We start from the raw sequence: 288309 nt of genomic DNA on the forward strand, positions 1-288309 counted from the left end.
CTTTTTAGAGCACTAATGGCCAGGCAAATCGCAAACATGATATCTTCATCGCCCTCAAAAATATTCTGCCACAAACAGTAACGCGGCCGGTGCCTAAAACTCACTCGCTTACCCCAAAGCTTCGCAATTTGAGGTTTCTACAACTTTTAAATAACTGCATGCTCGTTTTCCTAACACGCATCAGCATCTATGTCACCTGTTATATGATCCCTTCCTAACCGCTTCGCATTTGTAGACCAATAAATAATTTTTAGCGCGCTGAACAGCGTCAGCGCGAGCAGGCGCACGGCGTATCCTGGAGAATGTATCCCCGTCTCTTCAGCCATCTTGGAACTACCGCCCCGCCACCTATAGGGCGTTGGAGTTGCGAATAGCTTTGACCAGTGCTTCGACGGCGTTCGAATTCTTGTTGTTTGTTTGTATTTTCTTCGTAATTTCGTTCCGCAGCAGAGCAGGAACGATTCTACAGTTTGACAGTTTGAGGCGGTCAAGTTTGTGCTACCCAAAACTATTTCCAACAAGTCAATTTTCGCAGCGCCCTCTGGGCAACGCAGGAGGCCTATAGCCACCATATGAACATTACTCTGTTGCGTGTCACAGACACGCAAATCGCATTCAGGGAACGTAGGTACACGCGCTGAGGCCCTAATATAGGCCTCCTGCGCTGAAGCTTTGAAGAAACTGTGGCGCCCCCATTTTGGGCAGTACAAGCTCACCTGATTTAGCCTCGCACTACTTATGGCACGTTGGTTGAGCTTTTTTCTTTCTGTCTGGAGCTGAAGAACAGAAAAACACCTTTGGACGCCAGAAATCGGCTAGATTCAACGCCGTAAGACAATCGAAAGTGCCAAATTTATGCCACCATCGTGTACGTGTCTCTGGACCTCTCGGTGGTGACGTCAGAACATCTGTGTCGCGACGCTTTCATATATATATATTTTTTTATTTATTTTTTTTTTTTTCATTTCTACTTTGGAACGCCTGAAACGGCGTCTCTTGGCTCACGCTCTTAGCGTCTTAGCTTTGACCTGTGATTCGACGGCGTTCAATTTTTTGTTGTTTCTTTGTATTTTTCTCGTGACCTCGCGTTCCGCACCAGAGCAGGTACGCTTCTGCATGCGTAACAGTTTGAGACGCTCAAACTTGTACTACCCAAAACAAGTCCTACGAAATTCCTTTTCGCAGCGCCTTCTGGGCAACGCAGGAGACCCATGGACACTTGGCAAAAAAGTCGGCGAGAAATCCGGCGGCCGTGATTGGCCGATGTCACACTTGACCTTGCCGCCAGCCAATCACAACCGCCAGATTTCGCGCCGATTTTTTTTTTTTCTTTTTGCTAGATGTCCAGATTAGGGTCATTGCATTCGCTCGCCTTCTCTGCATAAAAGATTCGAAGTAGATAACCCAAATAAAGCCCCTTCATGTTCTAAAAGTAGCGCAAGGTGCGTCGATGCAAGATGCACGTGCAACGTGCAGCCCTTAGGACACCGTGCCTTAGGAAGATCATAGAGGCACAGTGCAGTATTGAGCTAGATTTCGTTCGCCATGTTCTTCCCAGAAGTGGCGCGCGGCACGTGTCTGGAGCATTTCCACAACAATGAATGACGCCACTTTTCCCAGGATTGAGGGGCTTTAAACCCAAATAGAGTGCCTTCATACACACGCGCGCTTTTGCTTGAGTGGTGACATCTCAGCCATTTCTCCGCCCAATCGTTTTTTTATGCATTTTGAAGTGCGCGCAATCCGGTGTCACTCAGCTCGAGCGCGTAGCTTTGGCTGATGCATAGACGCCATCTTACCGCCCAAGTCACGCACCGAGTGCGCGAGAGCGTCACGCGCTGGTACATTCCGGACAACAATGGATGTCTTCACCCTGAGACAGACAGACATCTAGGCACCCTAAACCCAAATGCACACGCTCGCCCCCTCTTGGATAGAAGGGAAAAGAAGAAGACGACGAACAAGAACAAGCAAGTTCCAAACATGGCGTGTCCTGAGCGGTCCCACGTATTCTGCAAGGTTCCCGTCCACCAAGCCTCAAGGGCGTCGGCGCCCGAGGGCCGATCCCGAGTACGCTTGCCGGCTACCGGCGAAGAGGAACCGGCCATCGGCATGGGTCACGGCCGCCCGCATGCTGGTCTTCCATTGGTTCGTCGATTGCCTGGCCTAGCGCTAGCCACGAGGAGGAACAAGGCCGGATCTCACCCGAGTGTTGGACTGGGTCGAGGCTGCCCACTCATCGGACTCGGTGCAGTTGTTTCGCGCCGGAGCCGTTACGACAGAGCACATGGCTAGATGCCAGGCCGTGAAATGCATGGCTCGTACCACCATTCAAACGCGGTGCCCTCTTGCAATCTGATTCGCGCTGAATTTATTAATAAAGCCGCCGTTACACGTTCTCGCTCTTTGCTCTGGCTCTTGCACCGCTCTTGTGTCGAATGTTCGCCGGATATTTGCTCTGTGGAGTTCGGCCTTCAATCGGCGCTCAATGTCAGCGAAGGCACGCGTTTCTATAGACGCTTTACATACGCGCCATATTACAGCCGCCATTGCTGACCTTCTCTTGTCTTACCGAGATGCCGAGCAACTGAAACGATAGTTGACGATCCTGTACGAAGGCCGATGCTTTAGAAAGGGACACAGTTGAATCTAATATGGCAATAACCTGGACTGCTATGGTAATGATGAAGTGAAATAAACGGAATAAGAGGAAACAAAAACTGAAGGTCAGTTATGGCGGCGTCCATGCACAGCTGCTGCAAAGCGTCTATGCCTTTGACCGCACCGCCACAGAAAGTTGTCCCGGAGTATAGCACGTCCTTTCGTGACAAATTAATAATTGGGTTGTGTGTATGTTTATACAGCCTAGAACTTGGTCTGCCTCTTAGGGGCGACGAGTCTCCCAGCTGTAGATGAGCAATTTAGCCAGTGCAGTACAACCGCTAGTTTGGGGTTTTTAACGTGCACCACGCAGTAGTGATACACAACCGCACGCCGGTACGATGATCATCCAGATCGAAACGGGCAGGGGTGGTGCTCGAACCCAGGATCCCTGGGTTCTGCAGCGCGAGCTTTCGCTCCACGTGCTCCTAGCTGGTGTGCGCTAGCCCACTCGGCCACCGAGCAGCTCAGTTATATTCCGCTCACTTATGATGGCAATAAAAGCTCGCGTTTCTTGTCTTGAGTCCAACTTTTCGAAGTTGGACGCAACTTCAGGCTTCCATCAAGTACGTTTGGACCGCGACTTTCAGAAGTATACGACCTTCAGCACTCCGTTGGGCAGGTACTGCTATTGCCGCCTCCCATTCGGCATTACGTCGGCCCGGAATATTTCCAGCGTCAGATGTCTCGCCTGCTGGAAGGGTTGGCCGTCGTCGTTAACCTCATGAACGACATCATCGTGTTTGGTAGCACCACGGAAGAGCACGACCAGCGCCTCCAAGCAGTCCTCGGTCGCCTCCAACAAGCGGGGGTCACCCTCAACGCCGCCAAGTTCAGTTTCGGCGTGTCAAGCGTAAGGTTCCTCGGTGCCGTCGTCGGGGCCAACGGCATTGCTCCTGATCTAGACAAGGTGGCGGCCATTCAGCGTACGCCAGCTCCTCAGGACATTCATAATGTCCAACGCATTCTGGGTATGCTCAACCACCTGGGTCGCTTCCTCCCGGATCTCTCTCAGACGACTGCGCCGATCCGAAGTCTCCTGAACAAGACTACAGCCTGTACGTGGAGACCAGCGCAGCCTCAGCATTTGACAAGCTCAAAACTATGCTGTCCTCAGACATCTGCCTCGCAAGGTACAACCCTGCACTCCTGATGACAGTCTCCGCAGTTGCCAGTTCCTTCGGACTGGGTGCAGTGCTTCAAGACCAGCCATCAGGGGATCACCGACTAGTTGCATACGCCTCCCGTGCACTAACAGAAACGGAGCGAAAGTACAGCAAGATCGAAAAAGAGCCACTGGCTGTCACCTGGGCCATTAACCGCTTCAACAAGTTTCTGCGGGGCCTTCGTTTCACCCTGGAGACCGACCATCAGCCGTTAGTAAAGCTTCTTGGAACTGCGGACCTTGACCTCATGCTACCTCGGATCCAGCGCTTTCGTATTCGCCTCCTCCAGTTCCAGTTTGATGTCAAGTATGCGCCTGGGAAACAGTTGGCTACCGCAGATGCACTTTCGCGGGACCCGGTCGACCAGCTGCCAAAGACTCCAGCCGTCGACAAGGTTGAGCTGTACGTTCAAGAAGCGCTCGCTATCCCTCCCACGTTTGCGGTCCTCCTCGACGACTTCCGTGCCCACCAGGCTGCGGTTTGGGAGTGCGCTCAGCTGAGGTCGTACTGCTAGCAAGGGTGGCCTCGGAAAGAAAGTCTGCCTGTCAGCAGGGTTGAGTTTTGGGGTCTTCGTGCTGAACTCACTATCGGCGACCACCTTCTCCTCTGCGGGGGACGTCTACTGGTGCCTGCTTCTCTGTGGAAGCACGTCCTGTCCCTCATCCACGACGGACACCTCGGAGTGAACCGCTACCGCGCCATCGCCAGAAAAGCTGTCTGGTGGCCGACCATGGGGAGCCAGATAAAGGCAATGGTGGAGAACTGTCCCAACTGCGCCACCACATGGGTCCAGCGAGCAGAGCCACTGCTTCCTACAGTGACGCCTACCCGTCCTGGGAGAGAGTCGGTGTGGACACTTTTCATTACGAAGGAACAGACTACATTCTCCTTGTTGATTACTACTCGAGGTACCCAGAAGTTCTGTCCCTCCGCACGACGACGTCCACGGCGGTGATCTCCATTATCAAAAGTGTCTTCGCAGGGCATGGCATCCCGGAGGCCCTCGTCAGCGATAATGGACCTCAGTTTTCATCAGCAGAAATCCGTGCCTTCTCCCAGAGCTACGGCTTCTCCCACGGATGGGTCGGACTGTCAAGGAACCTTTCAAGAAGTCTCCAGACTGGCCCTTGGCCCTCTTGTCCTACCGTAACGCACTGGGGGTGACTGGGTACAGCCCCGCTCAGCTGCTCATGGGGCGCAGCCTCAGGACTCGCCTCCCAGTCCCAACAGCCACGTTGGTTCCAGGATCGCCCCTTGCTGCGGATTTCCACAGGCGCGACACTGCCAGTCTTGGGTAAGTTACTTTCTAAAAGTATTTAGTTACAGTTACTTTCCTAACAATGTATTTAAGTTACAGTCACATTTACTTAAAATAAAAGTAACGCATTACAGTTACAGTTACTTCGGCAGAGAAACTTAGTTACTTTCAAGATACTCATATGTGTATGCAACTATGAAGACATGGATGACAGAACAAAATCAGCAAGATTTACATTTATTTGGGAATTTCTGAAAACAAAACATTTCGAGATATATTTAATAACGCCATGTTATTATTTAGTCCACGTTGTATCGGAGCAGCAACTGCTTATAGAATTTTTTGTCACATAGCTTTCCCTCTTGTTGTTGAAAACGTCCCGCCCCTTGCTGAAAAGTCGTTCAAACGGGTGCGCTAGAAGGAAGTGCGGCATTGAGACGTAAAAAAATCTTCTTACTGCTAGGAAAGTCGTTGAGGCTAGATAACGCCGTCGATGAGGTGTCAGTCTTCCATCGCTGTGCTTCACTGGTCAACTCAACATTATGACTCAGTCGCGAGAAGGAGTCGTCGTCGTCATCATCATCGCATGTTGGCTCCCGTGTAACTTCCTCCGAAGGGCGCAGTGCGCTACATTTCTCTTCAAGAAGCAGCAGAGAACGCGTTTTCTGCGCTTCATCCATCCATGGAATTTTAAATTTTGGGTGCACCTCTGTAGCCAGGAGGAGCTCGTCGGACCTGAGGTCTTCAGAATATCTGCGAATGAAATAAAAACATTTACCCACATGTGTAACATAAAAAAAAAAAGTTTCACGAGAGGGTCGCAGTACAGGTGCACTAGCTGTTACGTCCACGGTATTCGCCACATGATGCGTGCCTTAATAAAATATTTGTAGGAATACTGTGGCCAAGGCCCTTTAGGTCTAATATGTAATGATTTCAACCGTCTTGCGTATAATTTAATGAAAACGTGTGCATTACTTGTCTTGATAATCCTAAATGAGCCTGCCTGGCAGAAGCAACTTTCTGCAAAAAGGCGCTAACAAAGAGGTCGTACATTTTCCAAAGAATAAGAAACTGATCTCGTCATCACTGTGATCTTCACTGTATCTACAAGCGAGCTGCAAAACTTGAGCGTAGGCTGTGAATGTAGCTGCCGCATCAGCGCAACCAATGTCGGCACCAAAGCGCCCATGAACATGTACTGTTCACCTTGTAGGATGTCGAGGGCCTTGGCAACTCCTTTCATGGTCTAAGGAATTAAAAAAAAAAAAAAAAAACATTACAAATGTCGCAAAAACTTGAGAGAGATTTCGGGAATACCTGGCAATACTCCTCCGATGCCCTTCTGATCGTCTTTTTGCAGACGCGGCAATGCGACGGCGTCGCAGACAGCCTCCATGTTGTCCTTCGGGGCCTCGTCAACAAACTTCATTGCATCATAGGGTGAATTCCAGTGAATAGTGTTAGGAACCGGGAAGTATTTCCCTAGTTTCTTTTTGATGACTTCCGCCGTTCGGGTGGACTCGCCGTGCTTATTCCAAATAAGTTTCAGTTTTCCGAACACGGCCGTTGCCATCTGACAGTACGTGCTCATTGTGCATCCTTTGTCTACGTCCTCAGTAGCCACTAAGTTCAAAGTATGCGCGGCACATCTCCTGTGCTTGGGCACGTGCAGCACTTCGCCTGGACACTTGTTCATGGCAGGGTGAACATTCAAGAGGCTGGTGAGGTCTTCGGGAGTCGGGGTGTCTGCTTCCTCATCCTCGTGTACCATCTCTCCAAAGTGGCTTATTAAAAGAAAAATCGAAACCATTCAAAATAGCAACATCGAAAATATACCACAGTCAATTAACCCTTTCCCTGCCATGGACGACCTGGGTTCGTCCTCAGTGTTTGTGCCGCTCCCGAAGAAGACGAGCTGGGCTCGTCCACGTTGATTCGGGCTCCAATACGCGACCATGGACGAACTGGGCTAGTCCATGGAGCAGGATCAACATGCTGTGCAGGAAAGACGGCGCTACGGGGATACAGGAACTTTAGGGTGGCTTCTTGCAGGTGAGATTGAAAAGCTCTGGCGGTTCCGCAGCTCTTAAAAATCGCCCTCATGATGCATAAATTTGATATTTTACTCAATGATATAATTAACAATTGCTAAAGTCTAGAAAACATATTTAAGTAAATGTGCAAAAAAAAATTAGAACTAACTTTACATCCTTACGCAGGCATTGTGACGTTCTTTTCACGCTAAAGGATAACAGCGAAAGTTTTGTTCTATTTAATTTTTTACTTTAGAAGAAGTTTGTTCATTTGAGGATTTTACGATGGAGTGAAGTCAGAACATTTCGAACGAATTGTCGACTGCCACGGCAGTCGACAATGCAATAACAATACTTCTCTGAAAAAAAAAAAAAATGGCGTGATTAGTAGAGTTTTACACTTGAAGACAACGACTTTGTTGACCGTAACGCTCTGACCGATCATTGAACAAAAAGGAAAGGCAACACTCGCTTCCGATTGTGCCAGAATATGCAGTGCCGAGAACTTATTTGGACAGGCGCACTGTTTTAGCGTTGCGACAAACTTGTTACCTCTGCTAGAAGATGTCGCAGATTCTTCAAAAGTAGAGCCGCTTTTAAACGAATAGTTTGTGCGACGACAAACACGTACGTTGCGATGTGGCGACAGCACTCTCGTATTAGGCGAGCGATGGCCTGTGGAATTTCGGCTCTTTTTTTTCGTGGGGAGCCTCGTTTAAAGATATGCAGGGGCAGAGTTTGCCGTCGCGAACCAGCAAAAATTATAGCGCTTGTTTGTTTTTTTAACTCCAGTACATGCTGACTCATTTTTAACATTAGCTGGACCCAAAGATAGCACTTAAATGATAGGACAGTAGAATGGCAACAGAAACACCATTAATCCTACCCAGGGATAGACATTTTAGGTAAACCCCTTTATTTCCGATTTTTGCACCCGGAACGATTTTTGTGAAAACCGGGTTCAACCCGATTTCTTCCTGAAAACAAACTTTCCCTGGAGGCGAAAACCAGCTGAAAGTATGAAAATTAGCGACATTCTAGAATAACTTTTACATGTGTCCCCAAAGTCGCTATTTCGAAGATCACAAGTATTTTTTTAATTTGCGTGACCGCCGACGCATATTCACTTCCAAACGAGCTTAAAGGGATACAACGAAATTTCGGCGCTCATTTTTTGGTCTATATGCCCGCCCCCCCCCCCCCCCCCCCCTCCGTTAATGCTTTCGCATTAAAAAAGCATGAAAAAAGTGGGTTCAAACCCGGGACAGTGGAATGCAAGCCCGGCGCGATAACCGCTGCGCCACACAGCAAACTGTGTGGGGGGCATAGACCTTGCTTATGAACCTGAGTACGGTCGCTCGGTGCGGCTAGTGGAGGTATTTCGCGCAACATGCGTTCAGGAATTTTTATGAATGACACTACCGTGAATCTACCAGGCTAAAGGAGTCGCGCATAGTCCCAGCCTTCTTAATCAACGCTTACTTTTTGCATGGTCTGCTAGATTAATTTAGTACCGCAAAGTTCGTCTTGTGAGATTTCTCATACAAACTGACAAGAATTTCATTCGCATTTGGAAACACCTTCCATTTTTTTTAGGCTCTCTTTTTGTGTCGAGGCGATGTCAACTCCCATCATGAACCAATGTCTGGAGGCGCTTTGATAACTGTGCCCGCATCTTTATTTTATGGCGAAAAACGAATTTTCCCATTGAAATTTGTATAGGGTACCGGCGTCTGGAGATTGATGGCACAAGTAGACTATGTCCCTCACTGTTGGAAATGTGTTGCTGTTGGGGCATTTGGGTTTGCCTATTATTATCACGAACGCCAGGCAGAGAAGCCATTATTTTTGTTTTCGTATTACTATAAAGGCAAGACACGCGTCGCGAGTGAGATCTCCACGACAATAACTGCAGAAAAATCTACATTACAGCGTCGCCATGTTCCTCCCCCGATTGCGCGGCCAACTTTTTCTACCTATTTTTTTCTTTTTTTGCAAGAAGTACAATGGCGAAAAAAAAAAAAGAAACTAGAACACACGAACGTACTACTTCCTCACTCACACACTGTACTATGTATACGGTGCGGCATAGTTAGCGTGAAGACGGAGCATTTTCGCAGACTGTTAACACCACTTCGAGGTGCAGAACATAACTATTAAAACGCATGGGTCGTTGTTTCACTGCACCAGTTGTTTTGTTATTAACCTTTCCGCTATAAAAAAAAAAAAAAATAAACAGGAGAAACCGTCGCTTTCGTGTTCGTGACGACTGTGGCGCGCTTTTTACGTACACTGTAATGTACCATTACGTACACTGTACGTACAATAGTGATGATGATAAACGATGACCCTCATCAATGCGTTGACCTGATCCAGTGCTTATTGTCCTATTGTCCACGACTGTGCGTAGACACAGTTTCTTGTGTATTAATGCTCATTTTATTGATAATCGATATATGCGTGGAAATGTTGTTATAAAAGCCAAGGAGTGCTCTAAAAAAACTGTTTTCTTTTGAGTGTGCCCCGTAATTTTGTTTTTCTTTTTTCGGTGACAATAGACGTGCTCTGTAGATGGCAGCCACAATTGAAGATGAATTGGAAAATCACGAGGCGTCAACTGAAAAATCTCGTACAATTTTATCGCTCGAACGATGAACACCAGTAATCCGTTTTCTGACTTCGTTCCTCAGAAGAATTTAATGCGTAAACAGTTTTCTTGCTTTACCTGCTGAGAGAGTAAGATAGAAAGTGGGGCAGAAGAAAAAAGGGCAGAGCACTGCAATGTAAAATCATGTCGATAATAACTACTTACCAGGCGCTCATCCGAGCTTTGACACCAAGTGATACACTTACTATAATTTAAGAATGCAATATTAATTAATACGACTATTCACACGTATCAAGTTTTTCAAACTCAACGTCAATTGTGTGATGACAGTTGTTTTACACAACGCGATGCTAAGAATGATGAGTGCTTCAAGGTGCTTGCCGTTTTACGTGAGCACGCGCTGTTTGTGCGGAGACAATACAACAACTTCGAAACACAACTGATTCGTAAGCCACGACGCAGCATACAGCTGTAGTGCCGACTCATCTTACATTTTTATCCATTTTGTACACACTCGAAGCGAAGTACATGTACACGCCGTCACGATACGTACACCTTGAATCCGAACACACGTCAACGAAGTTCACTCGGGAAACCCTCACGATCACAACAGTTTGTGCACTTGCCAATACATTCCAGTACAGGCCAGCTCGGCTTTCACAATCAACGTACACAGACACAACACTCACAAACTTTAATAACTGAAAAAAAAGCAGTGCAGACGTTTTCGTTTGTTTTTAATACAGTCAGAGTTCCAGCCGCTAAAACCGCGATTCGAAAGGAGAGGCTTGTATACTTACCCTGTCAGACCTAGGCAACAGCGGCACACAAGGCGTCCGTGTTTATAAGCAATGAGACATGCGGATCTAGTGAACCACCGTTGGGGAAACAGCGGTCGAAAAGCACTCTACAAAGTGCTCTACGACTTGATGGGCAACATTCCCATCTTCAATGGAGGCAACTCGTTCCAATCCGTCAGAACGAGCCGTATATAGTCGGGAGTAGAGTATGCCGGAACAGGCTGTAGTTGGTAAAACATAGGAAAACAAACCCCAAGACAAGGTGGAAAAAACAAGTGGACAAAGACAGATGGATATCTGGATGGTTTCAAAGGGCATTTCACAACTATGCGAAACACAAGAGAAAGTACCATGTGCTGGTGAGTGAGTATACTGAGAAATCGTTACCCTAAATATCTAGTTCGTCCAGGTTTTCTGGTTCGGAAAGATGCCCGCACTGCAAAAAACCGTTTGAAGTGATCAATCAGCTGATTTGATCCTCAGGACTTGGGCTCTCCGATTGGAGTCAACGACAAGAGCCTGGGAACGTTTTGCACTGGGACGACCTCGAGGGTGCCCGGTCGATTACGCGGGGGACTATGGCCAGTGCCATCTAGAAGACAAGGCCTCCGCATCACGGGATTGTTAGTGGATCCTCGGCCGCCCCAAGCGGCAATCACGCCGAACATCGGAGAGCGGAGGCCGCAAAACGACAGACGCGTGCGTCTTGGCGTCGCCGCGTGTTAGCGTCGCGCTCGCCGTGAGACGCTGCAAGACTAGTGGATCCACTAGCGACGACGGTTTGGGGGAGGCCATTGATATGGCTCATGTCCACCTTAGACTGCTGGAAGAACCGGGAGTCCTCCCGAGTGAGCCAGAAAGGCTCGAGCGAAAGATATGTGATGGCTAGTAACTCGATTTGGACATTCACCGATGGGAGACATCTGACACATTAGCCGGTGCTTCACGAGACGCTCATGAACGAATGCTGCGCAATACCGTATGCTGCCTATAGTGGCGCCACAAAGTGTCTGGGCAAAGTATATCGTTTTCTTGCCATGTTACCGAAAAAACGAGTGCGTCCATGATCAGCTCAGTAAATAACAATGATAAAATTATCGACACAAGATGGAAGAAAATGCCATAATAAATGGGCATATTTACCCGACGCACAAAGAACTAAACACATCGTGTAAACGCAATAACTTTTAAAATGCGCGAAAAAAAAAAAGGGGGGGGGGGGGGGTTACTCTTTCGATTAAAGAAGGACATCTGACACGCTCCGGTGAATATTTGTGCGTGAATTTACATTACCTCGGGTGTTTTTAGTTTAAAACCGATATCCAAAATTTACTTTTAAGAAATAAAGTAAAGGCATTTGGAACGCTGAATAAATGTATGTAATAGGTTTAAGTGTCCGATGAAACGGGTCGTTACCTGGCAGACTCAAGAACCGCCATCACTGCGAGATCTATAAACATTTCTCAGATTGTGAGAAGCCGCGGGGCGATTGGGGGGAACCATACAAAGGTTAGCCTAGGTACGGGAATCTGGGTCTGAGTGCCTTGAGGAAGTGGCTGCCCTGCGAAAGGCAACTTGTTGGTTATTTGGAACTACACCACCAGTCTCAACGGCTTGCGTTTTAACGCAGCCGTATATACATAATCATGCTCAGGCCTGAGCGGCTTAGTGTCAACCCCCCCTCCCATCTTGTGTTTTCACGCCCATTAATCTCAGCAGCCAAGTTCTGAGTCTGAAATGCTACGAGCCTGTCATTCACCTCCATTTTTTTAAATCTATAGTTGGTGATAAGTTAAGAGTAAAATGGAAGATTTTCCCACCTTTTTCCGCTTTAGCAGAGCGAACATCTGAGAGGAGGCGACCTCCTCTCCAGCGTTCGTTCAGCTAAAGTTGAAAGAGGTGGGGAAGCTTCCACTTTACCCTTAACCTGTCACCGACTATTGCATATGTGTTCATCAGAACACTCCGTGGCACCAAAGGCATTATGGTTCGTCCCACCCCTTTTGTCCGGCGGCGTTGCGACTTTGCCGAGTAAAGTAGCTCTATTATCATTACATTACCCAAAGCATGTTTGCCTCTCTAGAATTTTCAATAATCCAGGTCGTATACATACAATGTGATCGCTACATTGACTACTACTGAGGTAACAACGACCAAAGTGAAATCCTTAATATTAACGTGCCTCAACGTATTCCATTAACATTTCCCGTAAGATGCTGAGAAAGTGGGCCCTGCTGATAAAATTAATAAAATGTCGTATACTAACCCGAGTCAGAGAAGTAAGGTAACGTTTTACGTTGTAATAATGGCTTCATAAGAAAGGGCATGTCAAGACAAGGCACGAAATAATGGGAGCTGGTCGGAAGAAATTGTAAGGAACCTCCGAAAAACCTTACAGTGACACCAACCTTTCGGTAAAAAAAAAAAAAGAGTAGAAATTGTTTTTTTAGGTGGTTTATTCGAAGAAACTAGAGGGCAACGAGAACAATCTGGAAAGCCTCGTCATTCGCCGAGCAACCTCCGCCTACTGCAGCGATTGGCTCTACAGGATAGTAAACGCCCCAGATTTCTTAGAGAACCTGTTATTGACCTAGCAACCATGCTACTTATTCCCTCTAGCACGTGCGAATGCACCCAGCAAGCTGTAGTTCAACTATAAGACGAACTAAGTCGCGAGGCAAGCCAATTAAATATGCAGCCGCTATGAGGTCTCCAAGGCGAACTTGGCCGTCTCCTTGACAGAGTGACTGCTGTTGACCACGGAGGTGAAATCAGCGCGCTGGGGCTAGAACGGTATCCAGCTTCTTAAAAAAGTTGACGAGATACTGCGGAAGCATGAGATCCACTAGAAAACTCGGACCGTTAGCCGACGTGCTTGCTGGACACCGACATGGTTCCCTGCTAGTCCTCGGAGAGGTGGTCCCTTAGGCAAGTGCGAAGTAGTTTTCTTTCGAATGGCTGGTATAGTGAAAGAACAAAGTAAACAAATAAAAGAGGGCCTTATTCTCGCAATCGTGGACGCAAAGGTGGTTATGTTAAACCTCTGTGACTTTAGGGTCGTTAGTTTGTCTCTTCCAGCGATTGCTGACACTACGGCGTTTATGGCGCAGCAAGAAGGAGGAGTGTGTGAGTGGAAAACCACCGTGGAAGGAAAAAGAAATGAAACCTGGACAAACAGGTGCCCCACTCAAAATATGATACGAGCATCATTAAATGCGCAGCATAAATTATGCATATATATATATATATATATATAATTGTTACTCTACTGAAAGTCGAAATGATAGCAGTGTTACCTTTCAGGAGTGAACCAATAACAACGTTCGTGAAACTCGGTCCCTACGTGATGACTGTTGCTCTGCCATAGCAGCTGAGAATCCGTTAAGCAGCTAACGGAGACTACCACGACTCGAAAACTCTGTTCCGTTGAAAGTTCAATGAACTGCCATGAGTAAAAACGGTAGTTTTCTTGAACATGGTTGCTTGTTTCACTCAGAAATCATTTGATGGCATTTCAAAACCTGCATTTGTAATAGAAAAGAAAAAGGCTGGGAAGAAAACTTCAACATTTACTACATAATCGGTTCCTTATATCTCGTATGATGGACCGAACCATAACCACCTCCGTCCATCTCGTATACTTTACCGAATTAGGCTGATCAGTTACGCGCACGACGGGCTTGTCCTGCAGAGTTCATAGTTGCGTCTATCAGCATCAAGGAACATCAAAACGGGGGAAAAAAAAATGAGTTTAAAAACGGTGCCATGCTCCGGCGTAAAAAAAAAAAAAAGTGCTAAAAGGCTATGCAGCATTTTACTCGATACGCCACACACGCAAAGCTAAACACAAGCAGTAAAGAATTTTCGGTGGTATGATAAAACGGAAAAAGTGAGAACAGTAGGCGAGAACGCTTTATTTGACAGGCGTTTCTGGAAGAGATTTACCTTCGTGTTAGAAAGCTACAGATGCAGAGTTTTTATGATGGCAAAACGGTGTGAAAAACACGCACACAAGAAAAAAAAAAACCTTATCGCGTGAGTAACAAAAGCACATAAATAGAAAGTACAAATGTATCATCGCCGTAATCGTGAGGAACAAAAAAGGAAATATTTTATACGGTGGCGGAAATTGTTTTTTTTTTTCTTTTCTCGATCGTCTTTTTTTTCAAACCCGCTTTGACACCAAAAATAATCTGCAACTGTAGTTTTTTTTTTTTTTTTCGTAGATGACGAAGAGAAACCGCTTTTCAAAGCGTCTGTCAATTAGACGTTTTCTGGTGTTCTCACTTTTCTCCCTGTCTGACTTGCTTGGTTAAATATTTAGCGGTACATTTAGTTCATCGTTGATATGGAAGAATGTAGATAAGAGAAGTGAGAATTTCGAGTTCAACTCAGCTTCCCCTGTAGTAAGACAGGACAAGCGACAATCGTTACGGCTGTCGCTTGAAAACGCTGATCACAAAATCAACCTAAAGCCTCAGTCACGCTCAGCTTGCGGGCGTGCGATTTCGGGCTTAGAACAACGGGCGATATTGACAGAATGTATGAGACTTTTAGTTTTTTGGTGTGCGAATATTGCTAGGAATCAATTAGCACAGAGTTGTTTTCATAGCTTCGACACTGCAGGAAAAAATCCAGTACATCGTGGGTTTTCCTAGCACTGCGAAGGTTATACATGATGCAGCAGTATTGGATCCGAACCACTATTCGCACAGCCCTACCCTTCAGATTCTTACTTTGTTTGCGATCTGATAGAACCTCGGGCAGGGTACGTCGACTGTGAGTCATAGCGATTGATTGAAGTAACTCAGCCGATGACGGTGCACAGATGACGTTCGAGGCGAAAGGTATGAGCTGCGAAGAAAGAGGATTCCAAGGGGCATATTCTGTGGTCAAGAGGAATTGATCTGAAAGGTGCGCGATTCTACGCTTGCTGCTTTCAGTTCGTTTGAAAGATTGGAAGGAAAACATTATCTGGTGTTTTGTCATCGGCTAAGCTTCTGAGCTCCTTCAGTAACCACAACGACTGTCAGAGGGCGTGCTCTGCAAGATACACATTAAAAAAAAAAAAAAAAAAAGAAGGAGAAGAGGAAAGAACTTGGTTACAAAAAAACAATTGATGCCACAATCAGAATAAATAAAACAGCGCACTGAAGTACGCAAGGACAATAAGAAAACACAATCAAACACGGCGCTGTATTTTCTTGTGTCTTCTACTTGTCATTATGCCCTTTTCTGCATGGTTTTATTTCTTCTGATCATACACCGACTCACCCCAATATATGCCTCGCTAAAATAAAGACTCATTTGAAACATTTTTAATGGTGAAGGGAACACAAAATCTATCTAAATTTGGCAGCGCATAGAGATTTTTTTTTTATTTCTGTTTCTCCGTGATCCGACTGTACTATGTTCTTGGTACGTCTCTCATTTACAGAACCCACGGTAATTCCAAACGGTGCACGAAGGTAGCAAAAACTTGTAAGGAGAGCTAAAAAAAAAGTGTATTTTGAAGAGCTTTAGATTTTCAGTGGACGTTTCGTTCACAGGCCTAGCGTAGTCTGTTGGCGAAATGTTCGCTGCTAGTCTAAGGCTGCTCGGACTGATGCTTATCGAGATAATTGCCGAGTCAATGGCAATTCAGATAACTGGTACCATTTACTGAAGCCTGGTATCGGGAACACTTGGTCATGCCCAGAGGAAAAATAGTCGAAGTGCAGTTTTTGAGTGACCTGACGCAAAACAGACAACTGTCCCTGAGACAAACATCAGGTTGGGAAGTTTCCCACATACAGAAATATTCAGTCATGTTACCTACCGTACAATTTAAAAGTGTGGAATAGACCCTCGTGGGAAACTACTCCTTGCAGTTTCGAGCGTCTAAAAAAAACTTTGAGCGTTTAAAAAAAGGCTCAAAGTTTTTGCTTTTTTTTTCTTGTGGAACGGTTTTGTGCAGCGTGGTGTGTTGGTAGTGTGTCATCAAGGGCGGGGGCTGGGTTAGCCTAGCTGTCCGCCAATGCACATATACACACACACACAAACTCACGCGGTTTCATTTTAGATGAATGATGGGTATCAGACGTACAGGTAAGCCTAATACAGCAATATCAGATCAGTCAAGTGTACCGTCCCCATGATTTCACATTCCGGAAACTGTAGTTCACCAATTGCACATTACTTTGACGTGGGCATACACACTTGACACAGCATACCGCACTTGTTTTCAATAAACTCTACAATGTAATCGATTTCCACTATCACCAACTTTACGAATGGTGGCAGTTTGCCTGTGTGACAAATGACCAGAGAGCATGGTGTTACATAAGGAGATGTACGATGCATTAGAGGTCGGTTAATTTACTATGAGATTTCTTGTGTTAACTTTTGGTCGAGAACTGCTTACCAGTAGCGCCGAAGGGAAATCTTATGTGACCTGCAACAAGGTACACTGACGTGCGCCGGCGCCTCTACTTCTGCTTAGTATTAGGGTGAACGGGTGCACACAGGAAATTTCGTTTTGGATAAGACTCGCACCTACAACGGCGCAGTGCTGTCAACTGAATGGTCTAGAACAAAGCTGAAGACACGTACACGCACATCGAAAAAACACGGAGCGCATCTCGTATGAACAAGGACGCCGACAACAGCTTCTGTTCTACAGGTATTCTTCTACAGAGCCCCCACGACAATGTGCGAACGTAATTCGCTTTTCACGTAAACATACACTTATATATGTATTTCGCACCGTTTCAGAGACACTTACGTGGATACGCTTGGAGTCTAAGCTACATACATCGACGTGCGAGCCTTCCATTCAGGCAGCTGCAAAAAACCGCCGCACACAGTGTAGCCGAGAGTCCCACGGTACTCTAGGTTTCCAGACATTGTACTAGCTCAGTGCTCAGCGAGAGGAATACGCCTTCGACACCCTTCCGCACCTGTGGAGGTGATCGTTCCCACTTCACCAGCAATAGCTTCGTTGCACGCGCCCTCGCGAAAACACTCAGGCCGGCTTGGACTCCGACCAGGCATCAAGGATATTCGGGCCGACGCTGTGTCTCCCGGAGCAAAGATGGAATCGCTCATTGGTTGTCTGACCAGGCCGCGTCCCTCTGATCTCAGTGTACAACGTGGTGACGTCAGCGTCAGTACGCTCGAGTGGCCCGGATCAACATGAGCGGCACCAGAGTGACCAGCGGCGCCTTCCAGGGCCTGCAGCGCGGGGCGCCGGCATCGGCCATAGACACGAGCTGGGCCCGCGGCAGGCTGTACACCTCGTTGTCAGTAACCAGTTCAGGAAATACTCGACACTGGATGAGCGGCGTCTGGTAGGCCGTGGCGCGTCGCTCGGGCAGCGTCACCCCGCCGTCCGTGTCCACGTCGCCGAGGAAGAGCAGCGCGTTTCCGTACATGTCCACTTCCATCTTGACCACCTCATACTTGGTGCTGGGCACTGACAGGCCTAGCAGGTAGCAGCCGCCGGCGAGGGTCACGTCCTGGGGTCGGTTGAGAAACCAGGGACCCCCGCAGCGTCCGTCTTCGGAGGCCGAGTTGAGGTTGTTCACGATGCCTCTGTCCTGAGGCGTCACCTCGGCCGTGAGCAGCTGAAAGTCGTAGTTGGTGGCGCCGCGCAGGCGGAGCGACGGCCCCGCACGGCTAAAAATACCCTCGACCCGGAGCAGGAACCAGGGTTGCATGCAGTTGGGATCCCGGTAGTACTGGTACCAGCCGCGCCAGCTGCTGTTGCTGACGTGGTACCATAAGGTGCGCGTCAGGAACAGGCCCAGGGGCCGCACCTCGCAGCGCATGCTCAGCCACTGGCCGGACAGGTAGACTGGCAGTTGGGGCTTGGGTGGCAGCTGTGGCGGTGACTGGTCACCCGCCTTCGACACCAGGTGACACACGTGGCATCCTGGAGCCTGCACAGGTCCAAAGCGTGGCCCGTCAGAGTTTCCGGGTGATTTTGTCATCCTGTTTTCACGATAACGCACAGCGAGTTTGCCCCCCCCCCCCCCCCCCCCCCCCCCCCCGCGGGATGAATCAACTAGGCTTTCCGTGAGCGCACCAAATCCGTGTTGTCTGTCGATTCGCAACAATTTCATGCTGCCGCCCGGGACCCGTCCGAGACAGGTCCTAACGGCGGAAAACAAGATCGAATAATGCTAACGAAAATCACAAACGTTCCTAACTGCAGATCGAGGTGGTGGGGATTGTATGCGTTCAACCTTCCTCCGCGAGAAGAGGGAGTGACGGGAACTGGAGCGGCAGTGTTTGCACGGGAACGGAGCTTGAAGCACGCGTCTGCTGACCCGCGGCGAGCATCAGCGGGCCTCGCGTGCCGCTGCCGACAACCCGGGCGCAGAGTCGGAAGGCCCCGGCAAACGGGCGCCAAGCACGCCACGGGCGCAGCACCGCCTGCCGTATTCTCGCCACGCACGAAACGCATTGCTGCGCCACAAAAATCGCGTCACGTGCTCGATTGCAACACGTCTACTGAACGCCGCCGTCGAAAAGACCTTCGCCGCGGTCAGCCCGCGGGCCGGAAAAAGCGTGCCCGAAGCCTATTTGTCAACAGCGGTCCTGAATCGCGAGCCAAGCCACGGGCGCGCCCGCGCGCAACTCGCATTTGAGCCACGGCCGAACTCTCGCGCGTATACCCATAGTCACGGCCACGCGCTCGTTTCGAGCGTCAAGGCTGTACGAGGCGGGCAACGCGCAATCTCTTCCAACGCCGCGCGATGACAGAGTATAACAACATTTGGCGAACGGAAAATCATTTGTAGCGGTCGAGGTATACCGCGAGGAAGTCCATTCAGGCAAAGTTGAACGCTGGCAGGCGAGGTCGATGCGACGTAAATCATTTTGCGAGTGAATTTCGTCGGGCCGAATCCTCTCGGGCTTCAAGCCGCTTTCTATTCGCTAGTGAGCAGTCGCCCACCGTACTTGAAAGCGGCTGACCGCGGGGAAGGTACCACGCGTGCTGGCTGCGCGAAAGGCACGTTGTCCAGAGTTCCGAATACAGCCCTGTCCCGCTCGGTCGCCCCTGCCGCGGTCACACGCACACCCGCACTTCCTGGGGCCGACTGCGGCGCCCGTTTCGCGTTGGAATCGATGAAGCAAACATTCCTTATAGTTAAAAGCTTGCGCCGAGCAGACAGCTGTGGCCGCGACCCTCGGATCGCGGTGGCGGAATGGAGCGAACGCAAGTAAACAAAAGCCGGTCCGAGTAAATGCGGCCCGTGTTTGCACAGTCGCCATGAAGATGATTCCATTTCGTCCTGCTATTCTGCTATTTCGACGGCAAGTATCGTCGAATGCGGTTTCTCCAAAGCAAATCTCAACAGTAGAGGGCTTCAAAAAAAAAAAAAAAAAAATAATACTGCGCAGCTGACATTAAAAAGGAAAAAAAGAACTGCGCGTTGTTTGAAATCAAAAACATGCCGCGGTTGTTTACACAGCTGAACACAGTATTTGTTTACGTTAGTTCTTGAGATTTTGAGAAAAACGCGAGGCGTCTTCAAGTCGGTAGCGGTACCGTTTCAAAGTACAATAAGATGCCGAGTCGACTATCGTAAATCAAAGCGCACGTTTGAAAAGCCGATCGCCAGTTAAAGGAGCCTGGCGGTGTCCTTAGAAGAACGTCAAGTCGACGCCGAGGGGAAGGAAGAAAGGCAGAGCTACACTAAATAGGCCTGCCTACTATTTAGTACGCGCAACGTCAATGTTCAAGGATCGTATTTTCGGCCCGAAAGTGCTACAAAAGGCAGGCGCCTTGAAAAGTTCCCCGTTTAAACATTGCTGAAAACTCGCAGTTGGAATAACTTGGTTTTATCAAGAAAAATAAGCACTCACTTTAGAATGTCTTTTTTTTTTTTTTGTTATTATTATTCTTTTCAAGGATGCTTGAAGTGAATTTTGTCACCTTCGACGGTCTTCAATATGTGATCTACACATTTTCGTTTGTGGCAAAAATGGTGGCGATGATTTAAACACGTAAAACGATTTCTTGAAAACGTTTCGCCTATGTACTAGAATTGTGTCCCAGGTATACGCATGCAGCAGGGATTACATTTCACTGAGGATATGCCCGCTACCCTAAGCTGATGGCACTATGTACGTGGTGCACAGAGCTCAAAAGCATCCATGCGCACATCACGTAAACATCCGAAATGTTTATGGAGTAAATCTAGTCCAGCCTATACTACTGCCCGGTTATAAGCGCGATTATCACGGCCGACAAATCCGTTTCTTTGCATTATGCCATTCTTAATGTTCGCACGAAACGTGTGCAACACCAGGTATGTCATCATATATAGCGCTCGTAACACACATAAGTCTGAACCAAACAGAAAATGTCACGCAAAACTGCACAAACACGAGGTTCAGTATACTTTGTAAACGTGAGCGAGCGCCACCTATACGCCCAGAGAATATACGATGCAAACGCGTCGCCTTGTTCAAAAGCAACCCCCCCCCCCCCCAAAAAAAAAAAAAAAAAAAAAGCCATTTTTCTTTGTATTTCTTTTTTTCTCTTATACGCAAGTACGCCTATATCTATTCGAATGGAATTTCATCGAAACAACGCAAACATAAAATGTCGACGGAGCACTCCTCAAGACCCAATCCAGAGAGCGGGAAGTTTTCGTTCGGGCGCCTCAATAGATCTCGAGTTTTTATCATTATTATTTTTTTATTATCTTTTCGTTTCCTGTCGACGTCGCCCCGATTCGGACGTTAACCATGCCCCGCTGCGTGCCATTCTGTCCACTCTCAGATGGGCTTTGAGTCGAATCTCATCGACTTGGTCGGCCAGGCCGCAAGAGGCCACCAGGCAGTCCAATCAAAGCAGGGAAGGTCGGCCCGTCCGTGACCGCGTGGCTCCGCAACCGCTTCCCGCCGGAGGCTCGGTCCGCGGTGAGAGCCGTGGCGCCGCGCGTCCCGGACGACGGGCCGCGGCCCGCTGGGGCCGGTAAATCAGGCACGCGGCAGCCGAGTTTGTAAAAGCGGGGCGAGAGAGCGAAGCCTCCCCTGTAACGAACGGTGGATCGGAGAGATTGAATTTATGGCGCCTTTGTGGAGATGGCCGCGCCCGCGCATCGATCCCCGGCTATAAACTGAATGGCATCGCTTCGACGGCAAGAAGCCCCTCACCGCTGTCTCATCTTTTCGGCTATGGGCTGACGCCGCGCGCGATACCGGGTCCGCCCGAGGGCCTCAAAAATGAAATCAATTTCCTTTTTTCGGGCCTCGGGCGCCGCCGACGAACAAGGTGTGCGCGTCCTGCCGACGGCGGGATTCGCGTCCCGGGGGATGCCCTGCAAGCCCGGCAACGATCGAGCCGAGATACCGCGTCATCGGCTCTCCGTGACGTCATACTCGTCCGCAAACGCCCCCCCCCCCCCCCCCACCAAAAAAAAAAAAAAAAAAGAAACTGAATAAAACCTATTTTTGTGTTGTTTTTTTGTTGCAAGATTAGCTTGCAGGTACGCGAAAGTTCCGACTCCGCCCACGTGTATAGCGCTAGCGGTTTGGACCACACGCCAAATTTTCATAGCTTGCCGTTCTCTGGTTCAAAATTGATATGCGATTTGGAGAAATTATCGATGGAAAAATGGCGGTCGACGAAGCCCACGAATACGATGAACGGCGTCAGTTACCGGGCACGGGCCCCATTTTTCTCATTGAAACTTTGACGAAAATCGCTTATAACTTTAGACTAAGATAACAGCAAGCTCTGAAACTTTGGAATCTTGTCCGTACCGCTATAGTGATATATGCGTAGACGCTGCTTTGAACATGCGTCCTATTGAGCCCCCATTGCCGACCTTCTCTCGTGTTACCGAGATGCCGAAACACTGAAGCGGTCATTGACGAGCCCCCACAAAAGGCCTATGCTGGGAAAAAGGACGCAGCACATAAAGAGGCTAAAACCTCTCCTACTGTGGCAATGATGAAGTGAAGCGAACGGAATAAGAGGAACCAAAAACAGAAGTTTGGTTATGGCGGTGCCCATGCACCGTTGCCTGGAAGCGTCTATACTGTAAACGACTTATTCTTCGCGGGCTCAGTATTTCGCAATTTAGGTCAAAGCTGAGGTTATGTTATAATTCGCGGGTTCTATACTGTTCGCGACGCCAGTAGGATCGATATATATATATATATATATATATATAGGCAAAAGTAAGCTGCGCGGACACAGCAGCCGTAGGATGATAAAAATGAAAATGTAATTTAATGGCGAAAAACGTCACGCAAGAAGAAGGGGTGAAGTGCCGAAAAAAGGTTGTATTAGTTTAAGGGAATAATGAAGGCTAGGCACAAGAACGCCAGTTATGCGAAAAAAAAAAAAAAAAGCTTGGAAAAGGACGGAATAAAAGTCAAAGTTAAAACATAAGAACTTACAAAAATTGAATTGTTAAATGGAAAATTGAATAAAAAATTAAGAATAAAACATTATTAAAAATAAGAAAGAAAACGTCCTTCGACGTTTCGGCAGTGGCACTGCCTTCTTCAGAAGGCATACCGAGTTACGCAGTGAAGTCGCTATTGTACGGCTTCCCCCTTTGCTATACAAAATGATTTTTTTTTAATGCTTCCGACTCTGCCTTTCAGTCTGGAGAACAATTGATTCCGTGTGTATCTTGGAACGGTGTCTCACAGTCACAAAGAAAATATTAATCGAAATCAGAAGAAATTGAAAAACTCTGTCAATAGTCATGCTATGTGTTTACCATTTTTTAACAAAAACAAAAATAGCTTACGTTACGAATCAGTGTTGTTTAGAGCTGATTAGTTCGTTTTTATACTATATGTGTGATTATACTTTTTTTTTGTGCAAAAACTGGTGTATTTTTTTAAAACTATACTGGCTTTATCGTATCCTTATAGTTGCTGGGACATTATAGTAGAATTTTCTTGAGGAACAATAATTCGGACGTATTAGCTACACGGCAGACAATTAAAGGAGCAATAAGCGCATTTCATAAGGCTAAAAAAAAAAGCGCGGCTGTTATTTTGTAGCTTGTGAGCACAGCAACGCAGTTGAAGCTGATTCGCTGCAACATCGCGTCCTATGGATAGCGTTTTATGGACCTTGGTATGCAAGACAAAAGCCAAAGCTAGCATCCCCCCCCTCCCCCCCCCCCTCCTCTTTTAGGCGTGTGTTTCGCTCCTTACACTGCGCTCTGAAGCAGTTACCCTAATCCGTCGTAAGTTTGGTACAAAGCCGGCTGGGATCATCAGATAGGCACTCACTCCAAATTAAGGACCGTTCACCCGGAACAGCACGGAGTCCCCAACTCTTAGACGTGCACTTCATTCTATTCTCTTTTTATATCTATATATATATAGAGCTTTTATAAGCTCAAACTAGATTGGGTCGCATTTAAACGCCATTTGATTTGCGTCGACGCTGCTATCGATTTTGTGACGCAAGTTTACGATGGAAGCTACTACGTATCACGTTCTCTTTACTATTTGAGCTGACCTGGAAATGAGCGCGCGTGAGTGGACGTCTGCGCGCGCACCCAATGGATGCACACGCGAGCGGGGTGAAAAGTGCGCGCTTTCGCGCGTGCTCGCGAGCTTCGACGCTGAAACTCGGACAATGGAAGCGTATATTGCTTCTCACGGGTTAGCTTCGAAATCGTGCAGTTTGATGTTGCCCAACGTCCTCGTTCCTTTCCACTTTTGGAACGCGTTCCCGTTGAGGAAAGAGAACACGTTATTATCGCGTCAAACACTAGGCGCCGAGAAAGCGTGGGAGTGGAGGAAACGAGAGGGGACGCCGGAACGCCGATCTCTGGTTGGACGGTTTAGCGAAAGCTAGCTGCCTTTGTCTCCACTGCAGTCGTCGAACGCGTTCGAATGCGAGAGCCAAACGCCGGACGCTGGTGTCCCGCGTTCTAACACGTTCGACGAGTGCAGCGGAGACAAAGGCTGCTAGCTTTAGGTCTACCCTCTAATCGCTCCAATCAGAGCTCGGCGTTCTGACGTCCCTCTCGTCTCCTCCTCTCCCTCACTTTCTCGGCGCATTAGGTTCGAATTTTAGTGACTGCAATCGACTAGCGAGACACGAGAGAAGTAGCATACGAGGGTGAAGAGCCACAAGCGCGATATTCTCTGTGCAACTTTCGGAAAATGAGAACGGACTATTTTTTTCTTCTCCAGTTTCGAGAGCGCCCTGACTCTATCGTGACACGCCCGGGTTCAAAAGGTGCTGAGTCGGGCACGTCAGGACCGGTCGGCTTGCGCTGGCTAAAAATCGAGACATCGGCGAATATTCGGATTTTGTTCGAGGCCAATTAGTGGGGTAGTTGATCTGCGAGTTGAAGGGGCCCGTTAATTCTGCCCGATTTCCTCCGCCGTTTTCAGTTACAGTTAGTGCGTGGAGTTATAAAAAGCACCCTTTTCTTATTCTAATAGAGATTATGAAGAGAACACCCGAAATTATTACTGAAAAGGAATTTATTAAAAAAAAATTAATGCATTATTTTCAAAAGGTACGAACCGCGTTACATTTATAGCCACAAGGTGTGTGGTAGATTAAACTCAAGATATCTAAAAGTATGACCATCACAACCGCCCCCCCCCTCCCCCTCAGAAAAAAAGAAAAAAACTTTTGAGTACATTTTTACGCGTAATAAGCGCCCTTTGCTCTTATTTACTGAAAAGGGTGGCGGCATCTTTTCGTCATTGGTTTCCTAAACCTCACATATGTTCATAATCAGTGGCGTAGCCTGGGGGGAGGCTTATGGGGCTTCAGCTCCCCCCCCCCCCCCCCCTCGAAATCCAGCAGACCCTATAGTATACACATGCATTTTCACTCGCCACCCCACCTCTCTCCCTCTCCGCACCCTAAGTCATGGACATCCAAGTCACCTTAGACACCCCCCCCCCCCCCCAACTTGAAAAAAATTCCTGGCTGTACGCCGCTGTATATAATCTATACATAATAAAACAAAGGGTAAGCGGGGGGTGAAATAACAAACTGAGGCATACTCAAGCACCCCGCCATATATGTTTCACTGTTGGCATAGGCCAACGCATCGCACCAAAAAAAAAAAAAAAAAAAGGCTCGTTTCGTTTTGGTCCTAGGCCAGGGGCCTATTTAGGAAGATTATTAAAGTTCGGGATAATTAAATTGTTTATTATTTTCGCGTAATTTATTTTTTAAATATTGAGTTTTAGGTCATGGTTTCAATTAGAATCTTGCTGAGCATTGTATCGGTATTAAGACTGGCAACACTGTTGGCCCGAGCCGAGGTGTGGGTTCGCGGGCATTAAAGAAAGAGATCAGTCTCGTTCCAGCTGCCACGTCTACGGCCTGATTCCTAAACATGGTGTCAGAAGTGGGATGGAACGTTCGGCCCTGCTAAGCCGATATTTCCTACTCTGCCTTCAGGTGAACATTCATTCGCCCCTTCTAGCTTCAAGCTTCCTGCAGAATGGAAAGCCTACTACCGCCGCCAGAACGCCTCGTGCTGTCGGAGAATGCCGCCGAAAACTGGAAGAAATTTCGGCAACGCATCGAGCTGTATTTCAGGGCCACGCCTACCGCGAAGCCACGGACCAAGGCGCAGAAGGCAGCGCTGTTTCTACACGTAGTGGATCAAGAAGCTATTGACATTTTCAACACGTTCGGCCTGCCAGCAGAAGAGCAGGAAGACTACGACGCCATCGTGCAGAGGTTCAAAAACTACTGCACCCCAAGGCGGAACAAAACGTTCGAACGCTATGTGTTCCGCTCACGGCAACAGCAAGAGGACGAACCTTTCGAGCAATTTCGGCGAGACGTACAGCTGAAGGCGCAAACCTGCAATTTCGGTGAGCTCCAAGATTGCTTGGTGCGAGATCAGCTGGTGTGCGGTATACAGCAGATACGAAATTGCGAACGAGGCTCCTGCGGGAGAAAGACCCCACGCTTGACAAAGCGAATGAATTCTGCAAAGCGGCAGAGGGAGCAGCGTAATACTGGGACCAGACAAGGTCACTACAGTTGCTGCAATAGAAGCCATGAGCCGAGAAAGTGCCCATCTTGGGGAAAGACATGCGGAATATGCAATAAAAAGATACACTTTGCTGCATGCTACAGGCGAAAGCCAGCGATTCAAGAACAAAACTGTCAGCTCCGACCATTCGAAGAACACTGCCAGCAGCGATCATCCGATGAATCCGACGACGACTTTCAAATCTTGTCTGTCAACATCGGCGGTGTGTCAACTGGTCGAGATCACTTGATAATCACGGCGCATCTAGCAGGGCATGCGGTGCACGTGAAAGTTGACACCGGAGCCCAGGCAAATTTGTTGCCCTATTCTTTCTTCCGCAAGGTTGGTAAAAAAAAACGGCGCCAAGCCCTTGCAAGACGCTCCTTACGAACTACGGAGGAGGAATGATCCAACATTTCGGAACAGTCACATTGCCCCTGCAAGTTGGTGAAAAGAAAGATCCTGTCACGTTCTTCGTCGTGAAAAAAGGAAAGATCGCCTTATTAGGCCTACACGCATGTGAGCACTTCGGACTGGTGTCGCGCGTTCTTTCAGTATCTGCATCAGATGAACTCAACCAGAAGATCGTGAGCGAATTTCCTTCACGTTTTAGAGGACTTGGGTGTACTAAACAAGCTTACGCATTATCTCTCAAGGAGGGATCACGGCCAACGGCTCTGCCGCCGAGAAGGGTGCCACATGCTCTTAGGGCCCCTCTGCGCATTGAGTTGGACCGCATGGAGGCCGAGGGCATCATCACCAAAATGAACGAGCCGTCAGATTGGGTGAGTCCCCTTGTTACTGTCAGAAAAAAAGACGGACGCCTCCGCGTATGCATGGACCCACGGCACGTGAATCAGAGCTTAAGGCGCGAGCACTATGAACTGCCCGTCGAGAAGAAATGGAAGCCGAACTTGCGGGGGCCAAAGTCTTTAGCGAATTACATGCTAACTGCGGATTTCACCAAATTCCATTGGATGATGCAACTTCAAAAATCTGCGTGTTCAGCACGCCGTTTGGCAGATATCACTTCTTAAGACTACCATTTGGAATTTCTGCCGCCCCGGAAGTGTTTCAGAAAACTATGAGCCGTATATTCGATGAGCTTGAGGGGACGCGCGTCTACATTGATGATGCGCTGATTTGGGGTGCTTCACAGAAAGAGCACGACAAGCGCCTACGTGCAGCCCTACAGGCAGCACAAACCGCGGGTCTTACACTCAACCTTGGAAAATGTGTTTTTGGGGTTTTAAGTATACGGTTCCTTGGAGATATAATCAGCAACGAAGGCATAAAACCAGACGAAAACTTAATCAAGTGCATGAGCTCCTCCTGTGTCTCTGCTAACTCTTCTTGGCCACCCAGGCGCCCTTTTGGGCCCACTTGATTTTGTTTTATTCCCTTGTTTCGTTCTGGACACTGCCGAGCCCCAACGGCGCCCAGCAGGAGGTTGTTTGGGGATGCACGCGGGGCCCCTTCCCTGGCCGCGGCCTTCGTCTACCCTAGAGTCACTAAATAAGCTAAATAAGCTACGCTTTCAGAGTACCGCATTCCTTTTCTTGACACTTTGCCGACAATGCAGTCGCTCTATTCAACAATATTCTGGTTCGCTGCAGCATCATTGGACAGCGGCAGTCACGTGAGTCGCTATCATCATCATCACGTTTTTTCAGCGCCACCATCTTGGGTCCAGCGATCCGCTGCCTGCTGCTGTTTTACTGTTTACTGCGCGCGCACGCTGAAGTTCGTCGCTCAGCATGCATTTTTTCCTTCTTATGTCAAGATACGAACAACACGACCTTGATTCTCAGCCACAGCTGCGGCTACGGCAGCTGGTGCAGGCGACGGCTACAGATCGGCTTGGCTCAGCTACAGGCGCTCCTCCATCTGCGCGTGGACCTAAGATGGCGGCGCCTGACGCGCAACAGACGCGTAGTTTGGGAGTTTCGGTACTCTGAAAGCGTTACTTTATTTAGTGACTCTAGTCTACCCATGGTCGGTTCTGAGAAGTTGTTTTTCGCCTTTCCTCAATGATTTTTTTTTTTTGCCACCGTGTCAATATGGTGGGCTTCCAGCTTTCACTGCAACATTAAGACCTGATGAAGAGCGGTCCCCGCTCGGAACGTCGTTCAATAAATTCGTTTGAAAGCATTTACCTCCTTTTTACTATATATATATATATATATATATATATATATATATATATATATATATATATATATATATATATATATATATATATATATATATATATATGTCAAGCTTCTTCACCCGGATAAGAACTGCCCTACGCTTCCCTCTCTCGAAAGCTTCAACCGTCACCCCTCCGAAATTTGGACTCGACCGTAGCATTGTATAAATACCACCCGCGTTCATCTGTAAAAGTTCTACCTGACGAAGGCCGGACTCCGGCCGAAACGTCGAAGATTAAATCGTCCGTTGTTGCTGTTTTTCACTAAGGGTTTTTTTCTTCTCAGTTATATATATATATATATATATATATATATATATATATATATATATATATATATATATGTATATATGTGTGTGTGTGTGTGGTGTGTGTGTGTGAGAGTGTGTGTGTGTGTGTGTGTGTGTGTGTGTGTGTAAAGTAGAGGGAGATAGTAAAGCAATAGGCCGGGTACAGTAGATACAAATAAAGCATGTATTGAGAAGTTGCTAAGAAGGAAGTTCTATTAAACTTCCTACTTAGAAACTTCTCAGTACACGCCTGATGTATATATATATCCAGATTCACATTGGGCATCTGATTTTCTATCCGTATATTTTCTTTATTTTCCCATCGTTCCTCCTCGCTTCCATTCGATCCTCGCTCCATCGTTCGTGCAATTAAGAAGTCGGCCAAGAGTGGCGGCTCAACGACACCGACGATCCTTCGACGCGACGACCCAACAGCAACACACTTCTACGTCCGTAGCCTCGCACCAACGCACGCAACCAGCGAAAGAAAATAGAGTAAATAGGAAGGGGCCAAAGAAACATCAACAGCGAGGCGAATGTCGTACTACTTCTCCGTCTCGTAATTTGCCCAACTGGCAGGCCTCGGGTGATCCGCTACCCAGTTGGGTCAAGACGGCTCCGCCAACCCAGCAGCCCATCGCGTCCCGCTGTCCCGCTTAATTGAAATAATTGGCGTGCACTCTCTCTCTCTCTCTCTCTCTCTCTCTCTCTCAATATGCTCGAAACGATCATCATAGACGTTCATTCGGAAACACTTTTTTTTTCTCGTTTTTTCTTCGTGTTTCGTGAGTGTGTGTGTGTGCGTGTGTCTTCTTCAATAGCACATTTTGTTTTATTTCGAGATGCTGCAAATGAAACAAGCCAGCGACTCGTGGCGTCACAAAAAAACGAAATAATAAATAAATAAAAAAATCTCCGCATCAGAAAAAAAAAGAAGAAAAAAAAAAGAGCAGAGATTATTTAGGATCTGACTTTTGAAAAGTAATAGGGATGTGTATGGGCGTCCAGGAAACGTTGCTAGTTATGATGACTAACTCGAATATAGTAACTAAGAAACATGGCATGTAAGTCTAAAGGATATTTGGTGGAATGGGGGTGTCCTTTATTGGGGTAGGTCAGGGTAGAACAATACTTAGCGCGTCGAGAGAAAAGACAACAACAAACAAATGCAGACAGTAACTATAGGAAAGCAGTACGTAGAGTGTGTCTTTCAGACGCTTGTTTTTTCAGACCCTTTTAAGGCTGTCAATGAGGTTGTCCAAGGGCTACGACCCTAAAGCCGCCAATCACACTGCTTCTACACGTCGTACAAAAGACGCGCTGTGATCGGCGCAGACGCGACGACAGAATTCCCTGCTGGGGACTCCCGCGTGTTCCAAGCAGGTTTGCATCATGCATATGGATGCTTCAACCCTGCCTAAAAACAGTCTTTGTACGACCAATTTGACCGTCATACGAGGAAGGCCTGAGACAGTGTCTCTGGGCGCTGCCCTCTGGGGGATGCATGAGTGCGACCACGACTTGAGGGCGTTACGACAACATCCTTGAGCCGCGGTGACACTCCTAATGCATCCCCCAGAGGACGGTCTGGAGACGCTCTCCGAGGTCTTCGTTGTAGTACGACGATCACACTGGACATACAAAAACTGTCTGCAGACATTATTTGAAGCATATATATATATATATATATATATATATATATATATATATATATATATGTGTGTGTGTGTGTGTGTGTGTGTGTGTGCAGCAAACGGGGTGCTTCGAACATGCATCAGGCGTGTCTGCATGTAGATGCATCTGTCATGGTGTCTGCAGACCGTGTCTTCTGTGTGAGATGTTCGAGCAGTGTGACGGCGGCTCTAGGATGCCGGTGAACACCCTAAGAATAGCTACGATGCTAGCAATCCTAGCAGCATCCTAGAACTATAGTTTTTTTTCAACAAGTTTATAAATTATAATTAAGAAGCAGAAAGCACCAGCTGCAATTGTCAAATCCGCGAAAAAAAGAAAAAAAAAAGATTCAAATAGAGTCTTATAATTAATCGCACAGGAGAAAGGAACCACCACCCTGTTGGCAGTGTTCCACTGCCTAAAGGCCCATCCAAACAGGATACTACAAAAATCGTGAGGCGATACGACTCCGACATAAATCGCGCAGCGTCCTCTTCGGTCCACTATTTTTTATTTTTTATTTTTTTTTTGGGGGGGGGGGGGGCGGGGGGGGGGGGGTGTCTTTTTTATCGAAGATCGCCCGTGCCTTTCACGGGAGCATTGAGCATGCTCATCACGTGGTTCCGGACAGCCACTAACGAGCTCTGTTGGCTGTCGGTCGATCGCTTAAGACCTCCGCTGTTCTTCAGGTGTCCCGTAAACGGGAAAGGGAAGGGCTGTGTTTGATATCTTACCCAAATAGATTCAAGCTACTCCGGCGGGTCATGTCACGTGATAACACAGATAGAGCGACGCTGGACGCGGGTAGGTTTTCGAACGCATAAATACAAAGCCCTTAAGGCCCGTTCACACTCTTGCGACATCTTAAAACTGGGTTCCTTGAAACCTCTTACAACGAGAGGACACACTGGCGCCATCTATTGGGTAGCAGTGTAAACTTGGCGGTCCAGCATATTTTCTATTTCTCTCGCACATTATCCCTTCTTTCTTGGCTCGAAAAACTTTTGTCAACGCAAGGAGGTTAGAAGTACTAGGAGGGGGCACGTTGCAATATTGGTGAAGCCTAGTCATAAAAAAGTTTAAACGATTTTGTGCCCAGCGTGACCGCAGATCTGTCTGGCGATTGGTGCGCGTGACATGTCACGTGTGAGATGGATGGTTGATTGTAGAAGGACTCCTTGCAGGCTTGCGCGCGCTCCGTCCGGTTGGTTTTATCAGATCGGAGGCTAGACTGTGGTGTATTCTAGTATCCCATAGCAAGATGAAGCCTAGCTACTGTCACGTGATGTGGTCACGTTGGCATGGTAAGTGAGGAGAGTAAGGAGGAAAATGAGAAAGAGGCGAGGCGTCAAGGGAGCATGGCTTGTGGAGGCTACGCGGCTGACGTCATGCCCTCTCCTACCCTTCTATTCTCCATGTGTCAACGTTATTCGCGACTCCAGCGAAACGGGCGCCACCAAGCGGGAAAACCGGGAACCAGCCGGACCAGGTCGCTCCGCGCCCCTCCGCGTCTCTGGTGGCTTTCGCAGGCACGTGTTGTCGGCGCGGTGGCGCTTTCGATTTCTGGGATGGGGAGGAATCATGGAAAAAAGTATTGATTTCTTGCCTGTCTCGAATCACATTCAAAGTGACGACTACTTGGTAACTGAGAAGTGATTTCTTTATAAGGATGTAGAACAGTGGACTGAGGACGACATACGAGGTGTTTCATTGGAGGGAACACCAATGTTGCAGTCAAGTGAATGGAAAGGTTTGATAGCTGCTTTCCTTGAGTTTTGTTCTGTTCGATTAGCTTCAAGATTGAGCCACCCACGCCGGTCAGTGCGTTGGCTATTCATCTTGGCTGCCTTTCGCCGAAAAAGCCTCTGGACCACACTGAAGAAGTTGGGCTGATTTCGCAATTGCATGATTCAAGAAAACCTGCTCGCTGCAAGTGATGAATGAGGGAAATTATCCGTTTTCAAAAGGTGGGGGACGATTCTCGCAACGTTAGAAGCTGTCACTGCATTTTGATCTATCGCGCCTCAAATATTTATATTATACCCCCGTCGAAGCCAGCAGCAATATATGTCTACATTGCTCAGGTTGACCGGCCACAAAAAATACTGATTTTATCCGTTCAGGAGTCGAAGCAAAGTTCAATGCAGAGAGGTTCTGCGTGAATCTCCGATGAAGACTCTCTTCAGTTTGTCTCCGTGCTGCCGGTAGAACCATTTGGCTAAGTTTAAGTAGTATCTCTCTGTCTGTCTAATATACTTTTATTTAGCAGTTCACCTAATAGCTAGTCAACTAAGCTCATATTTTAATCCGAAGAATATACTCATATCGCTTTAGTGGGACATAGTACGTAACCCGCTCGTCAAAATGACTTCTCGATTGCTACTAAAACCTGAATTGAAATAGGAGTATTAGCTACTTAGTGGGGCGCCGGCGGGTTAACATGGTCCTTGGCTCAAGAAGCCCTTGCTTAATTTTCGTAATTTTCCTGCAGCCTGTGTTGTTGACCGAGCAGACGACTGGAGCTGTTTCTTAAACGCGGATACGCACAAAAGCTTGATTTCGCGGACATATAAGTCGCATGGTCGAGGCATGCGAGTTAGCTAAAAATTACTCTCGGTGGAACAATTCTGTAGTAATCGTCGCTTTCCTTAGATGATCAAAACTGATTAGAGTCTATTACCGTCTCTACGGAGCCCATAGTTTCGGTTTTGAACGAAATCTCCGAAACAAAAGTTTCACGTCAAAAGAAAAAAAAAAAAAAAAACACACCGGGAAAACAAAACTATGCTTTGCAAGTTAATGCGCACCGGCTACACTTAACCATCTAAGTTCAAATACCTATAAAACTGGGCATTAAACAAAAGAAAATCTGTTAAATTGAACGCGCCACCTGGTCAATCGGACCGGCCGAGCCGACGCGTCCTGGAATCAGCCGCCATGTTTGTTTGGTGGTGGCGCCCCTTTAGGTCGCTGGAGTCGCGAATAACATATAAGCGAGCCTTTCTTTTAGGTATTACGCACATTTGAACTCGGAAATCCCGCAAAACCTTCGCTCTTGTGAAATGCAGTTCCAGGGTCACCGTATAGATGGCGCCAGCGTGCCAGTGTGTTCTCTCGTCCTAGGAAATTTTAAGAGGTTTCAACAAGTGTCGTCTCTCTCGGTCGTACTCGGCTGCAAGAGTGTGAATGGGCCTTTACCCTGGAGTACGATCGAGTAAATTTTGGAACACGGCCAAGGATTCGAGGGCCCGGCAGAACAGATGGACGGCATTGGCAGGTGGCGTGTGACGTCAAGCCTGTCGAGCACCGAGATCTCCGAAAACCTGAGGGAGCGACGAGGAAAGTCGTGATGTTCGCTTGGCCGCTGTCCGAACAGACATCGGACTGCTGGATGCGCCTCAATTTCGATGATTTTTGGCGCTGTTGTGTCGCCTTACAATTTTTGACGGTGTCGTGTCGTCTCACGATTTTTGAAATATCCTATTTGGACAAGCATTTATATACCCGACAATTCGAAGTTACTTATTCGCATGTGACCGACCGTCTCCACGATTATGTAGGGTGACCACTTTTCTGCTAGTGAATTGCGGGACACCCGTTGACCGGGGAGGAGGGGGGGGGGGGGGGGGGGGGGGGGTTAAGAGACGGACTGTATTATTACAATTCCCGCAACTGCAAAAAAAATTATTATTATTATTAATAATATTATTATTATTTTATAGGAAATTTATTAACACGCGCACCACGCAATGTAGCTCTGCTAACATATTTAATATCGTGTGGTGCCCAGAAGCATATTACATCTGAACATTGTATTGTGGCAATTAAGCTGAAATAATGTTCACTCCCAGTAATATATAATAATATAATAACAAACCATAAATCTTTATTTCTCTCTGCCCACAAACAACTTTACAATCTATAGCGTGGTGCACAGTACTAAAAACACAGCACTATATCAAGCAAAAAATACACGTTAGAATAAAAATGTAAGCAATAGATAAACGAAACTGGAAAGGCCGCACAAAACCCGCCTTAAAATAGGTAGTTCGAAGACATGCACCTTCTCACATAAAACATAAACTGGTAAGAACAAAAAAAAAAAAAAAAAAAGAAGTCAAGATGAGCCTTATTAAATGGTATTGAATTCTCAAAAAAAAAAAAAAAAGGAGACACAGAAGACATACCCACTCTAAAAATAGCCCGTGCGTCTACTTTCCCGCACAACACTCGGAGAGCCAATCACCGTAACTTATGGAGGAAGCTCAGCGAATGACGATGCCGAAACTTGTTTAGACCAAACAAAAAAAAAAAAACGCAGTCTGAGTTTTGACTTTAAGCAATGCAAGAGTGACGTTTTGCATTGCTTAATGTCACAACTCAGACTGCGTTTTTTGGTCTAAACATATGTTTCGGCATCGTCATTCGCTGAGCTTCCTCCGTAAGTTGCGGTGATTGGCTCTCCGAGTGTTGTGCGGGAAAGTAGACGCACGGGCTTCTTTCAAAGTGTGCATGTTCACTGGAGATTAAAAAAAAAAAAATACTTTTTCACAGCCACCTTTTGCATTGACACAACATGATTTTTTACATAATTAATATAATTTATTTTATAACTTTCGGCGAGCGATTTTGTCGCGCAATATTTTTCCACCGAGGGGAAAGGCACAACGGCGCATGCGCGTCGGTTCTCCTCCAAGAACCACCGTCGTTTCCCGCATTGCTTGGATAGAAAATGAAGTACCATTGCGATTTACACGATTACCAGTGACCTCCCCGCTTCCCCGTGCCCCGTTCTTCGGCAGCGCCATGAGTTACATTGTGAATTTACGACAGTGTGCAATGCGGGACATTTGGAATATTTTGGTATTTCTTCGGGAACGCGAGAAACGAACCCTCAATGCGGGAGAGGTCGACAGCTCACTCTAAAAAAAGCCCGTGCGTCTACTTACCCGCACAACACTCAGAGAGCCAATGACCGCAACTCACGGAGGCAGCTCAGCGAATGACGATGTCGAAACATATGTTTAGACCAAAAAATGCAGTCTGAGTTGTGACATTAAGCAATGCAAACGTCACGCTTGCATTGCTTAATGTCACAACTCAAACTGCGGTTTTTGGTCTAAAGTTATGTTTCGGCATCGCCATTCGCTGAACTCCCTTCGCAAGTTGCGCTCATTGGCTTTCCGAGTGTTGTGTGGGAAAGTAGACGAACGGGTGTTTTTTAGAGTCAGTCCCGCGAGTCGGGCACGTTCACGTGTTCTTGTTATTGTCAAGTTTCCGTCGTAAACCGTCATATATCTAAGTTCAAAGATTGTATTTCCAAGTAGAAAGCATTGATACAGACAAGTATTATTCGACATAGCCGCTAAAAGAACCTCCACTAACGCTGCTTGAAGCTGCTGTCAATACTGCGAACACCATTTAAAAAGGGTGTCTGCCTCACCTCACCGTAGCACTCTTTTCCACGCCATTTTTAGAACCTTAGAATATGAACGGTGTTCCAGGCAACAGCGTCCTATTTTACGATTGAAAATGGAGAGTTGGTCTAAATAAGGGCGCTGAAAGGACGTAGCCACGGTTGTAAATTCTGGAACATTGTCTTACACCCGCAAGGGCGCCCAGAACTCTGAGAGGAACAATTTACACCCGCGCCCAAAAGTTGAACAAAGATCGGTCCCATGGATTTCCCAGTTGAGACGGGGATTACTGACGACGTGTTCGGAAGTGAATTTTAAAGCCGTAAGCTATCGACCTGGAAGGGAGAAAACCTGCTCTACTAATGCGCCCGATTCGAGAAGAGAAAGAGGAGAGAAAGGCGAGGCACCGTCGTGGGTGGTACTAGGCTCAGGGATTGAGCGGGAAAGACAAGAAATAACACAAAAAATAAATAAAAACAGCGTAAATTTTTGTTCACCTGTCCGATCGAATTATCGTCTTTTTTTTTTTTTTAGACGCGAGCGCCAGGGTAGCTTTAAGTGTGTCGTCAAAATCGAATTTGGGCAGTCGTTTATTCTGTTCTTTTCACTCGCGCCTTCGACTGTCTGTACTTTCGCAACGCCATTATTTTTGCTTCTTTCTTATTTTGTAGATGGCGAACATAAGCTAGTCCAATCGAAGTCTCATATCTTTTTGTTTTGTTTTTGTATATTTGCGTTTTTTTGTTTCCTGTTTGCTTTTGAAAAAGAAGGGAGAAAAAAAAAAGGGGGGGGGGAGACCATGTTAGCGAGTCTGAGGTTTAAAGGGAGGACATCGTGTTACCTGACCGGCCGCTGCGCCAACCGAGTATTTTTCGTGACGCCGTGTTTTTTTTACCCCTTCGGCGCAACAGACGGTGGACACGACAGCCGGTAGCGAAACGAAGAAGAAAAAGGACCCCCTATACTCAACATAGGAAGAAAAAAAAAAGAAAGCATCGCGTTTCGCTATTTTCAGAGTTCCGAGTTATAAAAGGAAAGAATACTTTTAAACGAGAAATGTGCGTGAAACGTCAACCGATGTGTTTGCCATAGGTGACAGCGGCGAAAAGGCGAGGCACTTTCCATCAAGCCATACTCGAGTTTCTCCAGTCGGTTTGCTTGCTTTCTTTTTGTTTGGCCCTTTACTGTCCGAGGCCGCGGTGGTGTCTGATGGCTGACAGAGTAGGCAACCTAGCACGCGTACTGGAAGCCCCCGTCGGCACTCGGGCAACATGTCTTCATTTGCGTTTGAGGGCACCGCGTCCCGGTGACGCGGTGGAGCATCAGACTTTCGCTCCCCCCCCCCCCCCCCCCCCCGTCCCTTCCGTCAGCGAGTTTCGCGTTCGGCCCTCTCGCTTGTTTCTTTTGTCTCGTTTTCATTCTGGTCGGACTTGGTACAGGCGTTCTCCGTATGGGAGACGCGAGGCCAGCAATGAATTGCCCTTTTATCTTGTGAATGCAGTCATCTCTCGTTTACGCAGCGCGTGCTCACAATTCATCTCGGCTCTCACTCATTCGACGCATTCGTCGTTCTAAGGCTACTCGTTTCTAAGGCTCCTACCATATACACGAACTCATCTCTGTTACGTCACGGCGCGGTGGTGGCGCGTCGGTCGCATTTCCGGTCTGGGGCTGTGGGCAGAAGTCCCCATGCCAGACGTGTATTCCTGCGTTGTTTTGAAAGGATTGAGACAAAAACCTGCCTTCTCGTCAAAACGCCGCGACTGAGGCCGTACCAAAAGTGTCGAGAAAGGTTTGAAGGTCAGTTTTCACGTGCTCGGTTCGTCCGAGAATATGGATATGTGCCGTGAAAAGGGAAAAGCAGACGCCGTCGGACAACGATTGCTTGGGTGGGAAGCACTTTGGGTTGAATTCACGGATAGCTGTGATCATCAGATTTATTTATTTTGTTTCAACATGAACGCCAAAAAACCGTCAAGTTGTGCGGACCACCTGCGGATTACGTTCAGTGCGTCTTCAAGTTCAAACGGCCACCTGATCGTTCGAACTGTCGTCTGCTCTTTCTGACGTGTCTGCTTGTCGTTTGCTCTCTCAGACGACGCCGGCCCGTAGACAGAATCTTGGCCCGGTACTTGCGATAAGAAGTAATGCACGCCTCAAAAGACCTAAATTTGAAGGTTGGTGAGCAGGCTCAATGTAAACAGTAGATACAAGGAGATGTTGATAATTGTTACCAGTGACTATCACCGACTTGAGAGGCCTGATTCGGATGGCCCGATTCTGCTTGAGATTTTCAGTATCAACGTCGACCATCTCAGCTTCGGTTCACGCTTTTGCAGCCCGAGCGACGTTGCGACTGAAAATAGCGAGCGAAATATCATCATGCGAATCGGGCTTTAGCGTACATTCTGCGGCGTCCACGCGGAATGAATCGCCGCATGTCACACTATTGACGCGAAGTTTTGCGGTGTAACGAGCCTTGTTAATTTCGCTGAGGCCGCTCAAGTAGTCAGACATTGCCAGGAAGACGTAGAATCAAGAATTCGAACGCGAAAAAGGGCAGGGGGACTCACACAGACGCCGATAACATCGCATTTCAATGGTTTGTTTATGGGCGACGGCGAGCGTCTTGCCCACACCCCCATCGCGCATGCGCGGCGCCGGTGGCGTCCGCTAGAGGCGTTCCGGGCGATCCGGTTTGTTTGTAAACATGAGTTGGTGTATAGGCGCCGACTATGGGGGAGAAGGGCTTGGTTTCCTCTGAAATTTCCCGGAAGGGGCAAAAGCGGCAATGCTGACAAACCCCCCCCCCCCCCTTTTTTTTTTTTTTTTTTTTTTTTTGCTGACAGAAAACAGTCGCTGACATCTCGAGTTCAATCCGAACTGTCTACATTAAATGACGCTGATATGTGCGTGTTAAAGATGTTACGGGCGAATATAGTGTATGGAAGTACGGCACCCAGATGCAATGAGTTCGCGCGAAAGAAATGTCAACAAAAAGAAGCATCGCATTCATATGAACGCTTGCCTGTACAGATATTCATTGAGCGCGGTGTTTTTTTTAACTCGAGGCTGGAGAAGTAAACGATAGGTAAGATACAAGGATTCTTTTTTTTTTTTTTTTTAACATAGAATGCAATATATGGTAAACTTATAGTAGTTGAAGCGCAATTTTAAGCACTCCTCATTTGACATAAAATTCACTGCATACAAAACCCCGGTAAGGCCTGTCCTTCAATATGCTCCTCAGGTTTGGGACCCTCACACGACCACAAACAGTGATAAATTAGAGAAGCTGTAGAGACTTGCGCTACGTTTCATATACAGCCAGTACAAACGAAACGAATCTGTTAACCCCCTTTACGAAATGGCTCGTATTGAATTTTTATCGACTATAAGCGTTGTAGGGCGAGACTGAAGTTTTTATATATTCATTACTTAGCGATGACTTTAAAATGAACCCCTCAAACTATTTAGCTCCTCCGCGACTGGTTCGTGCCACACGAAGCTTGCATAATAGGGCGCTAGTCCCGTACATTTGTCGCAGTGACTCTTTTATTTTTATCTTTTTGCCATATATGATTGAGGAATGGAATAGCCTTCCCGAAGCGCAAGTCAATTTATGAACCGCTGACATATTTATAAATTCAATAGAAAGTGGTCCCTGAAATAGGTTTTGATTATACGTTTGTTTTGTTTTGAACTGTACTTTAAGTGTTGCATTTCTGTATACATTTTCTGCGGAGTATTGGTAAAACTATGGTTTTGTTCGATGTATAAATTCTTGTGCATTACCTTGCATTACCCCTCCTGCCACAAAATTTAAAAGGAGGTTAGCAGTATTTATGAATAAAATAATTATGGCTGGCTCTTGTCAGATTCTGTAACGCACATTCATGTAACGCACCATACAGCAATGCACATTTCTGTAAGCCATAATTACGCAAGGCACATTTGCGTAAAGATCATTTACGTAAAGCACACGCTTTTAAGCCAACTTCTGTAGTGCACTCCTGTAACGCAAAAGCGTAAAAAAAAAAAAAAAAAAAAAGGAACTGAACTAGGCGCTTTAAAGCTTGGTTTCTAACCGGTATACCTCCGATTGTGAATCGGATGCTGATATTTCTAAGGTCGCATTAATATAACGATAACTCGCCTCTGCGGGCTCTTAGCATCCTAGAAATCCCTAAATAGCAACGATGTGCGCTCGATTTCCCTATTAAAAAGGAAATCAACGATCAAACACACCGACGTCATCTCCTGCGTTGGGAGGAGCGTTGTTCCGGAGCAAGAACTACATATCATCAATGGAAACGCGACATTTCGTTGAGATTGCAAACGCTGTTATGTTAAAATGTGAACGTTGTTGTAGATTATAAAAGCAAATAAAAAAAGAGTAGTCGAAAAATATTTCTCGTAGAGAGGGAACATTGCAATAATTGTCTCAAAAACAACGCAACGTTTTTTTTTTTTTTTTTTTTTTTTTTTTTTTTTTGCGCAGGAGTGATGTGTCCGGTCGTCAGTTCTCGAGAGCGCGCTCGCTGCGTTGAATCGTAGTCCGGGGTGCAGGTATGGGCAGCTAACGAGCCGCGCGCATTCGAGATATCGCCCCGCGGTTCCACCGGTCGGAGGCGCGAGGATTCTTCGCTTGCTATTGGCTGACAGTGGTCCTGGTTTCAAAACATGCTCCTCCCATCGCCGAAGATGAGCCCGGTGTGTTGCAATCTAGTATTATTATTATTATTTTTTTTTAAATAGAGAAATCGGTCGCGTTTCGTCATGATTTAGAGATTTCTTGGATGCTTAGAGCTAGCAGAGTGAGTTATCGTCATATTGAGGTGATCTCAGAAACCTTTTCAGGGCACCTTTATTAGCGACTTCTTCATTGCTAAGTTCTGTAGGGCACAAGTGTCTAAGACCAATTAGCCAGTCGTCGGCTAATAAAGAATGATTAAAAAAAACTGAGCGCGACCGACCAGCCTGTGTAGGACTAACGTCACTGGATCCCGGGAAAAATAGCGCCATTGCCTTGCCTGCCTGTTAGCCGAACACAAACAAATACTAACGTACAGGCGACCAAAACATCGCCAGGTGATTGGTGTCCGTTGTCATGGCTATTGCCATTTCGGCCCGTTCAAATCTTTGAAGCTTCGAGAGGGTCGTTCTAATTCAGTCGCACCCAGATCACTGTGGAGCATGATCGTAGTGAAGGGGTTCCTAGCCAATATAAGCGTCTTTGGCACTGTGTATGCAATCAATTTATCAATCATGCCCATCTCCACGGATGTTTTACAATTATGTTGTTCTTCTCGCGTATTTTAAAACAGGAAAATTATTTTCCAATGCCTCCAAGTATACCGACACCGCAAGTGGTGATGGTGCGAAGCTGTATGCTTGTTACGCCGGTGTGTCGATAGGAAAATCTCAGTATACAAGAAACGTCTCTATAAAGTTACCCGTCACCAGCGCATTTAGATCGGCTCACCAAGAATGGAGAGGTCAAGGAGAAATCGCTCATTTCATGAGCCAAAATGGCGACCATGCGGGGAGCTTGGCGCTACTTTCCCACGATCCAGTTACTTTATACAGGACCAGTAACCAATCAAGGTTCTCCTGACACCTTGTGCACTCCTCCGAGTACATGGATGTGCTGGGAAACGTACTCATACATAATGTAGGTCGCTCGTCAACATCAGCATGCCGCACTGCCATGCGGCTCCCCCATATACTGTGGAGGCCAACGATCGTGATGAGATAATACGAAACAAAGTCGCTGGTATCAACTGGCAAGAAACTGTATACCGTGTGCAGTTAAGGCGAGCTAGGACCTTTTACAAAGTTCGCTGTAGAATGATCCCAACATCTCAGCAACACAAAACACGTATTCTATAGACTCGGATTGTAATTCGCAGCCCAGGAAACGAACACAGCCTTCTCCTGGAGCCATGCCTCAACTAAAAGTAATCCGCTATAAACATGAACAAAAAAAAAGTTTACCAATTGTGGGCGGAACAGCATTTGTTTTCCGCGACAAAACACGGCCTGTCCTTGAAGTGCTTTGTATACCATTCGACACCTTGGAAACGACAAAAAACAAAAACAAAAACAACTGTATTAAATCTTTCGTCAGTCGTTTTCGTGAAACATTTAACAAACATAAAGAAGCAAAAAAAAAAAAAAAAAAAACGCGCGGTCAGAACTTTATGTGCACCAACTTATTTTAAGTAGGACCTCAGTAGCCCAGTCACGCCGTCACTAGTCAAAACAACAAAACCTTGCAGAGCACCATACAAGCACACCTGAAGAACGCTTTGTAAAAATGGATCAATTTGATCAAGCAGAAAAATATAGTAATTTACAGCTTGACGAATAAAGAGTTGAGACAAAGAAAACCACATCAACGAACTCGCCGAAATAAAATCGTTCGGCCGGTGCTCTCCCATGAGGGGACTTACACAAAAACTGCTAACACACAACTGTTGAATACGAATGAAAGGACAAAGGAATAGTTAAAGAAGATACCAAAGCTTGGCAAAGAAAGAAAAAGGAAGTTACACGTCCTTGCAAAAATCGATAAACAGTGACGGCAACCAGTCCTTGCTGCTTTTTCACGTAGCCAACCGGTTTCTTCGTGTCACAGACGAGCGTTGTCACGGTAGAACTCTAATGGAACTCCCAGGTAGCGGGTCGGCAGAGTGGTCCGTTCAATGTTTGCGTGAAGTTTTGGCTTGGAAGGCCATCCACCGCGCCAGAATCTTGAAATGTTCGCCTAGTTCATGGAGCACCCGGTTTGCGAGTGAAACGTTTTCGTGAGTTCTACACTCTCCTCAAACTGAGTATTAGAGTAACAAAAACAAATCGCAATGATATCTGCATTGACAAGAATACGGACTTCGCATGTATTCGACGTGAAACCACGAAAAAAACAGCGGTCATGAATATTACCCAAATACGAGTCTTCTATTTACAAAACAAACAGTAGTGGCGAAATAGGACATCTCTTCAGAACGGAAAATCTGAAAGAGAAGCGTTCACTCACACGCTTATTGACTACACGACTCTTTGCAGAAACGTAGCCAGGATTTTGATTCGGGAAGGGAGGGGGGCATGACAAAATGCTGTATGAGGGGGAGGGGGGGAGAGGAGGCCCCAGCAAAATGGAAGATTTCGGGGGATACGTGGCCTGACACTTCGTACAATTACAATATGCCATCCGCACCGCACCCTCTCTAGAATAACTGCGCCACTTTTGCATGACAAACTTTAAACTGGACATCAAAAAACACTCGATCGAGGGTCGCAGCACTCTAAGATACTGCGCACGACCTGAACGTTGGATTTAGAATACAAAACCTCGACCCCCTGTATAACACACGTGCGGCCCTACAACACGGCGTTGTCACACGGCGTTGTCACGCACCGTAATCGGCTCGTGAGGACATTCATGAAAACTTTATAAGCGATGTTACTAAGACTAATAGGACATTTGACATTTGGGAGTTGAACGAGGTCATCACATTAAGAAATAAAGACTCTGCATATAAAACACGGCGGTGGTAAGAATTGTCGTACTTATACGCCTCAACAAAGAAATGGTATGGTAAGTTGCTAGACGATTGTGTTGAATACGTGAAACGTTCTTACATCACAAGCGCTAGTGACCTCCAGGCCTTTCTTCCCGAGTTGTGCCTCCAGGTCTCTCCACTCCAGTCCACCCCATCGACTCATCGACACATTCACCCATTGACTTTCCCCTTCGGGTCGGCCTTTGTCCGAGTATGAGGAACAACGGGTAACGGATAAACTGAATTTATGTGTAGGTCGCGTGATATCCGTTTTAGCGGGGAAACTGAATTTGCTTATAAGTCACGTGACATCATGTCACCTGACGTCAATGTTTCCGCTAAATTTAGAGGGGATACTGAATTGGTGTTGAGGTCACGTGACGTCAGTTGTCCCACTAAATCTAGCAAAGAACTGAATTTGCGTACAGGTCACGTGACGTCCGCTTAATTTAGCGGGGAAACTTATTTTGTGAATAGGTCACGTAACATGAAGCCATGGGACGTCACAGGCCACGGCTTCACGAAATGCGGCTTCACGACTAACCAAAGAACGTTAAAAAAAAAAAAAAAAAAAAAAAAAAAAAAACATGAAAAAAAAAATGAGCAGAAAGTTTATCTGGATAGCTTAATTTACACAGCACCGGGACATCACCACCTGCTGCGATTGGCCGGCGGTACGGCACGGGGCGTCCGGTGTTCGGCGTTCGCGTTCGAACGCGAAGTTTTAGGGAGTTTTAGTGAGTCATTTCGACACGAACGGTTCGTCCTCGAACGCATCGTTCGACGCCACTGCGCATGTAGGCGCGAGTCGTTGGAGGCTTCGGGATGCGCTTCTCGTTCGTTCCTCCCACTCCGGCCGCTGGAGTCATCATTGCAACGGAGTCGTCACCGCAACACAGCCAACACCGCTCACGACTCGGGAGAAATTCAAGATGGCGGTGTACTCTGCCGGCCAAGCCGAACGTTAGACTACCATAGCGGGAGGCGATTTGCCATCTTGCTACTTTTTGCTTCGTTTGAGAAGTCGAACCAAATCATTTTGAAGATTACTCACGATGGCAAGCGATCGTGAATGCTGAAAACTACGCACGTGACTCAAATTTCGTGGTCCGGGCTAACCAGCCGCGGTGGCGACCACGAGCAGACGAAATTATTTGGTTCTACGCGTTGGTTCGAAGGCACACGACGCGAACGATCGTTCAAGCTCAATAGGATAGAGACACATCGCAAACCTTTGTGGTCGTTCGAGCACATTGTACTACTTTATCCAGCTGCAGAGCTCTTGAAATTCCAACCGGTAAATGTTACCTCGGCCGTCTTGTTTGCAAAAGTGTGCGCCGTGAAACGCGAGTCACAGGCTCGCACGCTGCGGAACGTTTCAGATATTTACTACGAGATGACGCAATCATCACAATCGTTTAAACGGTTGCGCCAGTTTTTGCGATTCGGTAACACGCATCAAATTTTACAGACGGTTTCACGGAACGGAGCAGCTGTACCGTTTGTAATTCCGAAACCGTGTGCTCTCAAACACGACTCGCTAAAACTCCCTAAAGACAACTAGCTTTGCGCCTATACCCACCAACCATTCAAACCAGAACTCGGTGTTGCGACGTCTCCGCGCACTATCATCTCCTCCTTTTGTTAAGTTTCTTTCTGTATTGTTCGTAGGTAAAGCAAGCGCCTCAGAAACGGAATTTCAAGATATACTTTGACAGCGTAAGGACTCTTCCCATGTTGACATTGGGCGAACATGGATGTACAATAGAGCCACGTTTTAACCAAATCACAAAACAAACATACGTCTCCCCAAATGCACTAACAAAAAATCATATAACCAGCCAAAAAGATGGCGGTAGAGCTGTGTAATCACACTACTCTTTTTTTTTTTTTTTTTAAACTTCTGCCATCCTTTTAAACTAGCGAAGGTTACTTTGTGTGCCTCACCAATCATGCGCCTCCTCTAGTGCGTGTATGCACTTTCTCAGCACTCATCAAAGCATGACCGTCGTAAATGTGGTTTTTGACTGCATGCAATTTCTTTCTTGTTCTGGATGCGTGACAGTTGTTGTAATAGGGAAATCGACGCCTCGTCTATGGGAGTTTAACACAAAATTGCTTTTACATCCGTATCCGGAAATTGCTTGACGGTAAAAGTCGATTTCTCAGTGAGCGTATTTGCACAAAATTTAATAATACTGGCGGTTGTCTTTGTTCCGGCCGTAATAGGTGCCGAGTCCGTTCAAAATACACCGAGCGATTTCCATTAAAAAAATGATAGGGGAAATTTTGCACGTGCCGTGTACAATATTGTTTCATTAATTTATTTTAAAAAAACAAAAACAACAATAGATCCTTCGAATACGTTGGGGAAACGGGAGCCATTATTCGAAAACGTATGAATTTGCATAAGAATTAGTCGTCATTGTAATTCACTGAGGCACAAAGTAGTTTCTATTATAGATTCATTAGAATTCAATGTAGTTTCCAAACCAACAGAATTAGAACAAAAACTAAAGCATAGAATTTAGTTTACAAGTTCAATAGTTGTAACACGCTTTAGAAAACCGAAGAGCCTTTCCAGCTAAAAGAGGAATGCAGACCATTTTTTTCATTCACACTTCATTGTGATCTTCTTATTGGCGCCGTTTTGTCGCTCAGTGTTGTTAATTCATTATGTTCTCCTCTAATTAAATAATGCGAAATGAGCAGACGTTTTGTTGTTTGATTTACCACTTCAACCGGCACCAGGTACTGTTGGCTCCACGATAGCCACATACCGCAGAACCGGTTTCACCAATAGCCACACGTTTCGACAAACTCAGTTTAATACTAATATTGATTAAATTTGGGTTTCTGTTTGTCAGACCTATTAATAACTTTTGACGCACATACATTAAAAAGAAATGTCATTCCAGGGCTTCTGCCGATTTTAGTGACTCTGGATACGTTGCCGTTTGTGTATTCAGCATTATCGTTGGATATATTCCGCATAGAATCGCTGTACTCTCCATACAGAAGATGAAAATAACAGCTAGGCAGACGCACGTTTCACTTCAATTTCGGCAGCAGAGCCAGCGTCAGTTTTGAGTCGAAGTAATGACATGGGAATGTAGATGCCGCTCTTCACTACTTTTTAGTCGTTCTTTCTTGCATTATTAGTCGCAGGAGAGACGCTCCACGCACAAGCAGGTCGTGCACCCGAGCTAAAAATACGGCGTCCTTTGCTGAATCTCAGAATAAACAAATCAATGCACCTAAAAAGGTAATCGCAAAAAAAAAAAAAAAGTTGTAAACATATACATGGAAAGAATTTCTTTTTCCACGATGCGATATATCGAACGCCTGACAGAGCGTCTTAAATAACATCTAAGAATAAATGAGCCTACCTTGGAGAACAAGAATGGCTTATCCATGAAGAATAATTACCCTGCGTTCGAGTAAAATCTTTCGATCCACCCGCTGTTTTTTTCGGTTATCGTACACAGCTATCCAAGAACATGCTTTGTCTACCAAGCACGCGTAAATAAGCCGTTACCTAATAAAAAAAAAATAATAAAAAAATATATATATATTTTGTTTAATGCGGGATCGACAAGCAGTGTCTCTTGGTATGACAAATGCGGGATCGTTTGACGTGATTGAGTAGAAAGTAGCAAGGAAAGCTTCGTGCTCCAAGTGCCTTGATGACTTGAAATATGTCTCTTTCTTGATTTTGATGGTGTGTTATGTACTAAACGATGAGAGTGTGTTCGCACGACTCTTCCAAGCAATTCAGGGAAAGAGAGAAAGAGAGATAGTGAGGGAGAGAAAAGATAATTATTGAAAGAGAGAAGTTATATATATATATATATATATATCCCTACCGAAAAATCCGGTATAACTTTCCCTATCCGGAATATGGAACCGGAAATTTGTTACTGGAAACCCAAAATCCAGATTGAGAACAAAGGAATAATTTCTGAAAACCTAAATTCCAGATAGAATCCAGATAGATTTCCGGTTCCATAATCCGGATAGCGAACAGTTATACCGGATTTTTGGGTATAGCCTAAGCTTTAAGAGGCTATTCTGATGAAGGAAACCGGGCAAATATTGATACGATGAAAGATGACAAGAGATAAACAAAAAAAAAAGCTATCCACGTAGTTACGATGCTAGTGGAACATCAATAGCATTTACATAAAAAATAAACAATTAAAAAAGGCGGCCACAAGTATCTTAAAAAAATTACAGTAGCGATTGTTTTACTGCCCCGTATGTATATTGCGGTTTATAGGTGGCACATTGGTGTACGCTGAATTCACGAGTAGGAAGTGTACGCCATCTTATGTTTCACCACAATGCTCTCAGCCCGGGTTTGTACACTGCCCAATGTTGAACAAGAAACCATTCGTGTATTCAGAGTTCAGACGGAGTTTGTGTTCGACAGTCACCTGTTTAATACTGGCATACAAAAAGAGAGTGAATGCATATAAAACATTTCCTTACAAACGGAAGAAAAACATCGTTTTATAGAAGAGACGCTTCATTCTCGACAGATCCGTGCGCGGTTGCTTCCGTTCGCAAAATCACGATTGGTTCCGCGCACCGCGGCAAAACCGACACGCCAGTGGCACCTCCAAAGATGGAAGTCCAGTGTGGACCCATCGCTCCATCGGGTGGAAACCACCGCCTCGAGCGAACGATAACGCGTCCGTGCCAATAGCTTCGCCTAAACGGGAAGCGTTCCACAGCGGCGTCGGTGCGTTAGCAAACCGATTTGAGACTGAGCAAACTTTGCATCAATTTGGACTCCTGTTTGGGAAACCGGCGGGCTCCGTGCCGGCGGCGACGGAAAGCGGGCGATCGGCGACCGGCCACGAGAGATTGGGATGGGCGCAACACGCCAATCGGCGTCGACGGCACCAATGAGGCCTAATCACGAGGCAGACCAATTTCGCCGGACGGCGCAGGCTCGTTCCCGAAAGCGATGAGAATGCCTCTGCTCCTAATTTGGCTACGTCCATCGAATGAGCCCGGAGACCAACGCGCGTTGCAGCCGGTTGACCGCTCGAGCGAATTTCAAATGGCGTGCAGCGCCGCAGTACCGATCGCAGGCCTCAGACGTGAGCCGCATGGAAGCCGCACCTCGTCGCTTCGGTCTCTGCGCGACCCGCTTGACCTACTCACGCTGTAATTTGGAGAATACACGCGGCAGTGGAGCCACGTGGATTCTTCGGATGTGCTGTGGCGCAGTGACTGACACTCGGATGAGCTGGAGCTTGTTACGAGGCCATATGGAGGAACTGACAGATTGAAGATCCTCACGCATTGCAATAAGAAAAGCTCCCATTGAGCCGTTTTCGCTCGTTTTCGATAGAAGCTGAAGGATATCGCGCACTATTGTGGGTGTTGTTGGGCGGACAATATTGACGTTTCTATAATAGTGTCAATATGTCTTCGTCCTTCGGGGTTATATGCATAACGCATACGTGAGGAAATAGCAGCATACATATCGCGGTTCCGACGGCCTATATTGTTGACAAACCCGTACGTAGTAGACATATATAGTTGACAACCCCGTACGTAGTAGACGGCGCCCCACTGTCTCCAGGCTGTCACAGCTAGCCCCAAAAGGACGCGGCCGCAATTTACTGAGAAGTAAACTGGACCAAAGGTCTAATGCCGCAGTCCACCATGAGGCGGTCGAGGTTTCGACGGACCGGGTCTTTCCTCCCGCGCTTTCATCTCTGAAACGGCCCTTAAAAAGGGAGGGGAAAAAGAAAGGACGCACAGAAGCGAGGGGTCCGACGTGACTGGAACCCAAGTCGGATTCGATTAAGCTTGGAGTAGACGAGCGGTAGCGCCAGGCGACCGAACGTTCCTCGGTCGTCTGTGGGAGGAAATGTCTCGGTTGCCGAGCGGCTGGATATAACACCGCGCCCGATTGGCCGAGCTTACAGCTGGCTTTGGGCAACGCCGAGAGATTTGCGGATCGAGGCAGCGAGCAACCCGTATTAGACAGTGAGTCCCCCCCCCCCCCCCCCTTTTTTTTTTTTCCCGCAAACAAGGGTACTAAGTCAGCCGGGCCGGATCACCGAGCTCGGTTTGGTTCGATGATGAACGTCGGGGAGTAAATCAACTCGCCGGGTAATCACCGGGCCTAATTACCTGCAGGATGGCTTTTCCCCACAGATATACGGGGGTGTACACAACTCGAGTTGTCATTTCGGGCTGGATCGTGAGCTACGGGCCCGGCTTTCGCACGCCGTGCCTGGGCCCCGCGGGCGCCGGCACGGCAGCCATCTTGAGCAAGTGGTCCTTTCTTTCGAGCAAATCGGAAGCCGATAAAGCAGAATGCTGTGCTTCTTATAACCCTGACATCGGTATTTATTTATTTGTTTTATTTATTTACAGAAAAGAAAAACCTGCAGCGCCGAAGCTCCGGCATTTTAGCCATTTGCAGCCCATATATATATATATATATATATATATAGACGCTCAAGAGCGAAAACAAAATAACACTGGATTGTACAGCAGGGACTGTCAATAAAGAAACTACAGAAGCGTCGAGCATAAATAGCATTAAAAATCATGACCACTTTTTGATATGAGTGATCCCACATCGTCATAAAGAAAAAAAGATTCGGGAAACAAATTCCGATAATTTCTGATAATCTGTCTGACAAAAAAATTTCCCTTATCTTTCCTGAATGATCCACACAATTTGAAGCATAATTAGGTAATTCTATGTAGTTGCTTTTCTCAATTCCTGTTAGATCATTAAAAATTGCGAAAAATAACTTCAATCGAAAGTCATAGCGTCTTAAAAACAAAAGGCTCCCAACTAAGTAAACGTTTAGTCTCCGTAACGCTACTGCTTCTATTATATTTTCCTGTTACAAATCTCGCGGCCCGGTTTTGAAGTTTTCCAACTTATCTACAAGGTACTTCTGATGCGGATCCCGCAAAACACATGCATACCCCAGTGGATGTCTTACCAAACAGCAAGAGGGAGTCTCATTTAGTTTCTGTGATAGCCCTGGTAAATTTCGACTAAGAAAATTTAAAATACGGCTGGTTTTCTTTGCAGTTTGACTGTGAACATTAAAGAAAGAAAGCTTGACAAAGTAATGCCCAAATATGTAACATCAGTGTTATTTCTTAATTTCTGATCATTAATAAAATAGCATGATTAGACAGGGTTTCATTTCTGCCCAAAAGTGACCTGCACATTCAAGCCCAACTCCCAAATGCTGCGCCCGTCCGATATCTTATCTAGGCCCGAGTCCCGACTGTATAAAAGCTGAATCACCAACACTGTCTAACGGGCTGTACTAATCGCCCGCATTAATAAATACAAGAAATAAAAGAAGTTCCAGCACCGAGCCCCTGCGGCACTCCAGAAGTCACGTCAACAAAATTTGAGCTTGCACCATGTATGACAACACACCTCTTTCTTCAAGAAAGGTAGTTAGCAATCCAACGATATATGTTTTCTTTAAGGATAAGGGAGCTCAGTTTGTGTAGCAGATATTATCGCTCTTCGCGAACTTGCATCAGGCACATAGCCAGGGGGAAGGCCCATGTGGGGCCCGGCCCCCCCCCCCCCCCCCCCCCCCGAAATCTTCCATTTTGCTGGGACCTCCTCTCCCCCCTCTCCCTCATAGAGCATTTTGTCATGAGTGGCCCGCCCGCCCCCCCCCCCCTTCCCCCCGAAACAAAATCCTGGCTACGTGCCTGACTTGCATTACACCCTTTCCTAACGCTGTTGGGGCGCGGTCCTTGCAAGTTTCAAAGCCGACAAGAACAACGAAAAACACTCGACCTGCACCTTCTGGAAGTGCCAAAGCAGCGCTACAGGAACTCATCATTCCTCATTCTGTTAATAGTTGTATGCACGCAACGACAACGGCAACTGTAACCGTAAATGACAAGTCGTGCTTACAGCAGAGAAAGAATAGCATCGCGACAGAAAGCTTTTTCAGGACGAACGTCTTCTAAGACAGTTCTTGCCAGCATCCAGGAAATAAAGAAAGCGCAATAACCCAAAGCCCTACACCAACTGCAATCGTTTACATGTCGAGACGTTGATCTGAGCGAATGCTGGAAATCACTTGCATCTATAGACGAATCAAAACGCTCCCAAAAGAATATAAACTCCCTTTGATTGTTCTGCCTTCGACGTAAAATTATGAACTGAGTTCGTCTAAATTTTATTTGGCAATCAGAAAGGGTAAGCATAAAATAATATAGAGTCTTGTTTCGTTATGACACGACCGTCTTGACGTGAAGATCGCGTAGGAGGCAAATGCTATTTGATTCCTTCATAAAGTCGCATAGAAATGACGTCTTGAGTAAACGCCCCTTGGTCTGGAAGCTGTTGGAGATATACTGTCTGACATGGGAATGACAGGGCTATAACAGTGCGGTGGTTGGTCGCGGACAAGCGAATCTGACGCGCTGAAAAGCTAGCAGTCACCAAGGGACGGAAACTGCAAAAGCAAGAGAGCAGCGGCAAGAACGACCAAACAAGCAGATATTTAAAAAAAGGACGGACACTAAAGTGTCACGATAGACCTGCTTTGAAGGAAAGGATAGGCAGCAGATATACCGGTCCGAGCACCAGCGCGAAGGAGGCAGACTGGCAGCAGGCTTGCATGCCTGGGGGGCGCATTTCTAAGCTGAGCACATATATGAGCAAGAACGTCTTACATGGAATGAAACCGGCGGAAAATGCGACGTGTTCTTTTTGCTGTTTGCTTCAGCTATACCACTAAACACGGTAAACCGAAAAGAAGAAAAAAAAAAGTGCAAGAATTGAAAGGAACTTTCATTTTCTTGTTTTCCCTCAGGCAGATGGATTTTGAGGTGAACAAAAGGGGAAATGCCCAAGCGACGCCAGCGACATCGTAGCCACCATCAACAATAGAGAGACGACAACATCGCCCGCACCAGCGACACAACAGACTCTTCCTTAACACGGCTATGAATGAAAGTCGCTGTTTAGCGCATTCACCGTGACGTGCCTCCAAACGTCGAGCCTTTTGTTTCTTGGTCAGCTCTTCTCCTATATGCGCGACCGGAGCGAACGCTACGATGGAATAAACCCATTGCTCTGGAAGGTGTACCCCTGTAAATGTGCTCGAGAAGCATCGGAAATCTATAGAAGACTCCACTTTCAGCCCTCTCAGTACAGAGAAAGTTTAAGTAAAAGTAGTACTTTTCTCCGACGTATGCACATAATGAACGACTGCGAAACGTTACATTGTCATCAGAGCTCATATACGTTTGCCTCTTTTGGAGCAATGTCAGATAACAAGGGGGTTGCGTTTCATTAGCATACTTCTGCGACTTTTTCTCAGTCATGAGCACATTCTATAAACAACCGTCTCCTGCAGCTTTAAGCAACAATAAATATGTGGCGCGTCCACCGTCTGCTTGGCGCAATTCGACGATCCAATGTACGAAACGTGAACGATAACCTAGGAATAAAAGACGAAGTTGATGCTGGGCCACTTTGTGATTTCGAAACGCAAAGAAAGAAGAAGGTAGACAAAACAAAGCACGCGATAAGCTTGTTTTGTGTCCGTTTCATTTTTTGTGTGTTCTGAACTCCAATGATAAGAAAGAATGGATCGTGTCGCTTCCATGATATACGAAGAGTCTGAATCTCCCTGAGCTCTAATCGAAATAGACCCACAATTCCCCTCACCGTGCAATGCAATCTGGGATAACCACGAGATCTGGAATTTTCCGGAAAGGTCCGTTACCGTTCAGTCTGCAGAGTTAGGCAGCTTGAGGTGCCTCCGCTCATCTTTGCATCTTCAACTTCACACTGAGCCGCGAAGACGATGCTTCTTTCAATATAGAAGCTTCGGAAAGAAGGGATTACTTAGCGGGATATCCTTTATTTGTATTTTCTGGCCTTCGTATTTTATTTGGCAATAAAACGACGCTCGTATCCGGAAAACAGTTCCCTTTTCCCTGACTTCAGAAACCCGTAAAGCGTAAGGAAATAAAGTGCCAGGTTCCTTTATGTGACCCCGTTAGTGCCCCCTTCCATGTGCAAGAGAACATTGATGGCACGCGCGACCAGCCGTCACGAGCAGCTGACTGCGGCTGATAGAAGAAAGGAACGTTCCCCGCAAACTATCTGGACGTTTGGGCCGGCCCGAGTGATAACGCCCGCCGGCGGTGCCCGTCCCAAAACGTCTGAAAAGAGCGGTCGTTCCTCGTGTCGGCAGACCCGATTTCCTCGGTTCGGAAACTGATGGACAAGGCTCCGAGGCGCTTCTTCCGGCGGCGATACGGGCGAGGCGGCGTCCAGCTCGCAGGTAGATGCGGTCGACGCCGCCGCGTTCCCGCGCCGCCCCGCCGCCGCTGCGTCGGCCGAGCCGCGGTCCGCACTATCGCGCGGGGGCGCTCGCATAAAGAGCGGAGCCGAGCGCGCCGAGCATCGCAGATAGTGCCACCATAGATCAGTTCCTGGATCCTATTTCCGTAGGGCGACCAGAGAAGCGAGGTGCTCTTTCATTTTTCAGGCTCCGCGAGGGCAACAAGCGCAGCGGAGAGTTTTATTCATATGGAAGCCTCCCTCCCGGCCGACGCGCACGAACGCACACGCACTCGCGGGAAGGGACAGGTACAGGAAGGCCAAGTAGAAAAGGGAAGCGCGGGCAGGGAAAAAAAAAAAAAGAAAAAGAAAGCGACATCGCGCACAAAGGAAAGTGCAGCCAGGGCGGGAGGGGCGACAAAGGGAACCTTCGAGAAATATAGCCCGACTAGCAGCAAAACCGACGTATGCAATATTTATAAACTGCGGCTCCTTGATGAGACAGAAATACATTTCACTCCCGGCAGGGAGGAGAAAAAGAGGGCGCGAAAAGACGTCGACAGATGGACGTCGCTAATGCACGGGGCAGCCAGGGCCGAGGTCCTCGCGAGAACTGCGTGCAGGTAAATGCCGACGGGGCCTTTCAGAACGTAGACGTGCCTACGTGCGTGCAACAAGAGTGCGTGCGGCGTCTGTATACGGGCGCCGACTTTCGGGGAAGGCCCTTGCGTTGGGGTATATATGGGCCTACCATAGACGCTTTCAGCTCTGACCCGCGGACTACTTTACTATGAAAACTACCCGACAGAGACAAAGCAACGCGGGAGCACACATAGGCTGGGGGGCGAACCTTTGGCACAGCAGCGAGCGCCGCGTGTTTTTAGAGATATGTGTGCTGCGGCCGGGGGAGTCTCTTGGCCTAACGATGCGTTCATCTTGCGGTTTTGGGGCTATAAAAAGTTGAGTAGAAATGGAGGAAAGCACGTTGAAACCACTCAACGATCGATGCATCTTTATACCGCAAATATTTGCAGCGCCGTCTGCAATGTTTTAAAGCAGAAAAAAAAAAAAGTCAGGCGGATTTTTTTTTTAGACGTATATCACTTGGATACATATCCTATAAAAGCGGCGCATCGTTATATCGTTGCCTTCTTTTTTTTTCTCTCTCGCAAACATCACTTACTCTGAACAACTGGAAATTCGTACGTAGTTGGGACAAGTTTCATTGCATGGTGAATGCATGAGCTCAGAAACCACAGACAGACTGAGAAGCATTGTGCTGTACAAATTTGATGGAACCGATATATAGTGCACCGGTCTATTTATTCGTTTTATGTGATTCGGAAGGATGATTGATGTCTCCATGGGAACTTGTTCGGCGACGTGACTAATGTACTTTCGTGCCTGCTTCATTTTTCCCCCCTTCCTTTCCAATGTAACAGTTTTCCTTGCCTTGAAGCGATACAAAAACTAACTTTGGTCGGAAAAAGCCAAATGTAAACGTAAAGAAAGAAAACAAAAGAGGCTCTCGTCGTATCGGCTTTTCTTCCTAATTTAATTTGCAACGACGTTATATCGACTTCATCGAATTTGCCCATTTCGAAAATGCTTACGCAATATACTTTCAGAGCGCACGCAGTATACCAATGAGCGGGACCGAATACGGAATTTCAAGAAAAGCACGTTTCCGAAAGAGAAAAGATGGTGAAGATAGAAAATAAAATTAGCGCAAAGAAGGCACCGCGCTCGCGCGCGCGTACGTATAGTTTTTGTCTTATGTAATGGGCATTATTACTACTCGAACGGGGAAATCGCCAATTCCAATTTACGGGGCTATTCCAGAGGCAGTGCTTGTTTGTTTTTCTCTATTTTGTTTCGCACGGATCTCATTTGAGCCATCGTGCCCCCCTCAGCCGGTTGCTCGAAACTTGAAAGCTCGGCGCACAAAGAGCGGCGTCCTGACGATGGCTGCGCGGGTGAACGCCGCTGCCTAGGTAAACCAGTTTGCTCTGATTGGGGCTGACGAGCACCACGTTCAATTAGATTAGCCGACTTTATCGTAGCAAAGCCACGTGGTTTGGCGGCCGCAACCCCTGCATGCCCCCATATCTTCGCCAAGACTGAGGATATACAACCACCGAGAATTTAATAAACTCAAGCCCTGGCTAGGTTTTTTGTTTGCGTTTAAACATTTGGTATCGCTTGTTTGTTTTTTGTTGTTGTTTTTTCGTGCCTGCTACACTGATATAGTTGGTCCGCGGCGCCCTCTGATTTCCAGCATTCGACGACCACACGTCATAAGCAAAAGCAATACAAGTGAAAGTCACGCCCCGCGTTTCTTCAAATGTACCAGTGACTAAAACCACGAGTCCTGTGGCGTACAAAAGTACATGCTTGAATTGCTCTCAAAAGGAATGCAATTGCTATAAAAAGGACTAAACTTTTGCCCAGCAACAGGCTTCTTTGACGAATTCCCGTTACTCCGAGACCTTGATAATTTGCAAGCAATTTAAGATTGTAGGAATATTTTTCAGACAAGGCTTCAAACTTTCAGAACACGCAACAACGTCTAACGAGCAATTGGACGTCGAATATTCATCGCGATGGCTGCCTCAATCTATACATAGTCGCTGTACAAAGAGACATAATGCGGGAATACCATAAGCGGAAAGGAAAACAGGACATCTTAACAAAATAGGAAAGGGCTTGCCTGAAAACTCTGAAAACTAGGACTGATGTAACAATAAAACCAGCTGATAAAGGGGTTTGGGGGTGGGGGGGGGGGGGGCAATTGAGATACTCAACACTGTCGACTACACTCGAGAAGGATACCGGTAACTTAATGATCCAAATTTTTATGAGCGTCTTGAGGGTGCTCCAACAATTCACTACACACGCATTGTCGCGTCAAAACTGTAAGATATCTTGGACACAGGAGACATAACCTTTAACGAAGATTATGGGATGAAACCAGTATATGCAAAAACAGGTCGCTTTTACATACTTCCTAAAATTTATAAAACTGGTAACCCAGGGCGCCCAAGTATATAAGCTTGGCCACCCCTGTTCTAGAACAAAGCGAGCGTCTTAAACGTGCGTTTCCATCCGCCCCTGGTGTGGTCTACAGACGATTACGTAACCTAAGAGACACACTTGTAAACTCTCGACATAATTCGTCATTGTCAAATGATGAATGCAGGCCGTGCACAAAACCGGGATGTCTGGTTTGTAAACAAATGCAACATACTAGCAGCGCTAGCAGCACACAATCGCAATACTCCTTCAATATTTGAGGGAACCTGACGTGTGACTCTTCAAATGTAGTTTATTTATTTAAGTGCAGTGCCTCCAAAATGCAATATATAGAGCAAACGAAGACAACATTCAGGAAACGCTTTACTAATCACAAATCTCATTCAAAATCGCTTTCAAGTCTACCTCTTCAAAACACTTTAGCCTCCCACATCATTCGTTCAACAAACTATCGGTAACAATCCCTGAAACCGGATTTAAGTCAAACCGCGACCGGGAGCAGCGCGAATCGTATCTCATATACCGATTCAACACAATTGATAAAAGAATAAATGAAAATCTAGGAACACTTGCAGCGATGAAAACGTTGACTAAGAATTGACAATAAACAAGGAACATCAATACTAACCTTGACGAAGTGGCACTTTACTTGAAGTTAGAATTTAACCATGGATTTTTTTTTCCGTCTGTGTACAAAACAGCGAGCCTTCCACACGCGCTTCTGTACCCGCTGCTTCCCGTTTTCCTTATTTTACCCCCTCATATATGAGAACCGTTACTTTTATTTCTTTCATTGAAATACAATGAAAATTTGTGCCTGCCGCACCATGATGTCCTGCTGCAGGCAACATTACTCAGTCTTCACCCTAGGCATCTGTATTTATTTTTATTTTGATGTTGGGTATCTTTTCAATTTGTATTTTTGATTCACTGTCCGTTACGACGACGCCTTAGCAACTATCGCAGCTTTCGTCATCCTTCTGTGCCTGTTTTATAACTGGCTAAAACCAACGAAGCACAGTGAATGCGCCGTTACTTTGCACTGTTAGTCTGTGCGTTCATGTGCCGATGTTTGCAATACCCTTTGACTGCGCTCTCACGTACAGTGAAACAAAGTATAGTGAGCCCCACTCAGTTCGGGCCATCATCAGAACAATCCTTGGAGTCAAAGACAGGACACAAAAGGGGGCAGAAAAAATAAAAGAAGCTTCGTTTTACATAAACGTAAACACGCACATTTTTCCGAAGTTCTCCCTTGTGAACACAGGTGCTTTTGTTCCCCCATTTTTGTTTTTAACAGCGATGAAGAAATGTTGCCAATCGAAGCGCATCATATTAAATGATATAAAAGAATCTATCGCACACAAGTTTATGTGAACGAAACGTATTAGCAGATGCAGCTACGATATGTTTCATGTATGTCTATTTTTATAACATTACATCTGTAACAAGTAAAGAATCTTTCTGTTTTCTTACAGTCGCTTGGTACTGATTTTTGCAACTACAACTCATGTTCCCACGAACACGGGACATGAGGCTTCGTTAGACCAAAAAGACGGGACGGCAGATACGAACATCTAAAACGGGACCCCCCCGGCCAAAACGAGAAGTCTGGTCACCCTAAAGGCCTGTTCACTCATACAGCGGAGCGCTAAGTTAGCGCTACGAGAGCGCTCGAAGGAGCACTTATGTGGCGCTTCCTGGCGCGTGACTTCGTTCTAATATAGCGTGTGATTAGCGCTTTAGTAGCGCCTTGTTAGCGCTCCAGTAGCGCCTTGTTAGCGCTTCTCTAGCGCCGTGTTAGCGCTTCAATAGCGCTTCTTGTACCGCGGTGCTGCGGGTTAACGCGTGCACTGCGGTTCCGGTTCCTGTGGTTGGGTGTGCATCAGCAGCACATGGCGGACATGTGGGATGCTGAAATAGAAATGCGACAAATGCTCTTACATACGCAATTAGTGCATATGTGTGTGGTGTAACAATTGCGGTGGTATGCCTACGCTTCGCTTCCGATAAGATTAGTTGGTGTGGCGCGATTTTGCATTTCTTTCTTTTCGGCTGTTCCTGATTGGATGCAGGATCCTTAAAAGCGAGCTTCCTTTTGTAATGAAGACAGATCGTTCTTCCAGCAGAGAGAGGGTCTGTCTGTTCCTTCGGCAGCCGTTCCGTCGTCGAACCGCCGGAAACGTAACAGCTGGTGGCAGCGGTGGCGGCGGTATGGAGCGTATGCAGCGGCTGGCCCCAGCTGGGCCGGAGCATTGGCCGGAGCTTGTCGGATGCTTTGCTCGTTGTCGTTCGTCTCGGCGAGTTGATTTTAGACGCGGAAGCCGTCATATGAGGTTGTATGAGGCCGGTCGAAAGCGGCTTCAGAGTTCAGCGTGGTGTCTGACGTAGGTATAATGTGAAAATGCGGAGGAACGGTGAGCATTTCGCTCGTGACCTACGAGGATATTGCCACGAAGGAGACAATCGGCCCTACGTTGCTCGGACCTCGGATTGATTCGGACACCGCTAGGATAAACTCTAAGACGACGTTTTTGTGCTCTCGTTGACCATCGGAACCTTCGAGATCTGCAGTAAAGCGTGTGCAATATATTTGGGTAAACAGTTTAGCGACGGAATTCGCGTGAGTCGTGCTTGGCAGTGTGCAATCGTGGTGCCGCTTTGTTCAAATGCCCGAAGGCTCACTCTGGCTGTGCGGTGCACCGGGGAGCTGCCTTGCCGCTTGTAGTTCCCGTGCCGTGCTAAATGATACTGTGCTGCTTCCCAAATTGTTCCGGCGTAGACGTGCACTTTCACGGAGCACAGGTGTGCGGCGCGCCGAAGAGCTGCCTTCAAGCTGCGAGTTCCTGTGCCGTGCTTTAGGTAATGCTGTGCTGCCTACTAAATTGTTCTGGCGTAGACGTGCACCTTCACGGAGCACAGGTGTTGCAGTTGGTATTGATTCCGCTGGTCTGTCGCACGTTTCGTCGACACCAAAGTTTCATCAACACTCGTTACGCGAATTGCAAGCTGTATGGACATTTCATCGCGTGTGTTACCTACCCAGTCTACCCACTCACGCCGCTTTGCGACGGCAGTCTGCAGCGGCTCATTACCAGAAAAGTGGTCTCACATCGATTTCAGTTCAGCTCGTCCACGGCAGTTGCCAGACCCCGAAGGAGAGGATTTATTCGGACAGAATGCCACTAATGCAGTGCAGCTTCTTTAGTGATCAGGATCGACTCTTTTCTGTCTGTTTTATTATATTGTCACGGATGCTTGCTCCAGTCATATTTTCTATCAATATTTACTGATTCTGGAAAGTTCCAGGCCATGCTCAGCTGTCATTGTATGTTCTGGTGGAGGTGCTGGGCACTTTACCGACAGCCCTTCACTCTGTGTGTACCCTTGCGACTCCTCAGCTAAGTTGCCCGATAACAAGACATGGGTGGCACATTATCCCGAGTCTTAAGCCCCCGGCGAGCCATGAACCAAGTCCTATCCCGAGCCCGGCGGAAAAACCGCAAGACGAGCGAGTACCACAAGGACAAAACTCGGAAATACATCACGAAGAACTTGAAATCCAAGCCAGTCGCTGCTACCAGCAAAAACCACCGGAATTAGGTCTTTTGCCAGAAAAAACCGAAGCTGACTAAGCCAACAATGAAAAACCTGTAGGAGCAAACCACGTCCGCTCCCAACATCGTTTGCATGCCCGTCGCACCTCACACTCTGATGCCCTTTCACGCAAGGTGCATAAGACGTCGAGGGCTGGCCTGAACAATATGACCGTGTCACCCGCCACAGCGGGTAGATGGACAACCAGCTCCTGCAGAACCTATACTTCTCGTGGAAGAAACTGCGAGGCACTGGTTTGAGAACCACGAATCCTCCTTAACGTCGTGGGAAGTTTGCAAGATCGAGCTGAAGTGCATGTTCATCAGCCAACATTGACGGGAGAGAGCCGAATTTCTTATTCTGTCCAGGACACGGCCCCAACGAAAGCGTCACTACCTTCGTGGAGGATGTTTTGCTTCTGACCGAGCACCCACGCCAACCCTGAGGCTAAAGAAGACAAGAAGATAAGAATCCTATGTTCCTCATGTGAGAGACAACACCTTCAGCAGTCTTGTCCGCGACCCCCCGACAACAGTCAAAGTGTTCATATCAATGAAGCTTCCAACATTGCATGTACACTGCAGGCCCGAGCATGTCACTATCAACAAGTCCCCAGCGTTGGACACTCGAGTCGTCCAGCTGCAACTTCGACGCCAGCCCCCCAGGCATTCGTGACATCATTCACAACGGTGTCCGGGAGGAGATACGGAAGCTAGTTCCTGCCATCAGTTGCCCGGCTTTTATTTTGATCGCCGAGATTGTTTCAGAAGAAGTTAGACAGGCATTTCAACTGGAGACTTCTTCAAACAAAGCGGCATCTGACGAAACGAGGGCGACTTATGCCACAAAGTCACAACGACCACCACCGGCTACCTGTTACTATTCGATGCTAATTCAACGAGACACCCCAACGCCAAAGCATTCCCGACATCATCGGGAAGAACCAGTGTAGGTCCGCGCTGAACAAAGTACACCGAGGAAAACGGAGGTACTGCGAATGGCCGACCGAAAACCACTCTGCTACCACTGCATGAGGCCGACCATGTCTAATGGAGGTGCCCGTACCAATGAATTGGCCTGCAAGGGTTCGTGCCTAACGACCCTCGACCAGGTCTCGACGAGCGTCCGGGGAAGATTGAGGATTATCTTCGGCGGTCTTTGTCCCTGGTGCCGACATTACCCCGAAGCTCGTGATCTATACTTCATCTGGACGGGAGGTAAGCACGACAAAGCAGGTGAGCGGCAATGCAAGGAGAGTTGATCTGGTGTCGGTTGTCGTCCAAGGACAATACCTAATACATTGCTGACACTAATTATCTGTGTCCACGCCACGAAGTACACAATTTCCAACTTTGAGGGAGAATGCCGCTCAGAGATTTTAAGAAATAGAAGGGTTGGTTGCTCTCAAAAGTGGACTGCAAGCATCACGAGACTTCACTTTGCCACACAAGACTTGCACAAGTTGCAGTGGTCATGGGATGCAGAATAAATCTCCATTACGAAATGGAAGTGAAATGGCTTGGATAGCAAACAAACATTGTTGCCAGCTATCAAGTCAACGGTACAGCAAAAGGCACAGCCACATAACCAATACATGCCCGAGCTTGCTGCATTGATGCAGAAAACTACCAGGAAAATTTTGCGTATTAGAAGCCAGCCCTGCAGCTTCAGTGCATTAGATGTCAGTGGTAGCACATGACGTATGATTACAAGACGGCATCAGTCGGTCAAAGTTGCCACTCGACCAAACTGAATACCGACGTGCCAGGAGCGTCATCCCACAACAAGGTCCACAGGTATTACGACTGAATGCCTGACAGGAGACTGTCACAGAGAGAACTCGTTCTGGAACCATTAACTAAGAATCAATAATTATGTAATCCAGTGGAAATAAACATATTTGATACACTAACCAGATAAACCTATTTCCGCTTGCCTTTACACCTTGAGTGTTTATACACCAAGGATTGTGCTCACCACACGCGCAGGTCCTTTTCAGGACACTCGCATCTCTGACCCTTCAATATTAATTAATGGGACATACCAGACTGGCAGACTTGTTGCATTGGGCTGCACTCATTCCACTTCTCCTGAACACACCTCTGAGCATATACTTTAATCGTATCTGTTGATGCATTGTTATATAGCAGGATACTTCCTATACGTATGACACAATAGACCCTGTGCAGAACCCTATCAAGCAACACAACTGTTACCATTTTTTTCCGCCGTAAAGCACACAAAGGGGCCCCAGTTCACGTCGAATGCTAATGCAGCATATTCGAGTCCAATAGGCGCTGAGCCGAGTGCACAGTGATGGCGGACATAACATTCTTGTCGAACAAATGACCAAAGTATGAAAGCCTGGGGTAATTAGAGTAGTAGCTACTGTAATTCGTTTCATCACAATTTGGCAAACAGCAAAGGCTAGAGTCTCGGTGAGCCAATATGCACGTTGGAGAGAGGCACATGACAACATGCCATTCAGAGTGCTCGTCTGCACAGATTTGTCACAGACCTTCGCTCTGTCTCTCAGATTGGCTCGAGGGGGCTGTGGCGGTTGCCCTTTTCCAGGTTACAATGATACGAAGTGTAGGCAACCCACACTTAAAAAAAAAAAAAGGCTATTGAAGAGACCGAAAGGAATGGTCAACATTTTTCAACAAGACTGCTCTTCAGGCAAGGGATGAACGCAAATATGAATCATCTTATCCAGGTAATTAGAACAAGTAAATAATTGACAGACTAATACAATGCACTCTCGATGAAAAAAAATATTGCTGCAATAAATCCTACGAAAGAGAAAAAGGTGCAGTTAATCTATGCATACACCAAAACAGTTGTTCTTATTGCAAGTCGAATAGCTTTGAAGCAGGTGCCTGCAACGATTTATCCATCCCCACACTCAATAAAACATCATCCTCGTAGCTGAAAATAAGTGTGCACTTCGCACTCACCAAAAAAGGAAAAAAAGTGATCGAATGTAGAATCGTCGATTAGCACAAAGGGTTAAAGATCGCAGGAGCTTCCTCGCTAAAAGTTTCTGTGGTTATTCGGTTACGCGGGCCTGAAACAACTTCTCCTAGGCCCTAACGCGACGTGTACCTTTCGCGTCGATTCTCAGACATTCAACGTTCAAACAAAGCTAAGAGAATGCGAACATTTTATGCTAAAACCACTCAAAGTTCTATCGATCCTCGAACAGATCCCGAATCCGAGCACCGGTACGGCGATGCGGCTGATGCTGTCTCACAGTTGTTAATATCCAGATGATCCAGAGCGATCTTGCGCAAAAAGGGTATAAAGCCTCATTCCTTCATATTTTCACATTACACCTGCGTCAGCGAGCACGAAAAAGCCCGAAATCGTCGGAAAGCCGCTGCACATCACGGCTGCCGCGCACCGAACAAACTCGCATCCGCCAGCTCTGGGCGCTGCCATCTTACCTGCGACGACACGGCTCTTGTGAGGTCACGTGACGAGTGGTCACATTTGCGTAAAACATGGCGGCAACCGGGGGGGGGGGGGGGGGTGCCACTTCCGAACTTCCGGTTTATCACTCTAAGCCCCTCTACCTCGTTGGTTCAGCCAGACCATTTCACAGGGGCATGTGTATGGGTACGGCAGGCGCTCGTACCAGACACAAAGTGCTTGCCGGTAGCGAGAGTCGAAATGGAAGGCGCCTTCGGCAAGTTCCAGACTGAAGTCGCCGTTTCCGATAAGCTCCCTCAGAAAATTCCTTATATTTTTTCTAACAAGTCAATGAGGGAATTACAAAATGCAGGGATGGAGCTAGACCTAAGTTCAGTCATGGTGATAACAAGGGCCCACATGAAGCGAATGCAGGAAGCTTCCATGACTGATGCTGTCGCGGTATCGGAAGAGAACGACGCGAGCGAGACAGTCACCGCCGTTCCGTCCGCGTCTGAACCAGATCTCGACGGTAGTGAGACCGCAACTTCCGAATCAAATCGAGAGCTGATAAGCCCAGTCAGCGAAAACTTTCAGCTTTTGGCGAAGGTTGATAAACACACGCTAAGAAAGGAACAGGCAGAATATGCGTCACTGCAATCGTACCGGGAAAAAATTGGATGTAAACGCAAAGGCAACATTTCTTTTGTTATGAAAGACGGTCTGTTGTACCGAATATTCAAAAACAAGCAAGGCCGTTTTTTCAAACCGCTGGTAGTGCCGCAGAAGTATCGTACCCCACTTTTGGGCTTGGTTCACAGTGACAGTTGGGCTGGCCATTTAGGAATAAACAAAACCAATAGCAGGTTGCTAAACGACTACTACTGGCCGATGTGCTTCAAAGACTGAGAACTGGGTACGCTCGTGCAATGTTTGCCAAAGGACGGGTCGATCAAATGAGAAGGTCAAGGCACCTTTGGTTCAGGTACCCATAATTGGTGAACCATTCCGTAGGTTGGTGGTAGACATTGTTGGCCCGTTACCGCCAACTGCAGCAAAGTATCTGCTGACGCTACTTTGTCCTGCAACAAAGTTCCCGGAAGCAGTCGTTTTACCAGAGCTAAGCTCTACAGCAGTCATTAACGTGCTGCTCGGCGTCTTTTCAAGAGACGGATTTCCAAGCGAAATCCAATGTGATCAGGGTTCGGTGTTTACCAGTGCGCTGACCACGACCTTCTTGGAGAAATGTGGCATAGCCATCCACCACAGCTCCGTGTACCATCCGCAGAGCAATTCTGTGGAGAAGTTTCACTCCGTAATGAAGCGCATTTTGCGTGCGCTTTGTTACAAAAAGAAAGCGGATTGGGACACAGCTGTTCCGGCAATGCTTTTCGCATTGCGTTCTGCCAGCCACGAGGCGACTGGATTTACTCCAGTCGCCTCGTGTTTCCGGAGTTTCCACGGCGCATGCGCCGTGGAAACTCCGGAAACACGAGAGTTGGCGTCTCGGAGTTGGCGTCTCGGAGTTGGCGTCTCGGAGTTGGCGCCTCGGAGTTGGCGTTTCTGGGATGGTGCGTTTCACTGGCACATGTTTTTGCTTCCTAATAGTAATTAAATAACGGTCTCGCGTTTGCTACGCAAAGTGCCGGTCACCGTTTTTGGTTGTTGTAAACATTATAATCGCCCACAGTTTCCAAATATTTATAAAGCATAGAGTTAAAGTTTCTATGCTGCACAGTTTGTTGCTATACGTGTACACCCAGAACGTGAAATGGGAGCTGCTCTAGCTCTCACTACGACGACCGCATCTGCTGGTTTTGTGGTTAAATAAGAAAGAGGAAACAATCGTCTTGATATGTTGTCCTCAAGTATGTATCGAGTAAAAAAAAAAAAAAATTCAACATTCTGTACAGGCGCGACACTAAAAAAAAAGAGAGAAGTACAGTTGTGCCTGATTTCGTGTTTTTTTCTTCTGGACCTACAGTTCCACACAACTGCAGCCTGAAATGGGGTGACATCAATGACGAGGCTCGCTCAGAAATCGGCGGCTGCACGTATGCATCTTAGATATTTATTAAAGATGTCCTTTAGCGGTAAATTTGACCTTGTGAAATTTCGAATTGTTGCTTCTTTCCATTAACAAACGAGAACAACCAACTCGTCAGGGGCAGCGGCGGACGCTCAACCGTCCGCCGTTGACCCGGCCAAGTTTGTTGGTCTCCCTTTTTATAGGAATGGAGCTACGCATTGAAATTTCACCAATAAAGTACACCTTTGTTGAAATTTACATTTCTACGTGCAGGCACAGAGTTTATCGGACGATTTTAAAGTAAGTCCTTACAATTATGAGAACACATCATGTCATTTGAAAATTTCGAGCAGATTATACAAATAACTTGCCATTAAAAAAAAAATTTTTTTTAACTGTAACTTGGTTTCGAATATTCTTTGTTTAATTTACTTCCGGTACTGCATATAGCATAAATCCTAGTTTAATGTAACCATTTGTACTATCTCGTTGGTCGAGGAGAGCTTCAACTGTGCCTTCAGTCACAACGGGCGCCACCGCGAGGACCGTCGTCTTGTTCGGACGACGGACTTTGTCGTCGTCCGAACATTCGGAAAAAAATGTACAAACGGACAAAGTTATCCGTAGTTAACGCATTAATTGAAAACAAATCTGGTCGACAAACGCTGAGCGCATTTACCGACCGCGTTCAGACAGCCAACACAGCTTGGAGCGGGCAGAACCGGAAGCAAGGCAGGCCATCAAAAACGTGTCTCCTGCTTGCCGATAGATGGCGCCCAACATTTGCGAAAAAGGCCCATTGGTTTACGGGCGCGCACTGAGATCTCCGTTAACCTTGTTGAAGGACAACTGGGAAGACAAATTCGTCGACAAGACGGTCGTCGAGTATGTGCTCACCCTGTTGAAGCGCTTGCGCGAATCGCAGGAATTAGTCGAGCTGAACGTGAAACAAGCCCAGCAGCGTGCAAAAAAGTACTACGACAGGAACGCTCGGAAACGAACGTTTAAAGAAGGTGACAAAGTACTGATTCTTAAGACGTCAAAGGCAAATAAGCTGGAAGTGGCATGGGATGGTCCGGTGGTGGTGCAACAAAAGATTTCAGACACTAACTACTTGGTGACGTCTCCTGGCAGGCGGAATGAGGTCATAATTTATCACTGTAATTTAATGAAGCCTTTTCTCGAACGCACCGAGGTTGTTAGTATCGCTCTAAATGAGCCTGAAGAAGTTGTCATACCAATCCCACCACTCCCATCCCCGTGCTCGCTTCCTTCTACAGAAGAGATATTGACGGGGACAACTGAAGGTGCACGGTTGAATGCACAGCAAAAGGAAGATTTAAAAGAGTTGCTAGGCTCGTACAGCGCCTTGTTTAGCCCGCGTCCAGGTAAAACTGACCTGTTGCAACATGACATCGACTTGACCTCTGATCAACCTTTCCGTACACGAGTGCGCAGAATTTCACCCCGTCATGAAAAACTGTTGAATGAATCCGTCCAAAACATGCTACTTCCAGCTTATTTGCCTTTGACGTCTTAACAATCAGTACTGTACGTGAGGATCCGAATTATATCTCACAGTTCCTTGAAAGAGTACCGGGTCCTGGGGAATGACTGTCACCGACGACCTGAGCTGGTGGAGACCCAGCTTGCTGATGTCAACACCGTCCAGCAGAATGCGGCCAGATTCAAGCTCCTGGAATCTCATCAAGGACACCAGGAATGAGTATTTTCCTGGTCCGGTGCGTCCCACGAGGCCCACCTTGTGTCCCCCCCGACATGGAAGCTGACGCTGCGCAGCACCAGGGGCAGGCCCTCCCGGTAGCGCAGGCACACCTCCTCAAACACAATCTCCCCCTTTGAAGGCCACTCCGGGGGTGCCCCGCTGGTTGCCAGGTGCTGGGGGGCCTCTTCGCGCACATCCTTGCAATATTCGTGAATCCTCTCTATCGAAGTAAGCCTTGCCGAGAGCTCGGACATCAGCCTCATAATGAATGGTATGTAAGTGCACACGGAAAAGACGGAGGTGAGCACGGGTCCGGCCAGGCTAGTGGTGACCGAGCTGCGGGTGAAGACCACTATGAAGGCTGCCGCAGCCACCATGATGCCAGCTCCATGCGCAGGGTGAACCAGCGTGACGCCAGGTGGAACACAATGTGGGCCACATAGTGCGTGTTCACCAGCTGGTACATCTTGGTGAACCACTTGTGGCAGTCAAAGACGCGGATGACCGAGATGCCCTGCAGGGTGGTGGACAGGTGGACCACCACCGAGGAACGGGCCACGTTGTCTAGCTTCTTCACCTTCCGCACCCCGACATTGAGCCAGCGGTCCAGCAGGAAGATGTCCCTGTCACTGTAGAGCGCGCGGGCCAGGTTGTTGCGCTGTCGCTGGCCCCCGCTCAGGGTGACCCCCCGCTCTCCGATCTCAGTGAGATCAGAAGAGTTGAACTGTGTCAGGTCTGGAAGCAAGCAGCAAGCGTCAAGGACAGCATCATACCTTGACTTGAGGTAGGGCAGACCAAAGAGGATGTTTTCCCGGACTGTAGCATTGAAGATCCAGGCCTGCTGTGTTGCAATGGCAATATTGTCATTTACATCAATATCGCCTTTCAGCAGGTTCATCTCTCCACACAGGGCTTTCAGGAGCGAGGTCTTGCCGCTGCCCACTCTACCACAAATACCAATGAGAGAGCCCTTTGTTATGTGAAGAGAGATGTCCCGCAGGGCTTCCTCTGGTTCGCCATTGGCCTCTTCCAGGAGCGCTTTTTGACTGGCGTCCCCATCGCAGACATTCCCGTGCTTTGGCTTCGAGCTCTGTACACCCTTAAACCTCTCCCTGACAATGTCCACGCTTCTGACGTTGGCTGGAACGCTCTGCCAGTGAAGGTGGCATCGGAGATGGTCACGGCAAAACGCTGATCCCTCTCGTCAACTTTTCTCGACCACATCTTGGCCTCGTCCAGCTCTAGCAGTTTCTGCATCCGGTGCAGCGCCACCTTGGCCTCCGTGACGGCCCGAATGGCGTAGGGAAGGGTGCCGATGGAGAAGCCCATGCCGTTGAAGAGGGCGAAGATGGTGAAGACCCGGGAGGCCGACAACTCGTTGCCGCTGGCCCCGTACCCGAGCAGTGTGGACACCGTCGCCATGATCAGGATGACGGGCGTCACGGTCGTCGACAGCGACTGCAGGAAGTTGCCACGCACCAGGGCCCGTTTTCTCGAACGCGAACCGTGGTTTAAAGTTAACTATTGTCCCTAGAAGAGGGAATTCTAGGTCACGTGATTGGGAGAGCAGGGGCGCCGAGGGAGGAGCAGCACCTACAAGCAAAATGGCCGCGACGTCGCTTAATGAGGGCTAATAGACCCTTTCCGGAATTGAGTCTGGCCACGTTGATCACTATCATCATCATCTGAAAACGGAATATGTGCTATACTAATGGCGGCCTTCTGTTTACTGATGAAGGAAGAAGTTGAAGATGCTCCTAGGCAGATAATTCGAGGCCTATACATTCTTGGCGTTAGCGCGACGCAAATCAGGAATTGGATGCAAGCGCTGCGTAAGCGTTCATTTCTAACTCGGTCCCAGTCAATCTGTTTGTAGCACTCACTCGGCCTCAAAGCCCCTTGATGTATAGAACTCTACCAAGGCGTCTATGTGGGTTGGCGCTTCGTTCCGACTGGCTGCTTATGTTTCGCCATTGACACTAAAAGAGACTGAAAATAATTGTAGTGAAGTGCACATTTTCGTTTACAGTTGACCTTTAAGTGATGGTGCCCCATTAAATACTGCAGACCACAGGTTCATTGCCGCCATTAGTATAGTAAAAGATTAACCGCCATTCGAGTCACCAGATGGCACTGAATTCCGGAAAGGGTCTATAGTTCTTCTTAGTTCTGCTAAACATTCATTTCGATCCGGCTGTTATATTACTGACGCACCATCAACCCATTAGCACGTCAAGCAAAGCGGTAGTTCAGAGGGACTACTAAACTAACCGACGGCAGCATTCCGCGAACGCATCACTCTTCAGCAGTCCGGGATCCAAGATATATGACGGTACATAAGCCTAGCAAGTGTTTTTATGGTGAGTAAAAAAATGTTTTGCGAACGAGTGTTGGTTTATATTTATACTAGCACGTTTAATTTGTTACACTATGCACGCCAACTCGTGAGCAGCGATTACTTTGCGAAGAAATGGGGTTATCCTCGATAAAGTCTTCGTTCTGGGTGAACAGCTGGGACATTGTACTGCTTTTTTGTTCGCAGTGCGCCGACAGTATGCCGACAGCATCGAGGTGTCTACATATCCCCGGTGGCCAGCAATTCAACGGTGACGAGAAGCTTAGCTCCTCGTCACCGGTGGATCGGTTGGGCAAAAGGAAAAGGGGGCAAACAGTTGAGATCACCAGGAATAGAAGAAACGTGCGTCGCAAGGAACAAAAACGAGACTACAGCACCGGCGTTGCCAGACTGGAAGGCACACGGGAAAGTTATGCGTTGTTTATGGCGAAACATATTGAGAAATGTTTCTAACATTTTCGAATATTCGTCGGCAAACCCTAGCATAGTAGCTAAAAATGTCTTCGTACCATCTGAAGCAAATAAATTGGTCTTCAAGTACAACATTACTATATTTTGACCTAAAATACCGTACTAGATCGATAACAATCATCGGAAGAAGAGGATAAACAAAATGATTGGCTTGTTTCACCGATAGATGGCGCATCTTACTGCCCAATCAAAAATAATTATTGTTGTTCTATATCCAGCCGTTTATTACAGTACCTAGGTACTTTTTCCTTCCTAGGCACCGTGGTTTACCAAAATGGGTTTACCATTGCTTCGAGAAAACCGGCTCAGGATGCTCCGCTCCCCTCCGCGCACGTCTGCCGCCTTGGTTATGAATGGAAGCTCCCAGGCATACATCTTTATTAATCGAATGTTGTTCACCACTTCTGCCATCAGGTGGACTCTTGCGTCGGTTTTCTTGACTGCCTGCCTCCTCAGCTTGGCAATTATTCCTGCGATTCCCCCCATGATTGGGTAGAAGAGCAGGATGAAGAAGTTGCCCATGAGGGCCCAGGGTCCAATCAAGCAGCAGCTGTAGACCAAGGTGAGCCGGAACATCACTGGCGTCCCCAGCATCAACATGCCGTTCATGGCTGCGTCAAAGATCCGCTCCATGTCGTTGGTCACGTGGTTCACCACCTGTCCCGAGTGCTTAATTGCCCTCAATGCGAACCTTCAACATCCTCCTGTACAACGGAAGTTGGATCGCTCCCTGGAGTCTAATTGCAGTGTGGGCACCGATGATCCAGGACATGCTGAGACAGCCCGATCGCACAAGCTGGGTGCCAATCAGGCAGCAGGCCAGGAGCACCCCAGTGCTGGTGCTAGACTCGCTATCCTCGAGGAACGACAGGATCTCCCGGAGCAGCACAGCAGGGCCAAGGAACTGGAATGTCATGCCGATGCAGATGAGGACTCCCGCGACAATGGCACGTGTTTTGCAGAACCTCGCTGCTGCCATCCAGAACTGACGCCTTCTCCCCTTGCAGTAGCTGTTCGTCCTTCCAAAGTCTCTCTAGCCTCTTGACGTTGAGCTCGGCCGAGTCATTGGGGGCCATCTGCCAGAGGTCCTCCTGGTGGATCCCCTGGCGGTAGGCCTTCCAGATGAGCTTTGACAGCCACACCAGCGAGATGAAGGAGAACAGACCCGCTTGGTTCGTTGGCATCTCGTGCTTGTCCTTGAATGTGTCGAATTCCAGGGAGTCTGCGTTGGCCATGGTGCAGGTGTGGTTCGTAGGACCGTCCTCGTCGGCTTGCGCATAATCTTCGGAAGTTCCGTACGGCAAAAACAGCGACCCGGTGGACATCCACTTATGCATGTCCCTCGGTGGCTTGACCGCTGCTTTCGACATGGTTGTCGTGGTGGCTCGATGTAGCAGTCGAGTATCAAATATCGCGGACACAACAAAATGGCAGCGAGTGGTTGCGACGAACGACGTTCGGCTGACTTCGCCGGCGCCGAACCGCAGCGTAATTCGAGGAGGGAATTTTCCTCACCGGAGCCGAAGGAGCACCGTCCCCTTCGAAAGAAGTTTCGATGAAGACATGTTACAATACAGAAACGGGACGATGTCGACGAGCTTGGCTAGCATGGCTGTAAAGTTAAACAGTTTATCGCCTGGAATGTCGCCGGTAAGAAGATCTGCACGGTTGCATCGCACTGGCGACCGTAAAGAACAGAACAGGACCTCGCGCTGCACAGAAGCGGCCACGGCAGCAGGCAGCCGGCGCAAGCTGGCAAGCTCGCGCAGCTGACTCCGTTCACAGTCATATGGTATGTGTAAGGCTGAAGCAAGTCGCTCTCTTCCGTTAGGAGATTAACAGACACACTTGCTCACCGGCAGCCCGCGGCGATGTGTCCTGGCTGTTGGCACTTATAGCAAATTAAAGGCCTCTTTTCTTCGAACTTTGAGCTTTTGACTTCCTCTTTCTTGGCCGTTTGGGGCTGCTCTGCCTTCTCGGACGCGTTCGCCGAGCTTGTTTCCTTTAAGCCCTTTTGAAACTTTCTGAACGGTCCCGAAGGTTTCTTTTTTTGCAGTTCCTCCGAACTATCCAGCCTACGGGAGCAGTGCTCATCAGCTAGATTAGCTACCATTTGCAAAGTAGTTTCATCTGGCTTATCCTAAATCCACAGGCGCATCGGTTCCGAAAGAGTTCCGTAGAACTGTTCCAAGTGCAATCAGCTGAATAACACTCTGTTTATCGTCATACGCGCTCGCGCTTTTGAGCCATTCCTCCAGAAAGCTCATGGCTTTGTATGCGAACTCGGAGTACGACTCCCCCTGCTGACGCCTTGTTTTACGAAACTTCAGTCTCAAGGCTTCCGTGGACAAACGATATCTTTGCCTAAGCTGAAGTTTCAACTTAACGCCCAGAAGAGCCTGAAGGGTGCGCGACATCTTTCGGCGCCGAGATGCCGGCGGGTATCCGGCGAACCTTGTTCCCAGGCTGAGGGACCGAGACGCAGAGCTATTTCGAAGGTGATTATTTTTTAACTGCGTGTCTTTGAAAACAGGGTCACGCATGTCGAATAGAAAGCGATGAGATCGTACCGAATCAATTAGTCGCTCAGAGTCCATGACTCTAGATCGCCTGCCCGACCTTTTGCTTGCAGAGCGGCTCTTTTACTTCCTCTTCTTTTAATGCCAAAGGAAAGAACAATAACAAAGGAATCGCCGTGCACGCACTGTTCCGCAGTAGCAAGCACGGCACAAAAAGTGTGAGAGCGCTAACATAGCGCTCCGCTGCATGTGTGAACCGGCCTTTACTCTGAGACATTTCTGAGGAGGCGAAGAGTTCGCATATATATCTTAATCGGCCGTCGCCCAAAATGCGCGAGCACACGGCCGCCCGTATCTTTCACTGCACTGCTGCGTTTTGTATTAGAATACTTCTTTTAATCTTTGCAGTTCTCTCTTCTATGATTTCATTAACTTTGCGGATCCGTTTTGGTATTTCAGAAATTGTGAACCGATATGAGCACGAGTTCGTATGCCGTCATATAGTTTCTCAGCCGTTACCTTTGTCTACACTCATGTGAAAATCCTCATAGTAGGCCACGCAATCGACGCTCATTTATTACCGCGCGTAAATAATGCAGACCTCATTTACGCACGAATGTGGCTGATTACTGTACGTGCCTGTTCAATGGAAAAAAGTTTGCGTGCTCCGCGCAAAAGCGTCTGCGCCCAAAACAACGAGCCCCGGGGGCCCATACTGGGCCAAGGCATCTCGGCGAATCATACATCTTTAAACCATGCCTGCTTTTTCTTTTGGTACGCACCGAACCAACAGCACCAGAAAGCAGTCTCGTTAAATAGTAACGAAGGAGAACGCGCCATGCACACAACTAATCAAGCGAACAAAGAGAGCATAGCGGAGAAGAGGCGTGTTTGCGTAAAGAAAACCAGACCTTTCCTATCTGCGCCGATACCGCAGAGCCACTTTGTTGATAATAGTGCCAATTAATCGACGTCGATAATCCACTCGCCCATCTGGAACTGCATTTTACGGATGAAATTCCGCAGGCGAGCTGCGCCTAAAATGGTCGGAATAATTAGGGTAATGAATTGTGTGTACGCTTCAAAGGAGACAAAGAGAAGCAGATTACATCATCCGTTGTAATCGTACTTACATTGGAAAGCGAATGTTTCGATATTTTTCTATATTTATACCCAAACATAGCAGCGGGCTTGAGACAGCCAGCGTGGTATCTGCGACAGATGCGAGGGAAAAATGGGCCAGGTTCGAAGTGGGGTATCCATGTTATGAACGAGGAGCTACGAGCGCTGGAAAGAAAAACTAAGAAAGAGGGGAAAGAGATAAAAAGAGAAGGGGAGAGAGAAAATCGCATTTTCGCGTGACGCCGAGAAAGTATATGTCTGCGAAATTCAAATCTCGAAACTCTGAAGCGCTTTCCAAAACGAGTTTGGAGAGGAAACGGTTTGGGTTGTTCGTTTGCTTTCCGCTTGTTATCCGCGACGGCACGCGTAACGAAGATATTGCACTCGCGATGTTTCAGTGTGGAGTAGCGTATTGGGAGTGGAGTGTCTGGACAAATAACATCTTAATTTAATGCCCTCCAGGCGGACCGGGAACCGGAAAACACTAGTTTCACCGAATTGGGTCGTGGCACGTCTCAGTTTCGACGAGTTTGAAGCATCTATCTTTGTGGACAAAAAATGTCGACTGGTGATAAAATTTGTATTCAACGACGTTGCAAAAAAAAAAAAAAGTCTAAGATTATTTATTCTCATTAAACCAAAAATTTGAAAGGAGCATAACGCGCGAACGGAAAGGAGAGTTTGGTGGCAGACACGTGCACTCTAAGAAAAGCCCGTGCGTCTACTTGCCCTCACAACACTCGGAGAGCCAATCATCGCAACTTACGGAGGCAGCTCAGCGAATGCCGATGTCGAAAGATATGTTTAGACCAAAAAACGCAGTCTGAGTTGTGATATTAAGCAATGCAAAACGTCACTCTTGCATTGCTTAATGTCACAACTCGGACTTCGTTTCCTGGTCTAAACATACGTGTTTCGCCATCGTCATTCGCTGAGCTGCCTCTGTAAGTTGCGGTGACTGGCTTTCCGAGTGTTGTGCGGGTAAACGATCGTTTTTTTTTTGTTTTTTTTTAGTGTGTTGCGCACAAGGTCGCATATACGAGATTGTATCCAACCTTGTCACCTGAGAGCGGCAGGTTTTGTTACGCCAAAGCCCGTTCTTAGCGTGCACTATATATATATATATATATGTATGTATGTATGTATGTATGTATGTATGTATGTATGTATGTATGTATGTGTGTGTATGTATATGTATATATATGTGTGTGTATATGTATATGTGTGTATATATGACATCTTCAAGTTGTGGGGAGCCGAAGGCGTTCGCATATATGCAAAAGAGCCACCGAGGTTCAAACAAACTTGGACAGTTTAATCGGACGTTTCAGAGGGGGACCCCTCCTTCTTCAAGCTAGACTTCAAGCGAGACTCTCCCAAAACGAGAAACATTAAGGTTCTCGTTTTGGGAGACTCGCCCGGCGTGCCAACCAACAAGTGGAATAAAGCGAATCCCCAAAGCGCAGTAATTCCCCCGCACACACACACACACACACACACGCACACGCACACACGCACGCACACGCAACGACCTCAGGGCATATGCTTGTTATTGATCAAGACGTAGCGAAAAGCTCTTTAACAACCCCTAGATTCCTGCGCTCTGACTGCGCTCCGAAGAGGGGCAGAGCGAGGGATAACATCGACAACCTTTTTAGGATGAAGCCGAACTTATCGCGAGCCGAATCCCTAACGAGCAGACGTTTCCATCGCAACGCGAGCACTTGAACGAGGACGACGTCTAATAGATATCGAGCAGTCGGAGTATGTATAGGTCTCGCGCCATTCAGATCCCTCCCTCTCTTCGCGTAGGTCATCAGTTTGCACTTGGCGCCTGACGGGATGCCGCCCGGAGTCCCTGAGGCCAGAGGAACTCACGCTGATCGCCTCACAAGGAATGAAGCCCTTATGGAAGCACCGACGGGGTCAAGTGCAGTCCCGCCCCGTCGCCCCACGGAGGCTGTTTTCTGGGGTGGGGGGTTGCGCCCATTCGTGCCCCGGAGACGGTGTCGTTACTAGGAAGTTTTAGGAAATTGTTCCGATACCTCGAACGATACCCGATAAGGATGCATGCGCAAAGCACCCCCCCCCCCCCCACACACACACACCACACACACCACACACCACACACACACAGACACACACACACACCTTATATACAAAGTGTCCCCGACCCGAACCGAAAAAACATGTGTATATATATATATATATATATATATATATATATATATATATATATATATATATATATATATATATATATATATATATATATATATATATATATATACTTCTTTTTAACTGCACAACTAAACTAAACATCGCCGAAGGCTCAGCCTTCGGCCAAATGTAGCGCAAGCGGTCGGGATCAGATGCCCAAGTTTCAGGACAAACCGTTAACTGATTGAAATGTCATACGTGATTTACGGAAATATTAAATGGGAAAATGGTGGCCGATGGAGCCCACGAATACATAAGACTGGATGCCCCTGCTTGGGCGATTCAGCATCATCTATTTAACATACATGGTGCTGAATAAATTTACAATACATGGGGCTGAATGCCACCAACTCTGCTTGGGCCATTCAGCGCCATGTATACATTTATGGGCTACGTCGGCCACCGTTTTGCCACTGAATATTTCCAAAAATAACTTATAACATTTCAATCAGTTAACGGTTTGTCCTGAAACTTTGGCATCTAAAGGTGTCTTCATATAGCGGACTTGTCCCCGGACCTACGAAATCGGTGACGTCACCTTTTCTGCGGTTCAAAATCCGGCATGTTCGAGGTGACAAAAGCATGCAAAACTCAAGAGCTGGTCCTCTGGCCACAGGAACGTGGCCGGAGACAAGTCCGCGAACCTGTGGAATGTTGTGTATCACGTGGGCAAACGTCACGAAGTAGTTCCGCGGACCTTTCGTACCACGGTCATCGAGATTTTAAACCCATTCTATTGCCGCTTTTTCATGATCAGGCGTGGTTCGTGCCAGGTCCGCGGGCTCTGCTAACTCAAAAGGAACCAATCGCGCCAAACTGCTCGCCCGACGACTGGCTCTACAAGTATTCTTTTTTTTTTTTTCCTTTTTTTCTGGATCATTTTTAGCGCTTGTTCATATGGCTCTTGTCTGGCTGTGTTTTATGTAAAGGTTGGCACCAGTTGACACCTCACTGACCCGAATGTGTTTATGTTATTTCTTGTAACAAACTGGCTTCGTCCCTGCCATATGTAAATAAACTTTAAAAAAATGACGATGTTTTACTGCCTTTTTATTGCAAAAGGCATATATAGTTCTTAACATTTAGATAGAAAAACCAATTTCGACGAAAAGCAAGTATCGATTCAAATGTATTAAATACAGAAGGCAAAAGTAGTCCTCTAAAAGCCCCAAGCGATATCATAATACGTACTATGCAAGCCAATAGCCACATGTAACAGTGAGCCCGAATACCACAACGCCAAATCGTGCAGTCATTTTTGGCTACCAAAACTGGAAGTGAAACGTGGAATATCCATGTTATTTCGGGAAAACTGTTAATGTGCTGAGATTTCTCTTCCTATTTCGATTTATCGGAGGATTATTTATCTCCCGTTCTTGAAATTATCTTTATTTTTATTTAACTCAATTATGTATTAAACAGTCAAATTTTTTAACAGGGAAAAATGTTCAATGTGTTCAAAAATAAAATGCTGCGAAAGCTGATTGACTTTGTAGATAAATAATTTTTGTTCCTAAACATCGCTTGCGGAGTATTAGGATTTAGGCGGAATAAGATACATAGCTATTTATTCTCGGATGGTATGGGTGACGTTCAATTAGTTTCACGCATGTATGTGACACCGAATAAATCATCTTTCGTTTAATTTTCAGATATGGTCCGCCACTATTCTTTAAAAATTACCAACAACATTACCAAAACGCTTTGCCGCAAAGTTTTCGGTAGTTTTATTGAACGAATCTGTACGCAATTTACATCCGGAGGCTTAGTATACTCGTCTCTATTTTTATTTTCATTGTCGCGTTTTGGGCACTTTCCAGGCGAGCCTGATGGTTCCACACTAGGGCCTGTTGCTGTGCACGATGTGCGTACTGAAGGCGTGCCAATGCAGGACGCTGTCGTATCAGCCCCAATGAATCCCTACTATCTTTCGCATAAGAGCTGTAAATTAAAAAAAGTTATTTATGAGTTATTGCCGTGATTCCAAACTATGATAAGCCCCTTCCTCTCAGTTATTCCACCAAACCAGCTGCTAAAGGCGTTTCCGACTGGTCTTTAAGGCTTCTTGTTTCTTTGAGGCAACATTTATGAGTGTACCACGCTCTTCCCAACTTTGTCACCTCGAAAAAAATTGGGGTGTGTGTATGTGCCTCGAACTTAGTTTCCCTCAACGGGTGACATGTCTCCCAGCTGTAGATGAGCAATTTAGCCAGTGCGGTACAACCGCTAGCCTGGGGTCTTTAGCGTGCACCACGCAGTAGTGATACACGTCCGCACGCCGGTACGATGCTTATCCAGATCGAACCGGGAGGGGTGGGGATTGAACCCAGGATCCTGGGCATAGAGTAATATAGTAAACGTAAAGAGGAGGACACTAAGCCGAATCGGGGCCCAGATAGCGCGTTTAATGCCCTCCGCTACGTGGCGCTTTCCTGTAATCTGGTTAAAATTAATTCAAGCTCTTTCTGTAAGGAGTATTTTTTTTAATTGTTATGTTTTATAATTATTTAAAGCTTTTTACTTAAAACGACTAAATAGTTCTAATCCAATGCGTCATAAAAACCACGCGCTGAATGGCGCCCGGTTGAAGTTGAGGACGACAAAGACGCAGTTGAAGACGACAAACGCATGCTCGCGCTGCAGAACCCAGGGATCCTGGGTTCGAGCCCCACCCCTCCCCGTTTCGATCTGGATGAACATCGTATACCGGCGTGCGGTCGTGTATCACTACTGCGTGAGCACGTTAAAGACCCCAGGTTAGCAGTCGTACTGCACTGGCGAAATTGCTCATCTACAGTGTAAACCAGTGTCGCCCCTACTGGCAGACCGACCTTACGCTGTATAAATCACTAAAACGTCCAATTTGACTTTGACTTTTGCATGCATAGAATTTCGGAAAAAAAAAAATATTCGAGACGCGGTATCGAATTTAGAGCTTTAATGAAGTTCCCAAGCAGCATATATATCCTATGGACGTCCACGGGACATCCAGGATATCCATGAAACTTGTGGGGGCGCCGTGAGAAGAAGAGGACGGCCGAAAGAGGCGCGAGCGGGGGCCAGCCGGGGGTAAGCGCGAGGAAAGGAAAACGAACGTGAGGCACGAGGAGAACGCCAGGAACAGAGAGCTGGAGCGGGCCGTCAAGGGACGGCCGTCATTTATTTACCCCGTCACTTCGCTGCTTCAGAACCGTCGGCCAGTGGCCAGCGAGGACAGCCAGGCCGTCTCCTGGGCACGAGAACAAGAGAGGCACCCGGCAGCCGGAGAAGAGATTAAAGCAAGTTACGCTTACTTCCGAACTTGCCGTTGTGTGATTTCTTGGGGAGCGAACGGAGCGCAGCCTAATCGGGCGGAATTGACCTACTGAGCGACCCACAAACTTTAGGACACCTTGAGGATGTACGGAGGACTGTGTGTGCTGCTAGGGCTTGCTAGTAAAAGAAAAACTGCGTCATCATTAAAAAAAGAAAACAAAACAAGAAAAAAAGCAGCGGCTCCGCTAGCTGTCATTGGTCTATCTGGGCCGCTGGGGCCTATGGCAGTGTCCCCTCTTTACCTTGTGTATATTACTATATGTTCTGCAGCGCGAGCTTTCGATCCACGTGCTCCGAAATGCTGTGCGCTAGCCCATTCGGCCACCGATCCCCCTTGTCGGCTTGATGGAGCGTGGCTCCGGTGTAAGACGTGACTGACAATTACTACCATGAGCGGCTTCACTCGGAGTCTACTTCACATTTCAGTAAAACAGGACTCACCCGAGCGAACAAAGGCCGAAATATGCAGAGCGTCGTCATGGCCAGGTTCAACGCCAGCGGTGCTACGCAACTGTAACTACGTTAGACATCGGCAGCCTTGTTTCGCACATGAGTCACTGGGTTCGATCGATAGACCGATCTCACCAGCCAGTTTGAATACGCCACCGCTGTCGGCAATGCATCGAGGGAACTTTAGTGTTTCTGCACGTGCAACAAGCTCGCTGGAGCACTGCGCGTGTAAAGCACGAGAAGGTACGAGCTCTCGCGTGCACGGCCGTCTGCCTCCTGAGAACTAAAGTTACGGCGGCGTCACGCATGCGCCGAAGGCTTAATGAGATCGTTAATGTAATACAAGGAGTCAGCAAATCGTCTTTGGGTTACTCACGACATAAGGTTCCTCATCTGCTCGGTAGATTTCTGTGTATGGCCTGGGAAGCACGGGCTTGTTGCGCCCTAAGAACTGGAGGCTGCGATAGAACCTCGGCGTAATTTAATCATCCTCAGCAACGTGGCCATTTTTCTTTTTTTTTTGCCTTTTCTTGTTCTAAGCTAAATATATCGTTGTGTCGGTACTGATCGTATTGGAGGCACTGCAGTTGTAGGAATTCTTCCACGAGTAAAATTAGAAACAACGCCGTTTCTTCGCTGGAGCCCTTCATCTTTTCCTTTTCATTGGCAGATTGGCAGATTGGTCAGACGCTGACTGGATGCAAATCGAGCTTCACGTCCGCTGCGTGGTAGTTATTTTTTAGCTTAGAGTGCAGCGAAAGCTATGGGTTCCAGGTCACAACTCTGAGAGGTGCTGATCTTGTTTAGTAGCACGTGCAGCGAAAGCAACCACCGAAGTTACGAGCTCGGACTCGCAGTCCTCACTTCGGTCCACGGTAGCTATGGGATTTAGAGCCAGGTCCGCGGGCTTAACGCCGACCTGCAAATTTGTCGGTAATAACGGCAAGGTCACGTGATACGGACATTTCTCTGGTCCGCGGACCCGGTTCCCTTAATTTGTCCGACGTGTGAATACACCTTAATCCGGACCGCTAGCGGTACATTTGGGCGGAGGCTGAGCATTCGGCAATGCGCACTTTAATCTTGCGGTGAAAAGACGCTGAGAAAACGCCGATGATATTATTATCATTCGCGTTTTAGCATCGTTGGCTTTGCGCGGCGTTGCGCGCCCACTGCACGACTGGTAACTTAGAGGGGCGGTGCAACGATTGTCAGTTGGAATGTTTTTCACTTTACATGAGCTTACTCGCACGCAACGCCATTAACAAGAAAATCTATTTATTGCGGTGTAATATCGAGAATAAAAGCGAGCGTTTTGTTTGAATTTCTTCTTCGTAAAACTTGATGACGTAGTTTGGTGGTTAGTCAACGTTTTTAGATTACTTCAGTTGTGGAACTCCCGCGGAGGGGGGGTTCTTCTCACCTTTTCAGTCTGTCTCCCGTCGTTTGGAGCGCCATTTAAATTTTCGTTTCAAAAACTGTGTGTTCAATAGAGTAAAGAGCCTCGATGAACGCTTTGCAAAATAGCGACAGCGTTTGATGTGCCTACGCGCTCTAAGAACATGGCGGATTTAACTCGACCTCACTGTCGAGTAACGGTTTGGTAACTTGGCGTTCGTAAACCTACCCACGTCCAGCGTTGTTCCATCCGGATTGTCACGTGACATGACCCGCCGAATTAACTGGGAAGATTTGGAGCACAGCCATGGTGGGCGAGTTAGGAAGAACATGGCGGACCGCGCGCTAGCAGACAAAAGGAGCGATGGGAGGGGGCGGGGGAGGAGGACCTGTCGCTACCTCGCATTGCGTTATCTATAGGGATGTTACCATACAGTACGGCGAAACGCCACCTAGACGCTGTGCTTCGAAACATACGCATTCCAAAGAATGCGCTGCAGTTATCACAGTAGCCGCTTCCCCCAGAAACGGTGGCTTGTGCAACGACGGGAGAAGAAACGGGGGAGGGGGGGGGGGGGGGGGGGGGAGAGGGAGGGAGGGGGAGGTACATTGCAAAAAAGAGTCCGTGAGTTTACTTTCCCATAAAACACTCGGAGAACCAATCACCGCACCTTACGGAGGCAGCTCAGTGAATAACGATGCCGAAACATATATGTTTAGACCAAAAAACGCAGTCTTAATTCTGAAATTACACTCTAAGTAATGCCTGCGCGTCTGATTACCCGCAAAACATTCGAAGAGCCAATCTTTGCGATCTACGAAATTAGCTCAGCGAATGATGAGGCGGAGCATCAGTTTAGACTTAAACATGAAGTATATGCTGTGGTTACAAAAAGAAACAGCACCAAAAGTACGGAGGACAAAGAACTCAACGCAAAGCGTTATGTTTGCATTACGTAATGCCACAGCACATACTTAATTTTGAGGTCTGAACGGATGTTCCGCCTCGTCATTCGCTGAGCTGATTTCCCAGATCGCAGACATTGGCTCTTTGAGTGTTTTGCGGGTAAGTAGACGCACAGGAATTTCTTAGAGTGTAAGCAACGCAAACCGTCACACTTGCATGACTTAATGTCACAACTCAGACTGCGTTTTTTGGTCTAAACATATGTTTCGGCATCGTCATTCGCTGAGCTGCCTCCGTAAGTTACGGTGATTGGCTCTGCGATTGTTGTGCGGGAACGTAGACGCACGGGCTTTTTTTAAAGTGTGGGCAGTTCCGTAACTTGGTCGCAGTGTCCCCCAGTGACGATATATACTCCACCCAGCAACAATATTTGAATGCGGCTCATAGATTGAACCGAAGGTTTGCGTGAGTACTCGATTTGGCCTCGCGATAATCAATAGCTCGACAAGCATTCGGGTAATGACCCGTATCGAATTGCTTCAATGGCGAAAATTGCCGAACCCTATCAATGTCTGGAATTCAGGGCGTGTCCCGTGCTTTACCAACCCCAGCGCGTGGCTATGATAAACATTGGCGGCCGTGGGCGTACCAACCGGTGGGGGGGGGGGGGGGGGGGGGGGGGGGTTAGGGGGGCGCTGGCTTTCCAGTTTTGAGAGTGGGGGCAAGGCATATCCCCCCCCCCCCCCGTAAAACAGCCGCCACTGGGCAGGGCAAACACCGGCCGGCAGCGCCCAAGGGATACCAAGGGCACCACCCCTGCACTGGGGCGGGGGGGGGGGGGGGGGGCATTTGCATTGCTCCCCGATTTAAAAACAAGTTGGTACGACACTGTTGGCGGCATATAATAGGCTCCACATCATTTGGCCGGTTCTTCTGGCTGCAAATTAATAAGAAAAAAGTTTTTTTTTTTCGGTTGTTATTATACAAGGAAAAAAAAACACATGTTCATGGGTAACAAACGCCAGGGCTTCACTCTAAGTGGTTTTTCATGTGTTTCACGCAGCCCTAAAATGGACTGATTTAAGAGTTTTCGATGACGCCCAACAAGTTTCTAATTGGAAGCATATTCTTATTTTCACAAACAATATGCGGTATTAACTTATGGCCGATTATTTTGCTGATAAGTATGCTTTTCTTGCGATTGCTCAGGGCAAACTCTCACGGGTGGAGGTCGGAAGCCCGGCATCTCTGGCCCTCCCGAAAAATTTTAACGAAAAACAAGCCGAGCGGGCTGTGGCGGTAGCCCTTTTTCAAGTTACGGTGAAACGAAGTATAGGCAGCCCACACTTTTGAAAAAAAATCGCCTGAAGAGACTGAAAGGAATGGTACACAACATTTTTCAACCAGACTGTTCTTTGGGCAAGGGATGAACACAAATATGAGTCATCTTGTCCAGGTATTTAGAACAAGTAAATAATTGACCGACTAATACCAATGCACTCTTAAAGAAACAAAGCATTGCTGCAATAAATCCTACGAAAGAGAAAGGTGTGCAGTTAATCTTGTATTTCCGAGTTGCATTACATTTAACGAATTGCTGATATGTATGGTTCTATCTCTGGACCTCTAAAGAGTGGGGCTGCATTTTCTTTTTAAGATTCTAGATGCTAGAATGATGCATTAGGCAACCATTTAAGAGGAGTATGATCATACACATGGAGGTTACTGTGGTCTATTGATATCGATCGGCAAGGTAAAGACCCTACTAATACTTATTCCTAAGGGACATCGGATGCAACATTTTGTGCACTGATCAATCGAAAATGTGAAAACTTGCGCTGTGTTCTGAGTTCCAAGGGGACAAATAAGCCGTTTTATGCATATAAGTAATGAACTTTTTTTCTAATGATTGGTTCGAATGCTTTGTAAGAGTTCGCTGCATGTCAATTAAGCAAACGCCAGCTTTTCACTTCAAAAAAGTATTGCGATCAATTGTAGAATCGCCGATTAGCACAAAAGGTTAAAGATCGCAGGAGCTTCCTCGCTAAAAGTTGCTATGATTATTCGGTGATGCAGAGCTGAAACAACTTCCCTAAGGCCCTAACACGACGTATACCTTTCGCTTCAATTCTCAGACATTCCAACGTTCAAACGAAGCTAGAAAATTGCGAATATTTTATGCTAGAAGTTATATCGCAAAATTGTTGATTAGGTACAAAACGTAAAGGTCGCAGGAGCTTCCTCGCCAAAAGTTGCTGTGATTATGCAGTTACCTAGGGCTGAAACAAATTCCCCTAGGTCCTACGTCCGACGCATACATTTCGCATTGATTCTCAGAGCTAAGAGAATGCGAAAATGCTATGCTAAAAGCACTCAAAGTTCTATCGATCCTCGAACGCATCCAGGAATCCGAGCACCGGTATGTCAATAAGGCTGATGCTGCCTCACAGGTGTTAATATCCAGATGATCCAGTGCGATATTGCGCAAAAAGGGTCTAAAGTCTCATTCCTTCATATTTTCACATTATACCTTCGTCAGCGAGCACGAAGAAGCCCGAAGTCGTCGGAAAGCAGCTGCACATCACGGCTACCGCGCACCGAGCAAACTCCCATCCGCCAGCTCTCGGCGCTGCCACCTTACCAGTGACGTCACGGCTCTTGTGAGGTCACGTGACGAGTGGTCACTTTTGCGTACAACATGGAAGCAACCCGGAGGGTGGCACTTCCGAACTTCCGCTTTATCACTCTAAGCCCCTCTACCTCGTTGGTTCCTCCCCAGGAGGGGCGGACACGTCCAAGTATGAATGGTTCCAAAGGGTGTGCCGGTGGCAGACCACCCGAGAAGGGCGAAAGAGAGCCGTCCACGAGGGAATACTGCTTCCTCTCGCATTCAGGTCGAGCGCCCCGACATGTCGGCACCCGCGGACGAGGAACACGTGGTTCCCCCATGGTCGAGAATCGTAATACTTTTTTGAGACTGAGGAGGATGCGAAAGTGTTGAGTTAGACACGGGTCCTAGCGAGGTTGGAAACAATTTTGTATTTTCTTCTAAACTGCTCCTCTTTTTTTTTCCTCTAACAAGCACTCAACGTAAAGGTCTATCCATCTGTCAAAATTTTGAAGGAAAAACCATTGAGGACAACATATGTCGGGAGTAGTTGTTGGTTACTGCCACTCTTTGCATTAAAGTGTCGAGTCTCGGAAGATACTTTATGTTCATTTGTGGACATACGCTAAATAGCAATAGCACAGAGATTAAAAAATAAATAAAAAATAGCGCAAGCGTAACCGGAGCCAGACATAAAGCTAGGTAAAATACGAGTAAAGGGAATTGTCAGTAAACAACCAAAACCCATAAAATATAAAAAAGTTCAAAAATTATTATGGTGACAGGGGGGCAAAAATATATAAGGCGCGTGTTTAAATACAAACAATTTGGCCATTTAGTTATGACATGGTACGGATAATTTACGAGCAGCGAGACGGGACTCATAAATATGAATTAAATACATACGTACAGTTTTACTTTCCGCCTTCCAGGGGATCGCGTACCTAGAATCATCGGTTAGGAATTCAAAGGGCGTCGTAATTATTTGGGACATGGGGCGGAAAGGGAAGTGGAGAGGGGGGACAGAGGAGGCGATACGCCCCCCCCCCCCCCTCCCCCCGTTCTGACGCTAAGATCCATTTATACGCTACTTCTTATTAAAACGCGTGCGCAGCTAGACCTACCTTCCTCTAACCGATACGCGCTGTTCCGTTTATCTTTCTTATTTTTTTTTTACCAGAATAGAATATACAAACAGACTGGCCAGAGCAGGAATAGAGATCCTTCAAACACACCCACAGACAGGTGAAAGCTAGACCCACCTTCCCCTAACCAATACGCGCTGCTCCGTTCATCTTCTTTTTTTTTTTTTTTTTTTTTTTTGCGAGACTAAAATATACAAACAGCTGGCCAGTGCAGGAATGGAGATCCTTCAAACACACCCGCAGGCAGGTGAGAGCTAGACCCACCTTCCTCTAACCGATACGCGCTGTTCCGTTTATCTTCTTTCTTTTTTTTACGAGAACAGTAAACACTAACAGACTGGCCAGTGCAGGAATGGAGATCCTTCAAACCCACCCGCAGACGAGCAAAGTACCGCGCGGGTAAGCGAGAGTACACAGAGGCGCAGACAATCCCGGAGGAACGTCGGACGGCCAGGCCAGGTGGTCTCCCTTCTCAAGGGGGCCTGCTTTTGTAGTCTCGAGCGAAAACAAAGCCCGCCGGGGTCGGGATCCCGCAAGAGCTCGGGGATGGTCACCTCGCTTCCGAGGAGACAAAAGGCCCACAGCTGCCACCGGCCGTATAAATCGCGTCGAGACTGCCGTTGTCCGGACAGCCACCGGGAAACCTGAGTCGATGACGAGGATGCATCAGGGAAGCGAGGACCGAGCGCTTCGATCGCACACGTATGTATTACGGATGCGGTGACTAGCGGAGAGAGCGCCTTCGCGTCGGCGGTTCATGCTGCGTCACACCATCGACAGCCCGCGGACGACACGCGGCGTGACTGGTTTCGAATCGCATTTAGTCCCGGCCACACCAGCGCGACAGCACGAGTGGAGTTCATATGTGTGCAAATGAACACGAAGGCTCAACAGCAGCGCGCGACTCGAACGCGCCGCTTCTTTTTGCGACCGCTGTCGTCGGGACGCGCGCGGTCGAATCAGCGTTCGATCGTGCGTGCACCACGGAGAAGAATCCGCGGCGCAAGACTCAAAGCGGCTAAAAAGAAAAGGAGCAAGGCACAAAAGAAAGGACCGCGCGATGCTCAAATTCAAAGCAACTTGGTCAGGCGGTTCTTTTCTTCGATACCCGCTGGAAGTTTAAACAAACGAGAGCGACTGCAATGTTTCATAACCCGCCGAGGGTTCCTCCCCGAATGGGCCGGAAACCGCGGGCGTCGGCGTGGAGCCCATCGCCTCCGGTCGAAATTAGGCGTCGTACTCCCCGCGTCCGCGCACTCGTCCATCAATCTCGCTGGGGCGCCGGAACTTCCTTTCTGCGCTCGCCATTCGCATTTTGCGCCGACACGACACGGAGGGGGTTAGAGGGACAGACAAAAGCCGAGAGAAATTCGCAGGACCCTCAACTCGGCACTTTGCGTGCGCACACGTATAAGGGGGAGCTTCTAGACGAAATCACCTATCCTATTATAAATAATAGTCCGCGCACACGACAAAAACAGAATCCACCCGTCAACGAGGCAACTTTCTAAGAGCCTTCAGGGAGACATTTATTACCATCCGCCCATGCGCGTAGAGTTGGAGAACGGCTTTATGGCAACGAGAAGTGCATTTTCCGCCACCTGCAGCCCGAACGAATGTGGGCGCGGAGATACTTCAGCCACTCTGCTTGAGTAGCGCCACCTATGCATTTTAACTTAAATCCAATGCGTCGCAAAGACTGTAATTACGTCACTTTTGCTCTAGGAAGATAAAAGCAATTACGGATCTATTCTGTACCCATGCAAATATTGCCACAATGAAGATAGTGTAAAAACGCAGCAAAGCTGGTGAACGACATCACACTTTGCCCGAGACTGGGGTAAAAAAAGTAAACAAGTAGCACACACAACGTGTCAAAACGTGTGAATATATTAATAGTATAGAAATTAAGAAACTTAATGAGAATATCATACATTGCTACTGCCTCGCATGTTCCTGCCATTATTGATTAAACTGACTAGGGTTGTACGTTGCTAGAAATTCCTAACCGATTAAACAATTAAATTTAATTAATCGATCGGTAATTGATGTAATATGGAGGTCGAAAGAACTGTCAAAACATTTCAAAATTATATATGTAATATTATTCTCTCAGGGAACACAACTGCTGGCATTCGAACACGCTTAGCAAGAACACGTTTTAATGAAGCTATTTAGTTTGTTTATTTATTGTCACATGAATCCACATGACATGGGCTGAGGGCAGAAACATAGAAGATAGAAAGAAATGTACCGTTATTTCCCGGCCATAGTCTACACCCGGTGTATAGTTCGCAAAAACCAATTGAGGCCAAAAAAAAAGTTTTTGCTTAGACACCCGGTGCATAGCTCGCACACCTGGGCCGGTTTTCTCGAAGCGATGGTAAACCCATTTTGGTAAACCACGGTGCCTAGGAAGGAAAAAGTACCTAGGTATTGTAAGAAACGGCTGGATATAGAACAACAATAATTATTTTTGAATGGGCAATAAGATGCGCCATCTATCGGTGAAACAAGCCAGTCATTTTGTTTATCCTCTTTTTCCGCTGGTTGTCATCGATCTAGTATGGTATTTTCAGTCAAAATATAGTACTGTTGTACTTCAAGACCAATTTATTTGCTTCCGATGGTACGAAGAAATTTTAGCAACTATGCTACAGTTTGTCGACGAATATTCGAAAATGTAAGAAACATTTCCTTGAATATGTTTCGCCATGAACAACGCATAACTTTCCCGTGTTCCTTCCAGTCTGGCAACGCCGGTGCTGTAGTCTCGTTTTTGGTCCTTGCGACGCACGTTTCTGCGATTCCTGCTGATCTCAACTGTTTGCCCTCTCTTCCGTTTGCCCAACCGATCCACCGGTGACGAGAAGCTAAGCTTCTCGTTACCGTTGAATTGCTGGCCACCGGGGATATGTAGAAACCTCGATGCTGTCTGCATACTGTCGGCGCACCGTGAACAAAAAAAAAAACAGTACAATGTCTCAGCTGTTCATCCGGAACGAAGACTTTATTGAGGATAACCCCCTTTCTCCGCAAAGTAATCGCTGCTCACGAGTTGGCGGGCATAGTGTAACAAATTAAACGTGTTAGTATAAATATATACCAACATTCGTTCGCAAAGCATTTTTTTACTCACCATAAAAACACTTGCAAGGCTTATGTACCGTCATATGTCTTGGATCCCGGACTGCTGAAGAGTGATGCGTTCGCGGAATGTTGCCGTCGGTTAGTTTAGTAGTCCCTCTGAACTATCGCTTTGCTTGACGTGCTAATAGGTTGATGGTGCGTCATTAATATAACAGCGGGATCGAAATGAATGGTCAGCAGAACCGAACAGAACTATTAGCCCTCGTTAAGCGACGCCGCGGCCATTTTGCTTCTAGGTACTGCTCCTCCCTCGGCGCCCCTGCTCTTCCAGTCACGTGACCTAGAATTCCCTCTTCTAGGGACAATAGTTAACTTTAAACCACGGTTCGCGTTCGAGAAAACGGGCCCTGGTGCTTTGTCGGCACGAAAATCGTCTCGCCCACCTCGACCAAATGTCTGCACTCTTAGCTTACAAAGAAGCTTGTATAATACATGAATCATCCTTAACATACTCATTCATTCACAAAATCCGTCACGTCTCGTCATAATGGCCGATCTTGAAGAACAAAATTCTTCTATATAGTCCGCACGCGTAGATAGACCCCACAGCCTAAAATGTCAACTTTTAAACCCGGAAAATACGAAATACACATTTTTACTGGCGTCAAGATGAGAAGTACCACTACTGAGTAATATTTAAGTAATCGAAAAGTGTAATACCCCTGTCAGACGGCAGCTAAAATGGCATTTACGCCAAATGACATTCAGGTTTTCAAATGACATTCAGGATGGGACCTGCCAGACGACAACTAAAATGACATTTAGGTGATGTCTATGACGATTGCGATCGCAAATTCGTCTCGTGCACATAGAACACGTTTTCGTCAATAAACAATTTTAACACGGCAAAACACTTGTTTTTGTGTGTTTTGTCTGCTGGGACAATAAAATATAACAAAAAACTGGGATAGAAAGTTGCGCTCAGTAGTTTCTGACGAAAAAATAAAGCGAAGCGTGGGGCGAAATCCATTAAACGTCGTCATAAGCCGATCCGTAAGCCGGGCCTCCCGCGCTCCGCCACTACAGCTGACGGCTTGCTCACACAGTTCTTTCGTTAATTTCGGTAGTGCTTGCTTGCTCTGGTTGTCCCTCACGCTCGATCCTCGGCTGCCGTGCTCACTTCTACGTCTGCGAGGGATCCTGGATGCCGTATTGCGCTTCCGCCGTCACTATCACGGCGGTATGAATTGATCTTGGTTCGAGCGTCTCCCCTGTTGAGAAGGCCGTCCATCATCTTCGTCGTAGAAGCATTCCGCGAGCTTCGGTTTGAAGACAGGCTACCGTACCTACTAACGTACCGCGTCTTCAAGCAGGCGTTTGGTTGATGCCGGCGATGTGAATGTGTGTCTGTGTTACATAGAGTGCTTGGTTGGCCAGGTGACTTGCGTGCACCTAACCACCCCAGTGACAAAGTGAGTCGGCGCTGCAAAGCCATACTCTCCTGCGGAGGACAGAACCATCGCCAACTTGCTCGTCGTGGGGCAAACCACTGCCAAGTGATCGCATCCCTCCGACGCGACTGGCCGAAGATCGTGAGCGCCGCCGCGACCGCTGAACGGTTAAACACACACGGGATAACCGAACTGCCCCAGGACTCCCTCAGGTCATAGAGAATCGCTGTAGGAATGCCACCTGGGACATCAAGTTTCAGCACCAGCGGCTACCAAAGCACAATAAAAATAGTAAGTACCCTTTTTGCAAAAAAAAAATAAATAAAATAATAATAAAAAAAAAAGTTTGAACTAGTAGAAATAATATCCCTACATGTTTTTTTAGCTCTTAGAAAATGCAGGCTATCTTGTTTCAAACTCACAAAATTAAAAAGAAAAAAAAATTCACTTGTCTTCCTTTTACTGAATGTCACTCAAAACTAACTGATATGGCTCCTGTCAGCATTCTAAAGTTATTCGTTAATTCGCTTTAATGTGAATAAAACAACTGGATTGATCATCTTCCCATTTGTGCATCCTTGATGAGGTGAAAATGACTGAATAACTGTTTCTAGATACGAGACAAGAGTGCCAGCTTCTAGCACTGTAAATACTATGTTTAGAAGCTATAGAGTTGTTTGCCATTCTGTGAAGTTTCAAAGAAATGTTCCAAGCTAGCTGTGTGGTGAAATTTTAACTGCTCTGCATCTCCATTGAATCTCCAATTTTAAGAATAATATGACTAAGGTGTAAGATATTTTGTGCCTAGAGGACTGATGCATCTGTTGCAATGTTTCTATCCAACTACAGTGATTCCTCTGGCTCTCCTAGACCACTGCTACCAGTTCCAGTATCTCAATGTTGGGATGCTGAGGCAGTGTCGTGACCATGTTCCAGAGGTTGGCACTGGCTAGCACTCGGGAAGCAGTGGCGCCCCAGGCACATATGGCCAAAGTCAATGGGACCGCCGTGTCCCCATGGATCCTGTGTAACCACGTGTTCCTGATACCATCCAACATGCTCGAACCTTGCCCAATCCAGGACATCATCTTGTGCACGTCGATCGGTCAATTCCGTACATGCGACAACCCTCCCAGACTTCTCAGCATCACTCCCAACTTCTTATAGTGATGGATAAATTTCAGCCTACTACTGACTTGGAGAATTAGAGTGGACACAGGGGCCATGGTTTCATTTACTTCATGCGTGAGTGAAGCTGAAGCTATGAGCATGTTGCCCTGAACGATGCTACCAGTACATGATCGTGCATGCTTGGTAGCGGCATTGAAAGCCTGGATCTTGCACTTAAAATGAAACGGAATCTTGCGTCGTGAGTGTTGTGTGTGTGCATCTGGCAACATCGGCGAGTCAGCAGAAGTCAAGCCAAGGCGAGTCAAGCTGGTTTTACCGAACCGTTTGTCATTCCGGGGACTCGTCGTAAACCATGTGCCTCTTGTCTAACTCCTCTTTTCTGCACGGCCAAGTCGGCTGCCTGACTAAAGATTTGGGCAACGGCGGGAATGAAGAAATTCAAACTCCGAGGCACGCAACCACACTTTTTTGAGCAACGACAGCTTCGTGGCAACTTGGCAACGATGAGAGCATATGGCGAAAAAGGATGAGCCTAACGTTGTCATCATGGGGCGGCTGAGACATCTCGAAGAGTTTGACCCAAAAAGATTGAAGCGTGGCCCCTGTACCAGGAGCGACTAAACTTTTTCTTCGTTGTGCACAACATCGTCGAGGAGTCCCCAATATGCGCAGTCCTGTGTAGCGTTTGTGGACCGACAATCTACTCCAATGTATGCTCGTTGTGTGTGCCAGTGGACTCCCTATGCGGTCATTGTGTTGGAGCTCACCGCCCACTTCACGCCGTGCCTGTCAGTGATTGTTCAGTGCTTTGCGTTTCATAAGTGCAGCCAACAGCCTGCAGAAAGCATCGCGAATTTCGTCCCCGCCCCGCGCCGCTTCTCCAAACACTGCAACTTTGGTGAGACCTTGTCAGCCATGCTATAGGACCGTCTACTGTGTGGTGTCTTGGACAAAAGGGTGCACCGTCGTCCCCTGGGCAAACCAGTGTTGGAGTTTAAAAAGGCGTTTGAGGCTGCAGATCCTTTGCCTTTGTAGGATTTGCAGCAACGACATTGATTTCCGTCAACAGCTTAAAGGGGCACTGAAGTGGATTCTGAGATTGTCTATTTATTGGCATAACTCAATCTATGGGCTTTAAGCATCCTGAAAAACCCAAGATAGCATTCAAGGGCCCAGCCGGTTTTCATATTAAAAATCCAATTAAAGATTGTGGCACGCCACCCTTTCTGTGCCGTAGCGCAGAACACCAGGGGGTGCCACCGGACGGGAAGGCAGCAGGGGAGGGCACGCGACAGCCAGTCACGAGTGACGGCTTCGCGGCGGACTGATTTTTCAAAGGCGCACATGTTCGAAAATTTAGTGTGCTGGGAAGCCATTATTCGTAATTGGCTGTCACGTGCCCTCCCCTGCTGCCTTCCCGTCCGATGGCACCCTCTGGCGTTCTGCGCCACGGCACAGAAAGGAGGGCATGCCCCAATTTTTAATAGAATTTTAAATAGCGAGATTGGCCGCCCTTGTATGTAATTTCGGGTTTCTTAGGATGCTTAGAGTCCATAGATTGAGTTATGACAATAAATAGACGATCTCAGAATCCACCTGAGGGCCCCTTTAAGACGATGACCGCCTTTTTTATTGAAAGTAGCTACCCACTCGGCGTTCTGCGCAATGCGAGCAGTCGCGTCTCTAACATTTCGCGGCACGACGCCCTATTTCCCCAACCAAGATCTAAACCACCATGCAGCCCCCTCATCATCATGTCCGCCCTAACTCCCTACCAACAGCCCAACTTACGATCTCTTCCAGTATGCAGCAACCACTCCGAAACCCCCTCATCATTACGTTCCATCCTTCCATACCCAGGCTCGGCAAACTAATCTTGGAAACCACTTCTTGCCTCGTAGACTCTACAGTTATTTCTAAAGCAACCGCCCTAACTTCCTATCGACAGCCCAACTTACGATCTCTTCCAGTATGCAGCAACCACTCCGAAACCCCCTCATCATTACGTTCCATCCCTCCATACCCAGGCTCGGCAAACTAATCTTGGAAACCACTTCTTGCCTCGTAGACTCTAAAGTTATTTCTAAAGCACCCGCCCTAACTTCCTACCAACAGCCCAACTTACGATCTCTTCCAGTATGCAGCAACCACTCCGAAACCCCTCATCTTTATGTTCCATCCCTCCGTACCCAGGCTCGGCAAACTAATCATGGAGACCACTTCCCACCTCGTAGACTCTACAGTAGTTTCTAAAGCACCCGGCCTAACTTACCGTCATCAGCCCAACTTACAATCCCTTCTAGTACACAGCAACCACTCCGAAACCCCCTCACATCTCTACGTTCTGTCCCTCCGTACCCAGGCTCGGCAAACTAATCATGAAGACCACTTCCCACCTCGTAGGCTCTACAGTAGTTTCTAAAGCACCCGCCCTAACTTACCGTCGTCAGCCCAACTTACAATCCCTTCTAGTACACAGCAACCACTCCGAAACCCCCTCATCTCTACGTTCTGTCCCTCCATACCCAGGCTCGGCAAACTAATCATGGAGACCACTTCCCTTCTCGTAGACTCTACAGTAGTTTCTAAAGCACCCGCCCTAACTTACCGTCATCAGCCCAACTTACAATTTCTTCTAGTACACAGCAACCACTCCGAAACCCCCTCATCTCTACGTTCTGTCCCTCCATACCCAGGCTCGGCAAACTAATCATGGAGACCACTTCCCACCTCGTAGACTCTACAGTAGTTTCTAAAGCACCCGCCCTAACTTATCGTCGTCAGCCCAACTTGCAATCCCTTCTAGTACACAGCAACCACTCCGAAACCCCCTCATCTCTACGTTCTGTCCCTCCATACCCAGGCTCGGCAAACTAATCATGGAGACCACTTCCCTTCTCGTAGACTCTACAGTAGTTTCTAAAGCACCCGCCCTAACTTACCGTCGTCAGCCCAACTTACAATCCCTTCTAGTACACAGCAACCATTCCAAAACCCCCTCATCTCTACGTTCTGTCCCTCCATACCCAGGCTCGGCAAACTAATCATGGAGACCACTTCCCACCTCGTAGACTCTACAGTAGTTTCTAAAGCACCCGCCCTAACTTACCGTCATCAGCCCAACTTACAATCCCTTCTAGTACACAGCAACCACTCCGAAACCCCCTCATCTCTACGTTCTGTCCCTCCATACCCAGGCTCGGCAAACTAATCATGGAGATCACTTCCCACCTCGTAGACTCTACAGTAGTTTCTAAAGCACCCGCCCTAACTTACCGTCATCAGCCCAACTTACAACCCCTTCTAGTACACAGCAACCGCTCCGAAACCCCCTCATCTCTACGTTCTGTCCCTCCATACCCAGGCTCGGCAAACTAATCATGGAAACCACTTCCCACTTCGTAGACTCTACAGTAGTTTCTAAAGCACCCGCCCTAAGTTACCGTCGTCAGCCCAACTTACAATCCCTTCTAGTACATAGCAACCACTCCGAAACCCCCTCATCTTTATGTTCCATCCCTCCGTACCCAGGCTCGGCAAACTAATCATGGAGACCACTTCCCACCTTGTAGACTCTAAAGTTATTTTTAAAGCACCCACCCTAACTTCCTATCGACAGCCCAACTTACGATCCTTTCCAGTACGCAGCAACCAGTCCACAAAGCGTCAGACTTTGCTCCCCGGTACCACGCCGTGCGGCACTCCGACATGTCTTGCGTGCAAACACACCGGCCCTCCTCTCAACCTGCCAATGAGAATTTCTCCGGCCCTTAAAAAGTGTCACAAATATTGGATAATGCTGCTCTCCACCTAGTGAAGGCAGATCTGAGATATCATAATGACCACTGTGCCCAGTTACGCCAAAAGCTCACCGTCGCTAAAAGGCTCCTCAAGTCCCTTGACTCATCTTTCCATTCTCACTCACACAAACTTGTCGACAAAATTCTTTAGTCAACTCGTATCTCTATGCCGATGGTCTCGCCTGTAAATCAAAGGAAACTAGACACTTTCTTGCCCCGAAATCATGAGGCTGCCGTCCAACGGAATGATGGTGTTGCCATACTTGACAATTTACCCCTCACTGCCCCTGAACACGTTATTTTATCAAAGGGCCTGTCCTTCGTCCCTGCACTTCAAAGCCGATCTGACCCTTTTGATCTGTCGTCTCCCCTTTTAGTATACCTGAAGAAGACCGTTTGGTTGAAACGTCATTCCACTTCTTTCCTTAGGCACTCCTTTTTCCCTTCATACCTCTAATAATATACTAACAGTGCCCGGCAGAACCCCAGATCTTTATATGGAAGAGCTCTTGAACGGCCTTGAAGAAGTGTAGGCTATTTCGGATGACATTCTCATCGGAGGACAAACGGGAGCTGAACACGACGATAGGCTGCCGAGGGTGCTGCAGCGCATCCAGGACAATGGCCTGTGTCTGAACGCTAACAAGTGCGCTTTCCAAGTTGAGGAAGTATAGTAGCTGTGGTACCGTACCAACAACGATGACGTCAGTCCTTCGGCCGAAAAGGTGAAGGCCACCAAGGAAGCTTCAGAATTGACGAACAAGACAGAACTAAAGTCATTCTTGGGAGCTCTGAACCTCTATGGTTGTTTTTTGAAGGGGGCTGCCCATGAGTTGAAGCCCTTTATTGCCTTCTGGATAAGGATAAGGTGTGGGCCTGGACGAAGATGGAAGGAGAGGTCTACAAGCGTGCCAAGGGTCTGCTAGAATCCTCAGATGTTCTAACACACTACGATGTGTCACGTCCCATAGTGCTGGCCTGCGATGCCTCTCCGTCCAGGCTGGAAGCTGTACTGAGCCAAGTGGGAAAAGATGGCATTAAAAGGCCCGCGTCGTCGGCCTGTTCTGGAACTTGTGGCATCATCACCGACATTGTCACTGGTATCTTAGGGTCACTACCAGTGGCAGCCCTGATGCTGGCTATTGCACTGTCCTTGTCAGCCCCACAACATTCTTTCATTGCGGCTTTTCCAATGTTACCTCACACAGGTTGCGCTTTCTGGAGTGCTTTTGCATTGCACGTCTGAAAACAAGTGAGGAGACTGTCACATAAGTGGCCATGGCCATGGCTGCAAGAAACTGCACTTGTTATTTAGAGGCAGCGATCCCAGGAACTTATAGATTTTTCTGTAATGTAGCCAGATCACTTTGCCTACTTCTATGGTGGCCCCCAGCAGCAGATGTTTTCTGGAACATGTAGATACCTTAAGTAGCAACTGTGCAGCAACTGTATTCAATGTATATGTGCAATACCTTATCAATCGATTTTTGGCATGTTTTGGAATAAAAATGTGCACCTATCGTGTAAACATACGTAGCTTATTTAGCTTTGAAACAGAATGGGATTCTCCAACATCAAAGAAAGCTAGAAAGAGACACAACCAGAGACTGACTTTATGCAGCATTTCTTTTTATTTCATTTTGGAGCACGTCAATGGGAATGTAAAAGCCGGTAAAAGGTCACGGTGGCGAATACCTACACTACGTTTATTAGAACAACAGACCACAATTTACAAGATTTGTACCACTTAAAAAAGAAAAATAACCTCTTTTTGACATCTTGCATTCTTCCCAGAATCTCTACACGGCGGTAGTACATTTGACAAGGCATGTCAGCCAACCTCGGGAGCTGTTGCCTGCGCAACAAACGCGAAATTTAAAGCGCTGCTAGGCGCAGACAGCTATAATAGTATGAACCACGACCAAGCCGGTCGTGCAATGAACTCGTTCAAGGTACGCAGTGCTGCGACGACCCACACACGCAAAACAAACACTAGGCGGCCGTCCGCTCCGCTAATTGTCTTACGCGTCGTGGTTTTGCGTGCTCACGTTGGTTACACCCACCGTCAAAGTTATATCTTACTCAAACATGTTCCTCGAGGTTTCGGTGTTGTGATGGACTGCGACATCTGCCTTGGAAACCGAGGGCTTCTAAAAACGCCCGAATGCCGATACAGAACCCGCCGTTCCGCTTCTGCTACCGAAGGCATTCGAGGTGCTCGTCTCACGTAGCTGTGCCGACGTCTCGCGGGTGGTATAATTAACAGGTGGCCTTTTCTTGCCGGCAGGCGCTCCTTCCGACATCGTAAAAACGCTCAAATGTTGAGCGTAACTGGAAATGGAACCAACGAACCAACAGCCGACCGAGGCGAGCTCACGACAGTTACAGCAGTTACAGCGGTTCAGCGCAGGGTTCAGAGCCATTAGGCCTACTAGATCGCTGGAGCCGTGAGTAGGTTAAACATTTAGGAACGTAAAGTGTGTGCAAAATATGCGTTGAACTAATTGTTTTCGTAATTAAAACGAAGTAAAAATTGTTTCCGCAATTAATGCCTTCTTTTTAAAAAAAATTCCGTCACATGTGCCGAGCGCTGCCGACGAGAGTACGCTTTACGAACTCAGTTTACCTGAAATGGCATTTCGGTTGAATGCCATTCGAGTTGCCGTGTGGCAGTGCCTAAATGACATTTACACTGAATGCCATTTGGCGTAAATGCCATTTTAGCTGCCGTCTGACAGGGGTATAAGATATGTGTCGCCACAAATACCTTTTATTCACATTTGCGACTCCATCGACCTATAGGGGACGCCACTATCGGCCAAATATGGCGGTCTAAAACAGGTCACGCCGTGTCACGTGTCATCTCAACGCACAACGCTGGGGCATCAGCAAGCAAGCAGTGGACTCCAAATAGTTTGCCCCGAGTTTTACCCTCCACGTTTCAAACCTGCGGCGATGTGTTGGCGTATAAGAGGGTTTTCAGAGGCTCGACTTTCTTCGAGGAAGCGATGAAAGAACTGCCTATATACTCTCCTTCCAAGGTGCTGATGAACGTTGATAAACGGAGAATGTCTGGTTCACGCGGTCATGTAGGTTGCGTTTAGAGCAGCCTAGGTAACAAGCTGATACTACAGTTACGACGGAGTGGGGAATGTCTGGTTCACGCAGTTACGTAGGTTCTATTTAGAGTAACTTGGGTAACAAGCTGATACTACAGTTACGAATGAGTCACCGGGACAACACACGGCCCTGACGTCACGACGCTCCGGTGGCGCTACTACTCGTAGGGCGCATGCGCTCTCGTGTGAATCTGTTTCCTGCGCGCGCTTAGTGGCGCGCACTTGGTGGCGTGCTTTTTTTTTTCTTTTTTTGCCTTCGGGCATGCTTCTGTTTTCAGTCGTGCTTTTGCCTTCGGGCGTGGTTTTGCTTTCGGACGTGCTTTTGCCTTCGGGTGTGCTGTAGCCTTCGGGAGTCTGTTTGCCTGCGGGCGGTGTGTTTTTTTTTTTTCCGTTTCGGGAGTGCACCGTTGCGTCGGTCCGCCGAGACACGAGACGACGACGGTTGCCCGGACCCGTCATCAATCCAGCATAGGTGAGCTTGCGAACGTTTTCCTGGACTTTGGGTTTAGCAGTTAAAACACAGTTTTTCCAAGCTGCTTTTTTTTTTTTTTTTTTTTTATTGGCGCCGGTGAATTCTGGCTTCCGGCTGCATTTGTGCCGCGATCGGCGGGTTGTTTCACTGTTATTTAATTTTAAAGTGTGTTTTTTTTTCTAAGCTAGCCTACATGGCGCGTTTTCCCGGGCGTCTAGACGCGCGTCTCGGCTTGGTGCGCGCGCAAAGCCAGACGTGCGCGCCCGGTCAAACCACACGCAGCGCTACCGGGCATGCAGCGCCCAACGTAGCGAAGCGCGCTAAAGAAACAAAAGCAAATTTTAAATAGAAATCGCGCGTTAATGATGGCTACATGCCGTAATATTTAATTTTGTTAATAGTAAGCACGCATTTTCTTTACAGCAATTGCAATGAGGCTCAATTTCACTCATTTTCATCATTTCGGTATGCCATCGGCATCACCATCTCCCGCGCCGAAACATTTTTACAGTTGGCCGCTGCAGCGGGTGCGTTGTTTCCGATAGTATTAATTTTGTACCTTTGTCTCTCGGTGTCCTTGTATTCTTTACATTTCGCCTGCCAGAGTGCAGGACGCTTTTGTACTTCGCTAACTCCTCTCTGTTCCGCTGAAGGAGCGTCAGCCTCTTCCGCGGAGCAGGGAGGAGTCCCTGGACTTGTGCAAAAGATGCGGTAAACTGAAGTCCGCGGGGGAAAGGACGTAATTACCCATGTTCGCCCTGCTGCCAGGGTTGGCGGGGCCGAAGCCGTTTTCATTTAAGGCCGTGGGCGTGCAAATTTTTTAAACTCCGCGCGCGCGCGCGCGCGCGCCGTGTGTGTGTGTGCGTGTGTGTGTGCGCGCACGCGCGCTCTGCCTTGGAATGGCACAGGTTTGTTACCCGTTTTTGCACGTGTATCTTTCTGTTTTGAGTGTTTGTATTTATTTTCCTCTCCCGTATCTCTTTCCCTACTTGGCGGCGGGCTAGCAGCGCACCTGTGAAATGGTCTCATCAACCTTTCTGCCTAGCCTTGCACCCTGCCAAGTGGGTATCGCAATCAGTGCAAATAAAAATTATTATAATTATTATTGTCGCCATTGTCGCAAGGTCTGTGGCGAAAACTACAGTCCTACAGTGGCGAAAACTCAAACGCTCTTTGAAACTAGTGAACACGGCCGTTCATTGGTTGTTGCCTTCTGGACGCAGCGGGAAACGCGACGCCTGGACGCAAAATATCTGGCTCCTCCAGATACGCCGGAATGCGCATAAAAACGCCGAGTTTCGTCCCGGCGCCGGAAGTGACGTCAAAGCGCAGGCGCAGACGCGACGCAGAGGCGGAGACAAACGCGCCATGTGGGCCTAGCCTTTACCCTGGACTAAGATCGAGTAAATTTTGGAACACGTCATCAGATAAAAACTGTGAGAGATTGAGAAGATATCACAAGGCACGGGCGAAGGCCGAGGCTGACATCCTGTACCTGGAGATGGCCATGGGAATTTTGAACGTCGCGCTTCAAGAGGAGAAGAGATCGCGAGCAGGGCTTGAGCCTTTAGAGCTTAAGGCCTTGAAGCAGAGAACTCGGCAAGAAGGACCGCGGTTGGAGAACGTGGATGTCTTCGCCACAAAGTTGGAGGAGGTGAGCCGGAAGGTTGAGCCGACGGTCCAGACGCACAAGGGGTACCCCAAGCCCACCGGGAAGACAGACGTGGAGGAGGGGGCGTCGCCTGCTGTTTGAGAAAGCGGACGACGCCGACGTGAGGCTCGACATCATGCCTGGGCAGCGGAAGGGTCGCAATGCGAAAGAAAACCATGAGGAGGACGCCGACGGTAATGACTGCGACGGCAGCGAGGTGAAGTCTGCGAAGAAGAGAGCTGGCGCCAGCGGGGCAGATGCACCCGCCGGCAATCCGGCGACGCAAGGAAACAGAAACCCTGAGAATGAAGAACACGGTGAGGACCTTAACGCCGGCGATGACGAGGAGCCAGATGCCTCGCCTGAACGGCAGACGAGGCGATGTGCTGAGGTCAACCGCAGCAAGAGCCGAGACGCCGACGGCGGGAAGGCTGGGGTGCCGACCGGACGGCGGTCGTGTCGGCGAGACGAGGAAACCGTGAGGTGATGTTCAAGTCGAAGAAGGGCCACGACACCGAGTCCAACGAAGCACCATCGCCGATGGCTAGGCGGACCGGACACCTCGAAGCGGCGCCCAAGGAGAAGACGACGTAGTATAGTGGCTTGAAAGCCCGGAGTCTAGCCATCCTTATCTGCAGGGTGCAGACCCAGGAAGCACGGAGGTGGCACAGCGGTCAAGAGGAAGCGACTCTCCTCGATCAGCAGAGGCTGCAAGCAAGCACGGAATACCTGCCGTCGGACATCCCGTTCCAAAAAGAGCCTGACAGCGGCCAACTTCGCACCGTCCCGTACGACCGAGGGAAGATTTTGGAGGCAGGGCCAAGCTGTGTAGCACGGCGAGCTAGATTGAGAGGTTAGGTTTAATCCGCTTCGAGGCACTGCTTGTTCTCTTCGTTTTCTCTACCGTTCCGGCGAGAGTAGTGTCATTTTTATAGGCGCGATGAGAAGGTCCATTGCGCTCCTAACCTTTAGTACTTTTCCTTTGTCTTTCGCTTCATTTTTCTACGGGCTTTTGTAAACGTTAGAACTCTTTTTCTTTTGGCGAGAAAAAGTTTAAATTTGTGCAGGGTTCGAAATCTTTATTGAAGGTATATGTGTCAGGGATTTTCTAGTGAGGTAAAGGAGCTAAGCTACCTGAGGAATGGAGTCTGAAATTTGCTTTCGCGTTATTGTTTCGATAAAGCGCAGATTGTTTTGCTTTTGCCCGGAGAAGGTTACCTAGGTATGCTTGAGGGATCTGTTTTGTTTTGTGGTTATACGCTTTAGGGCTATTTTGGCGTAGCCACGGTACTAGAAGCTATGTTTGGGGAATCGGTGACCTCTGTTGTGGTTGTGGTCGGGACGCCTCATTCAGGGTCACCTGAGTGAGGTGGGTCTTTCCAGGTAGTTCCTGGGGCCAGCGCCTACGGGGGTCCGCCAATTATGTAGTTTGTTGATTTTGGGTATGACTTCAAACCGCCGATTCCAAAGATTCGCTCGATGCTGGAGTAACCCTCACGTTAGTTTTCTTTTTATTTTCAAGGAAAAGGTGGCTCTTTCGAGATGTCTCGAAAGTTCATTAGCTCTGCGTGCCTACAACGTTCGGCTACAAAAGCGGTGGCTTCTGGCTGGATGGTTCTACGGTGTGAGTGGCCATCTGGCTCGCACTCCTCTCGTCTGCCCGCTGTCGGGTAACGAGACAACGACGATCTTTCGGACCCGTCATCAAACCAGCATCGGCGAGCCTGTGAACGCTCTCCTGGACTTTTGATCCAACAGTTGAGACTCTTCGTTTTGGGAATTTTTGCTTCATTTGCACACTGGAGGGGAACCCTGTTTACCGGCTGCATTTGTTTCGTTGTGCTTTGTTTTTAATTTTTTGTTTCTTCTTTGTGGCCGCGGAGCTTAAAGTTTCGTTCAGCCTGATTTCGAGCTTAGACGCGTGTAAGCATTTTCTTTGTTGAGTTTGTTTGTGTCACCGTGCGCAGCTGTTTATCGTCCTTATTAAATTTCTGTTTTCTTTCTGTTTTTACCTGTGCGTGTCATCGTCTTTTTCGGTCGACTTCATATCGGGCGTGGACCTATCACCCGTCCCAGTTCCAAATCTAGCATTTCGTTTCTTTTTAATTAATCTATCGTTTTTTAAACGGAGTTAGTATCTTATTTTTATTAATTTCCCCAACTCCGTGACAGGGTTTCAGTTCCATAAGCCCCCTGATTACGTCACTGGCCACCTTAGAAAACAAGCGAGACAATGCAGGCAAGCCGGTGAACTTTCAACATCGTGGAGACCGTGTTCCTCGGTATTGGGTTTCCACGAGTTGCAACACGCCATCCGCAGTTTAAATATGATTGAACTTCTGGAGTTAAAGCTAGCTCGTATAAGCAAAATCAAAGAATTAATTTTATTGATATTAAACGGGTTTATTTTAGAGTCTATCAAAAGTGGGATAAGCATTCGGAAAACTGTCTCGCTCGCTCCCTCTTTTCTTTGTATTCTCTCTCAAATAACCACACACATACATGCACACGCACACGGGCGCGCGCGCATTCATGGGAAAGGAAAAAAGAAGACAAAGTCGCGCACAAGGAACAAAGGAGCTCTCGCCGCTCAACCAAGCTAGGCACGCAGGCGGTCGGAGGTCTCCCAGGATTTGAAGCCTCGCTCGCACCGCCGCCGCTGTGCATTTGGATGCGAAACTGTCCGGCCCACGTTGCGTGTACGCATGCACGCCTGGGACTCGGAAAGGAAGCAAGCAGGCACAGCAGTGGCACGCTCTCACCGACCCGTGCTCAAGCAGCGGCTGGCTGCCAACGCGCGGGAGGAGAAAGATAACCGTCGATTTGCGTTTGTTCTTCGGACGGCGCTTTCCGCGCCATCGCCGCGAGGGCCAGCAGCCCGCCGCTGCTGCGGGCCCCTGCTCCCGGCAGCAAAAGTCGGCGGCAGCATTCGCGGGCCCTCTGCCGCTGGAGGCTGCACGAACAGTAATCTGGAGTTGCCGCTCTCCACGGGCCGTTACCGGCGCACTTTGCCGTGGCGGTGAATGATTGTGTTAAACGCTAACTACGACTCTGGCCAGTCGTGCACCAGGCAATCCGACTCGTGAGGCCAGACCCCCCCACCCCCAGATAGTCAGTTTGTTTCGTGTAGTGATACGTAAAATTCAGCATGGTGTTCCTCAGGGGTCAATTTTAGGTCCACTTCTTTTTCTTATGTATGTTAATAATGGGGAGTTTTAGAATAGCGCACGCTAAAGCTTTGCGTTCGCGAAGAATAGCGTCGTCGCCACTGCGCATGCTCCGAACGCAAACCAGGTTTTACGCTTTGCGTGCGCAATTTTAGCCTGCGCTATTTCTCGGAAATAGCGTGCGTACGCAAAGAGTCTGCGCTTCTCCAACGAGGATTCGTGATGAGAAGTTGGCTAAAGCCAAGACGAGCAGAGTTAAAAAAATGGCGGCTTCTAGGATCATTTCGGCGGCTGCTTTGGCGGCGTCGTGAGTGCGACATCGGCGGCGTCTTCGCGACTTTCAATACGGGACGACATTGTTCTCGGTTTGGCAACGATCACCGGCAACTTGATCCTTGCGACGCGCGAACATTTCTCGGCGAAGGTACGATGTGCGAATTTCAGTACACGAGACCTCTCTTGCCGAGGCGACGCAAGCGGACACGACCGGTCGACCGCTCGCGTCGCATTCTCATGTTTAAACAAATCTAAAATATAGTTAGAAAAAAAAAAAAAACTTTTTTTTTTCTAAAGTTACAGCATTTCGTGTGTGAAATAAAAATTGTGACTATCTTGGGGGCGTCGCAAGCGTGAGCTGGTTGGGCTTTTGCGTCGCGACGGAAAAACGCTATTCTAAAAATCTCATGGATGAAGAAAGAATAAACAATTAAAACAGGGACAACACAACCACATCTTTCAACTAGCAACAGACGAGTAAACTTTCAACAGCGAGCAGCCGACTATACCCAGTAGGAGTAGGGGAGAGAAGTGGAGAGAAGGAAAGATAAAACACGCGAAGTGCAAGTCAGGGTGGTAGGGTTATCTCAGATTTTAAAAATTCAACCTCAGTTTTTGTCAGCAGGAGGGAAGGGTTTGACACGTTATTTTTTGCTGTGGTCATGGCGAATGATTCTCTTGCGTCGCGTGCGCTAATACAAGCGCTAAATTTAGCGCTAGCGTGCGCTAAAATTGCGTACGTTATTCTAAAACTCTCTATTAGGGAGTTTTAGAATAACGTACGCAATTTTAGCGCACGCTAGCGCTAGATTTAGCGCTTGCGTTAGCGCACGCTACGGAAGAGAGAATAGCGTTTCTCCGCCGCTACGCAAAAGTTCAAGCATTTCGCGCTTGCAACGCCACCCAAGATAGTCATAATTTTTATTTCACTCATGAAATGCTGTAACTTGACAAAAAAAGTTTTTTTTTTTTGGTCCTACGTAACGTTTTAGATTTGTTTAAACGTGAGAATGCGACGCGAGACCTCCCCTGCCTGCGTACGCCTCGGCAGGGGAGGTCTCGTGTACTGACATTCGCACCCGTGCCTTCGCCCAGAAATGTTCGGGCGTCGCAAGCATCAAGTTGCCAGTGATCGTTGCCCACCGTGCAATGTCGTCCCGTATTGAAATTGCAGTCGCGAGGATGCCGCCGACGTCACGTTCACGACGCCGCAAAAGCGGCCGCAGCCAGGGTCTGGTAGCGGCCATTTTTTAACTCTGCTCGTCTTGGCTTGGCATTATCCAACTTCAAAGTACGAATCCACCTTGGAGGAGAGCAAAGACTCTTTGCGTACGCACGCAATTTTCGAGAAATAGCGTACGCAAAGCGCAAAACGTAGTTAGCGTTCGGCGCATGCGCAGTGGCGACGACGCTATTCTTTGCGTACGCAAAGCTTTAGCGTGCGCGATTCTAAAAGTCCCTAATATAACGACTACATCCGGTTCCCCCGATCTAATAATATATGCAGACGATACCAGCGTATTCTTTTCTGGAGTGACGAAGAAATGCCTAGAAAATGCTGCAAATGTCTACCTATTGAAGCAACCCAATTGGTTACAAACAAATTGTTTAAAACTAAATACAAGCAAAACTAAGAATATTATTTTTAAGCCAATAAATAAAATCGACTGCAGCCCCTTAAGCTTAACAAAAATTTCTTGGTGTGTAGTTTACTTAGGACTTTTCATGGAACACTCACGTCAATAAACTCAAAGGTGAATTATCTCATGTTACGGGAGGTATGTATAAAATACGAAACTTGCTACCCCCTTGCCTAAACAGACATTGTGCTATTCTTTGTTCTACTCTAAAATCAGTTACGGCATCTTAGTTTGGGAGACGACGATCAATTCGAACTATGTCAAACTTATCACCTTGCAGAAGGGGATTCTTCGCATGTGCGAAAATTATATATGAGATATTAGAAACATTAGCGCCCAACCACTATTCGTAAAATATAATATGCTTCAGGCAGACCAAGTATACTAGTTTAAGCTCTTACAATGGATTCGCAAACACAGAATATACTTCACACCAAAAGCGAGTCTAGGTCCTTACCACCCAAGGCGAAAAATGCCTTCAATAAGAACCAATTATGGCCGCACTACTTTGTCATATCAGATAACCAAGATGCTAAACAGAACAGACATGACTGTATAATATAATAAAACATTCTATGCCTTCAAGAAACAGTGCCGAAGCTTTCACGTGGGCAGTGGTATTAGCTTCTCAGTTGTGTAATATGTAGGCTAAGTTATTATTTGTATTATGTAAGTACTTATATTTGACTAGAAATGTGGCTCTTGACATATATTCGGCCATTTTTCATTGCTAAACTAAATGGCGGCCATCAGTCCTCTTTTATGCTGTGGCCTTCTTCTCTCTCTTTTTTTTTTTTTTTGTAAAACTTTTTATTTTCTGTTTATATTAGTAATATGATGCGTCTGTGTCATACGACGTTACATTTGTTCTACGCTTCAAATCATGCTTGTTGTGTAACATGTGATTTTGCTAGTTGTTTTATTGTACCGTTTTATTTTACAATTCACACTGCTGAATGTTAAAGTAGCTGTCTCAATGTACCTTCTTTTTATTTTTACTGAGGATGCCAATTGCTGAATATATTCATTGCACTGTTGACTGTTGAACTGTTGGGGGGCAGAGACTCTGTCAGGCTTCACGCCTTTATCTCTGCCCCCTGGGCAAAAAAACAAAAACAAAAAAAAAAACCGCCAAACAAATAAAAAAGATTCCAATAGTCTAATCGCAAATTTCAATTTATAAAAAAAAATAAATAAAACGCAATTTGTTTAGTGGCTTGGGGCAAAGTTTTCAGCACTCTTCTTTTGGCTCTGAAGCTCGCCACCATCGGAGTATCGTTGCAGAAATTTGTCCTGCGACTCCTTCCGTAGACTGCTTTGCCCGGATTGGGTTGTTAGGCGATTTACTAATTTTTACATTACTTTTTTTTTTCTTCTTTTTTATTTATGGTCCCTATATTATGCCCGTTTCCTTCAGGTATGAAAACAAAACAAAGAAAAACTTTGTTAGAGACCTTGGGAAAAGTGCTTTGCCTAGGAAAGCAAGTACAGCCTTTTTGAACGCGAAGGGCACAGTCGCCTAGTGATGCACATAATTTAATCTAAAACGCGTTGGGCTTTCAATCTATTATGTACAGGCTGACCATCAAATCATTAACCCCTTAGATGCGGCGTGTCAACTCGTATACGCACGAGCGACACAGCACAACGAGGCAAGGTCGTGTGTTGAGTGAAACCCAGCCAGAAAGCCTGCTGCAGCCGGACTCGAGGAGTCATCGATCGGAAGGGGCCGAAGGTCAATCTCGATGTTCGTCTTTGCAGTCTGTGAGCGGATGGAAAGTGAAGCGGACACGACCAATTCCTCAGACGTCGTATTCTGACGACGCCGACGCCAGCGTCGTCATCTCGTGCCAAGTAAAGGCGCGACGCCGGGTGGATCCCCCCGGTTGGAGCCCGAGTCCCGCGGCTTAGGGTGCGGATTATCCCCCCACTGAGAGGCATTTGTCACGTCGGATTAGAGTGGCCCCAGTGGCCACAAGCCTGCAGGTATCGCGCTCCGTTCTGTCTCACTGCTTCGCCCGCCAGGCGCCTGCCGCCTGCCCGCTGTTTGTCAGACCGCTCCAATAGCATCGGCGGCCGTCTCATTACTTGGCCGAAGACGGAGGGGCTCAGGCGTACCCGCTGGGCCGGCTTACGGCGCTCCCGACCCAAAAAGACGACGCCGTCGAGTAAACAAAAGCTACCTCACCCTCGAGCCCGTACTAAGGTCATTTACCATTCGATTGATTACAACTAGGGACGCCGTCAAACTTGATTCGATTAAGTTCTAATCGAACAGCGGCGCATCATTATTGTCCCCCTCCATTCCCCGACCCCAGCGGAAGAGTGGGCCACATTATTCGAACCCTCTTTCCTACTGCGAAGACTAGGAATGACCAAAACTTATTCGACTCGAAACGGACAAGACCACATCCCGGATTAATGCACCTTGCACATCGTGTGCTTTTATTCCGAACCCCTGGTCGGGAATCGATGAGATAGATGACAAAGGCAGTCGTATCGGATCACATAAATGAGAACCCGGATCAAATAATGCCCGCTTCCACTGCGTCGAAATAAAAGCGAGTCCTCGAAGAGAAACTTGGGAGCAAACGGCAGCTCCAGACTATACCGACTGAAACGCGACTGCTTGAGTGCATATGCACGCTGCCTGTGTGAGGTTGGAGTAAGTGTGGCGGAGTCGCAGTGTCGGAGAAGAGATAACCGACACAATGAGAGCTCAACAATGAGATTTACCCCGCCAGCGGTCATCTGATAGCGACTCTTTTGAGCCACGTGCAAAATGCCTTTCCATCATCCCACTGAATAGGGGGAAAGTTCCAATCTCGGTCGGGCGGCAGCGTCATATATGTTCTCCGACGTCATTCGCAAATATCCGCAGCGAAGAAGAAAGAAGAACGAGCGAGCAAATACTTCTCTCCTAGTAGAATAATCTTACGCGGATTCCGTGCACCACCTCAAAGTGAAAAAAAAGTGTTTCCGGCCAAAGCGCTTTTATATAAATTTTAAAACTCTGGCATACTCACGTTGGCATCGAGAAGGGAGCTCTGGTACGAGGTGGGCCGATAGGAGAGCTTCTTACGGTGGTCCGTGTGAATGTCGCCCAAGAAGAGCTCGGCTGTAGTGGCTTCAGATTGGTGGCGAAAGAGCTTGGGTCCTTGGTGAACTATGCGAATCTTGGGAGGGAGGAATGAGGGAGAAAGAAAGAGAGAAATCCCCACGTTAATGAAACACGCAAAGATTGAAGGAAGGATCGATATTGAAGACTGAACTGACGATAGACGGTGGATGTTCAAAATACACAGGGAGTGGGTAAGCTCGCCTTGCTTTTCTTCCCCTATCGATTGCAGTGGGCTAACTGGCACAGACACCTCCCTGAGAGGAACTGGTCTCCCACGACAGCGCAGTCGATCATTAAAGGTTGAAGAAGATGTATCTGCTCCTGTGACACTCCATTTCTAGTGGTGCATTTTTCAATCTCCAAACCCAAACACAGACGCCGCAATAATTTTCAAACTTGGTTTAATGGAAATAGGAACTATTCTTAATATTTTATTGTCGTTTTTTCGTTTAAGGAATTAGAAAACATTGTTGAAATATCACAAAAAATCCACAAATGGTTAAAAAAAAAGAAGTTATTTAGCCGCTCGTGGCTAAACGAAGTAACATCCCACAATCGATTCCATGCAGAGCCGTTTATACTGAGAGTTTGACCAATAGGGCGGAGTTTGTTGCCTGCCAGAACCAGTGGGATTTGCGATAACACAAAATGGCGTCACTTCTTTTTGCTTTTTTCTTCCTGAGAAATCGCATAGAGTTCCTATGAGTCAGAGCCCCAAAATGGCGGACGGAAGTAGTCATCCCCAGGTTGTCAGACTATGCTACTGTGGTTGCCAGGCTGTCAAAATCTCCTTAAGAAGGCCAAACTCTCTCAGTATAAACGGCTCTGACCCCATGCGTAAAACGGCGCCCCTAGTGCCGCGCAGAGGAACTAGGACAGGCCGCCATGTTTAGGTCACCATAGCAGACAGCACACGCCACAACGCTGCAGTTGCCCGGAATTTCACGCTCGCCGATTTGTAGTGTCGGCTGGCCACGATTGATGGCCAGAACGAGCTAGGTGCGCGAGACCAGGAACTCCACATACAGAATCGGGGCACGAGAAAGCAGGACGGTTCTAGCTGGACTCCAATGAAACAAGGAACCGCGATGCTTATGTACATTAGAGTGATGTCATAAAAGTCAGAAGTAGAGAAATTATGAACATTCACCGCGGACGAGGAGGTAACGTCTGATGCCTACAACACAGCAAGTTGAGCACTGCAGAAACTGACGGCGGCGTCGCTCATGACGAGGCAGAAAACTACGTGTGGCGAAACATCATGAGATGATGACACGACGTTCCGATGCAACATCGCGATAGGGCTACACCTCATCGTGGAGGAAGCTGACCGAAACCTGCCAATTTGCCACTTCATAATGCTGTGCAAACTGGAACTGGCGAAAATCCCACCGTCAGGGGGCGCATTCGTGAAATGGGTATATTCCATTTGATCCATTCAAGATGCGCCATATTATGCAATTGAATGAAAGAAGGTTTGCAGATCCGATCTCTTGAAGACCACGTTTATCCCCACGCTTCTGCTACAATGTGTGTCACACCGGAATTTCTCGTTTTTAAACAAATGAAATTTCTCTCGTGAGACCTGTGCTAACTTTGGATGATCAAAAGCTGTAATTAGAGGCACTAAATGAGCTGCGCTTAGAGTATCGGCACTCTGTTTCGCGACATGGTTGTGGGCGCCGCCATTTTGGTGCTTCTGCAGAGCAGACGCAACTGCCGATCGTCATGATTCAAAAGTGCGACTTCCTCAGCATTAGATTCGGTGTTAGGAAGTTCATGTAATATTGATTTGCTTTGTCGCGAACTCTTTAAATATTTGTGGAGGGCGGAAAAGCGTCTCCTGTGATTTGAGATAAAGCTTCAGGTAACTGGCAACCATGATTTTAAGCCACGATATGGACAAGTGTCGTAACTCTGAAGCGTAGCTTATTTAGTGGCACTAGCTATAATCATCTGGAGGTTTGCATTGAAGTTAATCGCGCGGGTCAGCTCCTCGCAACGCGTTCGCTAGTTCGCTGACTGAGTTTGGCAGGGAATTTGCTTTTGTTTGTTTTAGAGCAGTGTAGTGTGGTTGCTGATCCCTCGTTTTGAGAGGATGTAAAAAGTAACGGAAATATCATGGTTAGCATCAGCTTGTGTTTTTTAGGCTGTCGCTGATTACGGCTGCTAGCTGTGCGCTGACAAAAGCCCGGCCTGCAGTCTGGTCGAAGATGACAGTTGCGGATAAGCGAAGAAAGTTTCGCGTCAATACTTGAGAAACGCATATTTGAGCATCGCGTTCCCAGTTACTTTTTATAAAAATTAATGCATGCGGTGAACATACAACCACAACTCACCAGCTGGAGTTCGTTCACGGTAACATGAAGACCACCCGTGCACACGATGTCCTCCAAGACGATGTTGTTGGCAGTCTTGTTCTCGGTGTAACTAAGAACGCGGTACTTGCGGTACGCCCTCCAGGACCGCATTACCTGGCCTGGACACGATCTGGGAAGGAAGTGAATACGTACCGCTTCGTACCAGCGCCAGATTGGTATAAGTCGCAAAAGGCCTCGGCGACCCTTGCTCTGCCGCTTTGCGGCAGTGATACAGTGCTTTGTAAGAAGCGCGCATTCCAGGAGCGCGCTGAACGAGTGCGAATGCAGGTGGGCTCACTTCGATCGACTCACCAGATGAAGAATGAAACATACACGTCAAATGCACATTGTTACCAGCCTTATTAATATTGGAATTGTTCTTACAAACCAACAAAAAAAAAAGGAAAACACAAAAACACCTTGGAAGATTTGAAGGTATTCGTGATTCCATCAAAACCGACAACACCGACAGTTTGAAATTTAAGCCTGTCAAGTAAGTGAATTAAGCAAAATAAAGCAAAACAAAATTAACGGCGTTTTATGGCTAACGAATGATCGAGTGGTACAGATTGACTCACTGATCCTAATATCAATCGCAGCTTTATTGACAATTTCAGTCTCTGGGCGAGCTTTGCTCTGGCACCCATTCGGCCCCCTCCGAGGATTTAGGGAGATGCGTGTGCACGCGGTTTTTAAACTCAAGTTTGTAAAATAAAAAAAAAAAATAAAAAAAAAAAATAAAAAAAACATGAGAGGCGCTCAGAAACTAAGCAGAAGATAATAATCAGCATTGTTTATAGCGAGCGTGTTGTAAATATGAATACTTAAAATATACTAAGAATAAAAACAAGGAGGACGCTCACGGACAACCACACTCTTTCAGTTAGCAACGACGAATGTTTATTTTCAGGCACAAAAAATTCGCGCGTTGCCAAAAAAAACAAAAAAAAAAAAAAACAATGCAGGGCAGAAGAGAAGGGGTGATAATCGGGAGATTGGTTTAGAAAGGCGAAGGGAGGAATCATCATTTTGATTGTGATTTTCAAGGGCTACTACCGTTTCCATCTATCCATCCATCACGTAAAAAACTGAGTCACCGTAGTGTGACTGTCCATGTTTATGATTTTTATAGTTCAGGCCTGAATGATAATTAACTTATTATGATGATTAGGACCAGAATTATAAGCTCCAACCGGCAAGAAGCGGCAAATGGGAGCTTAATTTACCCTTCGGATAGACCTGGATAATTTTGGTAGTGGTTATTTTCATCTCTCAAACTTTCTTTTTAAACACTTTTTACGTCGAAATCCGTAACAAGGCGAAATCCGTAAATAGACCACTTCTGTTTTTTCTTTCTTTTCTTTTTCTTTTTAAGGGGACTACGACTGTGAGAGGTTCGAGATATTCTGTAGCGTCTATTAACGTGAATCCGAAGCCCTTCGAAATGTGTTCAGTTTCGTTTTCGTCCGCCCGTTCGCTCATTGCGGCATGCTGCTTTTCTCCGATCATGCAGAGCACCTGATAAAGCCCCTGAGACATCAACGAACCATTGATAGGTTCGTGGGCATAAACTCCAAAAAGACGAAGATTTCCGGGAACCGGCGACGGAGAAACGCGCAATTCCCACGCTAAGCGAGAAAAAAAAAAAAAAAAAAAAACTAAGAAGGAAAAAAAAATTGCACCCAATGTTTAGAAACTCAGCGGGTATCAAAAACGAGGGGCGGCTAGCTCGGAACGGTCTGTCCAGCCTGTCGAGCGACAAGCGAGCGAGCTGGTTATCGCTCTGGCATGACTCCGCCTATCTATACTATTCCAGCCAACCAAGTCGACGGCCCTGAAGCCTTCCACGTTTGGAAGGCTTCAGGGCAACCGAAATCAACGAAGTTTTACGTTCACAACGGCATATGCTTACCGTTGCTAGGAGATGCGATCCGAAAGCAAAATTAAATTTCTGTGCGAAATTCGTTTTCTTTTTAATGTGCTTGCTCGTAACACTTTGGTCCTTAAAAAAAAAGCCTTCTACGCCTGTGCCACCCCCCCCCCCCCCCCCTCACACACACACACCTGGTTGTTAATTTAGCACGAATTGTGAAAAAGACTAATTCTTGGAAATGTGACGTACGAAAATGTTACGCCCTACCGGCCTGCCGCATACTATAATATGCTGAAGCACAAATATATATATTGCGCATAATTGTAAACTGCCTCCTATAGATGAGGAGAAACACGAGCTGCTCCATGGCAACTAACAACAACTGTTTGTTATCGTTTTAGACGGTCGCGACAGCCTCGTGCGCGATGCCCGCTGGCTCCTATTTTTTGAAGTGAATAACAGCAATAGTACCACAAAATGGCTGGTTGACCAAATTGTATACAATATCTAAATTTTGCACGGAAATACACATGTCAACATTATATACACCCTGAAATGATTTCGTGTTTTCTTTCTAACAAAAGTGACACAATTTTCTTGAGGGCTTTTGTCATTTTAATAGCCAAATAATTGTGAGAAGTCAATTTCACTCTCAATCTGATCCTTAACATAAATACCACCAGATATATAGACCGATAAAGACTAGCCTTTTGACTCACGACTACCTTTGTAAACCTGTTTTGCTTACTGAAGCCATTTTATGTTGTTACTATACTTCGTTCGAACTTAAGTCTAGACGCAGCCGATGCACCGAAGTGATAGGACCAATCAGAAAGCGTCATAAGCGCAAATCACTAGGCCTTCTCTGTTCATGATTGGTTCAACGACGATAGAACACGTATAGAAACGCTGTGAATACCATGATGCGAATAATGCCAACCTGCAGTAAGTACACACTTAAGAAATAACACCGAAGACTCAGGCGAGGTGAATAACCTTATAAACCGTTATTATTACACATGATGCCCTAATGTGCATGGGATCGTCTGATTGCTCGCTGCATATTTGCTCCATGAAGTTGAACCCCTCAGCCGCCGGGGTCACACTACTTATACATCTTACAAATAACAGTTTGCATATAGATTCAAACGCGAGTCACCGCGAGGTCCATGCAAGTAAAAGTATGATCTCTTTTATTTCGGTTTTACTACTTTCTCAGACGTTTGACCTGCTGCCTTGCCTGTAGGATTTCGCTCAATCAATGTATCCACAGCTGCTAGTCTTTTTTTTTGCTTGTTTTTCGGATTTTTTTTAATTGCTACAACTGCAGTTTTTATTAGTCCTAAATAGGCGTCTCTTGTCATTGAAACGAATCGTAGCAAGAGCGTTATTTAAAAACAGATAAAATTGTAAATGCTGGGGAAAGGATGCTTGTTTCGGCTCCGCTTGTGTGAAAGCCATACTGATGCTGTTAGCTTGGTTTCCTTTTAATGAACATTATGAAATAATTGTATTAGCGCGTTAACTTGCGTTGATCTTTTTTTTCTTCTTCCCGGTGTTTCGATTGAACAGGTGGGACTAACAGTAAAAGCGTGTAAGGCGCAGTAGTGCAAGTGGATGATTTCGAAAAAAGTATCACAGTTAAAAAGTAAGACACGCGCAAAATACAAAAAAAAAAAAAAGATGTCCCTAGCGCGATTTGAACTTGGAACTTTCACGCCGCGACGACAAGTACCGGCGCTTTAACCTCTCAACCACAGCAGAAAACGCGAAGCGCGGCCCCGGCGGAGGTATATAAAAATACTGCTACCGCTTTTATCTCGTGTGGTTTTTTCTTTATTTTGGCTCCTATTTGCCCTCCCTGGCCGTAACTTTACCTGCCGCTCCTACAGTATAAAGGGGCGGTCAATTAGACTCCAGTTGAAAGTCCCTGCAATCAGTTTCTGCGAGCGAAATTAGGCTTTTGTGCTTGAAGCGATGCGGATCTCTCCGCCATTAGGCAGGGACGCTAGGTACTTCCTTGTCCCCATGGAGCTGGTCACGTGACGTAAAAATCCCCCCCTGGCCGCGGCCGCGTCCGCAGCCGCAAGATGAGCAAACCGGCCCAGGAGATCCAAGCACTCCAGCGGAGGTCCGCGTTCATAGATATCTGATCCCAGATTGACGGTTTAGGTCGCACGAGCGAGTACGTCAGACCCAGTACGTCATCATGACGCTCGCGGTAGCTGTGCTGTCATTGGCTGGACGGTTCCGACAGTCCGTCGGCAGTGCGAAACTGTCTGGCACGTTGGACGCACGCCGGATCGCCGATCCGACGTCTGAAGCGACCAAATTTTTCTAATGAGGCAGTCGTACTGCCGGATCGGACGTCGGATCGGATGGATTTTCGCGTATGTGTCTCGCGCTTAAACCATTTTGTGACACAATTTCGTGTGTGTGCGTGTGCGTGTGTGTGTGCGCGTGTGTGAGCGCGCGCTGCGGAGCATCTGAAAAGTCTTCCAGTTAGCGAATTTAGCTTTGTGCTTCGTCGCTATTATCTGCTATTAGGTATCGCACAACTTCTTCGTATTTCACCTGTGGCTTGGTGCTGTCAGCGCTGAATGCCATAATAATATAATCTGTTGCACGACGAAAAAAACTTTTTCAAGAAACACGCCGCCACCGGATTCCCGAAGAGAAATGGCGTCCAGTCTCGGCATCACCTAGAGGAGGCCAACGTGGGTACGATTGAACACGAGCTGCTGCGTCATTGTTCCGCTAAGACTCGTGTTTAGCCAGCGAGAACAAGACTCCCAGCCGAAGGCTGACGTTGCGCTGTTGTCCAACCTGCCGCGTTTGCCTCCCTTCGTTGAAGCTGAAAATACAGAACTACGGCCTCGCAATCTAGGAGTCTGTACGCCACAACATGCAAAAGCATAATTCTTTCAAAGGTCGCAGAAAGGGGGAACCACTATTCATCAGCGACCATGTTTAAGATTAGGCCAACATGAGCGAAGCCTCAACTAATGCCCGGTGCTCCTAGACCACGGTGTCCTAGATGCTTTGAACATTCCATAAAGCGACTGTATACGCGGCGTCATCGCCGGGGGTCATTCTGGATGTTTTTATACTTGCTCTTGTCGAGAAAAAGAAATTCGGTGGCGCAAAAAATGCCTATACTGCAGGAGGTACGCTCCCAGCAGCAAGCCCACCACAAAGGCCCCTCAACGTGACGTCAGTACAAGCCGTGTGTACGCAGTACCGTCGGAAGATGATGCATTTACGTCGTTGCTCTAAAACTGGGGAATGCTGCAACGCTCAGCTGAAGTTAGACGGGAGCTCATTTGACCCGCGGGTCGACGCCAACTAACACCGAGCCCCGCCCGAACCACGACGGAAGAAGCGAGGACCGGGGCCGTACAAAGCCCCGCCAACCTGTTGACTCGCTGGGCGATCCGGTCGGCCATGTCGGCGGTGTACGGCACGACGTGGACCCGACTGAGCTCGGCCTCGGCCTCAGTGCCACCGGGCACCACCCACGAGGGCCGGGACAGCTGCAGCTTTCCCCAGGCGTCCAGGGCGTACGCCGGCACGGTGCACGAGTTGTCCAGGTAGAAGAACTGCTGGAGATGGAAGCTGCCGTCCTCGTAGAAGTGGTACTTGCGGAGCAGGAACTCGGGGCCCGGCCGCACCTCGCACCTGACCAAGCAACAATGAACCGCGTAAGTTTATGGGTTTCCGTTTCTCTCTTCTTTGCGCTCGTTTCGAGCGGTATTCGTCGTCACACATCGGAGTGCAATAAATTATTTTCAAAACCCCGTCAAGCAACAGTGACGGTCGTTATTTCTTGGGCACGAAGCGGATCCGAACCCTCGCCGAGCGCTGACGTAGCCCTCGAGTTCAATCAATACATGCTCAGGCCCAAGCAATGGCGGATTCGGAAAACTGAGGAAGCGGCTACTAGATAGCGCGCAGTATTGAAAAAAGTCTAGTGACTCGTCTTGGCGTTCATCTGTACTCATTCGAGTAAAGTCGACGCGAAAGGTCGCGAAAACTGCGCGGAAGCTCAAGCGAAAGTGCGCGCGCGACTCTCAAGCGGCCAATCTAAATAAAACTATTAGATAAATTAAGAATCACATTTAAATAATTCGCTTCCTCATTTATCTTACAGCTGACCGACCAAGTGTATTATTTCAAATACGACCACTGTAAAACCTAGTCATGATTTTAAAAAAAAAATGGTAAACACTTGCGCTACCCATAAGGCGGAAACCCCGCGACACCTGATGTGTGACGTCGGAGCCGCGAAGGTGTCATTTCGGACCAAGTGGACTGAATGAACGGTAATGGTGCGAGCTCGCACCATAGAGTCCGCAGAGGCCGTTTCGTATTAAACCCAATAATACACCGGACGAAAATTTCATAGCGTTTTGGAGTCAATGAGGGTGTATTAAGTAGAGAGCATTTCGTGAGGCTGTTAAACATTTTTTTTTTGGACACAAACAAGGACTTCCTTGTGGTAATTAAAGAACACTTCGAAAATCGCGCGCCCAAGTGTGAAATCCAGGGAACGACGAAACTCCATGTGTATGCATTAACCCTTTCCTCTCGTTGGTGTCGCTGCCTGAACTTATTATGCAATGTTATTGGACAGAAATTAACACCACCTTGTGATCAGTGAAGAACACTTCCAAAATCGCGCACTCAAGTTTCAAGCGTGTAGCTCTACCTAATTTCACGCCCGTGGTTTCGCCGGCTTAACACCCAGCCAGCTTTATTGCTTTTATCGCCCGATAACCTTTGTGGCATAATTAGCGAAAACGTTTTGTTTTTATTGTTTCCATTATCAGCAGTGTTATGTATTTTTTCTACGTGCCGTCAGGGTGTCACGTGACGTCATGATATCACGTGACTCACGGTGTCCCCTGACGTCATTAGGTCGCGTGGCGTCACTGTGCAACGTGACTTGACATGAGAGTGTTACGTCACGGTGTCAACTGAACAGGTGACGTGATGCGCGGTGTGACATCAGAGTCGTGTCGAGTGGCGTACCGTCAATGTGGAATCTTTTGGCGGAGTGCCGAGAATGGCCCGCGTCGATATGGAGCGCGGTAGACAGCGGGAAACCCGCGAAGTGTTTCACTAACTGCTACCGCAATAAAAAAAACATATTTTGTTAATAGGAAGAAAAAAAGGGGGGGGGGGGGGAGTGCGGAAGGACTCTGTCCGAAAGTTTAGTCGAAACCAGGGTAATGTATAGCCTTCGTGTTTTTCAGCCCACGTCATGATAAGAGAGAGAGAGAAAGAAAATATAAATACATGCGAGGATACCAGTTCTGCTTATTTCTTTGGCTTTATTTTGTACGCGGCGCAACGTTTCTTTAGATAAACGCGAGTGATCTAAAGGAAGCAAACTGCACACACACACACAAAAAGTAGACACAAAAACAGAAACGACGAGGCACTCTGAAAGGCGGAACATGATCTGGGAATCTCGAAGCCCGTTTAATAAAGCGTATATGGGAAGAGACAACTGGGCCACAATGAAACAAACAAAAATAAAGCAAAGAGATATAAAGGAAGAGGGAAAAAAAATGGAGCGCACAACAACGGGTAGTATGTGCGGCTCGGGTTGTATATTTGGCCCTTTTAAGGCAGGCCCGGAAATTTTAGAGCTCTCTCGTCGGTGGATATTGGCAGAATTCCACGCGTTGCACGGCCCCCTGTGTCAACGCGCACTGGCTGACATGCCGGCAGTGCTTGGCGGGGCCCGCTGGCAATTGAGGAAGGCATTGCTTCTCCCAGACGTCTCCCTCCTTTGTCTTGACGCTCTTCCGTCCTGCCCAAGGAAGGGGGCCCATCGACGGAACCACGATCTGTTGGGTTCGAGTTGGGAGCACAACGAATATAATATACCTTTTTCTAAATTCCCCAAGCACCAAGGAGGATACTGCGAACACACGCCCACGCGCTCATCTTAAGAGTATAAAATATTCGAAGTAAATAATCAAAATGAAGCATTGCCGAACACACGTGCAAAGTGCGATTTGTTTGCTTTAGAACAGGTTTGATTTAGAAATTCGAAGATCCTCGATTTGCCTCACGCGTGTGAATACACACGACCTTTGCGCACTGATGTTTTCAATTGATTAACGTGTAGAAGCTTAGTTTCACACGCGCCCTCGTGCAGGTTTGGAAAAGTGAAAGAACAAGAAGCATTCTCGTTCAAAGGTTCTGGCGCATATCCACCATGGTGGATATGCGCCGGACTTTAAAAGTCACCACCTGTAGGTGGTGACTTTTAAACTCGTGGGTGTTAGATTCGCGCAAACAAAGCGTACATAGAAAGATTTGCGAGTCATTTCCTTTTGCGCACCATAGCCCACATCAAATTTCGGAATATAATTGCATATAATATTCCGATAGCAAGGATACGCGACACTCATATCGAATACTCTGTTTTGAAACGTAAGTTCGCCTACGTTTAAATTTGATTCCGTCCGCTTCCACCGGCGAGAATTTATTGCATCAGCGCGGAGGTGCACTCCTCCGAATTTCGGCTGCCGACACGTCCACGTCCTTCGAAGAGCTCCAGGTGCGGTCTTTGAGTTTCTCGCTCACGTAAACAGACCCCGCATTCAATTTACCCGCCCGCAGATGCAATTAGTCGACCGAGGCGACGAGGCGTCTGTTTTTCTCGTGACGGCAGCGATTACGCGCCGCGCAGGTAACCGAATTTGCCCCCGTGCGCTCCTCAGACCGACGCGTGCCCATCCCGCGATCTTGCCCGAGACACACGTACGAGTCGGCCGCCGTCGCGCGCTCGGGCATACAAAAATGGCGCCTTCGCGAAGAGCGAGCGCGCGCACTCGCGCAGTACCGCACACGTGTAAGCGCCTGACGCAATTGAATTTGCATAACGATGTTCCCTTGCCCTAATCCCGCTCCTCCGTGCCAGTAACTCGTCCCGGGGAGCACGCTGTGCACATTCTTCGGGCCACTTCTACCCGATCGAACAGAATCTGCCCGCGCGTCTGTCTGGCGGCCCGGGGCGAGAGCGGCGTCCCACGCGGAGAGACGCCGATCTCCCGGTTTCCGTACGAACCGACCCGGAAAACAGACCAGTCCCCCGCTGCAAGAAAAGTGCCTGATTGAGTTTCTTTCAAGCCCGCTGCCCGCCGGAGAAAGTACTCTAGACACCGCTCCGGGGAAGCGCCGCCGGACCCGGGGGCGGCGGCAAGAAAAACACGTCCAAGGTTGCTCTTGTCCGTTTTTGCTTTCCCTTCCTCAAAGCCCTCCTCAGCAGTCTTGTCGGCCGGGCGTTGGGGGCGCCTCGGACAAAGGCAAAATGGAAATGTCGAAATCCGAATTGACAGCCCCGACACAAAACAAGAGGTACTCCGAGCTGGAGAGTCGATGCAGCGGCCGCGGTTCTTCCCCGCAGCGGTCCGAGTGTCTGTCGCCCAGTGTGCTCAGATGAGTTGCTGCCCGTCAGGCGCAAAACGATAGATACGTCACCCAGAGGCAGACCTTGGCCCCCGCGAAGGGTCGATCGTACTCGCGTCCTCTAGCTGCGCGGATTACTTTGGGAGTTTGTGTGCGCGCTTATGCTCCTCGTTCCTGAAACAACACAAGAAGAACGTGGGCGGCCCGCGGGGTCCTAGCTGCCGGCCCAGTTATCTGGCAGCCCGTGCGAGCGGGAAAACGTAAGAGCGCATTTGCCCAGCTAATTTTATTTGTCCAGCTCGCTGTGTACTCTTACTCCAGAGTCGGGAGCGCGCGCAAAACTGTCTTATTAGCAACGAAAACACGACCTGAACGGACATATAAAGTTGAATACGCTCAAGTAGAAACATTGTCGGTAAAGCCAGTACGAGCAAGGAGACATGGTAACGAGCGATTAAATTTTCTTTTCTTTGCTTACCCGTTCGTCCCTCTAGCAAATGCGCAAAATGTGTCTGTACTGCCCCTCCTTTCCACACACACACACAAATACACACACACGCACAAACACACACACACGCACACACACACACGCACACACACACACACACACACACACACACGCACGCACGCACACGCACACACACACACACACGCAATTTCCAACTCGTGAACATGTTTGTTGCATTGAAGTAAGATTATGAACGTAAGATTACCGTTTATTTCATTATCAACATCACTTGCTGCGCTCTCGATTGGGTCAGCCAATATTACGTTCGGACAAAAGTATCTATCGACCATATTTATTCTGGACTTCGCTGTTTGTTCTGTGGCTGACGTGTACGTCAAACGTCACAACGCCACAAGTTATACATTGTACCGTTCCTTCTGATGTGACGAATTTCGTTTCTTTTTAGATACAGGAACGGAGTAACGTGTTGCACGTTCCGACAGTCGAGCGCGATAACGGTATCCTGTTATTTAATTCAGTTATTTTCCCTCGAATAAGCCTGGAATGAGCAAACTTTTCTGCGCGCCGACTCGTGGTGTGGTCGCGTGACGACGACGACTCAGAATCGAGGAATAGACAAGGCAGAAAAAGCCTGCTCGAAGGTCCACAGTATATCTGCGCTTATCCGCACTCCACCGATCCTAATGGTTACCCCTCACAAGCACACAGGCAACTAAAATCAATTCGGTCAACCCTAAGACCTTTAAATCAGAAGGAGCCGGGGTACCCCGATAAAACGTGTGGAGGAAATGCTCTCCGAGTCTATAGTGCACCTTTCCTGTACGTCATTTGGTCGCGCCACAAATCGCCCTCCACTCTTGCTCTCGTTGTTTCCCCCCTTTGCTCCTTCTCGTCCCCGTACAAGCGCCATCTGTGCGCCACATCATGGCGCCACGAGATTCGCAATGGGCTCGCGGTGATCCTTTCTTTCCATTAGGGGAATCCTTTTCTCAATACCTCGGCATACTTCCACCACACTCCCTACTACTGGAGGAGGATAGGTGCCCTAACTCACCTTATCTAACCGCCTTGGTTCCATTGTTTGATCGCTGCTCATTTTTTCTCCGCTCTAAGTACAACGCGTCTCTTGTTTTGATTAGCTGTATAGTATGGACTGAGAAAAACCTAGCCAGAGAACAAGTCGTCTGCTTTTTGAGCAGGGGTTGCGGTGACGTCAAAACGACGCCGAGCTCCGATTGGCTTTGATTGAAAGGACAGTGGGTAGACCTCAATGCTATACATGCCTCGAAGCCTACCCACTATTTTGTTTTTCAGTCAGCCAATAAGAGCTCGCCGTTCTCACATCATCGCAAGAAGCAGACGAACTTTCGCTGCGCATACAGTCGAAGTGAGGGTTGCTGTAAGTATCTCTGTAAGGCCCTTTCCCAACTTCATTCAGCTGTGCTCCAATTATTGTGATGAAGTTCATCGGCACACGCCATACCGACGCGGGTAAGAGGATCAAATCGAATAACACAATGTCCGAGCGAACGTCCGAAGTAACGCGTTCCGATAGGGATTCCGCGAGCAGTAACGCGTGTAACTACTATTTCAGCTCGGAAAAAGTAACGGGATTCCAGCTTCTTTGATTTAGGTTGCCGTGTTTGATTGTGAATCGCATTATATAAAACGTCTCAATTCCTCCGTCCAGATATTCATTGCTACATAGTGGCGGCGATACGAGGAAAATTTGAGAGATCGCTCGGAAGCATCTTCAACATTCGCGTGAGGACATTTTCAACACTACTCTTTAATTACACAAACATAAGGGACAAAATTTTACGTGTTCTGTCTTCTGTTGAAAACTGTACATGTATGTGTTTTTTTGTTTTTTTTACCGCAGTTTTTAACGTGAGCTGAGACGCTGTGCTGAGACGTGTGCGCCGCATTTTCTGTCGATAGGAGAGACACTTGATAAAAACAAAAAACACGAAAAAAGGTTCTTTCCACATATATTATTATTATTATTAATAATAATAATATTACTTGAAGAGAAAAAAGATACAGAATCAAGCCTGCCAAAGCCACACCGGGCTTGTCTCGCAGCGCCTGGCAGTCAGTGAGACGAAACCGCACATATATAGTCAACAAAAAATGAAACACAAATAAAACATACCATTCATTAAACAAAATTAGAAATTAATTCTTCTCAATGCTTTTTTAAGCTTGTATTTTGTTTTTATAATATGAATTTCAGAAGGAAGTTTGTTGTATTATTCACGAAGCAAAGCCCGAAAATTGCAGTAATGACGGTCCAGGTGGGTCATTAGAATCCACCTCCGACCTCGTGTCTGGTATCAAGAAAGCTCGGGTTCCCACTCCGGCGGTGAAATGAGCGAATACGATACCTGAAATAATTGTAGCGTGTTCCTTCTTGCCAATAAATATACGCATGAGAGCGAGCCGCAGATGAAGATAAATAAAGGAATCGGGACGTGTGTAGCCGTCGATCGTTATATATATATAGGAAAGACGAACAATTCTTAGTAAAATGGGAAGCCTCCAGTACGTCGTCACGGATCATCTAATAATCCATGGCTTAGAACGGCATGAGGAATAATTGCACTCAGCAAGCTGCGCAACACGACAAAGCGTTCGCTGCCGGGCACTAAAGTAACAAACGCAAGTCAGACTTTGTGTAGGCGGTCCATGGCGCTATACTATACGGCTATCCGGTATTAACTGCAGCAGATACGAGACTCCTTCCCTAAACACCGGTCGGAGCGAACAATCTCCGATGCGCAGAAATCGCCCGTTAAATTCCCAACAGAGCGGAGAAACTCGCGCACCAGACCCGCTGTAATACGACGAAACGCGCCGGGTCCGACTCCCCCAGCTCGCTCTTTTTACGTCCCCTCTCGGGCCTCAGTTCACAGAGCAAAACCCGGCAATCTCCAGACCCGTGGCCAATTTCCAAAACGTGTCTCCCAGGAAATCAGCGCAGCGTCCCGCCGTGCCCTTCTTCCCGTCCTCCCCGACCGCGGATGCCGTCGCCCCGCCAGCAGCCAGCCGCCCAGCGGGCCACACCGACGCACAAGTGCAGCGGAACCGGAGGGGAGAGTCTTGCTAGAGTGTCATCGCGACCGTTAGTTGCAGCTGTCGCCTCCGCGCCCGCATTCGTCATCGGAGGAGCCCAAAGCGCAGCCGAAATGCACTGGAAACAAGCTTCCCCTTCCTCGAGTGAGGGTCGGCTTCTACAGTTTCCACTACAGCTGAGGATTGTATTAGCGGTAGAGCGATTATTATAATAGAGAAGGAAAGCAGGGCTTGGTGAGGGAGTAACATGGGCCCATCTAGCTTCCCCTGTGACGTCGTTCGGATGAAGCGAGGAGTAAAGGGCCGCCCACACTAGCGAGAAAACGCGCGTGGCACGCCGATCGCGGCAAGTAACAAAATGTCGCCGAAGCACAGTCAGCGCCACGAGCGCGTGCAGAGACACGCCCTTTATCTTCCCGCTTAACCGATTTATCGGCGCGCCGGGCGCGTTTTCTCGCTAGTGTGGGCGGCCCTTAACGCAGGTGCTCCGATAGCCCCGTGTTTTTGTCTCTGGTCACGGTTGGAAACATGCTGTGCAAAAGAAGGCACTAGAACACGGTAAAGAACACCTTGTTGGTATGGCGGACGACGAAACACGCAATCTCACTCCGGTAGAAAGTTAGCTATCAGTGAGACCGAATGCATGGGTTGTAAATTATGGAATAACCTGTTCGTCTTATTGGATGTTTAAACAGAGCGCTACGGTAGTACAGGTATGGTTCAAGGAACCGGCGCTTTCAGGAGGCGCGAAGTCAGAGCTGCCGTAACCTACCTTACCACTGTCTCGTATAGGTGCTGATCCACTGAAATTGGTCATGATGGAAATAAGAGAAAACCTGCGTTGGTGATAACGACGCCGTCTTGAGAGAGGCAAGAACCTCTACTCGTTACCACAGTGACGAAGTGAAGCGATCGGAGTACAAATATACAAATGTGAAAGTCAGTTATGGCCCCGCCCAAGCACTGTTGCCCAAAAGAACTAGACTGTACCATCTTGCCATGAGCGGTCCACAAAACAACTTGAAGCAAGCAAGCCTAAAAGCGTACATCGGACCGCAGTACCGCTCATGCGGGTCACTACCGTACGATGACCGGACAACAGGCATGGGATCGTGAGGTAGTGACAACCAAGCTCAGTCGGCTGAGCCGAATCGGTCTAGCCTGATATTAACTTACATCTTGGTCCACGCTCTTTAAGGTTCCGGTCCTACGTCCGCCATCTTGAATGGGTACACAACGGATTTTTATTTATTAAAATAAATCTTAACAAAATGCATACTCAAAACTAAATTTCGGAACATATTCCCACTGAGTCTTAGGGATTCTAGAGCAAGCGATTAAAGTCTTAAGTTAATTCGAAAAATAACGAGTAAATATTGCCACCGTGATTCTGATTTCTCTCCTTCAATATTAACGTTAAGAGGGTGATAATTTTACGCCACGCACTTAGTGTTATAATAAGGAGTCCTTTAAGAAATATCGTGTTTTATACATAAGTAAATTGTACCACAAAGCTTCATATATATTTAAAAAAGAAAACACTTTAAATGAAAATTTCGAAAAAGCTCTTATCCACTTATTTATTATAAAACTGAGTACGCGGTGTAAAATTAGCACTTTCTTAACAGTAATGCTGGAGAAAAAAATTAGAAGCACGTGACAATATTTAGTCAATAATTATTTAATTAACTAATTAACCCGTGACTTTATTTGCCTGCCCAAGAATTCCTAAAAATACGAAAATACAAGGAATATGTGTTAGCAAAGCTACTTTCGAACATGTATTATTATTATTTTTTATAAATAAAAATTAGTGTTGGACATATTTAAGAAGGCCGCCGAGGGACCGGAGGCTTAAATGAAACCGAAACGGTTCGCTTGACTGAAAGTGATTATTTGACAAGTTTTTCCTGGGCCGGGGGGTAGGGGCGGAGTGAAACACATACGCGGATCTCTGCTTTCCTAACAAATTGATCAATCGTTGCTGACTGTTGGGCGAGATGGTGCTGAATATTTGAAAGCATGGTCGAGCCCATTGGCACCGACATGAGGTTGAAAACATGGTCGCACTCACAGACACGGATAAGAGAACAAGAAAAAAAATCCTGTGTATTTCTGAGGATTAAGCAGTTGAAGTTAGCGCATTGTGTTCTCTTTCTCGTTCTTCCCTCTTGTTCGTGACTATAATCACAACCATGCTTTCAAAGGTTCCTAGCAAAGTCAGCAAAGGGTCGAGTGCTTATTTCCTGTGTTGGGGGGTCCCTTGAGGGTGGAGTACGGCCAGTAGCTGCCCCGACCGGTCCTCCCCCTTGAGTTAACCCCTTGTCATTCTTGTTTTGACCATGGTCGATTACACAAAACCCCGTCACGTAGTCGACAAAGAGCTCGTAGACTTTGCAAGCCTCTTCTGTTCAGCGGGAAGGAGTCGTTTCCTCTTCCTTAGATTACCGATGACAGATAATGGCTCCACGTCTTCTGACTCTGCTGCCGGCAGTTCAAGTAGGGCCAACATTGAAACCACGGTGGTAGCGTTTTACGCAAGATTGGGTGAAAGGAAGTCCACGTTTTGGTAGATTTTCCCGCTTCTGGGAACAATTGAAGAACGTTACTCCTGAAGCTTCATGACCCAGCGGGGAAGTTTTGGCGCAATGTCAATTTTGGAATGGAGTCACTGCAAGCCTGAGTTGTCTGTGACAACTGTGAATTCTTTACCGTAGAGATAAGGACAAACCTTTTCAACAGTTCCCACACTGCCTCGCGGTGGTGGGCACCACGAGGCACTCCAGTTCGGGAGGGTGGCATCGACTTCGATTAACTCAGTTTTCTGTTTCTGGAGACGACAGTACGTTCCTGGCTATCCTCGTTCGGCTGAAGAAGGACAACACATGACTTTACAGGCTACACGGCTGTCGTCTGTGTGGAGAAATGCGGGTGCGTCGTCCAGAAAATTTGCTAGCATAGATAGTTCCAAAGAGTCTCCCTTTAGGTACGCAAAAGATGCATCTTCGTCTGCTCTCCAACTCAGTCTTGTATCCTTCCTCAGAAGGAGGTCCAGGGCAGCAGAGAGGGAAGTTGTTGCCGAAGCGACGAAACTAAGATGCAAAACCTATAAACGTTTTCAGTTATTTTATGTTGATGGTACCAGTACGCTAGCGAAAGCTGACAGTTTGGCTGGGTCTGTACCATGCCATCTTTGTTGACAGACAACAACAACAGCAACACATAGATAATTTCAGACAAAGTTCAGCTTTCGAGAGGGAGTCTAAAACAAGATGTTGATGTTCGTTCGTTCTCTTACTCATGTCGTTGTCTTCACTTTTTAGTATATATTAAAATGACTAGAATTATTAACAAAAACAGTGCTCACGCCTTCCGAGTTTTAATCGTGTTTAAGTAGGAACTCGATGACAAGCATCCGGCGAGAACGTTCGCCGACATCATCTTCAACAATCGGTGAGGGCGTTTCCAGACATAAATTGAGCTCAAATCGGTCGCCAATTGCTCTGCCAAGTCATAACATATCCCTCTAACTTGGAAAACGTCCGAGCCATCTCACACCTCCCGTAGTTCCTGGTCATTCCAAAGCAAAGTACGAGGCTGTCTCCACGCGCAGGGTGCTCTAACCCGGTTCAGTAACCAGCCGAGCGCACCCAAGCCGGGCCACGCCAAGACCGGGATCGCCGCATTAGATTCCCCGCACGTCGTCGCATACACTGGGCAGGCCAGCACGGGGTACGCAGGCTGCCTCCCTATCGCGGTCCTCTCGGTCAAGCAACCCGCGGCCACGCAGCACACCCGTTGTCTCGCCCGACCGGCCCGCGCAACGCGCGCACACGAGTCACTGACCACTCGTTAGGAGGACGACGCAGCCGATATCGGCTTCTCGACTCTCCCAGAGCATCCAAAGCGCGCGCGCCCGTTTTATTTAGAGTTCACTTTCACTACAGTTCTGGTAATGACACTCGCAGATTGTCGGGGCTGTGCGTCCATTAGCCTCAGTCGGCCAACCATGGAGGCGGGTCCCCGCCCCGAGAGTCCTGGTGGTCTTTCCGGGCTCCCCCCAGGGCGCCATCCTCGAAGAATCGGCCTGATGAACTCGGCGCACGCGAAGGACCCGTGGCCCCGGCCGCAGCGAAGGGGGGCAAGGGGAGAGTCCGCGGGTCGGCTGGGACAACAACACGAGGCCCCGAGCGTCCAGCCACGGGCGGGGCCCCGACCCGGAACCCCGAGCGGAAACGGTTCACTCCGCCGCGCTGTGACGCCGGGGGACGCGCGGATAATTACCCCCGAGTTCACGTCTTCCGCGCGCTCGACCGCTCTAATGAAGGGGCTTGGGAGTGACAAAGCCGGCAGGTGAAGCGGCCTGGAGTGAAGCATCGCGAAAAGATGCAGGACTTGAGCGGGAGTGCGAGCCTGTGCACGCTTGCACGGTAGTCGACCAACGAGTTCAGCTTCAGTACTGCCGTGACGTTCAGCGGCGGGTTCAATGGGCAGTATACCTGACCGAGTAACCAGAGTGGCGTAGTCTTCCCGGTTTATAAACGCCGCGGCACTGTAATGTTATGTTCAGCCAATTCTGAGTCACAACTGCCCAACGTCGCAACTACGGCGCTCTTTTCAGGGGGCATTGAAACATCATAGTTCGGTTAAAATAAATATCACTATCACTATCTCATCACGAATCTCGGCTGGCCGATTTCCAGCCGCTTGGAGCGCTCTGAAGGCTTCCATTTTTCGTGCGGGCATTCGGACACCCGGCGGAGGCGTTGGATGGATGAATTGTATTGGCTAAACCTTTCCTATCGGGGGGTAGCTTGCGCCACGGCAATGAAGCTGTTGCGGAAGGTGCCCTCGGTAGCCGGTTCCGTTTCGGCATCCGAGACGCTCGGAAAAGTTGCCGAGCATTCGAATGGCGCACCAATCCTCCTCGGATTTGGGGGCACTCCCGGATCTCCCAGATCCGATTCAGAGGATTGGAGCGCTGGAACACGACCATCCAAATATGCCAGAAGAAAAGAATAATAATTCAGTAGAGAAGTGTATACGCGCAGTGAGCTACAAATCTAACGCGAACAAGAAATTACCTGTATTCTTTTATTATTATTTTCTCGTTTTTTACGAGACAATACTTAGGTGGTAAAAGCGTAATGCCAAAAAGTGCCAATGGCATGTTCGCGCCAATTGTGTTGTTCGACGAATTATGCGGTTGCTCACACAAACACCAATTGGGGGGACGCCTTGCGGAGTCGGATCTGGCGAATGGAAATGCAGTCTCTTAGCTGCATACTTTGTAAACTCGCTATCGACGCGTATAGTTCACTACCATAGACATCACATCCCTTCGCCATTTACTGTCAAGTTCTAATATAACTTACGTTTTAATTCCAATCAAGCAAATACGATGTCGACACGCGTGCTCACCCTTCGCATTCAAAACGTGCTCAAATTACTGGCACGTCCTCAGCATAGTCTGAAACGGCATCGCTTTTCTGGAGGCTGATACTTGTCTTGAACTGGTGAGCACCCACACCAATCTATTCGTTCGAACTGCAGGGGGACGTACGACGGCGTGAGCTCCGAGATGGCAGAGCACGGCTCGGGCCAGCGTGAAAGAGAGCCTGACCCCCTCCCAGGCCTTGGAACAGCCTTCCTCGCCCCCCGTACACGGGGCCCGACTCGGCGAGGCTCGGAGCCGCCCGCCCACGTCGACATAAAACGACCACGTCCCCCCGCCGCGCACGGCACGAACCGCACACACAAAGACCTGACCGGCCCGAGCGGTCCGCCGGTCACTCCGAACATAATCGATATGGAGCAATATCAAACTAGAGCTCCGGAAGAGAGGCGAGGGGGGAGCGGCCGAGCGGCGAAGAAATGGAAAACAGACGACGGGAAGAGTAAACTTGTCCGGGGAAAGCAGAGACGCAAGAGAAGCCAAACTCCGGGTTCGCCCCCTGGCCAGAAAACTGGCGAGAGATTTATCCTGGTCGGTCGACTGGCCAGCCAGTTCGTCCCGGCGTCCGGGCGCGGGGCAGCGGACTTGCAGTAGCCGGTATGTGTGCAGCGCACGGTGAACAGCCACGATAGCCAGAAATTGGACGGGACATCGCCAAATCCCCGGATCCGGAGACGCAACCGTCCATATTATTTATTGATTTCACTCTATATCGCTCGCTTTTGTGAGAGGATCATTACAAGGGGTTTCTGACAAGGCAACGAAAACAAGCAAACGAGGTTAAAAAATATAGCATATACTATATATCCCAGGGCTGCCCCAGATCACTAGCACAAAACTTCACAAAAAAAAAAGAAAACGGATCGCTCTGCGAGTGTGAAACCAACTGTTTGTTCCTAAAAAGCGACTGGGAAAGTGCACACATTTTGTTTTCAGTGCGCCTAGCTAATTAGTTAATTAAGACTAATTAGCTATTTTTTAATATTAGTTTAAGAGTCGAGGTGTGAATTGGAAAGTTGTAGAGCGCATTGAGAAACGCTCGATTAAGGTGTTTCGTGGATGATACGCTTCGCGCGCTTAGTAGTTTTCGATGACGCTCAGCAAGCCCTTAATTGGAACCATATGTCTATTTTCACTCATTAAAAATTTAATTAACGAATCTTAATTATTATCCGACTTATCGCAAAGATTATCCATCTACATAATGTTTCCTTGGCTGTAAACTCACTCGCACAAACCACATAAGTGTAGCTTTCATGTTTTTTTTTCAACAAATCTGTAAAGATGAAATAAAAAAAAAAACACCCTGTATATATATTTATTGTTGAGAAACGCAGACAAAAAAAAAAAATAAAATAAAGAACGCACAAACAAAATACTTATTTTGTTCGCTCGAGAGTCTCGCTGTATATAACAATACCTACATGGGATATCTGTAGCGCGCGCGTGTTTTTGGAGCTAAGTTCGTTTCTGTAGCGATTACGTATACGCTGTCGAGATGCGATTTCCTAAATGGATTTACGGGGACATGAGAGTGAGCCGAAGAGAGCGGACACGAATTGAACTCGCTAGGTCGCTCAGCGCTGTGCAAGTAGAATGCTCGCTGGAGGAAAAAGCACGCATCAAGAGGAAACAATCATTGTGTACGTGTCGAAATAAGAATACAATCACGAGGCGAAGTAAAATTATTGAGGTAAGTGGGCGAGACGTAAACAAGAATTGCAGTTGAAGGCACGTTCCGTCCATAAATCGAAAGTCGAGTGGATCAAGTATTTAAGATACTCAAAGCGATGATTGGTTATAGTAAATAAGTGTGAAATGATTCAAGTTTCAAGTCGACTGGCAAAAGAAAGAATAAAACTAACTAGGGATCAAGGAGCTTGTTTCCATAGAACTGTTACAACTGCTAGCGCTAGGTCAGGCTTATAAGATTAAACAAAGCCCATCTAGATCGGGGCAAAAGAAAAAAAATCTCGTTTTCTTGTTTGTTTTTTTTTAATTTAAAGCAACCGCCGCTTGATGCAACGTGGGCTTGTCAACCGGCCGTCGAGTCACAAGCAAAGGCCACCTCATTTCAAGGCGCTCAGGAGGGTGATATCACAAAGACTCCCGGCTTCCCGTTCTCAGAGTCAGACTAACTGGTTTCTTAAAGCTCGGAGTTAAGAGCCTCAGAGGGCGCGCAATCTGCGGGTTTTAAGGGCTCCTACGCATAGAGTTTGCGGTGCTCGACCCAGGGTACGAACTGCGGCTTTGCCTATCAAGGGATTGAAGTTTCTCAGTCCAACTAAGCCGTTCTGACCGTTCGCTTATTTAAAAACTTACTTGAAAAACACACAAAAAACCCCTGAAACTAAGCACACAAAGAGGAAAAAGACAGAGTCAATTTCCGCCTCCTCCTTGCCGAACTCAATTGTGCTTAAACGTTATGTTGCCTACAAGGCCACCCGAGTATTGACAGTGCAATTTACACTTAAAGAGACCATAAACGATTTTAAAATCGAATTTCGTCCACCGCATGTCGTAAAAGGTGTGACAAGAAAACCAAAACACAAAAATAGAGAGCAAAAAAAAAAAAAAAATGTTTCGCTATACAACTTTTAAAAAAAAAGCGGACTCTTTTATACCTTCTTTCCTTCGAAAGCTGTCTACGTTGTCACTGCGATGCATCGGCGGTGCCACAGCACGTCAGCCAAATCCACATCCCTTATTGGATCAGGGCCTACCTCACCCATACCGCGATCCTATACAATAAACTGCCGGCGAAGGTTTCTTAAAAGTTTTTGTTAAAGAATATTGTGATCCACATTTTTTTGAATAATTAGCGATGTGACGGAAATCGGAAATTGCCCAATTTTATATGTATGTATAAACGTATTTATGCGACGATTCCCTTTGAATCAAACGTCTACTTAATATACACGCAAAAAGAAAAGTCAGGAAGTGGAGTGTATCCACCAGTTGAGTTTCAACAACGTACTGCCCACTAGCTAAGCCTCGAGTCTGCACTTCGAGCACTGCACGTACGTGTTCTCCTCGGTAAACCCGAGGACCTGCTCGATGCAAGCGCCGAGGTCTGCTGCCGGTGCAAGTGCCAGACGCTCGAGAACCAAGGGGTGCATAGTTTCCTCCACTTTTCCACAAGCACTGCATAGTGTGTCGGTCACGTTGCTGTCGTACTTTCGTCGATGCATGGAGCTACGCGCCATCTATCGTGTGGTAAACGAAGCAAGAGAAAGATCAGACTGTGCCTGCACGTATCCGCCTGTCTGCTGAAAAACATGGAGTCGGTGGTGATGATCGACATGGTCAGCGTGGTGGAAGCTCGTCGTTCCGCGTGTAGCGCTATCTTTGACTGAATTGTCGTCGCGTGTCGCGATGATAACCCAGCACGTCATAGAAGGGAAGATCTATCTACTCGAGCGTTGATGTTGTGGCGGCACCCCCAACACAGCAGAAACGCTCGTGCCGTCGTCTTTGTTTACTTCGACTACAGTGGTGCTTTCTTAGCATTTATCTCCGCGAACATCGCCCGGATTTCTTATTTTGCTCATTCCATGCGTCTGATTAAGTTCAAGATGTACCTGGTGCGCACTGTATTTAAAGGCGCGTATGAGTGATGCGAATTTGACGCGTTTTCATCACCAGAAAAAAATGATTAGTGTTAGCATTCCTTGAACGATCGCAACGTCTATGTGATCACGAAATCATATATCTACGTTGCTATATCTCTGCTAAGAGTGCATTGTCTTTTACAATCGTAGAAAAGGCGTGTGGCGAAATTCAATCAGTTAAGTCGTGTTTTAAAGTCGTGATCGTCCAAGACGGCGTACTGAATCTTTTTCTTTTCTTTTTTCGTCCTCTCTTCCCTGCGAGCCTATCCTGACAAAATAAAAGTTAATAAAGCTTGCGCTGATAAAAAAAAAGAAAGAAAACGCTGTGCATTTTCTGCTACGCGAGTGATGACAGCGCGTCTCCTTCTTTTTAGGGATACCGTGGAAACGCCTGTCGTGCTCCACGACCTGCTGCGCTTCGTACCTGCGTATGGGACTATATGGGACCAGTCCCATGCTATCGCTGTAGCGCAACATATATAATCGAAGTTCGCTCAGCTGCGATGTTTCCATGGCTACCGCGGTGATGAGAGGCGTCGATTCAGAAAAAAAAGTTGGTGGCATCGGCGTCATCAGCGCAGTAAAACCCTGTGGTGAAACCCACCAGCACACCACCAGCTCGCCGCTAATGCTCCCATTCTCCTACTGCCCGGTGCCATAGCCAGTGTTGCCAACTCAAAAATTGAAAAGCCGCAGTCGGAATCCCGAAAAACCGCTAAATTAAAAAACACAGCGCAAAAATGACTTCTAAATTTTTTTTTTTTTGCGTTCATTCTTTCCCAAAGGTATAATAACAAGATAGAACATATCAATGTCATCTAAAATGAAGCTTTCCTTTTGTTTTGACTACAAATCTATCACGCCACGCCACAGTTGACCCAAGTGATCCGAAACCGAAATCGCAGAGTGAGCGCATACGAACATGGCAAGGGACCCTTCAGAAGTACGTGAGTGGTCAGACTTCCGTTCAACTCGTAAAGTCGTCTGCCTGCCGGAGGAGAAAGGTGCAGGGGCCGAAACATGCTTCTTCGTTGCAGCGTGCGCGACCAAATTCACATGCTTCGCAGATTGTTCCGTTCTGCAATAGCGGCACCTGGTCTGCTATCACCAGGAACCTCCAGTAGCCAGACTTTAAGTTTGGGGTCTTGTAGCCAGTCATTTCTAACCTTTTAAACGTACTTTACCGGGCCCATTTCACGAAGCAGTGATAAAAACGTCAAAGGAACACTGGAACATTGATGCTGTTCAAACGTGAGCGCACAAAACAGGGAGGCATGTCCCAATATCCGACGCCTTAACGTTTTGATGACGTCACAGGTGTTACTCTCACAAACCAGAATATTACTGAGAGTAAGCAAATACGACTGTGGCTGATTATTAAGTTGAGAGGGAAAACCGCTGAATTGGCAACACTGCATAGTACGTCACGACCGTCAAAATAAGTTGGAGAGGAAGAGAAACTCGATATTTCAACAATTTTTCGTGCAGAAGTTAATGAACCGAAACAAAAACGGATGCCTATTCGGCGTTGAGTGAACACTGAAGGTTTAATGTAAAAGTTATTTGGGCAAAAGTAAATAGGCCATTTCCTGGTCCCTTTAACCAAAGTACAACGCGGATCCTATTTGGGACCCCTTCCTGTACAAGTCTCGGCTTAATTGTATTCAGGATTTGCGTGCCTCCTTTGTACCCTCCTATCACAGCTTAACCCCTTCGGAGCTCGTAAACATCCGAATGCAGGCGCACAACGATAGTTTAGTGAGCGTGATAAAGCACTCTTGCGCTGCACTTAATTTCAGTGAGATTAAGAATGCATAGTGCACATCTGGGTGAACCCGAGCCATCTACCCCTGTTCCTTTGTAAATATTCTCGCACTATTCAAAGCTATGGTCGGAACTAATAGTTGGAAACAAACATTCAGTCAACTATAGTGGTTGACGCAAGCATGCATGAAACATCTGGGTATAAGAACCATACCCGTATACTAAGGCTGCAGCGTCACGTTTCCCCCAGATTTGTACGGAAGACGTGAGCTTTAATCTAAGTCAGACGAGTTACATTCCGGCAATAGAACAACTACGTGATCCGTACCGAATGCTCCAGTTACTTCCTCGCTAACTCTTATAGGCTGTAGCTCTCGCGTTGAACGCGAACCAACGCTCCTGCTGGAGCGTAGAGGTCTCTAGGTCATTTTGAGTTATGTCCACAGTCCCCCCCGCCGGCGTGCCTAATGCGGCAAAAAAAAAAAAAATAAATAAATAAATAAAGGAAATGTATTTTCCAGGGATTCAATTATGCCGCGCCAGATTCAGAAGCAGACAGACATTCATCACTGGCTCAGACTCCGTCGTCCCACACCCCAGCCGTGCGTGGCGTGTCGTGCGTGATGGGTTCCCAGCGGTCGGCGAGGCCACGACGCCATCGCTCAGCTCCGCTGGCAACGTCCCGGCGAACCCCGGACTCAAAGGAGAACCATTTGTAACGGGGGTCCCAAGGCATCTCCACATCCACCACGAGATAATTAAAGCGGGCTGCACGTGGGCACCCGTGGCTCTCGCAAACATGGACGCGTCCCGCACGAGCGGAAAAGCCGCGTGGCGGCGTCGCGTTCAAAGTTGGCTAACTTGGGCGCGTCCGCATTACGGTATAAACTTCCGCACGTGATGACTCTACCATACTCGGGAACAGCTTTTTCCGGCCTTTCCGAAGAAGTGAAGAGCGCGCGAGCACGGCTGTGACCGGCGCTCAATGCGCGCGAGCGCGTCACCGGTAACCAAAGCTTTTGGCTTCATTGCCAAGGAAGGTTGTCCCCAAGTATAGCTTGGAAATGTCAGGGCCGGTTGCTGGACAAAGCATACACCAACGCGTTTGCCGGACGCAAGGCGTTTGCCGGAGGCGAGACTACTCAAACTCCTCCCCGCCGTTCACATTCTGTCGGTGACTAAATTAAAACGTCGCTTTCCTAACTATTTCATCTGGAAGGATTCAAATGAAATAACCAGAAAAATAATAGAACAATGTCGTATCAAGAATCGAATGAGGTTTTAAGCTTCAATCTACTGCAAAATATGGCCCGTAATGAATTTAAAAAAAACACACACAAGCACTCACACACACATTTTCTAGGTATAAAAAAGGATTCATACTTGCTGCTCGGCCACGAGCAGAAGCGTCAAAATAATGCAAGTTTTGTTTTTGCATCCTTTCCAGACCAGAGAGAGGGGGAGAGAGGGAAAGGGCCCGTGGGGGTTCCGGACACCGTGGCGCCACCCGCCCGAGCTCTATCCGGTCCACAATCTTAGCCACACTTTGCATGCATGCACCCGAGCGTGGCCGAGGCTTTACTGCGATTTTCGGCGAAGCGGCGCGCCGGGGACCTGTGACTCGCAGCTTCAAATGTATTCCGGCCACACTTTCGATCGGCCATCATTTCCGCCTTCAAACAACAGCCGAGAACGGCAGACCCCCCACGCTGGGGATGCGCCCTCTACTCGCAAATGCCTTCGGTTCCGACCATCGAAAACCGCCAGGGCCTGCCCGACATGGACGAAAGGATATTTTTACGACTCATCTCAAAATTGACCTTCCCCTCCGATCCGCACTCAGCGGCCTCCTTAGGAACCCTGGCCGCAACAAGAAAGTCACTCCTGGGTCACTGAGACCAAACGCAGTTTCTGAATGGGATCCGTAGATCCGCCGCCTGAGTTCTCACACACACGTACGTCCCATCAGCATCGTCTGGACCGTTCGCCCGCAGAGCGTGGAAGCTTGAAGGGGAAACCATGCCGCGAAGAAACCGGTCTACGACCTGTTCGATTGTAGCACCATTCGTCGCTCTCATTCTACCGCTTTCACAGCTGAGACGCATCGTTCCCCGGACAGTTTCTTTGCTTTTCTTTTCTTCTTTTTTTTCTCTTCATATCTGTCAGAAGTCCGTTAGACCTCGACGCCGTTCCGAGCCACCAGGCCTTGACACTCAAAGAGCGAGGGCGAAGAGGGGTGCGGCGGAAGAGACCCCTGTCCACACACAGAGTGCTCTCGTCCTTCTGCGTAACGTTTCTTTTTTTTTTTTTTTATGGTGGTCCAGCACCCGACGATGAGCACCCCTCTCGCCGACAGCCGAGAGCCCGCATATTTGCTTTCGGGGGACGCCCACCAACTAGCGGCTGCGTGCCGAAAGGCTGCGCAAACAAGGAGGGCGGCGGAGTGCAAAGATCGCGCACCGCGGCAACAACGCCAGAGACGCTGTCTCCGACGGGAGCTCACTCGTCGCCCCGGGCTCGGTCGGCCTCACGCGGCCCCGTGCATTCCCGATGAGTGCGGATCCAGCACGAGCGCGGGGCGAGGAACCGCCCGCCCGCCCCTCCACCGAGGGCCCGGCTTCGCGAATTTCGAACGAGGCTCACTGTCGAGGGCTTCTGCCGAACCAGCAGAACAATCGACGCCCAGCTGCGAAGGCGAACGAGAGAAAGAAGGCCGCTTTCCTTTAAGCGAATTGCAAGAATTGATGCACAAGTGCCACGCTTGGAAAGCGGGGACCGCCGCTAGAGAGACGTGCCAAGCCAGGGAGCTGCCGAAGAAAGAATGAAACGAAAAGCGACCGAAGGGGCAAAAGAGAAAGCGAAGCAAGTAAAGAGCGTAGAAAATTAGTTCTTGTTTGCGCCTCGAGCCAGAAAAAAAAGCCTTTACTGGTTTAACTGGGATCCATTTGGAGGATAGAGTGTTAATCTTCCTCTTTGCCTGCTTTCTTTGTCGCCCTAAAAGCATTCATCTTCGCGCTTCGGTGAACGCAAATATCGCAGAAAATCGAATGTGCCGTGCCGAAAAGAGTTGCCTCGTCTCATCCAAGGTTTCGACAAAATAAACACGCAGTGCTGGAATGAGAGGTTGTAAAGACTGGTTAAGAAGACCGGGGGCCTCGCGCGAAACCGTGCAAAACTTTCAAAAGCTGTTTGCAAACATTTTTTTTCATATTTTCTGAACACAAAGTTTCTTTTTCTTATTGTCAACCTCACTGTTTCCCTCGACCCCATTTACTTTGATTTTGTTCCAATCTCTGGCTGTTGTAGTTCTCCGATTTTAAAGTGATTCTAAGAATGTTACAAATCGCGCCGACGTCCCTTCCGCACAGCAGCTGCGCAGTAATGCACGCAGCATAAAATTTGGCTAACGCCGCAGAAACGGAACTCACGCCGTTTCTTTCCTTTTTTGCAGCTACGCGCAACAGCGAAACACAAACAAACAACGGAATCCTCGTGCCGTGTTTTAGTGCGTCACAGTGGGGTTCTTTTTTGTACTCTTTACCGGTTTAAAACACTCGCCTCGGTGTGTTTACGACGTCGTTGGAGAGGTACACGCAACAGCGTGCGCACGGCCTTCACGGGTTGCGCCGTCTCTGACTTCGGGTTGGGGGAGGGCTTCTAATATCGCCGAGAGCGCAGTGTGCGATTTCACGGCCTAGTTGGCAGTGAAGCCTTTTTCCTAAGCCCGCCCGCGTCTTCCGTCCCCGTGACTGATTTTATATTTTGCTCATTTCCAACCGGCTACAGGAATTCAGACGACATCCTCGGTACATCGTATACACCGGTCTATAGATATCGATCTCCGGAAGGGGAAAAAGTTTACCTTTATTTATTTTCCGCGTTATTCGCGGTCCCTACAGCTGGCTCGGGGTGTTCACCGCCGTTGCTTGCGCTTCGCGAAGTGCTCGGAGGCCGGTGCCTGCTTAGCTCAGCCGGCACTCGACTTATTTTGCTCGAGCTGGCGACTTTCATTTCCCGAAGGGCGAGCCTACCTCTCGATCGTTCGATCGCGGTCTGCTTCGTTCATAAGTGCGCTGGAAAGTTGCGAAACCTTCGCAGACCCGGAGAGCTAAAAACGGCCAGGTCAGAAAGTGCGGAAGAGACAGCAAACATCGTATCAGAGTGCGAGTCAGAGGGAAGAAGGCATGCAATCTGTACTCCACTTCGTATCGGCTCAAGTCAGAGCGCAGTCGTTGCTACGAGGTAATGGGGACCATCAGACTGGGCTAAAAGCGCGTTGCCACGGGGCTCCTTGTCTTTCTTCACTTGTCTTACCCACCGCCCAAATCAATCATCCACAGTGAAATCGCCGTGACTTTGCGCTTTCTGTCCGTGCGTAGAGCTCGTGCGGCGACTTTCCCGTTAAACAGTCGCAGAGCCAATCACCGCATCTTACGGAGGCAACTCAGCGAATGACGACGCCGAAACATATGCTTAGACCAAAGAGCTCAGTCTGAGTTGTGACATTAAGCAATGCAAGCGTGACGTTTTGCACTGCTTAATGTCACAACTCAGACTGCGTTTTTTGGTCTAAACATATGTTTCGGTATCATCATTCGCTGAGCTGCCTCCGTGAGTTCCGGTCATTGCCTCTCCGAGTCATTTTATCGGTTAATTTATTGAATGTCTCAAAGAAGCGTTCAAAGGATCGTGAAATTACAAGATTAACTATGTGGGGGTACAATGGATGGGATTCGTAAAGCCTCAGCGATGGGAAAACTGCGTATTATACTTCGTTTGAGCTTAAGTCCAGACACAGCCGATGCTACAAGCGCGAGCATGTGACACTGAACAGTGCTTGCACTGCACGAGCGCGCGTGCATGACAGGGACACTGAAAGCCCGAAGCTCGGGCTTGTAGCATCGGCTGCCTCTGGAATTCATTTATTTATTTTGTTATTCATTTTATCCTGAGGGCCACAGGCATTACAAAGGAAAGTAGGTTATTCTTTTTTTTTTCTTAAGATTTAAACGGAGGAAAAAATTCAAATGTTTACAACAATAGGAACAACTTTTTACATTAGTTAAACATGTTTCCCGTCTTTGTACGGGTTGCAAGTACAAGTATCACATTGGAGAATGTTACGGCGTTTCAAACATAGAGTTATTACAATAAACGCTGGAGGTTCAGGTGGCGCTAGTGTGCTGTTGCATTTTGAAGTAGACAGCAAACAGTCTAAATTTGACTTCCGTTAATGCATTCCTATGGAAACAAGTTTTCTCTTCGCGCTCGATTATAAGAGCACATTTTGCTTAGTGTTGTGGCAGAATAAAAAGTTCGGAACGTTTTACAATAGGATGTACAAAAATATGTGTCAGAGCGTTTTTCTTTCGAATTCATGGCGTTGACCACTGCGCTAAAATAGCCCAATGCACATGTGTAATACGTGTTGCCGTTGCAGAATGCTATCATAGAACACGTATTTACGCATATGGTAAATGCTGTGAAGCACACCGAGTGAATTAGCTTGACAAAACACCAAAAGAATACTAATATAAGCCAAATAAAAAATCAAAACAGACAACAAGAACAAAGCATGGAGTTATGGAACGAAGAACCCGTACTCGATTAGTAACAAACTGTGCATTAGTAACAAACTACGTTTCCGTCATCTGAATGCTATTACAGCTTGAATAAATCCTACCCGCTCTTTCATTGTTCATTTAGAGTGCAGCTCTTAGGCGCCCGTTTGCGGATTGAGCGGTGTCGGAGCAACCGCGCGTTGCGTTGTGGGACGTGTGACATCACACGTGACGTCACGAGGGTAACGTCAGAACGCTACCCTCGTGACGCCACATGTGACGTCATTATGGGAAACACGTGACGTGTGACATCACGTGACGTCCACTCTAACATTGCCAATATTCCCGCTAAATTTAGCGGGGAAGGAGGCGCATACCCTTCCCTGCGTACCCTTCTTTCCTCCTCCTCAAGATCTGCACTCCAATTCGGCGTTACTGAGAATTGTAAACGTCTTTCATGTTTTTTTTTTTGCTTGAATCGATAGCTTGTATTGACATATCACGCTGTGCAACATAGACCTGGGCCTCAATTTTCGCTAACTTAAACATCGCTCAGTAATAGCAAAAACAACCATTAACTAAATAAATTACACTTTAATAATGTGAATAAAGCTACGCTGATTTCTATCATTCCCTGGCGAAGAGAAAAATATCCCGTTCGTTTTCCCATAGGAATACACAGGAAGACTGGAAAAGTATACTGGTTGCTGTCTGCCTCAGTTTGCACCCGGAAGTCCCGTAGACACTAGCGCCAGCTAAGCCTCTAGCATTTATTGTAATAACTCTATGGTTTCAAAGACAGAGTTCAGGTTAAAAGGGGCAGCCTTCCGTCAAACCTGGCAGTGTCGAACGTGCACCACAGCGATGGCACGAGGAAGCCAACGCGAGACAGAAGTAAATGAAGAGATCGGAGTGCCAAGGTTGCTTAGCGCAATGAACAAAACGTCGGACAGCCTGCTAAGCCTAAAGGAACCGTGGCTGGCATTGAGAACTCGGTCCAAAGGATGTCTAAGCAATACAATGGCCTAATGGTGCACGCCAAAAACCAGAATAAAGAAGTGAGGGTTCCAAAAAAAAAAAGCGAGTTCATAACATTGAGCAAGTAGAAACTGCTGCCAGCGAGGAAATGATGATACTAAGGACTGAAGTGAACGAACTCGAATGTCGTAGCAGGCAACTAAATCTTGAAGTTCATGGCATCCCGTATGCAAAAAGAGAGGACCTGCATGCCAAGATAAATGATGTAGCCCTAAAGCTAGACGTATACAGTCACTGATGGCAGATGAGGTTGACGCAATACGCAGACTACCCGTGAAATCAGACAAAGTGTCTGGCATCATTGTAAGGTTCTCGAAGCAAGCCACCCGCAATCTGTGGCTGAACAAAAGAAAAAAGCTTAAATGAAAGGAGGGAGTTCACCTGCTTGAATAGATGACAAAGCAAAACAGGGTTCTACTCTGGACGACAAGGTAATGGGCAAAACAAAGATATTATAGGTTCGTTTGGCATGCAAATGGAAAATTATCGTCAGACGTAAGGTTATTATCAAGTCTTCAGATGAACTAGACAAAGTAATTTACACCTGTGAGATATGTGTTGTTCACCTAGAAGTCATTATTTTATTAAAATATTAAACATTAGACTTAAAAGGAGTCGCTCGGTGCTGACTCTGATCCCCCATCTTCAGTACCGTGGGAAGTAGAAACAAGGAAAACTAAAGATAACGCTAATAAGAAATAACATTTTCCAAAAACGAAGTTAAGAAATAAACAGGTTTTACGCAAGTTCTGTTTCGTTTCTTTTAGTACCAGAGAACAAGAAATTTAAGGTTATACCTTGAAAACAAATTGGTACCCAGAAGTATAGCTTGGCTACTAAAATCTTGACTCCGCACTGGGCAGTGACGTATAGATAGATATTATCGCTGATAACACCACGAACACACTTTTTGTCGATTCATCGGCTAAGAGATTAACCGGCGATTAACACGCTCATCGATTACTTGGTTCCTTAATCGATTAATTCACGGTCATAATTTGCACATGAGGGCGAGTGTGACTTTGCGGAATAAAGTGTGAGCCAGAGCGCCACTGCAAGTGTGAATACGAGCGTGGGCATAAACACTAGAAATATTTACACCCTTAAGAATGCGAAAAGTGTGTTCCAGAGACGTAAACACGTGGCTACGCCTCCACGGCACCCGCACTTCGAGCGTTTCACTCTTTATAATTTGATGTAGGGTGCCGTGAGTGAAACATCCTTCAAATTATGAAGGCTGAAGAAAAGCGCCGGAAAGCGACAACATACCTGCTTTAAGCAGCTTGAGAGGATGTTGTTTTAGAAACAACATCGAATCAGTATTGCCCGTGACGACGCTTTTTTACTCAAAGATACATTCCTTGAACTTGGAGATATTAGGCTTTGCACGATATATTCACGAGAACAAAGAACAAAGAATAAAAGGATAAGTCCCTTTCAACTGTCGAGTGTAAAAGGCGGTAAAACGGACGACAGGGTCGTGATTCCGGTATCGGCCTGGATTATTGGGTATGTATTGATTGTTTCTTTGCATGGTACATTACTTTATGTACACTTACAGTGCGTAGGAAAGACAAATACCTTTAGCCCTGGGACAATTCATAAAGTTGTAAGATATTTTGGCGTGCAAATACAATTGTGTGAATGGGTGTGTGCGAGATTAAGTGGGTGAGTGGAAGAGAGCGAGTCTTGGCTGCAATTTTCAGCACCTTCATGAGCATGTCAGCCTGATCTTTGGATGACATTGACACGCTTGTGAGTGCATGGGCACGAGAGCTTTCAGTATTAACAAGTAGTGTAACAAAATCATAAATACTAAACAGAGTCTTCTCCAGGTATATGGCGTTTGAAAATTCTTGGATAAATTGCTCTTTAAAAAGGACACCGAATTATTTAACGCTGCTGATGAACTCGGTGGACACGCCAGCAGCCGCCAAACAATCGTAGCGATTTTGAACCATACGATTATACGTAAAGTAGAATTTAAGAATAAAAGAAAATTTTTTTTTGATATTGGGGGCATCGATATCGATTACGTTCGAAGAAAATCCATCCATCAACCACGTGGCGTCAGCTGGTGACAGCTGCCGTGTCCACGCAAATAAATATGCTTGTAGTAGTAATGGTACTAACAATGACGATAATTATGATGGAGATGTGATGAAGATCACGCAAAAATTCGGCGGCAACAGTAGGGAAACATCGACATTTCTGATAAACAGTCATCGTGACTTTTTAAAGCAACATATACAGACAGCCCTCACCAACAAAATATTTACTGTCTCCATCTGTCATGAATGAGAAGTGCAAACAAGGCAAAACGGAGCCGCCAAAGAGAGCAAGCGGCGTATTTAGTGCACGCCAGATGTTCGTATACTGTAAAGACATGCAAACAAAATCTCAAGTCCCGTGTTGCTCTAATGGCATTTTTATGTTTTCAGTGGTCCGAGGTTAAAATTTTCCGCTCCATTGTATCGCGACTCTTCGCTTGTTTTGTATAACAAACGCACGTTTAACTTTGAATAGCAGCAGAGGGTCAACATACGCTAGCTGATAATACGTAGTGATATAGTTATACAGTATACACGGAACCAGTTCCAAAACGACGGCAAGGAGAGAAGATCACAAAAACAGGGCTGAAAAACGAGACAAACGAAGTCAGAACCCTACTTTGCGCTTTTTATAAAATCGGCGTAACAAATTCAGAGGGAGAATGGTTTATTTCGTTTGATAGCATGGAATGGTTTACAACGGAACTCCCTACTCCCAGAAATGTGTACGTCCGTGCGTCCGTGCACCCGCGCATATGCCATGGTAAGTGACGTCACGTGACAACGTCACGTGACGCCAAGTCAGGTGACACCACGACTGGACACCATAACGTCACGTAGCGCTTAATGTCGTCTAAACAAACTTAAACGACCGCTCCTTTGAGGGGCGGTGCTACGATCTTCATTTGGAATGTTTTTCACACTACACGAGCATACTGGTATTATATAGGGGCCTAACGATACTCGCACGGAAGGCCACTGACCTATAAGAAACCTTTTTGTTGCGGTGTGATTTCAAGAATAAAAGCGAGCGTTTTCTTTCAAATCTCTCCCTCGCAAAACTTGATAACGTAGTTTGGAAGTCGCAGTTTGCTTGAATGTGGCTCATAGATTGGACCCAAGCATTGCGTGAGCACTCGATTCGGGCTCGCAATAATCAATAGCTCGACCAGCATTCGGGTAGTGGCTCGCGCTCAATCGCTTTAATGACGACAATAGCCGAACCCTAACAATGTCTGGAATTCAGCGCGTGTCCTGTGCGTTGCCAACCCCAGCGCGTGGCTATGATGAGCCTTGGCGGCATATAATCGGCTCCAGATCACGCGGCCGCTTGTTCTGGCTGCGAGGTGGTGGATAAAACTCTGCTCATTTTTCCTACATTTTTTTTTTTTGGCTACCATTGCACTAGGTAAAATATTAAGGCATTTTTGATGGGTTATAAACTTCAGGGATTTATTATAAGTGGTATTTACGCAAAGTACAAAAAATCGTTCCACCGCCCCTTTAAATACTGAATGGCACGTATTATAAACCTCGAAGAAAAAGTCACTGTCAATTTTATTCATTTCAGAGTCCCACAAGCGGGACTACAATAGCAATGCAAAACATCACGCTTGCATTGCTTAATGTCACAACTCAGACTGCGTTTTTTGGTCTAAACATTTGTCTCGGAATCGTTATTCGCTGAGTTGCCTCCGTAAGTTGTGGTGATTGGCTCTCCGAGCGTTGTGAGGGAAAGTAGACGCACGGGCTTTTTTTTTTCTTTTTTTGTAGAGTGCACCTTTATTCGTTAATTGCTCTGACATGTTTATTTCGCGTAATTCTTGAGATCTGAGAACTAATAATTTCATGTTTGTCTATCAGAAGTGTTCCATCTGAATAAATATAAAGAAATTTTAGCCCGCTCGTTCTTGCTCCCCTCTTCAAACAACAACGCCATGCCACCCTCTGAATTCTTTATAGTTTTAGTATTAACTTTTTCTGTGTGGGGATCCCATACTTCATCGGCATATTACGACCTTGGTCTTAGTAACATTTTAAAAACTATCAAATTGGTTTCAGTTATTGCCATTTTTAACGATCTCCTAGGCGTCTCATTGTAGATAACTCACACTAAAAAAAATCCCGTGAGTCTGCTTTCCCGCACAACACTTGGAGAGCCAATCACCGCAACTTACGGAGGCAGTTCAGCGAATGACAATGCCGAAGCATATGTCTAGACCAAAAAAAAACAAAAAAACGCAGTCTCAGTTGTGACATTAAGCAATGCGAGTGTGACGTTTTGCATTGCTTAATGTCACAACTCAGACTGTTTTTTTTTTTTTTTTTGTCTAAACATATGTTTCGGCATTGTCATTCGCTGAGCTGCCTCCTAAGTCGTGGTGATTGGCTCTCCGAGTGCTGTGCATGAAAGTAGACGCACAAACTTTTTTAGAGTGCTGCCTTATTAATTCTAAAATGGGTCGACCGTTTTTATGAAGACATGCGCACTCTAAAAAAAGTCTGTGCGTCACTTTCACGCACAACACTCGGAGAGCCAATCAGCGCAACTTACAAAAGCAGCTCAGAGAATGACGATGCCGAAACATATGTTTAGACCAAAAAACGCAGTCTGAGTTGTGAGATTAAGCAATGCAAAACGTCACGCTTCCATTGCTTAATGCCACAACTCAGTCTGCGTTTTTTTGGTCTAAGCATATGTTTCGGGATCGTCATTCGCTGAGCTGCCTCCGTAAGTTGCGCTGATTGGTCACCGGGTGTTGTGCGTGAAAGCAGACGCACAGACGTTTTTTACTGCAGTATCACAAAGGACGCAATTAATAAAGACGAAAACGAGGAACGGCTCGGGTACACAGCTCTGTGAGACTCTAGAGTCAACTCTCTGACGTCTTCAGGCTTGACTATCACTGCAAAACAAAAAAAAAACAATTTATTGCAGGTATTTTGGTTTTTTTAACAGAAGTTTGAACTTTTGACGAAAATCACTTATGAGTTTTTGTTCAACTCCTAGGAGTTGAAGAAAACGACTCGCTAAGTGAAGTCGGACCTCAAGCTGACAAACTTGTGTTCGAATTATTAAAATTAAAATTAAAAGAAAAGAAAAAGATACTGGAATATGTATATATATAGTTTGTTTTGATTTTTTTTTTTCTCTAAAACCACAACTGGGTCCGACCGCGGCCCGTGAATGCAACAAGAGTCTGGCAGCCGGCACACAGAATGGTGCTCAGCAATCGCATGCCAGACCTGATGGCCTACTCTGAGGGGGTGGGGGGGATCCTGTCCTGAGCTGTAATGACGTCGATTATAAAGCGCTTAAGGCTACCAGAACCAATGACGTCCGACGCAGTTAAAGACCGCTTTCCCAAAGAGACGCTTTCCGGGAACCCAGCGGTATTCGGAGGGTTGTTATCGCGAGGCGCCCTCTTTCTATTCTCTTCTTTTTCTCTCTTGGAGCGAAGCAAACGCCAAACAACGTCCCGAAGCACCCGATATACACACCCACGCACATACACAAGCAAGAGAACATTCCTTTCTCCTTCCTACTCCGAGTCTTTTTGTTCGGTAATTAAAACAAAGCACCTACGGAAGTGGCCGGGTTGCCGGTGCAGCGGTATAGTAGCACGTACACACAACAAATGGGCACTCCCGGCGGAAGTGCACCTCAGTGCGTGGATGTGTACGCACGGGAAGGGAGACCCGGTTGCGAGATGGCGATGCCGGCCTCAACGACGCGCGGGAAGAGAGCGAGCACACAGCGCCGCGCGATTATACGGAATTAGCTGCTGCGTCAAATCACCGCGCAAGTGCTGCTTTGTCGGCTGGTCACCGCCCTCGGGGTTCCGTTGTAACTGCGAACGTGAACATCTTCCCTTCCATTGCTATCGTTAAGTTTTCACTTTAACGTGGACGAAGCAAACGAAACAGTTAGATTCGCGATTTGGGGGTGCTTCATTGCCATCTCGTTGAGATGTTTTGTTGTTTCTCTTTAGTCCCCCCCCCCCCCCCCCCTTTTTTTTTTTGTAGCCTAGTTGTCTTGGGTTTTAAGCTGTTGATTAGCAAGATAAAACGCCTCCCTTTTTTTATAGTTTGGAAAATACATAGAAATGTAATCACGGTTCTGTTCCTTCGGATATACGATAGTGCTTGTGGGCATGTCGGAACGACGGCCGATGGTATGAATAAATGATTAGCCGAGATGAAAGGAATATTTAATATTACAGCTTTCTCGCAGTTTTTTTTTTGTATAATAAACAAATACCAGCCATAAAAAATGGCTTGATTTCATGCTACAGCTATGTGCAGATATGTATAGAACCACTTTATTTAATGTTTTATTTTAAGCGAGTTAAATTTGAATTTTTCAAATATATGTGAAATACATTTGAAATCAAAAAGCGGCTCTATAAAATCATTAAGTATTTTAAAAACAAAATCAAAATATAATCATCAGTTAAAACCAAATCCCGCGAGCCAGTCGCAGTTTTTATGTCTTCTTATCTCATCAATAGTGTATTAATGACCATGTGCACTGTTATTAGATGTGCTTCTTTACGATGCTAACATGTCAATGATAATACTGACTGGCGAGCAGATTTGGAAGTTTTATTGGATGGATTTGATACACTAAGAACCTTTCCTCCTAGAATTGATATTTTACTAACATTTTGCCGCCAACACTTTGTGCTGGGAGTAACTTGTTAAAAGTAACGCCGATACCGGTAACGCGTAATTTTTTCCGATGACGTAGTAACGTACTCGTTGCAATTGGAAAACCATAACGAAAAACGTACATACGTTATCTATTTCGAGTAACGGGTAACGTTGTTACCTTATCTTCCCAAAACAAAAAACAAAAATTACCCTTAAATTTGTTTTTTCCATGTTTCTAGGCGCCAGGTTATATACGCTCTTGCACTTATCCCACATGCATCCAAAATTTTGCCTTTCTTGGTGGAACCAAGAAAGGTAAAATCTGGGTGGAACCGTCAAAAAATTATAAGGTATTATGCAGACTTGGAAAGTAAACCGTTACAAGTATCCGTTACTTTTTTAAGTAATTTTGCAATTGCCACGTTACTTTTTTTTCGAAAGTAATTTCTAATGTAAGGGCGTTACAAAATATTGGTAATGGATTACTTTAATTACTCGTTATTTTTTAAAGATATGAGCATAAAACAGTAACTGGAGCAATACGAGCAGGACATTCAGCAGCATAAAGAGAGCAAGTTTAAAAAAAAAACAAAAAAAACATCAGGACGGGAAGAATAGCCGTGAAGAAAACACGATTTTTTGTATGACCGGTCACTAGAACCACTAAAAAAACGGGCAAGGCATGTAGAAATATACGAAAGACAAAGATCAAGTAAGACAACGCCGAGTAGGCTCTCCGTCGTCTTCCATCGTGTTTTTCTCCTCCCAGGCAGGAAAAAGCTCTTCGTGTTAATTTATTTTTGTCTTTTACACCATTTTATCCTTTCCAACTTCTTCGACGTCTCCCACCACCTGCACAGACATCAAACGCGGGTTCGTAGTTCGAACCCCCTCGATTTGCGTTTTCCAAACTCGCGTAACAGACGATGTAGCCTCGGGAAAGGGGGTCGAATTCTCTTTGTCTTTGATTTGCGCTACTTTATTCTAGCACGTTCTTGAGGCACGGCTGAAAAGCGCCCGGCGCGAGGCTAAGAGCATCGTCTTCGAGGGTACGGCCGGTACTTCTCTTGGTTTACTTGTCTGGGCATGGTGGTCGAATGCACTCCTCACTTTACAGTCAACTGTCAATAAAAGGGGGGGGGGGGGGGGGGTTAGGTTGTCTAAGGAGTGCTGATAGAAAGAAAGGGAGATCGCGTAAAAGTGGAGTGATCCGTTATTGTTTTTTGAGACAAATGGCCACCGCTACTCTTGCTCTCTATGCCCTACCCTCCCCTGGCCTCCAGAAATATTGGTATGAAAGTGAGAACCGATGAACAGCCGACAACCCGTAACCTCAATATTTTCTCTGACTGGTCGAGTTTTTGGTCGTGGAGTGTCTGTCGTCTCCATGGCCATCTCTTAATGAGAGGTTCAAAATTCAGGACATTAAGGAGAACGGAAAACTAGAGTTTCAGTGCATACTTTGCTTGCCAAAAAAAAAAACAAAAAAAACACACACACACACTGTAGTCAGCAAGATCAAGAAACTAATATACGTAAACACATCAAGGTAAGCTGGGACACCTGAATTCTTTATTGGGCTATGCATTGTAACGTTAAGTTTATCTTTTCTTGTGAATAACAGGCGAAACAACCGAGTCAAAAGGAAGCTTTCGTAGATCGCTTCTTTAGCTCCGAATCTCCTAGTGAAGGTAAACGCTCCTACTGAGCATGCGCACCGCTAGCTTTGTCTGCACAATTCCAGGGATCACTTCCGGAGGCCGTAAGCTAGCGGGATGGCGGGTGTGGTTGCAGCTTTCGGTGCCGTGTCAGCTTACAGGGGAACGAAGTGCACCTACACTCTTTCTCTTGAATACAATACTTTATTTTTACAAGGACTACCATAATACTGTCACATGAGAAATGAAAAGTAGCGTTGCAAAACATTTATAAAAAAATATCAAAATTGTTTCTATCGTTTTCTAAATTAGTGTACGGAAAAAGTAACGCGAAAGTAATTTGTAACGTAACGAGTAAAGTAATCCGTTACTTTTCAGCGAAAGTAATTTGTAACGGTAATCCATTCCATTTGAGGCTCGGTAATTTGTAATTGTAACCCCACTACATTTTCCAAGTAACGAGCACAAGTCTGGTATGATGTTAAGTTTATGCATGGGGACATAATGTTTCATGAAATACGGCGCTTATGCATACCTGTAACGTGAAAAACATTAAAACGTCTCAGTTCACAAATAAAAAGAAAGTAACGAAAAGGAACCCTCCTTAATTTCTATCTGTAATCGTAACGATAACGCGTTCCTTTTAGTTTCAGGTAACATAGAGGTCCCTTTTGTTTGCAAATTACAAGTAACGTATTTTGTTGCTTCCCTTCGGTGTCGCCTACACCACAGCAAGCACAACAGATATTGCGAGGAATCTTGGTCTGTCGTTTATTGGGGTTCGTGCTTACATTCTGGCCCGGTATACAACACCGCGCAGAGACGACAAAATGAACTCTGCACGTGGCGCCGTTCTCGGCGACCGTCGCGCCCTGTGCAGTCTCGCCGGTGCAAACGACGGGCTCCAGTGAAGCCACTGAAACCCGCGGGCGCGTGCCACTGAGCACCATTTCCGAATAATGAACTCGGACGGAAACAAGAGAAGGCCCATTCATTTGTCACTGACAAAACAATCAGTAATTAATCTGCTAAGAGGTCATTTTACAGGACCACTGAGAGTTTCCTTGTCCAAGAGGATCGTTTTTCCGTCGGAGGAAAAGGAAGAGTCATTAGGAACCGGCCGCAGATTGCCGTCGGGACGCGTATTCGGAAAAGCTTGTGGAGTATACGTCAACGGACAGATTTCGACATTCTGACTGAAGCGTTTTCATACTCATCACAGCACCTGGATTTCGGGGGGGGGGGGGGGGGGGGGGGGAGAAAGAGAGAGAGAGGTTTAGGTCAATACTCTTCGGTGATTCATGCGCTATAGCCTTTAGCCGGCTGCCAGATTTGCTTACCCGAAATTGGCCCGTTGACTTATTCCACAAGCTTCTCCGAATGCGCCGCCGAGACGACGCGGGACCCGTCTGCTGCGGTCCTCGGGGGGATGCTGCAGTTGCCGTCAAACGTTCGGTAAGAGCGCTCGCTATTCCGGTAGAAGGCCGCGTCTCGGGCTTGGCTATAGACTGGCCGGACAACAGACTTCTTTCTGCCCTTGGCCGCGCGCGCGAACTTCCAAACTTCCAATGGCGCTTCGCGTTCTCTTCTTATTGCAACTAATTACGAGTTAATCAGAAGCCTAATCCAGTATCCCCTAAAATGAGGCTTCCGGGAAACCCGTTGCCAACCGAAACAGAGTGAGACAACTAAGCACTGTCTAGAAAATAAATATAAAAAAAAAAAAAAAAGAAACGAAGAAAAACGGTCGGCAAATATCATTTGGAGGCTTTTCTCATTCGAAGGAGACCAGCAGTGCAACTAATCTAGAAACCTAGGAATTAAGAATCAACTAGGCTTGCTCTTCTACCTTATCGTAGTCCCAAGGATTATCCTAGACTCTAAAAAAAAAAAAAACCGTGAGTCTGCTTTCCCGTACAACACTTGGCGAGCCAATCGCCGCAGCTTACGGAGGCAGCTCAGAGACTGACGATGCCAAAACATGTTTATACCAAAAAACGCAGTCTGAAGTGTAACATTAAGCAATGCAAAACGTCACGCTTGCATTGCTTAATGTCACAACTCAGATTGCGTTTTTTGGTCTAAGCATATGTTTCGGCATCGTCATTCGCCAAGATGCCTCCGTGAGTTACGGTGATTGGCTCTCCGAGTGTTGTGCGGGAAAGCAGACGCACGGGCTTTTTTTTAGAGTGAGGGGTGCTAGTCTTCCCCACATGTAAGGTGAAGTCTTATGGCCAATTCGTCTGGGCCCGCATCGCACCGGTGCAGTGCGGTTCGTGGTACACGGAAGGCTAGAGGGGAGAGGGGAGCTTCCTTCTCTCCCCGCCAGTCTTTCGTGTACTAAAGCGGAAAGAGTTGACTGCACTGGACGGGGGCGGTGTGCCCCCGATGAATAGGCCATTATAGTATTGTGTGAGAAGTCCAATGACGTGGTAAGCTGGTCTCCGCCGTGCGGCAACCTCTAAATTTCCACGCCGAACTAAGAGCGGAATTTCTTTGGGCGTGTTTAGCACAAATTGCACATATGGTTTACACTACAAAAACCCAAGTAAAGTGCCCTCGAATATTGTGTATTCGTGTTTTTTCAGGAAGACAAACTTGTACAAACATGGTTTGATCGCTGATGCCTGGATGACAAGTGTTTGTGTTCCCTCCTTAGCAGAGTAACCGGTAGAATGCCCGGCATAGTTTCCAGAGCGGAGACCATGAAAGGACGGCCGTCATTTAGTGATGCAAAATTGGGAACAGTTATCTGAATCACCATGCAAAGAAGCAACTTTTTTTTAAATTTTGTTTTGCGGCCCGTACGTTTGAGAACGACAATTTTAGCCTCTCGGCAGACTGCCTACAAATCGAAGCACCGGTTCTTTCCAGAAATAGGGTTTTCTCTTCACTTCGTATCAGTGGCCTGGTATATATTGTTTACTAAATTTTCAGTTATAAAAACAAAACAAAAATAACTGAAACAATGGTGAGCACGCAAGCAAGCTGAGACTGTTTTGTGGGTTTCCCCTTTTTTTGTTTGTGTGCCACGATCTCGGAATCAAGACGTAAAAGCGCAAGCTGCACGCAGTTTTTTTTTCTTCAAATGCAATCCTGTCTCGTTAATATGACCCACGTCAATGTGGACACCCCGCTTTACAGACAAGCATTTCGGGGACCAACTGTATATAAATGCATTTTTCCATCGTTATTGTAGACGACTAACATATGGACGATCTTTCGAAGGAACGTCTGCTCCTGAACGCATCGTTTGGTGTTAGGCTGTACCATTCGCAATACGAGGTCGTCAATGCGCATCTCTCGTCACAACAGCTGGTGTCGTGCCTCTTATATCATATGCTGGGGCTCCCATGAGAAGAAAAGAGCGAAATAGTAATAATAATAATACGAAACCGAACGCTCTTACGACAGTCATAGTGTTCCGGGTGTGCGGTCGGCCCATTCGCCCATCCAGCGGGAAATGTCAGCGAAAGAGCGTCATCGGACCCCTTTCGCTTGGCGGAACTCGCGCCGTTGTCGACCTGTCCCGCTCGGCCGTCGCTCGGCACCCGATGTTTATCGCAGCCGGCGGCACCGGCTTCATCCGGCGCCCTTGCCAGCCTCCAGTGCATGGGCTCTGCTGTAGATGGCCGCGATCTTGCTGTCGAGTCGATCCCGTCTCCCTGAGGCACGCTGTCGCCCGCAGTCCGGCTCACGCCCGTCGGGATCCGCCTTAGCCCTCCTTTGTGGGCACGCGCTCGGGTCAGTACGCGGATCTGCGTCCGGCCCTGGGTTTCCGGGCAGTCCGCCCAGCGCTAGGACGCCTAGAGCTGTCGCCGTCGCGTCCGACTGCTTGGGGAAGGAGAGGCAAGACGCGCCGCGCACACCAGAGGCGCGCGCGAGCGTCGCCGAAGGGGAGGAACAACAGAAATAATGGCGTCGCGTCTCGGGTCGGGCCCGAATGAGATTTCGAATGGAAGAGCACAGGGTCCGCATTCAAATTGAAAGTTACGGTCGAAGGCCGTATACGGGTAAAACTTTTTACCAGTTTTTTTTTTTTTTTTTTTTCCGACGACGAACTTTTGAGCGCGCGTTTTTAGTGCAGGCTTTCCTCGGATTTATTGCGTCTTTATTGGTTAAAGTTCACTTTACTAAACGTTATAACGAGTTTTTTTCTTTTTTTTTCGTTTGCTTGATTTTTCTCGTAGCTCATATTATTCTCATTTTTATGTTCTTTCATTACTATTACGTTTAATATCGGATTGAGGCAGCATGGTGGTCCTAGACACTCAGCCGTCATTGCTCTCTTTGGAACCTAAGGAAAGAGGGGAAGTTGGCACGACCGCAATAATTCATATCCACAGTGCATGATTGTACTCACATTTTTACAACTCCGCACGAAGCAGTTTTTCTCCTTCCTTTTTTGCAGCGACATTCAGCACGCAGTGAATCGAACGAAGACGGGCTGAGTGGTCAATAACTCCCATGCCAAGCGTCGCGTCTATATGCATCTTTCTTCTTGTGTGGTGAGGAGAAATAAAAAGAAGAAAGCTTTTGTAAGCGGCCACGAAGAAATCGGCCCCACCAATCCCCTGCCCACTAATGACCGAATCCGCGATCATGGGGTCATGAGCATGCCACGCCCAGCAAATCTCCTGTATTGCGACTGACGTTCGTTTGACACAAATGTTGAAAGTATACCAGAGCACTCGTCGGGCATTCCAACGCAAATCAAGCAATGGCGTTTGGCCACACCGAATCAAGCAATTAGTTCAAAAGCACGCGTGCGTTATAAGTTCGTCGACTGAGTGTACTCTAACTTTTAACGGTTGCTCTAAACTTTCGCGTCGGAGCTGGCTCCGTCCCGCCGTAAACAACGAAAGGTCGAAAACCCCCCGACTTAAGCACTCGCGTCGGAATCGGTGCCGACGCCGGCGACTCGCAGTCACGCGCACAACAGCGACCATATAGTAAAGAAAAGAGGCACGTTTAACAGCGCCATCCCAGGGTGGGACGGGGGCCCTGGAGACGTGCCAAACGCACTCGAGGCCCGCGCGAGGGAGGTCTCGTGCATTCCCGCGGGTATCCTCGAGACTGCGACTAGCCCGAGAAATTCATTTCACCGGGGGCCATCCTAACGGATGGCTCTGGCCCATTTGCTCAACAAGGCGCGGTAACGGAACAAAACAGACGAGCGCCTTTTCAGACCGATCGACCTCCGGCCATGAATCGATGCAGGGGAATATCTTGGCCGCGCCTTATTCGTCCCCCGCCCCCCGACTGCCCGTACGCGGGCAGACGTCCCGGTAATAAGGACTCGGACAGAGCGCGCCGGTCACCGAGGCCCGCTAACGGCGGCGCCCATCAACGGGCCCTTTGGTCCGCCGCTGTCTCGCTGCGCGGCCCATGTCGGCCTGGAATGCCGGGCTTAGCGCGGACACTCCGTCGGGGACAGTTCCTTTTATCTCGGGGCGTGCCGTGGGTGCTCGGAAACCTGCGTTCTTGCGTCACTCGACGACAGGCCCTCGATAAATGGGCCACAAGGCTCCGTCCGCTGCGGGCCCGAGTGGCCCTCGTTCGGGTGTCGTTTGCGGAGCTCGAGTCGCGATAGCGAAAGTTGGGCTTTTCTTGGGGGGGAACCTCGTGATCTAAAACCTGAGACAAGGATAAATAAAATAAACTGCTGCTTCTGAGAAAGGGCAGACTGCGGAGTTACGACTCAGGTTTCAGAGGCATATATCAACCAACAATTACGAAATCTGAAAGAAGAAGAAAAAAAAAAAAGAAAATGCTAATTAACATCGCAGAAGTCAGCTGTTTGGGAAGGAAAAAAAAAAAGCGCTACAAAAACTCCTGTTTAGAATTTAAGTCGCTAGCCTACGCAAGCACTTGTTTACTCGTATAATAACCGCACTCTACCAGAAGGATATTAAATGAATCAAAATATTAGCAAGCGTAAAGCAGAATCATAAATGTGCCAGCTTTTTCAACGGAGTCGCGAAAACTTTATATGCTCACGAATAAAATTCCTCAGCGCAGATTTGGCCGTGACACGAATATGCACTCAAGATGAAAGAGGCACTCGCTGCGACTTAAACAGCTTCGCCTTCAATTTGAGGGGAAAACGAAAGGGCGCTCGATGCGGCGCAGTGTGGTTCCAAAAGCCACAGACTCGAAAGGGGATGACATAGCGCCATCGCCGATGCTGCTGCAGCATTTTCGCGTCTTTTAGCCATCCTGACCCCGACTTGTGCTGGGGCAGCACTTGCCTCTGGCCAAATCGCCTTCTTTTTGGGAATGCGCCCGATGAAATCCACTTGCAAGCGATAGTTTCTCCACGGGATCGAGAGCAGCAGACGCTGCGGTCTTTCTCGCATCGATTGCGTTCTCCAACAAACACCCAACAACGCAAAAAAGAAAGAAATAGATTGCGCATGTAGTGCGGCATCGTAAAATATTGAACTCGAGAAAAGATCACCTCATAGAGGACCACGTATACGCCGATGAAACATATGGCGCGGGCCTCGGCACCGCAAGAAATCGCATTTCTAAAAATGTAGGGGCTGCGAACGAACGTAGTAAATATCTCAAAAGTGGCCAGGCGCCGACTTTTCGCGCAGATCCTCTGGAAAGCAGATCAGGCAATCACTGCTTTCTACGAAGAATGCTCGGCCAATCACGAGGCCATAAAAAAAAAAAAATCCTACCGAAAAATGACGACTGTGATGCGACACGGAGCGGGACGACTTACGTGTCACGTGGTGTCACGTCGCAGGCCTCAATTTAAAGTCGACACGCCTTGACTCACTCTAAAAAAAAGCCTGCGCGTGTACTTTCCCCGCACAACACAAGGTGAGCCAATCACCGCAACTTACGGAGGCGACTCAGCGAATGACGATGAAAAAACATATGTTTAGACTCAAAAAACGCAGTCTGAGCTGTGACGTTAAGCAATGCAAGCGTGCCGTTTTGCATTGCTTAATGTCACAACTCAGACTGCGTTTTCTGGTCTAAACATATGTCTCGGCATCGTCATTCGCTGAGCTGTCTCCGTAAGTTGTGCTGATTGGCTCTCCCAGTGTTGGGCGTGAAAGTAGACGCACAGACTTTTTTTAGAGTGCAGGAGGCTATGCCACAGGGATATGCTTAGTATTACGAGACACCTTCTTTGGTATGAACAATTCCACGACTTTCTTAACAATGGCAGGAAGCGTGCCCATAGATTATTCAACGCCACCGGCCTTCTACACTCTATAAAAAGCCCGTGCGTCTGCTTTCTCGCACTTTATCTCGCACAACACTCGGGGAGCCAATCAGCGCAACTTACGGAGGCAGCTCAGCGAATGACGATGCCGAAACATATGCTTAGACCAGAAAACGCAGTCTGAGTTGTGACATTAAGCAATGCAAGCGTGACGTTTTGCATTTCTTAATGTCACAACTCAGACTGCGTTTTTTGGTCTAAACATATGTTTCGGCATTGTCATTCGCTGAGCTGCCTCCGTAAGTGACGGTGATTGGCTCTCCAAGTGTTGTGCGGGAAAGTAGACGCACAGACATTTTTTAGAGTGAGGACACCATTTCGGTCATGGTTCCGAAGATGCTGATACACGCTATAGGTAATATTCACTAACGTCACTGGATCCTGGGAAAGTAGCGCCAGGCTCCCCGTATGGTCGCCATTTTGGTTCATGGAATGAGCAGTTTCTCCTTGATCTCTTCATTCTTGGTGAGTTTATCTAAATTCGCTGCTGACTGGTAGATTTATAAAGACGTTTCTTGAATACCTAAACTTTGTTATCCACACAACGGCGAAACAAGCGCACATCTTTGCACGCCACCACGTGCGGGGCCGGTGATTGGCGGCATTTCATATTAAAGTTTCTGTCTTTCAGCAGGCAAGAACAACAATATCATTGTAACATATATGTGGAGATAAGCACGATTGATAAGTGGATTGCATGCACAGCGCCAAAGACGCTTATTTTGGCGAGGAACGCTTTAAGTGCGATGATGTTCCATAGCGATCTTGGTGCGATTGGTTCAGGACGACCCTTTTAAATCTTCTAAGATTTCAGTGGACCGAAATGGCGAATGCCGTGGCAATGGACACCGATCAGCGAATCACCTTGCGAGGTTTTGGTCGCCCTTGTGTTAGTATCTCTTTGCGTCCGGCTAGCAGGTAGACATGGCATTACTTTCCCAGGCTCCAGTGCCTGTAGTATTCACTAACGACCACGGCTGAGTCCGTTCCTGTTGAGCGCGAGCATACGATGAGCTTCCACAACACTTCTGCGACGTGCATTCTACACCACAAGGTTTGTAGCTCTTAGGGCCGGTTGCACCAACGTCGCTTAGCGCAAAGCGGAGCTTAGCCGGGAACTTAAGCTTAGTTTCGGTTTCGTTCGGTTGCACCAAACTCGCTTATCGCTAAACCTAGCACTAAACTACGCTTAACTTAAGCGCTCAACATTGGGCGCTTTGCTTTTGGTTGTTTCTTAATCCTGGATTAAAAACATGGCGGCTGGTTTGTCGCGGTCGACGCGGTGGACAAAATTGGTTGTGCAAAGTGTTTTAGGCTACATCAGCGTGAAAGTCTCGACAAAATGACTTTCGATTGTGACAAGGATGCAAAATATTGTCGTGTGAAGTGTTTATCGACCCCTGTTTTCAAGTTGGCTCTCCACTTTCAGGGCGTGTTAGCCCTAACCGAGAAACGTACGGAGCTGTGGGGCTCACGTCTGTATTCCCGTTGGTTCTTCTGTCAACGAGCTTATTCGTATGTACTTACTAATTTTCGCATAGCTGTAACGTATTGTTATTTACCACCTTGTCTATTTACACTTGCAGCGCGTATCCTTCAATCTGATCAGCGCGTTGAATAGTGGCAGTACATGATCTCGGCGATCAGCTGATTGTCGACACCTCTGCCGTTTGCATTAGATTGCGGCGCTTTTAAGTAATAAAACAGCGAAAATTCAATTTCTTTCGTTTTCTGAGTTTTGAGACAATCTTCAGTGAATTTTCCTTATCTGGCGAGTAGAATCTTGGCTTCAGAAAACTGTATCGTTCCATAACTGTAACTTTTTTGGTGATCGCATTTTTTTTTATATACTTTGCTTTATATCTTTCATTCGTTTCCCGAGAACGAGATACTGTTGTTTCCGAGTTGTGCTCTGTGATGGTGTTTTCCCTTTACTTTTGTCGTTTGTTGTCATTGTGACGATGGTTGAGGCTATATACCGGAACACGTTTTCAATAAAATTCAGTTGAAAGTTGCGCCTTGTGTCCTCCGTAACTTTTTTGGTGATCGCGATTTTTTAGCAATATTTTGCTTTATATCTTTCATTCGTGGTGACGACAAATCGTAACGACTACTATGTTAGATTCGTTCATTGCTGTATCGGGGCAGGCTGGGGCAGGTGATGCGAAGAGACGACCGTTCTTATCGGCACGATGTGATGTACTAGTGGGAGTTCTTTTTTTTTTTTTTTCTGAACTCGACAGTGTGAAACTGAAGTCCGTTTGAGGCTGCAGCGGAGGTTCAACGACGGTACAGTGCAGTTCTGTCACCTTGCTGATAGCAACGAGTACCGTCGATGCAAGGACTCTTGACCTGACCTCTTCGACGACTTCTATTCGAAGATTTCCGGGCATTTTCGCAGCTGCCGTGGCGAGTTCGTCACTGTTTTGAACTTCATCGGTCTCAGGCTTGACTTAGTTTTAGTAGTCATCTTACCTGCCTACTTATATCCATGATGTTTTGTCTTCAGCGATGTAGCGAGTAGAGTGTCCTTCTCGCGTTCGGTGAGATTTGGGGCCCCCGATGGCTCCTTCGCCTCAAAATGTGAGCACGAAAACTACTACCACTGTCAAAATATCCTGTTATCAACCGATATTAAGCACACAATCGAAGATGTAAAGAGCATTCGTGTTTATTTGAAGCTTTGACTTCTGTTATTGAAAGTTAAACGAAAAAATGATTGAATTCGGAGGCCTTTAATTTGTTACTCACCGGAGAAATACAGCGAAAAGCAGACGCCGACGACGACTACTACGGCAGTTTTTCCTTCTTTCTTTTTTTTTTTTTTTGTTTACATCACGTGATTCCTCTCCGCCAATCGTATTCGTCGCTCTGAGCGTTCCCTAGCTCGCTCTGTTTGTCCCTAGATTCCCTACGCAAATCCAGCGTTTAGCTAGGGGCGCGTCTGTAAAGCCGGCTTAACGTTGGTGCAACCGGAACTTAAACCCGTGCTTACCTAAGCTCGGTTTAGGGCGCTAATCCGACTTAGAAAAGCGCCGCTTTGGGTTAAGGTAAGCGGCGTTGGTGCAACCGGCCCTTAGTAGATAAGTGAAGAGAGGTTCTGAGCGTGCGCTGTGATCACCACGCTCAAATATGGCGCCCAGTGCATACCACCTATAGTGATTGCCACTCGAGTAGGAAAACCATGAGCAGGAAAGCCGTGAAAAAAAGGCATTTCTCAACAGGGAAGCAAAAAACGATTATAAGTCGGCTGATAATATCTATAATTAGTAAACCCAGATATCGATTCTTCAGCTGAACTGATAGCAACAATAGAAGTGCCTAGAGTGAAGTCAAGTATGTTTGACATCAAATTCCCACAGTCTTAAACTTCGTGATATCATTAAATGAGCTAACTTAATTAGCAAGATTTAGCAGTGTGAGTATTACCATAAAAAAACAGCTGTTATACTCCGAATAGGAGCCACAATCAAAAATCGCAAGCATGTGCGTACGGAATTTTAAGGAGGTATTTTGTTTTCGGAAGATACATTCGCACTAAGGACATCGTAATCAAGCGGTAGGCTGAAAGTAGCAATTACCAATGACAAAATCAATACCGTCATCACTTAAATCCCCATGCTTTCATATATAATATATATATATATATATATATTTCATATTATAAACTTCATCGATTAAGTCGAAACAGTATTTTACGAAAACATTAAAACGGTTTTATGATTCCTTTAAGACCCCCAAATTAATCTTCTCGAAACATCGCTCCCGTATAAAATATATATCCGCTATTTTGAGCGGCATCATAAAACGACGCGATGAATTAACTCGTCTCCAAAGCGGTGGATCGAACGCCCATGCTTTCCCTACCCGTACTTTTCTGTTACGACGACTTCGCAGCCTCGCAGCCCGTTGGAAAACCTCCCGACAGTTAAGCCGGGCTCACACTGCTCACACCATCATACAAAAGACAGTCTGCAAACACGAGTCACCGCAATATCCGTGGTTGGAATGCCGCGTGCCAAGTTTCCTCCTTGAACTCATTGCCATGCGGCATTCGAAGCACGGATCTCGCAGTGACTCGCGTTCGAATCTGTATGCAGATTGTCTTTTGCATCAGGTATAAGCAGTGTTACCCCGGCTTTAGGATCTACCGGAAGAGCTTATACAACACGCGCGCACACCCACACACACACAGCACACACACGCGTACACACGCACACACAAACAAACACACACACACGAACTGCGGTTCAAGAAATCGTGAAACGAACCAGTTCGGACTCTGGCGAGTACGGGTTGGGTCCGTAAACCAGCGACTGTCAACATGGCGCCGCTTCGTTTACGCCAGCCACTTTCGCCATTGTCAGCGCTGTTCTCTCAAATATGCTACTGCTATTGTTCCGTTTTCCGTCGCGGCACGCCACGAGTACGAATTCTGAGATTGGTCCTATCCGAAACAGACATCATAAACAGCCGGAGACACCGCGTCTGAAGTGTGTGCTATGTATTTTCATATCCATTCGGAAGTGGAACGCAGGAAAAATAAACTCTGCATAGCTTAAACGGCCTTGGCAATAAAGCCACGACATCTAACTCGATGCTCAAAGCGAGCGCCAATACATTGCAAATGCATAAATAACGATAACAAAAGGCGAGTGCGGAGCTTTTAAAATTGTCGCTCAACGAGCTCTCCCACGCACACTAGAAAAGGATCTTCTCTTTTCTTTTTCTTTTTTATGTCCGCCCGCGCAAATAACTGGCTTTTTCGATTTAGCATGAAAATGCCTTTCGTAATGACAGTAAAAAGAGGGAGCGTTCAAGTCCCCTCTTCGCTGGCCAATTCCCAGAGAGTCTCAACATTTACCAGAGTGCAGCCATCAAAATAAACCGGGCGAGTTGATTGTGATCGACTTAACGGAGAACCCATTTGCACTGACTAAACGTATTGATCGATAACAACAAAACTCAAAGGCACTGATACCAAAATGTTTTAATCATATTTTAATAAAAAGTTAAATAACTCAAGGACCGTTCCTCTTGTTTGTCGTGGTAACTCGCAGTTGTATCTCAAACGTGGTCAAACGCTATTGCGTGAACAGGCCTTAAAGAGCCCATAAAATAAATTTCGGGCGGGCATAAATAAATTTAGATTGCAATCTTACTAATCGCATATCGTTTAGTGGGTTCAAAGAAAGAGGGTAGAAAGTGAAAAGCGTGCTTTTTGGTACGAAAATATGAAAATATAGCGAACTATTTCGTACCTACTTTCCTTCAAGAGCTTTCCATCTTTTCACTGTGGTACATCCGCGGTACCGAAATGACGTCAGCATGCCCCAACTCACGCATTGGACACGAGCGCTGAGTCACTCGGACGTATGCGCTCGTCAACAATCAATCCGTCAACGTATATTTAAAGGAGCTATGCAACGATATTCAGTTGGAATGTTTTTCACTATACACGAGCTTACTGGCACTAGTGGGAGTCAAGGATACTCGCACGCAACTCCGCTGGCCAAGAAACTCCTTTGTTGCGGTGTAATTTCAAGGACAAAAGCGATCATTTTCATTCAATCTCTCCTTTGCGAAATTTGATGACGTAACGTGGGGATCGCAGTACACCCAAGTGACGATATTTGAATGCGGTTCATAGATTGGACCCGAGCATTGCGTGGGCACTCGACTTGGGCTCGTGATAATTGCTAGCTCGAGAAGCATTCGGGTAGTGACCCGTGTCCAATCGCTGCAACGACGACAACAGCCGAGCCATAACAATGTCTGGAACTCAGCGCGTGTCCTGCGCTTTGCCAACCCCAGCGCGTGGCTATGATCAACACTGGCGGCATATAATCGGCTCCAGATCACGTGGCCGCTTGTTCTGGCTGCGAGTTGAGAGGCTGAACGCTGCTCGTTTTTCTTTAATTTTTTTCTGGGACTTCTATTGCGTGGGGTGAAAAACGAACGCGTGTTTCATAGTTCATTAACGTTAGGGATCCGTTTTAAGCGGTATTTGCGCAAACTACAAAAATCGTTGCATCGTCCCTTTAATCCACAGTATCCAGACATCCGCCTCACTGGCTCCCAGGCAAAGCTTCGACCTACGGATTCCTACTTGGCGGGTGCAGATCGCCCGCAATCTCACGGTCCTTTAAATTTGCGTTCGTGGACAATGAGTGTCGTGACGGCACTTATCATCACTTGCGAATGACAAGTTCCATGGTGTGCTTCAAAATGACTGTGGAAGCTTGGATTCTTCGTAACAGGTGCCCCAGCACGACACACACGACCTCGGGGTTTCTCATCTCTCTTTTGAGCTAAGGAGGAAAGCTAAAGAGGAAGAAGTGGAAAAATCATTTCATGGCCGCTTTCACTGTCACATAACAAACTTTTGTCAATGGAAGGCAATAGCTCTATGAAAAACCATGGTGTGGTTTTCGCTCAACCTATGCGGCGTTTGGTGTGTATATGCTGCGAATATTTTAGAAACTTTCAAATAACCGGTTGATTGGAGCTGTAGTCGTGTTGTGGTGAGCATAGTACGTTAGGAGTCAGTCGACCCCTACACCCTAAAAAATGCTTGCGCGTCTCCTTATCCGCAAAACACTCGAAGAGTCAATCTCTGCGATCTACGAAATGAGCTCAGCGAATGATGCGGCGGAAAATTCGTTTAGACCTAAAAATGAAGACTGCAGTTTGGCATTAGCAGTGCAAAGCGTCATGCTCGCATTGCGTATAATGCCACAGCGCAGACTTAATTTTGAGGTCTCAACAGATGTTCCGCTTCATCATTCGCTGACCTGATTTCGTAGGTCACAGAGATTGGCTCTTTGGGTGTTTTGCGAGTAAATAGACGTGCGGGAATTTTTTAAAATGTATTCCGAGTAGGTACTTGATACGGCATAAAACCATTCGTTTATACATGGTGCTTTTTAGACTTTACATATTTTTTTTATATTTGTTTCGAAAAAAGCCGTGAAAGCTACACTAATGCGGTTTGCTCAGGTGAGTTATCAGGCCAGGGGGACTTAATGTAGGGTGCTAATCTTCACGATAAGTTAAATATTTACCTAATTTAAAAAAAAAAAAAATTAGAATTACCTTTTTAATGAAAACCCACAGTTCCAATTATAAACTTGCTGAGCTTAATCGAAAACCACCAAATAAGTAACTTTCAGAAAGACTTTGAGCGCGTGGGAAGCGTAGCAGTGCGCTAAAGGTACCCCTCGTGCAACAGGCACGAGGCTACACTCGAAAAGCCCGTGCGTCTACTTTCCCGCACAACACTCGGAGAGTCAATCACCGCAACTTACGGAGGCAGCTCAGCGAATGACGATGCCTAAACATATATGTTTAGACCGAAAGACGCAGTCTGAGTTGTGACATTAGGCAATGTAAAACGTCACACTTGCGCTGCCTAATGTCACAACTCAGGCTGCGTTTTTGCGTCTAAACATATGTTTAGGCATCGTCATTCGCTGAGCTACCCTCCGTAAGTTGTGGTGATTGACTCTCCGAGTGTTTTGGGGGAGAGAAGACGAACGTTTTTTTTTTAGAGTTTGGTACCTTTAGGGGGAGTACATTGTGCTTCCCACGTGCTCCAGGTCTCTCTAAAAGTGACCGATTTAGTCACTTTTATGACGCTCAGCAACTTTCTAATTGGAACCTAATGTTATGTTTTTTAATTAAAAAGATAATTAACATATATTAATTAATTAGCCGACTTATCGTGACGATTAGTCATCGTTATTATGTTCCACTGGCCGCATAATTTACCTGCACAGAAAGAATTAGTGTAGCCTACGGGTTTCTTTAAAAAACATTCTGTATTGTCGGCGACAGGTTAAGAAGCCAGTAAAGCTCGGCCTGTAGCACGCATTGGGTGCCTTCTGCCGGGCTGGAGCTACGCATGGAACGAAGTGTTATCAAAGGCAGAAAGCTCCTGATCGAAGCGGATCGTCTTCTGGGTTCTTAACCTGTCACCGACTATAAAAATCCTTAAAAAAAAAGTAAAAGAAAACCAAGAAAGTAACATAAGGCGCCGGGTAGTTTGAGCGACGGTAATTCCCCACCTGGTTCCAGGTCACTTCACATTCTCTTAGGGCAACAAGCCGAGCCAGAAGTTGGGTCGATCCGATCCATCTCTTTCCCAGCAAAGAGCCACACGGCCACTTACAGTGGACCTATCCACTGCTCCTTCAGCCTGTACAGTGCATCGATAGCTATTCACAGACGATAGGCACTCAATAAATTTTGGAGCTTGCTCCCATCATCATGCTGCCAGCGTAAACCCCCATTTGAAATGACAAGACGGAAAAAAGAGAAACTTCGTATCATTATATATATATATATACATATATAAAAAAAACAAAAAAACAGCGGGGCTCTATTTTTGCGGTGCTTCGCTGCAAACTACGTCGAAATGCTTAGAGCAGTGGGAGTATTTCTGAAGGCTATATTCCGCTGATGAAATTGGATGAACCTCAGAGCGGGTAATTAAGCGTCAAACGGCCGCTCTATAGTCGTCGCTCTTTGTTTCTTTTAGCGTCTGTGTGGTATATATCAGACGCTACACATGCGTCCACCGCTCAGTGAGTCAGCGTTTTCCGCCCTGGGTGATAAGCGCTGGAGAAGTCTCTAGTGAGCACCTCGTCCCGCGACCCGCGCAGGAGAGCGATGAAGAGGGAAGAACGATACGTGTACCCCAACTCTCGCGCGGATGCGCGTGCGTTGCTATCTAACATCCACAATTTTTCATGAAACGACGTTGGCGAATCTGCGGCCCCTTTAATCGATTACAAAATACTGCCGTCTAGCATGCGGCTTTCCTGCACACGGATAGCAGGTTTCTCCGCCATATCTACGCCGATGATAGATACTAGCTGGATAACGGTTTAATCCTGCCCCCCAATGACGATTCTGCGCACAAAAAAAAAACAACAACAACAACAACAAACAAACGTAATGACTTTTTTTTTTTTTTTTTTTTTTTTGTAACGGAATACGCCGAAATCCGAAAGCTGATTCCGCGCGGCCCGGGAATTAATCAAAGTGAGGCGGAAACCCCAGACTCTTCTGTTGGGAAGCTAGAAACCAAGCAAATATCCGGGTGCCGCACACACGGGACATTCCCCGACAGTGGCGTCTTTCTCGACGGAGCTGCTAAAATCCTACCTCCCGAAAGCGGCATAAAACGCACGTACCGCTCAATAGATAGTTTTAGTATTGCGTATAAGAGCAAACGCAAGCCCCCTACGTTAGCGTTAACGCTGCGTCCTCCACACTGCGCATGAGCCATACGTAGCACTGCAGCGAACTATGCGTAAGTACGCTCGCTATCGCTTTTTGCGAGCGTACGTGGCGGTCCCCGGCGTGCCATTCTCGTTGCTCTCGTTGCGCACGGGAAAGCGCGAGACTACTCCAGTTTGGAAAATGGCGGCGGTGAGGCAAACCAGTGGAAGTGCTACGCGCGTTGTACGGGTTCGCTTCACCATTGAATATGACTCAACCTTGTAGACGAAAGAGAAAGAAGAAGGGAAGAAGGGCGAGGCTCGTGGCGGGCGAGGAACGCGGAGTTCGGAGCTGGAGAGAGACGAAAGAGCCGGTGCCGAACAAGGCTTCCAACTGAAGACCCGCACCACTAGCCAGCCTTGGCCCTCCTCTTCATCGGACTCTGAACTTAAGTACCGATTAAACCTTTTCCCAATAGTAGCGCTTCCCCGTGTGACTTCCTCGGAGCGAGTGGAACTCGGCCTGATCCGGGCGGTATTGACAGGCGACCCACAACCTCCTCAAAGAAATCAACGCGACGGACCCTTTCGAGCGTCCACATAGATAGGTGTCGGTAGCCAAGAACGGTTGGTGACGCCGTCGAAGCCAAAAAGGTGTTTACCGAGCGGTCGGTACGCGAGCGGTGCGACCTATTGCTTGCATACTTCCAAGCAAATGACGAGGTCAACATAAGATAGTAGGGATCCCACAACCAACTGGAGCGAACCATAGATCGAACTGCTGGTCGCACAGCCCTAAAAAAAAAAAAAAGACAAACGACGTTCAGAACAGGCAGTTGGAAAGAGATTCACGCACTTCGTAGCAAAGCGAGGAGGTTCGCGGTGTTAAATTGGCTTCACCGAATACCCGCCTTGGATTGTTTGAAGCAGTTCGCAGGAGCACATCCAGATGGCGGTGCAAGTCTTTACGTATCGTCACGTATGCGTTTGCCTTCCGCTATACTAAAAGTGCGCGTTCAATGCGCTCCGTAACGTTACGTCGACAGCTAGTGCGTTGTACGCAGTGCTGACGCAAGGGTCTTTACGCTATTCTAAAACTCTATTAACACGTGGTTGGTTTCATTTGAAATCGAACACGCGTGTCGGGGTAAGTATTTTGATTTCCCCCCTCTCCCTTCCCCCCCCCCCCCCCCAAAAAAAAAGTATATATATATATTATAGCCCCATTTCCGCAATGAACAAAACCACGTTTTCAAAAATGTGTTAGAAAAATTATTTTTTCTCGCCAACTTTTTGAGAGCAAGGTGAAAGGCTACATTTAGGCTGCTTAATTTTTGTACCTACGCCTGTCGGTGGTTACAAACAGGTAAACATGAATATAATTATTCTTCTAAATGTGTGACAGCGGCCTATTTTGTGCTTTAAACTAAACTAATTTTGTATATTTTATACTAGAAATTTAAAAAAACAAAAAAAAAGTTTAATATCGCATCTTTGACGTTTTGGTGACATATATGGAGCCTTGCATCTTAGGATTCATGATATATGTGGATTATTAAATGCTATACGCCTGTAAAACTATTATCGACGTGCGCGACCAAGAGCGTCGCTGTGGTCAAAGTTACCGATTGGCCAAAACAATTGCTTCCTCTATTATTATAATGCATGCCCAATCGCCTGTTCACAGCGGGGCAAATCCTGCCAATCACGGCAAGGCAGATGCAAATCCGGCCAATCGCGGCGAGGCAAATCCTGGTCATGTCGTCGGGACAAGAAACCTTAAGAGGGCGTCACCGAAATATTTCGGTGCTAGTACATGTGCTATCAACTGGTATCACTTTAGTTGAATTTATTTTCACAAACTAATTTATAAAAAATTTAAAATTTCACCACGAAATATATTTACCATTACTTAATCCCGCTTTAATAAAAAAACATATTTTTTTAAATTATTTTCAATGATGTTCACTTTCTCTTGGCATAGTGGAAATTCCCCCTTTTTTTTGTATTTTCTGTGGAAGTGCTCAAACACAGATACACGCACCCGCATTGGCAAAAGAGTAGTTTCAAAAATAGGCTTTACTGCAAAGTTTTTTTGGTTTTTTTTTTTAGTTTTATAATGCTACGGAAAGGGGTGTCGTAAGTGTTTGGGACGTGAAGGGGCGACGGAAATTGTTTGTGTTGCGCTTATCATTCCAGTCGTCTGCTCGAACTTTTTTACATTCGAAGTTGCTTGTGTCCTGTTTTATCAATGGCTGTCGTTCACAGATTTGATCGAGCCTCCTTACGATGGTCGATATAAAAACAAGACATATCGAAGTGAAAGTCTTCCTCTGTGAAAAAGCACCTCGACGTGAATCTGCTGAGATAAGCCTTGCACCCTCACGGTGCTGCTGCAATGAGGTAAAGTATTGTGCTTTGGCCAGGATTGCTTCGCACGCCTGGCTGAAACTCTGCTTGCGGTGCCAGTAAGATGAGCCAAAGTTTGTGCTGAAGTGTAATTTACATGCATGGTATACTCAGGAACGTTAAGGAAGGAATTCCTGGCGGCAGACTGAACACGACTCCACAAAGATTCTTGACGGCGCATAAATGAAACAAAATTAGAACAGTCAGAGCTGAAAAGAAAGTAAGACAAACGAGAAGTCGAATTCAGTCGAAATGTTTTTATGGAATTAGATACTGCCTATTAGACAAAACCAAACAGCTGAGGCTTCCCAGCTTATTGCTGCTGCTTCGCGTGTGGTGAGTTGTGACTCAATGTGCGTCAAGATCTTGTGAAGTCGCTGCTCAGTCTGAGGAGATGCCAGCTACAGATACTCACTTTTGTCAGCATTACGGTAATTCCTGATTAAATCCATAAGCATAAAAATACCTGCTGTGAAAATGAGCATAAATGCGGACTCAATTTGGTGGATGAAGATTGTGACATTTTTTACCGTACGTGGAAGGTTAGCGTGTAGGTATTGGACCTGGCCACTGGGTACTAGACAAGGGCGATCTTAATTGTTCCACTGAAATTCCAATCACGAAACATGCCATGAAAGTAATTAAGGATTGCAAGAAGAAAGTCTTAATCAGAATATACATGATAAGGTATATTTGGGAGACCTACCTGATGTTTCCGAATGCCAAGACGGAAATTACAATATCTTAATCCCTCCGTCTAATATGGATGAAGAGCAATTCAAAGCAAACAGTATGTGCGTACGTGTGCTGTGCCGATTGCTCTCATTGTTTTTGTACTCCCTCAAAGATGTAATTGCAAAGGAAGAACTGATCTCCATGATCCTTTTACAAGGCTAACATCAGCAGGTCCATGTTGAGGTGTTTTATAAAAAGAAAACGTTCGTTATGATATATCTTCTTTTTATGTCTGTCGGCTATCGTATGGAGACTCGACCAAATCTGCGAACATCAGTCATTGTTAAACTAACACAAGAAGGTTCCAGTGTAAAAAGCTGGAATAGTTAGGCGTCTGGAATGCTAGCCACAACACCAGGTCTACCGTTTGTAGATATCATTTTGTTTTAACAACCGTTAGGATTGAGTCGGTGCACTTTTCGGGAGGAAAAGAACGTGACCAACCGAAGAACAGATGAGGAATAAAAATATTATATATACTAAATTGAGATAAAGAACAGTATGCACCCCGACTCAAGTGTCTTAACTTTAAATAATAATAATAATAATAATAATAATAATAATAAAACATGCATTGAGAGTAAAGCCAGAACAGCGGAAGGGTTAGGTGCAGACTTTTCTTAATGGGCGCGCGTCCACATAACCATCTCCCCTTCCGTCTCTCCAACACCATTAAAAAAAAAATGACAGAACGAGGACGCCAGACGAGTTGCCCCGACCGAAGGGCTCATCAGAACACGGGAAGACCATCCTCGATTTACTGGTGGAATACATTAGACCTGGTATCCATCAACTCATCTACTCAGGATAACTCAGCCCAGGCGATTCTTTGATAAAAATAAATACATCTTTTAGCTCACTCCCTCCGTCGCCCCTTCATCTCCCAAACACGTCTGACCCGCCCTGCCCTTAGCATTTGAAGGCTAACAAACTTTGCAGTATTCCCAACTTGCGAAACTACCTTTTTGCCGATTCGGGTGGATGCATGTGTGTTTAAGCATGCACTTCTACAGAAAATGAAACAAGAATGGGGCTATAACAGTATATACTTTGTTGAGTCAAATCAAAACGCCCACATCCACACGCATTTTGGATTTCAAATAAAACCGCCCACGTACTGCACGATTAATAGGACCTGAATAACCCTATCCGGCCTCTTTCTGCGCCTGCGGTCCCCAAAAGCTCTATTGTCTCTCAGTTTACCAAATAGGTTCAAGTACGGGACCTGAACTTTGCATTCCATTCCTAGTTTCGGACGACAGCTCTGTAAAAAACTGGCAGGTACGCCTAAGAAGCTTGTGACGCCCGATGCCTATGCACGTTATATATTTCTCAAAGGTGCACCACGATGGCATTCAATCCTCACAATTAATGTGGCAGACACTGCGGAGCGCCAAACGACAGCCCATCACTGGGCGCGACAGGCCGGCCTCGCGGACGCGTCAAAAAGAACAATGGGGGCGAAGGACTCCTCGGGAGCAGGACAACTGCACTCGACGCAGTACCCGCTGCTTCTAGTTTCCCGGACCGCCACACTCAATTTGATACAGGTCTCTTATTTGTCTCTTAAGTGTTCGCTCAATCGACAAATGTCGAGCGTGGCTCCGGAGAGCCGCGCCGGTTTGTCGGCTATTCTTCGCTATTAAGAGCCGCTACCGCAACAAATGGCGCTTGTCGGAAATCGACCGAAGACAGTCGGGGAGTGGACAATAGGGAAACACACTTTCGCGATGATGTTTCTGTCAAATAAAAGTGTCGATCACATTCTTGGGACCCTCTTTAGTTCTTTGGGACACGAATTTTCTCGTCGGAAGAGAAATTCACGCTCGTTGGCTTTGTGAATCCCTAATAGTTCTCAATTAACGCTGCGGTGAAACTTCAGTTCGAATTCAACCATAAGAATTTTGTAACTCATACGTCCCCCGAGGTTCGTTAGCCAAGTAACCTGCCCGAGACGGGCTTCGCAGAGTTAAGGCCTGTTCACACATGCAGCGGAGCGCTACAAGCATAGCGCATACCTCGCGCTAAGCGCGTGCTGACGGAAGCGTTCACCAGCTTTGTATCGCACCGTCAAGACTGTTGCTCATGGCAGACGATACGTAGCTGACGGCACGTGAGGAGCGCTACATCAGCGCTTCGCTGCATGTGAGAACCGGCTTTTATAGAGACCGGTGAAACGGTTCAAACGCATTGGCGGTGGCAACGCGCTCGAACGGTGCCTGCGCACAGAGCTGGCTTCGCGACAGTTAAATCGGACAAACAGTCAACTGGATACCTTGGGGGAGATTCCGATAAACGCACAGGCAGGAGCTTAGGGCTTTGATACTTATATTTCTAATAAACCCTAACCCCCCCACCCCACGCACCCGCAACGTTCCCCGGCGATAGCTCTCTAGGCCCAAAAAACGTCTTTTTAAATTACCTTATTATCCGAGCTTTCTAAAAATCCAAACACGTTAATTAAAAAAAAAAAAAAAGTCGTAAGTTGTCCTTGTTTATTGGCAAAATATTAAATAAAATCTGTTTAAAAAAAATTAAAACACACACGGACGCTAGCCGTTACGTGGTCATAGCGTGAAGGCCAAAAGTCGAGCGATGTGTTATTTAAACAAGGTTTTTGCGAGCCACAATAGGTATTATGGTCGCCTCACTGCAACTGCCATCTTTAGTCTTTCAGTAGTCTACAGACCCGACAGACACGAACCAAAAAGTTTGGCTAACCACTGCAAATATCGGCGTTAAACTACTGATTTTAACGTCCCGGTTAATAAAAATTAACTCGTAACCGTACATACAAAGCTTAAATTGCGGGAACGTTCACTACATTAAAAACGTCGACTCTTTTTGCTTCTTATTAGTTAATGTTTGGAAACGTAAGGCATAAGTTGGATGCTGGTAGCGGCTTGCCTTCCCTGGGCCATCTATCAGAGCATCGTTCACTTCAACATCACCTCGTTCGTCTATGCAATTAAAGAAAAAGAAGAAAACAAAATCACAGCCAGACACACGCGGATGTTGGTCCAGACATATAATTCATCAATTCTGATCCTCGTATTTTTATTTCGAACTGTTTCTTAGCACATCGCCTTTGAATGCCCAGAACGTATCGATACGGAAGAGGGCTTTAGCAGGGTATTCCAAACACCCGGTGGCAATTTATAGTGCCCCTTCATCTTGCTTAGTACAAGGAAGAAGCACAAACCGCACGCTGCCTTTAACACACGGGCAAAAGAAATGCCCCATGAAGAAAAGAAAAAAAGACAGGTAGATAACAAAATTTCCTTCCCTTAAACTTCCGACGAAGAAGATAACAAAAGAGGTAGGAGCACACCTTAATTAGTGGCCGTTAATCGCCCATAATCAACACCGAAGTCTGACAAAAATTTGCTAGCCCTTCGCAAACTCAGACTGCAATATTTCTTCAGCCCGCCCAACTCTGTCTTGGTCATTTTTTTTTGTTTTTTTTTCTTTTCTTGTAGTTCCACCTAATCGAGCGTAACCGAGAAGAAAAGAAACGCCTTGTTCTTCAGATTATGTTCCTATTTGAATCGCTATATTGCATTCTGGAGCGTAGTGCACTTGCGTACCTTCTTTTTTTAATATTCGTTTCGTTCCTGCTCTTACAACTGACATGGTATTTTGCTTCAGTTAATTAAAGCCCCTACTATTTCCTAATTGTTACTCTAATGATTATCGGGAGCAGTGCCCCCTATTAACAGGCAAAGATAAATGGAACGCAATGACGACGGATCGAGCTTGGGATTTCAATGAGACAGCCAACATAGATCACGTGAAAGAGACATATTTTTCTTTTCAATTAGTTTTAGAGCATTGTTCGTGGCGCACGCACGAATGTGGGGACATTTTCTGCAATCCGGACATGCTGCAAGTTCTTCGAGGATCCACGCAGAGTGAGCGTGCGACGCCTACAATCTAAACCGCCTTCAGTTTACATGCGAGCAACATGAGAGTGGGCGCTGAGCATGCGCACAAGCTTGACAATTAAAGCAAGGCCACACTTGTACCGCTAATTTGGAAACAGTGCCGACGTTTACTGGCGCGAGATGTGACAATAGGGCGTTCTTCGGTGAAGAGCAAAAGTATACTAATTTTAAACTTAAATGACAGCAAAGGTACAAGGGCACTAGGAAACCCGCGTTGTAAACGGTGCTGAGAACAAAAAGACAAAAAGTAATGAAATACGTTACTCATTACCTGCAAATAAAAGGGACGCGTTGCCGACCTACGTTACACGAAAATAAAAGGAAAGCGTTGCGATTATAGATACAAAGTAACACGCGTTACTTTTGCGTTACTCTTTATTTATGAATTAGGCCGTGTCACTGTTTTGACGTCACAGGTATGCATAAGTGGCATAGTTCAAGAAACAATTGTCCATGCAGAAATTTAACATAATTACTTTATCTGTATTACATTTTCCCCTGAATACGCAAAGAAAAACGCGAAAAATGCAAGAATTCATGTGACTTGGTACCTAGAAATACGAAAAATATTGAAGTGTAATTTTTTTTTAAGTTCTGAGAAGATGTAACGCGTAACGTAACTACGTTACCGGTAATCCAAATAAGTAACGTAAGCGAGTACGTTACTACGGTCGAAAAAGAAGTAACGCGTTACCGCCAACACTTTATGTGACGTAAAGACTTAAGCCGGGGCCACACTGCTCATACATCATACCAGAGAGCGTCTGCAAACTCGAGTCACCGCAAAATCCGTGGTTCGGATGCCGCGTGCCAAGTTTCCTCCTTGAACTCATTGCCACGCGGCATTCGAAGCACGGATCTCGCGGTGACTCGCATTCGAATCTGTATGCAGACTGTCTTTTGTATGATGTATACGAACATTGTGACCCCGGCTTTAGGAAGCATTTGATCTCTTCCACAAAATACGAAGTGTCGCTGAATATCCAATGCGCCGAAGTGCATTGGGCATTACATAGTGTGCGGGTTGCGGGGAGGGGGGGGGGGCATATTTTTGTGGGTGCCAGTCTTAAAAAAAGGGGCTGACAAATATGGTGCTTTCTTGTTGCAACGACAGGGCCGGCTTGCTCATCTCGCGGCCGCGGCCGCGGTTGCGGCCAAGAGGGATATTTATGACACGTGGCCAGCTATATGGGGAGATGGAAGTACCTAGCGTCCTTGCCTAATGGCAGAGAAATCCGTGTCGCCTTCAGCGCAAAATTTGAATTTTGCTCGCGGAAACTGACCGCAGAGGCTTGCAATTTGAGTCCAATTAACCACAGCCTTACACTTTAGGAGCAACAGGTAAAGTTTCGGCCGGTGAAGGTCAATATGAGCCGAAATAAAAGAAAAATTATGCGAGACAAAAACAGTGGCGTTACATTTATATATCAGTGCCAGGGACGCAGCTTCCGCCCTCTGATGTAGTCGAGTGGAAACAAAGCGGGGTCTCGTCATCACGGCATGAAAGTTGCGGGTGTAAATTGCGGCACAGTGCATTTTTTCTGTTTTTTTTATATAAATTTATATTTTGGGCGTGTGTCCTACTTTTTAACCGTGATCCTTTTTACAAATCATCCACTGCATGACTGCGCCGTGCACTGTTCTTATTGTTTGTCCCACCTGTTGAATCCACACACCGAAAAAAAAAGACGAACCTAAGTTGATGCGCTAATACAATCGTTCCATTATGTTCATTAAGGGGGTACAGAACGAAAATGAAAATATACGGAAACCTTTCTGAAATGGGTGAAATATGACCTATGATTTCCGTGAATGACAATCGCACGTTCGCATTTTGAGCGGATGGCTAGGTATATTTTTCCTTTCAAGTGTCTGATTCTAGCGAGCGCTTCGAAATCGGTCATCGAGGCATGCGATGGGTTATGGGAACTTCGTCGCAATCGTGACATCAGGCTCCTCAGCACAGCCAAAGTCTGGCGGCGTAATTATGAGCGCGAGCGCCGTCACGCAGTGGCTTTTGCGTGTTACAACCTCGCGTTTTGGAGTGGTGGAGGACTGCACAGGTGCACGACGACCGTCGTGGCGTATTCATTTCGGCCCCTGTAGTCCGCGGTGCGTTCCGTCATGATCTATGAGCTCGAGAGCGACGAGGATTTCGACTACCAAAGGGACTCGGAAGATGTATGCCAGGGACGAGTAGTCACTCTCGCACATGGTGACCGACAGGCGATTCGGGCTATAGAACCGTGCGAACCATCCGACAGACCGACCGTTCGCCCGACAAAATCTGAAGAGGGTCAGGGTCGCCAAGAAATGCCTCGCATTCAATCATGATTTGCCGACCTGGAGGTGTGCGCTACTATGTGTTTTATTAACAGCGTGCTAACTTACCAGTTTGTTTCGCTTTTCGTGCGGATCGCTGAGCTCTGTTATTAATCTTTTCTTGGAAAAAATATTCGGCACAACCCCTAGTAGCGATCAAATAATCTTGGTAAGAAGACCCAGACTCCTGAGGACATGACAGTGGGTCGCATTTTATAGTCCTTATCACGAAAGTGGTCACCGTATAAGCGATCGGTTTTCACCGGCGCCCAGATAAAAGACGACGGACGCGGGAGACGGATTCACGAGCTTCGGAGTTCCCTATCGTTCGTAAAACCGTGTGTCGGCGTCTCGGAGTTCAGCACGCTGTTGCTGCAGCCCAAACACCGGAACAACTGGTCGGCACTAAACAATCGCACGCCGCGCGAGCAAGCGCGAGCCACCTATTCAGCGTGGCCAACTGGCCAACTCGCCAATTTTACGTGCTTTACCTTGACTCTTCGCGGTTGCGTTTACGGCTAGGGTATCTCTATGAGTACGGTTTACTGCCGAGGATGGCGCCACTGTGGGAGGTGCAACACGTCACGATCCCACAACAAAGCTTCGGCCCCCCAATCACCAGGTGCAAGTGGGAAATCATTTTATTCGTTTTAACATTACTTTTTTTTTTTTTGCGTTTACAAACGAGAGACTGGTGTTGTTCAGATGCTGATGCGACGTGGTATATACCTAAGCAATAAAAGGAGCCCTAAAATTTCGTTCCCGTTCTCCTTTGAAAGGAAGCCAAGACAACAGCATCGGTATGACTTGTCTACAAACGAGGCTGAAACGAGCATCCTTTCCCTAGCCGCTACAATTTCACGTGTTTCTAAATATACAAGACGCTTGGTACGTTCAAGTCCACCAGGAGCATATTTAGTACTATAACACACTGTAGTTCTGTCAACCCAAAAATTAAAAAGAAAGAAAAAAAAAAGTTGAGATATGGTGCGATTTGAACCCAAAACTTTCACGCCGCGATGAAAAGTCTCGCGGCTATGTTCCTATTCGACGGCGATTAGCGGCGCTGGCGCAGATATATAAATGTAACGCCCCTGCTCTTGTCTCGCGTCATTTTTTTTTTTTTTTTTTTTGCGGCTCATATTGACTTTTTCGGCCGTAAGTTTACTTGCCGCCTTTAAAGTATAAGGCTGCGGTTAATTGGACTCGAATTGCAAGCCTCTGCGGTCAGTTTCTGCGAGCAAAATTCAACTTTTGCGCTGGAGGCGACACGGATTTCTCTGTCATTAGGCAGGCACGCTAGGTACTTCCATGTTCCTATGGAGCTGGTCACGTAGCATAAAAATCCCCCTTGGCCGCAACCGCGGACGCAGCCGCGAGATGAGCAAACCGGCCCTGAAGGATGGTACGTTGGTACAGGGTATTGTAGCGACGCCATTTACCTCGGAGAATTTGGAGGCGGAGTCCCTTTCTGGGGTTTTTATGTTACAAGAGACTACTGTGCTGTAGAAGTAGTTTCACAACTATAGGGTCGCGCTCCTAGCCCCATATGTGCTCGGTGTCAGTGGTGTCAATGTATGGTCTTCATCCGCAATCGCCGTAGAAAGCAGTGAATCTAAGAAGACACGTGTTTACACAGTTGTGCTGACTCTATGGAGTGTTCGAGGGATATTGGCCTCAAGCTTCATGTAGACAAAGAAAACAGAGCAGCGTACGATTAAAAGAGCCGATACGGTGTTTTTGTTCATCAAGGAAAATGCGCGTGGAGATGTCAGTTTATGAAATCATGCGTGTGCTAATCCTTCGGTGATCCCCTGTGCCAATTGCCAGCTATAATTTAGTATCTCAAATAGTGTATAAAACTTTTACTGAAACGGAGTTCACGTCTATCGGTGGCTATTTCGAACGGTAGCGACCTTTAACACCAAACAGATGTTAAGAAAAAAAAATGGCAATGCGGAAAAACACGCGATTTTCTTTTTTAATAGATCGAACGCAAGGAATTAGATATATTCTTTTTATTTGGTTGCCTGAACCTGTCTCGTTGCATGTATGATGTTTCTTGAAGCGCAGCTTCGCCTGTGGCCTTTATCTAAGTGCATATCAGCTCTGTAGTACAACCAGTGTTGTGGGCGTTACAGAGAAAAGGTATTGAAATACGTTACTCGTTAGTTGCAAAATAAAGGAACGCGTTACCGACCTACGTTACAAAAAAAAATAAGAACGCGTGACCGTTACCGTTACAGATAAAAAGTGACGTCCGCTACTTTTGCGTTACTTTTTATTTATAAATAAACGGTAACAGCGTTTTTTTTTTTTTTTCGACAGCGTTTTTTTACACTGGGACAAACGGCGCGAGCGTTGGGGTTTTTCTAAAGTGAGACTGACTTTTTGCGTGGGGAAAAGACAGGCCAAATCGAAGACATCCTGGATCATTTCAGCCTAAATACCGACGACCAGTTCGCTCTTTCCACTTTTCCCCCACTTCCTCCTCTTCCCCCTTCCACCCTGTCTACCGTTGCCTGTTTCCTTCTTCCCCATGGTGAGGAGGATATTCTGCCTTGCAGAATCTTGAGTCTGGTCGTCGGCCTTTAAATCCAGACGCAGCCGATGCTACGAGCTAATGGGACCAATCAGACAGCGTCAAAAGCGCAACTCACTGGGCCTTTTTTTGTTTATGATTGGTTCAGCAATAATAGAACACGTACCGAAACAGGGCGAACACCGTCATAGCGATTTTTTGAAGTGTTGGGAAGAATGTGTAACGAGTCACGTAACTACGTTATCCGTTACTTAAAATAAGTAACGCAAGCACTTTACACGTTACTGTTTTGAAAATGTAACAAATACGTTACTAAGTTACATAAAATGTAACGCGTTACCTGTAACGCCGTTACTTGTAAGATGTTACTGCCAACACCAAGTGCAACACGCCTCAAACATATCCGTAACAGTTGAACAGTCGAGTTGATTTTCTGTGCCTTATGTTGGCACATCGATCTGTCAAAATAATAATTTGGACACGCCTGATCGGTGTTCTTCCATAAATACTTTGAATCCGAAGCTCTAGTTATAGTATAGGTCACAGATAACGCGAACTGCAGCATTATCGCGGACCATACGAATTTGAGTTTACTCGAAAGATTCCAACTCGAGCGTCCCCTTTCATATCGTACGTGAGAGTACCTAAGGCTGTGCGCCCAAACGGAGCCCAAGATTTTAATTATACACGCGGGCGCAAAAAGCTTCATCCAAATAAGCTCGCTTTGGACGTCAGACATTGAGCGCGTTGACTGATAACACGATGAAAGACGTAATGAAAAACAGATTCAATTACGAAGACACATAGTGTTCATTCCACGTATCCCCTCACCCCCTTTTTTTCCCGTGGCGTTACTCTCTTCGTTTCTCGAAGATTCATCCTTCGCCCAGACATTATTTTCCAATTCCTGCAAACGCGTTTCAAGGCGCCCGAGTTCCGCGCCTCGCACTAGTTGCGAGTTCCGCGCCTTACTTAGTCATCTGGCGGCAATTTTCGCCGTGTCGCTCCACCACCAAAGCGAGAAGGCTTACCGAGGGAGAAGCCGACGCTCTTTAATACAGGGTCATCAATCCTACATTAGATGCAAGACTCCTCAAACTTTCTCCCGCGACTCCGCTTCCCTTATTAGGGCACGCTGTGGCACGCGTCATTTGTGACCCCCCACCCCCGCAATCCCTGCACGCACGCACTATTTTACACGCTCACGAACACGCACATACTTTCTGAGCGCGTGGGACAGACAGGTCGCCGGGTACGCGCGCCTTTCTCCCTCCCCAGCGACCCCAGGGACCAAACGTGGCGAAAGTGGCCTCGGAAGACCACAGCGGGTCGTCAGGGGTTTCCCTAGAAGGAGCTAGGGCGTCCCCTTTTCGGCTCATTAAGGCGCAAGAGAAGAGCCAAGTATGTCTGACTCGTTCCACTGACAGAAAAGGACGCTCGTGCAAAACGCAGCCGGCTGCCGCTCCCTATCACAATGCGGGTCGGCAAGCGCTCGCTCGGCGCGTCGATATACATCGGGGGACGGCCGTTAAAATGGGAGACCCTCGGTTCCCCTGGCGCCAGCGTCATCAATCACGGGAGCGACTATGAGCCCAATAGGAAAGTGTGTTCGAGCCAAGTTGCCGGCGATGACGCATCTGTGCAGTCTCGGCGACGTCGTCTCCAGTCGAGACTCGCTTTCGGGTTCGCCGGGTTGGCGTCGATCGTCGCGCGGAGGGCTTGTTTTCACTGGGTTCTTGCCATTACGGTGCGCCTCCGACCATTACCGTTCTGCCCCGACTCGCCGAGACAAAAACGACGTAAAACGAATATTATATTGATCTGGAAAAAGGAAGATCGCGCACGGCGAAATCCCCGTAGGGAATGCAACACAACGCACGCGTGTCGCCGTTTCGCCGGTTCTGCGTTTACCAATTTCCCATTTAATCGTGTATTTTTAAAAAAAAAAACAGCTAATTTATCGGGCTTTAGGATTTCATCCGCACCCTAAAGGCGCCAGGTATTTTGAGGATTAATCATTAATATTCACTGGCTCCACGTAACGCCGCCACATATCTCAAATGAAAAGAATACAGATTACACGTAACGGCTAATGACGTTACGTGATTACAAATGAATACAGATTACACGTAACGGCTAATGACGAACACCAGATACTCTCTCCACGGGTGTCGTACAGACAAGGCCGCGAGAGAAAGCGAGTTCTTAAGAGTACGTACCCTTGAGAGACCCATGTTCCCCCGAGCTTGGGTTCGGACGGCGAGGTCTCGGCATGCTGGTTCCGGGCGAACTCCCTGGCCCATCGGAGGCAGCGGCCGTGGCCGTCTTCGCCGAAAGCCGTTCCCAGGATACCTGTACACATTGGACATATGCGGCGATCAATGTGACGCCTAAAGCTCTTTGCGCGACTTACTGCACTGTCGTCCTCTACAAGAGAGCATGACACAGGTTTCTGCCTTACAGTCCTTTCCGTAGTCGAGCAATCGGTCACCACGACCACAGAAAACATAACGTGCTACTTAAATCAACTACTCCTGAAAAAAGAACAAAAAACAACAACATTACTGCATTACTGTCACCTTTGCAGGCTGAAGAGAGCACTCGCATTGCTTATGCGTTCATTTAAGTGACCGTCATTGAGTCGAGAGAAAAGGCACAGCTTTTACAACTCTTCTAGTAACACTTCAATGCTACAGTGTGATAGGACGGGGTATTAAATGAATAGATTGAATACAATTAATTCATCGGAAATTGTTCATTTACATTTTCTTTTTTTTTTTATTGAGAGGGTATTAAATGTGTTGCCATGGTGAGGTAGTTACGTAAATGTTTCGTCGGAATTCTGCTTCTAAATGTGACTTTAGGAAAATACCAAAGAAGGAACAATAAACTTCGAAACGCAGTCCTCCACACAGTAAAGCAGTAATTTCTGATATTCAAGCATTGTCCATGAAAGACAAATTATAGATTAGTTGGCGTGTTCATTCAAAGATTTGATGCACCGTTTAGAAACAGGACCCACAGGCTCAGTTTTACTCAGAACCCGTGTACGGCGAATCCCAGCAATAAGCACTATGATATTTTTTCCCCAATGTAGGAAAACACCAAAAGGGACATTGGGATGTAACGTAAATCAAGATAAAATACTAAAGATTTCGGAAAATTGACAGGACGAACCGAAAATATAAAAATAAGCATACAAAAAACGTACAGTACATTCGAAGTGTTCAGTAGTCGATGACAACATATAGCTTTCAAAAATCGAGTCTAAATATTTCTTCAACGTGGTCGTCGCCATCTTGAATGGTGGGCGGTGCAACATTGCTTTGTTCTTGCCACGCCTTGGAAGATGTTCTTGTTTTACTACGAATTACTGAGTCGCCTAATGCCCGTGTCCCACTGGAGCGACAGACAGAAACAAACGACAGCGACAAGCCTCAAACTAGAGTCTTTCACGATTTGAGAGGCTTTGTAGAACAAAGGAGGCTATGCTCAAACACGAGCATCATGCATGCGATGGTATCTTTGGCAGGCAGTCGCTCGTGCTTACTTCAAGAGCACCGAACGACTAAACGCGTGCCAAAGGTATTATCGCAAGCATGCTGTATGGGTTTCAGGCTTGTCGCTGTCTTTTGTTTCTGTCTGTCGCTCTAGTGGGACACGGGCATAAAGCAACAAACAAAAACAACCGACACTGTCAAGCCTCAAGCACGTGCGGCTTGCACGAGGAGGTACCTTGGGCAGGCTCGAAATTTCTCGGTGCTCGTGAAGTAGGCTGCAGTGATTTCAAGCCAGGGTTCGGCAGAGATACACTAGAATGTAGTTGGAAATACTAATACTAGGATCCATGACGTAGACAGCTAAATATGATACCAAAATATATATGTACAAAAGTATCGCGATACGTATCAGAAATACATTTAAAGAATAGAAAAGTATTTGGAAGTGCAAATAGAGGAATACATTTTACCGGAGCAGTAATACTCACATACATTTATTTTTAAATATTCTGTGGTGTGAACGCTTGTATTAGCGGCAAAAAGTTATTTTTTCGTAAAACAAAAATGAAACAACTTTTATGCTACATATTTTATCTTTTCATATGCAAGCAATACAAGACAAAAGTAAACGTGCGACTTTGTTGCTACACGCGGCTACATTTTATGAGAAGTAGCTTTTTAGATAGCTCGTCGGTGAGCCGCTCCCGATTTAGGCCAAGAGTCATGATAGCGACCGAGATTAAGCGTTCCACAAGTGTCAACGAACGCGGGCTTATATTAAAACCAACGAAGCCCGACTTCACAGTGGGGAAGTTTCAAACAATGCAAATATTGTTTTTTTGGTTTCTATGTATATAAAGACCTCACTTGGAGGTGGTAAAAAGTAGGCTTCGTTGACAGGCTTTCTACTTCTGAGGCAAAAAACGACTCCATTAGTGAAAACAAAAAATCATACTAACCGTGAGGTAAAGATTTATGTTATACTTGGAGGTTCTCGAGCCCGAAATAATTTTCGCATAAAATTATCGTTTTCCGCTATACATAAAGCTCTGGGAACTAAGCGAGTCTTCAGTATGTCGGAAGTACTTTCCATCCAGAATGCAGTGCAGTTCTCCTTTAGATATATTGCACGCCTTCGAAGCAATATCACATGAACCTCTAAATTTGTTTACCACCTACCCAAATATCCCTGAAACGTCAGCATCATCTAGTATCATGTCGGTAGCTTTGGTTCCTTTTCTGCAGTAACTTCAAAATGCCGCCTTGGAATGAAATGATGTTGTTTTATCTGATGATATGAAAGAAGAAAAATTACGCCTGCCCTAGTAAATGGGGCTGGGCGTGCAATGTACAGTTGTAAAGCTCGTACTCAGAGTGCCTTCAACATTTTGATTTTACAAAAAATAGTTGCCGAACTGAAGCACCGCATAAGACATAAGTTATCTTCGGAAAATAGAGAAGGGACTCACCAATGTCGGGGCCATAATGTTCGAAACGAATCTTGGTCTCCTAGGTAACAAAACCTGAAGGCCCCATATACTGTACTTTCTACTCCTCTGAAGCACGTAAGAAGGAAGGAAACAATCTACTGAGCTTTTGTGTGGGGGTCACCGATTTCTCGAACATTGTAATGAGATTCGTTGGCCCGAGATTATAACGCGATACCAGGAATACACCGAAACTTTATTCCGATACTGAAATACAGATACTAATTGAAAAATGGTATCGCGATACAGAAATGTAAATACCAGAAGTAGCGATACTGCCGAATCCTGTTTCAAGTCTGCCAAATATACGTTCGCGTGCGTGCTGGCCGATCCTGAGGTTTGTCCGTGTCGGTGGTTTCTGTCTAGTGCAGGGGTGACCAAACTGCGGCTCTTCGCAGGTTCAAGCGTGGCTCGCAGCTCTCTGGTAAGCGTGCCCCCCTTCCCCTCCCGTGTCTCCAAAATAAAACAAGTTCTAGCATTCAGGAAAAAAAAAAATTCACAGTCTTGACATTTTTTTACTAAACAACGTGCACATTGAGCTTTTTGAAACGTAGGTGTGTCCAGTGACCCTGTTTTTCTTTATTGTACTAGAAAGAATTTCGAACCGTATACGCATACCGGGCGTCAGGGGCAGTGGCTGCTAACTAGCAAACTATGCATTATTATTATTTTTTTTTTTTTTTGCGGTTGAAGAAACGTTTTGCTGTTTGGTGCTATTAGGTGTTGTCGTGAATTATACTTGTCTTCTTTGGAAAGGACTGTTACCTCCAGATCGCTCCTTGTCCAAAGTAGCCGCCCCCACCACTTTTTTTTTTTATTTTTTTCTGCGGCTCTCTGAACTTTTGTAGTTTTGTTTGCAGCTCTAACCTCATGTCGCTCTGGTCATCCCTGGTCTAGTAGGACTAGTCCCACTAGACCAGACCTAGTGGGGCTAGTGATGACGTCACGAAAGGGGGGGGGGGGGGGGGGGGGGCGCAGGCCTTATTAATTATTTGTTCCAAGTTGTAAAGTTTTGCTGGTTATTTTATTTAATTTTTGTATCGCTTGCCGGATATATGAATTAAGTGGCTAAGAATGACGGTAACTGAAAAAGAAGGCTGTAATATGGAGATTTAGCAAACCGTTACCGTGTTCCGCGTACGGCACTATACCGGGAGCCTATGACGCATGATTTTAAGCGCGCGCCCGGGCGATACCGTGACCGTGGCGGGCCTGCTTAAAAGCATGCTTCAAAGGCTCCAGTAATGCAGAGCGCGGAACACGGTAACGGTTTGCTAAAAGACCCCAATAAGAGCAGTTACCGCGAACGTAATTCAGTTAACTTAAACTGCAGTCACCAACACGCCGGTTGAAAAATAAAAGAAACCTTTATTGGCCTAAGAAAAAACAATTCGTGAAATATATATATATATATATATATATATATATATATATATATATATATATATATATATATATATATATATATATATATATATTCTTTTTTTTTTTCAGCACGTATTTATGCGATGGCGCGTCGTTTTCGTCGATGTGCCGGGCGAAACGTGAAAGATCGGGAGCAGCCTCCGTGATCCTTTCGGGCCTTCGCTGACAACAACAAAGCGAAGAGGAGGTGCCCCGCTGAAGTGACCTTCCTTTTTTGGAAATCGGTTTCCTCGCTGGAGTTCCTCTATGCGCCTCAAACATTTCTTCCTCAGTTCGTCCACTTCACCTGACGTGCAGACGCGAGCGCGTTCTGTCCCCTTTTTCACGCGCCAGGTTGAAGCATCCCGGCAGAAACCGAGAGAATAAAATAGGGGAACGTCTCTTGAAAACACAAAATTGCATCGTTCCACAATATTTCCACGTTTGTATGCATGGAGGTGTTGAAAGAACAAGAAAAAAAAAACGCGAAATGGAATAGCCTCTTCTTCCTATTGGAAGGAGTGGCCATTCTTTCTGTCCCTGTCAGTTCCGGAAAAGTATGTACATGAAAACATTAAAGCATCAGACGTAAACAACCTGTCATTTCAGGGTGGGTTTGAGTCCTCGTGTGGTATTTCTAGTTCGATCGTCCAAGTGGTGTTTGGGAACATGCTCAGTTTGCAACACTTCACGGCTTTCGAGCGTTCTCAAATGCTCGCAAAACTTTCTTCGTGAGCAGGATATCTTACGATACGATCTTAAAAAAGAAAAAAAAAACGCGTGTCTATTGTTCCCGAAGGTGAATCAACGTGGTTGAAAATTCGAAGGAAAAGAGCGAGATTGCGGTGCTCGATCGCATAGGAACAATTTTATGATATTTTGCACCAAACGTCATCTCGGGGTTTGGAATCATGAGGGTATTGAACTTCGGTTACTATTTTGAAGACATGGAAGACATGGCGTACTTTTAAACTGTTAAGATTCCGTTACAGTGACTTAGCGAACCACGGGGACAACGACGCTTGTACAGCCAAAGCGTGTTCAAAGCAGCTCACGCTTGCTGCAGTTCATATTGAAGTGCGGGGAAATACACACGTATAATGCCCGCGCTTATCGGCAGACTCTCAAATAAAACAACGATGCAAGAAATAAAAAACAAACCGACAACTTAAATCCGCGAGACGTTTCTGGTTATGGAATTCAAAAAACTCTTCTGTTCATTTAATTTTTTTTTTTCTCGTAGAGTGGATAGAAGAAAGAAAAAATAACTCGAATATCCAACCATCTCTCGGTGCGACGCAAAATAAGCAACTCTGGAATAACAAAGGCGGAGGCCACAACCGTCAGACACTTTGAAACATTAACGGCTCAGTGACACAAACGTGCGCGTCCTCTGCAGAGAAAGCCCCCTTTTTACCGGGAAGGAAAGTGCATCAAAACGGAGCTCCGAGGGCTCAGCAGTAGCGGCCGAAGCCCGGAGAACTCAACATGAGCTCTTAAAATCAGGCGCGCCTCTTTCCCGAAGATCCGCTCTTCAATAATCCGAACGGTAGCTTTTCGGTCGCCGGGCGCACCGCGCGACAAACTCGTGTAACCGTCGCTCGCCGCTTTTCTTTTTCGTTCTGGCAATAGCGGAGAGGCCCACAGACTGCTAAGCCCTCGGCGGTCGACTCGGAGGCGTCCGCCGCGTGAACTGGCTCCTGCTGCTGGGGGCCTCGGGGATCGGTCATCCCGGCGGACGCGGCAGGTGTCGTGTTGCTCGCCCCATTAATCACGACAATAAGCGAGCGACGAGCCGCCGCGACGCCTCCTCTTCCCCCCCGACTCGAAGCCGCCGACACAGACCAACGTGTTTCGCATTCCTCCGGGCTAACCCGATCTCCGGGACGAATCGATGGTAGCCCGCGGGCTCACTTTTCCTCAGCTGGACGCGGCTCGCACAACGGATGGCTTTCCTTTCGGACGACAACCAGGCTCGGCGAGCGAGGGAGGCAAAGTGTCGAGCCGAGCGTCCACTTTTTTTGTTTGTTCTCTTTTGCGTCGCAAGTTCACCGCCCTTGATTTAAGGGACGGCCGGCAGCGATGTCTCTTTCTTCGCGCCTGCTCTGTCCAGACGCTATAGCTTATGGACAGAAGAGGAGAGAGTGTGTGCCATTTCGGAGGTGACGCAGCTGGCACGAGAGGAGAGGGGTGAGGCAGGCGACGGGGCAGAGGGGACGGGCTAAGCGAGAGAATCGAGACGTTCCTTGTACTTAGGGGTTATGTGTTTTCACGTAAAATTGTAACGCCCACTCGCCCCTAACACTCCCTTCATTTCGGGAGGACTCTGATACGCGAGATGATGGTGGCAAAGCTCGGAACGCTTCCCGTTAGTCTCGGTAAAGAGACTCGGGTCAGCAGTGGTCCTAAAAGGAGACCACTCCATAGTCGGTGAGAGGAGGTTAAGAATGCAGTGACGCGTGTCCCTCAAAGGGATTTATATAACTTCGCCAGCCAATCGCGTTCACTTACCGTCGTTCAACATGGCAGAGTGCTCTGTTCCACCTTGCGATGAAGCGCGGACGACAAGCCATCAAAACCAATTTCAATGCCGTGTCAGTGCCACGTGATCGATCCGTGGGGTTCAAAGACAAGCCATATATACATTCACGGCGGTGGATTGGCTGGAATGGCTAGTAGTGGCCGCTGGGGTCCAGGTGAAAAGGAGTATAGGAACTTAAGATTGTTTGATGCGCATAACGTTCCGCAGCTTGTTTTCTGATTTTCACGTACCCGGGTTAACGTTTCGCAAAATCTTCATTGTATCCGCGTTCATTCGCGGTAGTTTCTGCGCTAAGACGCGGGAATCCAGCGGCGTTGTCACTAAAGGCTCTGTTATACTCCGACGTAACGCGCGCGCAAGCGAACGCTGGCCGAAGTCGGCTACGTCACGTCGGTCACGCCGCGCGCGTTAAAAATTCGACCTCTCTATACTCCGGCGGCCCTGGCGACTCCCGCGGCGCGCGTCGGTGGGTCGCCAGCGCGGCGCATGCGCAGAATCTGGCTACGAGGACGCGTTTCCTGCGAGAGTGCGCCATTTCCGGTTCCTTTTCGCTTCGAATAGCAGACGAGAATTCTCGCGCTTCTTGAGCGCCAAGTTCGAGCGATGGCGTGGACGTACCTTGCCCGACGAAAACTCGCGCTTGCACTGTTGGTGCACCGCCTGTGCCGCAAGCGTAGGTGGTAAATGTTTATACCCTACATCTTTGACAAGCGCACGGTCTCGTGTCGTCCTCACCTGTGTTCCTCGTGTCGTAGAAACACAGGTGAGGACGAATTCCCTCGATCAGCTTCTCGACCCCCGACCGAGTCCGATTCTTCGAACATGGCGCCACACGAAGTGCTCCCGTCGTCTGCTATTGCTCGTATTCGCCGCGCTTCCCGTCCGAGGGCTGCCGGGAGCCAGCGCGTGATGCATCCTGGTCCGGCGTCGCCGGCGCGGCCGGCGCGGAATACGGCATGCTCCATTTTGGCGTCGAGGTGGTCAGGCTGCGTCGAACGCCGCCGGTCGCGTCGGTTACGCCACGACGCCGGAGTATAGAGCGTCGGGTTTTCGCCGACGTGACGTCGCTGTGACGCGCTCGCGCGCGCGCACGCGTTACGTCGGAGTATAACAGAGCCTTAAGGAAGGGTGCAGTGTGCGTGGTGGAGCATCCATTGCGCATCACTTGACGCGGGCCGCTCTTTTTTTTTTTTTTCGTGCATTTTCCGCTAATTCTTACCTAATGTTACGTTGCGTTATCAGCTCTTGTTATCAATGGTTTCTTCGAGGTAGCATGAAAATACTGCGGTGAGAACCATCAAAGCGGTACGCTGCGTACGTCGTGCTCTCATTTGACGCCGCCACTGCCAAGCCGCGTTACTGGACGCCCTCTGCTTTGTGTCGAGTAAATAAATAGAGGACGCTCACTGAAATGACGCCTTCAAACTAGTATTTCTTCATCTGAGAAACACCCTTGCCACGTATCGTCGTCGCAATTAGTCACGCGGTAGGGTAGATTAGTAGTGAAGGCCCCGTCCAATCCCGCATGAAGGCGTCATGAAACGGAGTCGTCATCGTGTCCTGTCATTACCCAACTCTCGTTGAGGTAGAAAATCGAAAGAACAACGATTTCGTCTCGCTCAATCAGCAGCGAGATTCGCTTCCTCCGCTTCCGCATGAAGCCGATGTCGAGGAGCCGACGACGTGGTATCTTCTCGAAGTCGGGGGGACTTGAAGCCGGAGCATAACGCGTGTGGACAGCACTTCTACTCTATTCTCAAAGTTTCTAACCTCGGAAGATTGACAAGGGTCCCTGCTTCAACGCCAAAGTCCGATAAAAAAAAATCTAATTAGGGATGCATTCTTTGGTTGTTACAGAGGTCAGTCTAATCATATTATTCCGCTCGCTACTGTTCCGGTTTAGAGTATTTACACCATTCAAATATTTACAAATCTACTGTCCTGCTTACCATCTCCACAGCCTAGCACGCGCGTGTACGTCACTTTGAAAAGCGAGCCATACGAACTAGCCCTGAAAATGGCCCCGGCCAGGAGCTCTCTGTTGGACGGTGTGCACATCGTGTGCACCATTCGGGATTTTAACAAAGAAGAGAAGGCAGCGTTTTTTATGATCCCGCATATTTCTGTTTTATAAATATGTATTCAATTATAATGGCCTTTCCCTATATCGTGACACTTTTGAGTGAGTATATTATGTTTTTATTCGTAAGTATGGAAAATTGATGACCATACAATTTTTAATTCCCATAAACAACGAATTTCACAGTACTTCAAATTTAACAAAAGTCAACTCCGACAAATAAAAAAAAACGCGTTTACAGTTCAATTAAAAATAAATTCCTAGAACACAACATCCTACGATTTGGGGTGGATTTAGAGGGGAAGAATGATGTTCTCCCCCCCCCCCCCCCCCCCCTTCTAGCCCAAGCTTCATGTCCAATATATACCCAGGCGTGGCCAACTGCATTTCCGATTTTAACAAAACTAGCCGTCTCTTCGGTTTATTAAGGTAAGCGTACAAAGTGCAGATAAAAATACCCCAACCCGTCGCGCAGGTACGTTGAGTCGAGGCACTTCAAAATTCCTGTCATAGCGTAATTAATGAGCTGCCTGTCGCTGCTTCGAATGTTAACAAAACACGCAAGGATGGCGGCAGGTAAAAAGGCAAAAAAAGGCGGCTTTTGGGGAAGGAGGGAGAGAGCGACGGGGAAGGCGGCGAACGAATCGGGGCAAAAAAGAAGGAGCAAGCCCGGTTGTCAAAGCCGAACGAACGAAGCGAAAAACAAAACGCGGGCAGGAAAAAGCGAGGGCGTGGAGGAGGGTCACTCTGGTCGCTGGTATTAGCAGCCAGCCACAAATCGACCAGAGCGGTTAATCAATGGCCTCTCTCGATAACTAGCCGCAGGGGTCTTTCTTATCGTGTCGGGAAATTTCGGACCGCTAAGTGAAATCCACACAAGAGCTTTCGATTAGATAACTGACATGGCCCCTTTGTGCGCGCGTACCATTCGAATCTTCCCGCTCCGTTTTCTCTCTCTCTCTCTCTCCTTTTTGCCGAAGTGAGCATATTTCATTACAGTCCGCAGGCGCCTTCCGGCGACTGGAATGTCTAGGCGTCATTAGCGAGAACCCGCCCCATATGCTTGTCTCCGGACGGCCCAACAAAAACACGCAGCTCGACGAGACTGCATCGGGCATCGCAATGTCCCTTCATTTATCACAGCGTGCCAGAGCATTCGCAACGACGAGGGCTTTGGATCGACAGATGGGCGCTTAGCCGAATCTCTGCCGATTAATAAAAAATATATATATACATGGATTCGCGGCTTTGAGTTGGTCCTTTCAGTGCTGTATAGAGCAGGTCCTCTTTATTCTAAACAGATGTTCAACGATTACGCGCTGTAGGTTCGGAAAAGGGTCGCACTGTGCGCGTCCTCGCGCAACGGGGAACACTGTAACAAATGCGAGGTCGCGGTGGCAGATTTTATTACTACTTTTTGTGTGTGTGTGTGTGTGTTAGCAAAAGGTCGATGTTTGCAAAGCCTAAAGCTCAGTAAGATTTAAAGACGCGAGACAAACAACTTATGGTATTTTTGTTTTTCAAATAAACTAAGTAAAAAATAATAGGATCATAAGTACATAACTTACGCGACTGAAGATTTTCCCATAAAAAAAATGCACTGAACCAGCTCCTAGGCTTCTTGCAGTTGTTCGTGCAAAAAATTATATATATAATATTGTTTTGTTTCTATGCTCCCGCCCCGTCACCCAAGTAGTATAATGGGAATAAATCGCAGACAAGTTGTTTCACCCCACAAAACACGAGGTTATTTATTAATTGTACCGTCAAAACACAAACATAAATTATATGACCTGAGTGTAACACTTCCCTTTGATTAAATTCCCAATACATTACACCCCCTTTTTAAACTTGCCATATATATTTCCGGCTAAATATCGAAGGTTGAAGGGCATCAAATAGTCATACGTGAATAGTAATTTCAAAATTTTAAGAATGGAAAAGGAAACACTAAATAAACGTAATTCTGGAATAATTTATGAACAAATTCGCTTTGAGCATCAAATCAAATGTTTTGTACAGGTTATACGTTTTAGACATGCACAGCATTTATAGTATTATCTGATGAAATTTTGGATTAGTTTCAAAATCTTCTCTTTTACCATTTTGCATATGTGCCTACTTTTACCAGCTATACTAAATTAGCGCTGCGACAGTAAAAAAAAATTTAGATAAAAAAAACACAGCTGAAAGCTTTAAAGCCCTTCCTAAGTAAGAGCCAGTGAATCGCACGAGTAAACTGATGAAGTGAATTTTATAAAAACATGCATTCGATTATTGGCTGTGTCCTCAGACAGTGTTACATATACATACGGGTGGTAAGTAAATTATGGAGTTTACGTAAAAATAAAAAGTGCAACACAGTTGCACCATACCAAGTAAACAGAGCTGGGAAATTCCTTCGCTAAATCCCACAGTTGAATTCACACGAAAAACATTAACTATGACACACGCGGTGTGTCAGGATACTCCAACGCTCCCTATATAGATGTATAACTTTTACAGTTCTCTTGTTTTATTTTTCAGTAGAAAAATGAGTCGGCACATAACACACAACACGTAAAACATAAAACGCACAGTTCCCTACCCGACACACACGCGTGCGTACCCTTCCGGTCTAAAGCCAGTCATTTTCCCCCCACAACTCGCTGCGCTGCGGGGGAGCAGAAGAGCAAGAAGCCGCCAGCCGTAGATGATATGCGAGATCGCGCATGCTCTCTATTAATGAAATATCAGAAGCAGCTGTCGAAAAAATCCCCGCTTAAAAGCAGTTTTCCTTCGACGTTGAGACGCGGCTCTTTCGTGGCTACGTGCGGTTGCTATCAGCCTGAATCTCACTCCGATAAAGAAAAGAGACAGACTACTAGAATCGTTTTCCCCTGCTTCTCGAGAGGTAGGTACGACAAGACAAGCAATGCATGATTCTACTGCGCCTCAAGAGCACTGTGCAGCGCTATGGGAGACACAGACTCGAACCTAAAGCATGCTGCACAGCTACACTCGCAAGCCCGTTCCTTCGATAGCACTGCTGCGTGCACCTTGTGAGATAGCGTACAACGTGCAGTACGCAATAAAAGGCACCCACCGTGGGCTTCGAGGAAGCTGCGCCAACCATGCGAATCACGCAGAGCAGATTTTCTGCTCTGCGAATGTCGCTTTCCTGTCGAGCGCCTGTGACATGGGAGAAGCGCGCTCCAAAGTGACCTGGCCATCCCGCCCATACTTCAAACACTGGAATAATTTTTCCTCTTCTAAAGTTTGTCTATCCTTAGTAAAAATGTTCAGTACCATTCTATTAGAATTATTAACTTAAAGTTTATAGTACGCACATCGCCCACCATACGGACTCACCCAACAAAGCAGCCTGGGTTATCAGTGACGGAGCAGAATGTAGCATGGATGGATGGATGGATGAATACGGCTGAGCCCTTTGGATCGGGCGGTAGCTTACGCCACCTAGCCATTTTGTTTTACCATTTAAGCTTAGAATATTTAAATGTGAAATCTATATTCACTCCGCAGTGCAAAGAAAGTGAGGCTATGAAACCCCCTTGCTATCAGTGGATAAGAAAATACCTAGTTTTCTCTCGATTTCTGCCACCATTCACTTAATCTTTGCTTAGTAATCTCTACAGTCTTGAAATCCACTCTCCCTTCGCTGTCTCTAAAACCCAATGACTTTATTAAATCTATGTTGTCTTCGGTAGGCATAGGGTGAAGCCCTTTACAGTAGAGTATCAAGTGATCAGCCGTCTCGTCCTCCTCTCCACAAGCAGTGCACACTGTATCAATTTCCTGGTACTTCACTCTGTATGTTCTGGTTCGCAGAACACCCGTTCTTGCCTCAAACAGCAATGAGCTTCCCCTAGAATTGTCATAAATGCTTTCTTTGGCAATAACTCTTTTGTTTAATCTATAGCTTTCCAGAGCCGTCTTTGTCTGCATTCCCTCTAGCCACCAATCTCTTTCTGTGGCCTTAACTTTCTTCTTAACTGAGACTTGCTCTTCCGTATCTTCGCTATAGCCCAAAAACTTTCCTCTTAATTTCCTAGTGCGCTGCTAGGAGGGAGGGAATCAGGACGCACTTAGGCACAAATGGCGCTGCACTCACATCAGAGTCATATTAACCAAAAATCACACAGAAACGTTTACAACCACGGAAATAAGTGCACGCTTAAAACTCGTCCTCAAATCCCCCCCCCCCCCCTCTCTTTTATAAAAAAAAAGAAATAAGAAATAGCACAGCATAGAAACAACGCTTTCTGGGCATCCGGAGCGACACAGGTGCGATACACGTCTAGAGCTGTATTTTACCGTAACATTACGTGCGCGAGACCAATCTTTTGTTTTTAACTTTTACTTTTAATACCAAACTAGGGAGCCAGACTAGCAGAACTCGCTGCAGTTCACAACCCTCTCCGTTCTCCGACCCACGACTCCCTCCCAGACAAGCAAATAAACACGGGGTACGGACTCAAGCGTCGAAACTTGGGTAGAAAACGGAGAGGAAAGCTAGCTTCCCAATACACTTGGATTCCGCTGATCCCACCTCCTCCCTCCCAACCCAATCCGAAGAGCGGCGGGAACGGGCGGCAAATGAACAGAAGGGGGGAAACTCTCGGCCAGTCTACAGTCAACAGTCAGCCCCGTATATTGATTGGCGCCGATGAGAAAAGGGGGCGGGTTGGGGGGGGAGCGGGGGTGTCGTAGTGCCGGGAGAGTTCCTAGCGTACTCCAGAATCAGTACGGGGACACGCACGCCAAAGCGACCGTTCGAATCCCAGCCTCCGGCCAAGTCGGATCGAACCTACGCGCCTGGGGATTCCACGTCGGTCGGGCAGAGAGAACGTCGGCCCACGAGGCGCCCCGGCGTCCTTCTGCGCCACCCCGATCCGCCGGGCGCCGTCCCATTTGTCGTCTCGCCGCTCCACGCAACAAATGGAGCGCGAAGAAACGAAACAAAAAATGCACAAAAACGAAAACTAACCCCCGGAAATTTTGAGCAGCGCGTCATCGAGCCTTCGAGGGTCGGATCTTGTTGCTTCACTCTTCTCTATACACCGACCGCTCTGCGTGTGTTCGTGCGTCTCCGGGCTTCGGACGGCACGTTTAATCCGCCCCAAGGACAGGCTTCATTTACCTGTCCCGGTGTTCCTTATTGGCCCTTCACTTTTGTTCCTCGAGGGGCCTCGGGCGCGGCTGCCTCTTCGAAAAGGAAGCTCAGGATGTCGCCGCCTCGGCAGCTCCGACGCGCTTATCGCCAAATCACTGCGTTGCTCGGCTTCACCCCTCCATTTCTTGCTCCTTCCGCCGAGCGTGATCCCTTGGATGAGATTCGCCGAACACAAAGGAGAGCGGGGCAGTGATCTCGGCTTTAAGGCACTGTCGAGAAAGAGACGGGCGGAGGCTGCTTCGCTATCACGTTTTCCACTGCCCATAAGACGCGTCACGACAGATGGGACTTACGTGCAGGGCACATTCCATCCACTTCGCAGCCCGGAAAAGGCGTTTTCAAACACCGCTCCCGTGTCCGTCGTTAAAAAAATGGGGGGGGGGGGGGGGGGGGGCGATGAAAACGCGCGCGAGAAATTTTCGACTCCATAATTTCGGCGAATAAACATCCCGAATGGAATTCCCTTTAACGCTCAGCTGTAAGCTCCTTTCATGTTTGCCAGGAACGTTTTCGTCAGGCAGCGCGAACAAAAAGCGCCCTTCGGCGCATATTATCTGGACGTTTATTAGGCATAGAAGCGAGATAAAATAAAGCAAGAATTACAGCGTAGACTGCTTAGCGTGTCGGCCTCAAGCAGTACGTGGATAGCGCGTTTATACCTGAATAGGCTGCTATTTATCAAGTGGAAAACAAAATGTGAAGCAGCACACGAGACCACCCAACCAGCATGAGCGATCCGCGACGACCACCTTCAATATAAGGTGTTTTCTACGTGTCTGTTGAAACTTATATACAATCATTTCTCACACTATCACTTTCTAATTAACATTGCAAGTGTTCGGTAGCATGTAGGAAAAACTATCTTAGTCATGTAGTACTATTCAACCAAATAATTGGCAATAAAAATATCGAATAATGCTCGTCAAATTTTTAATTTCCTAAGAAACTGCTGCGGAATATTTCTTTTTTATTAAACAGTTTAATTAAACTTTCGGATTATCGGACGTACGTAGAACATATGAAAAAGGAAGCAATTTTATATAACAATCTTCTGTACTCTGCTAAAGGCTTAGAGCACTTCAGAAACAAAAGTGATAGCCACAAGTTCATTCGTAAATGACAAATCCAGCAAGCAAATAGCAGTTTAAAATTATATTTTCCATCATTTCTCTAAATTGCTTTCTAATGTGCACTGGAAAAGTGGAAGCCGCATAATTATTTTCACCTTATCTTTCAAACATAAACCGGAGGCCTCGTACATCAAAAGTAACCACTCCAACACCTAGGACTGAACGATCGTTCGAGTCTGTTTTATTCTTTTTGGATGACACCGAAAGTTGAAAAAGAGAGAATTCAAACCTTGAGGCCCTACACGTTTGAGCGAGATCGCTCGACGGAAGACTGCATACTAACTACTGAACAAACATTCTACCACTTTTTACGTGTTATTTTTGTTTTTATATAGAGTATAAACGTTTTTTAATTCGCTTTTTTTTTTGTTTTTCACATGGAAATTTGATTTTTATGTCTATTGAGATTTATCTTGCCCAATTTTATTCATTTCCAATTTTCGCAGCTCGAGTAGCGTGGGGTACTGATAGAGAGGGAAAAAAAAAACACTTACGCAACCCGTTAGGTGACACACAGTGACAGCTGAGGTGTGACGTCGTAGCCGCTAAGGTGTCATTTCGGAGCAGATGGATTGAATGAACGGCAAAGGTGCGAGCGCGCACCAAACAGTCCGCATAGGCGGTTCGTGTTACAAAAACCGAGTAACACAGCGGACGAAAACTCCATAGCGTTTTGGAGCCAATGGGGGTGTATTAAGTAGAGAGAATTCCAGATGTCTGCGTGAGAAGGGAGCGTGTTTTCGTACGTCACTACGGTACGAACAGTCACACGTGCTAAACGAAAAGCGCCGAATAAACAGAGACAAGGAAGTAGACTAGACGAGGTGCACTCTCAGATAAAGGTTTTTCAAAACAAACACAGACTAATAATTCCATGCTTTTGCAACCGTTGTGTACCTGTGAGGGGGCTGAGAACCAGTCAAGCTGCATGGAAAGCTTTATCCTCAGCTCCCACCATATTTGTATGGTAAATAAAGCTATTCTTAAATTATCATAATTGTATTTCTGGCTATTCGTTTAGGAAATCAAACTATGTATCCGTCAGGTACATTGACGGGGAACTAACGCACTTGATTTGCCCTTGCTTTCTGATACAGAATGCATCGTAAATTTCCAAGGCAGTTTTATCTGCGTATCTCCCGAGAATTGTTGTTTGTGCTAATTTTGGGTCAGATGGGCCCCTATCTCAGTGCACTGCCAGATTGTCCGACGGAAACTGTTTTACTGACCATGCATGTTATATTGCTTGCTCGTTATCTTGTTATCAGCGGCCCGTGGAATGTTTCGGCGGAGTGCCGAAAATGGCTCCCGTCGATACGGAACGTGGTCGACGGCGCAAAACCGCGAAGTGTTCCACAAGCAGCTATCGCTGTACTATCGCTGTAAAAATGCGTTAGCATGACACTTCGAAACGCCACACATGTCCCCCTTTGGGAAACGCTAACGCTGACCCCTTCACTTTTTTCTTTTGGCTTTCTCTTTTGCTTCCTCTATTTTTGCTGCCTCTTTTTGGTTTTGCGGGGTCAATGTTAGCGTTTCCCAAAGGTTATACTAACGCATTCCCCAAGAATCCACCAATAGATATTTCTGTAATTTGTTTAGTCCCCCCCTTTTTTTTTTTTTTTGTACTCTGCCTGTCAGAGTACGTCGACGCCCTTGGATACGGTCATCCATATCACGCGTGTAAAGAATCACAACCGTACTACTCCGGGAAACCGCGAAAGAACCACATCCATATCACTCGTGGAGGGAACCGCATCCATCGTTTTAACTACATACACACATCACAGCCGCCGCACCGCTACTACGGAACCCAGGGCGAAGAACAACCGGCGACGGCAGAGCGGCAACTGAGCACGGCCGCATTCCGTCGCGCCGCGGCGCAACACCTCCCTGATAACAAAGCCGTAGTGATGAATGAGATGGTATCATCATGGAAGGGACACTACGATTGCGTCAACGTTCGACTCAAAGTTGGTTCAAAGCAAACTGCTGACGCAGCACTCGTTTCCAATCTGTGTCCAGCATTGGTTTTCTCTGGTTCAGTCATCTCATTCAGCGCTTCGGCTTTATTATCTAGGAGGTGTCGCGCTGCGCCTCCTCCTCTCTGGCTCCGCGCCAGTTGTGCCCGCGAATTTGCCGAAAAAGAAAGGGCTCGTTCCGACGAAAACCCGGCAGTGTCTGTCAATTTGTCAGCGCCGGGGAGAGAAGGAGAAGTTGGCGCGTGCTCACGTCAGCGCTTCGGATCAATGGGAGCGTCGCATGCGACAACTGACAAACGAAACACACCACCGGGCTTTCGTCAAAACGAGCGTTCTATTGCTAAGGGATTAAAAGTCATTACGCGTCAACAAGAAGCTGCAACGTCGACAGGTGCGCTCGTGAGCATCTGCAATATTTACCCCAATCTAAGAGACGTTATAATCGCTTTGTAGTTTGCGAACCTGACACAGTTCAGTCACGGGCTGCTCACTTATTCTGACAGCATCAAATTTTGCGATAGTAGTTAAACTGATACAAGGACCAGTTTAACCACCGTCTCGCACACTTTCGATATATTCGAGTGCTAAAGATTTTTTTTATTTTTTTTTCAAAGGTTCCTGGTTTTCGAAATAGGCAAAATACAGGTCGCACACGTGTTCATAATTAAATAAAAATGATAAAAAAGAAAAAAAAAGTGCGGCTTGCGTTTTATGCGTGTAAAGTCACGATGGCACTGCTAATACATCATACAAAAGCCATACACTATCTGAGGCTTCATACTTGTATGACAGTCGTGAGCTCCGTGACTGTACAGTCCACTAATACGCTTCGTTTCGCAATGCAGATTCTTCGGCTCCGTCTTCACCCGTGTGCTGTTCGCTACACTGCTAACTGCCTTCTCGGATGCCACTTGGGAACGTGTGCCCTTCTGCTCGGTCGCTGGAAAATTCGACGCGACCGCTTTTCATTAGTTTTTTTTCGGAGGTAAAGAATGCCCCCAAGCCGTGGAAAATGCGAGTACCGGTTGGATTCAGGTGCATCGAAATCCCTTTCCGAGCGTGCCCGCCGCAGTAGCGCCATAGAAGCGATGCACATTCGTGTGGCAAGGAAGCAGAACTCGACACCTGACGTCAGGATCAACGAAAGAGAAGAGCAAACGCGAGGTGATCTCGGAGTTAACGAATAGCGTTAGTGGAAAATGATGTCAGCATCAAGCGTTTTTCTCTAGCGTTTTGTTCGCTAAAAATAGAGCTGCGCGAATGTCGGGCTATTTAAGGATTGTGGTGCCCTAGCGGCAGCGTTCTTGTCTTGAGCTAGGTGGGCGAGCCTAACCTCGAGGAACCGCGGAGAGAGTCCGCGAGGCGTCCAGAAATTGTCCTTTTTGATTAAAAAAGCTTGCTTTTACCCCCAACTTTCTTGGACATCAACGCCTAGGCTCATGCACTAAAATGAGAATTTCAACTGAGCGACAACAAACATCGCAATGTTCCCCGGGCACAGTTTTAGACGACAGTCACGAAATATCAGCAACAGTAATTAAACTTTTGGACGCGTATAGTTTCTAATCCACGGCTCTACAAATTGCTTTGCACTGAATCTCATGGGCCACATTCATGTAATTCTCAATTTCTGCTTTTCTTGACAAAAGACCTCGATGTTCTCGTGGACTGTAATTTCCTGGGTATCATAGAACGCAGATCAACTAGAATTTCGATAGTTTGTTTAAAAAAAAAATAGTGGAGGAAGTGCTCCTGAAAGTTGGCCAGGATATTTCCTTTCTCTGCACAGCCAACTTCAGCGAAGTTGCCGGGATTCCGCGACGCCTCACGAAGAAAGGACCACCCCCATCAACATCTAGTGTCGCAATCTGGGTGTCCGTCATCTATCCGCTCTACCTGAGTCATCGCATCTGTCAGAGCCACCCAACATTACGAGCCACCAGTGGATCGTTGCACCCTCAACCCAGCGTGACAAACCCCATCGTCATCGACAGCCCAAGTCCTGCCGACCATGAAACAGCAATGGCCATCAGGGACGGCCGCCAGCGACGCTTTGTGGTCTCAGTGGCTGTGCTAAATTACAGTCCACTAATTCGCTCGTTCTCGCTATGCACTTCAGTAAATCGTGCCAGTCTGTATTATAAAAATCAAAATCAAATAAATAGTTTCTCGTACGGCTGCCGAGCCCGCAGTTTGGCATTTTCATTGTCCTTGAATGTGCTGAAGTCATTCGTCCCATATTATTGTTGTCAGACGACGTTGAAACAAACCCGGGACCCCTCACTCTTGAAGTTGATCTCGCTCAGCTAATGAAAATTTTCTACCGGTCTGTGTAAGCTAATTGCTGAGGTTCAAGAGCTCAAATTTTAACTGCAAACAACGGACGGAAGAATATCGGATTTGAGCACGCGAATGGCCGATCTAAAGGGTCACACCAAATTCTTGAGACCTTACGAACTGACCTCGAAGCTGCACGCGCTGAAGCCGCACTAACTGTTCTTCATATGGGCGCCCGTGTGGACGACGCCGAGGATCGTGACACAACAGTTATATTTTATGGTCTTCTTAATCCCGGTCCATCTGAGTCCTTTGCTCAGTCAGAGGGAAGAGTAACTGAAAACTGCTCTGACCACTTGCAGGTGACTTTAGATCCCCCAAAAAATAGAAAGAATGCACCGTCTGGCACTTTGTTCACCCTCAAGCTGAGACTGCAGCCAAAGCTACAAGCGCGAGCTAACCCGTGCTCCTGGCTTTGAGACATGCATTTCTAGCGCGAGTGCTCGTTCTGCGGAAGAACGATTCAAAGCAGCGACCCCGAGCTCTTGCGTTTGTGGCATTGGCTGCAGTCTCAGCTTAAAGGCTGGTTCACACATCTGCGTTGGTTGCGCTCGCATGCAACCCAAACGACCGTAACGACAAAATCACCGGGACAAGTGTTCGGTGTACACAGCATGGCAAGCGATGCAAAGGGTAGCTTCGCGAAGCAATCCATGAGTCAGGGTTCTTCCGGTGTTTTAGTCGTTACGGCCATTTCGGTTACATGCGAAAGCGACCGTTGCAAATGTGTGAATCAGCCTTAATGCCGCATCCACACTGGCGATTGAACCGCATTCGCAAAGCGGTTACGTACCTGGTTGCTTAATGTTCTAGTATACACTTTCACGCGCGTTCGATGATGAAAACGAGCGGATCCGCTTCGCGGTTGCAATTCAAACGCCAGTGGGAATGCACCTTGAGGGTGAACCTTTCTATAAAAGCGTATGAGGGCGCGTTCATTGCTGCGTTTGTGTGTTATGCACGCGAACTTTCGGGCTGGCCACAAATATGCCTTTCGCTAAATTACCCAGGCATCAAAAAGAGCGCTGGGAACGCAGGTACTACACGCGTGGCACGTGTTCACCTTATCTGTAATAAATATTTGAAGTGAACGACCATGTTCAGACGTTGATGAACGCGCGTGCAAAGTGCCATTTGTTTTAAAGTTTTACTTTAGAACAGTTACTGGTGCAGAAGGCAGAACGCGCAGCACGTCTAACTATACTCGCGCACGCTCCTTGAGCTTGGGTAATTTAGGAAAGGGTCTATGGCGAGCGAGCGCTGGCTGGACTGTGATTCTGTGATTTAGCACATGTGGACTGTGATTTTTGTGAACAGTGGAAACGTGCATAGGGAGTATTCACTGGCGGACATAGCTGTGTGCACTGCTGCTGAGCGCGTGCTGACGGCGAGCTTCAGCACTTTTTTTGCAACGTGCATTGCAAATTATCAAGATTGCCGGTCTTAGCAGCCTCTTAATGTGAGCTCGTTTGGAGCATGCGCTCTAAACATCGCCTTCAAATATAGCGTCCAGTGAATAGGGCATCACATAGGTGGACGCTTTCGCCCAATAGTTGTAAAACTAAAAATTTTCAAGACCAAGGAAGCTATTCTTTCGAATTGCTGCAAACTAAAAGGCACGAATATAGCATTGGTGAAGGCTTCTCCCGTCCAATTCAAAGTTCCCGGAAGCCTACCTGCTTGATTTTGCTAAAAACAAATCGACCCCTTTTGCACTGCGCTACAAAACTTTATTCACCATCACGAAACGCTACATCTTGAACGAGTTATCGCAAACTGTAAAGACAATTGCATAGCTATCTCACTGTAAAGAAAATCGCATAGCAATTTCACTCACAGTAATAAATCGGCCCAAAAACCACCCCAGAGCAAATCTTTCCCTTTCTGTCATTTTGTCAAACATGCGTAGTTTTCTGCCGACATAAGAAGTGGTGTTAAATATTGTGTCGTTATCTGGTAGCACCTTATTGTCCCTAACAAAAACGTAGGTATCTAGCAACGTCACTGAAACTGAAGTCCTGCTGATTTACCGAATTTGCAACTTTTTCGTAACGTTTGTGAGGGCACACGAGGGGGAGGTGTGGTGTACTCATTGCTGCCAGTAAACAATTGTCATGCTCTGTCACAGACCACCCATCTGATCTTGAGATAGTATTGCTTATCTGTCGTACAGTCCCTCAAACTGTACTACTAGGCATATGCTACAAACCGCCGTATAACAGTCCCAACTTTTCTCGCAAACTTAGTGACCCCGTAAAGGCCGGTTCTCACATCCAGCGAAGCGCTGATGTAGCGCTCCTCACGTGCCGTCAGCTACTCATCGTCTGCCATGAGCAACAGTTTTGACGGTGCGATACAAAGCTGGTGAACGCTCCCGTCAGCACGCGCTTAGCGCGAGGTAAGCGCTATGCTTGTAGCGCTCCGCTGCATGTGTGAACAGGCCTTAAGTCAACTCACTGTTGAGGAGCCCAACGCACATATCATTCTTTTTGCGGGATTTAGTTTCCCGAGTGTGAACTGGATGAACCCTAAACCGCTAATAGTGGGCAACGTAGGGGCTAGCAAATTCGTCGAATTTTGTCTCAATTTTGATCTCACCCAATCAGTATCGAAACCGACGCGCGTCACACGGGAATCTGATATAATATTAACCAGCGATCTTAACAGGCTATAGTTCATATATGACATTTTTGAAATCTGCGACCATAAAGCCATTCATACTGCTTTTTAATTTGTTCCAGAAATAAGTCAGACTGAAAGAAAAACAACCCACCTAAACAGCAGATGTAAATGCGAAGCAATAAATATTTATCTTAACTCTTTTTTTTTCAGCTTTCGAAGTTATATTTTATGACAGATCGATTCACAAAAACTGGTTCACTGTAAAGAACAAGATGAACAAGTTCGCAAATAAAAGCATTCCCAACACCAGCTTTCGCGCTTATCACCAGAAACCTTGGCTTACTAAAACCCTTAAAAAGGCTATATATAGAATACAAGAAGAAACGTTTTTCCCGCGCACACTCTAAAAAAAGCCCTTGAGTCTGCTTTCCCGCACAACACTCGGAGAGCCAATCACCGCAACCTACGGAGGCAGCTCAGCGAATGACGATGCCGAAACATATGTTTACACCAAAAAACGCAGTCTGAGTTGTGAAATTACGTGGCGTTTTGCAGACTGCGTTTTTTGGTCTAAACATAAGTTTCGGCATTGTCATTCGCTGAGCTGCCACCATAAGTTGCGGTGATTGGCTCTCCAAGTGTTGTGCGTGAAAGTAGACGCACAAACTTTTTTTAGAGTGCAGTCACGCTAAACAAAAATCCTCGAGCGTGGGACAAATACTACGCGGCCTGAAGACGCATATTTCACCGCAATTTGAAGCACGACAGAACTTGGAGACTATCTTGATGAAAAACCCCGAAAGTTTAGAAAAAAAATATATAAATCCGCAGCAGATGCACCATGCTGCCCTAACCAATACATTGGGCGAAGTTGAAAATGATGAGAAATCGAACTGTACACGTTACATGAAAAAAGTAGCTAAATACCATTACTCGTTACTCGCTCAAAAAGTAACTCAATCCGTTACTCGTTACCAATTCTCAAAAGGAACGCGTGAGTTACCTTAAACATAACGAGCTACTTTTCGCGTTACTTTGACGACCGAATACACAACTGTTTTTGTTTCATGGTTTATTAATTTCTTTTTAGTAGCCGTTGCACTTAAGCAGTAGCTGCCTTTTGAAGTTTTCATCAGTTATGTTTCCACGATTCCTTGAAAATACGTCTCCGGCGACGTTAAATTGTCGTTCTACCGACGCGCTCGAAGGAACGGCAGTGTTGTGCTTCAGGAAGAGCTGGTGAATCATCGGGAACCGCGCCTTTATTGTGGACAGCGGGTAATGGGTTCTGTACCTTCCCGTGTTCGCAACCTCCGGGTTTTGATTCGGTCTGTACCCGGTTCTAGAGGTAGAAATTTCAACCAACGAACCTTATTGCGTTCGCTGGGTGAAGGACATTCCCAGCTGTAGAGTTCAGTACAGCAACGTTTATCACTGGACATGTCAGTCAAACTGCCCGACTGACGTGTTCAGCGATATACGTTGCTGTACTGTCATACTCTTTAGTTGTTTTTCGGGTTGCCTACCTACTGTTCTCGCAACAGAAGCATACTCAGGATAGAATAAAAACAAGGCCGTTTAAGCGGTGTTGTACGCGTTGCACCTCAAAACTAACGAGATACCGTTACTCGTTACTTGACCTTAAAAGTAACTAAATACGTTACTGGCTTCTTTTCTAAAAAAGGTAACTAAATACGTTACTCGTTACCAAAAATAGTAACTAGGTAGAAGTAACTCGTTAAGTTGTTACGCGTTACCTACACGTCTGCGAGAAATATACTGCGTTTCATCGGTGTTTACCAAAGAATCTGATGTGTCAATTTCTATGCCACCTGCGAATATGAAATGTGGAATGACAACCCCCCCCCCCCCCCCCCCCCCCCCCCGTCACATTTCTCGCTGGAGGCATTTCGTCTGTGATCGAAAACGACAAACTATCATCGTAAACAGGCGTAGATGAAATCAACTCTAAACTATAAGGAAATACCAAGCATTTATCTGCAACATATTTCTGTTTACTATTCGTTAGTCACTCTGAACAGCTAACATACAAAACGACTGGAAAGTGGGAAAGGTCGTTCCTGTTCACAAATAAAAAAACAAAGATTTTTACACACTGAATTACCGTTTCATATCTTTAACGAACGTGCTCTGCAAGATCACAGAACATGTCATATACTGTAGTGCGTTTTCTTGACTCAATCAACTTTTGCCATATTTCGCAGCACAGATTTCGCTATGTATTTTCTTGCAATACTCAGCTGGCCATCTTCCTTTATGATCTGCATGATAATCCTGACTGACATGCACGCCATTGTCCTAGATTTTTGCAAAGGCATTCGACGAATTATGCCATAAACGTTTGCGACTAAACCTCACCCAGCTTAACAAATCCCGATATATTAATATGGATTAAAGAATTCCTTTATAACCGATCACAATATGTCCTTGTTAACAACCAGACCTCTGATCGTCTCCCAACAACATCAGTAATATAAGGTGTCCCACAAAATCTGTCCTTAATCGATCCTTTTCTTCTTTTTTTTGTTTTGTTACAGTGATAGTTTTTAGTGCGACACTTTGCGGTTTCGAGCCGTCGACCGCGCTCCATATCGACGCGGACTCCGCCAAAACCTTGCACGGCCGCTCATAACAAGATAGCAAGCAAGCAAGATAGCATGCATGGTCATGTATGGAAACAAGATAACATACATGGTTAGTAAAACAGTCCCCGCCAGGAAATCTGGCAGTGAAGTGTAATAGCCTTTTGACGCAAAATTAGCACAAACAACAATTCTCGGGAGATACGCCGATAAAACTGCTTTAGAATTTTACGATGCATTCTGTATCAAAAAGCAAGGGGAAAGTAAGTGCGTTAGTGCTTGTCAATGCGCCTGACAGGTACACTTTTATTTTCTAAACGAATAGACAGAAAGATGGTATTAATAGTGCGTGTTTGTTTCGATAAACCTTCATATGAGAGTGCACTTCGTCTTGTTTACTTCCTTGTCCCTGTTTATTACGGGCTTTTCGTTTACCACGTATGACTATTTGGACCGTAGTGACGTACGAAAACATGCTCCCTCTTACACAGAGAGCTGAAACGCTTCTCTACTTAAGGGTGCACTGAGGAGGTTTTTGAGATCACCTTAATATGGCGATAACTCTCTCTGCTGGCTCTAAGCATCCTAGAAATGCATAAATCACGACCATACGCGGTTCGGTCGATTTTCCCATTAAAAAAGCAATCGAAGATCGCAACACACCGAGGTGCACCTTCGGTAATGGGAGGATCATGTTGCGAAACCATGAACACTGTCAGCCAATAGCAAGCGAAGGACCCTCGCGCCTCCGACCGGTGGAACCGCGGAGGGATATCTCGAATGCGCGCGGCTTGTGGCCCATAAAGCCCGGACTACGATTCAAAACAGCGAGCGCGCGCTCGACAGCTGACGACCGTACACATCACTCCCGCCAGTGTTGTGCCCGTTACCGAAAATAAGTAACGAAATAGCGTTACTCGTTACCTTGGAAAAAAGCTAACACGTTACAGAGCTCCGCTACCATTTTGCAAAAGTAACGAAATACCAGTGTCGTTACTTGCCATGACTGACAGACGTTACTTTTACGTTAGTTTGTCGTTACTTTTTGTTTCACTGTTAGTATAAGACTGCTGTTTCTGATAAACCGCCTCTCTAAACTTCGGGACAATACATTCGTTCAAAGTGATTATTTATTTATTTCTACTCTGCGGCGCCGAAGCATTATCATCATTTATTCATCATCATTCATTAAACCTTCAAAGCCCTTACGGGCATTACACAAGTGTGTGTGTGTGTGTGGGGGGGGGGGGGGTACCTGCTGAAAGAACATTATATAAAGGAACAAACAAAAAGTGGGTTACCTGCTGGAGAACGTTGCAATATAAAGCAACATTACAGCAGAGGAGTGGGGTACAGATCACATTTATACGTTGAAAACTCACACAAACAGCACCACAGCGGCAGGGATTCTAAAAGATGGCGACGTCTCTCTGGTGACGGCCGGTGTTCAATGCTGCGATAACTTTGCAACTTATCAGCTGGGCCAGCTTGTTTGTCTGACATCGGGAGGATGTTTAATCCATATCCTCGAACACATGACGCTTCGAGAGCGCGATTCGCACAACTGTAATGTATGTCCTGAGCATGTTTAGCTAGCCAAGCTTGTTTGTCTGGCGTGGGCAGGATAGGTAATCTACATCCTCGGGCACCTGAGCTTCGCGAGCTCGATTCGGAGAATTGAACCTTGCCCATCTCACCTAACTGGGAAGAAGAAACCGCCTTTAAAAGAACAACCGGATGCTTACCACGTAACGGACGCAATATAGACATATCCATGTAATCAAAGGTAATACTGTAAAATAAACGTTATTTTATTCCTTCAAAAACCAACGTCGCGTTTCCAATGAACGACACGTCAGCACCCGGCTATGCTGACACACCTGATTTGGTTCAAAGCGTGGGAAGCTCAAAGCTTCCAAGTTTAGTTTATCCTTTCTGTTGTTGGCAGAGCGAGAATTTATTTGTTTTGAAGAGAAGGATGAGACCAGCTGGAGTAACGAGGGCCGCGAGGCAAAATCCCTCGAGCAGCGGCAGGGTGTTGCCTTCTAAGCGATTGTCTCTTTCCAGCGAGACGGCTGTTCAGGGTATGGCGACGGTGATCTTAGCAGCTTCTATACAAAGACTGCACTAAGGACGCTTAGGAGTTTCGCGTAGCGATAATCTCGCGCCTTTCGGGGCCCGGTCGTGGGAAAGGTGTCTTCCGAAGGAGTCTGAAATGACTCCGCTTATACATAGCTTTCTTTGTTGTTGTTGTTGTTGTTGTTGTTTTTTGTTTTGTTTTTTGTCACTTTTCAGTAGTGCGCATAATGAAAATTATTTTGTTTTCAAACGAAAACAATCACGCGCCCATTTGTAATTAAATGTAATGAGTAACGGGTAACGTAATTTAAAAGGAGATACTGTAAAATATTAACGACGTTACTTTACTCGTTAGTCATTTGGGATTCTAACGAGTACGCTAGTACGTTAGTCAAAAAACTAATGCGTTACCAGTAACATGGTTACTTGTAACGCGTTAGTTCCAACACTGCGAGTCCCGCGAAAGACAAAAAAAAAACACATAGTGCGCTGTTTTTAAGACGATAATTGCAGTTTTATGTTCCCTCTCCAAGAACATTTTTCGACTGCTCTTACTTGCCTTTATCATCTACAAGAGCATACAAATTTTGTAAAAACAGCGTTCGGAATCTCAACGAAATGTCTCGTTTTCATTGGTCACATGTCTTCCTGGCTGCCGGAACAATTCTCCTCTCATCGCCTGAGATGACCTTGGTGTGTTTGATCTTTCATTGATTTTTTTTAATAGGAAAATAGGCCGAGCATCGTTATGATTTATAGATTTCTAGGATGCTTAGAGCCCGCAGAGTGAATTTTGCTATATTTAGGCGATCTCACAAACCTCCTCAGAGCACCTTTAATACACTCTCATTGGTTCCAAAACGCTACGGAATTTTCGTCCGGTGTTACTCGGTTTAATACGAAGCACCTGTGCGGACTCTATGATGCGCGCTTGCACCTTTACCGTTCATTCAGCTCGTTCTTTGCGAAATGACACCTTAGCGGCTCCAAAGTCACACTTCAACTGTCGCTATGTCTGACCTTACAAGTTCCGTAAGTTTTTTTTTCTTTTTTTTTAACACATGAACTATTTACTGCTACATGTATCTTGTCATATTAGTATGTTCACTGACAATTGCGTTATTATCGTCGAGTTACGAACGCGTCTGACCATCTCAACCCTCCAGAATTACATTAACCAAGCGCAGCAATGGCGCGACGACCGTTGGCTAATGCCACAAAATTCTAAGAAATGTGTAAAGTCATGTTTTTTCACCGCCGTCGCAACACTCTTCTCTTGCCCTGCACTATCACTAATGTCCCCGCAGAATGATCCGAATCCTATAAATACATTGGTTGGTGTCTCTATGAGCATCATCTATCCTTGTGCACGCATATCACCAATATCATATCTCAACTGCAAACAAAACACTAAGATATTTTAAAAATCCTTTACATCCCCGGCCCCCCTTCTCCGCAATAGCAAATATAGTTTCTGAAATATTTCGGGCGCGCCGCAAATGCAAGGTTCGTGCCCGGATGCGATCGCGATAGACCCGTCAGATCGGATGGTAATGTGACACACTTCAGACGCGCAAGGATGCAACTTCGCGAGATGAGACCTTTCGGGGTAGTGACGGCAAGGCCTCTCCTACCCCAGTCAGGCGGGGCTCCGCTGCGGTTATTGAAAATGACAACGTGTCGCTTGATTTCATTATTATGCCAGTTCACCAGGCCGTCAAAGACTGTTTTCGACGGCGTGGGTTTTAACCTCCGTAGGAAATTGTTTTTATCAAGTTCGGCGAGCAGCGTTCGGCGTCTATTTTGGGCAGCTAAATGCGGCTTGGTTCGGTGCGTGTTTTCTTTTATTAAAAAACCTTTTGTGGTTCAGCTGTGGAAACATGTTATTATTGACGATGCCACGAGTTTAAGTGTACTGTACTGCAAACCGAACATTAATAAAAAGTTATGCGTGCACAGCTTTCGACATCTTTCTTTTCGATTTCTACATGATCCGCAGCACTATCGCACCAAGAGTAGGTGTGACCGAAGGAGGACTCAGATTATTGCCTCCGCATTTTCATTTCATCCCTAAACGTAGTTACGTTTCAGGCGCGTGACCTGCATCAAAAGGACCGTGAAACGATACAGGCTCCCAACTTTGTTAACTTCATATCGCGTAGGACACAAAGAGCTAACACACGAGGGTAGAAAGCCAGAAACGTGATTTCCGCTGTGAGAGCGCGAAAATGAGAAAGGACCTTCGTTTCTTTTATTTTTCTCACCTTCAGAAAGCTTTCTGACCTTATTATCGTCCGTCAGGGTCTAAACAGTTCCGGGTATGTCGCGAACGAATGCGGCTCACGGGCTGAACTTTAAAAAAGTGCGTCACCAGTCGGCTTGACCTCGGTAACAATCGATTCGCCGGCGTGTATTCGGGTCCGCATTCGTGGCCAATTAGTTTGCTGACGGAAATCACCGACTAACAGTGTCTGGAGTGCAGTATGTCCTCCGAGTGTCGTCAACGCAGGAGCGTAACTCTGATAAAGGACGCTGGAGGCCCGAGCCGGCGAAAGAACGTCCGAGGACCTGAAGAAAAAAGAAAGTTTTGCGCGTTGTTCATACGCCGCGCAAAAAAGTTCTTATGAGATTTGGTTGTCGGAGGAAGAAGCAATGCTTTTAGCGTTTGAAACATGCAGGTCTTGATAAGATGACATATATATAATCTAAGAAGCACCTAGATATGTCTTCATCATCTAGATTCAATAATACAACGAGGAGCCGGACTTTTTTCTTTTTTTTACTACGGTTCTTGAGGTGAAAACGAGTATAGTTTAGGAGGGGCTCAGGTTTCTGCGTTGCTTTCTGTAACAGCCATCGCGTGAACTGAAACGAACGTCAGGGATCAGTTCGAAACAGTATTTAGCGAACTCGAGAAGGAGCATTCGCACCGGAAGCGGAATTACAACCGCAAAGTGCTTAAGCACGTTTCTGTCATTCAAAGCGCCCAAATGCGAGCCGGAATTTTTATACCAACCGCATACTCAGCTGTTTTGAGCTTCCGATTTAACTGCCAGTGTAAATGCACCATTGGTGTCTAGTATGAGAGGACGCGCGAACACTTCGATCTTCATCGCGTCGCGACGAAAGGGACAGACCTGGAGAGAGCTCACCAGTAGCTCACTGTGGTACTGACCTCGTCACAAATAAATCGACACGACCTCGTAAAAAATAAATAAAAATAATATAAACGCTTTTTTTTGTTTAATATTAAACGGCTCAAATTAAGATTTTGGCTCATTACCCTCATGCGCTAGAATGCTGGCGTCACACTTCGTAATACGCGTATTCATATAGTAAATTATAGTCCAATGTTATTTTACAGTTTCTTTAATCTCAATAAAGTGCGAGAAACCCCAAGAGCAGACAATGTTAAGTATCAGCGCATTACATATTACATGGACGCAGACAGGCCCCACGTAAATTAAAAGAGGGCCTTTCGTCAACTTTGAAACTGTTGCATTTGTTACGAGGATTTATCATTATTTTCCTTCAACATCGCAAGAAGAAGGTGGTGGTTTCGTTTTTATTAACAGTAACAAAGCTGTTTTGCGAAAACTTCTCAAAACGGCGCTGTTAATGTGCCTTAATGGTGATGCAACAGAGATAAATTCGTACCGAACGGTTTTTTACCCCATAAATGCAAAAAAAAAAAATGCCGTTGTTCATTGTTTTCGCGCCAACTATCAGAACAAAGCTAACAGTTGCGTCCTCACGATTTAAAGCAGCGGTTACAATAGAAACAACGGTACCCTAGTTAAAGAAGCGCCTTTTTGTTCAGGGAGCCTCGCATCAAGCGTTTATCCCAGCGCAGGGCACTACGTAACCCGAGAGCGCCGCGGGGACACGCGGACGAGGGGCGGACACGATCTGGGGACAAGTCTCGGAAAGTGCTTTCTGTCGCGTTTGCCCGTAACGAGAGCTGCTCGCTCAAAAGGGACGAGGCAGCCCCGCATAGCTTCCGTGTGAAAGGGAAAGCCATCGGCGGCTGGGTTCGTGGTAGCGGGGCAGCCGCCACCGCCGGACGCCGCCGTTTCAATGTCCCGCTGCAAACAAAGCTCGACACGCGAAGGACGGCCGCACGTAGGGCGCCTCGACCCACTGGACTCCCTCCACTTCGACGGAGCAGAAAGCTGCGTAAGCGCCAACTCCCCGCCCAAACACAATTCCGAGCGCAGAGGAGGAGGGCCCCCCCAAAACGGCCTTAAAACAAAAAAACGACTCCCTCCTCCCCGCGTGGGCCGAAGAGCTAGGCTGATGGCAAACTGAAGATAAACAAGGAAAAAGAACTGGCGCGTGTACACACACACACACACACAGAGTCACATACCCACACACCCAACGGCAAATGAGTAAAAGAAAAAAGAAAAGAAAAAGAAGTTTATTGATCGGCCAGTGAGGAAAGCACGTTCCCCGCGCGAGTTTTCCAGACTTGTTTCCTTCCTCGGTTTCACTGCTCGTTCCTTGTTTTCCCTCCCCTCCCACGGCTCCCGACTTTTTCTTTATCTGACTCTCGAATCCGCGACGCAAATATATACTCCACGGATAGCTTTCACCAGCAGCACAGCCGCGCAGACGGGTAATACCGGTACCTGAAAAAAGAAAGATAAAAGAAAAAGAAGGGCGTTCAAAAACAAAAGGTAGGTAGCAAAGTCAAAGGACAAGCGAAGAATGCGACGAGTGCAGCACTGGGTCTCGTATCGGCTACATAGAGGCGCGAGCCATCGTGGAGGCGGCCGACCGACCCGGTAAAGAATGTTCGGGGGGGCAATTGTTCCGAGCCGTGGGGAAAGGGGGGGCCTGGATGGATTCCTCCCGGTGTAGCGGCTCGCTCAGATTGCGTCCCGTGCGCGCCTCTATCGCCGACAGCAGGCGCGGAAGAGGAGCGACCACTCGGACTTACAACTTCATAATACCTCCGGTTTCCCCGCCTCCCCCACAGTGGGCCTGCAGAGACATTGGAGTGCCGGCGCAGAGAAAAGCGACCAAGAAAGCTCTTTGAAGAATTGCCAGAAAGGAAAATGAGCGACGCACCTCGTTTCTTTCCCGTGTTTGTTTAACTCCATTTTATTCTTTAGTGTTTTCCCTTTTCGGTGTGCGCGAAGGCGCGCAGGAATGGAACTAAGTGAAACAAAGGCCATAAAGAAAAAAAAGACGCCGATATGTGTTTTCTGTAGATCGGTAAATAAACGCGCGACAAAACGTTATGCGATCAGAGAAGGGAGAGGAGACGACGGGTGGCTTTATTAAATTACGGTGGGGAGTGGGGGAATGCCGGACAGTTGCGCAGTCTTTATTGTCAGTGGAACGAGTCCCAAAAGAAAGCAAGCGGCCGTTGGCTTGATGCATGGACCGCGCGTGGCATCGTGCTACCACAGGCAAAAGAACAGAGTACGCCGTTGGATTTTACGTTGCTCCAGATACCTGTCCCTTTGTTTTTTTGTTTCTTTTTTTCTTGTTTTTTATTCACTGGGCGCTAGCGCTGCTAAAAGACGGCAATAAAGTAAGATACGAGCACACTTACGAAGCTCCAAAAAGTCCTTCTATGGTACCTCGAGGGTTCGCGTAGCAAAACCGTTATTTGGCGCTACATTGCACGCGCTCGTATCTCTTTCATGATGACAAATCGAAAAGTAGTCGCCGGTTGTATGCCGGACTTGCGAAAAACGAACTGGGATACCAGTACCACTTATTTACCGGTATAATGTGAAGTAAACGAAAATGAAAGACGAAAATGAAAACACTCAAGTAATAGCATGCTCAACTCACACCTGGGTGTTCATCTCACCTCTAACCTATCATGGACTACTCACATAACTTCTGTTATTTTTGATACTAACCGTTCTCTCGGATACTTGCGCCGTAACCTTAAACTTGCTACACCCTCCGTAAAACGACTAGCGTATACTACTCTTATAAGATCGAAATTAGAATACGCTTCATCTATATGGTCCCCATGGCAGTCCTACCTTGCAAATAATCTAGAATCCGTCCAAAACAGACCCCTTCGTTTTATTTATAACAACTACTCACCATATACCAGCATATCAGGATTACGCCAATCAGCTAACCTTCATTCACTTTCCCTTCGCCGCCGAGTATCACGCCTTTCCCTCCTCCATCGAATTTTTTATCACACAATAGCCACCTCAAAGAATCACTGCAATCACCTCCCCATCATATTTTCCCGCGTCTAGATCACCTATGTAAATTACGTCCAATTTGATCATCAACTGTTTCTCACCAGACTTCCACACTACCATTGGCCATCGAGGATTGGAATAGACCCTTTCCGAAATACAGTCTGGCCACTTGAATCACTATCATCATCTGTGGAACGGCATCTGTGCCATACCAATGGCTGCCTTCTAGTGACTGATAAAGGAGGACGTTGAAGATGCTCCTAAGCGGATGATGCGAGGCCTGTATATTCGGGGGGTCAGCACGACGAGACGTAGGAATGGAACACAAGAGCTACGTAAGCGTTTATTTTTAATAACTCAGACTCAGTCAATCTTTGGGCGGCACACAATTGGCTTTAAAGCCCTTTGGTGTATAAAATTTTCTCGAGGCATCTGAGTGGGTTGGAGCTTTGTTCTGAATGCAGGTTCTTGGTCACCATCGAACTGAAAGTGATCGAGAAAGAACTCACACTGAAAACCTCCTCGCGTGCCGTTCACTTGCAAAAGTGACGGTGCCGATAGAAGTTCATCTCCGCCATTGATATGGCAAAACCTAAACTGTTTTACGAACCACCAGATGGCACTGAATTTCAGAAAGGGTCTATTCACTACCTCATAACATCGTTTCTATTAATGATACTACTAAATTTGTTGAAGCCATTACCCTCTCTTTATCTAACCTACCTAGCTAGCTTACAGTGTTATAATTGTGTTTACTGTTCTATTTGTTTTTTCTCTATTGCCACCCCCTTGTATAATGCCCCACGGGGCGTCAAGGAAAATAAATGATGATGATGATGATGATGTTTCCAACTCCCTGTAATGCCGAATTAGAGCGCAGCTCTTGGGGAGAAGGAAGGGAGGGGACGGAGGGGACGGTATGCCTCTCCTCCTCCTGTTGGTTGAAGACCGGTGGCTTCGCGTCGTTTCCATATGAGTTGAGCCTTTTTTTTAAGTTTTTTTTCTGAGGTAAGTTTGCTCTTTGCAAATTTTTGTAGAAAAAATGCACCACCTGCGGGCAATGCTGCACAAAATCGTAGCACGATACGTTAAGAAACCGATTTTTGCGGTCGATTTAAAGAGCCTGGCCGCTATTTTGAGACACCGGGTATAACTAAGGTTCTGTGTTTTCGAACCAATCCGAACCAAAAAAAAAAAATTCGGCAGCGATAAATGATTTTAAATTGGTACTTTACTAATCGCATATCGTTTAGTTGGCCAAACGAAAAAGGGTAAAAAGTCAAAAGCCAGTTTTTCGGTACGAACATTTGAAAATATAGCGGACTATTTTGTACCTTCTTTCCTTCGAAAGCTCTCCGCTTTTTCAGTATAATACATCCGCGGTTCCCAAAGCGCGTCAGCGCTGCCAACCTGACGTCAGCGGAGCCCAGCTCACGCATTGGACACGAGAACTGCGTCACTCGGACCTATGCGCTCGTCAACAATCAATCCGTCGACGAATATTTGGATTCGCGTTCGTGGCCAATGAGTGCCCTGACGGAACTTATCGTCACTGGCGAATGACAAGTTCTATGGTGTGCATAATAAGCACGGTGGAAGCTAGGAGTCATCGCACCGGTGCCGCAGAATGTCACGACGACGTGATTTCACAATTCGCATTTGAGTTGAGGATTAAAGCTAAAGAGGAAGAAGTAGGAAAATTGTTTCATGACCCCTTAAAGCAACCGTGTTCGCAACCGCTTTGCGGATGCGGTTGAGCCGCCAGTGGGAATGCGGCATCACACAATATTTCCAGACGCTCTTTGAGGCAGACTGACTTACCGCTCTCTAAATGTTCGCACAGCAAGTTCGGCTTTGAATGGCAAGTCCTAAGCGTCGAGCAAACAATGCCGAAGGACCGCAGAACACGTGCCGTTTCTTTATTTACTATTTCTGTAGTCATCAATCGTGTTGTCTTTGAACGCGGAGAAAGGAGCCACCGACACAAATCCTTGGCGCGCGTCACCTTCCCTGACGTGCGCCAAGTCTCATGTTTGTTGGATTGAAGCGGAGCCAGCTTCCAGGACGAAGCCTAGGGCTGTCTGTGTGTGAGCGAGAAACAATGTGCTGCCGAGACAAACGAAATCTGTCGCGACAACGCGAGCGGCAAAGGCGGCGAGCTGACCGGCGCCCCGAGCCCCGCCGTGCCCGGGCGCCCAACCCCGCACATGCTGGAAGAACCTCGTGCTCCGCTCACGGCCAACAAGCGGTGCCGGTCGCGGTGTCGTCATTAGGGAAGACATTAGGAGTGTCAACGGATATGCAAATTAAACGCGATCAATCTTGGAGCACGTTAGAGGGGCTAAGTAGAGAGAAATTAAGAGCTGTCTCGATCGCGGCGGCGGAACGAAAAGGGAGGGAAGGGCCACGGACGGGGATATGAGGGAATTAAAGCGCGGCAAGGAAGCAGCTCTGGGCCGCCGCCAGCTCCGCGGGGTCAATCGGAGCCATTCGTCGAGGGGGTTCTTGCCGGACACGGATCTTTTGCTTTGGCTAATTACTTGTCCCGGGCCGTATGCGCCCGACCGGCACGGCCCCCATTCCAACTCTCTTCCCCTTTTTTGCGTTCCTTTTTCTGCGCGATTCGAAGGACTTGTTTGAGCGTGTTCTTGATTGAAACGCCCAAATACAGAAAGGGGTGGTGGAAAGGACACTTTAATTACGCGAAACAGCTGGCGAAAAATACAGAAAAAGAAATTAATAAAAAAAAAGACAAGAAGAAAGAGCCAGGAATCGGGACGGCGGAACGGCGCGGAAGAAATAAAAGGAAGGGCTTGTTTCGAAACGTACGCGCGCTACTCGAGCCGTCCCGGGGCGGGAATGATTCTGCATTACGTGCGCGAGGCGAAAAATTCAATTTTGGGGAGGGCGTTTTTCACGGGCTGTTCACACGCAAAGATCGTTTCTTTCGCCGGAGCGGTCTACTTTGCGACGCTGACATGGCGCTTTGATTGGTAAACATTGCCAAAGCGGGGTGGGGGGAGGGGGGGGGGGAGGAGGGAAGGAAGAATGGGAATTTTGTGGAAGGCTGCAATATATATATATATTTTTCCCTGGCGAATTTTTCAAACAAAAAAATAAAAAAACGCAGTTCCTTTGTACACATGTTAAGCAACGTCAACACGACGGTAGCATACGAATAAGGCGATGTGTCGCCAAATATAGTTCGGTCACTGCGGATACGAGCGTGTTACTGTGACCTAAAGAAATCATTGATCGTAAGACCTGAACATGGGAAGGAAAAGAAATTCCCCTTTTTTTTTTTTTTCTTGCCAGAAGAACTGGTGTATATGATATGAGTATAACTAATTTCGAGGACGGGTTACTTTGTAAGATGATGAATTGATCTATTTAAATAATTCGAACGAAATTACATCAGTAATTTCACATACAGTCTCTATCATAAGGTACACTCCGTGACACCGTTAGCGCGAACAAACCATCGCCTGTTTTCCTGGGTTTTTTTTTTTTTTTTTTTCTTTTTAAGTATTGAAGGGCTTTCATCAAAACTTCTAGTATGGTGGTAAGTGATCAGTTGGTGTACTAACCTAACTGGTAAGTTTAGATCCGTGTCAGTATCCTTTGAAAATAAATTGCGAAAACGCGCCTAGGACGTGTTTGCGCTAACAGTGTCGCGCAATGTACGTGTATTTAGTTGAATACCGATAATTCAATACATTAAACATAGTTAGATGCCAGAAACTGTTTTTGGGCGTTAGACTATATTTAGAATGCATTTCTGACAGGTACGACAACAAAGTTGAAAATGTTTAAATTAATTAAGGAAGTTTTCGACACTTTTTGAATCATAAATGTATAACGCGCAAATCCACTGTTGCAATTGCTTTTATTGAAAACACACCCAGCTTACCCAAATCAATAATTGGGCGCTATTACAGTTCAAGGATAAACTGCGAGCTCGCTCATTTGCAAGTATGCAAAGACAATGAACGGAGGGCACTGCAAATAAAAACGCGGACGTTTCGTGTTTCCCAATATATTCGCCGATGTTGGGCAAGTTTGATCTAATCGGGTGTGGGCCGTGTAGAAAAGCGTTTAGCTTATGGTTCGTCCAGCGGCCATTTGTTTTCCGCTGCATCGTTTTTGTTTTGGCCAGGGCCATCTAGGAAACCTTTCGCGCTAAATTTCGCCATCCAGCCGTTGTCAAAAGCGAAATAACCAAAGCCTCCACGCAATAAAAGTTGCCTACCCTTGCGCAAACGTTTTCGCCCGCAGCAACGTAAATAACTTCCCCTGAATCGCAAAATAAAGTAGTTATAAAGTTTAACCCCCCCCCCCCCCCCCCCCCCCCCCCAAAAAAAAAAAAGGGGGGAAAGCGGTTAACGCTGTCCGAATAGAATTTCCGCGACTCGATGTTGTTCTTAGTGGAAGAGAAGGATCTCATTTGATTTGCGGGTGCCTTTGGGTCTGCGCCAATTGAGAAGAAACGATTAGTGTAAACGACTTCAGGTTCGCGAATTTCGCGATTCGACAAGTATCCAGGAAAACTAGATCACGCGAGTACATCATCCCGTGGTCACGAAGACATAGGTACCACTTTCAATAACGAAATTTTCTTCTGGAAAAATATTATCGAAACCCATAACTTGCAAAAGTCGCGAAATATGAAGACAGTAAAATCGTTTACGTGTATGACTGTCTTCAGCTGATAATTTCTGTAATCATTACTTGTGTTGCGTTGCCATGAGGCTTCTGGTTCCCTGGGAAACATGATTTCGCGTAGCTAACAAATGCCCTAAGCTATTCGCTCGCTTACAGCGCCTGACGCACGACTGACACGCAATAAGAGCCCCAACGAGGGCGTGCACTTGGCGGCGTTAGTAAATGGGCTTTTTATTAAGAATTTAGTGATGACACGGATAAAACTCTTATACTGAACGAAACTTATAGGATGCTGCATTCAACTTACATAGTACTGGAATTTTTTTTTTTTTTTTGCTTCCCCGAAGTTATTCGGGCACGTTGTATTTAAAATGCATGATATTAAGAAAAACGTGTAAAATGAGGTAGACATCAGCGCAACTTTAAAACTGTCGTTTAAATCGAACTGTGGCTACGTTTGATAATACTTAACGCTGTCGGCGGCACCGCTAACCCCATTGCAACGGCTTCAGCACGAAACGGCGAATGGAATCAGATATTTCGTATCTCGTAACAGAGATGCGTTAGTGTGTGCACGTGTGGGTGCGCGAACGAGCAGCATGTCAGCGTGTCCCGTACGTATACTACTTTTGGCCGAGGGGTCTAGCACCCCGAAGCGACAACGGGATCTCACGATTGTTTTCCGGCGACAGTGCGGCGCACGGAAACACCTGTCGTTCAGTCGTGTTCAGTGTCTGCCTCTCGGCTGTTGTCAGCCGGGAAGCGATCGCTCTGCGGCTGCATTAGCCCCTGATCACCCCGCGCTCCCGCCCGCTGTTCGCGTTTCCCCTCGAAACAACCGGCACCATCTCCGCTCCGAAACGACCGGCACGGTCGTCCGTCCGCTCTCGCATTCACGAGACGTGAACAAGGTACAAAGTGTTCTCGGCTGCAGTTACCCAGCTTCGAGTCGGCGATAATCAACTACCGACTTTCCCGAGCCCGGGGGTTTGTGCTTTGCGCATTTGTGCACTCCTCGGGAGAGAACACGAGGAGACCGCTCGAACTTGCGAAGGCTACGAGTGGGAGCTACGTACTTTGAAACGCCCGGTGTGATGTGAATGCTCGCATAGAGCGAAAGCAACACCCAGGTTGAACCTTCGACAGTTCCTTCTCCCAGTACGTCAGTGGAGCGTCTATTTGGCGTTTTAAGGTAACAGAAAAAATGTTATTGGCGACACATTAGAAAAGGCTGTTAATATAGTCGAGCGCAATAATGTGCGCAAGTTAAACAATAAACGTCAAAGGAGGCGTTCAGCTGCTTGGACACCGCTGTAACAACTAAAGTAACGCGTTGCTATTGATGTAAAGTTATGCGTTCTTTTGACTAAGGCATTTAGTGTAGCCAATATTTTGATGGGTGACTAGTATTGGTCAATTCACGTATTAGCGCTGGACTACGTTCAGGGGGTTTACGTCGGGATTTTACTTCGAGTTATCATAGCAACCAAGTATTGCCTCGACTGCTTAGCGTAAGTTTGCAGTCAAATTTCAACGTAAACCCCCGAACGTATGGCCAAACGCAGTCATATGTTATTTGTGTGGATAAGTTGTTGCAACATTGCAATACATTTTTTTTAGAGGTTTCGGGGGGGGGGGGGGGGGGGGGGCGTAACGTGTAGTAGATGTATGCGCTAACAACTTGTGGGCAGGCTAGAGAATAAAAATCAGGATGCGTTAAATCGTGGTTTAAATCGGACTAGTTTTACGAAGATGATATAAATCAAACCTTTCAGGCAAAAAAAAATGAAAAAATAAAATAAAATAAATCTCGGAAATTGTTTTTTATACACCGTTCATCTATCATTTGATGCTTTCTGTGTGCATTTGTTATGTACAGAAATTAAAGAATCGATGAAGGAAGAAATATTTATATCAGGCTGAATACGTTAAAAAAACAATGCTCTTCTCACCGAATAGTAGCACTGAGCTTTCTGCCAAGCTTCAACTTGTTCGCCAGTTACGTAAACTCTTATTGAAAGAAAATGAGAACGCGAAATAAAAAGCAAATAAAACTTTTTAGCTAACGAAGAAAAGCATGCTGCTTTTGTTTTAGTATGGCGGCGTTTACGTGAATAAAATGTTGTCAATTAAGCTATACTTTTTATTTAAGGTAATTCTTTTTCATTGTTGAGAAGCTGACGGATTAAACATCAACCTGCCATGTTTAGTGATAAAGAATCACTATTTTTTTATCTGCAACGATTTGAATCAAATTAATCTTATTTATATCAATAAAATCTTACTTATTTTAAAAATCGTTTTTTTTTTCGCTTGTGGGCCTATTGGCCGCAAGATTGAACAGTTGAATTCAGTGAAGAACGGAATTAAGTTCCGCTAAGTCACAGCTTTGGACAGCGTTGATCCTGAGCAGACTCGAATCAAGACTTCAGAAAGTCCGTCCCTGTGTACTCTAAAAAAAGTCCCTGCGTCTACTTTCACGCACAACACTGGGAGAGCCAATCACCGCAACTTACGGAGGCAGCTCAGCGAATGACGAAGCCGAAACATATGTTTAGACCAAAAAACGTAGTCTGAGTTGTGACATTAAGCAATGCAAGCGTGACGTTTTGCATTGCTTAATGTCACAACTCAGACTACGTTTTTTGGTGTAAACATATGTTTCGGCATCGTCATTCGCTGAGCTGCCTCCGTCAGTTGCGCTGATTGGCTCTCCGAGTGTTGTGCGGGAAAGTAGACGCACAGGTATTTTTTAGAGTGTGTGGTACATGGGTAGTGATAAACGGCTGGACTTCACCCGCTGCGCGCGCACAAGCCGAAATGTCGTGTGTGAACAATCATGTGCAATCGCTAGCCTGCCAAAGGTTCATTGTAGCTCTTCCTCAAAACTTAGGAGAAAACTGCCCTACTCAATTAAAAACGATTTTTTTTTTTTTTTTTTTTGCTCCCCGAATGAAACGCCGGAAACACGCTTTTCTGCTCAGATACAATTTCTTAAGAACTAACATTATATAATCCAAGAAATTGTCAGCTCAACGGTGCTTAGAACCCACCAATGAGCAGACTTTTATCAGATGAGGGCCAATGGCGCAGAAGCCTTCTCCTGCATGGGCGGAGCCTTGCTTTCCGTGGGCGGAGCCTTTCCTGCGGATATACTGCGTCTCTTGCCAAGCAAACGGAATGAAGCGTTCCACATTCAAATCTGTCCAGTGGAAAAAAAAAATTTAAGGGGGGGGGGGGGGGGGGTGAATGCATTTGATGCGGTAGGGCGAATAGCGCGAGAACTTGGCTACACACTTGGCCTCGCATGTTTGACCCTTCCGCGTCAAACTGTTTGGTCGCGTGGAGGCGGATGACGCGCGGAAGCGCCTGTACTCGCGTAGCTTTGTGCACTCATCCTCTCTTCGCGAAATGCCATCAAACACCAAATGAACAAAAACCGCTACCGTGTTTTAGTATCACGCACGGTAACGTAAGGTTCACTCTGTTTCTAAGCGATCCTAGTCCAGAAGAGCGCGTTCCCTGAAGAGACAACCAGCCTCGAAGTGAGAATACGCTAACCTCTTCCTTCCTGGGAAGCAAGAACGAAGCACAGTGCTATCGAAGGCACGTGCGTAAGCGCGTAGCTCCGCAGAATCATTCTTTCTGTTATAACTTATAAGCCATCACCCACGAAAATCATGTTCTAAAATGACGCGCTCGCGCCCCTTCGACAACGCTACACACTTGAGATCACTGAGAAGTTGAAAGCATCAGCGTGCGAAGTACAGGTATACCTGCAAAAACTGAAAATCGCTGGAGCACCCCGCGAGCGTGCGTCGTTTGGGGTTCTAAGACAGACACTATTAGCGGCGAGATGTTTTGGTGGCGCCCTCCAATGGTTCCCCCTTATGACGTCATTACCTTGCGAACAGCAAGTTCGATGGTGTTTGTAAATAGCATGGTGGAAGCCTGAAATCATTGCGCTCTCAAAGCAACACTGCCAACACCGTCGAAATGAACGTTCTTTCATTCCTCTTATTTCCGTCGACGATATACCCTTTCCAACGTCATAGTCCGCTTTTGGGCCAATCGTGGAAGGCCGACCACAGCGACGCTTTCGGTCGCGCACGTCGCCAATATTTCGTCTCATCTTAGCATGAACTATTGTTAGCCGCGCATGCTAAAAGCGCGAGCGAGTAGCTTTGGGTAAAGCCTCGGCAGCTTCACGAGCGCTCGTGCAGCGAGTGCTCCTGTCAAGGTAGTAAGGCTAGCCGCTCGCACTTGCAGAGCCTTCACAGTTGGTCCATGCCACGGTGGTCCATGCTAAGGTGAGACGAGGTATAAACATGAACGCGCTCTTAGAGGTGAGTGGGGTCAGGTGAACGTGCAAGGCGTACGCGCAGGAACTTCGAATATTTGCACTTCGAGTGTGTCCTTGAACTTTCCGGAGTAAAGGCTTTGCACCATGATGCCCTGAAGGTTACCCGCACCCAGGGTTCACTTTAAGATATGCCGGTCCGTCTACATTCGTACATAACACGCAATGACAAAACAAAAACACGCGATCACAAAAAAAAAAAAAGCCAGCATCACTTAGACCTTAAGGTCCTTCGCAGCAGAAATTACGAAGTATATTTATCGACCAACCATAAAATGAAGTCTTTCAGTTCCTTCTGCTGCTGTGCGCCAACATTGCCTTCCTAAACGCTGCACCATCATGCAGTCGGCGCTTCAAAGATTGTCGGCACTTGTAGGAAGCACAAAGTGTGCCTTTTATCTTTGAACTACACCTAGAGTTGGACGACTAGCGAATGACAAGGCCGGAAATAGATTTTGATCCAAAGATGCGGTTCCGCGCTGAGACACTGAATACGACGTTTGACATTCTCGGTGTTACAAAAGCAGATCACAAGGAGAACACGGCAAACCAACGAGGCACCAAAGACAATTTTCGGTGCCTCGCTGGTTTGCCCTGCTCTCTCTCTGTAGATCGCAGTGATTCTCTGCGAAAAAGTAGACATGCGTGTATTTGAAGAGTAGTGTTTCGCCTGGTATAGCTCGATGCTATTTACCTGCCGGAGTAAAACGAAAAGATCCAGGTGACTGTCGTTTCACGTGATGCGAGTTTTAGCAAAATCGCCCGTGCGACGCTGTACGAGGATCATCACCACTAGCTTCGGGAAATCGGCATGATGATGATGCTTCTGCCACACGTGCGCGTATTCCAAGAAATTATACCATATGAGATAGCCTTTAAGATTTGGATCGTACGCCACGAATGGGGTGAGTGGCATGCGGTGTCAGAGCTGTTCACCCCAAAGCCTATGTGAATGCGTTTCTGTCTGTCGTTGGACATCACTGAATGAGTTTGCCTAAATGAGGCTTACACAACAAAGACAGAAGCGATACTGAACAAAATCCCCTTAGACTGTGTCCTACGTCTTATTTCTGTGTGCCATTTCTTCGCTTTCCGCGAATACGAGCATTCAACAGGTGGCTCGCATTTCCTCCTTTAACTCGGTATGAAAGGTGCATCTTCGAAATAGTTTTGTGACCTCCTGAACAGTGATAAGTATTTCTTTTTTTATGCCACAATTATTGAAAAAAAAAACCAAAAAACTACGGAGCACGGGCGTGAACCTTTGACCACCATCGGGCAGGGAATGCGCTGGACGCGCAGTCTGTGCCCAACGCCGGAGTCCAGCCACGTAAGATGAACAACCCCCCCGACATCAAGGTACCGACCTGACACGCCCGTGCCGAAGACCACAAGCAGGAGTAGCATGCTGCTCGCTGCTGGCGGGGGACCCCGCAGTGTTGTCGCAGATCCGATGACTAAGCAGCGTGAGCGTGCAGCGAGGATGCACGCGTCCGGGGACGCTTCCTCATGGGGCACCAGCGGCTGCCACCAGCTCTCCCCGCGGCGAGGAAGCGGATCGGTGCTGGCCACGTGCTGCCCTCCGAGACTCTGCGTGAGAGCAAGTGGTTGACCGAGCGCCCAGCCGCGGCGTCCCCTCTCGGCGCCGGACTCCCAATGGCAAAAGCTGGCCCGTGGAACCGGGCCCACCGAGCCACGAGCCAGCGCGCCGGCGCCAGGAGCGCTGTCGGCGCTGTCGGCGCTGCCGCCCGCGCGGAGGGGGAGGGCGCGGGGGTTCGCCTGGATTCCAGTCTTTCAGGCAGCTTGGAACCCGACACACGCCAGGGAACTTTCGGAGGGGTCGAGCTTCGAGTCGGACTCAGTCATTCGGGAAGGCTTGCACTCCCACTTTTCGCTCGGCGATGGGTTTAGTTGAATCATTTATCGATCGATCAATATTACTCGAGCGGCCCAACGCGGGAAACCCGCCCGTGTGCAGTAACACGGATGTAGCGACATAAATTACTAATCTACAGCGGGGTCACCAGGCATTCATCGGGGCTCACTACTTCCCGTTGCCCTAAACACACACAATTACTTTCATACAAATATGAGCCCCATATTGTGCGCTACTGGCGTTAGTAATTGAGTGAATTCGGTTACAGAAACAAGGGTGGCAAAAGGTTTGACTCGACGAGGATTTCGCAGCCTTAACTTAGGCACGCGTCAACAAATTCACAACCGCAATAACGTTAGTAGAAAGAAGCTACAAAAGAACGTACAAACTTGAGAGAAAGTGTAAAGTTCGGAAAGCCATTCGCGATCCAGCAGGTTGCAGCCATTTCCTTCTCTAGCCAGCAACGGAAGAGCCAAGTCTTTGAACCTGGGGTGATGTGCACTTGCACAGGACCCAGCACTCCCTGCTTTTCCGATCACACTGACGAACAAGACAAATCCTGCCTATACTCCGTTTCACCTTATGTTGTACCGCAGCGAAGGCTAGAAGCGCGAGCGCATAGTGTTTGCAGCTGCCCTTGGTGCACGAGAGCTTGTGCCGCCGAGATGTGCCCTAGAGCAAGGAGCTCGCGCTTGTAAGCTTTCCTGCGGTACAACAGACGGTGAAACAGTGTATAGTAAATTTAAGTTGGTATGCCGTTCAGAAGTCAATAAATAATATAGCAATTTTGTGTACGTTTAGAAAACGCAACGTTTGTAAACCATAAAACCAGTACTAGAAAAGTAAGAAAGAAACCACCGAGACAAAGTTCGATAGCGATGTAATGTTACGCGCAATCCATTTCCTCAAATCTGTAGGGAGCTGCCCGCCGGAAATAACACGACAGAGAAGCTGACTAGACATCTATAGGCAATCATTGAAAATGCAACTGTGAACAAGAAAAGTATAAACATTCGTGCAAAAAAAAAAAAAAAAAGGGAACCAGTTTTTTAGTTTTTTTTGTGCGCGTACGGAAGAAAAAAAAAGAAATTTTGTTTTTGAAAAGTAATCAGGCAGCCACATAACAGATACGAGTGAATTATTTAGCATATTTCGCCTAGATATTTCGAGAAATGCAAACACCAACCCCTCGCTTTGGCGCAACTTGCACGCCTGCCGGGATGTGCCGAGTAGACATGAACGACGAAAAAAATGAGAAGTTAAAGCAAAACCGAACATTCTAGTTTCGGAAGTGCCACGAGGTCTCTGTTCTGGTATTTGGAGTGCGCTTGGTGCTCTGCCGTCTCCTTGAAAATTCCATCCCTAGAATATCTTAAAACCCCCCGAGCATGTCATCTTCGGATAGTCTACGCGCAGAGGCGGTAGTCACACTCTCCCGAGAACTACGAGAGCGAACGAGAGGCGTTGCAGTTACTCGCGCGCTCGAGCAGCGCGAGCATCAGCGAAAGGTCCCACCTCCACCTCTGTCCTCTCCTCGGGTGAAATCAACAATTCAGCAAACCTTGGAAGGAAAAAGAAAGCTTTTCTTTCGTTTACTTTTTTGTCGGTTGTGCAGAGGAGGATTGGTCCTTCGTATCCCGATAAACCTTGTCCCATTTATTATTGAAAATGTTGTGTATTTTTAATCAAAAATCGAGAAATCTATCAACTTAAAACGCGTGCCAATGTAACGTATGATACGTAAAATTTCACTGTGTAAAACGGTTGCGGTGCGGATCTTCTTTTAAGCTGGAAGTGAAACTTTTTTTTTCTCTTCTTTATTGCTTTAATATGTATCTATCTATTTACTCCTATTAATACCTGCACATTCCTAAAAGGATTAGAACACGGACCATGTTAACAACCTCGCTAACAAATTAGTAAGATAATAAACGCATATGTATCAACAAAAAAAACGAATTGGTGCAAATTTATCGAATGGTATCTATCCTAGGTCTTTAACTGGATATCACATCATCTACTACTAAGAACGCTGCAGCGCACAACCATTGCGCCTCAACTTGTTATATGAATTGCTGCCTATTTTAAAAATAGAAATACAGTTCGTAGAATTTAACGACTGTGAATTATTGCACCCTGATGTACTGTCGGATTTGCCCCCAAGGATTAATTCTAAACCGCTCTACCTCATAGGATAATATTGGTACAAACCTTAATACGAGTGTGACCGTAAAAAAAAAAAAAAAAATGTTTACTGATGACAGTGCTATTTACAAAACTCCTGAGAGCTTGAAAGAGCAAGTGTCGCTCAAGGTCGAGAGGCGAGGTAGTGGCGACTTGCGAGCATGTCATTTGTCGGTGAAGCTTTCGACATATACTACACCAATTCGACCAGTACTATAGAATATGCGTCAATCGCGGTGTGCACCAATCCGTCATTGTTGTATGTGTTTACATTTTATTCTTGAAGCCTAATTACTGCCCTAGCCTCTAGGGCAGTAATTAAACAATAACTATAAAGCAATCAGCTACATAAAACATGTTTCTAAAATAAATATTGGGTTTGGTGCAGGTGAGGCTCCGTGAAGCTCTATGTCTCTTTTTTTTTCATATTTTTCAGTAGTTGTAGATGTTTTGCAAAATTAGCAAAGTTTAACCAAGTTCCTTGAATCCGCCTGAATGACTAAAATTCTTTTTAAGAAATATGAAGATCTATAAGCTCGAAATGTGTGAACATTGCGAAACGCATCGATCAAATCAAGTAGACAGAGGAATGAGACTGTATGCTGCTCCGCGTACGATATCCACTTGGTCATGTGGCAGACGAGACGGAATATCCACCGAGAAAGAATGTCCAACTCAGACGGAATGTCCAACGAGTCTGAATGTTCAACGAGACGGAAGATCCAACCATGGCCGAAATGTACACCGTGACATCCATCGAGACTGAATGTCGAGCGAGTCTGAATATCCAACGAGGCAGAAGATTCAACCAGGCCGGAATACCCAACGTGTCTAAATATTCAACGAGTCTGAATATCCACTAATGGATCTTTCGACTCGTTGGATATTCTAATCGCCTCCTGGGCCAGTTTGCTCGAAGCGCTAACCGCGGCTGAAGTTAGCCGCAGTAGCTAGGAAAAGGATTTTCAAATCACGTGACTGGGCTCGGTAGGGATGCGGGGAAACACGGCGGTGCACCGGTGAGTGAGCGCCGCTCTCTTTGGAACTAATATGACGTTGTAGCTGCAATATCGGGAGCGTTAGTCAGCAATAAATGGTGCGGGAGGCTTCCGCTTTGCCTTACTTCACTTAAATCACAAAGCATGAGCAATGACCTCGCCTCATTTTTTAGATAGTGTTTCGATTCTGGGCATTCCTAAGCCTAAATGAACGCGATAATTGTCAGCATGGCAACGTCTTTGGAAAGCGGATTGCCTTGACTCAATCGACCGGGTATTGATAGCACACAAAAGCAGACAGCGTCCCCCTATATACCTTTTTCTAAATTACTCAAGCATTGAGGAGAATGCTGGAAATTCAGTTCTACGGTCCGCGCGCGCTGGCCTTCCTCTCATAGAAGATTCGAAATAAATAATCATAATAAGGCTTTGACAAACGCGCGTACAAGGCCAAATTTGTTTTAGACTTTTGCTTTAGAACAATTACTACTGCAGACGCCAGCACGTGCAACGCGTGTAACTACACTCGTTGCGTGCACCTCGCTGCTTGGAAAATTTAGAAAAAGGTCTATTGGGACGCTGTCTGTTTTTGTGAGCTATGAATACCCGGCCGAATGAGTCAGGGCAATCCACTTTCCAAAGACGTTGCCGTACCGATAATTATCGCGTTCATTTAGGCTTAGGAATGGCCGGAGTTGAAAGACTATAAAAAAAATGCGGCGAGGCCACTGCTCATGCTTTGCGAATTAAGTGAGGTAAGGCAAAGCGAAAGCCTCCTGCACTATTCGTTGCTGACTAACGCGCCCGATATTGCAGCTACAACGACATATTAGCTTTAAAGCGAGCGGCGCTCACTCACCGGGGCACCACCATGTTTTCCCGTATCCCTACCGAGCCAGTCATGTGATTTGAAAATCCCTCTCCTAGGTACTGCGGCTAACTTTAGCCGCGGTTAGCGCTTCGAGCAAACGAGCCCTGAGCTGCAGCTTTGAACAAACTCTGGCGCCCCCTCTTTGGGTAGTACAAGCTCAGCTGATTGGGCCTCGCACTACTTGCGGCGCCTTCGCTGAACTTTTTCTTTTCTGTGTAGTGCTGAAGAACGCAAAAATACCTTTCGACTTCCGAACACCTTTCGATTTCCGAAATCGGCTAGATTCAACGCCGTAAAACAATCGAAAGTGCCAGATTCATGCCACCACCACTAGGGCACGCGTCAATTATTTCTGGGTGTTGACGACAAAACATGTAACGCCCCGACGCGTCTTTTTTTTTTTTTTTTTACTGCGATACCAATAGTTAGTGGGACACTTCGCAGGTCTCGCGCCGTCTACCGCGCTCCGTATCGACGCGGGCCATTAGTGAGTTCTAGTACTGCCCTATTGAAAAAACCAGCTTAAGCTGGTCCCAGCTTCAAGCTGGGTTATTGCCCCAGCATGCCCAGCTTGGCATGCTGGTCATGCTGGTTGATCTGGTCATACTGGTCATGATGGTTGATCTGGTCCCAGCTTCAAGCTGGGTTATTGCCCCAGCATGCCCAGTTTGGCATGCTGGTCATGCTGTTAAACTGGTCATGCTGGTGAACTTCCCAACCAGTTTAACCTGTTTAAATTAATACACAGAATAAAAAAGCCAAGCTCGTCAGAAAAGCCAACTCGGCATCCAATTTATTATTTTCGTACTTGCGGCAGCCTCACATGAACTCAAATGCTACACATCCTCGGCGCTGACACAGTACTAACCGACGCACAGATTCTCGGTGCAAATTGTCTACAATGTTAATAAAACCAGATTGCTTATCTCTCAACACGAAAAAAATACTAGACACAGGCCAAAAACAGGCAATAGCAGACGAAAATACTACACGGACGAGAGAAGCGAACCTGGGTCCCGCCAGCGATGGGGGCGAAGCGGCAACTTGCGTGGTCGGCAGAGGCGAGGAAATCCGTGTGGCTTGGATGGCATTGGCGATACTCCTCGGCACCGCCGTCATTCTTGGGCACACACACGTTCGAAGACACGAAGCGACGCCGCAGTCGGGACGTCTGACATCTTCCCGCACTGAACGGACTGCCGCTCGCTGTCTTCTCAAAACCCGCTTCGCTTGCACCGTCGTTCAACTAGTCTCCAAACAACGCGCACACAGCCGTCCCTTCGATCTGCCCTCTGCCCAAGCTATCCAAACGCGTCTTCGATTCTCCTTTTCTACCACTCTCTCTCTCTTTTCTCGCACACAAAGGTAGCTTGCAGCGCGCCTGACGCGCCCGGTGGTCTACCAAAAACGAGAGGACAAAGAACAGGACGTGGCCTCGTTCCAGCAGCCGACCTTGTCGCGCGCGCTCCCAGCAATGCCAGTTCGGCTATCTCTAGCCGACCTTGGCGTGCGCGCTCCCAGCATGACCAGCTTGACCACCACGATTATTATTTCGACCAGATTCACCAGCTTGTCTCCCAGCATGACCAGCTCGTCTCCCAGCTTGACCACATTGGCTCCATGGAAAACCAGTTTGACCAGTTAAGACCAGACTGGCTCCCAGCTACACCAGATTGAATCTAAAACCAGATTCGAGTGAGACCATGCTGGTTTTTACTTAGACCAGACTGACCAGCTTAAATTCCAGCTTGCCCAGCTTAAACCAGCTTGATTGCCAGCTAAACCAGTTTAATTACCACATTGACCAGTTTGACCACCTTGATTACCAGCTTGACCACCTTAATTACCAGCTTGACCAGTTTGATTTTCATGCTGGTTTTTCCAATAGGGTGCGTATACGAGCAAACGCAAGCGCTATGCGTTTGCGTTAGCGTTGCATGTTCCACGCTTTGCATGCGCGAAATCGCCATGAGCCAATCCAAGCCGCGATTCAGGCTCCGCGCACACGCACTGTGTAACACGCAACACTAACGCAAACGCACAGGGCTTGCGTTCGCTCGTATACGCAGCACTAAAACTCACTATTTTCGGCACTCCGCCAAAAGATTCTAGATTGACGTCACGCCGGTCGACGCGCCTCTGACGTCACGCCGCGCATTACGTCACCCAGTGGCGGATCCAAGGGGGGGGGGGGGGGGCGGTGGGGGCGATCGCACCCCCCAAACGCCTCGCCAGGCAACCCCCCCCCCCCCCTCCCCCGGGGTTCTTCGTTAGCTCGAAGAAAAAACGTAAGCAATCGACGCGAGGGACAAAAGATTAAAACAGCGGTGGGTGGACGCGCCTGCTGGGCGCTTCCAAAGAGGGGTTTATCTCCGTCAAGGTCGCGGTACGTCTTCCCGACAGGGACGGCGCCAGGAGTTTCGAAATGGAGAGACAGTGGGAAGGCGCACCAAATATCAGGGTCCTCGACTGCAGGCACACTTCCAAACAAGGCCAGCACGTCGAGCACGGGGGGAAAATACCTTACACATATCTAGTCCCCTTTCTCTCTCTCTCTCTCTCTCTCTCTGTGTCTTCCTCTGTCTCTTTGGAGGTTGTCTGCGAAAAATGTGTGCCCTGAAAGCTCGCAAACGCAGACGCCAGGCAGCCTTCCTCAAGGGTACGATCCTATACACAGCGGATTATCCTTCCTCTCTAGCGGCCGCCTTTTCATCACTTTTCGTTTGATGGTTTCTTCGTGGTTCTGGGCTTGTCTTTTGGCATGTCTTTTTTGGCTTGCTTTGAGATGCTGTCGCCCCCGGGCTCACTATAGGTATCTTATTGGCACGGTGTGCTCATTGCCAAGGGAAGTGCGGAGGGGACGTACCAGGAGGAGACGTTCCAGGGGGGGGGGGGGGGGGGGGGAGGGATGCACCTTGTACAACCAGGTGACCAATTGCTTTTCTTCTGAACTGAGAGAGGAAGCAAGTGCTCTGGGTACAGTGAAGTCTGGGTCTAAAGGCGCGTTCACACTCTTGCAACCGAGTACGACCGAGAAAGACTTCTTGGGACCGGATGCGCTGAGCGGAGCTGGTCCTAAGAGATCGCAAGAGGCTTAAAAACCGGTTTGGTCTCTCTCGGTCGTACTCGGTTGCAAGAGTGTGAACGGACCTTTAGCTTCTCCTGGATACGCTCCGGACTTCCCCACGACCTTGGCTTAAACATAAGCCCGCTTTCGTCCTCGCCTCCATCCCTCACTGAGGATCAGCGCCGCAGCGCGGAATACAGAAAGAAGCCGACGAGCGCCAGAAGGGGGAGATGTTTCCTCTAATGGGCTTCATACTGCCTGCGGTTCGACTTCTCGTGGCGGGAAGCTAATAGAAGAAAGATAAACGGTACGAGCACTCTAAAGGCTGGAGGCTGCTTACACGGGGTCCTCAAGCCGACGCCGTAGGCATTTATTTGTATACATTGCCATTTCAACTTAGGGTGGCGGGACATACTTTAGGAAAGGTGCCCGCTACCCCTTGTCTCCCGGTTTCAGGTCTTGTCTAAGTTTAAAAGTTACAGTTGCCGAACTGCAACATGCTTTCAAAAATATTCAACAATTATTCGCTTTCGTTCTCTCGAGTTGCATCCAGAACACGTGAAAACACGAGTTTGGGTTGGCAATGGCGCATGTGCTGCGCTCTGGACATTCCAAATATATGGCGAACAACCGACGAACTTGCCTGGCAGCGTTCGTTTCGCTCGCTGCGTCAACAGTGTTTTGACGCCGCGAGCAGCGTCGAAGCCGCCGGGCCATTTTTGTCGCTTGTTTGCAACGTACTCGCTCCATTGAAGCAACCGGCGACAATGAAAAGTATGTTTTAAAACCACGTTCTGCATTTGGCACTGAACATAAAGTTCTAACTACTATGCCAAGCTTAATCTCAAAGAACAGCCGAGTTTTAGATTAAAACGTTTTTCGCATTGTCATTAGCTGCATGAGCTTCCTCCGTATAGTTGGCAGAGGTTGGCTCTCGAGTCTCCGTACATGCTCTGCGGGTGTAACGAGAATATATAAATATTCAAGCAAACGGAGCCCAAAAGTTGTAGCCCCGCCGGGGATATCTGAGCCATCAAGTTACACTGTCTGCAATTGTCACAGCCGCTATAGCACCAAACATTCATCCCCAGTAGTTAAACTTCTTTTTCTATTTCTAGCGCGCTGCCACGCGAATGGAGTAATCCCGTTTCCTATGAACTACAACATTCCTTGCGTTATGGTGTTCAGAAAGAATAGTGCCACCACAATTTTGTAGATACTTACCTCTAGCGTGGTCACCCGAAAGGTTTTAATTCAAAGAGTTCATCCCCGACAGGTAAACCGATACAAAAGCTCTCAAGATCTATATTATGTTATCAGAGTTTAGTAAAAACGATAGCTCCACAAAAAATATAAACACTCCCTCCCCCCCACCCCCGCCGCTTTACACCGAGGAACCGCCCCCCCTAAAATGGAGGTCTGGATCCGCCCCTGCCTGTTACCTGGCATCAGCTGACACCATGACTTGACACTGTCATGGTTGCACAGTCATGCCAAGGGACTTAATGACGTCAGGGGACACCGTGAGTCAGGTGATGTCATGACGCCACGTGACACTGACGTCACGGGACATTCAGATGTCACGTGACACCCTGACGGCACGTAGAAACATGGGCATGAGACGGCTGATAATGGAAACAATAAAAACAAACTGTTTTCGCTAATAATGCCACAAAGGTTGTCGGGCGATAAAACCAATAAAGCTAGGTGGGTGTTCAGCCGGCGAAACCGCGCGTGTGAAATTAGGTAGAGCTATACGCTTGAAACTTGAGTGCGCGATTTTGGAAGTGTTCTTTGGTGACCACTAGGCGACGCTTCCGACAGCATTTTCGACGGCGTTCGAATTCTTGTTGTTTCTTTGTATTTTTCTCGTGATCGCGTTCCGCAGAAGAGCAGTGACGCTCCTACAGTGTGACAGTTTGAGACGCTCAAGTTTGTACTACCCAAAACTATTTCCAACAAGTCCCTTTGCGCAGCGCCTCTGGGCAACGCAGGAGGCCTATTCGCGTCTCCAGCTCGACGCTCGCCCTCCCGCGGCGGAAACGGGAAGCGCTCTAATGAGGGTCCCCCGATTCTGCTGCTCAGCGGGTACGGTGGAACTGCTCGCGATCATGGTTCGTGAAATGTCATTTCCGAACGCAAACAACACTCTTCACTGTCCCAACGTAGTGCTGCTGCCGGTATGGGATTGCATTTTATTAGAGAGTTTTAGTATTGCGCATATAAGCAAACGAAAGCGGTGTGCGTTTGCGTTATAGTCGCGTGCTCGACGTTGTGCGTGCGCCTCATCGCCATGCGCCATCCAAGACCGCAATTTTGGGCTCCGCGCACGCGCAGTGTGGAACACGCAAAGCTAACGCAAACGCACAGCACTTCCGCTCGCTCCATATACGCAATACTAAAACTTACTACTGCTTCACCGGCTTCCAACGCCAACGAAACGTGCTGCAGTGCGCAGACGTGCAAGCAGGTAGGCGTTCCTTCGAACTCGAAAGGCTGAGATGGGCAAAATGACGGTGCGTAAAAATGAAAGAAACTAAATGTTACAAAAAAAAAATTAATAATTTTTTTTTTGGTTTAACTTTTGGACATTTGGTTTGGAAGGTTAATTGGCGGCGACTTCCAACGTTTTGCCGATTGTCAAAAGTCGCGACTTTCATAGCAAAATATACTTTACCCACAATTGATGTAATTTTACATGAATTTCTCACATTAGCTAGAATGTTTTCATTTATTTTAAACTATTTTATTTTATTACTTGGTAATTGAAAATGTTACTATTGGCACTAGTGACGATAATTATCGCACTTTTAATTATCGTAGTTGTTTGCGCGTTTGAAATTAGATCATAAGCAACAAATTATATCAGAGCTTGAAAAATTACGTATTAAAATATCTGAATTTTAATATTATCATTATGCTTAATACAAGTGGCGGCAGTGTATGGCCTCAATTAACGCCAAGATCACATAAATACGCCATTTAACCATTATAGTCTTTCCAGAAAAGTATCATTTTGTTTTCTTTTTAACATATGGAAAACTCTGACATCGTTATCAAGATAGACAAACAGGCAAATACTGGATGTAATATAAAGTCTTATGCGTCACGCCGTTGCCTATAAAAAACGCACACACACACTTCAGCTGTCTGACTCAGATTTCATTTTTGGGTTGTTGCAGTGAGAACAGCGTTTATTAATTTACAGGTTTTGTGGACATATTGTAAAAATTGGAATTATTCTCTTATTCTTGTGCTGGGAATAATGTTAAACCAATTAATTATCTCAATACCTAAAAAACCCATTAAAAGGCCCGCAGTTCATTATTTCCCATGACAATTATCTGAGCGAGAAAAGGCAGCGAGAACGCACTAATATCGGCACTGATTTTTTCAACAACTACAAATATCAGCCTGGATCGAACATGTAAGTCACAAAATAAAGTTAGCGCGAACAACTTCTTTAACTAACTACTTAGGATGTGAGACACATCTTGAGTTGTGAAAGAATCCAAAATTAAGACTACATTGAGAAACTAAATCCAAAATAGAGGTTAGTTCCGGTTTCGCTCCAGAATTAAGTCGTGCCTCCTGGAGTAAGTATTAGGCTAAGCACCGTTTTTGTTTTCAGGATAAAGAGGTGACCTGCACTCATAACACCCTAGCTTCCTCGTATTACCAGAAATAATTTGTGTCGCTCAGTGAAGCCAGCACACTAGACAGGCTGAACAGCGGCACGCATCTTCGACCCTCACTAAAATCGCCATTTTGGAAAACGAGTGGCGCCACCTATAGTTACTTGGAGTCGCGATACACCGTACCAACATTACTCCGTCGCGTGTCACAGACGCGCAAATCGCATTCAGGGAACGTAGGTACACGCGCTGGGAAGCTTTGAACAAACTGTAGCGCCCTCATTTTGGGTAGTACAAGCTCACCTAATTCAGCCTCGCACTAGTTATGGCACGTTAACTGAGCTTTCTTCTTTTTGTGTGGTGCTGAAGAACGGAAAAACACCTTTGGACGCCCGAAATTGCCTAGATTCAACGCCGTAAGACAATCGAAAGTGCCAAATTTGTGCCATCACCGCTAGGGTACACTCTAAAAAAAAAAGCCCGTGAGTCTGCTCTACCGCACAACACTCCGAACGCCAATAGCCCTCCTGCGCTGAAGGTTTGAACAAACTGTAGCGCCCTCATTTTGGGTAGTACAAGCTCACCTGATTGAGCCTCGCACTACTTATGGCACGTTGGTTGAGCTTTTTTAACTCTGTCTGATGCTGAAGAACGAAAAAAACACCTTTGGACGCCAGAAATCGGCCAGACTCAACGCCGCAAGACAATCAAAAGTGCCAAATTCATGACACCACCGCTAGGGTACGCGTCTCTTATCTCTGGGTGGTGACGTTAAAATAACTGTGTCGCGACGCTTTCATTTTTCTTTTTCTTTGTCATGTCTACTTTGGAACGCGTGAAACGGCATCTCTTGGCTCACGCTCTTAGCGTCTTAGCCTTGACGGCGGTTGAATTTTTATTGTTTCTTTGTATTTTCATCATGATCTCGCACTCCGCACCAGAGCAGGCACGCTTCTGCATGCGTGACAGTTTGAGACGCTAAACTTTGTACTACCCAAAACAAGGCCTAACAAGTCCCTTTTCGCAGCACGCCCTGGGCAACGCAGGAGGCCCATCGCCGCAACTTACGAAGGCAGCCCAGTGAATAACAATGCCGAAACACATGTTTAGACCAAAAAACGAAGTCTGGGTTGTGACATTAAGCAATGCAAGCGTGACGTTTTGCATTGCTTAATGTCAGAACTCAGATTGCGTTTTTTCGTCTAAACATATGTTTCGGCATTGTCATTCGCTGAGCTGTCTCCATAAGTTCCGGTGATTAGCTCTTGGAGTGTTGTGCGTGAAAGTAGACGCACAAACTTTTTTTAGAGTGTACGCGTCTCTTATATCTGGGTGGTGACGTCAGAACATCTGTGTCACGACGCTTTCATGTTTTTTTTTTCTTGTTGTTTTTTTTTTCCTACTTTGGAACGCCTGAAACGGCGTCTCTTGGCTCACGCTCTTAGAGTCTTAGCTTTGACCTGTGATTCGACGGCGTTCGAATTTTTGTTGTTTCTTTGTATATTCCTCGTGACCTCGCATTCCGCACCAGAGCAGGCACGCTTCTGCATGCGTACTAATAGTTTGAGACTCTCAAGCTTGTATACCTACCCAAAACAAGTCTTAACGAATCCCAGAGCTGTTTATTGGGAGAGTTTGGGCATACATTGGTTTGAATAGGCGAGCATCTCAGGGCCAACCACAGGCCTTGAAACAGCCCCTAGCGGTGGTCGTGAGATCTATGCGACACGACTGATTTAAGCCGTTTTAGCGTTGCTAGTGTGAAAATGTATAACTCTCGGTGACTGAAAACTTGGCGCACGTGAGGTTTTTGTCACGCCCCTATTTAACGGCAGAATGAACGAACGTGCGCTTCAAACTAGGGCAGACTTTCCAGAAACAGCGTCTCAGATGAGATTGGAGGAAAGAAAGCACTGCCAAAGCCAGCGCACGAGCTGAGCGCAGACTTGTACCGTACGCATTACAAGTAATCAAATTACTTGTAATCGATTACTTTTGAAGTAATTTTGTAATCAGTTGATTACTTTTATTAGGCAGTAATCACGAGAGTAATCTGATTACTTTTTGAAGTAATAAAAATTACTTCTAACCGTTACTATTTTTCCACGGGACCCCCCCCCCCCCCCCCCCCCCCCCCCCCCCCCCCCCCCCCCCCTTTCCACACACCTTTTTTTTCTGAAATAACAAAAATAAAATTTGCTTCTTTTTTCGAACGGAACAAAGAAAGATTTTTGCGGAGCTGTAGGAAACGAGGTAAGCGCGAAACACATGTACGACGAAACCTTCCGATCCGACGTGCGGACTGCCGGAATGACCTTGGGGGAGAGGGGTAGCATCGCAGAGCGTTGAAAACCCTCGCCTCCGACCGTCGTATTGCGCGGTCGGACGTCGGATCGGACGGTTTCGTCGTACATGTGTTTCGCGCTGTAAACCCCTTTGTGTGTACAGTTTCTGTGGAATGTCCGTTTATTTCGAGCTGGGACTGGGAGTGGGAAGCCCTTGGGAAGCCTCAGTGCAAGACAAAGGCCATTCAGGGCGAAGTTTGAGGGAGCAGAATGTAGCTTTGTAAGTCCTTCGTTCAAACTAGCCCCCACACGCACACACACACAGAAATAAAAAAAAAAAAACAATCCTGCTTACGGTACCTACTCGCAGCCCGTAGGATAACCAGAACCGAAGCAGGTCTAAAGCGGATGCAAAATATAACAAAGCCAGTTCAAGTATTTCCTTATTTCCCCTACGGGGTCTTTGTGACAAGCAAGGTTTCGAGTTGAGAAGTGGTCGGGGCGATCTCTTCCGCTAATGGATACTATGATCTGTTTCAAATCCTGGAGCTGCTGCTCTTTTGTATAACATGCGAGTTAATCCACATGTGAATAATAAAATGAGCAACGCAAACTTTGAGCGACAACCCTTGCTTAAGCTTAACAAGATCTAGAACCCCCTCCGCTCCCTCCCCCTCCCCCTCCCCCTCCCTCCACCCCCCTCGACTGGCGAGCGCCCAAATAATTAAACCCCTTCAAACGAATTCTATGCATGTGTCCGCACGCATTGAGAAAGGGCAAGAATCACGAAGAGGGAACCCGTTTTTTCTTCTTCAATACTTGTGAAAATGTGAAATATAGGTTGGAAGAAGTTCATTGTTATGAGCGCTAAAGATGTAAGTCTTCACACAATAAAGTAATCGGAAAAGTAACGGTTACTTTTTAAAGTAATGTCCAATTACTTTTGCTGTCGAGTAATCAAGTAATCTATTCGAATACTTTTTAGCCAAGAGTAATAGTAATTGTAATCGATTACTTTTTTTTAGTAACGTGTACAAGACTGGCTGAGCGGGACTCAACCCGCGTCTCGAGACGCTCGCGCGCTCCAGCCTTTACACTGTTTTCTTTCAGCCAGTCTCAGCTAAGACGCTGTTCCACCAAGCCGGCCCAGAGCAAACTGTAACCGAGACGCCGATATTGAACGCTCCTTATTCACGCTTTAAATGTCGCTTTCAATATTGTGACGTCGCGGTCTGCTGATTGGTCGACTCTGTGTCACCCTTTTAGTCTACGCTCTAACCGCGGGAGCGGTTAGAGCGTAGACTCTACGCTCTAACTCAAACTCTCCCAATATAAGGCTCTGACAAATCCTATTTCGCAGCGCCCCCTGAGCAACGCAGCAGACCCATGGACACTTGGCGAAAAAGTCGGCGAGAAATCCGGCGGCCGTGATTGGCCGACGCCACACTTGACCTTGCTGCCAGTCAATCACAAACGCCGGATTTCTCGCCGACTTTTTCGCCAGGTGTCCATATAAGGGTCACCCGTAGCAATACCAGCTAGAAGACAAGGCCTGCGCTTGTCGTTTAGTTAGTATATCGCCGATCCGCCCCAAGCGGCAAACAGCCCGAAGCTTGACGAGATTACGGGCCACGTGACAACTACGTCGCATTCACTGGCGGCCACAGCTGTGTGCGCGACTGCTGAGCGCGAGCTGATAGCGAGCCTCCACAGTTCATTTGCAACTTGCACGCGACACCATTGAGAGTGGCGGTCCTAGCAGCCTCTTAATGTGAGCTCGTTCTGAGAATGCGCTCTACACCTTATCAACTTGTGGGACAGGCGACAGGAGGCCCTTATGCTCTACAGAACCAGGAGGTCCCTCCAGAAAAAGATCCGCCTGAATCACGCCACGGCGGAGGCCAAGAAATACACAATCGAGCTCTGCCGTACCAACTGGCGGAAACTGTGCGACTCCTTTAAGGAGCGGATAGGTTACCGGGCGCTTTGGTGGGCTTATAAAGGGCTCGCCGGGAAAACAAAAACCTGCAACACCGGAAGCAACTTGGCCCTCAGCCTCGACATTGCCGAAGAACAACTCGCGGCAGAGGCGGGAGATTATTTCTTCCCGCAGCAACCCAAGCCACCCCCAACAGATGTCAACGTCCAGCAGCCCATACAAAATGAACACCCGGCGGACGCTTTCTTCACGCTCGCCGAGCTCCAGGACGCTCTCGCGACAGCGCGGGCCAAGTCGGCACCTGGCCCGGACCTCGTTACTATCTCCGCGCTCCGGAACCTTCCTTCGGACGCCATCAAGGAGCTTCTTGACATCTTCAACGCCATTTGGGATGAGGGTGAGCTACCTCCCGAATGGAAGAGATCTACAGTGATCCCTATTCCCAAGCCTGGCAAGGCTCCCAACATGGTGGCTAACCTTCGCCCAATCTCCTTGACGACAAACCTGTGCAAAGTTCTAGAGCGCGTGGTCAATGCTCGTTCGTCCTGGATCCTCCAGTCGACTGAGGCCTTTAATCCCATGCAAACGGGCTTCCGTTCTGACCTCTCGACACAGGACAGCCTACTCATGCTTTACCATGACCTCTACGAGCGCCAAATCTTCAAAGGCCAGCCACGTACGCTTGTGGCCATTTGACTTTCGCAAAACATTCGATTCCATACCATACAGCACCGTTGTAAATGCAGCAAAGAGGCGAGGTATTCGGGGCCACCTCCTAAACTTTATCAAAGCATTTCTCCAAGACGAAACGTTTCAGGTGTCCATCGGTCAAACCAAAAGCCAGTGGAGAACTAACAACATTGGAGTTCCCCAGGGGGCGGTCCTCTCGCCGCTTCTTTTTAACCTCGCTATGGTGGACCTGGCTCTCGCCCTCGAAGCCTTCCCGCAAGTTCGCTTTAGGATCTATGCGGACGACGTCACCATATGGTTGACGGCAGGTGGGGCAAAAAGCCAACAACTCTATATGCAGAAAGAGCTGAACATCGTCAAGACATTCGCCCTCCAATCAGGCCTCGAATTATCAAAGGAGAAGACCACTTATATGGTCCTTCCCGGCCGACGCCGGAGCGCCCGTACAGACATCCAACTGCAGGTGGATGGAGTCCCTATTACCCAGACCGACTCTATAAAAATTCTAGAAGTCACATTCGACCGCAAAGGCGGCGATATCACATGGCTCCGGCAGGTGAAGTCGCAGTGGAAAGAAGGGCTAAACTTACTCAAGGCCATCTCAAACAAGGAATGGGGTGCACAGGACGACCTCCTTCGACGCCTCGTCCGTACCATCCTGATCTCTAAGGTGGTGTACGGACTTAATTATCTTCGTCTTACAAAGAAACAAGAAGCTGCACTCACCACCATGTTACGAGCGGCCATGCGGGTTGTCACTGGACTTCCCCGTTTCATGCAGGTAGACCAACTCGAGAGCATCGCTCAAATGAATACTATCCGTGATATGGCCGTGAGATGCGGGTGAGCCAAGCTCAACGGCTGTCTCGCACTCCTCACGGTCGAATCATACTCACGTCGAGTGGTCGCGCCCACCTCATCAACGGCCCGCTCATGCCGACACCAACTCCACCTTGGAACGCGGAGGCTGTCACACCTGTCAAACCCCTTCCAAGTCACGAAGGACCTGATCGCCCCGAGAGACGAGCCACGCAAGCGGCCATTCATAACAAAGAAATCAGCCAGCTTCTCAAACACGTAGAAGTCTTCTACAAGGATGCAGCGAGGGACGATAGCGGCCGAACTGCAATTGCATGGCACTCACCTACTCGCAACGAGACGAGCAACCAGCATACCTCACGTACACGAAGCACCTGCATGGCAGAACGTCTGGCTATTCTGTTCGCAATGGAAACGGCCACGACCGTGCCACGCCAAGAAACCAGTGAAACCCGCAAATACACAGACTCTCAAGAGGCAGTGCGCGCACTTGGGCACTCGAGCACGTGCAACGTTACGGTTGCGCACATCCGGGAACTGGTTCGCCTCGCCGGGGCTAAACAGACGATCACCATCGCGTAGATTCCTGGCCACGCCAACATTCCGGGGAACGAGTTGGCGGACAGGGCCGCAAGGGCACTGCTACAAGCAAGTATTCAGCGCCCGTTCAACGAGATTTTTCAACCAAAGAAGTCTTCGACCTCTATGAGATCAAAAAAGAAGAAAGAAATGCCCGGAAGGCGCGACTTGCTGCGCTCCTACCCTCTAACCCCCATCCGATCCCTCGTGGGCTTCCAAGATGGGAACGAGTGGCCCTCCACAGACTGCAAACTCGCATTATGCTAACTCCCGTTTGGCTTGCCAAATTCCACAGGCCAACAGACCAGGAGGACACGGTACCGGACCCAAGACGTCCCCACTGCGGTGTCCCCGCGACTTGTGACCACCTTGTATGGTTCTGTCCAGAGACGTCAAACGAACGGGCGGCGGCGATCAACAACCTGCCACCTTTCCTTCGACCGAAGACCCTATGGGAATAGACCCACCCGAGGTCCCCAGAACCCGCAGATAGAACAGCCGTCTTTTCATCCATCATCTCCTACCTCCGGTCCTCCGGGATCGGACGGTACATCTGATCCATTGTCATTCGCTAGCTCCTTTTTCCCCTTCCCCCACGTCACATGAGGCCCTCAAGCCTGATGCGTGGTCTTTCAAATAAACGTTTCAATCAATCAATCAATGCGCTCTATACTCCGTTCACCCTTAGACTGCAGCCAATGTTACAGGCGCGAGCTGCGCTCCTGGCTTTGAGACGTGAATTTCTAGCGTGAGCGCTTGTTCTGCGGAAGAACGCTTCAAAGCAGCGACCTCGAGCTCTCGTGCTTGTGACATTGGCAGCATCCTCTGCTTAAGATTGAACGAAGTATAAACAGCGCCCTCAAAAATTGCGTCCAGTGCCAGGGTCCGCGTCCAGCGAAAGGCTTTGCAGCCCTTTGCACAGCAGTAAGGCATTTTCGCTCCCGCATTGGACGCTTCACGTGAACGTCTAACTTCATCGTATGCTATAGCAACAGACACTCGGCGTGAGCATCTGTTCCATTATCTGCTACACAAACCACTGCAACAGGCGATGTAGCAGACAATGGTGCTCATTCGGGCTATCTAGGGGGCGCTGAGGGGATCTACTAGTGATGACGTTTCGAGGAGGAAACGCGCAGGCCTTGTGTTCTAGGTGGTATTGCTCATAGCCTCCTCTATACTCACAAAGCCTGGCATTTCGATGACGGAGCCATAGAGTGCCCGGTCGCAGATTCGGAGCGCGAGGATCTGGTAGCACAGAGCGTTTCTCGGGGACCCTGCAGTCAGCGCATAGCTTTTGCAGCGGCGAGGACCCGAAACATAATAATAATAATAATAATAATAATAATAATAATAATAATAATAATAATAATAATAATACATTTATTCACACATGTAGAATCAACAATGGAATTACGGGTCCGGTCAAAGCCAGCATGGGCTTGTGGGACCAGGCCCTGCAGTAAAAGAATTCGGAAGTGCACATTGTCACGAGGAAGAGAAAAGAAAAAAAGACAGTTGCACGAGACAGTGGCAGAGGCACAAGACAAAACAGAGGCACGAGATAAAAGGCATAGTTTCATGAATCCAAACCATCACATGTTGTAGGCTGAGCACTATGCACACGATGCGTTGACCCCGTTGTCTGAAGGATTGTGGCTCGAAGTGATCGAACGACGAGGGATCACTGACACTCATGGACACGAAAGCTTGCACATACCGTAGATTGTAACTGTGTCGCTGTTAAGGTGGCATCGCACACACACACCAAAGTACCGAAGTAAAGTGAAAGAAAAAGTGAAAGCTGCTTACAACTCCCTGTAACGCCGAATTAGAGCGCAGCTCTTGAGGAGGAGGAGGGAAGGGCACTGGGGGGGGGGGGGGCTAAACTAACCAAGGGGGGGGTCACGTGACCTTGGGGGGTCACGTGACCTTGGCGGTCACGTGACCCCCAATGCCGATGATGTCATCACTGAGGTCACTGATGACGTCATCATTGACGATGATGATGCGGGTACCGATGAAGTCATTAGTGACGTCACTGATGACTTCACCAGTGATGATGACGATGACGATGCGAATGTCGGTGACGTCATCAGTGACGTCGCTGATGACGTCATCAGTGATGATGACGATGACGATGCGGATGTCGGTAACGTCATCAGTGATGATGACGATGACGATGCGGATGCCGGTGACGTCATCAGTGATGATGAAGATGCGGATGCCGGTGACGTCATCAGTGACGATAACGATGTGGATGCCGGTGACGACATCAGTGACGTCACTGATGACGTCATCAGTGATGATGACGATGACGATGCGGATGTCGGTAACGTCATCAGTGATGATGACGATGACGATGCGGATGCCGGTGACGTCATCAGTGATGATGACGATGACGATGTGGATGCCGGTGACGTCATCAGTGATGATGACGTCATCAGTGATGATGACGATGACGATGTGGATGCCGGTGACGTCATCAGTGATGATGACGTCATCAGTGATGATGACGATGACGATGTGGATGCCGGTGACGTCATCAGTGACGATGACGTCATTGGGGGTCACGCGACATCGGCGGGGGTCACGTGACCTCAGGGGAGTCACGTGACTTCGGGGGGTCACGTGACCTCGGGGGGGTCACGTGCCCCCCACGAGGTCACGTGACCCCGGTGGGGGGCTCGCGCGGTGCATTATGGGACATTTCCCATGATGCACCGGGGTCACGTGACCTCGGGGGGGTCACGTGCCCCCCACGAGGTCACGTGACCCCGGTGGGGGGCTCGCGCGGTGCATTATGGGACATTTCCCATGATGCACCGCGCGGTTACGCCGACGGCGACGCCGACGGCGACGCCAACGGCGACGGCGACGCCGACGCCGCTCAAGCCGGAAACGGGCCCCTAAGAGCTGCGCTCTAAAAACAACCATGAGCACATGGAGACTATTGTCTATGTCCTTGATGGGTGCAGGCCTGTGTCAGACGTCTATTTTTGGTATTGATAGTCATCATAAAAGACAACATAGTACAAGGTGCCGGTGCATATCTGAAATTAGGGTTGTATTGGATGCGCGCTGGCCAAGAAGTATGGGGTCAAAATTTGATACCAATTCCGCGTGCTTTATATCATTGCATCGATACGGCAGAATACATCTTTCTCAAGCTTTTCGTCAATGTTTTGTTGGAAGTAATTGCCAAAACCGACTCAGGGATGCTATTGAAGACATTAGGCACATAGAATATACGCAAACTTTCACCATAATGGGTCCTTACATGAGGAATTTGGAAACGAAGATAATTTCTTAGGTCACGAGATGGTAAGGATGGTATAATAAACTCACTGTCCCAAAAATGTCTTCGTATTACAGTCTGAAGGAACAGGGAGTGAAACGTAGGCAATTCCAAGAACGAGAAAAGGTTGACATTTTTTGAACATTCTGTGTTGTATGCAATGCTCTTTAGAGTATTTCGTAGAATTCTGTCAATTCTTGACTGCCATAGAAGGGGGCAATTAAAAAAAATAGTGATGCCATACCTCAGGACACTGTAGGTAAGAGCATGCATTATACATTTTCTTATAGTTAGCGGCATATATGCCTTAATATGGTACATCATACAAGCGACTGTTCTCAGCCGTTGACATAGGTATGACATGTGGGTGTTCCAAGATAGGTCGCAATCGAAGTGAATGCCCAGGTACTTAATCGTGTTAACATATTGAACAGGCTCACAGGTAGAACATGAGCAGCATGAGTTATGAAGAAAGAGTGGGGCGGTTAAACTCACGCTTTTTAAAGGGTTGCGGAAACAAATAAGCTTTGTTTTGGTAGTATTTACTCGAAGTTTGTTTGCCTGGAACCAGTCCATTACCTTATTGGCATCTACTTGCAGCATGTTAACCGCATGGTGATATGAAATATGTTGAGACAATAAAACTGTGTCATCTGCATATTGTAGTATCACACAGTTCGTCGTAACGGATGACATATCATTCACGTAGATGTTAAAAAATAAAGGAGAAAGAATTGAACCCTGCGGGACACCAGAAGTTAAAGAAACTTGAGAGCTGTGGAAATTATCTATTGACACAATCTGAGAGCGATTAGACAAGTAATTCTCCAAAATGGCATGAAAGCGACCACGAAAGCCGATCCTATACAACTTGTCCAACAGAAGCTTGTGATTCACAGTGTCAAAAGCCTTAGCAACATCGATGAAAAGAGCACATGCGTACATATTTTTGTCAAAAGTTGAGTGTAGTATGTCCGAAAAATGTTCGTTAGTAGTACCTCGACCAGATATAAATCCGTATTGATTTGGTGTGAATATTGCGTGTTTTTCAAGGAAACTGGACATTGCAACAAAAATATGCTTCTCTAATATCTGGGAAATGGATGACAATATTGATATTGGTCGGTACGAGGAGACTTGGTTTGGCGCACCACCTTTAAACAGAGGCACTACTAAAGCGCTTTTTAATTCATCAGGAATATAGCCCGTTTCCAAAAAGTCATTAATCAAAGTGAAAAGTACATTTTTCAGAGACTCGAAATTTCGGCATAAGTCGTGTACAGTAATGTCGTCGACACCAGCAGATCTAAATCGCTTGAATCCGAACAGATACGACCGTAATTCGAAATCTGTCAGAGGAGGAAGAAAGGCAGATTCTTTGTTGAACGGCATTCGCGGTGTGGGAATCCTATCGCTGCTAGACGGTACCGTGGCAGAGTCTGAGAAAAAACGATTGAAAGCGTTCACAGTTGCTAACATATCAGCTCCAAAATGTTTCCTTAGTGTCTCATAAATGTTATTCTTCAAATGACCTCGAGCCTCATTTATTACAGCCCAGGTTTTTCTTGAGTCGAATCTGGCATCCGAGATCTTTTTTGCGAAGTATGTTCGCTTCGCTGATCGAATAAGTGCAGTGACAAAATTTCTATGAATCTTGCTTTCAAGTTTGAGAGCAGCATTATTAGGGTAGCGGCGACTCTTCTTCCAAAATTTCTCTTTGAGATCAATGGCGTTAAGAATGTTAGAGTTCAGCCAAGGGAGCTTAGGATTGCGTTTTTTGACGTAGACAGTTTTTCTGGCGTTGTTCCGGAAGTGTACAACAACATCGATAAACTTTCTATATAAATTCCCACGGTCTACAGAAAATAAAAAAACCTTCCCAGTCGTAATCTTTGATGAACCGATCAAACATTTTCAGATCAAGTCTCTCCAGACGACACATTCTGTTAACATCAGTTGATTTTCTAGAAAAGAAAGCAAATTGACAGGCCACAAAATAATGGTCTGCAAGCTTTTGCGAAATGACAGCGGAATGGACAGTACTATCTGACGCTCGAATGTTAATATGGTCGAGGCAGGCTGAAACCAGATTCTTATTAAGCACTTCTTCCCTCGTGGGGCCTTGAATAGTAGAAGTTATCCCCGTCTCACAAAGTACTGACAAATAATCACAAACGATTGACTTAGAAGGGGATAGAGTGTCGATGTTAATGTCCCCTACCAGGCATAAATGTGTTTCATTAGATAATCGCTCCAAGTTTCTTTTCAACTCTGCTATAAAGTTGGTGCAGCTGAATGAGGGAGGTCTGTACAATGCCAGCAGACAAACAGTGTGAATGGCATTCGAGATCTTAAGGATCAAGCTCTCAGAATACATAAACGACACATCGACTTTGGAGGTGGACCAGGAATCTTTTATGAAAACGCCAATGCCGCCTCCACGAGTGGTTTGTCGAGTGCAAAAATAATCATGGAAGCCCGATAATGTATACGGTGACAGAGATTCAGCACTAGCATTTATCTCTGTTAAAACTATCGCATCAATTCGGCCACTCACATCTTCAAGGATAACCTTAAGTTCGTCCCAGTATTTTCGAATACTACGAATGTTTACATGCAAAACAGTAAATGAATCAGGAGAGGTTGCTAACGAGTCATTAAACAAATTAAAATTGGCATACTTGGAAAAAGAAAACGTAGCCATTACACGATGAGGTCTATGTCGTTACGGTGCAAGATATTTATCAGTGGAGCGCCTTCTTCCTTTCTAGCAAATATTCGCGCATTTTTGACCCAAACAAATTTAAAACCATATTCCTTGCCACGAGAACGAGCCATCCAAAAAAGTTCTCTGTTGGGCTGAGTCAAGTTGTCGTTAAAGTACACTCGTTCAGATGTTCTGGAGCGAAACGATTGCCTCAACCTGCTGCGTGATTGCATCCAGCGTTCCTTGATGTCAACGGAAGCGAACCTGACCAAAATGACTGGAGTTTCGGCACGTTTGTTTGGTATCTTGTATGCTGTTACGACGTCCGATGGTTGATGCCCCGCCTACTCAAGCTTGAGTGCCAGCCCAGTCAAGGCTGAGGCAAGACTTTCGTTAGGAGCAACTTTCAGGCCATGTACTTCCATGTTTTGAAGGCGAGTGTGTTGTTCACTCTCGTTGATTTCACTTTTTAAGCGCTGAATAACTTGCTCCTGTTAAGAGACCGTAGCTTTCAGCGTTCCCATCTCCATCCTCAGATCCTTCATTTCTTCTGTATGGGAAGTTGTCATGCTTAAAAGGTCCTCGTACTTTTTGCCTAATGCCGTGATCGAAATCTGCACTTCTTCAACGGTGGTTTTCAGCAGTTTTATGGCTGGCTTGAGAAGCAGAAGTTCGCTCACTTTAGCGGGCAGCTCAAGGAGTGAATCAACGCTGACCTTGAGGGAAGGGAGGGAGTCTAGCTTCCGATTCATCAGTTGTATTTGTGCTCCGAGCAGGCCGGGATCGTCTAATGACCTCACTTCGGAGTTCACGTCGACTGCTTCCTCACCGGAGCGAGCACCCTTAGTGCGGCAGATTTTGCATGTCCACTTTATCTTCTTCTCGGCGTTCATGGCAGCAAACGTGGACTCCGCGATACCGGAGCAGGATTTTCCTAGGTGCAGGTTATGCCCACAAGATGAACACGTCATGTGACGTCCGTCGGGCAGAATGGCTTTTAAGCAAGCGTCGCAGGTTAGGGACATGACGGGAGCCTTGTACTTGGTGAGAGACAGTGTTAGGCCTAGTCAGGTCGGTCGGGTCAGCAATCGCACTCAGGCTCAGCGGTACGTTGGTCAACGCAAGATGCTATCTAATACGGACGAGGGATCCTTTAGAGCTGTCGTAGGGCTGGGCGTAGGCAGAATAAACCCATATAGCAATATTTACAAGAAAAAATAGCAGAGCTCACCGATGGAATGTGCACTCCCGATCGTCGTCGTCGTCGTCCATAATAATAATAATAATAATAATAATAATAATAATAAATTTATTGCAGGTGCTTAAACGCCTTCAGAGTATCATTTCGGGACCGTCAAAGTCCTAAAGACTTGTAGGACTGATCCCAACAAAATATCAACAAAAGCACGCATAACAATGAAAAAAAAAAAAACACACACACACACACAAAGAAAACTAAAAAAACACAAAACAAAGAAGTTACAGAGATTCAGAGACGCGACAAGGTAAATATCGTTAAAGACGAATTGCACAGTACAAACTCATTACGAAAAGTCTTGAAGGTTGACGCTATTTTCCTATGGGCGAGCACATAGTCTTCAGTTTTCTTTTTAAGTTTCCACGAGAAGTAATGTCACTCAGCACAGGTGGGAGTTTGTTAAAGGTGTTTGGAACATAATAATTCCGAATGCATGTCCCAAAATGAGTACTAATTCGCGGCGTGGCATATGGTGCCACTTTCCGAAGGTCACGACAAACCACGTTGGGAACCTTAAAGGTATTATCCCAGTAATGTCGGAGTATAACGGTATGCAGAAATAGGGCTCGAAAGGATGGTAAAGAGAGATCATCAAAGATGTTGTCGGATGTTTGAATATTGGAGCCATATGCCACGCTACGCAAGATGCCCTTTAAGAGAGAATTTACTTTAGTTTCTAATAGGTTTGTGCATTGCCCGAACAAGGTAATTCCATATCGAAGCACACTATAAACGAGTGCGTGCACAATGAGTCTTCGGGTTGACATGGGGATAAATGTTCTTATATTGTAGAGGGTGCAGGATGCTGCTCGCAGCTTCTTCATGATGTAGAAAAGATGGGAGTTCCACGATAAATCAGAGTCAAAATAAATTCCTAAGTATTTTGTAGTGTTCACGTAATCTACTGGCACACATTCACAAGAAGCACAGTCTGAAGCGTGCAGAAGTATTGGCTTGTTTAAAATGACTCTTTTAAGCGGACTAGAAAAGCACATTAGTTGCGTTTTTTTCGTGTTGACGCCAATGAGATTTCTCGAAAACCAATCCATGATCTTAATTGAATCAAACTGCAGTAATTCTACTGCCTTACTATAATGTAAATGACTTGATACTAGAACAGTATCGTCTGCATATTGAAATATCTTACTGTATTTCACTACCTGGGAAAGGTCGTTGACATAAATATTAAAAAGAAGAGGCGAGAGCACAGACCCCTGAGGTACGCCAGATTTCAAAGATATTTTAGCACTGTATTGTCCAGATATCGAAACTAGTTGTGTTCGGTTTGACAGAAGGTTTTTAAGCAGGGAATAAAATGGACCCCTGAATCCTAAGAATCCTAATAATAATAATAATAATGATAATAATAAATTTATTCCAGCATTTGATTTTTTTCATTATGTTAGACTCGGGTCTGTCGAAGCCAGGGTTGGCTTATGTGACACGACCCAGCAATGATGTTAGCCAATGTGAGTGGTAGACGGGCGTTCTTGGTATTGCTAATAGCAGTCAGTTTCGAAGTTCTAAAATAGTTCACAAATGGCAGTCAGTATAGATATTTGAAATAATTCACAAATGGCAAAATAAGAAGCACAGAGATGATTGCAATAACTACACTATGCTATCCTTCGTGACAAAGTAATATTTAAGCACATAGATAAGTCAATGTACACTTTCAATAAGTAATAAAAAAAGTAAATGTTTGCAAACAAAAAACGGATAGGCGTATACAGGCATATATCACACAAAGATACACAGAGGTATATATATATACCCAAATTTAGATCTACAAATACGTACACGGATACACAAATATACAGTACTTACAGCATAGACACGGATAAAGACACAAACAAATGCCTATGCAGATTCAGCACCAACTGAAGAAAGGTCCAAAAAGTTCGAAATGTTATTCGCAAAAACAAAAATGCATATATGGTTTCTAGCACCTTTTTTTCAGGTGCTTTTTTAAAGATCGTAGAGAATCGAGTTGATTAAAAACGTCTGGTAATTTGTTGAAGATGTCAGGCACGTAAAATGACCGTATACTCTTTCCGTAGTTGGTGTATATTCGAGGAATTATAAAGCGTTCACTATTTCTTGTAGAGTGCTGAACAAAATGAGGCGTTTTAAACGGGCTATTCTAATAATGCTCTAGGATAACACATCGTTGAAAAAGAGGAAGGAACGCGGTAGGCCCACTGATGCGAATACGTCACCATCCTGTATTAATTTGGGATCATAGGCAACGTTTTTGGCGATGCTCTTAAGTATGAAATCTATTTTTGTTCCCCAAAGAGCTGAACAGTTGGCGAATATTGTAATTCCGTATCGCAAAGCTCCATACGCGGTAGCATTAACGACCATTTTTCTGACGGAGATTGGGATGAAGGTTTTGATGAGATATAATAAACATGATACATTTCGTAGTCTCTTAGCCAAATAATCCAAGTGTGTATTCCATGTTAAATCGCTATCGAAATAAATGCCCAAGTATTTTACTGTATTTACGTATGGTATAGGCGTACAGCTGCAAGATACACAAGACGATGAATTTAATATAAAAGGTATGTCTATGCATGTCCGCTTGAGTGGGTTACGAAAACAGACATGTTTTTTGTTTTTTGCACATTCACAGATATTCGATTTGCTTCAAACCAGTTCATGACTCTTGTAGAATTTATTTGTAGCATGTTGATCGCACAGCGCAGGTTCATGCGAGTAGATAGCAACAATGTGTCATCTGCATATTGATAAACTGTACATCCTGATGTTGATCGGGCCAGATCGTTCGCGTAAATATTAAACAGCAAGGGGGACAGGACCGAGCCTTGTGGTACTCCCTTCTGTAGGCATACTTTGGCGCTTGTTTTGTTGCAAACTAATACTTGTTGCGATCTGTCAGTCAGAAAGTTTTGAAGCAACGAAAAAAATTAACGCCGAAATCCGTAATTGCAAAGTTTCTCCAGCAGTATCTGGTGATTTATAGAATCAAACGCTTTCGACACATCAAGAAAGAGTGCGCACGTAAACTGATTATTGTCGAATGAGGTGTGTAAAGTATCAGACATATCCTCAAGTGCCGAGATGGTGCTGCGGCCTGCGATAAAGCCGTATTGGTTAGGTGATAGAATATTGTATTTGTCAAGGAAGGCGCTCATTGTTTTAAAAATATGTTTTTCGAGAACCAATGCCAAACAAGGAAGAATAGATATGGGACGATAGTTTTTTGCAATGTCACGTGCACCATTTTTATAAAAAGGTCTGACAATTGCGCTTTTGAAATTTTTGGGGAAAACCCCGGTGCCTATAATTCCGTTTAGTATGTGGAGGAGAACACGTTTTAAGACATTAAAATTGCGAAGCAAGTCGCTAAGTTTAATATTATCTCTACCAGGGGACTTATGAGGCCTAAAGCCAAACAACAACGTATGAAGATCTTGTTCAGTCATGTTTGGGAGAAAGACAGAATTTGGGCAGGGTTTTTCCAGATTTACTGCCGAAACATTTACATCGTCAGATATGCCGGAGACTGAAGCAAAAAGACTTTGAAATTATCCGCCACAGAAAGCATATTGGAACTAAAGTTTTTTTCAATAACTTCATCGATAGAGTTCCGCGTATTGCCGCCTTTTACTTCATTCACAAGAGACCAGGTTTTTGCAATATTAGAACGCGCGTCGAAGAACTTACGTTGGTAGTGTTTCCGTTTCGCATAGCGTATGCGGTTACTCGATTTCTCTGGCTTGCGTATTGTAATTTTATATCTTGAGAATTTGGCGACCGGCGATAATGCGCCCATAAGATATCTTTAATTTCCGATATAATATCTGCTGTCAACCAGAGATGTTGCGGTCTTCGTTTTTCTGTCTTAATGACTTTTATACTCTTCTCCGTAAAATGCGCAAATGCATCAACTAACTTTCTGTAGGCAGTGTGACAGTTCGTGATGGTTACTAACTGTTCCCAATCATATGAGGATATTAACTTGTCGAAAACGTGACTGTCGATATTAGCAATCTGGTTTGAAGGCTTCTTGTTTTCTCCCGATACAATACCACAGTCTATTTGGCATGCCACAAAATAATGATCAGCTAGCTTTTGTGAGATGACTGCGGATTTCACAGACGCCCCTGAACTCCTGATGTCAGTATGATCGAGGCAAGAAAAAACAAGTTTTCCGCTTGTGAACTCTTCTCTCGGAGGTACGTTAATAATAGGAGAAATACCGTGGCTAGAAAGAAGCATAAGGTAGTCACATACGTTCGATCTCGTGGAGTTTAGTACTATGTCAATATTGAAATCGCCCACAAGGCAAATGATCTCACTCTGGCCGATGTTAGCGATGTTTGCGTCAAGCTCATTTATAGAAATGATTTAACATTGCTTGATGGAGGTCTATAAAACGCCAGAACCAATGTTGAAATTTGGTTATCGCACATTTTTATGGATAAGTACTCAGCGTGATTGAACGAGAACTTCAACTCAGCACAAGACCACCTCTCTTGAACGTAGATGGCTATGCTACCTCCGCGAGACGAGTCACGTGTACTAAAAAAGGACCGATATCCACACAAAGAATATAGTTTCTTGTATGTATCATGTATGTTTATCTCAGTTAGAACAAAAACATCTACGATGTGTTTAATGTTACGAATAACAACTTGGAACTCGTCCCAGTATTTCTTGATGCTCCTAATATGTACATGTGTTATCGTTACTGCTCTATTTACGAGTGGAAAAAAATTGCTTAGCGAAGAAAGATCAGTAAATTGTCGAGAATCGTTCAACAGCAAGAAGGTTAGCGATTAAACAATTTTCTCAAGGTCTCCAGCCTTAAGGCCGGTTCACACATACAGCGAAGCGCTAAGTTAGCGCTACGTGAGCGCTCGAAGGAGCGCTCATGTGGCCCTTCCTAGCGCGTGATGTAGCGCTCGGTTAGCGCTTCAAAGGCGCTTTGTTAGCGCTCTGTTAGCGCTCTGTTAGCGCTACAGAAGCGCTTTGTTAGCGCTCTGTTAGCGCTACAGACGCGCTTTGTTAGCGCTTTCACTCTCCTTGTGCCTGTGCCGTGCTTGCTGCTGCGGAACAGCGCGTGCACAGCGATTCCTTTGTTGTTGTTGTTCCTTCGGCATTGAAAGAAGAGGAAGTAAAACAGCCGCTCTCCAAGCTTTGTTGTTGTTGTTCCTTCGGCATTGAAAGAAGAGGAAGTAAAACAGCCGCTCTCCAAGCAAAGGGTCGGGCAGGCGACCCAGAGTCATGGACTTTGAGCGACTAATTGATTGGGTACGACCTCGTCGGTTTCTATTCGATATGCGTGACCCTGGTTTCAAAGACAGGCAGTTAAAATAACCGCCTTCAAAAGAGCTCTGTGTCTCGGTCCCTCAGCCTGGGAACAAGGTTCGCCGGATACCCGCCGGCATCTCGGCGTCGAATGATGTCGCGCACCCTGCAGGCTCTTCTGGGCGTTAAGTTGAAACTTCAGCTTAGGCAAAGATATAGTTTGTCCACGGAAGCCTTGAGACTGAAGTTTCGTAAAACAAGGCGTCAGCAGGGGGAGTCGTACTCCGAGTTCGCATACAAAGCCATGAGCTTTCTGGAGGAATGGCTCAAAAGCGCGAGCGCGTATGACGATAAACAGAGTGTTATTCAGCTGATTGCACTTGAACAGTTCTACGGAACTCTTTCGGAACCGATGCGCCTGTGGATTCAGGATAAGCCAGATGTAACTACTTTGCAAATGGCAGCTAATCTAGCTGATGAGTACTGCTCCCGTAGCCTGGATAGTTCGGAGGAACTGCAAAAAAAGAAACCTTCGGGACCGTTCAGAAAGTTTCAAAAGGGCTCAAAGGAAACAAGCTCGGCGAACGTGTCCGGGAAGGCAGAGCAGCCCCAAACGGCCAAGAAATAGGAAGTCAAAGCTCAAAGTTCGAAGAAAAGAGGCCGTTAATGCCAACAGCCAGGACACATCGCTGCGGGCTGCCGGCGAGCAAGTGTGTCTGTTCATCTCCTAACGGAAGAGAGCGACTTGCTTCAGCCTTACACATACCATATGCCTGTGAACGGAGTAAGCTGCGCGAGCTTGCCAGCTTGCGCCGGCTGCCTGCTGCCGTGGCCGCTTCTGTGCAGCGCGAGGTCCTGTTCTGTTCTTTACGGTCGCCAGTGCGATGCAACCGTGCAGATCTTCTTACCGGCGACATTCCAGGCGATAAACTGTTTAACTTTACAGCCATGCTAGCCAAGCTCGTCGACATCGTCCCGTTTCTGTATTGTAACAAGTCTTCATCGAAACTTCTTTCGAAGGGGACGGTGCTCCTTCGGCTCCGGTGAGGAAAATTCCCTCCTCGAATTACGCTGCGGTTCGGCGCCGGCGAAGTCAGCCGAACGTCGTTCGTCGCAACCACTCGCTGCCATTTTGTTATGTCCGCGATATTTGATACTCGACTGCTACATCGAGCCACCACGACAACCATGTCGAAATCAGCGGTCAAGCCACCGACGGACAGGCATAAGTGGATGTCCACCGGGTCGCTGTTTTTGCCGCACGGAACATCCGAAGATTATGCGCAAGCCGACGAGACTCCCTGTAATTCGACACATTCAAGGACAAGCACGAGATGCCAACGAACCAAGCGGGTCTGTTCTCCTTCATCTCGCTGGTGTGGCTGTCAAAGCTCATGTGGAAGGCCTACCGCCAGGGCATCCACCAGGAGGACCTCTGGCAGATGGCCCCCAATGACTCGGCCGAGCTCAACGTCAAGAAGCTGCAGAGACTTTGGAAGGACGAACAGCTACTGCAAGGGGAGAAGGCGTCAGTTCTGAATGGCAGCAGCGAGGTTCTGCAAAACATGTGCCATTGTCGCGGGAGTCCTCATCTGCATCGGCATGACATTCCAGTTCCTTGGCCCTGCTGTGCTGCTCCGGGAGATCCTGTCGTTCGTCGAGGATAGCGAGTCTAGCACCAGCACTGGGGTGCTCCTGGCCTGCTGCCTGATTGGCACCAGTGTTGCGGAATGGGCACCCCCATTCCATTCCAATTCCATTCCGGGGAATTAGGGTTTTCGATAATTCAATTCCTTTCAATTCCTAGGAATGGAGACACTGGGCCCATTCCGACTCCTGGAATGGCTAAATCGTTCCATTCCATTCCTTTAATTCCTAAACGTAAAAATTGGCACTTGACAGCTACATTGTGTTGCCGGCATAAGCAGCATAAAGCTGACATTATCAAATGCAGAGACAATTGCAAAAAAAAAATGCTAAATTCCTTAAAACAGCACTGATTTTACTAAGCGGACCGCTGGCGGTGCAAAGTGTTTATTTACATTGTACTGCAAACATCAAGAAAGCCCCTTAATATGTTGATGCTTGTTTAAGACGTCGGTCTCGCGACCACGTGACTTACAACAAACAGCAAAACTTAAATCCACTGATTTTCTTTTCTTTTTTTTTAACTTTTTTGCATTTGACTTTTAGGACATACGCGACCAGCGTGTTTGTTTGACAAGATCATAAAAATATCCAGTTCGTGCGTGGCGCAGGAATAAGCTATATTACTGTATTCTTCAAATACAGCAACACGGCTAGTACACTGCTGAAAGCGACTCCATGCACAGCGGCAAGAACACATCCTCTGACAAAATGTAACCTGCGCGGCGCAGCACGAGGGACCGTATAGACCATGTCTCGAAACCTGTATTAAAACGCATAAGTTTACGCTTGCTTTACGAATCTCAATATTTCTTATCATGTTCAATTCAATCTTTGGCTGGTTCGCCTGCCCTTTTCCACCCTTCGCATACTCATTCTCGTGTTTCCTCTTCAGATGGCGAACGGGTACCTAGGAACAAGGTTCACTAGCTCCCCGTCGGCATCTCGGTGGCGAAAGATTTCGCGCACCCACAAGGCTCTTCTGGGCGTTAAGCCGTCCACACACATATGCACTAATCGCGTATATAAGAACATTTGTCACATTTCTATTTCAGCATCTCACATGTCCGCCATGGTGCTGCTGATGCACACCCAACCACAGGAACCGGAACCGCAGTGCACGCGCTAATCCGCAGCACCGCGGTACAAGAAGCACTACTGAAGCGATAACACGGCGCTACTGAAGCGCTAACAAGGCGCTACTGGAGCGCTAACAAGGCGCTACTGGAGCGCTAACAAGGCTCTACAGAAGCGCTAATCGCGCGCTATGTTAGAACTAAGTCACGCGCCAGGAAGCGCCACATGATCGCTCCTTGGAGCGCTCACGTAGCGCTAACTTAGCGCTTCGCTGTATGTGTGAACAGGCCTTTAGAGACACGCACGGGAATGGAACCTTCAGCTTTTTTTGCGAATATTGTACCATTTTTAACCCACACAAAAGTATATTTTTTTTCTTTGCCCTTTGATCTCGCTTGCCAGAAAAGCTCTTTGTTTGCCTTAGTGAGGCTTTCATTAAAATATATTTTTTGCGGGTATTCTGCATTAAAAAGCGAGCGGAGTTTTTTACGGGCACTCATCCATTTTTGTCTGATATCAGTAGAGGCGAATTGAACTAGGATAGGTGGGGTTGAGTCAGGCTTGGCCCGGAGGCGGCGGACATCAAGTATCTCGCTAGCGTGACAATTCTGCCAGTCTAGTTTGACTGAGAGGCCTTTCAAAATGGCACCCAGATCCTCGCTCGGAGCACAGGGAATTCCAGAAATTTCTATATTAGATTGGCGATTATTCTGTTCTTTTTCATTTATGTCGGACTGCAGTCGCTGTATCACCAATGCTTGCTCAGATACTGTCGACTGCAGAGAGCTAACTTCAGACCTCAGTAACTTAACTTCACTTTCATTGGAGGTGACACGTGCAAGAATTGTGTCGTATTGTTGGGATAAGAACGTTATTGAAGTCTGAACAGCTCCTACAGTCTCTTTTAGGGCCTCAACTGTAGGTCTCATTGATAATAGGACTTCAACGTTTGATGGTAGATCACTAAGCCTGTCAACACTGTCTTTCAGATTATGCAGAAGATCAAGCTTCTTGTTGACGGCAGCAAGTTTAACCGATATCGTGTTGTCATCATCCTGAGATATCGACTCTGACTCGGTATCAATGAAACTCGAGTGAGTTTTAGATTTTCTGCATGGGCCACATACCCAAATTTTGCGTTTTGCTTTTCCCGTCGTCTTAAATGTATTCTCCGCAATGTGAGAGCATCGTTGGCCAAGATGGTACTGGCTGAGGCACTCGGAGCATTTCATGACTCTCCCATCGGTAGGAAGGGGATCAAGACAGGCACAGCAACTAAGAGACATTTTAACTATGAAAGACGACTCAAAATAAGATATAAAAATTGAACGCCACACTCTGCAGTTCGCGGTCAACTTAGACTATAGTACACAAACGTATCAGACGCTCACCTGCCGCAAAACAGTGTGTGTGCCGAGGGTGAATGGGAAATATGAACCGCTGACTAAAGCAAAACAGTTCAAGGAAGCTGTCTATGAAGCACAAAATCCAGGGTGCGGGATGCCGCTGCTCCAGTATGCGGTGTCTGCCACCATCAAGCCAGTATGTCTTGATTACAGCTCTTCACGGCGATGCCGGCAGGTGTAAAACCTGCACAGTCTTCTTGCCCTGCCAGTACAGGACGACAACGTTGAACCCACAGCGAGTGAGGGTGACCGCTCATATGCTAAGTTGCCGAGTTGAAGCACCGATGACATGGATATGCTGTGGAGTGATTTCTGCCACCATCAAGCCTGTATGTCTTGATTACAGCTATTTACGGCGGTGCCGACGGTTGTAAGACCAGCACAGCATTCTTGCCCTGCCTGAACAGGACGACAACGCTGAATCCACAGCGAGTGAGGATGATCGCTCATAGCCTAAGATGCCGAGTTGAAGCAACAAGGACATGGATATGATGTGGAGTAGGACCAATGTACAGCACCGCAGCCATCTTGAGCGATGAAGCAGAAGGCCGATGTCAAAGCGACGATTTGGCTAGAATCCACAGTAGTTGAAGACTTCTTCAAGTTGGATCCTAACCCGCAACCGCAACCGCAGTAATAATAATAATAATAATAATAATAATAATAATAATAATAATAATTATAATAACAATATTTTTTTTTATTTCACGTATTTCATAACAACATACAAGAATGCGGGTCCGTCGAAAGCCAAAAGAGGCTTGTAGGACTGGACCCAGCAGCGGCGTGAAGAAAATCAAATTCTGACGCTTGATTACAAAAAACAAACAAAACACTTAAAAAAAAAATTCCAAGAACTATGCATAAATAACTCTTAAAACAAATTACTGACATGTAATCATACACCACAATAAATACACTAAAGGGGATTAAGAACGGATGGCCACGGAATACACTCTTTGACCACAAAAAATCTTCTATTCAAGAACTGGGAAGTGTGAAAACAAAAAAAAACAAAAAAGAAAAAAAAACACGAGATGCACAAAAAGGACATTTTCAGAAGCAGGATATTTAGCAAATTGTTTTTAGTTGTTTTTTCAACTGACGCTTTGACCTGAGTTCCAAGAATGACTCTTACAATGTATTGAAAAGTTCAGGGACATAGAAAGAGCGCATTTTCCATACTTTGTGTATACACGAGGAATGAAAAATCTTTCACTTTCCCTTAAGTTGCGCTGCAGGACACGGGGCGTTTTGAAAGGGCTGTGCCAATAGTGTTTGTCAATTACACATCTTTTATAAAGTGCTGAAAAACGCGGGAGACACAACGAAGAAAACAACTCTTCACTTGGCAGATCAAAAGAGGTGTACGCTACGCTTTTTAAAATACTTTTTAAGATGCTATCTATTTAGTAATACCAGAGCATGGAACAATTCGCATAAATAGTAATTCCGTAACGTAACAGGCCGTAGGCTAAGGCATTGACTATCATTTTTCGGACAGACAGCGGTAAAAACGTTTTTGTAATATATAACATACAAGATACACTCCTTAACTTTTTGGCTATGTAGCTGAGGTGTGAATTCCACGATAAATCGCTATCAAAGAAAATGCCTAAGTACTTTGTTGTGTTTACATATTCAAGAGGCGTACAGGAGTAGTGAGTGCATTTCGACGAGTGCAATATAAAAGGAATATCATGGCTTTTGCATTTCGACGGACTACTGAAACACATAATTTTTGTTTTCTGAACATTTATTTTAATAAGATTTGCTTCGAACCAGTTCATAACTTTGGTCGAATTCTCTTGCAATGATACAGTCGCACTGCTCAGATTTAAATGTCTAGAGACTAGCAGCGTATCATCAGCGTACTGATATATTTCGCACCCGGATATTGTTTTAGAAAGGTCATTGACATATAAATTAAACAAAAGGGGGGCTAAAACAGAGCCCTGCGGTACACCAGCTTTCGAAAGCACTTTGGCACTCCGGCTATCACACACTGAAACTTGCTGTGTGCGGTTCGTTAAAAAGTCTTTGAGTAAAGAAAAAAATGGTCCCCTGAAACCATAGTCGAATATTTTTTTCATTAGTATCTTATGGCTAATGGAGTCGAATGCCTTTGAGACATCAAGAAAGAGGGCACAGGCATGTTTGTTATTTTCAAAAGTTCCATGCAAAGTGTCCACGAGTTCTTCGAGTAAAGAATCTGTTCCACGTCCAGCAACAAAGCCGTACTGACACAGCGATAGCATATTAAACTTTCCAAGAAACGCGGTCATTGTTCTCAAAATATGCTTTTCTAGTACTAATGCTAAACATGGTAAAATCGAGATAGGCCTATAACTTTCAACACTATCACGTGCACCACCTTTGTAAAGGGGCCGAACAATGGCACTTTTCAGGCCACCGGGAATGATACTAGAATTTATAACCCCGTTTATGATGTATAGCAAAACTGTGCTCAGCGCTTCAAAATTACGTCGTAAGTCGCAGAGACGAATATTATCTGAGCCGGGCGCCTTATTGGGTTTAAAGCTAAACAAAATCAAGCGTAACTCTTCGATTGTCAGGTTCGGTAAAAATGCAGAATGTAAAGAAGGACACTCTAGATTAGTCGGGGTCACGGTTTCGTCGCGCGCTACACCCGAGACTGAAGCAAAGAAGCGATTAAATTTATCAGTTATAGATGACACATGTGCGCCAAAGTTTTTTTTAATCGTGTCATCGATCGACGGTTTAGACGAGCACCCCTTCACTTCGTTAACCAGGGACCAGGTTTTTGCGACGTCATGCCGGGAGCGGAAAAACTTTTCATTAAAGTGTTGGCGCTTCTTAGAACGTACAATGGCATTTACACGATTTCTAAGGCTTTGGTACTGTAACCTTAGCTCTTGGTTTTCAGGGAAACGGCGACATCGTGCCCATAAAATATCTTTTTCTTTGATTGCAGAAAGAACATTTGACGTTAGCCAAGGATGATTTTTCCGCCTTTTTCTTATCGTAACATTTTTTGTGCTTTGATCTCTAAAGTTCAAAAGAATTTCACAAAGATTTAAGTAGGCACCATGATAATGATTGTTCTCGATTCATGCATTCCAGTCATAAGTGGAAATTAGACTGTCAAGACGACGTGAATCGACAATGTTTACTTGTTTGGGTTGTTCTACCTTCTCAGGAGCGACAGCGAAATTAATTCGACAGGCCACGAAATAATGGTCCGCTAATTTCTGTGCGATATCGGCTGAGTCTACAGGTACCCCTGAATTTCTAATGTTAATATGATCGATGCATGACATAACGAGGTTGCCAGACATATATTCTTCTCTGGTAGGGATGTTAATAAGGTTTTCAATACCATGATTTGCAAGAATATTTAAGTAATTGCAGACAAGAGATATCGATGGCTTCAAGATATCAATGTTCAGATCCCCTACAAGACACAACTTATCCGTAGGCACCATGTTTCCTAGAGTCATGTTCAGTTCATCTAAATAGTTAGAAACATTTTCCGATGGGGGTCGATAAAATGCCAAAAAGAAAATAACAAAATCACCTTTACTGAGTTTCAAAGATAGACACTCTGCATAGTTAAACGATACCCCCGACTCCACTGCTAACCAAAATTTTTTAACATACACAGCTATCCCTCCTCCCCTAGATGCACTACGCGTCAGAAAGAACGCCGCAAATTCGGGAAAAGAAAACTGACCGCGCGAAATCCCAACGTCCCGAACGTTTATTTCTGTTAAGACAAAAACGTCAACAGTATTTTCAAGTGCGTGCACAACTAGTTGAAACTCATCCCAGTATTTCCTAATACTTCTGATATTTACATGTAAAACGGTAAGTGCGCTAGCACTAGGTGGAAAGGAGTCAAGAAACGAAGGAAAATCAGCGCTCAATATTGTCTTCCATTTCTACACTATTTTTTCTAAGTCTCTAGCGCTAACGATCCTCACCAGTGATGCGTTTTCGTCCTTTTTCGCGAAGATTGTGGCATTTTTCACCCAAACGAATTTGTAAGATTTTTCCCTGCCCTTAGTTCTCGCCTGCCAGAAGAGGTCCTTGTTTGCTCGTGTAAGGTTGTCATTGAAATATACTTTTTGTTGTCTTACGGACCGAGGAAGCGTGGCCAACTTCTTCCGAGCACTCATCCACTTTTCTTTTACAGACGTCAAGGAGAACTGAACCAAAATGGGGGCCGCCCCCTCGCGCCTCGAGCGCAGGCGGTGGCAAGCCACCACTTCGGCAGGATGGTGTCTACCGATGTTCAGTCTCTCGGCAAGGTCTTCGATAACTACCTTCACATCTTCGTCATCTGTGATAGGAACGCCATGAATTTCCATGTTGCACCTCCTACTGTATTGTTCAGTGGAGTTTAGGTTTGTCTGTAGTTGTTCGATCATAGAAGTTTGATTGGACACTGTAGCTTGTAGCGCTCCAACCTCTGATCGCAGTAGTTTTACTTCTTGATCGTTCTGCTGAACAAGCTTCATCATGGATTCACATTTGCGAACAGAATCTTGAAGACTCGAGATCGTTACCTTCATTGCATCAACAGATGGCTTCAATAACAAAAGGTCGTCTACTTTTGCCGGGAGGTCACAGAGCCGGTCCACGTTTGCTTTCGAAGTGTGAAGAAGCTCAAGTTTTTGGCTTATTGCGGCAAGTTGCGCGGACACGGTATCTTCTTGCGATGCTGACGCAGCCTCCTCGCTGACGCCTAATCTGCTTTCACGCAATCGGCACGTGCGACAGACCCATTTTTCGCGTTTCCCGGTTCCCATTGAATAATAATAATAATAATAATAACAACAAATTTATTGACCCATTCAGACGAGAGAAGCAGGATATGAATACCGGTACATCAAAGCCAATAAAGGCTTGTGTGATGACACCCTAAAAAAAAAAAAAGACATAAGTGTCTGCCTAGGTACAAAATAAAGTTCACACACAAAAAAAAAGTTTTTTTTAAAACTAGCACACAACTAGCATCTCACAAACAGTCTACACACACATCCTGAAAAGTAAGTTAACTAGTGTCCAAGTTTAAGCAATTGAGTTCTCGTTTCAGCGTCTTCAGTGATGTCACTTGGTAAACAGAGTCCGGGAGGGCATTGAACAGAAACGGGACATAGTACTCCCGCATACATTTGCCATATCGAGTGGAACAAAGCTTCACTTCGAAACGAGACGTGCGACGAAATGTGCGGGATGGAATAGCTGGTGTTTTGAAATCGCTATTCCAAAAGTACCGACGCACAACAGTCTGAATAAACAGAGAACGAAAATTCGGGAGTTTAAGGCTTTTAAAGATGTTAGCGCTGTTAGACAGATCCGTATTATATGCAACGCTTGTTAATATACCTTTAAGTAAAATATTAATTTTCCCTTGCCACCGTCCTGAACAGTTACCGAACACCGTTACACCATAACGGAGTAAACTGTAGGCAAGTGCGTGTACAATAAGAAATCGAATACCGACAGGCAGAAAAACTCGACTGTTAAAGAGCATACAGGCAATAGATCGCAGTTTACCACAAAGGTAGGACATGTGTGAGTTCCATGACATATCATAATCAAAATATACGCCAAGGTATTTTACATGGTCAATTGATTTGATGGATACACAATTACAGGGATTACAGCTTGATGCATGGAGAAAGAACTGCACATTATCCTGATGTTTCTTTAGGGGGTTGTGGAAACAGACAAGTTTTGTTTTAGAACTGTTAATATCTAGAAGGTTGTTCGTAAACCAATCCATTAAATGCGTGGAGTTGGCCTGGAGTATTTTGAGCGAATCAGAGAAATTAATATGACGCGCGGCAAGGAGGGTATCGTCGGCATATTGGTAAATTTTGCATCCATTTATAACACGGGCCATATCGTTCACAAAAATATTAAAGAGCAAAGGTGAAAGAATAGAACCCTGGGGGACTCCCGCCTTTAAAGAAATAAGAGAGCTTTTAAAGTCCCCGATTACTACACGTTGGGCACGATCAGATAGGAAGCTTTCTAGTAACGAAAAAAACGGACCGCGAAACCCTAAATTGTGCAATCTTCTTAGAAGCAATTGGTGGCTAACAGTATCAAAGGCTTTAGATACATCAAGAAATAGAGCACAAGCGAACATATTTTTTTCAAATGTTGAGTGAAAATAATCAGAGAAGTCATCCAGAGCTAGGGGTTCCTCGTCCAGCGATAAAGCCGTATTGAGTTGACGTAAAGATATCATGCTTAATAATAAAACTGCTCATCGACTGAAATATGTGTTTCTCAAGTAATTGTCCTATAATTGGCAATATAGATATAGGGCGATAGTTTTCAACTTTAGATCGTATTCCTCCTTTGAAAAGAGGTCTTACCATGGCCACTTTGAGGCCAGTGGGTATGGTACCACATGTAATGAAGCCATTTAGCATAACTAAAAGAGCACTCTTAATCATCGTGAAGTTTCTTTGGAGGTCATAAGTGCGAATACCATCAACGCCGGGTGACTTGTTAGTTTTGAAACCGAACAGAAGAGAATGAAGATCTGTGTCCTCTATTGTGGGAAGAAACGATGATGTTAATGATGTGTTATGCAAAGTGCAAGAGTGGTCATGATTGTTTCGGCTCACACCAGAGTACGTAGCAAAGAAGTTGTTGAACGCTTCAGCTAAGGATTATGACAGTGCACCGAAATTTTTTTCGATAGTTTGGTCAATAGATTGTGTAGTACCAGTGGATCGGAATTGATTAATTAATGACCATGTTTTAAAGGAGCTACGCTTGGCCTCTTCAAATTTTGATTTGAAATACTGTCTTTTTGCGCAGCGAATAATCGCGTTCACTTTGTTTCTAGCTTGCCTAAATTCATTCCTCAGGTTTAGGTTATTTGGAGATTTTCGACACCGACTCCACAAGATATCCTTTTCTTTAATTTTTTCCAGGATACTAAAGTTGAGCCATTTGTGTTGTAGTCTGCGCTTTTTCAAAATAACAGTACGTTTAGCAGCTTCAGTTAAAGAGTTAAAGACCTGCACAAACCGTGGATAAATATTATCGTTGTTGACAGAGCCAGGAAGCCATCCCAGTCATATGAGGCAATTGATTTGTCAAGCGATACAATATCAATGATTTTGACCTGTTTAGAAATTTTAGGTTCAGGAGCTGACACTGAGTTGTGTATTACTCGACAACCAACAAAGTAGTGATCTGCAAGTTTGGAATGAATCACAGTGCTATCCACCAGGGAGCTTGGCGCTCGTATACATATATGGTCGTCACAGGAAGAGACTAGTTTAGTGCCTAAGAGTTCTTCTCTCGTTGGGGCAGTAATTACACATTCTAAACCAGAGGTGGACAAAATGTTTAAGTAGTCACATACGATGGTATTACTTGTGTTTAGTGCATCTATATTAAAATCACCCACTAAACAAAGGTGAGGAATACACGATAAGGTTGAGAGAGTCAGTTCTAGCTCACTCAGAAATAACCTAGCGCTTTCTGAGGGAGGCCTATAGGAACACAATAGAGAGAGCGAAAGATTGGAATAATCTAGTTTGAGGGCCAAGGATTCGGCGTGAGAAAATACTAAATCTAGGGTAGAGACTTGCCATCTTTGGTGCACGTAAGCTACAATGCCACCTCCACTGCGGGTTGGTCTTAGAGAAAAAAAAGTATTGTAATCTTTGATGGTGTATTGGCTAAGCATAGATTCAGGAATATTAGTTTCAGTGAAAATAAAAGCATCGACGTAAGACATCAAATCCCGAGCAATTAATCAGAAAGAATCCCAGTGTTTGCGGAGGCTCCGAACGTTAACATGTAAACAGACAAAAGTTGCTCCCTTCGGTTTTCCTAGGAATGTATGAAATGCTGTTAAGTTACTAACAGTTGAAAAGTTAGCGTTCATGGTCTAAACGATCTTTTTAATGTCCGCCACGGAATTAATCCGTAACAGAGGCGAGCCTTCAGCTTTCCTTGCGTAGATTTGTGCATTTTTTGTCCAAATGTACCTGTAGTGCATCTCCTTTCCCCTGCTTCTTGCAATCCAGAACAGCTCACGGTTAGCACGGGTGAGGTTATCGTTGAAAAACAGCTTGGGAAGAGCGCCGTCACGGTTGAGGTCTCTCAGTCGTCCACGACAACCCATCCACTGCTCCTTTAGATCGACCGAAGCAAAGCTTACCAGGAGCGGAGGGACACCATCAGGCTTGTCCTTCTTGTTGGGCAGACGCCGGATGGAAAGGACGTCGGATGTTCGGAACTGAGGGAGGCCGATCTCGGAGGCTAGGTCACAAAGAACCTTGCCCAGGTTTTCGATTGGAGTGAATGGTATTCCCTGGATCTCCATATTTGGTAACCGGTCCTGTTGGTCACGATCATTTAGCTCAGCTTTAAGCTGGAGGATGGTGTTGGCCTGCTCTCTAACTCTAACATAAATAATAATAAAATTATTTAATAAAACTAGCATGTCCACGTCACAAGTCAGGTTCGTCAAAGCCATCCAGGGCTTGTATGACTGAACCTATCTGCAGTGGCCTCAAAAATAACTATGCCACGTACTAAAAAAAAGTTTGAGTGAGTTACAATAACATTTGTGACACTTATTACACTTAGACTCAAGGGAAAACACGTATACACACATTTACACATATGCACAAACACGCAAGCCGGTCATTGTCACCATTGAAGAAGGTCTTGATAGATGTTAAGTTCTTGGTGTTGTGGTTCTTGAAGCAGAAAGACAGGGTGTTGTAAGTCGTGTTGATTTGCTCAAACATAAACCAAATAAAATAAAAATAATAAAATCTGGTGTTCAACATTCTTTATAGAACTGAAAAGGAATTGTGAAATAAAATTGTGACGGATTACAGGGCCTCGTTGGTAAATAAAAGATGGCGAAGCGTTTTTTTGAGTTTCTTTTTGGATGTGAAGTCGAAGAATTCGGAAGGTAAAGAATTGAATATCTGAGGGACATAAAAAGATCGCAGGTTCTTGCCATAGCGGGTGTAATATACTGGAACAAGAAACCGTGAAACCGTTCTCAGTTCTCGTGAATTAGGTCGAGGTGCTCTAAAGTCCTTTGTCCAATAGTGACTTAGTATAACTGATTCCAAAAACAGTGATTCGAAGGTGGGCATAGATAAGGCCTGAAAAAGATTCACGTTCGAGGTTGAAGGTTTGTTATTAACTTCTCGTACAATACTTTTTAAGATATTATTTACTTTCTTATGCCATAATCCAGAACATTGGCCGAAAACTGTAATGCCGTACCGAAGTATACTATATCCTAAAGAGTAGGCTAAGAGCTTGCGAATTCCGAATGGTAAAAACGTCTTAATCTTGTAGAGTAAGCATAGGACGCTTCTTAGTTTTGAACATACTATTGTCAGATGGGAATTCCATGAAAGGTCCGAATCAAAGTGGATGCCTAAGTATAATAATAATAATAATAATAATAATAAAAATAATAATAATAATAAATTTATTCCAGCATTTGATTTTTTTCATTATGTTAGACTTGGGTCTGTCGAAGCCAGGGTTGGCTTATGTGACACTTTCCCAGCAATGATGTTAGACAATGTGAGTGGTAGACGGGCGTTCTTGGTATGGCTAATAGCAGTCAGTTTAGAAGTTCAGAAATAGTTCACAAATGGCAGTCAGTATAGATATTTGAAATAATTCACAAATGGCAAAATAAGAAGCACAGAGATGATTGCTATAACTACACTATACTATCCTTCGTGACAAAGTAATATTTAAGCACATAGATAAGTCAATGTACACTTTCAAAAACTAATAAAAAAAGTAAATGTTTGCAAAAAAAACGGATATGCGTATACAGGCATACATCACACAAAGATGCACAGAGGCATATATATATACCCAAATTTAGATCTAGAGATACGTAGACGGATACACAAATGTACAGTACTTACAGCATAGACACGGATAAAGACACAAACAAATGCCTATGCGGATTCAGCACCAACTGAAGAAAGGTCCAAAAAGTTCGAAATGTTATTCGCAAAAACAAAAATGCATATATGGTTTCTAGCACATTTTTTTCAGGTGCCTTTTTAAAGATCGTAGAGAATCGAGTTGATTAAAAACGTCTGGTAATTTGTTGAAGATGTCAGGCACGTAAAACGAAAAAAATTAACACCGAAATCCGTAATTGCAACGTTTCTCCAGCAGTATCTGGTGATTGATAGAATCAAACGCTTTCGACACATCAAGAAAGAGTGCGCACGTAAACTGATTATTGTCGAATGAGGTGTGTAAAGTATCAGACATATCCTCAAGTGCCGAGATGGTGCTGCGGCCTGCGATAAAGCCGTATTGGTTAGGTGATAGAATATTGTATTTGTCAAGGAAGGCGCTCATTGTTTTAAAAATATGTTTTTGAGAACCAATGCCAAACAAGGCAGGATAGATATGGGACGATAGTTTTTTGCAATGTCACGTGCACCATTTTTATAAAAAGGTCTGACAATTGCGCTTTTGAAATTTTGGGGGAAAACCCCGGTGCCTATAATTCCGTTTAGTATGTGGAGGAGAACACGTTTTAAGACATTAAAATTGCGAAGCAAGTCGCTAAGTTTAATATTATCTATACCAGGGGACTTATGAGGCCTAAAGCTAAACAACAACGTATGAAGATCTTGTTCAGTCATGTTTGGGAGAAAGACAGAATTTGGGCAGGGTTTTTCCAGATTTACTGCCGAAACATTTACATCGTCAGATATGCCGGAGACTGAAGCAAAAAGACTTTTGAAATTATCCGCCACAGAAAGCATATTGGAACTAAAGTTTTTTTCAATAACTTCATCGATAGAGTTCCGCGTATTGCCGCCTTTTACTTCATTCACAAGAGACCAGGTTTTTGCAATATTAGAACGTGCGTCGAAGAACTTACGTTGGTAGTGTTTCCGTTTCGCATAGCGTATGCGGTTACTCGATTTCTCTGGCTTGCGTATTGTAATTTTATATCTTGAGAATTTGGCGACCGGCGATAACGCGCCCATAAGATATCTTTAATTTCCGATATAATATCTGCTGTCAACCAGAGATGTTCCGGTCTTCGTTTTTCTGTCTTAATGACTTTTATACTCTTCTCCGTAAAATGCGCAAATGCATCAACTAACTTTCTGTAGGCAGTGTGACAGTTCGTGATGGTTACTAACTGTTCCCAATCATATGAGGATATTAACTTCACTCTCGAAGACAAAGGTGTATCATTACACCCCTTGTCCCATATAATACACCCCAAAATTTCAATTCGACGTACAGCGCCCTATAATCGAACAGGCGGCCCCAAAGTGTACGAGGGGCTTGATAGCCGTGTGGTACAACTTATTGAGATAGCTGATGCACGTATTATTAACTACAAAAAATATTATCGGAGTTTTCTTGGCCGTACTGCAAAAGCTCGGTGTTTTCTTTCTTTGGTCTTTGATACGTACTTTAGCCATTTAATAAGTTATATCGCACCGTTATCAAGCCCCTGGTAAAATTTGGTGCCGTCTCTTCGACTATAGGGCGCTGTACGTCGAAATGAAGTTTTGGGGTGTATTATATGGGACAAAAGGGTGCAAGGTGATACCCTTTTTTTTTAGAGTGTTGTCAAAAACGTGACTGTCGATATTAGCAATCTGGTTTGAAGGCTTCTTGTTTTCTCCCGATACAATACCACAGTCTATTTGGCATGCCACAAAATAATGATCAGCTAGCTTTTGTGAGATGACTGCGGATTTCACAGACGCCCCTGAACTCCTGATGTCAGTATGATCGAGGCAAGAAAAAACAAGTTTTCCGCTTGTGAACTCTTCTCTCGGAGGTACGCTAATAATAGGAGAAATACCATGGTAAGAAAGAAGCATAAGGTAGTCACATACGTTCGATCGCGTGGATTTTAGTACTATGTCAATACTGAAATCGCCCACAAGGCAAATGATCTCACTCTGGCCGATGTTAGCGATGTTTGCGTCAAGCTCATTTATAGAAATGATTTAACATTGCTTGATGGAGGTCTATAAAACGCCAGAACCAATGTTGAAATTTGGTTATCGCACATTTTTATGGATAAGTACTCAGCGTGATTGAACGAGAACTTCAACTCAGCACAAGACCACCTCTCTTGAACGTAGATGGCTATGCTACCTCCGCGAGACGAGTCACGTGTACTAAAAAAGGACCGATATCCACACAAAGAATATAGTTCCTTGTATGTATCATGTATGTTTATCTCAGTTAGAACAAAAACATCTACGATGTGTTTAATGTTACGAATAACAACTTGGAACTCGTCCCAGTATTTCTTGATGCTCCTAATATTTACATGTGTTATCGTTACTGCTCTATTTACGAGTGGAAAAAAACTGCTTAGCGAAGAAAGATCAGTAAATTGTCGAGAATCGTTCATATAGGAACAGCAAGAAGGTTAGCGATTAAACAATTTTCTCAAGGTCTCCAGCCTTAAGGCCGGTTCACACATACAGCGAAGCGCTAAGTTAGCGCTACGTGAGCGCTCGAAGGAGCGCTCATGTGGCGCTTCCTAGCGCGTGATGTAGCGCTCGGTTAGCGCTTCAAAAGCGCTTTGTTAGCGCTCTGTTAGCGCTACAGAAGCGCTTTGTTAGCACTCTGTTAGCGCTACAGACGCGCTTTGTTAGCGCTCTCACTCTCCTTGTGCCTATGCCGTGCTTGCTGCTGCGGAAGAGCGCGTGCACAGCGATTCCTTTGTTGTTGTTGTTCCTTCGGCATTGAAAGAAGAGGAAGTAAAACAGCCGCTCTCCAAGCAAAGGGTCGGGCAGGCGACCCAGAGTCATGGACTTTGAGCGACTAATTGATCGGGTACGACCTCGTCGCTTTCTATTCTATATGCGTGACCCTGGTTTCAAAGACACGCAGTTAAAATAACCGCCTTCGAAAGAGCTCTGTGTCTCGGTCCCTCAGCCTGGGAACAAGGTTCGCCGGATACCCGCCGGCATCTCGGCAACGAAAGATGTCGCGCACCCTGCAGGCTCTTCTGGGCGTTAAGTTCAAACTTCAGCTTGGGCAAAGATATAGTTTGTCCACGGAAGCCTTGAGACTGAAGTTTCGTAAAACAAGGCGTCAGCAGGGGGAGTCGTACTCCGAGTTCGCATACAAAGCCATGAGCTTTCTGGAGGAATGGCTCAAAAGCGCGAGCGCGTATGACGATAAACAGAGTGTTATTCAGCTGATTGCACTTGAACAGTTCTACGGAACTCTTTCGGAACCGATGCGCCTGTGGATTCAGGATAAGCCAGATGTAACTACTTTGCAAATGGCAGCTAATCTAGCTGATGAGTACTGCTCCCGTAGCCCGGATAGTTCGGAGGAACTGCAAAAAAAGAAACCTTCGGGACCGTTCAGAAAGTTTCAAAAGGGCTCAAAGGAAACAAGCTCGGCGAACGTGTCCGAGAAGGCAGAACAGCCCCAAAAGGCCAAGAAAGAGGAAGTCAAAAGCTCAAAGTTCGAAGAAAAGAGGCCGTTAATTTGCTATAAGTGCCAACAGCCAGGACACATCGCCGCGGGCTGCCGGCGAGCAAGTGTGTCTGTTCATCTCCTAACGGAAGAGAGCGACTTGCTTCAGCCTTACACATACCATATGCCTGTGAACGGAGTCAGCTGCGCGAGCGTGCCAGCTTGCGCCGGCTGCCTGCTGCCGTGACCGCTTCTGTGCAGCGCGAGGTCCTGTTCTGTTCTTTACGGTCGCCAGTGCGATGCAACCGTGCAGATCTTCTTACCGGCGACATTCCAGGCGATAAACTGTTTAACTTTACAGCCATGCTAGCCAAGCTCGTCGACATCGTCCCGTTTCTGTATTGTAACATGTCTTCATCGAAACTTCTTTCGAAGGGGACGGTGCTCCTTCGGCTCCGGTGAGGAAAATTCCCTCCTCGAATTACGCTGCGGTTCGGCGCCGGCGAAGTCAGCCGAACGTCGTTCGTCGCAACCACTCGCTGCCATTTTGTTATGTCCGCGATATTTGATACTCGACTGCTACATCGAGCCACCACGACAACCATGTCGAAATCAGCGGTCAAGCCACCGACGGACAGGCATAAGTGGATGTCCACCGGGTCGCTGTTTTTGCCGTACGGAACATCCGAAGATTATGCGCAAGCCGACGAGGACGGTCCTACGAACCACACCTGCACCATGGCCAACGCAGACTCCCTGTAATTCGACACATTCAAGGACAAGCACGAGATGCCAACGAACCAAGCGGGTCTGTTCTCCTTCATCTCGCTGGTGTGGCTGTCAAAGCTCATGTGGAAGGCCTACCGCCAGGGCATCCACCAGGAGGACCTCTGGTAGATGGCCCCCAATGACTCGGCCGAGCTCAACGTCAAGAAGCTGCAGAGACTTTGGAAGGACGAACAGCTACTGCAAGGGGAGAAGGCGTCAGTTCTGAATGGCAGCAGCGAGGTTCTGCAAAACACGTGCCATTGTCGCGGGAGTCCTCATCTGCATCGGCATGACATTCCAGTTCCTTGGCCCTGCTGTGCTGCTCCGGGAGATCCTGTCGTTCCTCGAGGATAGCGAGTCTAGCACCAGCACTGGGATGCTCCTGGCCTGCTGCCTGATTGGCACCAGTGTTGCGGAATGGGCACCCCCATTCCATTCCAATTCCATTCCGGGGAATTAGAGTTTTCAATAATTCAATTCCTTTCAATTCCTAGGAATGGAGACACTGGGCCCATTCCGACTCCTGGAATGGCTAAATCGTTCCATTCCATTCCTTTAATTCCTAAACGTAAAAATTGGCACTTGACAGCTACATTGTGTTGCCGGCATAAGCAGCATAAAGCTGACATTATCAAATGCAGAGACAATTGCAAAAAAAAAAAGCTAAATTCCTTAAAACAGCATTGATTTTACTAAGCGGACCGCTGGTGGTGCAAAGTGTTTATTTACATTGTACTGCAAACATCAAGAAAGCCCCTTGATATGCTGATGCTTGTTTAAGACATCGGTCTCGCGACCACGTGACTCACAACAAACAGCAAAACTTAAATCCACTCATTTTCTTTTCTTTTTTTTAAACTTTTTTGCATTTGACTTTTAGGACATACGCGGCCAGCGTGTTTGTTTGACAAGATCATAAAAATATCCAGTTCGTGCGTGGCGCAGGAATAAGCTATATTACTGTATTCTTCAAATACAGCAACACGGCTAGTACACTGCTGAAAGCGACTCCATGCACAGCGGCAAGAACACATCCTCTGACAAAATGTAACCTGCGCGGCGCAGCACGAGGGACCGTATAGACCATGTCTCGAAACCTGTATTAAAACGCATAAGTTTACGCTTGCTTTATGAATATCAATATTTCTTATCATATTCAATTCAATCTTTGGCTGGTTCGCCTGCACTTTTCCAACCTTCGCATACTCATTCTCGTGTTTCCTCTTCAGATGGCGAACGGGTACCTAGGAACAAGGTTCACCAGGTACCCGTCGGCATCTCGGTGGCGAAAGATTTCGCGCACCCAGAAGGCTCTTCTGGGCGTTAAGCCGTCCACACACATATGCACTAATCGCGTATAAAGAACATTTGTCACATTTCTATTTCAGCATCCCACATGTCCGCCATGGTGCTGCTGATGCACACACAACCACAGGAACCGGAACCGCAGTGCACGCGCTAATCCGCAGCACCGCGGTACAAGAAGCACTACTGAAGCGCTAACACGGCGCTACTGAAGCGCTAACAAGGCGCTACTGGAGCGCTAACAAGGCGCTACTGGAGCGCTAACAAGGTGCTACAGAAGCTCTAATCGCGCGCTATGTTAGAACTAAGTCACGCGCCAGAACGCGCCACGTGAGCGCTCCTTGGAGCGCTCACGTAGGGTGCCTACATGTCTGTCGGTTTAAGGGTGAAGACATCCATTGTTGCCCTAAATGTGCCAGCGCGTGACGCTCTCGCGCACTCGGTGCTTGACTTGGGCGGTAAAATGGCGTCTATGCTTTAGCCAAAGCTACGCGCTCGAGCTCAGTGACACCAGATTAGGCGCGCTTCAAAATGTATGAAGAAACGATTGGGCGGGAAAATGGCTGAGATGTCACCACTCAAGCAAAAGCGCGCTTGTGTATGAAGGCACTCTACGCTCACGTAGCGCTAACTTAGCGCTTCGCTGTATGTGTGAACAGGCCTTTAGAGACACGCACGGGAATGGAACCTTCAGCTTTTTTTGCGAATATTGTACCATTTTTAACCCACACAAAAGTATATATTTTTTCTTTGCCCTTTGATCTCGCTTGCCAGAAAAGCTCTTTGTTTGCCTTAGTGAGGCTTTCATTAAAATATATATTTTTTGAGGGTATTCTGCATTAAAAAGCGAGCGGAGTTTTTTACGGGCACTCATCCATTTTTGTCTGATATCAGTAGAGGCGAATTGAACTAGGATAGGTGGGGTTGAGTCAGGCTTGGCCCGGAGGCGGCGGACATCAAGTATCTCGCTAGCGTGACAATTCTGCCAGTCTAGTTTGACTGAGGGGCGTTTCAAAATGGCACCCAAATCCTCGCTCGGAGCACAGGGAATTCCAGAAATTTCTATATTAGATTGGCGATTATCCTGTTCTTTTTCATTTATGTCGGACTGCGGTCGCTGTATCACCAATGCTTGCTCAGATACTGTCGACTGCAGAGAGCTAACTTCAGACCTCAGTAACTTAACTTCACTTTCCTTGGAGCTGACAAGTGCAAGAATTGTGTCGTATTGTTGGGATAAGAACGTTATTGAAGTCTGAACAGCTCCTACAGTCTCTTTCAGGGCCTCAACTGTAGGTCTCATTGATAATAGGACTTCAACGTTTGATGGTAGATCACTAAGCCTGCACTGTCTTTCAGATTATGCAGAAGATCAAGCATCTTGTTGACGGCAGCAAGTTTAACCGATATCGTGTTGTCATCATCCTGAAATATCGACTCTGACTCGGTATCAATGAAACTCGAGTGAGTTTTAGATTTCCTGCATGGGCCACATACCCAAATTTTGCGTTTTGCTTTTCCCATCGTCTTAAATGTATTCTCCGCAATGTGAGAGCATCGTTGGCCAAGATGGTACTGGCTGAGGCACTCGGAGCATTTCATGACTCTCCCATCGGTAGGAAGGGGACCAAGACAGGAACAGCAACTAAGAGACATTTTGAACTATAAAAGACGACTCAAATTAAGATATAAAAATTGAACGCCACATTCTGCAGTTCGCGGTCAACTTAGACTATAGTACACAAACGTATCAGACGCTCACCTGCCGCAAAACAGTGTGTGTGCCGAGGGTGAATGGGAAATATGAACCGCTGACTAATGCACAACAGTTCAAGGAAGCTGTCTATGAAGCACAAAATCCAGGGTGCGGGATGCCGCTGCTCCAGTATGCGGTGTCTGCCACCATCAAGCCAGTATGTCTTGATTACAGCTCTTCACGGCGATGCCGGCAGGTGTAAAACCTGCACAGTCTTCTTGCCCTGCCAGTACAGGACGACAACGTTGAACCCACAGCGAGTGAGGGTGACCGCTCATATGCTAAGTTCCCGAGTTGAAGCACCCATGACATGGATATGCTGTGGAGTGATTTCTGCCACCATCAAGCCTGTATGTCTTGATTACAGCTATTTGCGGCGGTGCCGACGGTTGTAAGACCAGCACAGCCTTCTTGCCCTGCCTGAACAGGACGACAACGCTGAATCCACAGTGAGTGAGGATGATCGCTCATAGGCTAAGATGCCGAGTTGAAGCAGCGAGGACATGGATATGATGTGGAGTAGGACCAATGTACAGCACCGCAGCCATCTTGAGCGATGAAACTGAAGGCCGAAGTCAAAGCGACGATTTGGCTAGAATCCACAGTTGTTGAAGACTTCTTCACGTTGGATCCTAACCCGCAACCGCAACCGCAGTAATAATAATAATAATAATAATAATAATAATAATAATAATAATAATAATAATAATGCCTTTATTTTTTTCATCACATGATGAAGGGTAGGCCGGAGAAAAAAGCTGTGAAAACAGCTTGACGGATCCCCGACCTCCTACAGTGGCAGAAACATAACAGCTCAAACAAACAAACAAAAGCAAAAAAATAACTGTTACACAAACAACCCTGGCAGGACAGATTGTCACAAAAACCGTTACACTGTGCGGTTATTGTACATAGTAATTTCGAAGCTCATTCATGCAGAGCGAGTCCAGTTGAAAGTCACGACTAATAAAGTTGTTAAGTAAATGTGGTAAAGTATATTTTAACATTTGCAGGCCATGTTAGTTCTATGAGGTACCATACTCCAATACTCAGCGTGCCGTGTAGGATAGGTTACAACGTTCCTAGTTAACATTGCGAGAGTCGTCAAGAATTGTGAGTTTCGTTTTTGATCTCTTTTAAAACCAGCGTTCAACCTGTAACTGTACAAGTTATGTATGGTTATGACAGCGTATTTTTTGAAGAAACCAGCAGTTGAAAGTCATGTGGGGCGTTGCAGATAATTCTAACCATTTCCTTTTGAAGCAGGAATATCTTTTTTTAAGTTTCCAGCTGTGGACGTGCCCCAGATAAGGTGGCAATAGCTGAGGTAAGAGTAAAAAAGAGAGTTGTAAATAATCGGTTTGGCGGAAGTTGGTAAGATAGAGCGGTTGCGGTTGGCTAATCCGACAACGCAAGATAATTTAGATATTATAGATATATCGTCAGCGGAAAAAAAAATATGCTACTATCGTCCGCATAATTTACTAGTTTAACCGTTTGATCTATGTTCCCTATATCGCTTACATATATATTAAATAGAACGGGACCTACTATGCTTCCTTGAGGGACACCTGACGAGATAGTTCTAGTTGCAGATGAATAGAAGTTTAGGTATACGTACTGTTGTCGATGTTTAAGGTAAGAGTTCAGAAGCATTAACGGGCCGCCTGGAAAACCATAATGTTCGAGTTTTTGTAAGATTATTTTATGATTTAGGCTATCAAAAGCTTTAGTTAAATTGACGAAAACACCAAGTACTATATACTTCCTATTTTCGAGTTGCTCTAGAATATATTCTTTTTCTGCTGGGAGGGCTGCTTCAGATGAAAGATTTTTTTCTAAAGCCAAATTGAGCTAAGTTTAATAAACCACACCTGTCAGAAAATTGGCTAAACCGGTGATGTAGCACTTTCTCAAGAACCTTTGAAAAGACTGGAAGTATCAAAATAGGGCGGTAGTTTCCTACGTCATCTTTCGCACCCTTCTTATGCAGCACTAGTACTTTGGCCAATTGCATCCCTTTTGGAAAAACACTCGTAGCAATAGCAACATTAAAAATATGCCTTAGCAAGGGAGCGATAAGATGTATAACATACTTCACCGGGCGAATCTGAATATTGTCCGAGTCAGTTGAACGACTATTTTTTAATAGCATTGTTATAGAGATTACTTCCATCGGAACAACTGGGTCTAAAAATATAGAGTTAGCATTGCTTTGACCAATGTGTCTGTATGCATTAGGATTCGTTGGAGTGTTGCCAAATTTATTAAAGAATTCATTAAACACATCTGCCAAGAGGCCTCCCGTTAACCTTTCTCCATTTAGAGTCAACTCGTCAACAGAACCTGATGAGCGATTACGATGTAGCAACATGTTTAAGTTTTTCCACATGATATCCGAACGCCCCTCAGACGACTTAAACAATGCATTGTAATAGCGCGTCCTCGCACGACGCAATTCTTTTGTCAAATTGTTGCGGACGCTTTAAATATCCGGTGCTTTTGCGGCTCTCTTGTTCTTAAAAACCGCTTATATAATAAATCCTTGTGGTTAATCTGACATAAAAGATCTTTTGTTACCCACGGTTTTCGCACATTTTTTGATGCCTTAAAAAGTTTAGATGGGAAGTGAGAATTATATATATGTTTGAATTAATTCATGAACGCGTCATAAGCATCATCAGCCTCATTTTTAAGGTACACCGCACTTCAATCGACATTCGAAATGCACTGACAAAAAGCATCTAGCTTGTCTAAGGTTATAGGTTGAAAATATACCTCGCAATTGTTTTTAGCATTTTTTGGTAAAGTTAGAAGAGGAGGAAGGAACGCCAACCAAAAATAAAAAGGAGCCCAACGTTTCGAAACCTGCTTGGTTTCTTCTTCAGGGGCGACTGTGTGCGCGAGGAGCAAGTGGTCTTCTTTTACGGCGGTGGATGTGATGTTTTCGCGATCGTAATGTGGCTGAACCCGCTGACGTAGGCGGATGGTAAAGCGCCAAGCGACCGATTGATGTTTTGCGGTGTGATTTGGACGTGCCATGACTCGACGAAGAGCCTCTGCCGGGAATTGGTCTCAATGTCGAGGATGCGTGTGTTGTCGAAGTCAATGCGGTGGTCATTCGAGTCACTGTGTTCCGCAACCGCGCTGCGCTCATGATCGAATTTTCGCACGTCGGTTTTGTGCTGGCGAAGTCTTTCTTTAAAGTTTTTGGTTTCGCCGATGTATGTGGCAGGGAAATCCTCACAAGGAATCTGGTAAATAACGCCTTGCGCTCTTTCCTTGGGGGGAAAGAGCGCAAGGCGTTATTACCATAGTTCTTACCCAACCATATAATTGTTCTTACCCAACCAGGCAGATTTCTGCCAAATGTTTACTTTCAAGTTTTTGGTAAAGTTGTTTCTACACACAAAAATATAGGAAGATGGTCGCTCAAATCACAGCTTATTACACCAGATTTTAGTTGTTTATCAAAATTAGTTATAAACAGATCGATAAGGGTCTCAGATTCTGATCGTACCCGAGTTGGAGCAGATACAGTGTTCACGCAGCAGTTTTCATTCATAATAGTGATCATATCCCTTTTCGTTGCACTGTCAACAAGCATGTTTATATTAAAATCACCGCCGCGGATAATATTGTAATTGGACTCGCTAACAAAACTAAGAAAAGTATGAAAAAACTCATAAAATGTCGCGACGTTGCCGTCGGGTGGTCGACAACAAACAGCAAACACATTCTGGTTATTACGCAAGCATAGTATCTCATAATCTTTGGTGACAACACTGTAGTCGCTAAGTATTTCACAGCACATATTCTTTTTAGTCAGAAGGGCAATTCCCCCTCCACGCCTGGAGGTACGGTTTAAAAAGTTGGTGTTATAGGCTGGTAAGCAAAGTACGCTATCTTCGTCCGAATACCAAGTCTCGGTAAGCATGATTATAGCGAACACAAAACCGAACTGGTCCAATAGTAGCTCAATATCGGAACTTTTGTTTCTAGCTGATTGAGCATTTAGATGAAAGCATCTCAAGGAGTGGTCATTACCAACGTAGCGTTTTATATCCTGGGGAGCTAAAAAACACCGTTCGGCCATTGCAGTGTACCAAAATTAACTGTGAAGTCAAGATAATCGGAAACTTATGCAATTTTAGACAGGTCGTCCCAACACCGAACAACATGCGCTCGCTCCCCGTCAGCTTTCCTTACGAGCACGCTACCATTCCTATGCGAGACGTACTACTTGTACTGATTAGTGTTGCTCCATTCTTTTGCTGCCGACAGCAGCTCCCGGTTGCGCTTCGTCATGTTTTCTTGAATGTACACGTAGGGTTTTATACCCTTCAGCTTTTCCCTCTGTTCTAGCCAAAGCTCCCTGTTGCTCTGTCTCGCGAAACGGACAATAATGCCCGGAATCTTATCTGGTCGTGAGGGGAGCCTGTGCATATCCGTTATGTCACTTTCAGCCAGGGGTGGAACTTCCAGTCTGGCAGCGATTTCGTTAAATTTGCAGAGTAAGTTTTCTTTCTCAATTAGGGCGATACCGTGGATCTCGAGATTCAACTTTCTGCTGCGCCATTCCAGTTCATGAACACCTGACTGAAGTTCCTGCTTTTCCATTCTTTCAAATCGTTTGTGCAGATCTGTTATTTTTTCCTTCTGTCGGGCCACCTGCTTCATAATCCCAACGTACTGGGGCGATATCAGTTGCTGGGATTTTTCGATACTTTCAGCAGTCTCTTTTAACGTCATGAGGGTGTCTAGTTTTGCATTGATTCAAGCAAGAATGACTGCTATGCTGTGTTCCTGCGTTTGCATGCTCTTTTGGCTGCCTGACGCACCACCTTTCGTGCAGCCCTGGCATTTCCTTAAGTTTATGAGGCTTTGACGCTTTGCTTTAAAGTTTCTGGCAGACACACCAGAGCAGTTACCCAGGTGGTACTGGGACTGACACTCAGTACAGGACATAAAACGACCGTCATCTGGAAGTAGATCGTCACATCGTGCGCAGAGCACATCATCATTGCTAGACATTGACACAGCATGGCAGAGCAGCGGCAGCGGTACAGTCTGAAATTGTAGTCTATGCAGTAAAAAAAAAAAATAACCAACCTGCCAATAATCCAGCTGATAAGTTGGAGCGTGCTTGCTCGAGCTGCCGCTGCTGCCAAGTGTGGTCCCGGTCGCTTGGGCTGCCTTATGTAGGACGATTTCCGTCGTTGATGTCGCAGTTGTCGCTGGGGGCATTTCCGATGGGACCAAGATGGGTTAGCAAACCCGACGAGAAAAGAAGCGGTAGCCCGAGGAACGGGAGAAGAACGAGCGGACATTCTATTGGAATGCCCACCGGAAGTAGAAGTAGTCGACCCCTTGGCACTCAAGGTTGTCGAACGCCAGGCACGCCGCGAGCGGCTCGGCAGCCTCCTCCGAGAAGATCCGCATCCTCTCACAGCGGATAACTACACTCGTTGGGAGAACGTATGCCTTAGAAGATTACGCACCCATACAGCAATGGGTCCCAAAAGCACAGCCATTTTCAAGAAAAGCAGACTAGCAACGGAACAGCAAGAGACAGAACATCAGGATTCATAAGCAGGACGCTCGACCCAACCCAGGAACGAGAGCCTCTGTGAATACTGCAAGGAGACCGTCTCGGAGACCCACGTCTTCTGGGACTGTCCCCGCACTCAAGAGACGAGAACGAAAGCCCTAGAGGCATTACCACATCAAATGCGACCGAATAGCCTTGAAGAATGGGTCCTGCCCACTGGATCCCCTGAGCATCGCAAGGCAACCCTCGATTCACATCTCACTACATGAAGGAGGCCAAACTCACACAATTCATCTAAAAATAAAAAAAAACATAAACTCATTTTCTCAAAGAAGGTGACTTAAGTAAAGATCGGCGAGCGTAAATCACCTTTTTATAATCATAATAAAGACATTTTCCAACCAACCCGAGGAACGCGAGAAGCACGAATGGACATTCCATCGCTCGGGACAAGTGTATTTCGGCGTCTGGCAGCAGCGGGGCGCCCGTAACATGCCTCCTGTAGAGTTCGTTGCGCGTTCATCTCCGTAGCGCCGTCTTTCCTGCACGGCATGTTGATCCCGCTCGTCACGTGACTGAATTCAGCGAATAGCGGCGCCGCGCGTTCGAGGCGCGCGGCGCGCTCGAAAGCAGGGGAACGTACGTCGGGGCGCGTGCAACGTCTACTTTCTTGCACGGCACTTGATCCGGCTCCTCACGTGATCGGATTTCGGCGAATAGCGACGCGGCGGCACGTGGAAAACAGACGCGCAACTCTGGCTCCCGTAGGGCGCCTATACAGGAACTCGAGCCTCCTGCAGAACCGTTTATACTGAGAGAGTTTGGCCAATGAGCGGGAGCGGCTCGACCTCCTGTCTGCCGCTCTACCTTTTCCCTTTCGGCGGCCGCGCCTCGCGGCGATCTGCCAGGCTATGGGTCACTGCACGCGCTCGCCTTCTTTGCATTAAAGATTCGAACTACACAAACCAAATGCAGACGCTCGCCGCCTCTTGGATAGAAGCGAAAAGAAGACGAGAGAACCAGTACGTTCCAAACATGGCGTGTCCTGAGCGGTCCCAAGTATTCTCCGGCGTTCCCGTTTACCAAGCCTCAAGGGCACCGGCGCCCGAGGGTCGATCCCGAGTACGCTTGCCGGCTAGTGGCGAAGAGGAACCGGCCATGGGCATGGGTCGCGGCCACCCGCTTGCTGGTCTTCCGTTGGTTCGTCGATTGCCTGGCCCACAGCTAGCCACGAAGAGGATCAAGGCCGGATCTCCGCCGAGTGTTGGACTGGGTCGTGGCTGCCCGCTCATCGGACTCGGTGGAGTTGTTTCTCGCTGGGGTCGTTACGACAGAGCACACGGCTAGGCGCCAGCCCGTGGAACGCATGGCTCGTCTCAACATTCGAACGCGGTGCCCTTTTGCAACTGAATCGAGCTGAATTTATTAATAAAGCCGCTGTTACACGTTCTTGCTCTTTGCTCTGGCTCTTGCACCGCTCTTGTGTCGAATGTTTGCCGGATATTTGCTCTGTGGAGTTCGGCCTTCAATCGGCGCTCAAGGTAAGTGAAGACACGCGTTTCTATACCTTTGACTGCACCACCACAGAAAGGTGTCCCCGAGTATAGCACATTCTTTCGTGACAGCAGATCAGAAGTCAAGCGCGGCCGAATGCGGTTGGACGGCGAGATGCGATATTTTCTGGGGTATACGAGTGTTCGGCGTCCATATCGCATGAGCGAAAAGAGGTCATTTGAGCGAATCGACATTTTAGCGAATATTGCTCATTTCAGCTAATGTCGTATTAGCGAACGATGTTTTAGCGAATATGCTTGTTTCGCTTATCTTTTTTCTCACCGAAGCCGGAGATGCTTGTCTGGCTTTTCCTTGTCTGGCTTTTCTGCACACCAGTGACGGTGTGCAGAAAGCATTCTGCTTTCTGCACGCCGTCACTGTTGTTGCCAGACTCAGCACTAAATTTGGTTGCTGAAACAAACAAAACTTTGTACTACGAAAATCCACTTTTTGAAAACTCGCAGGTTTGGAAGGTCTTGGTTGCGACCACGCTTGCCGAACGGCATTAGGAGTGCCGGAACGGGCCGACGGGCCTTTCGCTTGAAGACCTGATCGCCCGATTCTCGACGTCACAGCGAACCAACAATCGGCCCGATTGTTCCTAACGTATTTCCCTAATGTGGCTGTCAAAGCGACTCGTAATACAACTTTTAAAAATATGTTATTTTGCCGAGTTGTCTGCAAAATGAGTTCGACCACTTTCCAAGCTTGCACATAGATTTTCGTTCACTTCTTTCCTCCCCTCCCCCCCCCCCCCCCCCCCAACAATTTCTGTAAAATTCACTTACTTGTTGCGTCGCACTGCAGTAATCCACTTCTGTCGCCGTGTCGCTTCCCAAGATCTCAAAGGAAGCTGGGGAAGCGGTGAAGTTCGACGCTTGAGTCACCTTCGCGACTGTGGCCGTCTTTCATGCCGCAGTAGCAACGTTTATTTTTTTTTTTGGGGGGGGGGGGGACTCTAGGAGTAGGCGAGATGTCACAGGAACCCGGTGAGGTTATAGAGACGTAAAGATGGGACTTACTCTTACGACAGAGCACACGGCTAAAATACAAAGAAACAACAAGAATTCGAACGCCGTCTTTCGACGGCGTTCGAATTCTTGTTGTTTCTTTGTATTTTCCTCGTGATCGCGTTCCGCAGAAGAGCAGTCACGCTCCTACAGTGTGACAGTTTGAGACGCTCAAGTTTGTACTACCCAAAATTATTTCCAACAAGTCCCTTTGCGCAGCGCCCTCTGGGCAACGCAGGAGGCCTATTCGCGTCTCCAGCTCGACGCTCGCCCTCCCGCGGCGGAAACGGGAAGCGCTCTAATGAGGGTCCCCCGATTCTGCTGCTCAGCGGGTACGGTGGAACTGCTCGCGATCATGGCTCGTGAAATGTCATTTCCGAACGCAAACAACACTCTTCACTGTCCCAACGTAGTGCTGCAGCCGGTATGGGATTGCATTTTATTAGAGAGTTTTAGTATTGCGCATATAAGCAAACGAAAGCGGTGTGCGTTTGCGTTATTAGCGATGTGCGCGGCCAAAAGCGTCGCTCTGGTCAGCTTTCTACGATTGGCTAAACCATGGGCATATGAGCAGTGTCAGATAGTGAACTTTGGTGGTGTTAGTTTCGGATTGCGATGGCTCCTAGCTTTTACTGTGCTTTTTAAACACACTCGTCGTTGCACCCGATGGTAAGTAGCCAGAATAACAACTGGTGACGTCACGGAGAGAAACCATAAGAGGGCGCCACCGAAACATCTCGGCGCTAATAGTTGCGTGCTCGACGTTGTGCGTGCGCCTCATCGCCATGCGCCATCCAAGGCCGCAATTTTGGGCTCCGCGCACGCGCAGTGTGGAACACGCAAAGCTAACGCAAACGCACAGCACTTCCGTTCGCTCCATATACGCAATACTAAAACTCACTACTGCTTCACCGGCTTCCAACGCCAACGAAACGTGCTGCAGTGCGCAGACGTGCAAGCAGGTAGGCGTTCCTTCGAACTCGAAAGGCTGAGATTGGCAAAATGACGGAGCGTAGAAATGAAAGAAACTAAACGTTAGAAAAAAAAAAATTATTATTATTATTTTTTTTTTTTTTTTAACTTTTGGGCATTTGGTTTGGAAGGTAATTGGCGGCGACTTCGGACGTTTTGCCGATTGTCAAAAGTCGCGACTTTGAATAGCAGTATATACTTTACCCACAATTGATGTCATTTTACATGAATTTCTCACATTAGTTAGAGTGTTTTCATTGATTTTAAACTATTTTATTTTATTACTTGGTAATTGAAAATGTTGCTATTGGCACTAGTGACGATAATTATCGCACTTTTGATTATCCTAGTTGTTTGCGCGTTTGAAATTAGATGATAAGCAACAAATTATATCAGAGCTTGAAAAATTACGTATTAAAATATCTGAATTTTAATATTATTATTATGCTTAATACAAGTGGCGGCAGTGTATGGCCTCAATTAACGCCAAGATCACATAAATACGCCATTTAACCATTAGAGTCTTTCCAGAAAGGTATCATTTTGTTTTCTTTTTAACATATGGAAAACTCTGACATTGTTATCAAGATAGACAAACAGGCAAATACTGGATGTAATATAAAGTCTTATGCGTCACGCCGTTGCCTATAAAAAACGCACACACACACACTTCAGCTGTCTGACTCAGATTTCATTTTTGGGTTGTTGCAGTGAGAACAGCGTTTATTAATTTATAGGTTTTGTGGACATATTGTAAAAATTGGAATTATTCTCTTATTCTTGTGCTGGGAATAATGTTAAAGCAATTAATTATCTCAATAACTAAAAAACCCATTAAAAAGCCCGCAGTTCATTATTTCCCATGACAATTATCTGAGCGAGAAAAGGCAGCGAGAACGCACAAATATCGGGACTGATTTTTTCAACAACTACAAATATCAGCCTGGATCGAACATGTATGTCACAAAATAAAGTTCACGCGAACAACTTCTTTAACTAACTACTTACGATGTGAGACACATCTTGAGTTGTGAAAGAATCCAAATATAAGACTATATTGAGAAACTAAATCCAAAATAGAGGTTAGTTCTGGTTTCAATCCAGAATTAAGTCGTGCCTCCTGGAGTAAGTATTAGGCTAAGCACCGTTTTTGTTTTCAGGATAAAGAGGTGACCTGCACTCATAACACCCTAGCTTCCTCGTATTACCAGAAATAATTTGTGTCGCTCAGTGAAGCCAGCACACTAGACAGGCTGAACAGCGGCACGCATCTTCGACCCTCCCCAAAAACGCCATTTTGGAAAACGAGTGGCGCCACCTATAGTTACTTGGAGTCGCGATACACCGTACCAACATTACTCCGTCGCGTGTCACAGACGCGCAAATCGCATTGAGGGAACGTAGGTACACGCGCTGGGAAGCTTTGAACAAGCTGTAGCGCCCTCATTTTGGGTAGTACAAGCTCCCCTAATTCAGCCTCGCACTAGTTATGGCACGTTAATTGAGCTTTCTTCTTTTTGTGTGGTGCTGAAGAACGGAAAAACACCTTTGGACGCCCGAAATTGCCTAGATTCAACGCCGTAAGGCAATCGGAAGTGCGAAATTTGTGCCATCACCGCTAGGGTACACTCTGAAAAAAAAAAGCCCGTGAGTCTGCTCTCCCGCACAACACTCCGAACGCCAATAGCCCTCCTGCGCTGAAGGTTTGAACAAACTGTAGCGCCCACAATTTGGGTAGTACAAGCTCACCTGATTGAGCCTCGCACTACTTATGGCACGTTGGTTGAGCTTTTTTAACTCTGTCTGATGCTGAAGAACAAAAGAACACCTTTGGACGCCAGAAATCGGCCAGACTCAACGCCGCAAGACAATCAAAAGTGCCAAACTTATGACACCACCGCTAGGGTACGCGTCTCTTATCTCTGGGTGGTGACGTCAAAATAACTGTGTCGCGACGCTTTCATTTTTCTTTTTCTTTGTCATGTCATGTCTACTTTGGAACCCGTGAAACGGCATCTCTTGGCTCACGCTCTTAGCGTCTTAGCTTTGACGGCGGTTGAATTTTTGTTGTTTCTTTGTATTTTTATCATGATCTCGCACTCCGCACCAGAGCAGGCACGCTTCTGCATGCGTGACAGTTTGAGACGCTAAACTTTGTACTACCCAAAACAAGGCCTAACAAGTCCCTTTTCGCAGCACGCCCTGGGCAACGCAGGAGGCCCATCGCCGCAACTTACGAAGGCAGCCCAGTGAATAACAATGCCGAAACATATGTTTAGACCAAAAAACGAAGTCTGAGTTGTGACATTAAGCAATGCAAGCGTGACGTTTTGCATTGCTTAATGTCAGAACTCAGATTGCGTTTTTTCGTCTAAACATATGTTTCGGCATTGTCATTCGCTGAGCTGTCTCCGTAAGTTGCGGTGATTAGCTCTTGGAGTGTTGTGTGTGAAAGTAGACGCACAAACTTTTTTTAGAGTGTACGCGTCTCTTATATCTGGGTGGTGACGTCAGAACATCTGAGTCGCGACGCTTCCAAGTTGTTGTTTTTTTTTTTTTTTTTTTTGTTTTTTTCCTACTTTAGAACGCCTGAAACGGCGTCTCTTGGCTCACGCTCTTAGGGCCGGTTGCACCAACGTCGCTTATCTTAACCCAAAGCGGCGCTTTCCCTTAGCCGCTTAGAGTCTTAGCTTTGACCTGTGATTCGACGGCGTTCGAATTTTTGTTGGTTCTTTGTATATTCCTCGTGACCTCGCATTCCGCACCAGAGCAGGCACGCTTCTGCATGCGAACTAATAGTTTGAGACGCTCAAGCTTGTATACCTACCCAAAACAAGTCTTAACAAATCCCAGAGCCGTTTATTGGGAGAGTTTGGGCATACATTGGTTTGAATAAGCGAGCACCTCGGGGCCAACTACAGGCCTCGAAACAGCCCCTAGCGGTGGTCGTGAGATCTATGCGACACGACTGATTTAAGCCGTTTTAGCGTTGCTAGTGTGAAAATGTATAACTCTCGGTGACTGAAAACTTGGCGCACGTGAGGTTTTTGTCACGCCCCTATTTAACGGCAGAATGAACGAACGTGCGCTCCAAACTAGGGCAGACTTTCCAGAAACAGCGTCTCAGATGAGATTGGAGGAAATAAAGCACTGCCAAAGCCAGCGCACGAGCTGAGCGGGACTCAACCCGCGTCTCGAGACGCTCGCGCGCTCCAGCCTTTACACTGTTTTCTTTCAGCCAGTCTCAGCTAAGACGCTGTTCCACCAAGCCGGCCCAGAGCAAACTGTAACCGAGACGCCGATATTGAACGCTCCTTATTCACGCTTTAAATGTCGCTTTCAATATTGTGACATCGCGGTCTGCTGATTGGTCGACTCTGTGTCGCCCTTTTAGTCTACGCTCTAACCGCGGGAGCAGTTAGAGCGTAGACTCTACGCTCTAACTCAAACTCTCCCAATATAAGGCTCTGACAAATCCCAGAGCCGTGTATTGGGAGAGTTTGGCCGATAGGCGAGCAAAGGCCGCCGCCAGCGCCGAATATTCCCCCGCGCTTAGAGCGTAAACTACATTTGTGACA

General features: G+C 46.7%; 1 protein-coding gene across 1 annotated transcript; it reads right to left on the reverse strand.

The window, feature by feature from the left end:
• Positions 1–16567: 16567 nt before the first annotated feature.
• On the reverse strand, positions 16568–224466 carry LOC115310083 (protein APCDD1). Its single transcript, XM_040220428.2, has 6 exons — positions 224124–224466; positions 180833–180965; positions 116846–117109; positions 111538–111688; positions 109104–109253; positions 16568–18448 (listed from the first exon to the last, which is right to left on the reverse strand). Exons 1-6 carry the CDS (start codon positions 224161–224163, stop codon positions 17675–17677), a joined length of 1512 nt encoding a protein of 503 aa, XP_040076362.2. The 5' UTR covers positions 224164–224466; the 3' UTR covers positions 16568–17674.
• Positions 224467–288309: the final 63843 nt, after the last annotated feature.

Source organism: Ixodes scapularis, unplaced genomic scaffold, assembly GCF_016920785.2.
Source record: "Ixodes scapularis isolate PalLabHiFi unplaced genomic scaffold, ASM1692078v2 PGA_scaffold9__187_contigs__length_104089568, whole genome shotgun sequence".
In the NCBI taxonomy this organism is placed as follows: domain Eukaryota; kingdom Metazoa; phylum Arthropoda; class Arachnida; order Ixodida; family Ixodidae; genus Ixodes; species Ixodes scapularis.

Bases quoted from the DNA above. Each gene is read 5' to 3' on its own strand.
- LOC115310083 (XM_040220428.2), bottom strand. From the start codon at position 224,163: ATGCTACTCCTGCTTGTGGTCTTCGGCACGGGCGTGTCAG. The intron at 111,689-116,845 runs GTTGGCGGGGCT...CTTCCTTCCCAG, and splicing joins ATCGCCCAGCGAGTCAACAG to ATCGTGTCCAGGCCAGGTAA. The intron at 109,254-111,537 runs GTGAGTTGTGGT...CTCCCTCCCAAG, and splicing joins CCGTGAACGAACTCCAGCTG to ATTCGCATAGTTCACCAAGG.